This window comes from Heloderma suspectum, chromosome 2 (assembly GCF_057233095.1).
Source record: "Heloderma suspectum isolate Gila_16-S chromosome 2, 16-S_ref, whole genome shotgun sequence".
Classification (NCBI taxonomy): Eukaryota; Metazoa; Chordata; class Lepidosauria; order Squamata; family Helodermatidae; genus Heloderma; species Heloderma suspectum.
In genome coordinates this window covers 192,401,921-192,666,665 of record NC_139459.1, presented here as the reverse complement: position 1 = coordinate 192,666,665, position 264,745 = coordinate 192,401,921, and the positions used below count along the sequence as shown (strand labels likewise).

The 264,745-nt window shown below is 44.7% G+C and overlaps 7 protein-coding genes across 22 annotated transcripts; 3 read left to right on the top strand and 4 right to left on the bottom strand.

The window, feature by feature from the left end:
- Window positions 1-2,964: 2,964 nt before the first annotated feature.
- Window positions 2,965-24,366, top strand: SLC39A5 (solute carrier family 39 member 5). The gene is made up of 11 exons (XM_084837088.1): window positions 2,965-3,308; window positions 4,954-5,379; window positions 7,024-7,231; window positions 9,588-9,762; window positions 10,674-10,843; window positions 13,012-13,164; window positions 13,940-14,021; window positions 15,540-15,791; window positions 18,293-18,373; window positions 19,179-19,369; window positions 22,793-24,366. Exons 1-11 carry the CDS (start codon window positions 3,289-3,291, stop codon window positions 22,943-22,945), a joined length of 1,911 nt encoding a protein of 636 aa, XP_084693214.1. The 5' UTR covers window positions 2,965-3,288; the 3' UTR covers window positions 22,946-24,366.
- A 15,549-nt stretch (window positions 24,367-39,915) lies between these two features.
- ANKRD52 (ankyrin repeat domain 52) lies at window positions 39,916-106,727 on the bottom strand. 3 transcript variants are annotated; one of them, XM_084837077.1, is made up of 29 exons: window positions 106,598-106,724; window positions 99,955-100,038; window positions 87,878-87,956; window positions 86,386-86,456; window positions 80,406-80,606; window positions 78,832-78,919; window positions 74,319-74,384; window positions 72,002-72,144; window positions 69,010-69,222; window positions 68,769-68,847; window positions 67,301-67,415; window positions 66,875-66,957; window positions 65,668-65,785; window positions 63,732-63,800; window positions 62,619-62,759; window positions 61,639-61,716; window positions 60,742-60,853; window positions 55,839-55,910; window positions 55,300-55,501; window positions 55,030-55,117; window positions 53,367-53,484; window positions 52,479-52,698; window positions 51,344-51,431; window positions 49,863-49,946; window positions 47,540-47,685; window positions 46,311-46,393; window positions 44,726-44,808; window positions 43,284-43,375; window positions 39,916-40,328 (listed from the first exon to the last, which is right to left on the bottom strand). In XM_084837077.1, the coding sequence occupies exons 1-29, from the start codon at window positions 106,622-106,624 to the stop codon at window positions 40,084-40,086; spliced, it is 3,288 nt and encodes a 1,095-aa protein (XP_084693203.1). In that variant the 5' UTR covers window positions 106,625-106,724; the 3' UTR covers window positions 39,916-40,083. The 3 variants fall into 3 exon arrangements, with proteins under 3 accessions (XP_084693203.1, XP_084693204.1, XP_084693205.1); XM_084837078.1 differs by lacking the exon at window positions 74,319-74,384 and having other exon boundaries at window positions 106,598-106,727; XM_084837079.1 differs by lacking the exons at window positions 86,386-86,456; window positions 87,878-87,956; window positions 99,955-100,038; window positions 106,598-106,724 and having other exon boundaries at window positions 74,319-74,389; window positions 80,406-80,496.
- A 13,833-nt stretch (window positions 106,728-120,560) lies between these two features.
- On the top strand, window positions 120,561-138,244 carry COQ10A (coenzyme Q10A). Its single transcript, XM_084837091.1, has 5 exons — window positions 120,561-120,754; window positions 127,565-127,726; window positions 129,715-129,907; window positions 130,116-130,217; window positions 132,140-138,244. Exons 1-5 carry the CDS (start codon window positions 120,675-120,677, stop codon window positions 132,305-132,307), a joined length of 705 nt encoding a protein of 234 aa, XP_084693217.1. The 5' UTR covers window positions 120,561-120,674; the 3' UTR covers window positions 132,308-138,244.
- Window positions 138,245-140,782: 2,538 nt separating this feature from the next.
- Window positions 140,783-183,812, bottom strand: CS (citrate synthase). Its single transcript, XM_084837090.1, has 11 exons — window positions 183,604-183,812; window positions 160,952-160,999; window positions 159,705-159,812; window positions 156,146-156,211; window positions 155,920-156,051; window positions 155,486-155,674; window positions 149,615-149,814; window positions 148,032-148,161; window positions 147,816-147,917; window positions 145,448-145,657; window positions 140,783-142,796 (listed from the first exon to the last, which is right to left on the bottom strand). Exons 1-11 carry the CDS (start codon window positions 183,655-183,657, stop codon window positions 142,626-142,628), a joined length of 1,410 nt encoding a protein of 469 aa, XP_084693216.1. The 5' UTR covers window positions 183,658-183,812; the 3' UTR covers window positions 140,783-142,625.
- A 6,325-nt stretch (window positions 183,813-190,137) lies between these two features.
- CNPY2 (canopy FGF signaling regulator 2) lies at window positions 190,138-205,265 on the bottom strand. 8 transcript variants are annotated; one of them, XM_084837068.1, is made up of 6 exons: window positions 205,119-205,265; window positions 201,565-201,692; window positions 199,380-199,495; window positions 198,226-198,423; window positions 196,692-196,788; window positions 190,138-192,425 (listed from the first exon to the last, which is right to left on the bottom strand). In XM_084837068.1, exons 1-6 carry the CDS (start codon window positions 205,136-205,138, stop codon window positions 192,382-192,384), a joined length of 603 nt encoding a protein of 200 aa, XP_084693194.1. In that variant the 5' UTR covers window positions 205,139-205,265; the 3' UTR covers window positions 190,138-192,381. The 8 variants fall into 8 exon arrangements, with proteins under 8 accessions (XP_084693194.1, XP_084693199.1, XP_084693201.1 ...); XM_084837073.1 differs by lacking the exon at window positions 205,119-205,265 and adding an exon at window positions 205,000-205,025; XM_084837075.1 differs by lacking the exon at window positions 205,119-205,265 and adding an exon at window positions 204,904-204,997.
- A 1,439-nt stretch (window positions 205,266-206,704) lies between these two features.
- NABP2 (nucleic acid binding protein 2) lies at window positions 206,705-220,230 on the bottom strand. 3 transcript variants are annotated; one of them, XM_084837067.1, is made up of 8 exons: window positions 220,046-220,167; window positions 219,600-219,719; window positions 217,581-217,685; window positions 216,669-216,807; window positions 213,828-213,899; window positions 211,547-211,628; window positions 210,522-210,588; window positions 206,705-208,676 (listed from the first exon to the last, which is right to left on the bottom strand). In XM_084837067.1, the coding sequence occupies exons 3-8, from the start codon at window positions 217,657-217,659 to the stop codon at window positions 208,474-208,476; spliced, it is 642 nt and encodes a 213-aa protein (XP_084693193.1). In that variant the 5' UTR covers window positions 217,660-217,685; window positions 219,600-219,719; window positions 220,046-220,167; the 3' UTR covers window positions 206,705-208,473. The 3 variants fall into 3 exon arrangements, with proteins under 3 accessions (XP_084693193.1, XP_084693192.1, XP_084693191.1); XM_084837066.1 differs by having other exon boundaries at window positions 219,600-219,702; XM_084837065.1 differs by lacking the exon at window positions 219,600-219,719 and having other exon boundaries at window positions 220,046-220,230.
- A 5,203-nt stretch (window positions 220,231-225,433) lies between these two features.
- Window positions 225,434-260,764, top strand: RNF41 (ring finger protein 41). Of its 5 annotated transcripts, XM_084837064.1 has the most exons (10): window positions 225,434-225,518; window positions 229,866-230,006; window positions 231,497-231,570; window positions 235,958-236,044; window positions 239,393-239,488; window positions 241,819-241,931; window positions 248,851-249,122; window positions 249,556-249,691; window positions 251,099-251,202; window positions 256,497-260,764. In XM_084837064.1, exons 6-10 carry the CDS (start codon window positions 241,842-241,844, stop codon window positions 256,846-256,848), a joined length of 954 nt encoding a protein of 317 aa, XP_084693190.1. In that variant the 5' UTR covers window positions 225,434-225,518; window positions 229,866-230,006; window positions 231,497-231,570; window positions 235,958-236,044; window positions 239,393-239,488; window positions 241,819-241,841; the 3' UTR covers window positions 256,849-260,764. The 5 variants fall into 5 exon arrangements, with proteins under 5 accessions (XP_084693190.1, XP_084693187.1, XP_084693188.1 ...); XM_084837061.1 differs by lacking the exon at window positions 231,497-231,570; XM_084837062.1 differs by lacking the exon at window positions 235,958-236,044.
- The last annotated feature ends 3,981 nt before the right edge of the window (window positions 260,765-264,745 follow it).

Here is a 264,745-nt window from a genome sequence, read left to right as displayed (position 1 = left end):
AAGGCGCTTCCTTACTTTCTGAACGTTTGAATGGTTAGGTGAACCATTAACTTCTCCAAATAAAGCAACTTGGCTTGCAAAACAGTCTATCAAGAACAAGTTGTACTCCTGGCTCTCTAACAGCAGTTATTTAGCAGTTGCTAAAGAGTGAGAAATTCACCTGACTCCACACAAGACGCCCTACATCAGTGGTGGGGCAACCTGTAGCCTTCCAGATGATTTTGGACTACAGCTCCCATCATCCCTGGCCATGCTGTCAAGGGCTGGTGGGAGTTGGAATCCAGCAACTTCTAGAGGGCTACAGGTTGCCCCACCCCTGTCCTAGGGGCAGTGCTGGCTCCCAGTTTTGGAGGGTGCTTGGGCAAGACACCCTCACGGGGCCCCTCCCTCAGTGAGTCGACCTTCTTGGTGTTGTGGTCGCCAGCTGCAATGGCTCCCTCTCCTCTCTCCTCCCTGCTGCCACTTGCTTGCTTGACAGGCCTGGAGCCAGGGAGCAAGAAGGCAGCGGCACCTGCTGCTCCCCTCCTCACCGCTGCCGGGGCCAGAGCGAGAGGCGGGTGAGCAAGCAGGTTGCGGGGGTGAAGGGGAGGAGCAGCTCCAGGGGGCTCTTCTCAGGGGGCCCCTGCTGGGGTTTGGGCCCTCAGCAGGTGCCCAACCATGCTTACCTCTGAAGCCAGTCCTGTCTAGCAGCATAACATCATAAGAAGAACCTTGCTGGATCAGACCAAAAGTCCATCTTGTCTAGCATCCTGTTTCCAACAGTGGCCAACCAGATGCATTTCTGGGAAACACAAGCAGCAAATAAAAGCAATAGGCCACCTGCCTCCAGAACAAGCAACTTGTATTCAAAGGCAGTGTGCCCCTGAACTTGGAGGTTCTAGTTAGCTTTTTTGGCTAATCGCTGTTCATAGACTTCATTAATTTGTCTAATCCCCTTTAAAGCCTTCAGCCATCTTCACTTCTTATGGCAGTGAATTCCATAAGGGCTGAAGAAGACCTTTCTTTGGTCTTCCCTAAGTCTATTGCCAATCAATCACCTTGGGCAACTTCCAAGTTCTAGTATGGAGAGGTGAGCACACACCGCCATTCTAGGCACCAGCGTGTACAGTCCACCCATGCGTGTTTGTCTGCTGGTTTGTTTATGACCTGCTCTTTAATGGAACTGTCTTTGCATAGGGCACACAGGCAATGTAACACCCAGAGAGAAGGGGGTTGGTGGGGATATAAACATTTCAGATAATATGGTGTAGCTCATCCTTCACCATCCCAGCACCCTTTAGGGGTGGTGGACTGCAGCCCCGATCATCCCTGACCACTGGCTCCGCTGGCTGGTAGTCCAACGCCTCTGGAGGGTGCCAGGTTGGGGAAGCCTGGTCTAATGTGAGGTAGTTAATTCTTAATTCACATACGTAGCCCAGTAAAGCAAGGCAGATGTGGACCAGGGCATGGATGAGAGGCCACTGAAAGCCCCATGTAAACTGAGTTGAGACCTCTAAAGGAAGAGCAGGATATCTCTCATAAATAAACTCAGAATTCCTTTCGACTTTTGCAGGCAGAAGTTGTGCTCACATAAACAAAGGAACACTTGCAAGGGTTCATTCAGCTTCCCGTACGGGAGTTCACACAGGCAAGGGCACATGGACTTTGGAATATTGTGATATACTGTAACTCTGTTTAGAGTACCCCACTGATCACACAAGTGGAGAGGGAGGTAAATGGAGTGAATGATATCCTCAGGGACTTACGATGCCTCCTTTTTGTCTGTTCATGGGTACATGTTAATATCGCTATTATATAAAACAAAAGCCGCTTTACAGTTGGTTATACTTAAAATCCTTACAGCAGGGATGGGGAACCAGTAGCCCACCAGATGGTGCTGGACTACAACTCCAATCATCCCTCACCATTGGCCATGCTGTCTGGGACTGATGGGAGTTGTAGTCCAACACCTCTGGAGGGGAAGCCTGGGGTAGCTGAAATGGCCTGGTCCGGTGATGGTAAGATCTGGTGCATTCGATGGTGAAAACTAGTGTGACACTGAGGCTAAGAGACTGCTGGTTGGATCCAGATTTAGTCACACTTAGACCCAGTGAAATCAATGGGACTGAAGTTAGGCATGACTAACTTAATTCCATGGATTTCAATGAGTCTACTCTAAGTATGACTAAACCTGGATCCAACCTTGTGAAAGGCCTCCCTGCTTTGAACCTTCCTTCTGCCATGACAATGGCTTGACCAAATAGGTTGCCTTAGTCAAGCCATTCTCATTCTCAGTAGGTGGCCATTCTCTCTCAGACTCAGTCCCCCTGCCCCCCAAATCCACAAAATGGGGCATAATAGTAATGACTTACATTTTGCTCCCTGAGATGGACCAGCAAATGGCACTCCCTGCCCCCCAAGTAAAGGTACATAATACCCAATAAACATAGTTATTTGGACACCTGAAGCAGAAAATCTCCCAAGTGCCTCTCCCTGTTCGTGGCAGTAAAAAATACAATAAAATTGTAAAATTAACAATTTGCTGCCCTTTCATGAGCCCCCAAATCAGCTCCTTGAGGCGGCTGCCTCACTCTGCCTAATGGCAGGGCTGGCCCTGTATGTTGCAGTGCTTACAACCAGATTATGCGTTTGAAACATTTTGAACACTCAAAGGTGCTTTACAGACACCAAGCATCATTGTATCCAATACCCCAAAGTAGAGAGGTGTATATGTACATTCACACTTCCATTACTCAACTCCTTTTTCCACCCTTGTCCAACACCAAGCAATGTAGGAACAAGCTGTTCATTCCCATCCACCTAGCCACATTTCTGGGAAAAGCCAAAAAAATCCTGTCATGCCCCAAATTTCCACCTTTTGTTTTACAATAGGAAGGGCCTATGCAAGCCCCACCCACTCTCAAACAACGCAATCCACCCACCACAGAGACTGATAAAAAACCCAATGATGAGAGCAAAACTGCTGCTATTAAAAAGCCAGAATACTGCAGTTCTCGCTTATAATTCGAGGCGATTGTTTTGGCTGGGAGCTGCTGTCCTTAATTTGTGCTCAGTGTGGCTCTGGAAAACTGGGCCCCAAACAAAGACACAATATCAGCCCTAAAGCCCATCACCTGGACATTCAGAAGATTTGAGGTCTGGATGATGATTCTGGATTTTATCCTGGACGGGATCACTTTCAGAGAATCAGGTTTTTTTTTTAAGTTATATTGTTTCAATATTTGCTTTATGCTTGTACAACTGCCTAGCTACTTCCCAGGGGTTTTGTGAAATCTCAGGATCACGACGATGGCAGAGAATGCCAAGGGGTAAGAGTGCCTTAAAACTAGAGTTGTGGCTAAAAAGTTGAACTGTGTAACAGAACGTTTCCAGTAAAACTCTTGACTCTACCATTAACTCCCTTATTAGCCTTGGCAACTTGCTCTGTCTGAGCTTCTGATCTGCAACACTGCTGGTGGTGGGAATAATACTGACCTACTTTACAGGGTGGTTGTAAGGATTACTAGGACAAGATATACAAAGTGTTTTGAAATTCTCGTGCAATGTAAGTGCTATTGATGTAGCCCTCATCCTCCAACATTTCCTGCTAACTCATCCGCTTGAGAAGCATTATAACAACGTGGTTGAACCACCACTGCACTCGATTTGAATTTAGTTCTAAGGCCCTGCTCCAGGAAACCCAGACTTAGGTAAGTCTCTCTCTCTCTCTCTCTCTCACTCTCTCTCTCTCTCATTCTCTCTCTCCATCTGTAAAATGAAAATAATGGTGGTTGAGCTCTCAAAATGGTGTGGGAATCAAGGATCCAAGAAGGAGTTGGAAAGCAGATCAAAAGCACCAGAAGCTGCTGCTATTATTATTGTTATTGTTACAGGGGGTATTCAAAACAGTAAGACTGGAATGGAATTTTTAACCAGACTTTGATATCATCTGAATTTCAGAAATTAAATGTGATATCAACATTGGGTTGTTTAGGGGTTTTTTCTTTCATCTAGTCACCTGACTGGTTGAATTAATGAACTTAATACACTGACTAAATGTGACTGCATGTCAGTTGCCATACTGACAAAGGCTGATGGAGGCTTTATGTTAGCTGCCATATATTGTCAGTCAAACGCTGTTGATTGCTACTATAAAAACTGCAGATGTCATTGACCACTGAATATTCATGGATCCAGATAATATTTGGGGGATAACCACTATTAGAATTCACAGAAGGGAATTCCGAGGAGAAAATGTATTTTGGGTCTAGTCTGCGAATGCCTTAACAAACATTGCAGCAGATTATAAAGGAAAGAGTTTTGGTTTCTCTCACAGCTTGTGGGGAGACAGATCGAATTCTAGAGAGCCAGTGTGGCATAATGGCTTGAGTGGTGGGCTGGGGCACAGGAGATCTGGTTTCTAGTCCCCATGCAGCGATGAAGCTCACTGGGTAACTTTGGGTCAGTCACCAACTCTCAGCCTAAATTGGCTAATTGGTGCGTTAAGAAGTGTGGGTAGTAGATTGAGTGGATTGGTGCTGAGGGGCAAAGGGTGGGGCCAGAGGAAGGGAGCATAGCCTTCTGGGGAACCCAGGTGGGCCAGATGCGGCCCATGGGCCTACATTTCTGTACCCCTGCTCTAAGGGAAAGCTTTATAGTTGTGGTTGTTATTTAAGGGAAAAAGCCATGATGAGGCCTACAGTACACCTTTCAGGTCTCTTGGGATAAAGCCTGTGAAACATGAGGAGCTCAGTCAGCAACCTACAAAGAGAGTGGGAAGTAGCTTTCCGAGCCATTGCCCGGCCTAGCCAAGGCAAAGTCAGGGCCATGCTTGAGCAGGCTCTCCTAGCAGGAGCCTGCGCCTCTCTAGGCATCAGAGGCCTGCCTCTGGCTTTGGGAACTGCACCACCATGACGCGACGTGGCCTCCCCATCAGAGCTCTGTGGCTTAGCGCCCATCTTCTTGCCTTTGCAGGGCCCCACTGATGGACCAGAAGTGGCTGAGGTTCCCCCTGGCCGGGGCATGGGTGGCCCTGCTCTCCCTGCAGGGCGTGTGCGACCTTGCCCTGGCTGCCCCTCCCGAGTTGCTGGCCGGTGGAAAAAAATGGACCATGCCGGAAGATGCTGCCCAGGAGCAGGGTTACTACTTGCAGCAGCTCTTTGGGCTATACGGGGAGAATGGCACCTTGTCCTTTGAGGGCCTCACCCGCCTGCTGCGGAGTCTGGGGCTGGGGAAGGTGCAGGTGGTTGAGATAGAGCACGAGGGCCTTGGCCACGGCCATGTCTCCCACCTGGACATCCTGGAGGTCCAGGAGAACAAGCACCTGCACGCCCACTCGGCACTGGAACACCTCAGCACGGCCGAACGCCAGGCTCGAGCAGAGAGCAGCACGCCCGTCAGGTAATTGGCCTGATCGCGGAAGCACTTTCTACAACTTGGGGAGGAACGCTTCTCCTTCTTGGGGGCAGCGTTCTCGGTTAGGGACAACTGCCTGGTGGTAGCCATTGGTGCACACTTCCACTGCAGCAGTAGAGCAGATAAAAGCCTGCTCTTTATTTTGGCCTTGATTTGCAGGTGACATCTTGCAAAGCTTGCCTTGCTTATCTGATTTGTTCGCAACAGAGCTGACATCTTGCCAGAAGGTCTGTGATCTGGTGACTCACCTTTGGCCTTGTTCTTTCACTTAGCAACATGTTGAGATTGTGCTGTTTAAACAGCTTGGGCTTTGAAAACTTATTTTGCTTACCAACTTGACAAGAAGCAGTGATCTGGCTGGCTAAGTTATTTATATATGTCTATCTGTCTCTCTCTTGGTTCCCCACGAACACAGTTCGCAGAGAAAAATAAAATCTAATGAAAGGTTTAACTTAACCAACTGCATTTATTGAAACATTCAAAGTGTAGGGGTCTCTTAATCCCCTCATTATTTGTTTACAGGCCATATGTTACTGGTATATTGTACTTTGGCCTGCACCTGTGTTTATAAAGGTGTACAGAGCCTTTTTCTGTGTTCATATTTCATTTTGCACCAATTTGCAGTTAATTACATTTGTTTAATTATACTTGACATGTTTTGCTAATAAAAATAAAACTTTATAGTACATTGTTAGCCTAATTCTTTAAAAAAAAAAAAACCTTTATGGACATAAATAAACTCCCAGCTTTGAATTATAATAAAAACTGTTGTTATTCGTGAAGCTTTCTATGTCAAGAGCTTTCTAATGAACTGTGTTTCATGAGAATCGGTCAATGGGAAGCAGTCAAAAAGGGATGACCCTCCCGATTTTGAATTATACAGTATATATATGAGAGAGAGAGAGAGAGAGTTTAGCTCCATTGGCAACTACCTTGTTTAATTAAAACTCAAAATATGTTAGTATTGTCAATGAAATTAGTCAGATTAACATTAAATTTGGAAAAATAGCAAAGGGTCTTGTGGCACCTAAAAGGATAAGAAATTTAGGGCACAATCCTATCGGGATAGGCGGGCCGCCTTTGAACTTGGAGGCGACCACCTATCCAGTGCAGGGCAGGAGCAGCGCAGAGGGGATTGTCCCCTCTGCACTTCAGCTGCCCTGCATTCACAGCTAGACAGCCGATTTCGGCTGTCTAGCTGCGAGAAGTCGGAGCGGGGCGGGGGGGGGGCAGCCAATGCATAGGAAGCGTTGGAATTGACCTATCCTATGGCCATCTAGCTGCTGACTAGTGGCCATAGGATTGCACCTTTATTCTGGCAGAAGCTTTCACAGATGCAAAATTCATAAGAGGCAAATGCGTTCGTCTTTAAGGTGCCACAAGACTCTTTGCTGTTTTTGCTGCAACAGACTAACATGGCTTCCTCGCTGGAAATTAAATTGGGAGCCTGTAGATAAGATTCAAAAGAGGGAGGGTAGGATATTAGGATACCTTTAGGATACCTGATAGTTAACAGGTATCCTAAATTGCAGCCCCCTGTTGCTTTGAAGTCAGTGGGACTTTCTCAGTCTGCGTCAGGATTGTAACCTAAAATGGAGTAAATTCAGTATGATTTCACATTTCCCGTAGGCCTGGAATCCCTCAGTTGGGCCCTGCTACCCTAACACCTGCACCTCCTGCACTCCATGGGGTCAGGCCCAGCTTTGGGCGAGCACCAGGGCAGTCTGGAAAGGACGAAGAAGAAGGTTTCAAGCCTTCCCAGGGACATTCTGGGCTACATCTTCTAGAGGGAGTGATTGCCTTGGATCACTCTGTCTACAATCACCTGCATGAGGACGTAAGTGTGAGACGAGCTGGGAGTCATTGGCCTGAGTTAGTGCTTCTGCCTTACTGCAGAGGTGGGGAACTTCAAGCCTGCCAGCCAAATCTGGCTGTCCTGGAGTGCCAATCCAGCCCTCCAGGGTTCCCCAGAATGCCATGCTCCCTTTCCCTGGCCACACCTCCTTTCCCCAACCCCTGATTGTTTGGTGGTTTCCTGACTTTTGTGCAGTGTATTTCCCATTCTAAAAGGGTTGAAATGCTTCTCCTGAGGCTTAGTGACTGGCAGTTAGAACTTTAAACTAAAATATGCTGATATCTGGGGTATTTGGGTGCAGCCCCTTTTGTCTTTGGCTCCGCCCATGACGGGAATGCGGCCTTCGAGAGCTTCTCCTAAATTGACTGTGAGTCTTGGTATGAAAGGGATGCCCCACTCTGCTGTACTGCAGGAAGCATATTAGATGCATTGGACACGAAGGGGAGTGGGATAAAAAATGGGAGGAGCCAAGGGTATTTATTTATTGCATTTATATCCCACCTTTTTTCCTCTTGCAAGGAACCCAAGGTGGCTTACATGATCCCCCTCCTCTCCATTTTATCCTCACAACAACAACCTTGTGAGGTGGGTTGGCTGAGAGTCTGTGACTGGCCCAAAGTCACCCAGTGAGCTTCCATGGCTGAGTGGGGACTAGAACCCGGATCTCCTGGCTCCCAGTCCAACACTCTCACCACTATACCACAGTGCCCAGAAGTTGTAGCCTCTGTAATCCTAAAGGTGCAGGGGGCTGACTGTGATTCTCCGCCATTGCTCACTCTGAGCACTTCCTTTTTTGAGAGCACTCTGCATGTATTCTAGGGCTCAGCCATGGTATTGAAAGGTGCTTCGAAGGCTAAGCCCTGTTGAGTCTTGCCCTGAAATCTAAGCTCAAGACTTTCAAGAACTGGATTCATTATTGGCCTGAGGCATTTTTACACCTGAAGCAAAAAGTAAAAATGGCATCCTTCTCCCCGCACCCTGCACAAAGGCATGGAGCTAATTTAAAAAACACACACACAGTGGAACATGGCAACTAGCCTTTCTGGATTCTGCTCCCTTATACAACTGCTTCATGTGGTTTCATGGTGAGGCTGGCTGTGCTTGGAATTAAAATGTGGAGTGACCAAGTTCAAATCTCTACTTGGTTTTGTGAAGCTCACTGGGCAGTCTTGTGCAACTCATTGCCTGTTGCACATCTATTCCAACTCCCTGAACTCTCTTAGGTTGGAAACATCTCTGCAAGTTCTCACACTCAACATTAATATATGAACAGTTTGCACCAGTAAATTGGCGTGTTGAGAAGTGTGGGTAGTGGATTGAGTGGATCTGTATGTATAGTACAGGATGTATTGATCATCTGCTGGATATCTCATGTGCCCAGCTCATGTTTAGTGTTCCTCCCTACTGCCTCCCTACAGGGCAGGGTGGGTGGGAAGGAAAGCTGGAAATGGTGGTTGCCTTTGGTGACTGCTGCATAGGGCTGGCCCTACCATTAGGCAGAGTGAGGCGAATGCTTCAGGAAGCAGATGCTGGGCAATGCCAGCAAGGTGTTGGGAATAAAGGCTATGTGCCAAGCAGCCTGCCCTGTGCCTGCCTTGTGCTCCATAGGCTAGCTTGCTGCCTTCAGGTGTGGTGGGGGATGCTGTCCCATCACCAGTGTTGAAGGAAGACTCAGTTGCCAGTTTTTGTATATGGAATGGGAGAGGGCGCCATCTTATGCTTTGCTTCAGGCAGCAAAATGACTTGGGCCAGCCCTGCTGTGCCTCCCACATGGTGATCAGTGCCAGCAATTTGATTGGTCTTTTCTATGTTGCTTGTTACAAAATGAAGGAAGAAGGCTAGGTTTGTTAAAGCAGCAGCAAGGGAACAGATATGAACCCTTTGAGGAGATCAGAGGGTTTACAGCAACCCACATATTTTACAGAAGCAAGTCTCTTAAAAGTGCTGTGGTAAAATGTGTGTACCATTTGTTTAAAGCACAGCAGTAAAGTTTATTGTAATATTGTAAACCCTTATATTTCTAGGCATTTGGTTTTGTGAGATAGGCTAGTGTTGTTGTTGCTTTTTGTTTGTCTTAGACCATGCTGTCTCTTATTCCCCTTCCCCTCCCTGTTCTTCTTGGTGTAACTTCTCAACTCTGTTCCCCTTCCAAAACTGGCAACATGTTTGCTGATTTCAAGCTCCCCTTGCTCTAGAGCTGCAAATGAAAACTTTGATCAAACTAATGATGGGCAGTTTTCCTGGCAGCCAATTAAACATTGGTTGGAGGTTCAGAACCCAGTCCAGCTTAATTACTCATTCCTGCAATAAGTCCCTTCTGTGTTTGTTTTGTCTCCAGTGTCTCAATGTGTCACAGCTGCTAGTAAATTTTGGCCTGAACTCTGTCTCCAAGATCACACCAGAGCAGTTCACCCTGCTGTGCCCGGCTTTGCTCTATCAGATCGACAGCCGTGTTTGCATCCAGCACTACGATGAAGTGGCTTTTGGCGCAGTGGGGAGCTCTCTCTGGACTGGTAACTCATGCTGCCTTCCTCAAAGCCTCACCCAAGAGGGGCCCTGAACCTTCTCCCTAATCATCACTACCCCAAACAAAAGCAGCTCAGAGTTAGTTCTGTGCCAGGTCATGGATGTACTGTTTATGGGCAGGAGAACCTGGCAGACATGGTATCTTCTGTAGACTTTGGCATCCAAAGGTTGAAATTGCACTGAAAAGAAATAAATAAAAGCAAGTTTCTAGCACTTTATAATTGTGAATTAAAGTTGGGGTTTGAAATGCTAGAAGGGGGCTGGGCGAGGTATGCTCTTTTGTGGCCTACATTTTAATTTATTTAGTCACCTATTGACTACAGTCCTTTGCCCCTCAAGCTATACTTGGCCTTCAGTTTTCAGTTCTTCCCTTGCTGCATTTTCCTCAACCTCCCCATGGCTTTCCAAGTTCTTTGCAAACCCACAGCTTGCATCTGATCCAATGGATACATTTAAACTGCACAAAATTAAATGTGTATGCCCTCCCCTCAAAACAAATCAACGTCTTCACCAAGGAAGCCTAATGGGGCATGCTGTGTAAATTTCATCAAGATCATGCTCAGGCTCCAGTTTGGGTGAGCCTTTATTCAGGCTAGATTTTTTTATGCTTCCTCTCCCCCATACACTTCCCTATAACCTAATTTCTAGGCTGCCGTTCAAAGAAGACCCGTTGTCAGTGAGGGGCTTACAAAACTGCTTGTGACTTTGCCGCTTTAGTGGGAGAAATTGCTCATCAGGATCTGTGGAAAGGAAGTGGTTCGGCCATTTTGTCCACATGGATAGTGTCCATGGGTGGTGGTGGGGAATGAGGAAATGAATATGGGCCGTTGAGTATGGCTGCCGCTTCTAGAGCTCCTCTTCCGAGTCCCTTCTTGTTCACCTTCTTTGTTTCCTACAGGTCTGGGCTGGGGATTCTTGGCTATCACCCTGACCAGCTTGCCTTCGGCACTGGCCCTTGTCCTCGTCCCTCTCTTCAACCATGAGTTCTTCCATTTCCTCCTTGCTTTTCTGGTGGCATTGGCTGTAGGGACGCTGTGTGGGGACGCGCTACTGCATCTCTGGCCACATGTATGTACCCTCCCTCCTCCCTCCCCTTGAGGTGCCATTTCCCTTGGGTTATTCTACAGGAGAAGGGGAGCTAGGGGAGATACAGCCCAATCTTTTCTGTCTTGTGGTGAACCTGCCACATGGCTGTGAGAACTCCAGAGAAGGCACTGAGCGCCAGTACGCTCTTATCCCCCTGTGGCAGGGGTGCTGAACCTCAGGCCTGCAGGACAAATCCGGCCCACCTGGAGTCGCAGTCTGGCCCTCTGGGGATCCCCAGGTAGATCCCCTTTTCCCCAGCCGCCAATCATTTTGTGGTGTCCCAGTTTTTGCGTGGTTTTCCCCCATTCTGAAAGGTTGACACGCCTCTCCTGAAGCTCAGTTACTGACAGTAAGAGCTCAAAGCTAAAATATGCTGGTATTTTTGGTGTTTTGGCACTGCCCCACTTTGACTTTGGTCCTGCCCACCACTGGAATGTGGCCCCCGAAGGCTTCTGCAAGAGCTTTCAGCCCTCATGCTGAAAGACGTTTACCACCCCTCGTCAATTTAGCCAAAGCATCTCCAATATAGTTGTTGTGTCCTGTAAGACGTCTCCCAAGAACACCTGTTCTTCCATCTCATGCATTTCCCTGCCAGGCCAACCCAGGAGACTGGGACAACTGGAGTGTCTACAAATGAATTCCTCCAGTGTTTGGGGTGAGCGGGCCTCTCTTGGCAGATCTTACAAGTGCTCTCACAGCTGAGGGTATCACTGTCTGTGTGAGAGACTGTTTCATGTGAGCAACTGGTTGTTGTTAATATAAGAGAGGCATCTGTAATGTGGATGAGAATTCTGACCAGTGTAGGTTTTAACATTTGCTTTTCAAACCCAGTTCAAGCAAGAACTACTTTAAGCTTCATGTGTGAAAAATACCTTAAGTACCCCTTAACGATCACTGGACAGTGGAGAATCCACTTCCAAGTGGGAAGGAAACCACTTGGGTCTACTGACTGTGATGGTTTGTTCCAGTGTTTCCTAATCTTGCTGGGGGATGTGGAAAGCTGTAGTCCAACACAGCTGGAGGGCAACAGGCTGGGGAAGGCCAGTTGACACAATTATGGTGTAGAGGTTAGCTTAGGGTTCCTATTCTGAAATGATAATCCCTGTCAACGTGAATAAGTAATGTGGGGTGGAGGTGGAGGGTGGGATTCAGTGGCACACCCTAAGCTAATGCTCTTGAATCATGCAGTGATTCCTCTATGGAACTGTGTCCTCCACTCACCAGCGATAACCCAGGTGGTGCTTACACTATCAGCAATAATTTGCGGAGGGTATAGTCGGGTTAGTCTATTGCAGCAAAAACAACAAAGAGTCTTGTGACACTTTAAAGACTAACAAATCTATTCTGGCACAAGCTTTCGTGGACTAGAGCCCAAGGATGAAAGAGGGACAAGTAAACAGCCTGTGGCTCTTGCCAGGGTCCTTTCAGTTGTTATCCTAGAATATACAAACAGATCTTCAGAGAGGAAGGCTGCACCTATTGAATTTGCCCTATTAAACTCAGTGGGACTCTTTTCCAAATAAACATGCTTAAAATCATTCTGCAAATGTTCGGAGCTTCTTGGCTTCCAACTATGTGTGATGGTGCCAGACCTGTGTAGCAGATTTGAGTTGCTGCTAAATTCTCATAAAGTACTGTGTGTGTGTGTGTGTGTGTGTGTGTGTGAGTGAAACCTTTAGGGGCTGTGCACACAACATGCTAACCCACACTCAATGGGTGCATGTGGGTTGTTTTGAAATGTGTGTTGTTCGTTGAGCCATTGGTTATCATGTTATCTGAATGCAGCCAGGGTGGCATCTTAACCATGCAGTGTGGCTTATTTTTCTTGAACAAGCCACCTTGAGAACCCATGGTTTGTTGCTCGGTTGTTCTGGGTGGCTAACAAGCCACACTGCATGGATAACAAGCCACCTTGGCTGTGTTCAGACAACACAATAACCCGCTCTGTGGAAATGTGCTGTGTTCAGACAACACACTAACCCACAGTTCAACAAACAACCCATGGTTCAAAACAACCCACACTCAACCACTGAGTGTGGGTTAGCATGTTGTGTGAACAGGCCGTTAGACTGATGTATGGGGTCTCTTCTTCCATTTTTAAAAATGCATGTGTTTATTTCTGAATGCTCAAATGAATTGTTTTCATTCAGGCACAGGCAAGCCACCATGGACTCCTAGCACCGAAACATCATCCCACAGTAGAGGACATGGTCCTGAAAGGCTTGTGTGTGCTGGGGGGCATCTACTTCCTGTTCCTCATCGAGAATCTCATGGGAACACTCAAGCACATTCGAGCCAAGAGGGTAAGAAGTGCACTGAATTATCTGCAGACTCTGTGCAGAGGTCTGGGCAATTTAATTTAGTGAGGTAGTGATTTTGCAATTGCGGTAGCTCCTTCCCATCAGCTTCCCTACCCTTGGAGACAGAAATCCCAGGCCTGTTTGTGTGGGCTTTTGAAAGGATCCTTGACTGCCATGTGACCTAGGCTGTGTCCAGGCAAACAGAAGCTTCTCCCATGGATGAACCAGAAGTGAGGAACAGGTAGAAGCTGATATTATGTGTAGTTAGAGTACCGCTCATATTTTGGACTGAGCCACCCATGCGATGCCTGCTAGGCCCACATCTGCCATCTGGAGTAGCAGCAATCAGCACGTAACTGCCAAAGTCTCCATCTGACTTGTGGATGTCAGATGTGCTGAATCATCACGGCTAACATTAAAAAAACAAACCCCAAACCCATCTGCTGGGGACAACTGGTTAGAAACTTCTGTTCCAGGGAATGGCACACTTGACTCACAGGGTGGTGAGGAAGACAGGAGGAGCAAAGGAGGCGGGTGGCTCTGATGTCAGTGGGGCTGTGAATCCACTCCAGGTTTCAGTCAGAACTCTAAAGGAGCTATCCAAGGTGCTGAACCGACTTGGGGGATGGGGTTCCCCACTGGATTCAGTACACATCTTTTGTAAGACACAGCCCTGTTAGGTCACTGCAGTGCTACCACTAGAGCGTTCCACAGCATCCAGCATCCCAACAGCTGCTTAGCAGTGCTCACTTAGCCGCGCTTTGCTTTTCTTCTGCAGAAGGGCACCCCCAGAATGCGACCTGACCAGTCTCCTGCTAAGATGGATGAGAGTAGCGCTGGCAGCTTAAGGACCTCTCATGGTGGGTCATGGATTGCCCTCTGCTTTAAATTTGTATTTGTATCATGGCTTCGTTCTGCACCCTTTCTTACTGGGAAAGGTTTTTTGTGTTTGTATAAATCTGGGCTCTGATGCATTCATCTGCCCTGGCTGGAGTCCCTCACACAGTTACGCACACTTGGGTCCCGCTATAACAGATGGAATTTAAATACACTTACAGTACAATCTTATGGATGTCTACTCAGAAGGAAATCTCATTGAGTTCCATGGGACCTGCTCCCAGGTAAGGATTGCAGCCGTAACTGTGCATTGGGCTGGAAGCTGTTTTCTAAGGCCTGTCCTTCTGCCCATCTACTAGACAGTTGTCCCGGTTATCAGCATCCACCACCACTGCTGCTGCTGTTTCCCCCAGCAGTGTTGTGCTTCAGTCCTAAACCCAGCCTACATGGCATATTGGGGAGCGTGTGTGTTTTGAATGGAGAAGGCCTTTCAAATGCCTGCTCAAGAAAAAGTTGAGACTGGACGAGTGACTCTCTCTTAGCTACCCTGCTGCTTCGTACCCATGTTGCAAGGACCGTATGAAATATTTTCGGAATGGGGTGAAAAAAAAATCTCGCTAATACAGTTTTGCCAGTCAGGCAATGGCAGGAAAAATATTGAACAAGCCCATCTGGATGAGCCAGAAATTACATTGGAATCCATCCTCTAGTGGTGCAGGGCTGATCCTGCGATTAGAGAGACAGAGTGACGCGGCTTCTGCAGGCTGGGGTAATAGTGGGGAGTGGTGGCAAGACAATGGGCTACAGGCAGCACAATGTCTTAGCCCAGCCCTATGCATGGGAGAGGCTATAGCACAGGCCAAATCCAACCTGCTTCAGGCCCCAATCCAGCCCTTTGGGGTTCCGCAGGTGGCCATGCCCCATTCCCCCCCAGTGGCAATAGTTTGACAGTTTCCTGGCTTTTGCACAGTTCCCCCTGCCACTTCCCATTCTGAAAGGTTGAGATGCCTCCCCTAAGGCTTTGTCACAGCTAGGAAGAGCTTGAAGCTACAACATGCTGGCCTCTGGGTATTTTTGGGCCCCACCCCTTTTGCCTTCGGCCATTCCCACCACTGGAATGTGGCCTCCAGGACCTTCTTTGAAATTGAATTGGCTCTTCGGCTGAAAGACATTAGACTCCCCTGGGCTATAGTTCAGTGGGAGAGCACATGCATTGCCTAGTGGGGTCTCTGAAGCCTTGTGGGGCTGCTGCTAGTTCGAGTAGACAAGGCTGAGCTAGATGGACCAGTTGTCTGACTTGGTCTGAGGTAGCAACACATTGCCTAGCAACCTCACTGCCCTTTTTCAGGTCTCGCTCTGTGTGTGTGTGTGTGTGTGTGTGTGTGTGTGTGTATAGAGCACAATTATGGCTTGGTTTGCTTCTCCCTGGTTTGGCCCTTGCTCAGGCACATGCACCCACAACGATCCTATGCCCTTGTGGTGTTGGTGGGGGTGGGGAGAGTTGACCTGATCTTTCTGTTCTTGGGTTCGGCTGCCTTCAGGTGCTGAATCCCAGAGCCTGACACTGCCAGAAGGAGAAGCCGGGAATGTCTGTGTTGAGGTCCAGGACCGCTCCATTCAAATTCGCAGCTTGGAAGATTGTGAGGAAAGCTTGGAGAGGCCGGCAGAAGAGTTACATCTCCACGGACATTCCCACAGTCCGACTGGTACCCTTGGTGCTGGGATAGCAGACATCGCCTGGATGGTGATTCTCGGGGACGGGGTACACAATTTCACAGATGGCCTGGCCATAGGTAAGGGATTTTTAACTGGGGTTGGGTTTATTCTTGTGTCAAGGAAAAAAAAATAACCCCACTCCACATTGAAGAAATCCAAGTTGTGGGCACACTCCAGCAAGAGTTAGACTGCAGACAGGTAAGTTATTTTTAAAAGGTTTAGAAATGCTTTGAGAGATGTATCATTTTTCACAGTGTGGACACACACATTCATGCTCCACTTTTGTCTCACAGTGATATTGGGTCAAATGGGTTTTGCAATGAAAAAAGAAACGATCAAAAGCCATTTTTGAAGCAATAAAGAAAGACTACAGTGTTCAGTTAGAGCTGCATGTACCATTTATCAAGGCTGTTGCAAAGTATTTGATGGTATTTGCTGTTTATGTTATTATTTTCCTTGGAAATATTTTATTGAAAAATAGGTTAAAACTGTTCTAAAATTAAAATACCAGAGGGGAAGGTGGGAAGAGTGTAGAAACCACAAGCAGCAATTCTACTTTCAAAACTATCTTCACGTCTTTGAAAGTAGTACAAGTTTTCATAGTTTAAGTCAGCTGTCTCCAGGCTTGGTTGCAGCTAAATTCCATTGAAAGTAATGGATTTCAGGTGCTTCTAGATGAGGGTTTTATTGTGCCATCACCCTCCCTCATTCACAAGATTTTACAGGGGGTCCAGACAACATGTTCCACTTGGAACCCTCTGCTTCTTTAGTCTTTTCTCTTACTGCAGAAAATCTACTAAGGAAAAAATGACACAATACCTGCACAATGCCTTCGAATTGGTAGTGTTAGGAGCCCTCCATTTGGAAGCACCCTTAGGTGTAGCTAGTTTTAAAATCCAGTTCTTTCTTTCAGTGGGACAGAGCTTTTCTACACGAGGCTGTTAATCAGCTGTTAATCCACTATATCTACTTTCAGTTTTGTCACAGAATTGAGTTCCCAGCACTACACAAGGAGCATTTCCTTTCCTGCTTTTCTGCTACATAACCTCTAGGTGGCACTGTGATATGGTGGAATAGTTCAAATACACAAGAGGAAATTGTGCTTTCTTTCACTTTCACAATTAAATGCTGCATTTTCCCTGCTTTAGAAAAGCTTTCCAAAAATGCACGTTAGACAAAGAATTGAAACTGGAGGGTCATGACGTCATCTAAACAACCCATAAACAGCCATGAGTAGGGAATGATGGACGCTTGATAAATCCTCATGTGGAAAAGCCCTGAGCCTCGGCTCACTTTTGTAACTGTGGCCTCTCTGTGCTTGGGTGCTGACCCAGTTACTTACTTTATCCCATTCGTTTGGATTGGATTGAATACTTGTGCTTTTACAGGATTTGTGATATTTTGGCAAGGACTGTGATGGGAAAGGACAAAGTGACGGCGTCAATAGAGAGAGTGGCTAAGAGCTATGAGCTAAGGTGCTTCCTGACGGAGGGCTCCTAACAGTAACCATCAAAAGACATTGTGCAGCTATTCTCTCTTTTTCTCCTTAACAAACTTCCTGTGGCAAGAAAAAAGTATGGAAGAAGCAGTGGGAAAACACAGGAGGGTTATGAGCAGAAGATGACTATGCACTCACCCTAAAATTCTGTGAAAGAGGCAGGGCAATGGTGCTATACAAGCCTCATCTGGAAGGTGCTAGAAAAATATCTTAGCTGTTTAGAGATGGTGACTGGCCAAAGGGCACCCCCAAAGCTTCACAACTGAGCAGTGATCTGGCATTCTGTCCATCGGTGGTACTAGTCACTAGTGCTATCCATCTTGACTACCCCACCCCCATCAGGGCATTGAACCTCCTTCAGCCCAAGGGCTGAATTCAGTTTTGGAGAAGGTCATCGCTGGCAGGGCCAAAGGCAAAAGAGTTGGGCCAGAAATACCAGCATATTTTAGTTTAGAGCTCTTATTGCCAGCAGCTAAGCCTTAGAGGGATTTCAACCTTTTAGAATGGGGGGAAAACATGCAAAAGCTGGGAAACCACGAAATGATAGGTTGTCAGGGGGAAGGGGCTGGGGCCAGGGATACAGTGTGTGGCAATCTGGCAAACCCTGGAGAACCAGATTGGGACCCCAGGTGGGCCCTATATTTTGCCACCCCAATGAGCTTTCTACATGCACTCATTCATGTATCACAGATCCCCATTCATGGCTCAGCCGTTATGGAAAATGGCAGCTATAGAATTCATGCAACAAAATGGACATGACTACTTAAGTTAAATGTGTATCTACATAGACCAGAAACATTAAGATTTCTGTACATCATCTTCTTTTTGACATGGGTCTATGGCAGATCTTGGACTATTTGGGCTAGCCTAGAAGAGAACTAGAGTGTCATCAGGTTGAAGTATCCCAAAGCAAGGTGCTTTCTACCTAAATGCTAGATACTGCATACTCTTGAGGGCAATGTGCCACACACCGAGTGAAGAAGGCAGACTAGTTTTGATGACTTGAGCCAACCCACCTGGAGAAGAAAAAATCCCCTTTACTTTCACTAGGCATTGTAAACTAGAGTTTTTATCCATTAGGGGCTGCATTCTCTGGTGGGATCTCTAGCGGTTTTAGCACTACATTGGCCGTATTCTGTCATGAACTGCCCCACGAACTTGGTAAGTGTAAGAAAGAGATGCTTGAAGTAAAAATCAGCCTCTACTAACATCAGCAGGTAAAAGAAATATTTTCCCCCTCTTGGCTTTTCTGACCATTCGATGGTTTATACTGCTGCTGTTGCTTTTGATCTCTTTAATTTTCCTGTTAGCAAATAGACCCGGCTTTGCATGGGTTGGTTTGACACAAGTCTGATACAGCAAAACCTTCAAACAAACATAGGCAGCTGTCAGAGTTGGATGCACTGTGCCCACTCCATCTTAGTGCAGCTATGCCTGTTGGCACCCGTAGGCACGGCCCCTGCCATGGGGCACTCCTGTAGTCCCCTGAGGGAGGGGTCTGTCCACTCCATTTTCCGGGGGGGGGGGCTGCCCCACAGCAGCACAGAGGGGGCAAGTGTATAATTCTGTCCCTTGGCCTACTAATCTCCCCTGGAGTCCAACTGTATGAACCACAAAGCTATGTTCTTCCCCTCGTGGCTGAAGATGAGACTGCAGGCTTCAACCATGCGGAAAAATTTAAGTGGCTTAAGATTAATTACAGTGTTTAAAAGAGAAAATCACCCTGAGATGCGTGCCTCTAGTATGCATGCATAGTGCTGGTGGATGGACAGGCACGCCTCTTTTTATTATAGTTGTAATGTTTAAAGATTGTACAGGAATCAGTAGCTGTGGAAGGGCCAACAGCCAAGTCGTGTTGTGACAGATCCACATCTAGAGAGTCCGAGAGACTGCCTGGTTTTGAGAGCAGGTGGTTCTCTGGTGAGACACAGCTGTTGCCTTCTTTAACGTCCTCTTTCTTTGGCAGGAGATTGTGCTGTCCTCCTGCAGGCAGGCATGCCTCTCCGGCAGGTGCTGCTCTTTAACTTGCTCTCTGCTTTCCTGGCTTACTGGGGCACGGTGTTGGGGACAATCATCAGTCAGAGCACCTCAGAAGTCACCCCCTGGATCTTTGCCATCACAGCTGGCATTTTTCTGTATGTGGCACTAGTGGACATGGTAAGGAGCCACCTCTTGGCAGAGTTCTCTTCTTAGCATGGCGTTAACACTTGACTCTTTGGCTTGGATTCAGATTTAGTCATGCTTAAGAGTAGACCCACTGAAATCAATGGGACTTAAGTGTAGACCCATTACAATCAATGGGACTTTAGTTAGTTAAATCTGGATCCAACCCTTTGAGCTCACAGAATTTAAGTGTCTCTTATTTGTTTTTTGTTTTTTACATTTGTTCTCTGCCCTTCCTTGGAGGAGATCAGAGAGGGATCTTCTCCTCCCAACAACCCCGAGATGCTGGCTAAGAGAGAGCAACTTGCCACCCCACTGAGCAGAGATATGAAACTGGTTGGCTTTCCCACATCTTAAGCCCCCAAACTGTAGCTGCTCTAGTAGCCCTGGCATCGTACAGTGTAGTCCTGGTCAATCAGTCAGACCTTCCCATCTGTGAACACCCACAAAGAAGTCACAACACAGAAGCAGCAATAGGATTTACAGATATTATTGCGACAAGATGTAGTTATCCTAGGGTTGCCAGCTTTTGAAATAATTTACAGATAAGCTGTTACCTGGACAGCACCTCAGGCTGGGGGATTCTGGGAGCAGAGTCCAGTCAGTGGGAACCTATTTACTCTCCCAAGGCAACAAGCTGGAAAAGAAGAAAATCAGATGTGACTCTTTATTTCTGCTCAGTTAAAGCCCTTAAATCATACAAGCACCTTTCCATTCAGCAGTGTCTCCTTACTCTGTGTGTAGCATTTTCAGGGGGCTGCTGTGAGCGAGGAGAGTTGGGGAAGTCTGCTTCCACCAGCTCTGGGCCCAACTCAGAAGTGTCACGTCGCTTACCACCGCCACCCCCAGAAGAGGAACCAACTAAGTATCCAGCAACACATCTGCAATTAATGAGAAATGCCAAGCTGCAGTAACAAAAACCAACTACAAAGATAACAAGCAACACAGAGAAATCTTCTTAAGATTTCATTATGAGGCTGTATAGTGAATAAACATGCATAGGAGGATCATGGCCATTGCTGGATAACACTGCCCTGTATGACGTGCTGTGTAGAACCACCATCTTAACTCTGGTTCCAGTGAAGGGTGGAAAGCTGTGCTTCAGGCAGCCCTAAAGGGCCCTGCTCTGGATGCAAGCTCCATTACACAGCATTGGGAACAGACCACCCAGCAGCGCACCTGAACTGGATGGCACAAACTACACTGTTCCTTCTTGTAGTGGGACAGGAGGTTGCCTGCAACCGCCTATCTCAGTTAGCATGGCCACGTTTGGGGCTGTTTCTGCTCCTGTGCCATTAACAGCAGCCTAATACAAAAATGAAGCCGGTGAAACTTTTCTCACCACTTTTATCTCTATTGCAAGGAACACCTCAGCTAGTCAACTTCTACTTACCACATTCCTGTTAAAAACAGGGCCGCAGGGAGAAAAAAGAAGTCAGCAGTGCCAATCTCAGTGCACAGGGCTACACTCACAGACTTCCAGGTCATGTCTGCACGCAAAAAAGTCCCAAGGTAGGGACCTACAAGGGACTGTATCCCTTGTATTTCCAGTTCCACACCTATAGGACAGAACTCCTCCTAGTGTTAGGCTCAGTGGTGTGGCCAGGTAGCTTTAGACCCTGGACTTAAAGGTCTTATGGCCAACCCCCATAGACAGTGTATTACTTCAGTTGTAAGGCACATGGGAGATATCACCCCCTGCCCCGCCCCCTCTCCAGCCATTTCAGGCTTTATAACTGCTCCTATATTCCTGATGTTATACAAAACAACCACTATTTGCCAACCCTGATAGAAAAGAATTACTCTTGAGTGTGTGCAGTTTTGCATTTTAAACTCACTTAAATCATAACACCATAATGACAGGAATAAAACAGAGTTTGCTTCTGCTGCTCTAATGCAGACACACTGACTTGGGCCAGCTGCCCTTGCCCTGACTGGAAAATGCTTTTTAAAACAAGGATGCTGCAGTGAGCAGCACCAGCCCAGATGGGCCCCAGCATGCCCAGGTGCTGATGCAAGACCTGTTTGCCATGGCCCCCACCACCTGCTCTTCTTGGGATGATAATTCGGGGTGGGAGCAGGGGCTGGGCGACCCTGGACTGTGACCCCAAGCTCCAGCCTGAACTGCACAACTGATTAGGTTGCGTGAGAAAGATTCTCCTTTGGCCTCGCTTTCTTACTGGCAGCTACCTCCGTCATGTGAGGTGGGGGGACTCGGGGGGGAGAAGCCTTGGCGTGCTCCTGCTAGCATAAGGGTTGTCCATATTGGCAGGGGCAGAAAAGGGGACTCTGGGGGAGAGAAAGGCGCTACCTGAAACATCTGGAGGACAAGATGGGCTAATTGCTGCCCCAGCCCAACTTACTACATAGGCTTGTTGGTAAGGGATAAAATGGAAAAGACATGGAGGAAGAGCAGAATAAGAATGTGAAAAAAGGACAACTGTGGCTGAAATCCTAGGCATACTTACTTGTACATGGTGGTGCTTTCTCCCTAGAAAAAATGTGCAACATTGGGCTACAAGTAAATGCGTGTGAGGAGGAGCATCTGGCTTCACTGGGCAGACGAGAGGGAAAGGTGGAGCTTTGGCTTCAGACACATTTGCACAACCAGCACTCTTGGCTAGTTGTTTTCCCTTCCCTCAAAGGCTCCAGCAGATGACCTTGTAAAACTGAGAGGCAGCCATCTGGCGGTGTGTGTCAGATAGCCCAGCTCAACGTTAAGTTCTGGTGCATCCTCTGGAGCAAGTGCCACCCTTTCCTGCCTGAGACTCTGGAATTCAAACAGCAGCAAGGGAAAGGCACATGGCAAAGCCCCGTGTATGTGCAGTGTGATGGGGCAAGGCTTCACTGCCACAAGAGCAATGCAACATAGGTGAGCCTTCTAGCCAACAGAGCCTTTCCATATTAGCATTGCAGTCCAATTGAAGAAACAACTTTGTTAACACATACATTGAAGGTTGGATCCACATTTATGCTGGATCAACTGTACTGGCAAAAGTGGAGTTCCCCACCCTCTTTTGCAGGGCAGCCCCTCCAGTCCCCCGAGACTGCCACACAGAGTCAGGAGACCCTGCTGAATGGAGTGAGCTATGGTGTGGGAGCCCCCCCCCCCCCCAAAGCAGGAGCTGCTGTGAGTGGAGCCCTTCTGCTTAGAGAAGGCAGATCCTGGATCCAACCCCGTATGTGTTGGGAAAGAAATGTCCCAAGGGCAACAGTCTCTGGGGCCCTCTGCTGTTGAAGTGCTCAAGGACTCAGGTAACCAAAGGGTGTGATGATGCAATTAAGATATTATTTCTTGGTTGTTGTTGTCTTTTCAAGGGCAAGAGCCTGTCTGGCTTAACGGCAGGCCATTTTATGACAACTACTGAGAACTGATATTAACAAAATGGAATAGGCTGTGTTTTTGCTTTTCTCTAGCTACCTGAGATGCTGCAGAGGAGTTCTACGAGGGGCAAAAGGGGGACCCTCGCACACTTCCTTCTCCAGAACATGGGCTTCCTTAGTGGAGGAGCCCTCATGCTTTGCATTGCTCTCTTCGAAGGGCAGATCACTTTCCATGTGGATGAGTAGCGTTCTTCAGCATGGAAACCCTGAATACAAGATGGAATGAAGGCATGGTCCACTTCACTTATGACTGCTCCTTCCTTCCAGCCCTAGGAGGGGCTGTGGAATCACACCATATCCCCATCCAAGGGAGTTGGGCAAAGAACTTAATAGGAAATCTGCAGAAGCAATGGGGTTTTCTGCCTACTGCTCCACTGTTTTTCTGTGTACATTATGGCGGCAGAAGCATGCCAAACCGAGGACTTCAGTGTCACGCCTAGCCTCTGTGGCTTCTATAAGAGGAGGAAAGTTACCAGTTTCAGCGGTTGGAACCAAAATGTTGAAAGCCGCTTCATAAAGTGGCGGTTCTTGATAAAGTGGGCAGGGGTGGGGTGGGAAGAAACACTGCGTGTATTCCGCATGCGCTGCCTCAGAACGCAATGTGGGGTGGGTGGGGTTACGTGACTGCAGCTGATGCAGGCAGTGATTCTCGATAGAAATTGAAGGGTCTCACTGCACTTGCATTAAAAGGATGTTTCCAACCGAAGTTATTCTGGACGGTGTGTGTGAGAGTACAAAGGCGTACCTCCCACTCACACAGTTGAAGCATGGCTGACTCCTGCAAACTCTTGCTGTCATGGGGACTTCATGTATGCAACTGAGAATAGCATTGCAGAGGCACCAGGCTACCCGAAATGTCCAAGCTCATGGACCTTACCTAAAAGGAAGCCCAAAAGCCCCGGATCACAGAAGAGCTTCTTCTCTCTGGACCTCGGTATCATCGCTTAGTTCTCGAAATATGTGGACAGAAGAATGGAGGGGGGAAGAGAACGTCAGCCCCCTAACCCATCCAAGTCCTCTGCCCCACCCACACACTTGAGAACCAAGGCCAGCAGGTGTATGGAGGGGGAGTGGCTTGTAGACAGTAAAGACAGGTAAATGGTTTGAAAGCTTATACCTGAGTCAAGATTATAGAAATGGGATTTAAAAACGAACTGATCATGTAGTATCAAAAATTTCCACCCCTTCCCCATGTCACCCCCCACCCCAAATCTCAAGGCAGAAAAAAGAAGGCAGAGGCAGATAGAAGCAACAGCATTTTAATAAACATAATTGATTCAAAGCCACAATATGAATAACAGGACCTGGTCGCAGCATACATTGTAGAAAATAGATCAAGTCTGAATGCTTTTTTTATTTAGCTTTTAAGTTCCTGTTTAACCCCTCCCTCCCTTTCCCCAAACCCCAAAAGGTGATGCAGAAATTCTGAAAATGCATATATAACATCCGAGACAAAAAGTAACCATTCACTGGGTTCACATAAGGGGCTTATACAAGGTGTCTTCCACGCTGTGCAGGGGTGGGGTGTGTGGAAAGAGGGATGAATGGCTTGTGATAGCTCTCTGTTTTCTTTATTGTTCTCCAATATATATTTATATAGAACTTTTCATATAATGTTTTTATTTCATGGAACAACCAGGCGGGAGGGGGCAAGAGTTGGTGGTGGGTTTGACAAGTCTGCATTTCCTTCCAAGAACAGAACGTAGGTTTATTTGCTTTTGGCAGAGAGACAAGTGCTTCATTTTGTCAAGAGACCCCTAAACAGGAGGAGGAATGGGGGGGGGGTAAAGAAACCACCAAGGAAGGATGTTTGCCAACAAAGGCACCTGCATCTCAAGCCTCTGGCTGTAAGGTGGGATGCAGAAAAAGATTTACACTCTGATAGCATGTTGGAACACAGGGGAGGACTCTCTGTTGTATTTGGGTTAGAACTGAACTTGGGGAGGCTGAACTGGCCTTGGAAGCTTCCAACCCACAACCCCCTGCCCCCGAAAACACCCATAAAGCAAGCGTTTTGAGTCTTTTGTGCTTTAAACCACTGTTTGAAGGAAGATCGTGTGTTGGCAAGCAGAAAGGCAGGCCTGTGAGCTGATCTGAATGTGTGTTTTTGTTTTAAAGTATCTTCTAAACATTGGTCCAAGATCTCTAGCACTAACAAGAAAATGGTGCTAAGTTCAGCTTTCCCACAACCACTGTGGATCAATAGCATGAGTGGTAGTGTGGAGGGGGGAGCATTTAGTAGGCAGGACTTCCATTTTCGCTCCTATGCCCATCCTTACCCAGACCACTGCACAAATAATACTGCCTTCCCCATCCACTCTGTCAACTTGCCTACATTTATATAACAAGGCATGTGATTTTAAAAAAATCCTCCTTAGCCAAACCACCCCCAACAAAGGCATCTGCCTCAAAGGAGGACAACATGGCTGCATGCTGGTTTTGATTAGCAGGTTGTAGGACTGGTGTTTTCTCCTTCAGAGCACAAGTACTCTTCTTTCCCCACCCCACACTATTAAACACAGAAGAAATACAAAGCAGGTCCAATAAGTACAAGGTGTTGATCTCATTCCTCCTCCTAAATTTATGCTCACTAGGTTATCATAGGACATGAAGGAATCAGAAACAGATCCAGACAGAGCAAGGAACATGTTTCCAGTGTAGATCTCCTACCCTATTCAGTTTTTTCCCTTGCACTGCCTCTGGGTCTACCCTAAGTGTTTAAGATGGAGTGCAAGAAAGGGTTCCACAGTGCCCTGATCTGCTCCATTTTTATTGCAAGAGGTAGGTGTGAAGACCAGCTCTCCCTTCATTCCCCTAAATGAACTTCTGAAAGGTGACCCAATTCCACATCACAATATCCACCTTCCTATGCAGGCATCGAAGAATTCTACTTATAGCACTCCTCTGCGCTGGGCGGAGTGGCGAGGGCAGGGAGAAAACGGGGGATGACAGATCTTAAAAATAAATACACGTGGATTTTTATTTCAGTTGAACAATGATCAAAGAATTAAGGTGAGTTCAGATAACAATCTGAAGTGGTAAAACCACCACAGGGTGATTTGGAGCGGTGACTATTAAGCATGAATGACTCTGTCAGAAGTTGAAAAAGAGTACTTCATCACTTCCTGGAATTCTTCTATCTGTCATGTGGATAGCCCTAAGTAATACAGCCAAAGGGTGATGGTGGAAAGCTGACCACAGGGATTGTCAAGGTCTTTGACAAGTATAACATATAGACCACTTTTTCAAATGCCTGAGGAATGAGTGTGTGTGTGTGGGGAGGGGTATGAGTGTGTGAGAGAGTGTGTGTGTGGGGGGGAAGAGTTAGTTTTTAAAAACCCAGTGATTTTGCCACCTCACCTGTTCAGCTTTGTCCTTAAGATCACCTGTAAATAATACATATTGGGAATGTGTATGCATACGTGTGCACACGCCCGCACACACAAAGGGTAAAGTGCTCATGGCTGGGTGAGGGACTTAAGAGGGAAAATGAGGGGTATGGGGAGTTCTATCCCCATTTCCCATGCCCACTCTTTCACATAGGTTATATCCTAAATGCTGGTCCTCTGTATTTGAGATCTCTATGACTGTGACTTGGGGTGGGGAGAACTTTAGCAAGGGCAGGGAAAGAAAGCAAGGACAACCACGGAACATCGAAATCCACTGCCAGTTTTACTGTAGTACCGCGTGCTCAAGTGGTGCTGCATGCCAGGGACGTTGTGTCGTGCAAGTGTCAGCTGAATGCCACAAAGCACAAAAAAATAAAATAAAAAAGACTTCTACTAAAGGCATCTAAAGTGGTACGCCTCTCCCTCAGCTCACTGGAGAACAGACACAGAAGCAAAAGCAATGCTCAATTACTGTAATAAAAAAAGAAATTAACTGGCCTTAATGCAATTAAAGAAAATGCTGTGGTGATGCTACACAAGGATTAAAACTTTGTTCAAAATGTGCAGATAAAGATAATCGAATGCTAAACTGACATCGTGCCAGCATATAGACTCCTCTCTGAATGCCTTTGGGCCAAAAGGCTTTGACCTGAAAGACAAGCAGCAGAAAATCCATCTACAAAAAGCCTTCCTAGAAGCAGCAGTTACATGTCAAGCAGAAAATGTACTATACTGCTTCCTTCCATTTTAAGTGGAAATAGCACAGGTTTCTCTTTGGGTTGTGTCGGGGTACTCCCCCGCTCCAGACTATGCCAGGATCCATAGCCGAAGGACTAGCTATCAAGGGTTATATTATGTGGGTTTTGTCCCAGAATGAAAGCAATAAACTGAGAAGTGCTCAGCAGCTGAGAAAAAACAAAGAAAAGGTATGCGTGCCCGCGCTTATATTCTCTTCTGCTTTGCTGCCTAAAGTGTTCCACGTTGGGGTGCCTTGAAAGCCATTTCTATGTCCTGCACAGCAATACCACCAGTGCTACAGCAGCTACAGGCCAGGTCTTCATATCAAAACACCCCCATGAGGTGCAACATCTCCCCAACCAGCAGTCTGCAAGTGTTTGGGGCTTTTTATTGAAGGGAGGCCTTGAGTTATGGTTTTCCATTATTTATACCTATGCTACGTTTACCCTGAAACAGTTCCAGCTGTTCCTACAGTCCACTAAAGATAGGCTGCAGGTCTCACTGACGACCAGATGCCTCTGTCAATCGTTAGGAGTCAAACTGGGAGCTACCTACAGGTAAACAAGTCAGCCACTTCTTGATACAGCAACCGAGAGGTACACTGCGTGCAATACCCCTTCTTCCACACGGTTATTATATGCCTGGCCACTGGAGAGAATGGCCAGGGGGAGGAGACAGAAAGGAACAGAAGCACAGTTATTAGCGGCTCATGCAGACAGAACATACTCCATCTAAGTCACCCTTTACTATGAAGGCCACTGCAAAGTACTGGCTGCACCTACCTCACACAAACAGAAACAACTCGGGTGTCCCTTGAATGACACACACCATTTGTGTGTCCAAGTGCAAAGTAATGGGGGGGGGATTTGTGGGGTATTAAGAAAGAAAGAGCACAACTGGTAGAAGCAACAAGGACAAAGATGGGAAGAAACAGCATGTGAATAATCAAGGCTTTCAAGGAGGAAGCCCCCACTGGGAGTGAAATATAGAGTGCTCATATAGATTCGATCACCATCCTTCAAAATCCTTCCATTTACAGTTAAAAAGTTTTAAAAAAAGAGAGCAAAAACCCCACAAAACCCCCAACAATGCAAGCTATATAATAGACTACAAATTCTCAACACAGCAACTGATTTCCCTCACCCTACCCTACCCCTTTATTGCTGCTCCCAAGGAAGAAATTTGTTTGGAGCACAGGTAGTTTTTGAAGTGCCTGCAAAATCAGAGCCAACAAGTATTGCTATAAGGCAAGCACACACCCAGCAAAACAGCAGGATGGCCACTATTTGGGCATGTCTGTAATGAACGGAATACAAGGAAATGAAAGCAACTCCTGCTGTTCTTCAAAGAATTACCATCATACCCTCCAGCTCAACAATGTGCAGGACTTCCAGTTGCAGACACAGCATGGCTAAGCAATTAAAACACATCACGCAACAGGAATGCTAATATTATTTTTTTTAACCACAGCTCCACCTCAAGGAACGTAAGAAATAAATGCAGTTTGCCAAAGGAGTTTATGTGACCCAAGGGGAAAAAAATCTATGCCAAACTCTGTAGTCAGATTGTCAAAACAGAGTTCCAATCCCAGTTTCAAAACAGGCTACCAATGCTGACACGCTTAAAGACAATGGAACCACTGCAAACAAAGGGCCTCCTTGGTGTAACACATCCTTTCAAGTAACAGTGAAGAAACTCATTTATCCTGTTTTCTGGATCACCCTGTCCCCCCCACCCCAGTTCACATTTAATCTAACGAAGCTGTGGTCAACACTTCTGGCCTGGAGCTGTGGCCCATCTCCATGTCTTCCTGCCATGCAAACAGTAAAATCCCCCCCACCTCACCCCGGTCCGCCCAAGTTTGGAACAGAGGCTCAGGCCTGGAACTTATAAGATACAACTGTGTATTCTTTAATTTGAGAAGTGTGCATGTGCTCTTAGCATTAAGCCAATAATACATTTTACTATTGATTAAAAAACTGGGACCACCTTTCCCCAATCTGGAAGACAAGTAATGGTCTGAATCCAAGACTATAATCTGGTAATCTGATTCTCTCTCACAAACCTGAGTGCCAACTGGGATCTTTTGTAGTGCCGTTTAACTTTATGAAATGTGAAAAGTCTCTACGCAGCTCCCAGAAACAGCTTGTATATCTGCCTCAACACATTCTCACCTGTTCAGAACGTACATTCCTTTCCTATGTGTATCAGCACTGAATCTGAGACCTCAAAGTGATTAAAAGGGTTACTTATTTTTTCCCCCCAGGATGGTAGTGGTGGGAAGGGATGCACCTCTAGAGATGGAAAGTTGCCTCATTGCCTCATCTAGTTTTCATATTTCTCTATTAAGTCAGTCATTCGGCTCTTGCCTAGTTTTATTGCCAGGTTCTTATGCTGGTTAAACTGTTATGGAAAACACCTCCATTTGTGCTTAATTATTGTGGCCAGGGGTATTGTGCCAAACTTATGCAGAAGGAGGACAAATGCCCACCCTGTAAAACAAAAGCAAGCTCACCCTCATGACCATTCTTGAGTGAATATCCAAGTACAAGTGCTAAGGGGAGCACAGCCAACGCCCACTGGGCCCCCAACCCAGAGGAGCACTGCATCAGGAAATGCCAAAAATACTTCAGAATGGAACATAATGACCCAGAGTAGCCAATAACTCTCCAATTTCTACCATCACTTCACAACAAAGACTGTTTTAGTTGAGCAGTTACTTCTGAAAGAACCTCACAGCTGCTTCTCATTACTTTCAGAGGTCCTTTCAAGTAGAGCTAGGAAAAAAGACTAGAGTGATATACAGCTCTCACTTCCTGTTCCCATTTGAAAACAGGGAGCAGCTCTACTCCAGATCCCTGTGGCACCCCCCCCCCATTTGCTCAGTTACTTACTGCCCTCGTGTCTGTGTTCAAGTGGAAGCAAGCAGGGAGAGTCGATCAGATTGGTCTTGGGCCTTGTTCTCAAGGCTCACACTGATGTCTTAAGACACCTGTAAATATAAGAATTGCAAACAGATACCACTAACGTTGAAATGATAGTATTTTATTAAAGGGGAAGGCAAAAAAGAGATTAATTTGTGATGGAGAGAGCAGTGAAAGGAATCAAAAACATGCTGCAATTGGAAAAATCCAGAACTGTATCTCTTAGGTGAGTACTGTTTCGATGTGAAAGGAGGGGAGATCATTAATAGACAAGCAAATAACAGACCCGCTACACTTGTACCATCCTCCAGGAATAGAAGAGGCTTGTTTTTGGTTTGAAAAGAGAATGACAAAAGAAAGGAAAGATTAGAAACTGGCACGTAGCTATATTTAGTGCAATTTTTAAAACGCTGAATCTACACAATACAACCGTGGCATCAAGTTACTGCAGGGAGGGGGTAGGGAGAGAAAAAAACACATGCTGGCTAAGATTTAGCGTGCACTTTAGGTAAACATATCCACCAAAATGTATTTAACAAATGCTGAAGCAGCTTCATCTTTCTTTTGTCAAGTTCTTTTTTTCCTTCTCAAAAGGTGTGACGTTTCAGAGCTTGCAAGGCAGAGTTCCTCAGGTACTGAGTAAAGGAAGTGGCATGGCTTGGGAGAGGTGCTCCCTGCAACTTGGAAATCAGCATGAACACACCGGCAAGCGAGTGTGAAACATGTAGCATCCAGCATATGCTTTTGACTGCCTGTAAAAAGATGGGCTGAACTTTTGGTTTCCATCAGAACTGCAGAATGGAACATCTGTACCCTGCAGGTACTCCAGATTTCAATACTACTTAAATCCATATGCAAACACAGTTGAACACCACCCTTTATTCCTGATGGTCCCTAAGCAGAACAAGAAATGAAGTATTTCTGCCACGAATGAGGCAGGAAAGACACATGGGTGGTGTCAAGATACAGTGAAATTAAGCCTTACCATTCAACATACTTAAGATGGAACAGAGGAGGAAGTACTTCAAACTAAAGGCATAAAGAAAGGGAAACCACTGCACCCATAGTGAGTTTTCCAAATCCTTGGGTAATGTGTATGGGATGTGGGGGGCAGGGGGGTTACATTAGGACAGAAGAGACCAGATAATTATCTGCATCTCTCCATTATACCTGAGATGCAATACAAGCAGATTGTTATGTTGACTTTAATCACGCATACTTTATAAGGCTTTACACCTAAGGGTAGCTTACTTTAGGGAAACAGCATGGGTCAGTCACATTGTGCACAAGGTGCAGAACTTGAGTGTGAGTATGTGTGAGTATATGAGAAAAAACCCTAATCCCCACCCCACCTCTAAGTATGTCTTTATGAGAGAAGAAAGGAGCCAAAAAGTGAAATAAAAAAGAGAGAGAGGGGGGAAGAAGGCCTTAAAAAAAAAAAGATTCAGTTCTTGAGAAAGAGATATATCTGCTTTCAGCTGTGAGGCAAGAAAGGTCAGGGAACGCTGGGTAATATGCTCCTTTTCTTGAGTACAAGTCCTTCCAACATGCTACATGCATGTTAGATGCCTAACGTTTCTGGAATGATCAACATGTTTCGTTTTTTAAGAGGAACATTTCAACACAATAGCCATTTCTGATTTGAAACCTAACTTTCCAGTCAATGTGCCAAAAGTCCAAAGGAATCAGAAGTCAATGGGAGTGTCAACAGGTGAACCCTTGGGTGGAGAAGTGGGGGAGAGAAGATAAGGAACTTGGAAAATGCCAGCAGAACACCTTTAAATGCATTTCTTTCAGTTATCTACAGGAGTGTTGGTAAACAGCAGATACCTTACAACATCTAGATCAACTGCAACTCATCCAATACATTACAGGAAGCTTCTTTTCAGTTACAAATGTTAAGGAAGTTCAAGCTCAAGACACAAATATAAAAATATGAGCAGCCATTTCAGCAGGTACCTTCAAGCGGACCAATGAAAAATGCCTTTCAAAATACTAATAATTGGCAGCTAACACTATGGTTGCAATAATGCCCCATTCCTTTTCAGCCTGTACTGCTTCCTCTCCTTTGCAGTTATTACCATGCACAGTGGTGTTTTCTGGTTCCCCCATTTTGAAACACAGCTCTGGCTAAAGATGTCATTGGCTTACATTTGCTCCTGTCAGCACAAAAGGCCTTTATAGTTCCACACTCTAGCTTTTGTGGTATTCTAAAAGGTGCACCAAGACTTCAAGCAGAGTGTCTCCAATACACAACCATGTTTGTTCACTCACCACAGTCTAGAAGAGAGTGCACATGCTACAGGGACCTTCTCTCCCCTTGCCACCTGAGGCAGGGCACAAGGCTGCATGCGTTGGGTTCTACCAAATGCAAACAACTAGAAGAACTGGCCTTGTCTCTCCCTTTTTTGATCACTTGACAACCCTTGCCTCCTCTCCTCTCACGCAGTGTGCACTGTTCATTAATTCATATCCCCCACACCCACCCCATTTTGCCTAAGAGATCCCCAACTGGCCGGACAACACATTAGTGCAAAATTCAGGAATTAAGGCAATGCCCAGAAAATAAGAACCTAGACTTCCTTCCTGACACAAGGCTTGCCCTCAAGGCTTTAACGTCATCTTCTTGGATGCCACCTCCCTGCTATATCCTGCTCCACCCATGGCTGGAATACTGGCTGCTTCTAAATCAAAGAAGAACCATTGGAGAAGGCTGTTTTCATGCATTAACCAAGAGCAGGTATGTTAGAGGAGATGACAGCTAAGTAGACTCCATGACCCGAGCCAAGAGACAAACTGGAATCACTTCTAGAGCTTAGGTCAATTCATGCTTTCTCCTGAGCTAGTCTCGACTGCTGACAGAGTACCTCTGCTTTGGAGGATGACCTGCAGCTCTACCAATATACAGCAACTACCTATGCAGGTCAGACAACATGAAACACTGAGGCAGTCAGTATCTTGAGATGCAACAGAAGAAATAACCTGAACTAAAACGTACAGTCTCCTGATGTTTTGCAAAATGTTTGGTCTTGGGGGTGCCCTCCTCATTTCCAGTTACAGCCACAAGTGGTGGTGTGTTCTGGTTCCAGTTCAAAACTAGCTCTGTGACCACAGATGTCATGGGCTTTTCTTTGCTATGTCCAGTGCAAAACTGGATGGAAATGACTGCCTTTCTTTCCACACCCAAGCCCTTATAGCGCCCTTAAAGGAGCGGCAAGGCCGCCAGCCGAGTGTATCCAATATACAAACATGCTCTTTGTCTACACTGCCTGTCCAGTTGATATCTGAAGAGGATTTCAAAGTCTCGCCACCTTCTGGAAATGCTGGTCTCATGAAAAAAGAAAAATACAATTTGAGGTTATTCATGCAGTGCTAAAAAGGTCTCTCTTCTGGTCAGTACAGGGGAGGGGGGAATCCCACTCCCAAGGTTTTGAGAAGGCAAAGCAGGCACAAGCTGGCATAATCAACCCCCCCTGCGCCATTCTTTGAAGAAAACAAAGCAGGACGTTTAGAAAGAGCCAAGTGTGGCTGAAATTGCATACTAATTTTTGTTTAGAAAAAAAGTTTACTGCCACCCACCGTACACACAAGGCTCAGCTAGTTTCAAAGACTTTCATGCAATTTTGCTTTATTATATTCAAGTTGACAAACCAATAAGAGAAGATTGGAGTTAAGAGTAAGGCTATTTTTCTTTTCTTTCTTTTTTAAATCCCTTTTGTTTTTGCACCGAAAGTGAATTTGAAAAGATGCTCATCGCACACAGATACACATACATACATACACACACACACGCGCACGCACAAACACGCAATCTGGAAAACTGACACACAGAAGAGGAAGAGTAGTTTATACCTGACTGGTGATGAGGTCTGTCCTATCTTATTCAAAAGAAATGTTTATGTGCATAATATACATAGGTGCAGCATTTACACATAGGATACTGAACGAAAGACACCAAGAACTTGCTACAGATGCCTTAAAGAGTCCTCAAAGATTCATTCCCCACCCACCCCACCCTGGATTATTTTCTACCTATTGTATCATCAAGGACTTTTCTTTGACCCAATATTCATGATTCAAATGAAACCACCAAATGAAACCATTAATGTTTTCCTTGCTTCAGCTGAGAAATTTCCACACATCCCAACCTTCTTTTCCACCTACATGGAGAGTTTTAAAGCAACGAAATTGTGCTGAAGCCCATTCTGTTTCTAAAACATCACACGGTCAATGTTGAATCACTCAGAAAAACTCGGACAATAGAAAAGGATTGAAATAACTGAACAATCCAAGGTTTTCACAACTGTTTCCAATGTAGTTTCCCCCTTTTTATTTTTCAGTACTTAAAAAAACCCCGTCAAGGCAAAGGTGAGTTGGGCTTATAGCCAGAATGGACTGTAAAAGAAATCCACATTAAAAAGCAACTGAAAGAAGATTACAGATTCCCGCCCCCTTTCTTCCCTGACTTTGTGGTCCCTTTGGCACTATTGGGGGAGTATCTAATCAGGGATGAACGACACATTTTTTTCCTACATGGATGTATTTTATTTAGACAAAGTGTGGGGGTAGGGAGAGATGGAGGTGGGAAATGTATAAATACACATTCCTGTACCCATCAAGGGGTGTGTGCATGTGTGTGTGCATAAGTATAAAGGGGTGGGTGACTATTAGGCTACTTCTGTTAACAGCTAAACCAAATAAAATCATGCACACAAAGGTCTGCAGTTGTTCCAGAGCACCTTAAGTCAACTGAAGTTCAGAATTCATACCCTCAGGGGACCCCTCCCACATAAATTTGTCTGCCAAGGAACCTCTGGCACAGTGGCCACAGGATCCCTGCAGTATGTCCTTGGATTTACTCTCACTCCATACTGGGAGCCAGCCAGGCTTAGCTGGGCCTAGCTGTTGTCCTACACAAACCTAAAAGGCATCCAACTCTTCTCTGCTGCTACACAGTTCAGGAGAAGCTCAGTAGTGGCAGGTAAGCTGTCTTTCAGGCATCTTGTTAACTATTACAGATCTTCCCATGAAGGAGCCCTGATGAACATTCCCTCAGGCTCCATGGAACACAGTTTGAAAACCACTGTCCTAAAAAAAGACGCTATAATTGACTGCATGCAGGTATTCTGGATGCTAATTTATTTATCACTTTCTGGGACATAGGCACCAGTCCAGTCCTAGTTAATGTAGAACTCTGTGTGTGTGTGTGTGTCTATATTCCATGATTTCATCTTTCAGGGGCAAAGGAACTTTAAAAATGATAGCAATAATAGTAATAAAATAAACAAACATTTTCTTAATCTCCAGCAACTTGGGCACCAAAAAGAAAGAAGAAAAAGAAAGTTAGGGAAAAAAAGAACAGCATCATTTTCTCAGGATTGGTTATTTCAAATTCATTGAAGTGCCCATTTAGGAATATAAGATCAATTTATAGCTTCCCAGTACTTGCCCTCTACAAGGACATTTACATTCAGTGTTTGTCAATAGTTATATGGCTCAGCTGGGCTCCCAGCGGGTGGCCCATTTATCTAACAATGGCAGTGCAAATACACTTTTCAAGCTGAAATGTATTTGTGCTGTTGTTTTTTTAAACACACAACTTCCCTTTGTTCATTAATTCTCTAGAGACATGAAGTTAATTAAAAGAATTATCCGCTGCCCTCCCGCCCCACAAAAACAAACAAAAGGAAAACAAAAACAAACACAGACTCCTCCTGATCCCATTTCCCCTTGCTGGCCTTTCTCCTATTGGGTTGCTATAAAAGGGGGAACTAAACCCTCATGCTTTTAAACAAAAGTGCTTATTTTACTTGTAAAAGCAAGTGCTTTGGAGAAAGGTGGTTGGAGAGAAACTTCCTTATTTAGCTGTGTTAAGGAGGGAAGCCCAATGATTGCTTTTGGAAAGAAATGGGGGGAGACCCAGAAAGGTCAGAAGTGGTACCTTTGGAGGTCTAGAGAAAGATGCATGGTCAAGTTCTATGCCATCCCTAGGCAGGGTGGCAATGAGAACAAACTGTAAGCAAGAACCTGTTATAACTTCTGCACAGGGAAATGACATTCCACTTTTCCCCCACCCTGCATAAAATACTGCACATCCTTAAGCCAAATATGCTTGCAAAATACTGGGTGGGAAGGCAGACAGGGTGCGGGGCCGGGGGAAGGGGGGCAGGAGAGAAGAGAGGACAGGAAGTAAAAAGGAAGTTTGCCTCCAGCCCTCTTTGACAATGCACTGGGGAAACCAACTCTCATCTTAGCACAATAATGCAAGTTATTACCACCAGACACTTTGATTATTACTTAAATTGTCAAGCTGTGCTGTCAAAATGTACATGTTACAGCATTAAAGGAGAACAAGACTGGTGACTACAACAGAACTGGCCACATTTCTCCACTACCTACCCAATTTCTACCTCCACCTCTTTACAAAAAACAAACAAAAGTTAATTCATGTATGCGCTGCTGGAATTTCTTCCACTCCATTTTGCTTTTCTTCATCAACATTATTTTTAAAAGGAAAAGGAAAAAAAACAGGGGCAAAATTGAACATAAAAATATGAATGCATGATGTTACAGAGCTAAGAACGCTGAAGCCCTTAAAGAGATCACATTGATTGTCATATATTGAATGTTTATGTTGATGTGTGAGGAAAGGAACACATTATCAGCAAGTATGTATTTTTTCAAAAATGATCAAGTGTCAGCTTCTTATTTTTCCTCAGTTAATAAAAAGAAAACATGAGTAACAACCCGCTACAATCCTAATCAAATAAAATAAAACGCAAGCACAGTCCATGTATCACTAGAGCTAGGAGATTCCCTCATTTTGAAATGATCTTGGAAAACCTACCCCCATTTTTGCGTCTCCTCCTTCCCCACTGCCATTTTTAGATTCTAAAAAAAGATAAAAATTGTGATGGGCATACCTGATGTTCAAAAGAATTGTGCTACTAAAAAGAGTTTGATCTCCCTGGCTCTATATCTCTGTGATACTCCACGATCAACCACTGAGGCTCCCTTCACCACAGAAAACTGCTATAAACATGCAGAACATCAGCCCCAACTCAACACATACCAGTACAAATATTTTTATTCTGGGGCAAGCTATGACTTTGCTATGCCTTCTCAAGAGGAATACACATTCCCCTGGGTTTTTTTAAAAAAGTATTTGTTGCCTGGTACAGGAGAGGGTGCAGAGCCAACAATAGCAGCCAAGGGATGAGGCAAAGGACTTGAAGATCAGTCTTTCCAAGTTGTAGCACAACAATTAGTACCCCCCCCGCCCCTTTTCCTGTAAAGTATCTCAATCCTAAAGGCCATCCAGAAAAGTTTCTGGTCCTTAGAGGAGGATCAGCATTAGCCCTTAAACAAAAAAGACAAGGTGTGGCTTCAGACTTACTTCTCTACAATCTCTCTTCTCCTTCCCGCTTCTGTGGAAGGGGCAAGAGAAATGCGCTTAGAAAGCTAAATAAAATCAGGCAATTTAAAAGTAGTTACAAGTTGCTAGTACCTAAAAACAATGTAAACAAGGTTGTAAAAAAAATATTTTCAGCTCTCCCTCTACAGAGTGCTGAAAAGGACCGTTCTGTATTAAAAAGTGGGGTATCGGGAGGAAAAGGGATCTTTATTTCAAGTTTTGTTCATTTCTATTCCAACATGAGGTATTTGGTGTAGAAAGGTTAACACTTTCTTTCAAGGTAGAGAACTTGGAGCAACTGAGGGCAGAGAAAACTAACCCGACCATAGTGCAGCTAGGAAACTAATGGCCAATTTGCAACAGTCTGTTGCTGTGCTTTTTGGCAAGTGCATTAAAACCTTAATACGCTCATATCTAGCAGCTGCAAAGTGAAAAGATCTCTCAAGATTCCTTGGGCATCAAAGAAAGAAAAACAGCTAAGCTAGTAGCGCCCTAGTCTTTGTGGAAGGCTTAGTTGAAGGAAATGGCTGGGTACGATAGAAGACTAGAACTCGCTACCTTAAGGCCCCCAATTTTTGCAACCTATCCATATGCAGCAAACCAACGAAACATTCAGCTAGTGCTTAAAGAGCTGACTCAGAATGATATGCAATGGTCTGTGGGGAAGACAAAGTCCATTTGGTGGGGATTAAACAAAAGGAAAAGAAAATGAAAACTAAGAATATCTTTTAAAAATGCACTGTTCACCAAAGGACAAGATTGCAGCTTCAATATTTGGCTCTAGGAGTTTGGCTTTGGTAAATTAAACAGTGACAAAAGGAAGGGAAGGGTTTTCTCATTTTCAGATTCTATTTTTGCCTTTCTTTGCATCTGGATTAAGGTCCTCTTTTTAAAGGTCCTCTCCACCAACCACACTCCCAAAGCTGGCTGGTTTTCGATTTCCTGTTTTGGAAAGCTGGGCAGTGCCCAGGTAAGCAAGGCGATGGATGGCATTGCTGTCCACTTTCATTATAAGGTCAGTGTAAAATTTTAAAAAAGGATTGGCTTTCAGTTTACGTTTTTGGTTAAAGAAATTGTAATTCATATATACATTTTAAAAGTGTAACATGTACCATGAAGCAGAATGGCTCAAGCGTACAGCTGGCTCATATTTTGTCCTTAACAGTCTAGCTGATTCTGTAAGAGGAGGCTGGGAATAGAAAAACTAGTTGTTTCACAGGGTTACGAGCCCTAACAGCTCACTGGTCCAAACATGCAAAATCTTGGAATAATTCATTCTGCAAATCTCATATGCTCAGTCCAAGAGTCAGCACAGCGCTGCAGGACTGGGAAAGAGGTGGAAAAGATTGTTGGATCAAAAATGTTTGCCCTGGCAGCCCTCATCCGATTGCTACATCCCAATCTTTGGCTTTGAACGTATTTGTGATATGGTAAGTTTTTTTGTTAGTTTCTACACATGATACAATTTACAGTACAAAAAGAAAAACAGTGCATACACTCAAATGCATAATAAATATAATTTTTAAAATAAAAACAAGCACTCACACAAACTCTACCCATGGACATATCTACATACATACACATGTACACGTCCTAATGAAACTGGCTGGATGGCATTCTAGTGGGAAAAATTATAAATACAAGTGTAGGATTGTAAGGTTCTGAAGTGCATTGTTTTCCTTGCAGAAAGCTCTTTTTTGCTATTTTTAAAAAGATAAATGCTTATTTCTTTATAAATAATTTTTTTTTTAAAGCAACACTGACTTGTCTAATGTGGAAACACTGCACAACACAGAGAAAAGGGGGAGAACCACGAAGGAAATTCTCTTTGGGGATCCAACATTTTGTAACACCCCCCCCCCCCCACAAAAATCAGCCTCCGAAAAGAGAAAATCCCTAAAGTGCCTGATATGGTAGGGATCATTCTAGCAGCGCATACGCAAGTTATCAGAGAGGACCGCATCAGTTGGACAACAGCACCCATTTTGCATACAAGGGAGTACGAGCTGCCTAAGGTATCATAGTGTCCCAGGTACAGTAGTTCTCAATTCAAGTGTTTTCACTGGAATCAAAAAGGGCATGCAACGACGAACAAACGAACAAACAAAAATTACCATAAAGGAAGGAGCAGTTATAGTGGCACTTTGCCAGGAGCTGCTGCCCTTCTTGGCGGTCCCTTGTTTATTATACTCTTAATGTAATTAAAACAGAGAAGAAATTCAGGCTTCCACTCCCTGCCTAGACTGCATGGCCCACAAAAAGAACGTTATCAGTCAGGAGAAAGTTATCACAAAAGGAGAGGGTGCCAGGCAGATGGAAAGCCTGGAATGGTCAATATTAAGAGGCTCCAAGTTTGCCACTCCAATTGAGAGCTGAGCCCCACATGCAATTACTTTGGTTTGCCCTTCACATTTTTCTCAAAAGCATCAAGCCAGAAAATCTGGAGTTTAAATGACTGGCCATTTAAAGAATCTAACAAGCTCCTGGACTCAGAAGAAACAGGGCACACCCTTTAGTGAAGGGCAGAGAAAGGCAGAACTCAAGCAGATTTTTCAGGGTTCACAGGCTAATTATAAGCAGAATTAATAAAACAGAATCGTTAAAGGAATTAGAATCTGACAGCTATGAATTCATTGAGAATCACATTACTGTTATTTCATTTGAATGACAAGAGATGGTAGTGGTCAAAGCAAAAGTCTAGAAAGGAAGCAGAAGCTGACATCCTCTTTCTTTTTTTTTTTTTGGTTCCTAGGCCATTTTGGAAGGCCCAGCCCAGTCTTGTTCTCCTTTAAAGTGTCCTATATTTATAGAATTCCTAAATAAATAGAAGATATTAGATCACCCATCATGGTTTTTAAGCTACTCCGAGTAACAGCCATCTAAGCCGATGGCATTGTGCCTATCCTTGGTGTAGGGGCAGCTGTTCCCGTTGGGCAGGGCACTGCAGGCTGCCGTCTTGGCAGCAATACCGCAGTTCTTGAGGAGGCTGAAGCTGAAAGGGCTGATGGCGTCTTTAGGTGGAAAAGGCTTCATGGTGGAAAGGATAAGTGCCAGGCAGTCAGCAACGTCTTTGTTGGGGGCGCAAGCCAAGGCTGGGGTATGGCCTGTAAAACAAAAAGATGGTCATTCCCAATAAACCAAACATGCTATCATATTTTCTAGGTAGAATTGAAAACCACAATCACCTTGAAGACCATGTCAGCTTTATGTCAGGAACTGGAGGGGGCATCAAGGTTGCTACTATTTCCTTTTAAAAATACCTTTTTCTCCTCTCCCCCCCGCCCCACCTTCTACCAGCACATAATCAGTGGTGTGATTGCAGCTGGCCCTGAAAACAGCAACATCACAGCTCTGTTGATCTGCTGGGCATAGAGGGCATGTAAGGTCATTCCAGACCACTCTTCCCATAACCTCAACAGCACACAGAGGCCACCCTTCCTACAGGAAGAGTACCAGCAGAGTGGTGATCCGCTGGGTGTGGGTGGAAGGAATGCCAATATCCGGCCTCCGCGTCCCTTCCCACTCCTTAGGGCACAGGGGCAGGCAACACGGTGCCCTCCAGATGCTTTGGATTACAACTTCCATCAGCCCAAGTCAGCATGGCCAGCAATCAGGGATTATGGGAGCTGCAGCCCATCCCTATATTTTAAGAGATCAGCACTATAAGAGTGCATTCAGCTTTCTCCACCTCCTGGAATGGCAACCCGCCTCCCTGAGATTGGAAAACCAGGCAGACTGGTGAAATACTAGCCAGGTGGCAACACTTTGTGCCCCTGCTCATTTGTATATTTTGGAAACAAGCAGTTAACATAACTGGGAAAATCTTGTGTCAGTCTTGAGAAATCTTGATAGAATACTGACAGAAGTTGCATACGCTGAACACACAGCTAATCCGGGTCTCTCAGATTAGTCCATGTAGCCCTTGTGTCCTGCACCTGCTTCCCGCCCGGCCTCCACAGCACTAACAGGAGCTTGGGGTGGGGTGATTTAGATTAGGGAAGGACAAGGGAAGAAAGAGTTAAACATCCCCAGAGCATCATTTCCCCATCCTTAGTGCAAGGCGGCTAATTAATAAAACACCGCCAGTACTGGAGAACCTAATAATCATGAATCTCTCCTGCCATTACTAGTTTGGCCCTAAGCTCTTTCATGCTGCCATTGTATGGCATATGAAAGAGCCATTTTACACAGTGAAAGTTGCTCCAGCCTGGGAGCGGCTTGTGGCTGAAAGGCAGTAAGCAAGTATAGCACACCAAATAAAATTCATCATGTATGTGGTGAGAACCCATTCACACTACCCTCTCTTTCCAAAGTCTGCAGACATATTTTCACAGCGCTCCTGCTTACACAACTCCTGTTTAAGAGACAAAGCCCAGGCACCTACACACGAGCAGCATTTCTCTAATATTCTGAGGGAAAGCGGGTGGAGAGTCATTGTGCCTGTTGAACATCCTCAGCATCTGTTATCTTTCCTGTCCCACCACCCACTTTCCACAGAGCATGAGTGTAAAGCAGGGGAGCAGAACTTTTTTCAGTCCAAGAACTGAATTCCAAATCAGAGAAACTCTCAGGGGCTGCATTCCAGTGGTGGGCGGAGCTGAAGGCAAAAGGGGAGGGGCAAAAGCCCAAACTACCAGCATAGTTTAGCTAAAAGCTCTTATTGCCAGTAACTAAGCCTTAGGCGAGGTATTTTAGAATAGGGGAAGACAGCACAAAGGCTGGGACACCGCCAAACGATAGGTGGCTGGAGGAAAGGGGTGGTACCAGGGGAAGGGGGTGTGGCTTTCTGGGGAGCCCTGGAGGGCCAGATTTGGCCCCTGGGCTTGAGGTTCTCCACCCTTGGTGTAAAGGAATTGTTTGACCCCAAGAAAAAAGAAAAGGACAACAGAACCCAATTCATGCCATCCCTCATCCAGCTTTGAACAAGACTGCAGCCCTAACAGCTCATTCTAATCATGGGAGGGGGAGCGGAGGAGTGCACTTCCTGGCCTGGCCCCCTCCATCACCCAAGTTCTGCTACTCTCTCTGCGCTGGGGCTGACGCTCTGCAGCAGGGAGCCTGCTATGCCTATACAGGCTTCCCATGCGATGCAGATATGGACAGCAGGCTCCCTCCAGAGGACAGCCAGCCCCAACACATGGAGGGGGGTGGGGCCAGGGAGCACTTCCCACTCTCCACCTCATGCAATTTTCACTGAAGAGGACTTGTGCGATTTGCAAAAATGGTGGTGTGTGCTTGAGACATCGCAGTGAAGTCAAACTGGGAGGAAAGTGTGGCTTTTCAAATATTTTGAAACCTTTACTTGCTGAAGAAGCATTCTGTTGGAATTTGAGCATCGGTAGAGTTTCACAGGATTACACGGAATGGTAACAATGTATAAACAATATATAATTATTAAAAAACCATGATCTACCAGCCACCAGATTAAGAACATGACAGCTAAGATTAGGAATGTAGCCATGTTGAGAGCAATCTTGTGAGGGTAGACACCCTGAAAGGTGGAATAAAAATCCATTTAAATGTAGTAGTAGTAGTGATAATAATAGTCAATGACTACAACAACAATAAGAAATGGGTGGAAGATGATCTAATTCCACTTCAAATGAAAAATATAAGACATGTGCCAGATACTTACTTCTTCTAGACTGAACAGATTTCACCAAAAGATAAAGGGCCTGCCTGCACATAACAGCAGCAAATCATGGGTTAATTAAACCGCAAATCCTGGGTTAATGAACCCATGATTTGCTGGGTTGTGTATGATGCATAGAGATCACGAAGAAGAACCACAGTTAACCTAAGAACTAATGGTAGGTTAACTTTGGGTTGTTTAGCCGACCAACAACTCAAAGTGTCCAGGTTCGCACATCATTCAATAACCTAAGATTGGGCCGAATTGAAGTTGATTATGCAAAGAGGAAGTGGCTCGCATGCAGCATAGCAAATTGAAGGTTAATCAGCCCATAATTTCCTGCTGTTCTGAACTGTGAACTGTGTCACACTGTGCCGTCTCTGACCTCGCCCATCCAGAAGAACTTCAAGGTGTGAAGAATACGCACCTTCTTCATCCACAGCAAGCACAGTGGCACCTCTGCTCAGCAGAGCCTGAACAACAGAGGCCAGTCCGTTGCGAGCTGCAATATGGAGCGGCCTGTATGTTGCAGGAAGAGAAAGAAAGGGGGTGCATTACTGGACAAACCTTGGGAGAGGGAAATAGGACTTGTCTCTTGTAACTGATGGCATTTGAAGTTCATCTGACTCGTATTCCAAAAGGAGAACATAACTAAAACTACTGTCCAGAGGAGGAAAAACTTCACATGACAATTTAATCTATGGGTCAAAGATACCCCAAGTAAAACTTGAAAGCATGGCTCAGATTGCTTTTCACAACAAATGCTTATCCCATTCATTTTTAGAAGCATATGGCAGTAGTTTTTTTTTTTTTTAAAGGGAATGTAATTTGCTGTAGGCTGTTATACTGGAAGAACCACGAGACCTGGTATCATGAGTAATATTAGCAATAGCTGCCCCATACATAAATGTGTTACAACTGTCTCACAACAAAGCATTTTCCAAAAGCAGGAGTGTCTGATAAGAGCAGCCAAGACTTCCCCTTTAGAACATAGATTTCAGACAAATTAGAAGAAACTCTGGGAAGCTTTATAACCACCCAACTATCTAAAGCAGGGGTGGGGAAATGTGTGGCCCTCCAGATGGTGGTGGACTACAACTCCCATCAGCACCAGCCAGCATAGCCAATGGTGAGGGATGATGGGAGTTGCAGTCTAACAACATCTGGAAAGCCACACATTCTCCACCCCTGGTCTAAAGCCTAAGCTTTGGGGAGGGATCACAGCTCGGTGGTACAGCCCATATTTAGCGTACAGAAGGTCCCAGGTTCAATCCCTGATAACCTCCGTTAAGAAAACAAGGATTGGGGGCAAGTGTTAGGAGAAAGACTTCTGTCTGAGATCATGGAGGGCTGCTACCCGTTAGAATAAACAATATTAGGCTAGACGGACAAATCGTTAGATCTGGAATAATGCTCCTTCCTATGTAAAGCTCTATCTTGGTAAATAAGACTGAAGAAGCATTATATTGTTCCTTAATTAGGGTTGTGTAAAGTCTTTTTTTAAAAAGATGCCCCTCATTAAAAAATAACATTGCCCCATAGGGCATAATGGACATCCTTCATTTTCACAATCACTGAACGCACTATGGATGTCCTTTCTTTCACCATACCCGGGCTCCCAAATGTCCATTATTTCTGAAACTCTGACCTGGTAGTCCTACTCCTAGTTAGCGACGCTAATTCCACTGGAAGCAGCTAAAATATACAGTTCACTCCCAAATGCAGGAGACACTTGCTTTTTTAGGGCCACCTAACAAGATGCTTTTTCTTGACCCATTTCAAGATATGTACTGTGTTTTTTGGTAGAAAAGAAGATTGGGGGGAGGGAGAGAATAATTTCTTATTTTCACCAGCTGTGCAAATACTCACATCTGCAGAGCACTGTTAGTTGCATTGATAAGGCCAAGGTCTTGGGTTTCCCCCAGGATCAACAAGGCACACTTTTCATGACCCTGGAAAGAAAAGATAAATTGTTTAAAGGAACATTTTTATTTTTGAAAACAGGTATCTTTCTTAAATTGCACTCCACTCTGTGGCTTAATTCTGATGAGGAACATAATGTGGGTTCTCTCCTCCCTTCTTTTCTCATGCACAAATTCCCTGTAGCTATGGTGTGCCATGTTGCCCAAGATGGTCAAGTGATGGTTGTCATGACAAACTATAATTAGAAACAGAGGAGAGAACTGGCATGGGAGAGGGGAGGAGGAGAACACAAGCCCCCATGCATGTTTCTGATCCTCATAACAATGGGCCAGTTCACATGTAACAGCAAATCATGGGTTAATTAATTAATTAACCCGTGATTTCCCATGCACGAGCAGGAATGAGCTGTCTCCAACAACAAACCATAAGCTAACCGCTGGGTTGTTTAGCCCCTAATCAAGCCAGCACTCTGGGTTCACATGCCACACTCACAACCTACAACCCAGCCAATTGTGAGTTGCTAATTAAAAGTGGAAGCAAGCAGTGTGCTTTCCTGCTGTTATGTTCGAACCCAGTCAATGATTTGGAAGAGCAGCACATTACATCAAAAGTGGGGCTGCATAATATATTTGAAGAGGAATGTTTCTGTCTTAAACTGTGCTGCACTGCCTCCTTGTGGGAAAAACGCAAACTACATTTTGCTGCATGGGAGTGGGGAGAACACATCTTGGGAGGAGGCAATTTACTAGATATTGCTCAAGAGTGGAATAGCAGAAGGGATGGTGGCTTCTATTAAAGTTTTTTTAGCATTTGTGTATGCTGTACACAATTTATGATATTCTCAATTTTCTAAGACGGGAGCGAGCAAACCCTTGCCTACCTAGCACTTGGCCTGCACCACCAAATGATGGCACTGTACTTTTGGCCATTAAGTTAAAAAATCCTGAACTGATCCAATCCTCTGTAGCACCAAGGTAAGATGGCAAATCCAAGGCAAGCGGGGGAGAAAGAGCAAGACAGAAAAAACTCATGGCCTCTGAGGAATTCATCAAGGGATCTTGGATTTAGCACAGGACTGGGATTCTGAGAGCCTCAGCTTTCCGTTTAAAAAAACAATAAGTCTGAATCCTCATGGTTGTGCAGATACTATCTACATATTATCAAACATTTCTACTTAAGGATTCGGTGCTCACTGGGCACGCTTCTTCACCTACTTCATGGCCTCCAGTTATCATCCCCTACCCAAATACATCTTCTGCCCCCACAATTTCCCCTGCTGACAGAAATCCAAATTGTGCAGAAATTCAAATATGAAATGACTTATCAGATCTGATCGCTTTCTGACTTCCATCATTTATTTGGAAAACAAAATCTGGATTAGTTTCAGATGCAAAATATGGTTGGGTCCTGCCCATGGACCCCATTTCTCAATCCCAATGGTACAGGACCCCTTCCAGCATTAAATCTAACAGCTATACAGAAGACAGCTGCTCAAAGTGTCTCTTGCAGGTCTACTCTGTGGGTGTTATACCTTACTGCAGGCCAGGTGAAGAGCTGTGTTCTTGTTGACATCCAGCACAGTTAGATCTGCTTTTGCTCTGTACAGCAGAAACTCTGAAAATGGGTGGAGATGCAAAGTGAGAAGTGGCCAACTTTATTTATTAAAATATTTATATCCTGCCTTTCACATCAAAGGGCCCCTCAAGGCAGTTAACCACATTAAAGACTAACACAACAATTAAAAACGGCAACCTAGAAAAATCAAATAAGCAGGAGAGCTGCAACCAGGAGAGAAGCTCAGCCCAAGAACTAAGGGAGATAAATTCCCTCCACGCTCAAGGAGGCTGACTCTAAATGCCTCCTCTGAAACAATCTGGCCCTTGCCTTTCACCGGAACGCCAACAGTTAAAGGGCAAGAAGTTCAGAGTTCCAGCGCCATGGTAGAAACAACCCTATACCTCTAGCTGTTGTTAGACTACAACTCCAACCTTCCCTGACCATTGGCCATGCTGGCTGGGGCTGATGGGAGCTGAAGTCCTACAATAACTGGAGAATCACAGATTCCGCACCAAAATGTCTCGGGTCATTTCTGGATGAGGAGAATGCGAGACAGAGCACATGCAATCCAAAATGCATTCCGATTTCTCCCTAGGAAGTAACTCAAGCTGGTGCGAGTGGGGTGGGAGATAAACAACATCTAAACAGGACCTGAAGCAATTATCTCCACATGAAAGACAATTTTTAAAACTGTAGAAAACCAGCCGGAAAAAACTACTAAAGATCTGCATCATTGGAGCCAGTGTGGTGTAGTGGTGAGAGTGTTGTACTGGGAGCCGGGAGATCTGGGTTCTAGTCCCCACTCGGCCATGGAAGCTCTCCGGGTGACTTTGGGCCAGTCACAGACTCTCAGCAGAACCTACCTCACAGGGTTGTTGTGAGGATAAAATGGAGAGGATAATGTAAGCTGCCTTGGGTTCCATGCAAGAGGAAAAAAGGTGGGATATAAATGCAATAAATAATTTAGATCACAAATAGCTGAATACTAATCAGAAATGGGCTTGGCAGGAAGCGCAGCCAGATACAAGTCTCAGACCTGTGTCTGGCTATTTGAACATTTGAAAGATGCATTTTTGGTATTTTCCTGGTTTCTGCCTTTTAACACAGTTTAAGTAAGAAGACGTCAGGAAATAATAGAATTTGGTAGCGGGGATGGGGAGGTGGGGGAGAGACAGGCATAAACACAGAGGATTCACCACACACCAACTGCTGCCGTCTGGCCATTCTCAGCAGCCATCATGAGAGGGGTTCTTCCCAGTTGGTCAGTTGCATCTACCTCAGCCTGGTGGCGCAAAAGCAGTTGTAAACCATGGATGTTGTCTGCAAAGGCAGCAGCGTGAAGGGGGGTCCTGGAATAAGAAGTATCTTTAAGATTGAACTGACATGCTTTCAAGTCAGCTCCCTTCCTATATGGGATAGTTGTGAATTAAGACCTTTTCAGAACTTTCGTTCTTTGCTCAAGATGGCAGTTCTCTCTCATTTGTAGGGATGGACGAAAGTCCCTTACCTGGTCCCGCAGCTTTTTTCGGAGGGGGGGGAGGTGCTCCATTTCTCCCTCCGAAATTCTTGGTGGATGGGGAGGCGCCCTGCCCCTCCCCGCCGAAATTCTGGCCGGGGGGGAGGCGCCCCATCCCTCCCCGCCGAAATTCTGGCCGGGGGGGAGTGCCCCATCTCCCTGGCCGCGAAAGAAAAAAGTAAAGTTAAAAAAAAATGATAGGCTACGTAAAGATTTACGTAGCCTATCACGGCTTGATTTTCAAAGTCAGCCGTGATAGGCTACGTATATCTTTACATAGCCTATTACGGCTGACTTTGAAGGAAAAAAAAAAAAAGAGTGTACGCAAATGGCAGCGCCCATGGGCGCCGCCATTTGCATTCCTTATTTGGGCACGGGTAGTCTACATAAAGATTTACGTAAATCTTTTTTTTTCTTTCTTTTTTACGCAAATAGCGTTGCCCTTATTTTCGCCGTAGTCTACGTAAATCTTTACGTAGACTACCCGTTCCCAAATAAGGAACGCAAATGGCGGCGCCCATGGGCGCCGCCATTTGCGTACGCGCTTTTTCCCCCCCTTCTTCTTCAAAGTCAGCCGTGATAGGCTACGTAAAGATTTACGTAGCCTATCATGTTTTGTTTTGTTTTAACTTTACTTGGAAATGGTGGCGGCGGCAGCCGGTCGGAAGACCGGCCGCCGCTGCCGCCACCAGGACCCACCGCCGCGAGGGACATTCGCACGAGGTAAGTCCCATCCCGGGGGGGGGGGGGGGTCGGAGAATTTCCCCACCAATTTCGGGGGGCCGAATGCGTTGGCATTCGGCCTCCCGGAGATTTGTGGAGAAATTCTCCGATATCCCTACTCATTTGTAAGGGATCCTGTCATGTTTCCTTATGGGAGTTCTTCTACAACAAGGATACCACATTTTCCCTGTAGCTGAATGGCAACATTTTGTCCCTGGGAAAACACCATTCCCCACTCAATTAACATATATCCTATACAATTTTGAGTACTGTGTGAAATGTAACTTTACAAATCTCCTGAGGATATATATTGGACAGATGCTGTCACATTGAACATTGTAACTAGCCAGCAATACAACTTGTCGCAGCATCATTTCACTTCTTTAGAAGCTGAGTGCTCTCCCACTGCCTATTCTCCTAGCTAGACAAGCTGCCTGGAGAGGGTTTTTTATCCTTAAGGCAGCCTATAAATATTTTGAACAGATAGATGGACATTACAGAAGAGGTGTGGCAGCCACCAGAAACAGCTGTTCTGCACCTTTCCCCCACTGATCAGTAACACTGAGCATATACATAATGCAACACCTTCACACTCCCAATTTCCCAACCCCATTCCACTTAAAGGTCTGCTGCTTAAAGGGCTAGAAAAAGGAGTGCCATGATGTCTCATGTTTTGTTTTACTGTATGTTACTGAATGGAGAAACAATGCAGGGCTGCTGTGTTTGAGGGCAGCCACGTGTCTCTCGTAATGTTTACTTCCACTCTTAAGAAACTGGTAGTAAAGTAGGGAACTGAACTCAGATCCTTGCACACTAGATTAGCACCTTAAAACTTAACGTTTAGTACCATTTGACACCATAAGAAGAGCAGTCATGCTGGATTAGACCAAAGGCCTACCTAGTTCAGCATCTTGTTCCCACAGAGACTAACCAGATGCCCCAATGGGAAGCCCACACATGGGACTTGAAGGTGATGGCTCCCCAGCAACTGGTATTGACAGGCATAATGCCTCTGATCCTGGAGGTGACCTATAGCCATCATGACTAGTAGCCTCTCCCACCATTAAGCTTCACTGGATGACCTGGTGTTCTAGTACTACACCGGAAGCGTGAGGGGCTCTTATTTCCATCCCGCTAACAAATCCTCTAGCTTCTATGCCACTTCTTGAGGTGAAGCTTTCCATCCAAACAATGTCCTGGGCAACAATGTCTGATGAGTTACAGGAGGGGACAGTGGAGCTGGAAGTGTCCACTAATGGCAATCAACAGGATTGCACGCTCACTCACCTTCCTTTGGCATCTCTGCTATTAACAATCTTGGCACCCAATGCTTCCACAAGCATTTCAGCAGCGCCATCCTGGTTGTTAATTCTGCAGAAAGAAGAAAGTGTGAGAAGCAAATGAGTTAGCATGGCTTGGTTTTATTTTCTTCTGCAGGGTGTCAAAAGGGAGGAGAGCTGAGAACGTGGTACATCACATGCAAACAAAGGCGTGGCTCAGCAGCAGAGGCCATGCTCCGCATGCAGAAGGCCCAAGGCTCAATCCCCGGCGTTCCCACTTCAAGGGACTGCGGGCAGCAGGGCTGGGGAAGAGTGTCTACTTGAGACCCTAGAGAGCCACTGCTGGTCAGAATGGACAAAGTGGGACTGGTGAACGGTCTGACTTGGGGTGAGGCGGTCTCATAACGGCAGCCCTGGAAACGCATGGAACAGAAAGACAGGATACAGATTGAAAACCAACCAAAAAATGCCTTCTTGGTGGCTTCCCCCAACTATGGATCTCCCTCTCCCTGGAAGATCTTCCAACCCAAACTTGAACATCAGTTCAAAAGCACTTCAAGACCTGTTTGGGCTGGTTAATCCAGCAGAGATGAGAACCTTTAATAGTATTTTAATGTGACCAGTTTTTTAACTGCTGAGCCTTTAAGGTTGGGGCAGGTTATAAAGTTAAACAAACAACTCTACAGAGATGACACAATTACTCAGGTTACTCTAGAACTCAGGCAATGGCTGCTTCACAGCGTTCGCCCCTACCAAACTGTTGGTATCCTGACCACAACTCTCTTCTCAGGCAGGGCAAATGAAATAAGAGCTAAGAACTAGAGCGATCTGCTGTTCAGTCCTGCTGTCCATTCCTTGTAGAGCTTGCTGGTCCTGGGAGAGAACCACCATTGTCCTCACTCACTTGTCATCTTGCTAGAGGTGAGAGGGACGTGCTCCACAGCTGAGATGCAGCCTTCCCAACTTGTGGTCCCCAGATGCTGCTGGACTGCTACTCCCATCATGACTGGCCCTGGGGATGATGGGAGTTATAGTCCAACACCATATTTAATCTGGTTTGAAACTGGTTTACCTGTGGTGGCTCCTAGACAGGGAACCCTGGAAACTGTAGTTATAGGAGAGGGCTAAGGATCTCTGTCAAAAAATGCTCCACGCTTCATGAGACTGTGACTCTCAGGAGTGTGTGTGGGGGGCACGGCAAACTGCATGTAGTGCTAAGTGTTTATTTGTGGTGTAGTTGTAGGCTTATTTTGAATGCATAGTATGCTATATGGTAACAGTATGGCCCCTGCATCAACTTATAATCAAAAAATGAACCAGGGGAATGACGCACCTTTGGAGAGATAGTTTCTGTAGAAAGGTTGCAGCTCAGCCTCTCATCACAAAAGCAAAAATCCATCCCTATTTTTGCTTCAGCTCTCCGCTTATCATCGCATATGTACGCTCGCCCCCCCCCCCCCAATACCCCAAGGGCCAGTTGTGACTTACACTGCACAGTGCAATGGAGTAAAGGGATTTCCTTCTAGGTATGCAAATGGATTGTGTTCAAGTAACAATTCAAGACAATCTTCATGCCCTGGCAAAAGGAGAGAAGAGGCAGGAGAAATGATCAGATCACCTTCTACCTCCATGAATATTATTATGAGCAGAATCAAGAGATACCTTTGCTCGATTTGACCATTTTTCAAGTCCTTCAGATGCTCTCTAAGAACAACAAAACAGGCATAAACTGGCATAAACTGGCAAATTGGTGGGCATGAGTTTCTGCAGCTTGCTTTAATGAGCCAGGCCGTAACAGAAGCCGTATTCACATGTCACAGCAGGCCAAACATTCTGGCTTAATAAGCCTACCCAAGGGGAGTTAAAGTTGTGTCCCTGGTAACCCCAGATATTCCCAGATGCTTTGCAAGTGATGCTCAGTAAGAAGGTCAGTAATGGCAGACACGCAGTCCCGGAAAGACAGCTTGCTCATCACTACTGAATTCTCATGCAATATGCAGCTGTAGGAGATGGTTGAGTTCAAGTGAGGCCCAACAGGAATGGGCAATGCAGAGCATAAACTGATTGTACATCCTAAAACATTTAGTAGAATCATCTGCAATGTACTGAGATCCTAGAGCAAATGAGTTAAATGGAAATGAATCCCTGGGGTTAGAAACTTTTAGAAACAGTAAGATTTATGAATCCCATGCTGAGTTACCCACTATATCGGGAGTGAAGAACCTTTTTCAGCTCGAGGGTCGAATTCTATTTCGGAGAAGCTCTTGGGGGCCAGCTTCCAGTGGTGGGAGGGTTCAAAGGCAAAATGGGTCAGGGCCAAAAATACCAGCATATTTCAGCTGAAAGCTCTTACTGCCAGTCACTAAGCCCTAGGAGAGGCATTTCAACCTTTGAGAATGGAGGACTGCACAAATGCTGGGAAACCACCGAACAATCGGTGGTTGGGGGAAAGGGGCTGGGGGGAAAGGGGGTGTGGCCACCTGGGATTGGGGGTCTGAGGTTCTGCACTCCTGTAATATATGCTCAGTGTCCTACTAGTGGCTTTACTGAACAAAGTTGGACTGGCTCTCTCCTGCCACAGGAAAGGACCATTTGAATGGTGCATGGATCTCAGAATTCTTACCACTGTAAGAAGCCCAGTGCATTGGTGAGTAGCCACTATAGTCCACCACAGAGTCCAGAGGGTCAGTAGAGAGCGCTGCCTGCAGCAAGGTCCTCAGGATTTCGGAATGCCCACACACCGAGGCAAAATGGATCGGGGTCCGGCCCTTGAAATCCCGACACAATACAAAGGCATCATGGTCCAGCAGTGCTGCAAGGCAGTCTTCACAACCAGTCACAGCCTGGAAGCAAAGGATGAGAGAATGTGCCCAGCCCAAGTACTTCGAGCACCGTGCGACCATAAGGAACCTTGGCAGTGCCAGGATGGTAATGGGGAAATTTGCCTTGCGTAGCACATCAAGATCCGCAAGAGAAGTTCAGGGAGTAATTCTACTTCAGGCAAAAACCCAAGAGGCAAAAACGCTGTTGTAAAAAACAAACAAACCCTAACACTTGCAAATCACTACTGAAGCACAACAGATATTCTCTTATTAAGCAATAATTTGTAGACCATGTTAACAATAACAGTACATCCTGAAACTATAAGAAGCTGAACAGTCTTTCTATAACCTCCTTTTCCTCTCTTTCAACCTACTCCGATTAACCTCTCTTCCCACACAGATTCTAACTGCCCCTAACTGACTAGCACATGCAGCTCCTCACAAATCTTCAAATAGGATACTGCAGGCACACCCCTTGTTATCGTGTGGCCAGTATGACAAGCCAAAGATCTGGAACAGTGACTGACCCACTGTGTCTTCTGATGAGCTGAAGATCTGGAATGTTTAATTCAGTTTTAAACATCCATGACTAAAGGGCCACTTAGATTTCTCACAGCCAGCATGTGTAGAGCTCTTGGCATTAGCTAGCTTGGTAGGCCTGTGAATCCAGACGCAGTACTTCCACTCACCCCTCGGTGAAGTGCAGTCCTGCCTCTCCTGTCCGCTGCATCCACTGTGGATCCCTTCTCTAGTAAGAGGTGGACACAATCTACATGGCCGTTCATGATCGCCAACATCAACGGGGTTCTGGGAGAAAAGCAAGAATAGCTCAGGCACAGCACAACTAATAGTTATAGGGTTAAATCGGCTCATCCCCATTTTAGAGAGCTTGAGGACCTCCACTGCTATCTTTATGGAAGGGAAAGGTGGAGAGATATCAGCAACCTGATGGTTAAAATGCTGCACTGACTTCAATTCTAAGCAGGATTTGAGAAAGAAATGAGAGTTGTAATGGTCAAGTAAAGACAAGGCCCTTTATTTCTGTGTGTTGCCCTTTATATCAAAGAACAGGGGTCTCTCTTCCAGGGATTTACACTATATGGATCAGGGGAGCACAACCTTTTTCACCTGAAGGGCTGCAGTGGACATTGGTGGCATGCCTGGGGGATGCACCTGTGCATGCACACACACACGTGCAGGATTGCTAGGGGCGGGGAGCTGCTTCAGGGGTTGCTGAGGGGAGGGGAAGCTTAAGCTCAACAGACACCACAGCTTTTGTGCTGCCGTTAGTGGTGGAAGCAGCAATGCTGGCTGCTTCTGGGTCACAGGAAGGTGTAGGAGGCTTAGCTTCAGAGCAGAACCAGCAGTGTAGGGGGAGGGTCATGGGGGATGGGGGAGGAGCGGGCTTTAGCGTTGTCCCACTCCCAGCAACACCAACTGACATTACTGCTTCTGCATCACCACCAGCAATGTAGAAAGAGCAATGCTAATTGGCGAGTGGGGGGGGAGTAGTTAGGGGGGAGCATGGGGGTCACACAACATGCATCCAGGTGCCGCATATGGCCTATGGGTTGTGCACCCAATATACATGATAAGCAGAAAAGAAGAAGCCAAGGCCAGGGGAGTGCATGCCATCAGCTCTTGAAGGGACCATCAATGGCCTGAGAGGACTATATTCTGATGTCAACAAAAAAAAACCCAACCCAAAATTGTTTCTACATTTAAAAATTGTAAACTGATTTGGGTACCTTGGCAGAAAAGTGGTATAGAAATGTAATAAATAAATAAATAAATAAATAAGCAAGCAAGCAAGCAAGCAGAGCTATGTGTATTCTGCATCTGAAAAAGAATGGAGTTCTGCAAAGTATTTAAATGCCGAAAGGTCTACAAATAATTCAAATTAAGCAAATGTGCATAGTCTCTCTCTCATTCCCTCTCTCTCTCTCTTTAATAGAGAACATTGTTTGTTCTGGTTTTGTTAGGTCAAGGGGGGAGGAAGGAGCTATGAACAGCCCCCGCCCTTCTTGTTTAGCCACTATTTCAGCAAGCATTACTCATATTCTTGAAAGCATATCATTGCAGTCATATAGGCTAGAAGCTTGATCCTCCTTTAAAATGAAAGATGATACTTTCAGGAAACTGAATTTTGCGCCCAATACTTAGGTTCTGAAAGGTTTCTGTGCTCCTATGGAATCATGGCCTACACACTGCCCTGGCTATGATTATTTTCTATGGCAATTTGGCAGCCTTGAGGAACAAAGCCACCATCAGCCCTGCTTGCCTTCAGGAACAGAAGGCCTTCCAGCTTGGACAAGCAGAGGGATTAGCATACATAAATCAGTGAAAACTCACTGTCCATGGAGGTCCATGACATCTGTGATGTCGACTCTCTCCCCACTGTCAATGAGAAGATGTAGGGAATCAGTGTTCCCATAGGCAGCTGCAAGAAATGTGAGAGGAAGGACAACAGAAATAATTATGCACAGAATTCCCCTTCCCCAAATAGTTTCTCAAACGGACATTTCAACAAGGACCCAGTGAGCGCTCAAGGTTTGTTTGTTTGCAAGAACAGCCAGGAGAAGGAAAGCAAGCATCCCAACACAGAAAATGCCATGCTTTCACCTGCAGCATGCAGGGGGGTCCACTTCTTCTTTTTCTCCTTCACAAGAGCAGAAGCACCATGGCTGGTGAGCACCTCCACACACTCCGTGGAGCCCCTCTCCGTGGCAAGATACAGAGCCGTTCGCCCTTTGTGGTCCCGCACATCCAGGTTCACCAGGGTTTCGGCAAGTGTCTTCAGGGCTTCACAGTGACCGTTATAGGCCTGGAAGGAACATCAACATTTAGTTAGGTTTGCACAGCTTGCATCTTCTTAGCTGCAAGGTGTGCAGTGCAATCCTAAACGTATTTACTCAAGAGTAAATCCCACTAAGGTTGATGAGGCTACTACCTATTAAGTATGCTTGGGGTTGCAGTCTAGATGAACTGAAGAGGATTCAACATTCTGGTGTTTGCCTAGATTTTAGACGCTCTCTCCTCACTATACCAAGCATAACACTGGCACTCAAAAGATAATCGCTGTAATTGTACAGACAGCTCTCTTTACCGTATAGATACAACATACAATGCTGCAAACCCACATTTATAACAGATATACTTACAGCTAAGTGCAAAGGGCTGACAGGAATGGTGCTTTCCACATCGTCCAGGCAGTTAAAAGACATTTCCAGGAGCTACAATAAAAAGGCACAATGTCCATTTCCAATGTATCAGTGGCTCACTGGAAATGTATTAGTTTATGATCTTGCTGAAAGCGCCTTCAGGCAAAAATGTTTCTATGTTGAGACTAATCATATACCTTAATATATGAAATGCAAGAAGTGTTTTCTCACTGCAAGTACTTATACTAGGTGGTGGTCATTGTACATACCAGATTAATCTCCATATAGCTCCATTTTTATATCTGTGTTTTGCATATTGATGTGTGTTAATTTGTTGCTTCCCCTGTCCTAAAAGTTTTTGATCTCTCTATATTCAATTGTGTTTTTGTTTACTTCTTAGTTGCTCAAATGCTTGCTGTTAACATATTGTTTTTAACACTGTGGTGTACTGCTTTGGGGGGGCCCTTAGTTTTTAAATGCTCCCAGCATTATTCTATATTAGAGCGGGAGAGGGAAGAGAGAGATCGATTACATTATTTTAATATGTGGATTCTGCAAAACTTATTGGGATACTATGTCTATTGGCCATGCAAGTGTCATTCAGCTATTCAGAAAAACCTGCAATGCAAACTGATGCATAGTTAACCACCATCAAGAGTGACACTGACAGATCTTAAGATGTCTGATAAAAAGGAGCACTGGAAAAGACAAGATGCCCAAGACTCTCGCCATACCCATTGGTCCTAGACGTATGTATGTAAAGTTTTCCACTTGCCAGATACTGAGGCTGTACCACAACCCCAATTAGTTTGCCTGAAAGCTGATTTAAGAAAGCATGAAACTGGGAGAGGTTGTCCAGAGTTCTGGGGTTCAGTGCCAGCAGTATGTTGATGACACAACTCTCTCCTTTCCGTCTAAGTCCAAGAAAGCTGTTCTAGTTCTAAATCAGTATCTGATGTCAGAAATGGACTGGATTCCAATGTTTCCAATGCAGGAATCCGACTTGGATTCCTGCATTGACTTGGATTCCTGCACTGAGCAGGGGTTGGACTCGATGGCCTTGCAGGCCCCTTCCAACCCTACTATTCTATGATTCTATGGATGAGGGCAAACAAACTGAAGCTTAATCCACATGAGACAGAGATGCTCCTGGGTAGTGCAAAAACAGATAAGGCAATAGGGATTCAACCTGGGCTGCATGGGTTACGTTCCCCCTTAAGACTCAGGCTCACCGTTTGGGTGTATTTGGCCCTGACATGAATGCCCAGGTTTCAGAGGTGGCCAGGAATGTGTTTGTGCAGGCGAGGCTAGTGCACCAACTGTGCCCATTTCTAGAGATGTCTGATCTGGCCGTGGCCATACATCATCATCATCATCATCATCATCATCATTATTATTATTATTAAATTTATTAATCGCCCATCTGGCTGGTCACCCAGCCACTCTGGGCGATGTACAACATACAATAAAACAGTTTAAAACAATAAAATTCTACAATAAAAACATTTTCTAAAATACCCCACCCCAAATGCCTGCCTGAACAACCACGTTTTTAATGCACGACGGAAGCTCATTAAAGAGGGGGCATGACGGAGTTCCCTAGGGAGGGAGTTCCACAGAGTGGGGGCCACCACAGAAAAGGCCCTCTCCCTTGTCCCCACCAGTCTAGCTGTCCTGGCTGATGGGACAGAGAGAAGGCCATCCGAGGCTGATCTTGTTGAGCAGCCTGTCTGGTGCTGCTGGAGGCGCTCCTTAAGATAGGCTGGGCCAGAACCATGTAGGGTTTTAAAGGTCAAAACCAACACCTTGAATTTGGCCCGGAAAACAACTGATAACCAGTGCAACTCCTTCAGCACTGGAGTGATGTGACCTTGCCGGCGGCTGCCTTTAATCAGGCGAGCCACCGCGTTCTGTACCAGCTGCAGTTTCCGAACCGTCTTCAAGGGTAACCCCACATAGAGCGCATTACAGTAGTCTAAACGAGAGGAGACCAGGGCATGTACTACCGATGGGAGCAGATGGTCGGGAAGGAAGGGGCGCAGCCACCGTATCAGATGGAGTTGATACAGCGCTGTCCAGCTCACAGCTGACACCTGAGCCTCCATGGACAGCTGGGAGTCCAAAATGACCCCCAGGCTGCGGACCTGGTCTTTCAAGGGTAGCCGTACCCCATTCAACACCAGGTCAACATCCCCCAACCTCCTCTTGTCTCCCACCAAAAGTACCTCAGACTTGTCAGGGTTCAGCTTCAGCTTATTCCTCCCCATCCAGCCACTCACCGTCTCCAGACATTTGGACAGGGATTCTACAGCCAACCCTGGTGAAGATTTGAACGAGAGGTAGAGCTGCGTGTCATCCGCATATTGATGACACTGCACCCCAAACCTCCTGATGATAGCCCCCAGCGGCTTCACACAGATGTTAAATAGCATCCGGGAGAGGATGGAACCCTGTGGCACCCCACAAGTAAGTGGCCATGGGTCCGAAACCTCCTCTCCCAGTGCTACCCTCTGGTACCTGCCGGAGAGGAAGGACCGGAACCACCGCAATACGGTGTCTCCAATGCCCAACCCCTCCAGGCGGTCCAGGAGGATACCGTGGTCAACAGTATCAAAAGCCGCTGAGAGGTCGAGGAGAACAAGGAAGGAGCATTCACCCCTATCCAGAGCCCTCCTCATATCATCTACCAAGGCGACCAAGGACGTTTCTGTCCCATGCCCAAGCCTGAAGCCCGACTGAAATGGGTCTAGATAATCAGTTTCTTCCAAGTGTGCCTTCAACTGCACCGCCACCACCCGCTCAATCACCTTGCCCAAAAATGGCAGATTTGAGACTGGGCGAAAGTTGTTCAGAACTTGAGGATCCAAGGAGGGCTTCTTTAAGAGCGGTCTTATCACTGCCTCCTTGAGGGCTGATGGCATCACTCCCTCCTCAAGGGAGGCGTTCACCACCGCCCTGATTCCCTCACCCAGTCTCTCTCTGCAGCCCATAATGAGCCAAGATGGGCAAGGATCAAGTAAGCAGGTGGTCGGCCGTACAGATGAAAGCACCTTGTCCACTTCATCAGGAGGAAGAAGCTGGAACCGATCCCACAAAACCAGTTTGCCACAGGCCGCCTCTTGCTCACTAACTGTATCCACAGCGTGCAGAGTAACACACCTAATCTGATCAATTTTATCTGCAAAGTGCCTTGCCAAGGCCTCACAGGAGGCCTTAGAATGCTCCAGTGGTTCCGCGGCCACAGGACCGACCAGGCTCCGGACCACTTGGAACAGCCTCCTGGGACAGCACTCTGCAGGCACGACAGAGGCAGCATAATATTCCTTTTTTGCTGCCTTCACCGCCATGTGATAGGCTGAAGATACAGCTCTAGCCCATGTCTGATCGTCTTTGGAGCGAGACTTCCGCCACCAGCGCTCTAGCCGTCTCACCTCCTGTTTCAGAGCTCGTAACCGCGGAGTGAACCATGGTGCAGTCTGAGCCCTGTTCAGGGGGAGAGGGCATTTCGGAGCCACCCGATCTAATGCCCCAGTGATTGCGGCATTCCAGCCACCCACCAGGGTCTCGACCGAGTGGCCGTTGGCGTGCCCCAGAGAATCCCCAAGCACGTTCAGGAATCCATTTGGATCCATAAGACGCCTGGGGCGGACCATTTTAATGGGTCCTCCACCCCTGCGGAGGGGTTGTGGAACTGAGAAGTCCAACGTCACCAGATAGTGATCTGACCATGACAAGGGGGTGGTGGATATACCCCCGACTTCCAGATCACTCCCCACTTCTCCAGAAACAAACAAGGTCTAGTGCATGACCGGCTACATGGGTGGGCCCAGTTAGAATATGGTGCAGCTCCCAGGAGGCCATGGTCTCCATGAAGTCCCGAGGTGCTCCTGTGAGGATGGCCTCCGAATGTACGTTGAAGTCCCCCAACACCAATAAGTTAGGGGACTGTACACGCACATCAGAGACCACCTCAAGAACCTCGGCCAGGGAGCCAGTCGTGCAGCGGGATGGACGGTACACGAGCAGAATCCCCAGACTGCCCTTCGGGCCCAACCTCCAGTACATGCACTCAGCAACCTTGGTCTCCCGGAGAGGGGGTCTGGTGAAGACCCAGGACTCTCGGTAGATAACAGCCACTCCCCCTCCCCGATCCCCAGCCCTCGGCTGCTGTGCATATGAAAATCCAGCTGGACACATGGCTGCAAGGGTTGGAGCAGCAGCCTCGGCCAGCCAGGTCTCCGTAATACATGTCTTAGTTACATCCCGTTTGGACTACTCTAATGTGCTCTGTGTGAGACTGTCTTTGAAAAGTGTTTGGAAACTTCAGCTGGTCCAGAACGCTGTGGCCAGATTGGGGCCAGTTACAGGAAGCACATGACTCCCTTATTACAACAGTATCACTAGCTACTGGTCTGTTTCCGGACAGAATTCAAAGTGTTGGTTATGATCTATAAAGTCCTATATGGCTTGGGACCAGGCTACCTGAAAGACCACCTTCTCACACACAAGTCTGCCTAGGTCTTAAGATCTTTGGGAGAGGCCCTTCTTTTGATACCACTGCTTTCAGAAGTGCCTTTGGTGGTGACCCAAGACAGGGCCTTCTCAGTGGCTACTCCCAGGCTCTGGAACTCCATGTTCAGGAAGGCTAGGTTGGTTCCCTTTCTGTTGTCCTTCCACCAGCAGGTAAAGGTGTTTTTATTTAGGCAGGTCTTTGGCATTTAGCCTGATTTGTGGCTGAAGGGATTTTTAAATGGCTGGTGCTGTTTATTTCTTTTACTGTTGTGTTTTAATCTATTTGTTTTATTGTTAGCCACCTTGAGTGCAATTTTTTGGCAGAAACGTGAGCTATTAAATACATAAATAAATAAATGACTCAATTCCTCAAACCCCAATTCAAGCTTACCAACTCAAGGTTCTGTCTGTTGCCATAGGCAGCTGCGTAATGAACAGCAGTGTATCCCTGCTTGTCACGGAGAGATGGATCAGCACCATTATCCAATAGGAACTCTAAACAACTGAAATGCACATAATTAGGTTAGGCCAGAAGCTGCATCACATGCATGTAAAGGACCTAAAGGCTTCTGCACAAACCCAGACTTTGCCATAGTTTGTTATGAAAATGTCCCACAACTGAATCTCAGAAGCACATTTTTCAATGAAGAAGGGAGCTCCCCACTCCCAATATAGAAACACATACCCTGACAGAACAGCTGGATTCCAAGGTAAACTCACATAAAGTGCTGCTTTCAACCCAAGGGAGGGTTGACTTGGGGAGGAAGAGAGACTCCTCCATTCTCCCCTGCACCAGCAGTATATCTCAGTGCAAGAATGACACATGTAAGATTTAGAAATAGTAATTTTAATTTCCCTCTCTGTGTCAAAATGACATTTGGGCACTTTACAAAAATCCATTCAAAAACAGTTTTAGTCATGAGAAGGAAAAATGCATAAAGAATGAACCAATTCCAAAAGCATCTTTTAAAAAAGATTTTAGGTGCATTTCAAAGTTGAGGCAGGAGAAGCAAAACACAGATTTGGCAAAGGCTAATTGCTGAACTATTTAAGCCACAATTATGGAGTGGCCTAACAACAGGTGCTGTCTAAGCACACAGTCACCAGACAGCCAAACATTCCCGAAGCAGGCATGAAAACAGGGTCCGATACTGCATTCAAGGCCCTAAAAACCAGTCATGCTACATTAAGTTCAATCTGCCGCTCCAGCTGATAAAAGGAAAGTGGGGGAAAGTACAGCTGAGCTTCTAAAACTGGATGCCAAGGAGAGTTAAGATGAGCTACTCACAAGATTGCCTCCTTCAGTCGCGACTCCTTCAGTGGCTCTTCGTCAGTGTCATGGCTGTTTCCTGAATGAGTCTCAGCTCTGCAAGAGGAGAAAGTAGATCAATTTTGCTGAGACACAGTATAGCAGCCTTCCCCAGCCTGGTGCCCCCCAGATGTTTTGGACTACAGCTCCCATCATGCCTGACCATTGACCATTCTGGCTGAGGCTGGTGGGAACTGAAATCCAAAACATCTGGAGGGCAGCAAGTTAGGGAAGGCTGTAGTGGAGAGATCATGTAACAAGTATACCACTTCCCAGAGAAATTCCAAACGTGGTAATCCTATACAAAAATAAATTCATGAAAACAATGTGTATGTGGATCTGGTAATCAGAACAAGTGATAAATACCTAGTATTACACAGTGGATCATGCCTGTTGACCTCAATGGCTCCTACAGGCTTTGCCTACAAATTCACACAAGCTGAGTATGATCTGAAAAGAAGTCCTATACAATGTGCCAGGAACCTGGGTTCTCGTTCCAGTTTCATAATTCATCAGTCCTCATCACTTTGGATAGAGGAAAGGGACCTGTAGACATTAAGTTAATTTCCTTGGCCCAAGAATATTAAAGTTCAGATTTAATTTAGGGGATGTTTCTAGTTTTCATTGACAGGAAAAAGTTCAAAATGTCTGCAGTCTGTCCTAAAAGAAGAAAGCAAATCGTGAGAGTTCCAAACTGATTACGATTTTAAGATCTACAGTATAAAGTTATCATTATTTTAGAGTCTGCATTTTAAATATTTGGGCAGGTAGCGCCATGATCCTTATCACTTCAGCTAGATGGAAGCCAACGAAAGCTTTAGTGCCGAATTGATCCCTTATCCTCAATCTAGGTGCTAGAAAGCACACAAAAAAGATCATTTCTATTGCAGGTCTTTCTGGTGAGAAAATTGTGCTTGGCTGTTCCTGTGTTAGGCATATCCCCCACTCGTTTTTCCTACCTCCTGTAAGTATCTGAAGCAGCAGCATAATGTAAGGGGGTGCAGCCTTTACAGTCAGCTTCATTAATACTGGCTCCGGCAGTGACTAGCGTCACCGTACACTGATAGCTGCCATTAGCGGCTGCGTAGTGCAAAGGAGTCCTGGACAGGAAAAGGAAGAAAAGGAGGATTAGGGCACAGTGGCTTACACGGAACAGCTGGTATACAAAATACTCAATAGTGCAGCAAATCAGGAGCAGCTCAAGCTAATGCAGCAAACTGGCCCAGGTTAGATCAATGCAGAGCCAAAGCGTGGCATTAACTAAACCAAGGCTAGCATCTATTAACAGGCTGAAGGAATGGAGAGTCTGAACCACATTCTTCATTTATGAAGCAGTGCTCATGTAATAGAAGGTGGTTTATAATGCTTACATGCTCATCCTCACAATGTTCTAAGGCAGGGGTGGGGAACCTTTCAGTCTGAGGGCCAAATTCAATTTTGGAGAAGCTCTTGGGGGCCACATTCCAAGGGTGGGCAGGCCCAAGGCAAAAGGGGGCAGGGCCAAAATGCCAAGAATATCAGCATATTTTAGCTTCACGCTCTTCCTGCCAGGAAATAAGCCTTGGGAGAGGCATTTCTACCTTTTAGCATGGGGGGAAAAATGTGTATTTGCTGGAAAACCCTAGGAGGGCTGGATTTGGCCTGCAGAAAGGGGGTGAAAAGGAAAATGGTGGTCAGGGGCGATTTGGTGGTGGAAGACCACCAAATGATTGGCAGTCAGGGAAGGGGGATGGTCAGGGGATTGGGACCCCAGAAAGGCTGGATTTGGCCCATGGCGCTGAGGTTTCCCACTCCTTTTCTAAGGGTTGTTCTCTAAATGCCATTTTCAGAAAGAGAACCAAGGCAGAGATGATGAGGCCTGACAGAGCAGTGTTGGGTTTGGTGGGGCAAAATCATAGATGCAAGTGAACCCCGTATGCTCATCAGCAGCTTAAAAAGCCCTGTGTCATGCTTCTAAAAGCAGCCCCAAGTTAACCCAGCTCAAGGCCTTCAAGCTTTGGACAACTTTCATTACAGCTCACCTACAGTCCTTCCTAGCCAATGGACAAAAAGGTATAGTGTTCTAAATTTACCTTCCAAACTTATCTCTCCTCCTCAAGTCAGCTCCGCTGCTCAACAGCAAGTTAAGACATTCAACATTCCTAGAGAGAAACCAAAGGAAATACAGAATACACTTGAACAATGCGACTGCACGCTGAAAAAACAATGACTGACCAAGAGTACTGATTCTGTCTGACTGCATGGAGAGGATTTTGCCTGAAATTCACTGTCAAAATGGTAGCATTGAATAGCATGACAGATGCCCTCCTATTATACTTGTACTCCCATGAAATGTCAACTGGGAATTCTCAAATCTTTGTACACTTTGCAAGCTTAACAGTGTCTGCTTTGCTGGTACAAGTTCAGAACAAGTGAAGAGTGTTCGGAACCTTCAGCTGGTTCAAAGAGCTGCTGCCAGACTGTTGACTGGGGCTGGCTACAGGGAACATACAATTGTCCTGCTAAAACAGCTTCACTGGCTCCCAGTCTATTTCCAGACACAATTCAAAGTGATGGTCATGACCTATAAAGCCCTATATGGCTCGGGTCCAGGTTATCTGAAAGACTGCATTCTCCCCTATGAGCCTGCCCGTGCCCTGAGATCTTTAGGAGAGGCCCTTCTCGCGGTCCCGCCACCACAACAGGCTCGCCTGGTAGGAATGCAGGAGAGGGCCTTCTCGGTGGCTGCCCCATGGCTCTGGAACTCCCTTCCCACCTTGGTATGTTTCTGCAGGCAGGCAAAAACTTTTTTGTTCCGGCAAGCCTTTGGGGATAGTCTGGACCTGTGAGAATATGATGGATTGGTACTAATGTTAATATTGTTGTTTTTAAATTCTGATATTTTATACAATTTTAATATTATCGATGATTTAATTATATTTTTAACTCTTGTATATTTTGATTTATATGTTTTAACTGTACAAGTTTTTAACGTTGTAAAGCCGCCCTGAGGCCCAGTATTGGGGAAAAGGCGGGATATAAATAAATATAATGATGATGATGATGATAACAACAACAATTGTTGTTGCTGTTACACACCCTTGTATCTAGAGGGCAGGGCCAGATGTGCTTGCATCAGGTGGTGAAGTGGGAGGAGCGGTGAACTGTGCTGCTCCCCGCCTTCGCCCCCGCCAGGAGGGCCCGCCACCGCCGCTGCCCTGCCACCTCCAGCAGGTGCTGCAGAGAGCCCTGCCAGCTGCTCTCCTGCCGGGGCATTTGCTGCAATGACAGAACAGCTGGCAGGATTTTCTGGAGCAGCTGCCTGCCCTCTGTTTACCTCACATTGCACACCTCCCTTCCCCTTAGTCTTGCTGCCACCATGGCTGGAATCAGCCACAGGGCTCTGGCCAGCTGAGCTCCCATGAGAGCACTGCCCCTAGAAGAGCCAACATGGCAGCGGCAAAGGTAATGGGAAGGGGGGCATGTGGTGGTGAGGGAAGGAGCAGTGGCGGCACGTGGTCTCTCCTGCCTTAAGCGGAGAGAGACCTTGGGCCAGCGCTGCTTGGAGGAAAAGTTGGCCTGAGAGCTAGCTTGCCGAGAGAACTGTACAACTGTGGGAATCCCCTATTGACCAAAAGAGAAAGAATCCCTTGCTAGAGCAATTGGGAAAGATGCTTTGCAGACAGGGAATCCTATTACTCCTACCTGTGTCAGCAGGATCAAAAGGAAACCTCCCCTACCTATCTGAAGTGCCAACAAGGAATCCCCTAATATTTGCTCTGCACACTGGGGATTAGGAGAGCCCCATTTTGATTACAACACCATTCCCGCACTCCAACCAGTGGATATCCTCGGAACATGGAGGAATCAGTTTTCTCCTAGTGAACGGAAGTAGCCAGGCTCTTACCATTCTTTCTGCTTCATGTAACTGAAGGTAGCCAATAAGAAAAGACTTAATGGGGAAATACGATAATGCAGATCAGTCTCCAGGAATACCTTGCCAAAGTAACAACAGGACTTAAAGCTCACCCTCCGGAAGCAGCAGCATGGAGGCATGTTCTCCCGAGGTTATCTGGCGTATTGATATCAAAGCCTGCAGACAGCACATGCTCATTGCTAAGTGAGGAGACGATGCTGTACAACTGACCTGTGAATCACAAGACAGCAACGTAAGTGCGGATCGGGCAGGGTTATTAGCTTACCACGATTCTATGGAAAGTTTGGTATTTGAACTGAAGTTCAGAGCCCTGAAAATCTCAATAAACCTTTGTACAAATACAGAAAATCCATGCTGCTAGCTCTCATTGTTATGGACATATTTATGCAGGTATTGGGCCGGGCTGCACAACACGAGGGTGGTTAATAAGCCATGGTGGCTTGTTAACCACCCTGTGCGTGTAGGCCCAATTTATATAATTACCACCCCAACAGGCCACCCTCACTAGATCTGGATGACATAAGAAGCTGTGGCAAAGGGCTTGAATTGGCAAAGTGAATTGGGTGCCTGAAGGTGCCACAACCCAGAATGACTTAAAGAAGCTGCACTGGGCTGTGGTGATCATGTGAACCAGGTCATTATCTGAAAGTTCAAGTGTTCAGTCAATGGGCCTTCTGTGCCGTGTTACTTGTCAAACAGTGAAAAACCCTTGTGCTCCTTATTTATTCATATCTCTCCTGCCACATTGTTCTTACCAAGAGTATACCAGTTTTACAGAACCCCAAATAACAAAGCTAAAATCAAGCATGTACACTGGGCAAGTTGATGCAAAATGAACAAACTTGCATATTAACTTATTTTAGCCTAGAACATGTGTTCTCTTTGTGCAAGAACTTACGGGGGGGGGGGGGGGGGAATCTTTCAGCACAGATAAAGAAAAATCCTGAAATTAGGCAAAGAAATAACAAATCCAGCTTCAAGACAGAAGATTTCCCTCTGTTCACTCCCAGAGCAGGATAAGTAAATTCTTTTTTCCTCTTAACATGTTGTCTGGCTTGCCTTGTGCTCTGAAGGAGAGAAATATATGGTCGCCCCACCTAACTTTTCTCAGGCTTTCACTGACGTTATATAACTGTCAACTAATTAAAAAAGTGTGACCAAATACAGCTAGCTGTCCTTTAAGCTTTCTTGCTTGGTTGCTCTGAATTCATGCACGTGCATAGAAAGGACTGATTCCTTATGAATCCAACCCTACTCAGCGGTAGCAAAAGGAAAAGAAAGGGTGTGCTATCCACATACCTGAGGAAAGTAGCTTACGACAACAGTCTGAGAATCCAAAGAGAACAGCTAAGTGCAAGGGGAACATGTCATGGATCCCACGCCTGGCAGAACAAAAGAAAGAAGCATGACTATGTTTCTCCTAAGCACACAGCACACAAAACCAAGGAAGCAAACAGGGCTGATTTCCTACCCCAGCTGGCACACTGATCCCATTTACAACTTTTCGCTCTGCATGAATCAGTTGTACGTGTCTAGCACCCCCAATTGTATATTTGCAATCACTAATGTAGGTCAGTTGCTACTCCACTGAAAAGGCTGAAAGCATTACTCACCCATACCAATTGTGTGTAAAAAAAAAGTGGTAGCCTGGTAATACGGAGTTAAATATACACCCACTGTCATCTTCCCTCCTGACAGATGCTATCTTAAAAGAAATGTCCTCACCTTGCAGTGTCAGCACCATTCGTCATCAAAGTACTAATTAGCAGCTCGTGGCCGTATCTAGCAGCAACATGAAGGGGGGTATTGCCATATTTGTCAGCGCAGTCAATCTCACTGCCTGTAAAAGCAAACACGATCCATTATTTACTTGGGTCTTTAAGCTGACCAGAAGCAATGGGCAACTATGGTGCGTCAGGAAAGAGAGTGAAACGTACTAGATATAACTATGAATAATTCTCAATTCTTTTGGTTCTGCTGTTAATTCCTTCGGTGATTTTAGTTAAGTCACATCTTGGTGCTTAGCCTTCAGAACACCAAGGAGATGAATTAGCACTGGTCCGATTGATGCTCCTGTGATTTAAGCAACAATGCTCTGAAATGCAATTGTGGATTTCAAGGGGTTAAATCTGATTTTTATTGAATACTGTAACTGCTTTGTTTAAACAAAATACCCTTTTCACAGTAAGTGGGATTTTCTTTTCAATGCAGAACTCAACATAAGAAAAGAGTTAACTTGCTTAAAATATACAGGATTTAACAGATGTATGTGAATTAAAGAATACATTGCTACATCTGAAGTGTCAACACTCATTAGATCAGGGGTCCCCAACACGTTTAGACCCATGGGCAAATCTGAGAATTTGAGAAACTGCTGTGGCCACCACCTAATCAGTGGATCGCAGCTTTAGCGTCTACTTGTCATGTCTATGAATTTTAGGCTCTGTCTTATTCAGCAAAAACTTTTGTTTCATGTCTATTGGACACCGCAACATTGCTTTAATAAGGGATTGCCTAATTCAGCTAATTGCTGGTGATGCAATACAGCTAATGCTTCTTTTAAACCTATGTTTTGGAAATGTCCAGTAGCTGCTTCTTTGGGGGGCGGGGGACGTTATTACACAGATAAATTTTGTACTGGAACAGTCTTTAATATTTACCAATGAATGTGCTCTTTTAAATTATTTATCTGCTTCATGGAAATTAACAAATAGTCAGTGTAAATGGATTCTCTGTGCCCTTTTGACAACTAAAAGACAGATATTACAACATTGGAAAGATAAAGACTCACCTCCTATAATGCAATGGATTGAGGACCTTACAATGTTTTCAATATTTGAACAGGTAGCACATAGATGCCACCTTCAAAGGGATATTTATTTAGATATTTGGTCCACTTTTGTTGAAGCCTATAGATAATTGTTAGAAAGTTGTATGCATTTCATACAAATCCATATACATATATTTAAAAAACAAGGGACAATTTTTGGGGGGTGCCCACAGGCACCACATTGGGGACCCCTTTGTGGGTGCCATTGGAGGCACCTGTGGGAGCCACATTGGGTACCCCTGCATTAGATCATTCTGGGAGTTAAAAGAAGGATCTGCAAGGAAAAGTGCAGGAACTGTCAGAAAGCAACACTGTAAAATATTAAGTACGAACAACGGCTCTAGAGGACAGTTGACAGCTTACCATTTTGTATGAGAATCTGAGAGCGTGTAAACCGTCCATGAATGGCAGCCATGTGCAAAGGACTCTTCCCTTCTTTACTCTGCAAACATCAAAGCAAGTTAGCAAGTTAGCAAGTGGGCATGTCCTGCTACCTAGAATATAAAATTGCCTTTAATCCTGCCGATCTACTAAGAAGTTAAGTAGTTTTCATTTCCAACTGTTTCACTCAACGCCTGACTGAATCCAGCTCAACTGGTCATACCTGAAAGTTCACGTCAGCTCCATTATTGACAAGAAGTTCCAGGCACAGGGCTCCGTTGGTGGAGACGGCAGCAAAGTGCAGGGGGGTGAAGCCCTTGTCATTGGGCTGATTGACATTGGCGCCATAGTTGACCAGTTCATTGGCCACGGCGTCCTGGCCCATGTAACAGGCAATGTGAAGTGCAGTGTTGCCAAAGGAATTTGGTTCATCAATCTGTAACAACAAGCATTGGAAGACAGTGTTTGAATGTGCCATACCTTCATGCCGCACAGAAGGCGTGTTCAGAGAAGAAAGCAGCGACTCCAGTACTGGGTTGCCTGCACAGATTCTCCTTCAGATACTGTCATCTGATTACGCAACCTCTTGCACTTGTCTGTCTTTCCTCAATGAATGCTCACTTTTATCTACTGATTTTTTATTTATTCAATGTATCCCTTCCCCGCCTCATGAGGGAGCAAACCCTCACAAGGTGGACTACAAAACAAGCAATAAATACAACGGGCAGAATACAACGTCGCATGAGCGGAAGTTCACTCACATGGCTGGACTTTCTACCTCTTTCTTCCCCTCTGCAGCCACCCGAAAATCTGTTCCGGAGTGATCCCAAACACTCTGGAGTAGATTTTGAGGGATGTGTGTGTGGGAGGATTGCCCCCTCCCACAGATGGAAGCAGTTCCATCTGCAGAAAAACGTCATTGGATTTCATCCAATATATCCATACATGGAAGTTAACAACAGACCTATAAGTTGAAACAAGTAAAAATAGCAGTAGCTGAAAGCATGAAGCTGGCATAAAACCATGGGATTCAATTAAAAAGCTAAGCGGAATGTACATACACACACACCCCATTTTCCTCGCTTATAGCACTAGGGGGAAGAGAATCCAGTAGGAATTAAAGGTCTCCAATAAAATAACTCCACATGTTTCTAGTGCATTCTTGAACATTTGCCTTTAGAGCAGACACCTCTCTACCAAGAGAGAAAGAAAGAGAGACAGAAAAGGAGGGACCGGGGGGGGGGGGGGGAGAAAACAAATGAACCATGGCTAAAGTCAGGTTCCCTCCCGCTATTGTTCTTGTGGCCCCTCCTCTCCTAATTGTTGCCTCTGCTACTATCAAAATTTAGATGGAAAGTTCCTCGGGGAAGAGACCAGTTTTGTTCTGTTTTAAAGAACCTAAGGTCACTCATAAAGGCCGCCCTGCTTTAGAAGGCCAAGAGTCCGTTTCTCAGGCAACCCAACCCACCGGGAAACCCGTAAGCACCATTGTTTATCACCAGCATTTGGTATTTAGAGGTACTGAGTTGGATCCAAGAGTGCAGTTCCATCCATAGAAGCAGGAGGAGGGAGATCCTCGCACCCATAAAATATGCTCCGGAGGGCTGGGAAACCTTTCCAGAGCAGATTTTTGGGCACACGGAGAGCTGCAGGGGGGAGGAGAGAGGAAGAATGTCCTGTCGCACTAGTGGACATCTGCTAGTGCAATGTTTGATTTATCCCATATCGCTCAGCTGCAGAGGTTCCATTTTTGGTCTATGGCCAATGGCTCAAAGACCCATCCTCCACTGATTCATCAAAGCCTTTTCAAAGCCTTCTAAGCTTTTGCTAACATTACTCTATAAACTGCTTTGCAAATGTATCAGGGTTCAAGTAGTAGTAGTTGAAGAGCCTGATAAACGACAATCACCATCCTACAAACCTTGTTTTGCTTGATCTGCATAGATAAGTAGTGAGAGGCTTACAGTGCAATCTTATACATGTCAGCTCAGAAGTTAAGTCTCACTGAGTTCAATTACACTTACTCACAGGAAAGTGTGAACAGGACTGCAGTCTTAGTTTTACACTGGAGCTTTCCAAGACAACACAATAGTATAAGTCAAGCCTACCCCCAACAACATCCTTTCTACCAAACAAAAGTAAGTTGGTTTCCGACTGCTGTGCTGCTCATGTTTTTTCCATTGTTCTGGTTTTAAGCTCAAGGCTGAGTTTATTTTTTAAAATCTTGGAGACTTCCATTAAAACTTTATTTCTCCATCAAGAAACTGACACCTTCTAGGTATTCCCAGTGTGATCCGTACCATCTCAGAAAAACCATTCTAGCAACCCTGGATTTATCTTGTCTAGTATCAACACAACAAACACTGCAATCCTATACTCACATGGGATTTGCTTCTGAGTAGACATGTACAGGCCTGTGCTGTAAAAGCCACTTAGCTTGTGGTGGTATTCCTTCAAGATGACACCACACATTTTCCAATTGTGCCTAGCACATTGTATTATCACTAGTTTCTGGTGTGAGCTCAACTTATACCCCATACTGGAACACACCAACCAACTATGCCCATTTATCTGGTGCAATACTATTTTCTTCCTCTCATATATAATCCAACAACTTCATTAGCAAATAATGAGGTCTGAAATTCCAGGAATTGAGGGAGCTAGATTCCTAAAACACATTGTAAAACAGAGAATTGGGGCCATCCATATAGGAAGCAGGAAAACACTCAAGGTTCCTAAATATTTAGAGGGGCATGATAACGACCACACCCCACAGAAGGGGCCTGTTCACTCCCTTTGCGCTTTATCCCTACTTAAAACACCTAGTCTCTCAACATAAACGTATCTGCTTCCTGCTGGCAAGCCTTAGGGGATACCAGCTGTCAGATAGCAATTTTGCATCCACATTTACCCAGCCAACCTCAGTTACTTTCAAAATGGATTTTTAAGCACATGCATCTTAAGCCTCGTAACGTAAGCTTGCATAATTAATTGAGGGGTTACACCCAGGTATTTCTATTAGGAAGATACATGTGACAAAGCTGTTTCCAAGTTTCGTCATATTTCCGCAGGAAGCCTAACCTGCCTGAAGTTATGTCTGCGCAGATTTCAAGGTACATGCCTGGAGGTGCATGCCTAATGGGAACGCAGTCTGAGTAAGCAGAAGCCTAGCCACACTGTAGTGTCTAGTGAACTGCAGCCATCAGAGAACTTGCCTCAACTCCAAGCCTCAGCAGGTGTTTCACAACTTCAATTTGGCCGCTGGCCGCAGCCGTGTGCAGCAGCGTGTAACCTTTCTTGTCTTTGCACATGACGTCAGCTCCCCGAGCCACAAGCAGCTTCAAGACCTCCAAATGCCCTGGGAGGAGACAAGGTACAAACACAGAAAAGTAAAGAAATTTCAGCAAGACTGCCATTTCCCATAGAGCTCTGCTCTCTGTTTCTGTTGCTACGACAGATGGGTTCTCCCTCAGTCTAGGCCTGAAAGCCATCTCAAAAGGTTGTCCAATCCACCTCCCTGCACTGACACCACATACATGATTATATGGCGATTTTGGCAAGATTTCACTTCTTCATCCTGCCGGGGGCTGGGGTAGACATAACACTACTATGTCACTTAACTGTAGTTAGGAGAGTGGTAGCAATCCATGGGATTGTGAACTCTCTTCCTCAGATTCTCTTTTTTTTTAGCATGAATTCCTGCCAACTGTTAACTGTGGTCCAGCATTACATCAGTAACCATATTAAATGGAGTTAACACCTAGTTAGCATTAACTGCAGTAACCGTAGGGCTCAAACTTGTGGGTGGGAGCAGGTGGGGTGGGGGAATTCATGCCAGAGAAGGGAAGCAGCATGTTATTCAGCCGCTCACTCCCACTCTCTTAATCACAGTAAAAACACCAAGCAGCACTGGGCCTTTGGGGACATAACCTGAAACTATGACTTAGCTTGGATAGTAGAAAGCGGGGAGGGGGAAAACGAGTGGATGTGGTTGGAAAAGACTCTACGACAAAGAGTCTTCTTCAAGCTGATCCACTCATTCTCCCCCCCTCCCACTTTCCCCCCTTTTCCACTAGCAGAGCTGGATTTTGGCAGCTCACTGACAGCTGTCAAAATCCCATGTAGCTAAGAGAACAAGAGCGAGAAAGTGGAGGGATGCCCTTTTCTACGAAAACAGGGTCCTGCCGACTCAGGGTAGGGTGGAGTACAAGGGGGCACCTCCACTGGTGAGGGCAAGCATTTAAATCAAGGGGGCACTCAGCTAACTAGGGGATCTTGAGCACTTTCCTCACTTCTCCAAGTGCTGAAGATTGCCCAGTTAGCCAGGACCCCAGGGATTTAAAGTGCCGCCCCAACCCTTGAGGATCCCCTCCTTCTAGTCCACCCCTCTCCTAGTCCCAAGCACCCTGTTTCGATATAAAAATGGATGCCACCCCATTTCCCTTCCCCAAAGGGAGTAACTGCTTCTGTCAAAACAGAAGCAGTTACTGCGATCTGAGGAGAAAAACAGGGTGGTGCCTCAGGCAGCCTTAAAAACAGGTGTAGGGGACTTGGGCAAGTGGGGATTCCTAGCAGGGCACCCCAAGATCCAGGACAATGCACTGAATCCTAGAGACAGCCTTGTTAGAGGGGTGATTTACACCCCGTTTCCCCACCTGTCAACTGTGCAAGGCTTTCAAAACAGCCTTGCTACAGTGTTGCCTTGAGTGCTCCCTTGTTGGTTTAACATACAAGGGAGCAGGCAAGGCAAACACCAATATTTTTGGATACTGACAGCTGCGGAAGTGCACAACTGATAATAACCAAAATAAAAAACAAAAGAAGGGAAGGGGCCATTTGCACACATAAAATGGGGCTGAGAAAATGTGAAAAAACTTTTCCCAGCCCTATTTTTTGCGCAAAAAAAGAAAACACGATTTTTTAAAAAGGGGCTCCAACCATGATTGGGTTTGTGATCAGAGCGGGGATGGGGGGCTTGGCGGGAGCTGGAAGGCAGCAGCAGCCCCTCCGAAGTGCCATCTGGGCACTTTGGAGGGACTGGCACTGGCAAAAGGAAAGGGGCGCTGGCAGTGGCTTGGCCACAATCGTGAAAAGCAACTGCAGGCACACTCGGGAAGAGCTGCAGGGGTTTCTGCCGCTCTTGCCAAGCAGCTCGCTGCCCAATGCCCTTTACCCATGATGGGTTGGCATGTCTGGGTTCAGATGACACGTCAACCCATCCTGGATAAAACAACCCCTACTGCAGACAGTGGGTTATCAGAGTTGGTTGTTTGAGAAATACAACCCACCCTGATAAAACCAGTCTGGGTTCATACGACATGCTAACTCATTGTGGATTGTTCAGGAAAACAACCCATTGTGGGTTAGCGTGTTGTGTGAACCCAGTCAGTGAGTAGGCATGTAGCAGAAAGGAGGGCACCCTTGCCCGATAAAACAGACTGCTGAGTATCTGCCGTATAATACTGTAGGGATGTGTGAAAAATTCACTCCGCTGAGTTTTTTAAAAAACGGATTTACACAGTTTGCACCTACCGGATCTGAATGTGGACCTGAATGCAATTTGCGGTCGGAAATCCATACTTTTCCGAGCTTGCGATGCTTTCCTCAAAGCAAAAAAAATGCGTTTGACAACATGCACACAAAGAAAAATGCGCACATTTCTAAAACACACATGAAGTGCTTTAGTCAATGGGTGCATACATAAAAAATGCGTGCTTAAAAATGTACACCAAACGTGTACATTAATGTGTATATTACGAAAATGCATATGCATTTCTGTACTGATTTTTTTTTAAATCGCAAGCTTGTGTGGAAAGAGGATGGAATGAGCTTGACCTCAAAAAACTGACCATCTCAGGAAGACCAAGATTGACAGATACTTCCATCCCTAGTATATAGCTTACCCTTAATAATCAGCTTGGTTTATCAAATTATATATAGCATCTCCATTTTAACATAAATCTGTCCTCCAAATTACACTGCTGTCACTTTAAACCATAAAGGATGGGGCTGTTCGCACGTAACGGTGGCAAATCATAGGTTAATTAATTCAGCAGCCTTTTTGAATATTCAGCCCCTGATTGGGCCAGATCTGAGCATCAGAGGTTATGCAAGGGATAAACAACATAACCCTACAACAAACCGAGGATTACGCAAGGGTTTGTGCGATGGTTGAATTTGGACAACACACTGCAACCCCATTACGAGTTGCATATTCAAAATGGTGCCCGACACACAACGCAGTTCATTATGGGTTAAATAACCCATGGTGAGCCCAGCATATCATGTGAACTGGGCCTATGGGTTAATAATTGGTTAAACAACCCACAGTTAACCTAACAACTAATTGTAAGTTAATTGTGGGTTGTTTAACCCATGATTAACCTATAGTGTTCAGACATCATGTAGCAATCCCTGATCGGCTCTATCAGAGGTTGAATAGTCAAAATGGTTGTGGAACGTGCCTGGCATGCACTGCAGCAAATCATGGGTTAATTAATTAATGCATGATTTGCTGTTGTTATGTGCGAACTGGGTTGATGTCAGGGAAAGAAGTGGACCACCAAAACATGGAAGCATGAAATAAGTCTTCAAGTGACTAGCTGAGCAGGTAATGTAATGGAAATGACAAGTACAGATTTACATTAGATGTTACTCCATTTGAGACACTTGCATTGTCCTAGGCTATTACAAAATGAAAACACAGGCCCAAAAGCAGATGTGGGAGTAAAACAAGCAAACTCCTATCAGAACAAAGTATCTTTGGGAAGCAAAGCATGAAAACATCAGTTAAGTTAAGAAGTTAAGAAATGCAGCACATTTTAGATAAGGAAATGACTACTGGGAAGGAAGGTTGAAGTTTTTCTATTGGTAGCATTCCTTATTAAAAAGGAGTTTAAGCAACCATACCACCTGCTGATACAGAATGAAATAAAAATATATATTCATATAACATGATATAACTTCTAATACGGAACCAAATTTCATGTGGGAATTGCAGAGATCCTGCATGAAATTTGTCATGTGTGATGAATGCACACATGTATCCTGTAGCATGTACATGTAATGGGAAGCTACAACTGCAGTGTGCAATGCAATGGGATGACATGTGCAAGCTTTGCACTTGCCATAAAACCATACACTGGATTAGCACAATCTCCTTCACGGTACTGGCTTCCTCGTTGGAAATTTAATCTTCTATGATATAGCCCCAACTCCTAGGAGGTTTTTGGCACTGTTCAACCAGTTTTAAGCACCAACAACTAACATGATCCTTACTTTAAAAAATCTGAAAATATGAAGCTGCTTAACCTCAAGCTGGACAGCTGATACAACAATAGCACAGGCATGTACACTGACTGGCTCTCCAAGGTCTCAGGCTGGTGACTTTACCAGCTCTGCTACCCAGAGGCGGCTCTATATTTGGGGCAAATGGGGCTGTGACTCCCTGCCTGTCCCCCACCCACTTGTGGCATTGGCTCCAAGTGCCACACGTGGTCTTCTCCTGTACTCCTCCAGCAATCTCAGTAGAATATTGAGCATCTGCCCTGCCTTCCGCCCCACCAGCTCCAATAGGCACCAGCCGCCACTGTTTCTACCCAAGATCTTTTAACTGGAGATTCCAGGGACCAAGTCTGGGACCCTTAGGCACTGCCAGTGAGCTATGGCCCCAAAGCAAGATATGCACATTAAGGGAAAACACTTTACCTTCTTTTAAGCCTTACTTCAAAATTGAACAAAACTGCATGGGATTGTAGCTTATGGTCCAATGACCATTAGAAATTATGAAAAGACACAAAATGGAACATAATTAAATAGGCAGCATACTTCCTCAATGTAGAAAAATGGCAACTCTTCCCCCCAAATTCTCCCTTCTCAACTGAAGTGCAAAAAAGACTAATGAGGTGTTAATGGAGCTAGATAGGATGATAACAGCTGCTGATGTATCTTAATGACTGTGTGATTAGGTTCTCTCTGGTTGGGGGGGGGGGCTACACAATGCAGATGGGAAGCATGAGCAGTGAAAACAGCAGTCTTTTAACTGGAATAATCATTCCACTAAATTAAATTGATTCCATGGGATGCAGGGTGTGTGTGTGTGTGGGGTGGGGTGGGGGTGGAATTACAAAGTGGAGTCTCTAAGTAGCAGATTCCATAGCAGTGGTATTAACAACAACAAGGCTACCTTCATCAGCAACTTCTTAGCATGCTGTGACAGCCTAACCCTAACTGATGGTGAAGCAAGCACTTTTGAGGGCAACCCCCAAGGTGCCAGATACAAAATGGTGCAGACCCAACTTCACCCAAGGAGGCTCCACCTCATCAACAGCAATTGGGTGCAAATGCTGGTTCCTTCTTGAGGTTCAGTTGTGTGCCAGTGGCAACCTGTTACCCTTGGCCTGGCTTTACTTACATCTGGCTAGGCCAATCACGTTGTGGAGCTGCCGGGAAGCCGTGAGTCATGCGACGCCCAACACATTTTATATAGTGTTTTCTTAGCACTCGAAGAGTCTCACATATACTTCAGTAACCCTCGCAACAACCATACAGGGCAAATCAGAATGAAAACCACACATACCTTCAAATCTACCAATGCAGAAGACAAATCAGTGCAGAAGACAAGTCAATGCAGAAGTGCAGGCAAGTCAATGTAGAAGACAATGGGTGCAGTACTTTCCACCCATTTCCTTACTGGTGCTGTCATCTGCCCCTCTCCCTCACCGGCTCTGCAGCTCATCTAGAGTCCTACACACCACATAAGGTGAGAGAGGGGGCAGGCGATGGGACTAGGGAAAGAACAAGTGCAATAAGCCACTGCTGCCCCATCTTCTTATGCACTTTACTACATCAGCACTTGGGTATTCCCTATTCTTTGCTACGTCTATGTCCAGAATGGAATGCTGGATATTTACCATGAGAGTCCATCCTGGACTGGTGACAGAGGCATCCAAATGAATGGCCTATCTCCTTTCACTGCCCAGGAAGGCAAGGATCTTGTGGTTAGGGACCTTTGAAGGAAGTTTGGTTCCCCTAGCTTTGCCTCCAGTTTTCAGATGTGGCCAAGCTCAAGACAGAATACTAGAGGAGAGATCCTTAAGAGGACAAAACAACAGAGCAAGGAAAACACAGAACTACAGAACCCTTCTGGAGGGCAAGGCAACATCCTGGAGTGAGCAAAGTCAGCCAATTACATGAAAAAAATATTACAGCCAACTTGTAAGGTAGGATAGGATGCCTCTGCCACATGAAACCAGAATAGAGTTTCATAGTAATTATCCAATGTTCCGTTCTCTAGTTGGTGTGAGGAGGCATCCAAATGAATGGAATGTGCCCAAGCTAAGTGCCCCTCCCCCTATGTCAGGTGGGCTAGTGGGTCACTTTAATCTGGAGCGACACTTTGTAGGTGTTTGGATTAGCCCATGTCATCACTTTGCAGGTCTCTGCTAGGGAGGCTTTGGCGGAAAAGACTGCCAAGTTGGCTGCAGTTTGCATGGAATGACCGGTGATGTGCAAGGGTCTTGGGAAATGCTGCAAGTCATATGCTATGATGATCTAGCAATGGTTGTTTTGTATACTTTCTGCCCTAGGGATGTGGGGACGAATGATACACACATTGAAGCAGTACACCTGAGCAATTTTGTTCTGGGGGTCTAAATTTGTGAAAATCGTCACTGGCATGAAAGAAGGGTCCAAGCGCAGGGTAACTGAGTTCTTGTTGAACTGCAAGGTGGTCCCTTACTGAAAGAGGTTCCAAGACTGTCCTGGGTAAAGGCAGGGAAGGAAACTGGAGGCAGAGCTAGAGGAACTAGACTTCCTTCAAAGATCACTAACCACGTGATCCCTGCCTTCCTGGGCGGTGAGAAGAGATGACCCATTCATTTGGATGCCTCTGTCACATTAACCTGAGAATATTCTGTAACTTTTCATACAGCTCCTCCTCAAAGGTCTGTATATATTAACACAACACACATGTGTGTGAGAGAGAGAGAGAGAGAGAGAGAGAGAGAGAGATCTCAGAATGCCTGAAGAAGGGGAAAAAACATACCAAGGAAGGCTGCCCAATGTACTGGCTGTCTCTCCTTCTTGTCGCATGTGCTCAGATTGGCCCCTTTATTTAAGAGCAGGTTTATCATCTAGAAATAGGTGAAGAAGAAAGGGACACAGAAAGCAAAAACCAAGTGTTATACTTAAGCCAAAACACAAGCCAATTTACTTGGTGCTCCATGCCCTCTGAAGTGTTGCAGAATCAACACTTCTCCCCTTGGGATGCAGCAACTCGTGTTATACATGCCCACACAGGACTTAGGCTCTAAAGAAACACTAAGGAGCAAAAGAGAGACGCGACATGGGGAAGTCTTGGTTAGGTTACTCCACGCAGACCATCCTTAATACAAAAGAGAAATGTGTGCCCTTGACAGTGTATCAAGCTTTATTTCTCACCAAGGCTTGCTATGGAAGGCAAAGAGGCCTGGCAATTAGGTAGGGAAGTCATACTATACATATTCTGAACAAAAGGGCTAGGATCCTGAGATTCCAAAGAAATCAAATAAAATTCTGAAACTTCTATAGCTTCTATAAATTAGGCCCATTCTGCCATTTTACATTAAATGTGCTTAATTTGCATTGTTTGCCTGACAGCTGGGGTCCTGGGAACAGCATTCTGAAATTTTATTCTAATTTTTGTTGTTATGGACTGGAGAAGGCTGGAACATCTGGTTTACTCCTCTGTATGATCCTGAAGGGCAGGGTGTGGAGACCTGTGTCGAGTCAAGTAGCACCATTTGCCAACTACTGCTAGTCTCACTCAAGCATCCATTAGTTTCTAAACACTGAGAAAAGAAAAGAAAAAAAGAGGCTCCAGATCCTGAGGGTTTTTTTAAGCTGCGAGGGCTGGACATCTGCTCTTTTGCTAAAAATTGAAAGATCAACCTGTTGGGCTCTGGTGGCAACTGCTAGGTTCTGTGTTACAGGCCATATTCCAGACTCTACAGCACCATCACAGCTATGCAACTACTTAACCCCTTAAACAGTTTGGCCAAAGAGTTCCTCTCATCACTCAGAGGAGAGTCTGTAGCAGAGCAAAGAATTCCTTCCTATGATTACAGTACCCTAAGGTCAGAAATACACATTACATGCAAACACATGTATCAAAACCCCAGTGTCTGCTTCTAATAGGGAAAAGCAGCTTTGGGAAGTGGCAGAGGGGCTCTTAACTCTTCCCCTGCCTGTTGATTTTCTGTTGCAACCCTGAGAGGTGCATGTTTGCCTGCAATGTTTCAGACAATTTTTCCTTCACAAACATGTTTAGAACCCTGCTTGGGTTGCGGGTTGACAGAGAATAGCAACTTTGGGATTGGGTGGGGAGGCAGAGGAGTGAAATACAGCAGAAAAGTGTCAGGAAAAGGTTAAGCATCCTCTGTTCTCCACTCCTCCCAAAGCCACTTTTCCTTAACAGAAGATGCCATCAGTGTTTAATTACATAAGTTTGCATGTAATGTAGTTCTATGTTAAACTGAGAGGCTGTTCACACTAGAGTACCGTCCTTCACTGCTCATCCTTGTTTGACAGAGGTGGAATGCAAAGAGATCCCTGACAGAAAGAAGTAAGGACACCTCTTACCTCAATGTGCCCACTGTGTACGGCATGGTGCAGTGCTGTGCGGCCAGTGCGGTCAGCCACATTAACACTACTAAGCAGGGGGATGATGGCCTCAGCACACTTGGTGGCTCTGTTGGCAGCGGCAACGTGCAGCGGTGTTTGCCAATACTTGTCGCGAGCGTTGACGTCTGCAGAGTGCTTTAGGAGGAGGTTAAGTGCCTTCTGCCAGGGACAGAATACAGACAGCTTTTAAATCTGATTGAACAGGAATCATCAGGTACTAGGGAGTGAGGCAACAGTACTGTGTTATGAGGAAGAACTAGAATTTTAAAACAAAGGTAGCCTGATTACCTGCAGAACCTGGGAAATAGGAAGCATGCCAGGTGCCCAGTTGCATACATATCTGAAGAGCTGAGAGAGCGCATGCAAGCGATAAGGTGCTGCAGCTCGCAGTGACCTAGCAGCCCTGAGGACAGTGATGTCAGGGTGGAAACTGAGCCGACAGAACCCCAGAGAAGTTCTGATTCTGAGGAGGAACAGCAATCCGTGGGAGAGGAGCTCGCTCATCTCTCACAGGAACAGCAGCTGGCAGAGATTCCTCCTGCTGGCATTCCTGGGATAGACAGTGACCCTGGCAGCGAGAGAGTGCTGAGGGGGGCTTGCTGGGCGCTCGAGGCCGACGCAGGGAGTGACGACAGATGGAGGGCGCGGTAAGGAGGCATAGCGCTCGTTTGGCGCGCAAGCAACGGTCGCATCCCGAGGACCCAAGGGAAAGAGGGAGGATCTCTCCCTAGCCCATAAGTTCAGGGTCTTCCTGTGATTTTCCTTCAAACGGGAACCAACTGCCTAACCTGGAGCATAGGCTACTCTGCTATCTTTCCCCAGTGCTGTTCCTTGCTTAGTCGCTGGTGATTAGCATCTGAAAGAGTCATTAAGTTATAAAGGGGTTAAAGCTTTGAAAAGAATCTTTTTATCTGTGTCTTGAGTTGGCTATTGGAGTAGACTGTAAGAGGCAGCTAGGGCGCCCCTGACAAGTGAACATCCTCATGTAGGATGATAGCCTAAAGGGAAAATACGCAGTGATGCTGTCAGACCCCAGCTTAATATATCACTCAGGTTAAAGCCATATAGGGTTGGATCTGGACTAGGTTATTTGAATTTAGTTTCCTTTAAAGTAAATGGGACCTGAGTCTCATGTACTAGGGATGACAGAGAAATCTGCAATGGATGACTTCGAATTTCTATGAATCCAAATACAGATAAGTTCAAATTTCTATGAACCCAACTTCTGGATTCCTCAGCAGGCTGGCCTTTTCCCAGTCATGTGGACCACTTTCTACTTTCTGGAACTGTACACAAATTTAATTGTACAAAATACGAAAGTTGCTGGAAACTATGCTAATATACGTATACAACATTAAAAAAACAAACATGTTTTATATATGGTCTCTCTTCAGCTTCTACTGGGTAGCAATCTTTTTCGTGCACTCTGCTCATTGACGGTATGTATGCTGAGCTAAGAAAAATGCGCAAAATGTTAAGCCCCAGCAAAAGCTCCACAAACTGTGGCAGACGTTTTTGCATACTTTTACAAAGGGGGGGCGGGATCCAAATCCATCAATTAGTGGACCACAGACTGAAAGACACCTGACAATTTGTGAAACAGGCGGACCGGATTTAACAAAATCCATACAACCCTAGTGTGGGCTAACTTGTTCCACTGATTTCAATGGGACCTAAGTTCAACTATGTCTGGATACAACACATAATTCACAATCCCTTCTCTCATTCATTCTCTTTAACCACCATGGGAGGGTCAGTCAGCTCCAAACCAGGGTAGAGAAAAAAATACAAGGGGAACCAGGTCTTGGTGCCAATAATCACACGGTCCATTGGTAGCCATGTGTTCAAGCATCTGGGTAACTGCTGCCCACAGAGCATTAAATAAAGCAACTAAATGGGTAATGACATGAGAAGATTTCCTTTTGACCAAACTTCCAAGGTGCCATGCATGCTGGGATTCATAGTTTCAATATGTCAAGGCTCAAATGAGATTAGTCTGAATTCTAAGGAAGATATCTCCCTCTCAAAGCTGCTTATTGTCAGGTCGAAGCTTCAAGATCCAGATGACTAGAATAAGAATGCTGGAGGCTATCAGGAAAATGAGTGGGCAGTAGAAGGCTTGGTGAGAGCCTCAAGAAGCAGGAACAGGAGATGCAATAGTAGCCAAGGGCTTCAGTTCCATGGCCTCACAAATATGGCAGTAGGGTTGATTTCAGTAGCACAACCATGCTGCACAATTTGCCGAAGCCACCATATAAGTTCGAGTCAGGCTAACTGGGTAAGGAGGTGGTAAGCAGAGGAAGCTACCACTGGCTGCCTTGCTGGGGTCTTCTGCAGTGATGCAGCCACTGAACTGTGTGATCTTGTAGCTAATGAAAGCTCTTCGGTGACTCCTGAGGTGTAAGAAACTTGACAGAAGGCAAAAGTGACCAGGGGCCTATATCCTGACATTGCTTCTCCCTTCATTCATGTAAGATGATATACCACAACCCTCCCCACTCCCTTACAAACTCTGCCCAGGAGAAAACCCCCACCCTCACTGGAAGCCAGCCATCAATGAAAATGCGGACACTTCTTTAAGAGCAAAGAGGTGAATTAATTGAGCTAGATTAAGTAGTGCTTCTCGGTTGTTGAAAATGGCCTGAAGCTGTGAGGCCAGCAGGAAAAGGCAGTTATACAAGTTAACCGACTCAGCTGAAGAAGAAGGAAAGCTTTTTCAGGAGGATACTCTCTAGGGAGCCCAGTCTTTGTGCAACTAATGGCAGAAACTTACTCCACAATCATCTTTACAAGAAAACTACAGAGAAATCCAGCAAGATCTTACAACAGCATACTTAGTATCAAGAGCTCCTATACAATCAATGTATGGATGTTATCCTATTGACTGCAATGCAACCTTCTCTCTCACGGAATATAGGAGTATATAAGGTCATACTTAACCAGGGGATGTTCCACAATTGTGTGCCAAGAACACTATACAAGAAAATTAAGGTAACTACACTTTACTGAACTATTTTGATGACCAAGTATCTATGCGTGCACGGGGGGCGGGGGGGATTGGCCTTTTCAGCAGTTTAGGAATGGGGACTTACAGAGATTTTTAAAGCTCACATCTCTCAACACCCTCACTCCAGCTTCTGAAGTATGAATGTGAAATGAGAATGATACTCATAGACCCTAGCCCAGGCTTGTCAATAAATACTCACCTGGTCACTGGTGCAATCAGGTGACCTGGCAGGAAGTTTTACAAAAGCTCCCCCATCCCCACCCTACTCTGAGTCCACAAACAGCTAATATAGGATTGTGAGGACAAGTAGGCTAGTATCTTCGGTAGGCCTATACACAAGAGTTCACTAGTTTACGTAAAAGTCAAAAGTTGGTATCTGTAACCCAGACAGACAAGTTCTACAATTTCAGCACAAGCTGAATACATAATAAATTATTATCTGATCCTGGCCAGTACCACAGAGACCTGATTGAATAAGGCTAGGGTAGGGGTGAATTTCCCCCAGCTTTGCCCTCCTGGGTTCTCTATGCAGCACCAGCAGGCAAGACCTTGGGGCCAATCTATCGTGGTCTATCATGATTCTGCCCCCCTGACCACATACCCCATCCAGCAGTCATCCAGTTTTGAGTGTGCATACCTGAAGATCAGAATATAGAACAGAATAGGGATTCTGCTGGAGTACTGTTCCTCTCGCTGCCAAGCAGTCTTCCTTCCTGAGCTAGCTAGGGTAGCCTCAGCAGTGGTATTGGAGCCCTCTCCACGACCCAACTTGTGGCGTTCAGAAACTTCAGCATACATGCCAAGGCCCCCAGTTGAATGTGGGCTGCCCTGCCAGGATTGGCTTAGCCCTTCATGACTTCTCTGGCAAGCATGGGTTTGTCCCAATTGGTTTTTGGCCTCATTAATTCAGCAGGGCAGACCTTTGCTCTGGTTTTATGTGCTGGGTGGGATGATGGTGATCTGGATGCAGGGGTACTTTCTACGGAACTATAGAAAGTTCCCCTGCATCCAGATCATCATCATATTGGGCAGATCACTACCTGGTCGGGTTCACGCTTACCCTCACTGTGAGCCTCTCAGGGGTGGTGGAACAATTAAAATCATCTGCCCCAAGAAGCTGATGGATCCCAATGGTTTCCTGAGAGCTCATAGGGAATTTACTTAACAGAAGTAAATTCCCTATTTTTATTATTATTATTAATTGCATTTTCATGAATCTATGTTTATGTTATGTTACAATTAAGATTTTGTTTTTAAGCTGTATTTTATTATTCTTAGCCATCTTGAGCACCATTTTCAGTAGACAGGCAGATATAAATCAAATAAATAGAGTGTTGTGACCAATTTGTAAGACACTTTATAGATAAAATTTGTTTTTATCCTTGCTGGATGTCATCATCAGCACAGATCCAACTGATGCAACCTTGACTCCTGCTATCCAGTTATAATGGATACTTTTCCATTGATGTGGACATGATCCTTGGAGATGTGAAACTTATTTGTGTGTGCTGGACCCTAACTTATAAAAGCTGCTGTGGGGACTGGGTGAGAGGAAAAGGGCAGTAGTGAACACCGTGCCCAAAAGAGCCTCACCAAAACCCATTGTTTTCGGTAATTTCTGGCCAGTGTCCAACATTCCATTCTCGGGTAAGGTGCTTGATTGTGTGGTGGCTTCTCAGCTCCAGGTGATGCTGGATGAGGTGGATTACCTAGATCCATTTTAATAATCCTTCAAGCTTGGTTATCAGATGGAGACACCTTTGGTAGTCTTGGTGGACAATCTATCCTGGGAAATGGGCAGGGCATGTGTGGACGATCTGGCTGGAATGGGACTTAGAGGCACCATTTTACAATAGTTCCAGAAGGTGATGGTGGGGGACTCCTGTTCAATGCTTTGTCCACTGGCCTATGGTGTCCCTCAAGGTTCAATCTTGTCCCCCATTCTATTTAACATCTACATGAAACTGCTGAGTGAAGTTATCTGCTGTTTCGGGGTACAGGGTTACCAATATGCTAGCACCCAACTCTTAACTCCTTTTCATCTAATTCCAGGGAAAGTTGTTCAGGTTCTGAATCAATGCCTGACATCAGTAATGGATTGGATGAGGGCAAACAAATTGAAGCTTAACCCAGACAACAGAGATGCTCCTGGTCAGTAGAGAAGCAGATCATGGAATAGGAGATTCAACCTGTCTTCGATGGTACTGTTCTGCCCTTAAAGACTCAGGTTCGCAATTTGAGTGTACTCCTGGAGTCAGCCCTAAACCTGGATGCCCAGGTATTAGTAGTGCCTAAGAGTGCTTTTGCATAGCTACAGCTAATGTGCCCACTGGATCCATGCCTGGAGATGCCAGAACTGGCCACAGTTATACATGCGTTAATTACATTTTGTTTAGACTACATGGGGCTTTGAAGAGCATTTGGAAACTTCAGCTGATTAAGAATGCTGCAGCCAGAATACTGTCCCAGCCAGTTATAGGGAGCATGTAGCTCCCTTGTTACAACAACTAGTTATGCCAGCTCTGGACTGGTGTAGAAAGGACAAGACTGATCCTGGGATCTTGGCAGCAAATGAAGGGGCTCTGGTTCCATTGGATCCAAGGCCATTTTCATCTCACCCTTGTCCGAGAATGCTCCGCTTTGGGACTCACTGCCACAGACATTTCTACAGGTGTAACTGGAGTAGACACAAACACCACCCCAACAGAGGAACCTCTGCCCCATCCAGAGGCAGAGAAAGGTGTCCAAGGGGGTTAGGCTTGCTGTGCCATTTCTCAAGTCTACAAGTTCTCAGCCAGACCCAGGGTGAGTACTGTGAACATGAAGGGGCAAATGATCTTAACCATGTGTGGTTGTCCAATATGTACAGTCCCCTTTGTCTCCTTAGCAGAGTGAATGACAATAGGCCAAACGCAAGAGATTGGCACCTACCTCATTACGAGAAGCTGCAGCACGGTGTAACGGGGTTAGCCAAAGGGTGTCCTTTGCATTAACGTTAGCACCTGTCCAAGAAGAATAAGAGGGATGAAGTAAGACCTCACATAGATGGTTTGCCAATTACAGCAAGTAAACATTTCACCAAACTGTTGAGTGGCAAGGCATTCCTTGTCCCTGCATCTTAACGCCAGCATTTCTTTATTCCCTTAATCTCAGTACATATCTGCAGAGTTGGTGCTTGTTTGTTTTGCAACAAATGTGGCTGAAGACTGATTAACAGGAAGGGAAAACCAGCACTGCATTCAGAAGTTACCCACCATTCAAAAAGGTTGGCTGCAAATTAAACTTGCCCTATCCTACACATGCTCAGGGTGTGGGTGTGTGACCTCTGGCCCGTACTGGGGCCCCATTCAGAGGGTTGAACACAGGACTGATTCCCAAGCACAGAGAAGCAAAATTCTTCTACAAAATTCTTCTCAACAAAGGATGGTTTTAGCAACATATGCAGGAGTCATGCCTAAAAACAGTTTAAAAGGGACTACAGCCCACTCCCAGCACAAGCAACTAGGCTTATACAACCCAGCATTCCAATCTTCATCCAATTTTTTTTTAAAAAAGAGGGATCTCATTTGAGGTGGAACCAGATGTCTTCAAAAGCTAAAACCTGCTTTAAAATTATACACTGACAGTAGCCAGCTTCTTCCCTTACAGTTAATTTGGGGAAATTTACCACACACATCAAGAACCATCTGTCCTGGTTCCATTGTCCACAAAGCTAACTGTGCCCTGCAACCTACACAGGGAGAATTACAGTGGATAGAGCTGTCAGTTTTAAAATAGCTTCGCTAAATTGAATCAGAACATTTTCATAAATTTCTGCTGTTCTGGAATCATGACTAGCAATAATAGTATTAGTAGCAGCAATCTGCTAACTGTAGCACTTTTAATGTAGAAAGCACTAAATGCTTTAAGAACTCTCATTCATTATTGCAACCATCCAAATCACAGAATATTATAATTCCAGTTTTAAAGACTGTCAGAGGATGAGCAGTAGTGACTTGCCAACATCTTAACAGGGGCTTGAACATGGGTCTCCCATATTTAAAGTCAACGCTTTCAAGTGCAGACCTGCATAGGTTCTATCAGCATTACTCAAACCTTCCTTCAACGCTGCCATCTCCAACTACCTCTGACAATTTAGCCAATGATATGCCAGCCAGTCAAAACATGTGACTGGTTCCCTCAGTATAGGAAGTGCAAGCTTTCCTCCTCCATTCAGTAAATGCTCTGCAATTCCCAGCCCTGAATTGGGTAAGCCACTACCCAGCAGCATTACCCTAGAATTCCAGGTCACTATTCCTCCCATGGGAGTTAGGGCTATGCTTCTGCTCCTCAGTTTGCAGCCTGCTTATAAAGCAGAGGCCTTCTGCTTTCAAAGCATATGATACATTTTTCAAACTAGGAGGCACATACCTATGCCTCTTACCTGATAGTATTAGGAGTTCAACAATAGGGGCGTCTCCCAAGTACGCAGCTGCATGCAAAGGGGTTCGTCTCTCTTGGTCCTGATTTGGAGAAACAAGATAAAGGTAATTAGAAGATGTTCAAGCAGAATTCCAAAGATATGCCCTTCAGCATACAGTTCTTCTCCCATCTAAAGGTCATCACCTTGTTGTGCTTACATCTGCAGCAAGATCTTTGGCCTCATCTATGCAAGAAATGTACTGCAACCTAAGATAGCAGGGTCAAAAATTGTGACCAACCCAAAGTAGCTGAATTTTTAAGCCTGGCTGCATTTACAGTCTCTCCCAGTCTTTTGCGCACACGCAAAATTTATCTGCCACAGTCCAGGAATGTTTGCTTAGAGAAATATTTGCCTCCAGCCAGGAAACTGTACATCTTGCAGAAGTCCTGTATGCATGTCCTGCCCCATTTGCTTTCTTCCAGTGACAACGGAAGGTACATTGGCTAATCACAAATAGCCTGCTTGATCTCACTGTCTGGTCATATTGACATACCATTTTGACCCATGTACGATGCTAGCTCACAAGGCTTCCGCTGCTTGACTGATTGCTCTTAACTGCTGCCAGGTTAAATGAACTTAGCAAACTCAGAAGGAGGATATCTTGTCAGAGGATTTGCTCATCTGCCACCCTGACATACTATCTTACTTTTACTTTGAAGTTGTTCTTTTTAATTAATCTCATGGATAACTTAGCTACAAAGAGTAACCTTGCCAAAATACTTTTCGAATTGTGTTCCTGTGAGCTCTGGGGTTTCTTGGAAGCTTATCAGGGGTTCCTCAGCAAAAGGATCAGTAATGTTGGACAAGCTTTCCTGAAAGACACAGCTACTGATTTTTCTTGTACAGTCACAAGAGTGTATTGAGCGTGATCTAGTTCACACTCAGATGGGGCCAGTGCCCCACATTAACCAAGGTTGTGTCCCAGAATGCTCTGCAGCATGCTGAGGTGTGCTGGGATTCATCAATACATGGGTTCAAATAGAAAAGGCTTTCCTGAAGGTAAAAATGTTGCGTACCACTAAGGTGAAACACACAGGGACATAAAACAGCATGCATATGGAAAATCTGGTGGCAAACTGGTTAATCTCATATGCCCTCCCCAAAGCCAGTCAGAATCGACAAAAGCAGTTAAGAGAAAAGGTAAGACAAGTGATAGCACAAGCATAGTAGGCTGGCTCAGCCAACACGGTAATGAGGGCCAAATAACTCAGATGTCTGCCTCCAGCCATTTTTGTGACTTAAGATTTTACCAGAAACGCATTCTTCTTTTCAGAAGAGCGCACCCTAAAGCTTGCAAACACAACTGTTTATGGTGATAACTCAAATTCCCAGATACTTCCAGTACAGCTGTCGTTCGTTAGCATCTAAATCTTTAGCTCAGTAGTGAAACTCAAAATGTGTAGACAAGCTAGTTGTACTTGCTGATTGTTATTAATTGTTAACTAGTGTTATTTGCCTTTCCAGCACTCAAGGTTGCTTACAATAATGAATAAAACCAACTACAAACAAATTCAACAACCAGAAAAGACAGCAGAAGCATGCCAGTAAAAAAATCTAAACCAGCTAGCCAGACAAACCAAGCAGAAGACTGTAACAAATGGATGCATGGTTACTCTGATCAGCATCTACTATATCTTAGATCTAGAATTAGGTTAATGACCTGATCTTTTAAGAAGGTTCAGAGCCAGGCTGTGACATTCCAGAAACACAATACAGCAGCGGTGGACCACTGGTTGAGCACCAAGAGCCACAACAGAAACAAACGAAGAGTCCTGTGCCAGCTGCCAGTTTGTACAGTTCAGTTGCAAATAATTAACTAACGTAATCTGCACATAACATTTTTGAACACAGAGGATACTGAACCAGTGCCAATGGACATACTACTTTTTTTTCTGTGGTGCACTTGCCCTGGAATTGTCTGCCCTAAATGAGAGAAACCTCTGTTCAGCCTCTCAGAATCTTGGTATCAACTTCGAAATAATGAAATGAATTTGAACAGTATCTACGTCTCAATTGTTGCTCTCAAAATTTCAAATGCAAGTCAGCAAGGACGAGTATAGATGTGAACACCTAGAAGAAAATTCCAAAAACTTTATAAGAAACAAACAAACAAAAAATCTTTTCCTTATCCCACACCCCCCGAAACTTGAAAAGGGATATTTTGGGGGAAATCATGAATATCTTCTCTTGCAGAATGATGAGCCAAACACTTTTTAAAGCAGTACTGTAAATGATACATGGCCAATTCACACTGCTGCAACTGTCTTAGATCCAAGACTGAAAAGAACCAACGCATGACCTGAGGGCACATGAAGCAGCCAGCTTGCTGAAGCTAAAGTAGGTCTGGATCTGGTCAGTGCCAGAATGAGAGGCTGCAATGTTGCAAAAAACAAATTAAGCAGGAAAGCAAGCAGAGAAAAGTTTGCTGATTGTACTGCTCCTGCAATGCCTTTATACAGCTCTCCTGTTTTCCACATTCCTCTGTCTTCCATGTCAAATGAAAAACCCTGATGAGTATTTGAAAATAAGCACGCATGGTCAAGGAACAAAAATGTGAAGAAGAGTGAAGTTTGTTTCAATTTCTGTAAATCTGCAATTTTTGAACTCCATGAAGTGAAAGTTTAGAATAAGAAGCTATGGCTCTTTCCAACACTAATTCTGGATAGAAAAACACATTTAAGTGCGCAATCTTAGGGCTGCTAGTCAGCAGCTAGATGGCTATAGAATAGGTCGATTCCCTGAGAACTGACCTCCACCCTCTCCTGCACTGCCTCGTAGGCAGCGCAGATCGGCCCCACACTTATAACAGCACCGCGAAGCAGCAAAAACGGGGCACTCCTGGGGGCGGAAGTGCCTTTCCGACGCATTGTCTGGTGTCTGCTCCCCCCGCTCCAACTTCCTGCGGCTAGGCAGCTGAAATCAGCCATGAATGTAGGGTGGCTGAAGTGCGGAGGGGATGATCCCCTCCGTGCTGTTCCTGCCTTGCACTGGATAGGCAGTCACCTCCAAGCTCGGAGGTGGCCACCTATCTCAATAGGATTGTGCCTGAAGTTGGGTAATTATTTTAAAGGACAAATTATTTGTTGGAATACACACACACACGTTGTGTATCTACAGTTACTATAAAACTTCTGAAATAACACTGAACTCTTCAATAGTATTATAAAAGTATAACTGAATGTCCACATTTTTGCTACCCCTTAATTATATTATTGGGATATTTGGTTTACATGCACTCTCTACAAATATGAGTTTCTTCTGTTTCTGCACAATAATGCTGAGGTCTACATTAGGTTTCTAGATAATAACACTTTCCACATAGTAAAACCTTGCTTTCCACATAGTAAAACAATGTCATTCATTTCTATTTTCACCTCCCAACGGGAAAAACTAACATCTTTACAGTGCAATCCTATATGTCTACTCAGAAGTAAGGCCTATTGAGTTCAATGGGACTCACTTCCAGATAAGAATGATAAGATTGCAGCCTTTGGCTGCAGTTCTCTACACGCTTACCTGAGAGTAACTCCCACTGTAAACAATAGGGCTTACCTCTGAGTAAACATGTATAGGACGTAGCAGCTTGCAGCTTCATCTCTAACATTGGGCATATTTGTAATTTTTGTTAAAGCAAAGGCATTATTATTTAATGCATATATGAAAACAGTACAATTTTATACACTAAGTTATACTTAATATATTTCATATTCTTAATGTAGTAGTGCTTAATTTTAAAAGTACTGCATATATTGCAATTTCCTCTAAAATTTGTTTTCCCATCAAGAAAGCCCATTTTTCTCCATGGCTTCAAAATGAACAAAAATTTTACTTCTCTTAAAAAAGGGCTAGAAACAGAAGCATTTGCAGCCACAAAAAAGGAATGCTGGGCTTCTCCATGAGAGCCCACAACCCATCCCAAATTGTTCAGAAAGCCATTAGTTGCCCCTCTTGATCAGAAGGGTTACAATACAGCTGAGCACTAAAGATCAGGTAATGAGCACTGACAAAGCATTCAAGACACTTGGAAGAAAGACTCCCTCAAAGACAAAGCAATGTTGTGATGTTGCTCTGGAAGCATTATGCAGACCTTGCCACTCCATTTGCTTTTAAACTTCATGCCAACAACAATCAAACCCTAAGAGCAACGCAAGTAGCTCTGATAAGGCACAAAATCCTACCTCATTGCTGAAGGCTATCAAGAGGCAGAAAGCACCACTTAGATTTTGGATCAAATCAACCAGCATTTGGCCTTTGGGTTTGGTGCCAAGTCCTTGACATTCACTGCTCAGAGCGATGTCAGTACTGTAAGGCCAAATGATAAAAAGGGTAAAGTGGTAAAAGGACACAGATTCATACTCAAAATCAAAGCTGATTGAGACATGGATTGTTTTGCAGAGTCCTGACCAAATATAAATAAATCCCTCATCAGTGAAAAAGAACAGAACACGGACAGCAACCAAACTAAACTTAGTGTCATTTCTCAGCCTCAAAGCAACTGAATTGGAATAATGTGAATCAGCGCAGATGACTCAATCCATTTTGGGCTACTCTCTTTATTTGATCAGTATTTTCTTAGGTGCTGGCCCTCCCCTCTCCCTCTCCCTCTCTCTCTCTCTCTCGTGCGCGCACGCGCACATACACACACACACTGAACAAGCAAGATCAGAGGATAGCTTTTATTGTTCATTCTTCAATTCTAAGCATGCTTGATAACAACACTAGCTCTATCAAGCCCAGTGGAACTTCCGAACAAATATAATTGGGATCAAGCTGTCCATCTTATCATATTTTTCTTGGAAATGTAATAAATTGATTGACATGTTAACACTGTGAAGTATGACACTTGCCTGCTTTTTTTCCCTCTTGGAAAACATGTAGTCAAGTGTCAAACATTTAAAAAATTGCTTTTCAAGTAACTCCCACTCTTCCAACTTTTTAATCATGAACCCAAGATAGGATCGCATCCCCACCCCAAATTGCTCCCAAAATATTGAATACTGCATTATTTGGAAATCCTACAAAATACACGAGGAAACACTTATCAGAACTTCTGTTGGGAAATAAAGAAAAGCTTTCCAAACTTCAGAGGAATCTTCTTCAAGTAGTTCATCATAATGTGCCAAGAGTCTGAATTCAGATCCTGTGCTTCAAGTAACCTGATCCTGATTCTAAGCATTTATGCTGTCATCTGTCTAGAACATCACTGTAACAGCTACACAAAGCTGGCATAATAATACTATTCAACAATATCATTCCCGCAGCACCGAAAATGTAATAAGCATATTATCTTGTAACTTGCTGCACTGGCACAAAAGTTGGCATGCCCCATCCCAAGCTGACACAGCAAGACTTAAGATCAGGCCAGGTCTCAGGATTAGTTTTTAAAAAAAACAGCAACGGGGGGACGAGATAGGAGGTATATAGGATTATGCATGGTACTAACTGAAAAGTAATTTATGGCTAATGGAAATGGATTGTTTGCTTCTATTTCTGTGCTATAAGACTGTTTGGATATTTGGTTTGTTCTTATTGAAGTTTAATATAATTCTGTTTTTTTTCTTTTTTCCCTCTCTCTTCCTTCTTTTGCTATCCTCCCTTTCTTTTCTTTTCTTTTTAGAATACTGTAATGTCGGAAACTGAAGATTTTGATTATATTGTTGGTAGTGTTTATTTTATTTGTAAAAACAAAATAAAAATAGATTTTTAAAAAAAAAAGGATTATGCATGGTACATAGAAAGTGGATAGAGGGATTTTTTCTCCCTCTCTCATAATACCAGAACCTGGGGTCATCCAATGAGGCTGAATGGTTGGAGTTTCAGGACAGACAAAACCAAGTGCTTCCTCACTTTGCACATAGTTAAACTATGGAATTCACCTCCACAAGATGTAGGGATGGCCACCAACTGGAATAGCTTTGAAAGGGGAGTAGACAAATTCATGGAGGAGAAGGCTATCAGTGGCTCACCAGGATCAGAGGCATTATGCCTCACGTTACCAATTGCTGGGGAACAACAATGGAAGAGGGCTATAGTTTCCATGTCCTGCTTTGAGCCTTCCCACAGACATCTGGTTGGCCACTCTGGAAAACAGAATATTGGATTGGATAGGCCTTTGGTTTCATCCAGCAGTTTTCTTGTTAGACCATAAAGCACACACATTGCTAAATAGTCTTGCTCAATATACAGTTTAGAATTAGATTTGCAAATAATTATTGCCATCTATCTGTCCACCCACCCCAAATCTAGTTTCCCCATCCCAGCACATACCCACCTTACCATGCTATTTCTATTACCTATCCCAACCCATGAGCAATTCCTACTTGCTCCAGGTAACAGGTGAGCGGCACGAGTGCATTTCTGAAATTCTAGCTTTTCATTATTTCTGGAGACCAGTACTGTAAAATTAAAAAGATTGCTTTCACTTTCACCATCAAAGCCAAGTTCAATGAAAGAATATCATCTTACCCAAAATGGATGCAATGTGGATCCATTTTACCTTCCCCAGTAGCATGTAGCTTTGTTCAGCTCACTTGTCACCTGGGTTTATCGACTTTGCTGGCACCGTCATGAATGTGGCACACTGACCTGGATGGAGAGTGGCTGATACGCCTCCTTACAGCCAAGCAGTGGACTAGAAGATGTCCTTGTCCTTTTGAATCATTGGAGATTTTGTTTTGTATTTCAGCAAGCAGCAAACTACATCCTGTTTGTCAGAGACCCATCTTAAAACAGGTTGTTCCCAATAATCTGCTGGGTATAACACCTGCCAATCTTTTCATTTTCATTTGGTAGATTATTTATTTTATTTATTTATTTATTACATTTATATCCCGCCTTTTTTCCTCCAAGGAACTCAAGGTGGCATACACAATCCTCCTCCTCTCCATTTTATCCTCACAACAACAACCCTGTGAGGTGGGTTGGGCTGAGAGTATGTGACTGGCCCAAAGTCACCCAGCGAGCTTCCATGGCCGAGTAGGGACTAGAACCCGGATCTTCCGGCTCCCAGTCTGTCACTCTCACCACTACACCATGCTGGCTCTCTTACATATCACCAGTTTAACCCCATACTTTCTAGTGCAACCACCACATTTTAGGTAAGTTCTCATCACCTGCTGACATCTCTGTCCTTAACAAAAGGCACTTGTACAGCCATATCTTCCTTTGCTTATCTAAGTGGAAAACAACGGCAGTGACTGATCAAGAAAGAGATCTTGGGATTGTGGTGGATAGCTCGATGAAAATGTTGACCCAGTGTGTGGCTGCTGTGAAGAAGGCAAATTCCATGTTCAGAAACAAAATTGCCAATATCACAAGCCTTTATGCAAATCTATGGTGCGACCACCCTTGAAATACTGTGTACCACTCTGGTCATCGCACCCAAAAAATATTGTAGAGCTGGAAAATGTTCAGAAAGGGGCAACCAAAATGATCTAGAGGCTGGAGCAACTCCCCTATGAAGAAAGGTTACAATATTTGAGGCTATTTGGCTTAGAAAAAAAGGGGAGTAGGGGAAGACATGATAGAGGTGTATAAGATTATACATGGAAGTGTATAAGGAGATGTTTTTCTCCCTCTCATATAATACTAGAATCCAGGCTCATTCCACAAGCTGAATTGTGAGAGATTCAGGAGAGATAAAAGGATGTACTTCTTCACACAATGCATTGTTACAAACTATGGAATTCACTACCACAAAATGTAATAATGACCACCAACTGGGACAGCTTTAAAAGGGGATTAGACAAATTCATGAAAGATAGGGCAATCCATGGCTACTAGTCATGAAGGCTATATATTATCACCAGTACCAGAGGCAGTATACTTCTAAATACCAGTTTCTGGGAAACAACAGTGGGAGCAGGCTGCTGACATTGCATCCTGCTTATGGATTTCCCAGCATCTGGTTGACTACCATTGGCAACAGGATGCTGGACTAGATAGGCTTTTGGCCTGATCCAGTATGGCTCTTCTTATATTCTTAATGTATCTTTTCTTCTAATAATCCTTTCTCATGAAATCACACAGTTGGAAGGTATCTTGGTCCAATCTCTTTTGACAGCAGGATTGTTAAGCAGCTTTTCAAAAGGGACTCTCGCTCAATCTGAATGTTAGAATACTCCAAGCACTGGTGTCCAGAACAGAACAAAAGCAATCCAAAGGAGGTTTTACTAGGTTTTTTTACAAAGGCATTGCCCATCTCACTTCTCTACTGGAAATATTTTCCAATTATGTATATTTGGCTCTGGGGGACGGTATTCTTTACTAGTTCATCATACTGACTGATCATATGCTCAAAATATCCAAGATTTGTGACTAGATTTGTCATGTTCCTGAATTTGGGCTGCTACCAGTTAAGTTCTCAATCTATGGGAGACACGTGAAGATGCATTTCACTGTCAGACCTCTTGGCTTGCTCCAAGCTCTGAAAGCTGCCCACCCCACTTCCTAGTTCCAAGACCAAATCAGCTCATAACAATACAAACCTTGCCACAAATTGTGCTACCAATATGGCATATATGAGGCATACACTACATGTGCCTCTGCTGAATGAGCCAAAATTAAATGAAGAGCCAATTACTGCTCACAGGCTATACAAGAACAGGATGAAAAACACTGTAACACAGGCTGTTCTCACTCAAGAGACCATGAGACTAATCCAGAACACATTTAGCGCCAAAGACAACAGCTGATCCCAGTGCCACCCACCGCTCTGTACAGCTAGACCAATACATCTGGTACAACCAATTCCCAACAAAGTCAACATTTAACTGATGATGAGTGAGCTTTTCTGTCCTGTATAGTAATTCTGAGCATGCAAAGTACTTCACAATCCTTATCCATCCACCCACCCACCTCTACAACAATCTTGTGTTCACCACCATTCTCATTTTACAAATGGGAACAGAGGCCGAGAGAGTAAACCTTCTTGAAGGAAGCCCACCAAGAGCATGACTAAGCTGGATTTTGAACAGAGGTCTCTCCAAGACCTGGTCCTTTCAAGGGCCCACTGTGACCTTTTTGCATTGCACTTTTGAGGAAAAAATTGCTGGAATTTGATGCTGTAGTTAGTGTAGCTCCAGTCAAGGTGACTGACACCACCGACTGCCTGATTTTGTGGGATCAATTTCAGTTCTGTAGCCTGATGATTTGGACAAGGTGCTTGCAGTGATGTGGCCAACCACATGCCCTTCCGATCCTTGCCCTTCCTGGCTAATAAAAACTAGCCAAGGGGGTATGACCGGGTAAGTCCAGGGAGTGGTAAATACATCTTTGCATGAAGGGGTGGTTCCTGCTGTCCTTAAGGAGGCAGTAGTGTGACCACTCCTGAAGAAACCCACTGTGGACCCAATGATATTTGACAACTACCTCCCAATTGCAAATACCCGTTTCTTAGGGAAGGCACTTGAGAGGGTGATGGTGGAGCAACTGCAGGCACTCTTGGAGGATACTGATTAGCTAGACCCATTCCAGTCTGGGTTTCGACCTGGTTATGGAACCAAATCAGCCTTGGTCGCCCTGATGGATGACCTTTATCAGGAGAGGGACAGGAGGAGTGCGACCCTGTTAATTCTGCTCCATCTCTCATAAGCTTCTGATACCATTGACCATGGCTATCCTCCTAGATCAATTCTGTGGGCTGGGCACTGGAGGCACTGTGTTACAGTAGTTCTGGCCTTACCTGCAGGGTCAAATTTAGAGAGTAACACTGGGTGACCATTCCTCGGCCCCTTGGTAATTAAGCCATGGAGTTCCGCGGGGTACCATCTTGTCCCCAATGTTGTTTAACATCTATATGAAGCCGCTGGGAGCAGTCACTAGGGGATTTGGAGCCAACTGCAATCAGTATGCTAATAACACACAGCTCTATCTTCCTGTGACATCTGAATCAGATGAGGTTGTGCAAGTCCTGGATCAGTGTCTAGACTTAGTGATGAGCTGGATGTAGGGATGTCAGAGAATTCCGCCACGGATCTCGGTGAGGCCGAATGCCAGTGCATTCGGTCCGTGAAATCCGTGGCGGAACGAAACCCCCCGCCCCCCCACCCCACGAAAGGCGTGCGAAACAGAGCATTTACCTGCTGCTGTTCACGCTGCTTTGCGAATGGCGGCCGCGTCTGTGCCTGCCATTTGCTTCTTCACTATAGCCGTGATAGGCTACGTAAATACTTATGTAGCCTATCACAGCTAATGCAGGGACACCATTTGCGTCCCTGCGGAGGCCGTGATAGGCTACGTAAGTATTTATGCAGCCTATCATGGCAAAAAAAAAAAAAAAAAAGGACACGCAAATGGCGGCGGCTACAGCGGCTGCCATTTGCGTTCCCTTTTTTTTTTGCCGTGATAGGCTACGTAAATATTTACGTAGCCTATTATGGCAAAAGACAGGGGTGCAAATGGTGTAGTGGCCGCCATTTGCACCCCTGTCTTTTGCTGTAATAGGCTACGTAAATATTTACGTAGCCTATCACGGCAAAAAAAAGGGAACGCAAATGGCGGCCACCGTAGCCATTTGCGTTCCTGTTTTTGTTTTGTTTTTTGCCGTGATAGGCTACGTAAATACTTACGTAGCCTATCACGGCAAAATACAGGGACGCAAATGGCGGCAGCTACGGAGGCCACCATTTGCGTCCCTGTGCAGGCTGACCAGCGGCCGGATGTCCAGCTGCGGGCAGCCCCGGCTGGCAGCTCTGCGGAGTTGCCGCAGCGTGGAGCCGGCCGGGGAGAATTTCGGGGGGAGGGACAGAGCGCCTCCCCCCCGCACAAATGTCACCCTTCGATAAGGTAAGTGACTTTCGTACATCCCTAGCTGGATGAGGGCCAACAAACTGAAACTGAATCCTGGCAAGACGGAAGCCCTGTGGATGAGTGGTTCCCAAGTCCAACAGATAAGCTCATTGCCTGTTCTGGATGGGGTTGCACTCCCTTTGGAAGATCAGGCTGGTAGTCTCAGGGTACTCCTAGATCCATCATTGTAACTAGAGTCCCAAGTGGCCATGGCAGCTCAGAGTACCTTTTACCAGCTTCAACTGCTTCGCTAGCTACAGCCTCTCCTGGACAGGGATAGCTTGGCCACAGTGGTACAGGTGTGAGCAACATCAAGACTGGATTGCTATAATGTGTTCTATGTGGGGCTGCCCTTAAGGCTGGTCCGGAAGTTGGAGCTAGTGCAGAATGCTGTAGCTTGGTAATCATCAGGAGCTGCCCCCTTTCAGCATGCAACTCATTTGCTGAGGGAATTACACTGGCTGTCTATTCGCTACCAGGCGAGGTTTAAGGTTTTGATACTAGTGTATAAAGCCCTAAACAACTTGAGACCAGGATACTTGAGAGAGCACCCTTCTCCCTTATCAACCTGTCCAGTCACTGAGGTCCTCAGATGGCATGCTCCTGGTGGTTCTGCATGGACCTATGGCCCAACTGGAGTCCACCAGGAGAAAGAGCCTTCAGTGTGGTGGCTCTCTCTCTGTGGAACTCACTCCTTCTGACGGTCAGGCAAGCATCAACATTGTGTTGTTTGTGGCACCTGCTGAAAACATACTTATTTCAAGAAGCCTTCCTTGATTGACCAGCTAGTTTTTATTGATATTCTTGTTTCTTTAAAAAATTCAACTTTTAATATGGTGTTTTATTCTTTTTATCTTTTATTGTTCACCACTCCGGAATCTATTTAGATGTGAAGCAGTATATAAATGTTGTAAATAAATAAATAAGAACAATAAGAAATCATTGCACCACAACAGCCACATAAACAAATAGTTAAGCAAGAAGTTCTAAAGCTGAGAAACTTTAGCACCTCCATTTTATAAGGAGAGATGTTTAAAGCAATACACAGTGCCTGGATGAAAACTGTTCAGAATGCTCACGACAAAGCCCTAGGAGTTCCAACTCCAAACTTCCCTGCTCTATCCAAACTGCAGGAAAAATACACACATGGCCAGAAGCAAGACAGTGCCAATTTTGAGAAAATGTAATCTTCATGTAAAACAAATAGAAGCAGGATTAATAGGAAGAAAAGTTGTTGTGCCAACACTTACCAATACATTGATGTTCTCCTTCTGACTCAGCAGTGACCGTACCTCCTCTATGTCACGGTTAAAGATGGCTTGGACCAGAGGAGGCTATAAAGAAGGGGGAAAAGAGCCACTGTAAAATCAGGAGGATGAAGAAGGGGGTGAGCCATTAATACCATAACCCCACAAATATCTAAATAAGGTATAATAAGCCACCTTACTGTGGGTCAGTAGGCTGGATTGACCATTGCTCTGAGTGGCAAAATGTGTCAAACTATTTTTTCCAGAATTTCAAGATGTCTTTTCAAACTTAAGAACCCTGAATGCAAGACATGAGGAATTCACCTTGGGAGTTTTATATATGTGAAGCCACAGATTAAACCTGAGATTCCATAGAGAAGTATGCACACTGCAACTAAACTATGCCCTCTCCTTTAGAGATCCAGAGTCAACAAGATTTGCTATAACGAATAAAGAGATTTTCAAGGATGTGATGCAAAAGGGTCACATTAAGTCAAAGAGCAGGTTTGGACGACATGCCATGGCTCATCATGGATTATTTAACCCATGATGAGCTGTGGTGCCCCAGGCATCAGGTTGCCTATACAGCCCCTGCTTGGGGGTTATCGTGTCGTGCGAACCTGTGACCGTGGGTTATGCGAGGGTTGTTTAACCCTCACATAACCCATGCTCACAGGGTTCGTACAACATGAAACCCCTAAGTGGAGGTTGGATATTCAAAGTGGCAGCTACACATGCTCCACAACCTCACCATGGGTTAAATAACCCACGGCGAGCTATCATGTTGTGCAAATGGCCCCAAAGTCTCTTGTGGGTTTTGGTATCCTATCTCTGTGAAGGTATCAGTTCCTGGGGTTTTTTAAAAATGAAATTATGATGAATCAATTGTCCTTAAACTGCAAAAGATGGCCCCAATAATTAAGCTAACAATTTTACAACTCCAAGCTGAGAATTTTACCATTCTCCAGACTCTCACAGTGTAACCATACCACCAACAGTCAAAGGGGGTAGGGAAAAGGATGGCATTTAACTACATTCCCAGAGTTGGCATATGCAGGTCCCCTTGGGCTTCCCTTATGCAGATGATGGGGTAAGGAGAGAGTAATACGCTGGATCTTCCGGACAATTTTTGTACATAGAGGCAGGAGACCACAAAATGTGGCAAGCCATTATTTGTGGTTGTGATTCATCCTTCCCTTCTCCTAAGTCCTCTGCACAGAGGACTTGGGGATGGGGATCATGTTGTGCTGAGCTTTGGAGCAGACAGAAGCAGCACAAGCTTCTCACTGCTTCTGCCTATTCCAACACTCAGTGGAATCTGAAAGCCTGACTCTGCTCATGCCAGAGGATTTGGAACAGAGGAAATGGGAGTCTTATGTCATTCTGAGTCTTGCAGCAGAGAGAAGTTTCTGCCTGCTTCATAGATCAGCACAACATGGAATAACTCCCCTGAGTTCTCTGCAAATTGCAGAGAGTGAGGGGTGAGGATTATACGTGTTGCTGGACATCACTAGGGTCCCAATGACCTAGGCTCTAAGTTCCACACCTGTTAAGGTCCCAAGAAGAAGCCAAAAGATACACATAGTGTATCTGATAGTAGGCAATGTTTCTATTTGATTTAGCTTCCAGTATGGAGAATTCCCTCCCTTTGTTGTTTCATGCCCCACTATTATCAACTTAGTGCCAAGGGGCTGGGAGCATCAGTCCACATCAGCTCATGGTATGGGAGAAACTGGTTCTGTGAAGCACAAGCAGCCAGCCCACCAAAGGGCTAGAAGCTCTTGCCCCTGACAACCAGGTTTGTCGAGTCTGGCAAAGGTTTGTGTGTACACAGTACACTCTGCAGAGTGGAACAGGAAATCTCTTTTCTATGATAGGCCTGTGTCACCTCCCCCAAGCACTCTTCACTACTCTTGGTACAAAAACTATTGGAGGATTCATCACAGCACCACTTGTTCCTATTTTCACCCGCACCCCCTTTGCTCTGACTTTGCAGCCTTCCTCCAGAAACATAAATATTTATGTTGGCACAGAAAGCAAGGCCTTCCATTCTGTGTGGCAATCCACATTCAACACCTGTGCAGACCAGAGGGTACCAGGGGCTGTACAAGTGCAGTAGAATATGTGGTTGTTTGTGTATGCAACAGCTGGATCTCCCGTTTGGTTGTTGGCTTCTCCCCATGGTGGAAGCCAAAAAGGACGTGCAGCAGCCTGAGGTCCCAGCTCCAACTTTCTTCCCAGAAACAATCCATCGGGAATATCTGAACAGGCTCAATTAATAAGCATAACTAGGTTCCAGATATTTTCACATAGTGCTTGAAGGGGAAAAAAACCTCAAGTACAGAGCATAAGTATTTATGGATTTGATAAGCAATTAAGATGCTCTTGGAAGCATCACCAGCACTCAGTAGTCATACTTAAATTTATTTCTTAGCTTCAGGAAGCTGCTTCTGCAAGATATTGGCAATATAAACACCTTCCTTTTTTGTTACACTCAAATATGTTACACCAGGTAACTTCCTTACACTTACCTTCTTGGCACGTAACAACGATCCATAATTTAAACAACCCACGGGTGGTCATGCACGAGTGGGAGAAAGAGACCGTGCCTCCCATGTGCCTGCCACTTCCGCTTTTACTCAACAACCTACAATTTGCTCTTTTGCAGGTTTCTGAGCATGACATGCGAACCCAGAGTACTGGTTTAGGGGCTAAACAACCCAGCAGTTAATCCATTATTTGTTGTTGGGTTAATGGCTGGGTTGTTTGCCCCCAAACAACCCTATGCTCCAGGTTCACATGTCATGCTCAACAACCTACAAACGAGCCCATCGTAGGATGTTGAGTAAAAGCGAAACCACTGGGTGTAGGAGGCAGCGCGCTTCCTCTTTCCCAACAGCCCATGGGTTGTTTAAACTATGTACTCTCATTACATGAGACCTGCCCCAGTGATTATATTTGATAAAATTGCCCAAGAGAGGAAAGCTTTGGTGTCCCGTTTTTATTTATTTCTTAGATATATCACTTACTGTTTTGCAAAATCAAACTTGAGCAAGTTAGTAAGCAACATTTTGTTCTCTTATTCTTTATCACAACAATTCAATAAGGTAGGTCACTACTATTCCTGTTTTATAGATGTGGAATGGAGGCCGAATAGATGTTTCATCTAAGGCTACACAGAGATCCTATGGCTGAGATGCAACTTCAACCTAAGTCTAAATCTCACTAGCTCTTGGACTACTCTAGCCTCTTGACACAAAATGGAACAGCATTAGAGTATATACTCTAAAATCTTACATCTACCCTATCCCTCTTCTTCTAAGCATCCTTTTTTTTTTTTTTTCTTTTACATCTAAGCCTGTAAAATTGACAGAGATGGCCTGGAAACTGACCTGAAGATATTACCCAGTTGTTTGGGGAGTAAAGCACACTAATCTAAGAACTCAATTCCTGTTTAGCTAAATTGTCAGCAGCTACACATTTTAACACCACCCAACCCTGCCCCAACACACAAACCACAATCCTGCTGTTTATTTCTTTGTACACTGATCAGAATGTAAATTCATTTTGATTGCATAACTCTACCAAGCCTTTCCTTATGCATACACAATGCTTAACACACAAGGCTTGTAAGACTTAACTCTTCATCATTTATAGCTCTGGTGTGCAAGCCATACGCTAAGTAGAACTATAATCACAATATACAAGGAAGACAGGGCCCTTATCTTCTTGGCACAGATCTAAACTGCAATCCCATGAGAGGAGGGGAAATACAGCAGAGAGCTGTACCAAATGCCCCCACAGCCCTCCTACATGCAAAGCAGAGGCTAGTACAAGGAAGAACTGATGCCAATCCATCTGCTCATCTCATCTTCCAGAGGAAAACCTTCAGCCTCTGCATCTCTTTCCAAAGAAGCCTTTTGGTCCAGCTAACCCCAGATTTGCTTCCCTCCACCCAACTGCGTGGATAAAGCAGCAAAAGGAGGGAGGCATAAAGAGGGAGGGATGAGTCATCCACATGGAATGCAGTGGACACAGCATCCCTCCTTTAAAGAGAAGATCGTTCCTAGACAACCATCATGTCCTACAATCTAGTGCTGCGCAGCTCCTAGAGCAACTGGTAGGGCACACCCAAGGTGAATGCTTTGGTTACAAAAATCCAAATTAAATTTGTGTGGACTAGCAGATACTTTAGTGCTGGACCTTAGAAAACCTAATGTCAGCTTTCCACCTAAATAGACAGGAATGTTAATGGGGCTGGAAAAAATATTTCAACTTCTAAAGAGTCAGTTTCCATTTTTTTAAAAGCCAACCAAAATAGGACCAGAAAAAATAATAATCCAAATACATATAATTTCTTATCAGAAACCTGAGATTTTTCCAGGCCTGAGCATTATGATTTACTTCACAGGATTGACGTGAAGTTAAATGGGAATTATTGCAATGCACTTTGCAATTAAATATGTTACAGAGCAGATTATTAATCATATACACACATATATGTGTGCCAGTCTCTGGCTTCCATCTACAAGAAATGGAGGCGGTAATGCATCTGTTTGGGTATATACACAGGTCCTTGTCAACTGCTATACAAGACTGTGAGGAAAAAAGCCCACTCTGTAGGCAAAATGATGCCCTCCAGATGTTTTGGACTACAAATCCCATAATCAATTATAATTGCCCGTGGTGGCTGGGGTTGATGGGAGTTGTAATCAAAACATCTGGAGGGCATGAGGTTGCCTACATTTAGGCAAGTAGGGGGTCAGAGCCATTCCTAGAGAACCAGCTCTGTTCCTCCTGTACCCAGTGGCAACACGAACAACAGATGACGAGGCGGCCTTCCACCCATCCTACCCATAATCCTGAGAGGAATTTCACCGTAATAATAATAAAGCATAGTTCTATCAAATAGAGCTTAAAACTCAGATGCTGCAATGAACCTGCATTGGCCAAGTAACAAAAATTCCATTCATAAGCAACAGAGTGAAAATAAAGGATTCCTCAAAGTGGGGTAGTATTAACAGAATGAATGCTTGGGGGATGTTTGGAGGAATAGAAAACTGAACAAGATAGTTCTGTTTCCTATTCATGATTTTATTCATGCAGACAGTAACTACCTCCTACATTAACAAAGGGATGCCATGTTATAGAAATAACTAATCACAGTCCTTGGAGTTTCATTTATATCCTGTAAGGTACATAGCGGACTGAAGGTAATACACTACTGTCAAGACCAAGGAAATAAAACCAGGCCAAGGAGTGGCAAACTGTCAACAAATCTTACCATCTTCAGTATAAGAGAAACTCAACAAATACTTCCAATTAAATATACAGACTGGGAATCACCCACCATCCTATTGGGAAACTATGACACTTGGCCTAAAACACAACCTTAACTGAAAATGAGACATTTTGATTTTGCAGAAGAAAGGGGCAAAAAGAAAAAAATGCAGGCAGGCTATGAGACAAACAATCACAAAAGCTAAAGGGAGGGCAGCACTAGAAGAATAACATAACATCAATAATAACATCTTGTAAAATGAACAAGATGCAAAGAGTGAGGGAGACAGAAAAGAGTGCAAGTCTCCTTTTTGCAAATATTATATGTATGTAAACAAAATTAGAAAAGACCACCAACAATTTACTCGCCCATCTCTGCCTGTCACAACACAGCTTGAGAAGAGGTCTGACACGCAGAAAGAATTGTTATTTGCCCTGGACCAGTGGCTTAACTTCAAGGCTCTTATAACTGAGAAGGGACAGGCTTCAACCATCAGCTGATACCTTAATGAGAGTAAAAGAACAGGGGCATAAGAAAACATTGAAAAAGAAGAAACAACACTGCAATCTGGGGGCCAGGCAGAGTGCAACGCAGTGATGAACAGGGATACGGGCTATGGAAAAGAAGCAGAGTTGCTAGATAAATCCATAGCTTGATAGAGCCTTTAATAACTTGTAGAGAGGGGGAAGTTCTACCAGGTGCAAATTCTCCTTTCACCACAATACTTTCATGGGAGAAATCACCCTGGTGAAATTCACCTTTCTGTGCCACTTCTAGAAATAAATACTCTCCGGATCTGAACCTAGCAACAAATCATTCGGGGGTGGCGTTCAGAAAACTGAAAAGGGAGGATACGACAAAGTGAGAGGAACAGGGAAAGCAAAAAAGGGAAATGGAGAAGGAAGTGAGTTTGCAGGTGGAAATGCGGGATAAAAGCAGAGATACAGAGGGTGAAAAACGATGGGAGGAAGAGAAGGAAATGGAGCCGCGGCAGAGATGCGTCGGGGATCGAGCAACAAGAGCTCCTTCTCCTTAGGCGGGAAAGAGGCTGCGCTGCACCCGGGCCTTCTTGGGATGTCGGCAGCATCTGGGCCGGGCCCAGGCCAGGCCCACCTCCTCTCCCTTCACCTGCCTCCCCGTTTCCCAAGCTACGGCTGCGGTCTCGGGGTGCCTCCCGCGCGTCTGAGGAAGAGCCAGGCTGTTCCCGCCGAACGAGGTGGGCGGCTCCGCACTAGGCCGCGCATCCCCAGGCTGGCGTAGCGGGAGCGGCCGGGCGGGGGAGGGAGGAGGCCGGAGCTGGGTGTTGGGGGGGAGGGAAGGAAGGAAGGAGGGCGGAAGCAGCGCCTTCTCCCTGCTGCGCCGTACCTGGTCCGTGATGCTGAGAATCCCCATCTCCGGGCGGGGCCGCCCCCTCACTCAGCAGCGCCGCCGCCGCCTCCGCGCTCCCGGCATCGATCGGGCTTCGGCCGCCGCGGCACCCTCCGGCTGCTGTGGGGCGGGCGGGGAGGAACTGAGCCCGCCCACCGGAGGGAGGAAGGAAAGCAGGCAGGCCCGTGCCAGCGCAGCGACCCCTGCCGGGGAGGCCCTGCCACAGCGGCCCGCCCAGCCCCGAGGGACGAGGAGCGGGAGCCCGCCGAGCGCGTCCCGGAGTCGCTCCGCGAGGGCCGCCCTCGTGGCCCGCCAGCGCTGCACTTTGGGGGCGGCTGAGTGTGAGTGCGTGTGTCGAGAGTGTGGCCTGCGGAGCTCGCACAACAGCCCAAGCAGACTCCTCTGCCACGCTTCAGTGCCTTCAAATCCGTTTCGTTATTTCGCCTATTCGTGGGTGTAGCCCCTGGAGGAGCGCGGACTCCGCGGAGTTGCCTCTGAACACGCGGCTTTAACCGCCCTGCCGCGTATTCACAGCGTGGCTGAAGTGGCTTCAGCGATTCTGATTTAAGAAAACCGGGGAGTGTGCTGTTGACACGGTATGAATTAATGCGGACTACACGGTTCTCATCAGGTCGGTTATGTTTGGTGCCAGAGCTGAAATTATCCCCTCAGACTCTTGACTGGATAGCAGCGTTCGCGGCTCAAGGTTTTACCTGTTTACTCAGAAGAAGTTCCTCACTGTGTTCAGTTCAAGGGGGAGCTGGGGTGTTCCTAGGTTGAGAGGGCTTAAGATTGTAGGCCTAAAAGCAATATTTACAAAACGTATGTGTATAAAATACTTTAAGGGCACAATCTTATGCGTATTTAGATAGAAAAATGACCTACAACTCCCTGCATTCCCCATCCCGCCAAGCTGGCTGGGGAATGCTGGGCGTTGTAGTACTTCTTTTTCTGTATAAGCATGTATAGGATTGCACCTTAAAGCTAAGTGTGCCATTAAAATAAGTAAATACCGTTCCTGCTTATCCTGTTCAACACCATTCTCTCCCCCATAAAAAGGTGTTGCATGCATTACTTCTTGGAAAATGCTCAGGTTTAGGCTTTTTAGGACGTTTGGAGCTGGTGAATAGCCACCCATATTGCTACTCTGAGTGCCCCTCATTCAAATTTGCCTCATGGTGTATGAGAGAGGGCTCTCCATTGGCAATAATGCTATGTTAAGACATAAGGAGAATCACATGGTTACCCAGCCCAAGCAAAATTGCTATGTGCTTCCATTAGCCTGCACTTCATCCTAAAATAAGCATGCTCTGTGGATATACAACATGACCTTCTCTCCAGGCTTTTGCATATAGCTAGACAGCTGAGAGTGCTTTCTTAATGGCTTCTGGAACTTGTGAGACACTCCACCTGCCTGGGTGAGAGATGAAGGTAACCATTCTGCACTTGGTATTTGGCCAGGAGAAAGAATGAGGCTACAATCCTATACCGCCACAGAACTCCATGGGGTTTACTTCTCAGTAGACATGTATACGATTGGGCTGTGAGTTTTGCCGCTGCCTGGCAAGAACTCCTCTGTGGGACTGCTGTTGCTTTTGGAGCCTGATGCTGCCAGTGTGCTTGTTTTCCAGTCCTCACTTCTACTCAACTTCTAAATAGATTCTACAAAGTAATTCTCCAATACTTACAGGGAAACTGACCCTGGAATGGGTTGGGAAAGTGTAGGAGGGAAGACATGAAACACTACCTACAGTTTTATAGTAAGGCTATGCAAACCCATAAATGACTGAGGTGCCCAGATTTCCAGGGCCACCCAGTCCTAAAGAGAGGTTTTGACAGCAGCAGTGTAACCTGTGTGGCCTAATTCTAAGGCATGTTTATTCAGAGGGTGCTTCGAGACAGAGGGCACCTAGCCTTATCAGTTGAATGGCACTGAGCGGCTGTTCTGTCTTTTTCTCCTTAACAGATGTTTTGTGGGTGGGGAGAAAAGGCAGAAGAAGAGGTGGAAAAACACAGGAGTTACAAGATGAAAACGTTGTCTGGACCTCCCATAAAATTTCATGAATGAGGCAGGAAAATTGCATGATAAAAGCCTCATCTGGAAGTGCCATTCTCTGAGTACAGTGAATTACAACCAGTCCTGGGCATTTTACTTAGAAGTCAGCCTTACTGAGTTCAATAGGGCTTATTTTCAAGGATCATAGCCTTAGGTTGCAATCCTATACCCACTTACCTCGAGGTAAGTCCTGCTGAACTCAGTGGAGCTCACATCTGTGTAAATAAATGTGTATGAGATTTCACAGGTAATCGAACATCCAAGTTGAGATCCTATGCTGGTTCAGGCTGGGTGCAGTCTCGTTACTATCCAGAGTGTCAAGAAGGAGCTCCTTATTACAATTTCTGTTTAATCTGGAATAGGCATGCCATTACAGTTGAATGAAAAAATAGCCAAATGTTTATGTTGTTGTTGTTCAGTCGTTCAGTCGTGTCCGACTCTTCGTGACCCCATGGACCATAGCACGCCAGGCCTTCCTGTCCTGCGCTCTCTCCCAGAGCGTGCTCAAGTTCATATTCATTGCATCGGTGATGCTATCTAGCCATCTCATCCTCTGCCGTCCCCTTCTCCTTTTGCCTTCAGTCTTTCCCAGCATCAGGGTCTTTTCCATAGAGTTTTCTCTTCACATTAGGTGGCCAAAATATTTGAGCTTCAGCTTCAGTATCTGTCCTTCCAATGAGCACTCAGGGTTGATTTCCTTTAGGATGGACTGATTTGACCTCCTTGCAGTCCAGGGGACTCGTAAGAGTCTTCTCCAGCACCACAGTTGGAAAGCATCAATTCTTTGGCGCTCAGCCTTCCTTATAGTCCAGCTCTCACAGCCATACATTACTACTGGGAAAACCATAGCTTTGATTAGACGGACCTTTGTCGGCAAGGTGATGTCTCTGCTTCTTACTATGCTGTCTAGGTTGGCCATAGCTTTCCTCCCAAGGAGCAAGCGTCTTTTAATTTCATGGCTACAGTCACCGTCTGCGGTGATCTTGGAGCCCAAGAAAGTAAAATCTGTCACTGCCATTTCTTCCCCTTCTATATGCCAGGAAGTGATGGGGCCAGATGCCATGATCTTAGTTTTTTTAATGTTGAGTTTCAAACCAGCTTTTGCACAAATCAGTCTATCCTAAAGGAAATCAACCCTGACTGCTCATTGGAAGGACAGATACTGAAGCTGAAGCTCAAATATTTTGGCCACCTAATGTGAAGAGAAAACTCTCTGGAAAAGACCCTGATGCTGGGAAAGACTGAGGGCAAAAAGAGAAGGGGACGGCAGAGGATGAGATGGCTAGATAGCATCACCGATGCAATGAATATGAACTTGAGCACACTCCGGGAGAGAGCGCAGGACAGGAAGGCCTGGCGTGCTATGGTCCATGGGGTCACGAAGAGTCGGACACGACTGTACGACTGAACAACAACCTTTCACCCTCAACAAGAGGCTCTTTAGATCCTCTTCGCTTTCTGCCATTAGGGTGGTATTGTCTGCATATCGGAGGTTGTTGATAATTCTCCCAGCAATCTTAATTCCGACCTCTGATTCATCCAACCCGGCATTTCTCATGATGTACTCTGCATATAAGTTAAATAAGCAGGGTGACAATATGCAGCCTTGTCGTACTCCTTTCCCAATTTTGAACCACTCGATTGTTCCATGTCCGGTTCTTACTGTTGCTTCTTGACCCTCATACAGGTTTCTCAGGAGAAAGGTAAGGTGGTCTGGTACTCCCATCACTTTAAGAATTTGCCACAGTTTGTTGTGATCCACACAAAGGCTTTAGCGTAGTCAATGAAGCAGAAATAGACGTTTTTCTGGAATTCTCTTGCTTTCTCCATGATGCAGCGAATGTTGGCGATTTGATCTCTAGTTCCTCTGCCTCTTCGAAACCCAGCTTGTACTTCCGGTAGTTCTCGGTTCGCATACTGCTGAAGCCTAGCTTGTAGGATTTTGAGCATCACCTTGCTGGCATGTGAAATGAGCGCAATTGTGCGGTAGTTTGAGCACTCTTTGGCGTTGCCGTTCTTTGGAATTGGAATGCAAACTGACCTTTTCCAGTCTTGCGGCCATTGTTGAGTGTTCCAAATTTGTTGGCATATTGAATGCAGCACCAGCTGCCTAAATATAAAATGACAGTCCTCCCTCATGTCTCTTAAAGACAGGCCTCTGCCCGAGCAAGTTACCTTTGATCCTCTGTTCATTTAACATTACATTTCATGTTTAATTGAGATTCAGGTTGAAACATACTGAGTTGCTGTCTTTGTTCATCTTTCATAAGGTCACGATCTGGCCATTTCACATCACATTTATTAAGAGCAATGCAGATTATCTGATCATTAGATTTTCTCTCACATACATTCATTTGGCATCTTGGAGATTTGCTGTGCCTTTCTTGTTCATGATCTGTTGTTCTTATCTATCTGTTTTTGGTTTGGAAAATTCTTTGTGCCTCCCTGTTGTCACCTTACCAGACCGTAGACTTAGTGAGATTGATTTTGTTTTACACATTTTTCTACTATCTTGAAACCTGCAGTTACATGCAAATTATTCCAGAATTAGCATGTAAGCTGTCATGAATTATATGAAGCCTTGGTCAATTACTGTTTCAAAAGAACAAGGTGACATTAAAGGACCGTCCATATCTTTAATTGCAATCCGGCTCTTCACATCCTCAAAAGAGTCATCAGATCAATCAGTCAGTCAATAAATGAGAGCTAGCAGGTGTTCTTTCTGAGATCATATCCTACTACTAACATACTCTCAAGCCTGAAAAATCTTAAATTTGCTTTACTTCACCTTTCTGTATACAATGGAAATTCCAGGGCAAACATATGTGTAGCCGCTTTTACAGGACTGGGGCGTATATTAGTGGTGAAGTTTGGCGCAGAATTTCTGAGGCCCAGTAGAGGGCACTATCTGCTCTCAGTGTACTTTCAGATGTCATGGCTGGAACTGGGCCAGGCAGTAACCCCTGGATTTATGGTTGCCAACTTTTGAATCCATTCCTGTCATTCTGCCTTTAATATGCAGAATATTGTTTAATATGCAGACATTAGCATGTGATGATACTTATTTCGTGCTGTGAGAAGCTCCATCTGCTGATTTCTGCAAATTAAGCCGTTGTTAAAGGCACAAGAGAAGGCTAGGCCTTCAGTTAGCAACTCTAGCACTGGGTTAGATTAAAGAAGCTACTTTGTGAAAAATAAGTGATGAGGGGAGCTGTAGCACTGATTACTATTTCATAGATATCCAGCTCTCTCTGAGCCATTTCATTATACCCCTGTGATATAGGCATGAGGCCTGCTTTTGAAGGTGGGGATTTTGGAAGTACAGAGGTTCTTTAAAAATGTCAGGGCAAAGCAGATCCACGCTTATTTTAAATATTTATCAACGGCCTTTTGACAATAACAGCAAGCTCTGCCTAAGATGATGATCATGAAATGACATCATTGTAAAACCAGACAAAAAATCCCTCAAAATATAAAAATAAACCAGTTCACAGAGAAAAAGCTATCAGTATAAAGATCTATGTCTTAGCTGCCTGCTTAAGTCAGGCACTGACTCAGGGGTGCCTCAACTGAAAGAGAGTTCAAAGGGAGAGGAGCCATGGTGGAGAAGGCTCTAGCATATGTCCCCATCAACCTAACATCCTGAATATATGGGATGTGGAGCTATAAAAGCAGTGGAGGAAAAGTACTCTGCACATGCTCTGAAGCACAATCATCAATATAACAGGGGTCTGGCTGAAGCTGAGCACTATCCCTACTGTCCATCGTTCAACCAATGTTCACCCTCCCTCCAGAATATGGTCATTTAGTAAGGTGTGGAGAAGGGGGATGCTGCAATGTAACTGGTGGTCATTGGGGATTGTGTTTTGCAATTGCCTCATGCCATCAAGATTTTGTTCCCCCATTCTCTTGGCTAGGGTGGAACCTCAGCACTAAAGGTGTGAAGCAGTGGGTTACTCTGAAACAGGAATGGCACCAGTGTTTGGGGAGAGGTGGGGGATGTGTTTATTGGCTTTATATTGTGGCTAATTAAACTATAACACTGGGCCTCCAGCTTGGAGTACTTCCAAAAGAAGGAACACATTAGAATAAATCCACAATGTAAGCTATGTACTACAATGTTTGTTGGTGTTTGTTTGTTTCCCTTAAAAGAGTTAGGCAGCATTTATTTATTTATTGTTTAAAATATTTCTTGGCTACCTTTCAGGGCAGGAGCCCTCCCAAGGTAATGTACAACAATGCAACACATAATGTGCTATTAAAAATGGTAAAAACACAATAAAAACAGCAACAGCAGCAAACCTTCTAAAACCTGCCCCCAGCAAATACCAGCCCCAGAATGCCCCAAATTCTTTTATGTATAAGGGTTGGTTCACACATGCATGCTTGTGAGTTGATGACCGCAACTTAAAAGTGATGACCTGCGTGTCTGAGTGCACCATCACAGACAGAACAACACAAGCAGATGTTTTATTTGCCCTCACATATCATCACAAATACAGTATTGTTCATTTGAGTCAGCTCACACGTTCAGCCACCAGTCATCACAGCCCAGTTTGTATGATTCGTAACCCACACATGATCACCCACAGCAGGTTCATGGCATAACAAGAATTATGTAATGCTTCAGATTGTATGTACTGGCTGTTTCGGGGTGGGAGCAGTACATGTTCACACAGTCATGAAGGGCTCAAAAAGAGCAGCTGCAATGGTACAAATGGTGGGGGGATGTGGGGGGATATGTATAGCCTTTATGTGGAATCACCCATTAATGCAATCAGAATTAATGGGTACTTAGGTGTACAGTAATCAAGTACAAATGTGAAATGATGTACATTGTGAAGAAAAATCAACATACCGGAAGGAAGTTGTGAGTTTCTAGTAAGCATTAGTTACCTTTCACTTCTCACAAAAAGATAAGGCACCTTTCTCCTCCCCCACTCTCACCTTTGCATTCTTCTCATGTTACATCTGTCAGGGACAGCACACTCTGTTTCTTCTGGAGTTGCATAACCTGATCCCTTTAGCAAGGCCACATGGGCTGTAATCCAATTAACATATTTCCTATTTAAATCTTCCTACACCTTTTTAAAAAATACACTGTACTGTAGTAAGTTAACATTAACCTCAGTCTTTTCTTCATTAGTTTTTGAAGTGTTGAATTGAAAGTTTGCCAAAGAGTTCTGCAGAGACTCAGACTGAGGGACCAGATCCTGCAACAAGTCAAGATGCCAACAAGATGTCCCTGCACTACTCAGGCAATACCATTACAGGACCTAATGACATTAGCCTCAACATTAAGGGTTCATTCACCTGTTCATCTTCTAATGTTACATATGCTATCATCTGCCAGAATTGCTCTTCTGCAATCTACATAGGACAAACAAGCCAATCCCTAAGGAAAAGAACCAATGGATGCACATCTGACATCAGAAATAGAATGTTCAGAAATGAGTAGATCATTTTACCTTTCCAGGACACTCTACTACTGATCTTAAAGTGGCCTTGAAGAAAAGAACTTAAAGGCTCCAAAATTAAAATGCTCCCAAAAGTCCAGTCCTATTCACTTGGGTCTAAATAGGGACAATGTCCCATGACAGATGTTAATGAACTCATTGGTAAGTTGTCTATATACTTGCAACTGAGGGTAAATGTTTTTAGTGCCTAAAATGTTTTAGGCACTATACAAGGATAAAAATACATGTCCCAACATGCAGGCTCACAATCCTGATAAAAACACTGGACAAAAGTGGAGACTTGGAAGGAAAAAGACGTACATTGCCTCGAGAAGTTTGTGGAAAGGCATCTAACAGTGCAATGCTATACATCTTTACTCAGAAGAAAGCTACATTGAGTTCATTGGGACTTACTCCCAGGTAAGTGTGCATTTGTGTACACACCTGGAAGCAAGCCCCATAAAACTCAGTTGGGCTTACTTCTGAAGTAGATATATATAGCATTGGACTGAGTGAGACAAACTAATAATCTGAAAGAATGACTATGCACAATTAGATTACTGAAATGCAGTCTACACATGGAGATGCCTTTAGAGAGCATTTGGAAACTACTATAATTGGTCTACAGTGTGGCGGCAAAGTTGTTGACTAGGATGAACCACATGAAGTATATAATGCTTGTTTTCTGACATCTTCATTGTTTTCCAGTTGGTTTTCAAGCCCAATTCAAAATGCTTTTTTTAACCTTTAAAGCCCTGAATCAGGAGTGGAGAAGAAAAAGTCAATCAGGGACTGCAGCCAGGTTTGAGTAGAACCAGATCTGGTGATGGATGGGGCTGCAATCAAAAGAGGATGGAGCTCACAGCACTGAAGGACTGCACCTCTCTCTCTCTCTCTGTACCACTTCAAGTGAAATTTGGCCAAGGTTCCCAACCATCGTCCTAAACAGTTTTAAGTACAGGATACCTTAACGGCCATCTTCTCCTATGATACTACCTACTCTCACATTAACATCTTCCTCAGAGCCCTGCTTTGTATTATCCCACCACCAGATGTATGGTAGCTATGTGGGACTGGGCCTTTTCGACACTGGAGCCAAAATTCTGGAATTTCCAGAGGGAAGTTGTTTTAGTCTATTGCAGCAAAAGCAACAAAGAGTCTTGTGGCACCATAAAGATGAACACAATTATTCTGGCATAAACTTTAATGGACTAGTCCATGAAGTTTTATGCTAGAATAAATTTGTTGGCCTTTAGGGTGCCACAAGACTCAAAATTGTGGAACTCCCTGCAAAGAATCCCAGTTTCACTTTTACACACTTTGGTTAAGACTCCATTTTGCGGAGGAAGACTCAGTTCAAAGCAGCCTTTTATGTAAGCTGGAGTGTACATAACCATGTGCATGCAGCTCCCTCCTGTATGGTCTGGAGTCTTACACCATCCCCCAAACCTGTCTTTTGTTCTTTAGCAAGTTAAATGTTTGTTAACTTCCCTGGGGTGGGTTTTCCCAACTCCCTGCTTGCTCAGTACAGTAATAGGCAACCTGATGCACACTACAACTCCTATCAGTCCCAGATAGCAGGGATTATGGGAGTTGTAGTTCAAAACATCTTGAGGTCACTGGGTTTCCTATCCCTTGCTCAATAGAGTCTTCCTTTGCTCACTGGTGGCAGCCAAAAATCCTCACACCAAGCTAATTTTCTTTTACACTTTCTAGTTTCACTCTAGTTGCTCAGCTAGTAAGTTCTGCTCCATGGAAAGGTGAGTGCTCAGAGATATTGGGAAAGGCTTATGGGAACCCCCACTAGTATCCCATTTTGGAATTTTTGGTAGAATTTTGTCTGTAACAATGAGGGCTTGCCCACTGGCTGGAAAACCAAAATAGGTGCGGATGTATTTTGCTGTGTGTCCTTTAGAACCTTTTGCTTATCTCCATCCTTTACATGCTTTTAAAATTCTGATTTCCTTAATGAACCTACTTTTTACTCTTTATCCCAGAGACTATGTCAAGAGGGTTAATTTCTGCTCCACAGCCTACCCACTCCACCATTTGGCCTTACACTACTCAAATTTGGGGAATTTTCTCTAGATACAAGGGTAATTATATGTGGATGCGCAAAAATATTAAGTTCAGTTGGAGGTCCTACCCACATCCTCTGCTGAAAATGGGTTGTGGCAGTTTTTATATCCCAAAAGAAGCTCCCAAGGGCAACCAAAGCCCGATGAGCAGACCATCTCCATACATAAAACTCTTGAGTTTCATTGAGTAGTTGTATTACTGTTGCTGCTACCCCCTGTTTTCATTCTGCTGCCTATTGAATTTTGTTGTTGTCCTTACTGGTTTTTATTTGTCTTTTTAGCATGTACTCTACTTTTAATATATTCTTAGCTACCCTGTGTATCTACAGGTTGAAGGGTGAAGTACAAATATGTAATTACATACAGGACATTAGAATTCTTTCGTCTATATCAGGGGTGGGAAACTTGTAGCCTTCTGGGTGTTTTGGCTCCCATCAGCCCTAGCTAGCATAGCCCATGGTGAAGGATCATGGGAGTTGTAAGCCAAAACATCTGGAGGGTCACAAGTTGCCCTTTCCTGATCTATATGCATGCACTGAAAGGTTAGAAAAAGATTTGTTCACAACCTTTACTGTTACTATGACAGGGTGATTAAGGGCATAATGATGTGCATGTTGAATCAGAAAAAAGTCCTACAACTCCAAGCATGCTGGCTGGGAGTTGTAGGACTATTTTCTGACTCAACATGCATAGGATTGCACCATAAAAGAAAGTAAAGGGTGACTCATTTCAACTGAACTTAAGTATGCATCCTAAGGCGATGTATTCTTACTTTCCACAGAGTAAGTGCTATTGAACACAGTGGACTTAATTCCAAATAAATTTGCACAGGACTGAGATGTGCGACTGAGAGCATACTGTGGGAGATGTGCTGCATAAAGGGGCAGCTTTCCTATGAAGCAATGTGATGCAGTTTCTTTGAGCAATCAATTCCAAAAAGAGCATAATTTTCCTGCCTCCATTTAAAGATATACCCTCCAGTCGAAAAGAGGGGGCATATTATTTTGACTTTTCACTTCAGATGCAAAAAACAGCTAAAAAACCAAAGCATTGCCCAAGTATTATTGTTCTACATTGGGAGCCAGAACAGATCATGCTTTCCATATGCCCCTCCTAAAAGAGTGGAATAGCACATGCTCTGCTGTGACAAATCATTTAAAGAGAAGGGAGGAAATATTTGCTTCTCTGGGTTGTGATAATGAACCTAACATCATTAGGTTGAATGTTACAGGGTGCAGGCAAGGGAAGCCATGCTTGTTACAGTTACCTTGTCCTGTGACTTGGCATGGGATGGGCCAGCTTCTCTCTTGGTTTCAACTTTGATCACTGGTTCAAATGAGTTCACGAAGAAGGGATCAGAAGACTGTGTTGCTGAGGCTATTTTTAATCATGTTATTGGACCTGCAGTTAGCCATGTTACCTAACAGTGAAATCAAGGTGAAATGACAGTGGTGTAAAGATCAATTACTGACATTTTCATTCACCACTGGACACTTTCTCTAGAGATCTACTGGAGAAAGAGTAGAATGAGGGAGGGGCATTTCGCCTTTACCTAGTATGGTTTTCCTTTTCACAGAACCACAGAAGTGCTGTTCTGGAAAGAGACACCAAACTATTATCTCCAGAATCCTCTGGGAGAAGCCATAACACTTCAACTGGCACAGGACTGATATAACATCGCAGTTATAGTAGATAAGCCCTTAGTCTTTATTCCCGGTCTGTCGTTAGTGAAAGAAAATGATAGGATAATACCAAAGATAGCTCAACTTCTATAAGCACTAGTTCATCCCTGCAGGGCCCATGTCTGTTGGAGGGGAGAGTGATGGCGCCTTGCAGCATCTTTATAAATATTGGTTTATTTACAAAGTACCGTGTTGACAGCCTAGGAGACCAAACGGTTGAAGACTAGTAAGGTAAATTTAAAACATCTATTAAACTTTTTAGGCTGCAATCCTTTACATGCTAACTTGGGAGTAAGTGTCACTGAACTTAGTGGGGCTTACTTTTGAGTAGACATATACGCTGTTAATTCACAGGCCATGGGAATCTGAATGACACTGTAGGGGTACAAAGTTGAGCAGTTTCATAGGAGCATTTCATAAGAAGCTGTTTTAAATGAAACCATTGGTCCATCTAGCTCAGTATCATTTACACCTGCTGCCTTCCCCAACCTGATGCCCTCCAGATATGTTGGACTACATGCAAGGCCTGCCTATGAACATTTTATCTGAGTGGCAGGGGGAAATGTGAGCACAGAATCTTGCAGGGGGAGTTGGCACTCTCCCTTGGAGAAACTAAGAACATAAGAACAGCCCTGCTGGATCAGACCAAGAGTCCATCTAGTCCAGCATTCTGTTCACACAGTGGCCAGCCAGCTGCCCCCAGGAAACCCACAAGCAGGATATGAGTGCTACCTGACTGAAATTGGTGAGGGAGAGAATAGAAGCTGTGAGGCAATCTGGCAAGCAGTCAGGTAGCAGCAGCGGGAGAGAACGGGTGAATTACAGAAAGGGCTTCTGTCTTGCTCTCAAACTCAGGACACATTCCCTCTGGAGTTGAGACTACACACTTTCTCTGCATTCAGGAAGGGACCCAAGATACATATTTTTAACTTGGCTTTTTAAATTGCTGTTATGGCGTATAGTGTTGTTTTTAATGTATTACTATGTTTTTATTTGACTGTTTTTTATGTTCTGAACTTTTTCTGAGCTGCCTTGGTTGGTCCCAGAAAGTTGATATAGAAATATAATAAGATAATACATGAATGTAATTACACCTATAGTGTATATGAAAAGAAAAGTTTATTGTGTATTTTAAAAATGGAAAGTGCTATTATTAATGGTTAACATGTTAATAAGTATTGTTATTAATGCTGTTATTTCTTATATCTGGAGGTTTTTGGAGTCTATGACTAGTATCTGAAAATAAAGGGTTTGTTGGCTGCCAGGGGTGAATGATTTCTTGTTTTGCTGCTCTCCTACCCCAATACATGGATTCCTGGTTGCCTAGAGAAATAAAGAGGTGGTGACCAGCACCTTGCCTGTGTGAACAAGGCCACAATCAAATTGTGCCCATTCATCACTGGGTGCCATCATCAGTTGCTGAAGTGCTCACTATTTGCCAGTCCATTAAATCAATATAATTATCATGATTACTATAATTAATGACAATAATTTTATTGTTACTTACATTTCCTAGTTAAATATTTAAAATCAAGCTTAAAAACCCTAAGCATCCAAGGCAGCACCATAAGGGTCTCTTAATACTGGCACAGAGCATACAGAGAATGAGAAAATAAAATCTGTCACCATACCAGATCCTCTAAGTGCTATTATGACTGTCAATTTATTTTTTTTGAAACCAAATGTAATTGCAAAAATAATTATGATTTAAAATTTATTTACTGTCAGTATGGTAGGTGCTGTGTAGCAGCGGCAGGCAGAAGGTAGATCAGGATCTACTAATAGATCTCGTGATTTGCAGTAGATCTCCAAGGATTTCTGAATCCCAATACTTTAGCAAGAGTGGATAAAATTGTAAGGGAAAAATCTCTGGGAGAGATAGCCTTGTGCTAGCTATGGGCCTGGGCCATACCTTAAAGAATTTCAAAGGATAATTGGAAGAACTGCAAGTCATTAAGGGTGCAATCCTATGCATGTTTAGCCAGAAAAACGTCTTACAACTCCCAGCATTCCGAATGCTGGAAGTTGTAGGGCTTTTTCTGTCTAAACATGCATTGAATTCTGTCCCAAGAGATTTTGTAGAGTTTCTGTTCTGACTCTGTGAGGTTCTCGCCTTAAACAAAGCAAATTATCCCCCATTCAGCTATGTATTGCATTCACACGTTAACTGACTGCTCTTGTAACCAAAATCCTTTGCACAGCGCAATCCTATGCACGTTTACTTAGAGGCAGTTCTCTTACTCCCAGGTAAGTGTCCTTATACAGTTACAACTCCAGTTTTTCGCTTTTTGTGCATACACATAACGTCTAGGCAGATTTTTTCTAAGTTCGCCTCATGAGCGCGATGAAGTAGGCTGTTGCCTAAGAAAGCTTATGCCACGATAGAGAGCTGCGTACATATTCACTCTCCCTCCCACCCCTGAAAAATCTCCATTGTGTGTTTTCTATTGTCGGGTGGCAGCTCTAAACCCAATTCCACACCGCACGTGAACAGCTACGTCATGTGACTAGCCTCTAGTCTCTCGGCAGACGTCACAGCGCCTACTTGGAAGGGGTCGGCGATTCCTCAGGAAAACTGCCATTCCCATCGTTCCCTCGGCGGTGGTCTCCGGACTACAAGTCCCGTGATGCATTGCACTCTCTTCCTCCCCGAGTGTGATGCCTGTGCGGCGGCGCGCTGACGATGCTGTGACGCTGGCGGGGTGAGGGGTCACGGAGGCCGGAGCCGGTGTCTGGCTGGCTGGCTGCTGGCAGAACTGAGACGGCCGGGAGTCGGGCATTTCCATCAGGCTCCCCCCCTTCATGGCGGCCCGCCGGCTCCGGGAAGTCTTGCAACTGGGAGCGCGAGGAGGGCTGAGACCGAGAGCGCCCCCGGCTGGCTGGTGAGCGGGCAAGAGGAGGAAGGGGAGAGCAGGGGAGAGATCGGGGAGCGACAGACGGTGGGGGTGGGGAGGAGCCAAGCTGGAGTAGAGGCGGGCAACGAGCCGGCTGGCGGATGGGGGACAGTTACCGGCTGGGGGACAGTTAGTGTGGCCACCTCACTTTCTGCCTGGGCGCCTGGGCTTTACGCGGCTGCCTGACAGGCAAATCCAACAGGTGAAGCTCCGCCACCTCTAGCACTCCCATCTCCATGTTGTGAAAAGAGTCACCTGTTGAACGTCTGCTCCTCAGGCAGCTGTTCAAAGCATAGAATAGGGGTTGGGGGTGCAGAAGGAAAAGGTGTCCACCCTAAACACTTCGGAGTTGTGTTGTGTGCGATAAATGGCCTCCATTAAGTTCTGCTGGAAAGGGATTAACCTTAACAACCTTAACTCCCATTGGGAACCATCCTACACAGGGAGAGTGGGGTATGGAAAGGGTGTAGCAATAGGGAAAATACACAATCATGCTAGGTGCCACTTATTTTGACTCTTAATTCAGTTGTGTACCACTGAGGAGTTTGCTGGAGAAAAGCCTCTGTGGCCTGTGGAAGGTCATCAGAGGAGCAAATGGCAAAAGGATAGGCATTGGAAGGGAAAGAAGAAACAGAGGTTAAAGCGGATACTCCTCCGTTGAGGAAGGAAGATTAAGTGGGGAAGACCGGGGTAGTTTATGGAGAGTTACAGGTCATGTCTGGGAGGAGCATCTCTGGGGAGGGGCTCCAGGATCTGGAGGGTAGCAGAAGGGGGGATATTGCGAATTAGGAGGCAAGTAAAAGGGTGGAAGACAAAGAGGCCGGTGGGGAAAGCATACTAGAAGAAAGCACACACTGAGTGGGAGATGAATACCTGTTGGGGTAACAGGACTCTATGTGGGTTGGTTTCCCAAATGGCTGGAGAGGATTCTGTTCATGGTTGTATTCCTGTAGCAAAGTGCACTGTGTGCAACAGGTAGGTGTGTGCATGTGTTAGTAGCAATTCCTCTCCTCCAGTTTTTGACTCTGATACTGTCTCCCATTGCATGGCATGCTGGGAGACAGCTAGTTGGCCACTGTGTGGAAAGAATGCTAGACTAGAGGGACCCTTGGCCTGATCCACCACAGCTCTTATGTTCTTATGGCATGGCCATTCTGAAAGAGGGTTTGTCTCCCTTCATTCCTGGTGACATTTTTAAAATGTGTCATTCCTGTAGCACAATACAAAGGAAAGTTTCTCTGCCGGTCATCAGAATTAAACAGACTCACCATTGACAACTGTATTGGTGGTCACTTCTGGGTAAGGTACCCATTGCATTTTTTTGAACACTCAGTTAAGGTGTGTACGTTAGTTTGTCCATTCATTCAGTGTATGTTTGTTTGCAGAGTCTTGGCTGTGAGTGCAGAGCCAGTTGCTGGTGGTTTTTACTGGATCAGGTTCTCCAGAATAAGACGCTGATCTGGTATATGCCTTGGTAGGGAAGTGAACATGTTGGCAGAGGTGGCCCAAGTCTAGTGGCTGTTCAGTTGTTCCATAGGGAGCTGATGCTGTATTAACCCATCTCAGGAGATGTGGGTGCGTAAGAGAAAAGTGTGTTTTATATTGGCAGACAGCTGGTGAAAAGGCCCTCTCTAAGTTTCCACCTGCAAAACAGTATGGAGGATATACTCCATACTGTTTTGCAGGCGGTAACTTAGAGAGGGCCTTTTCGCCAGCTCTTGCAGTTATGTAGTCTCTGAGGAGTTATGTAAGAAAGGCAGCATTATGGAAGATTTCTCTTTAGCTTGTTTCAGGGGTAGGCAATCTGATGTCCTCCATATGTTTTTGACTACAACTCCCATAATCCCTGACCATTAGCTTATGGGAGTTGTAGTCCAAAACATCTGGAGGGTACCAGATCTCTCCCCCCCCCCCCGGCTTATTAGAGCATGATTTACTGGAGATGGAAACAAGGTGAGACCTCAGCATAGGAGCAGCTAACTCTCTTCAGACCTGTAGTTAAGGAAGTTGTTCATAGCCTTGAGGGATGTTAATAAAGTGTCAGCCTTAGTAAAGCTTGCGAGGCCTGCATTGGCTCTAAGAGCAATGAAACAGAAAACATCACAAATTCAGCACATGGAGCTAGGTGACAGTGCCACATTTTGTTCCTTTTATCCGTCTAGCTGGGGAAGGTTGGTGGTGCTTGTTTCCTTAGCAAACACAGATGGAGCTTTAGAGTTGAGGAACAGCTGGTGTCGGTAGAGTCACTTCCGGCATGGACTTTGGCTCCCTCTGACTCAAGACACCTATGACTTTTGAACAGCTGTTTGGCGGGCTGTCAGGAGCAGGGTTGTGCTGGGAAGCAAGGCACGTGAGGAGAGTCATCCTGGCAGGCCGTCTTCCCCAGGACAATTGTGGGAGCAGCAGTAGCAGTGTAGGGGGATCAGCATTTGCGTGGGTCATCTCATCTGTGGTCCAGGCACCTGTGGGGCATCTGCAGAGGCGACCTCCAAGGGTTGCCCATATGTGCCTGTGCCGTAGTGCAGAATTTGACTTCACAGTGCATGGGGAAGTTGGAGTGACAGAGCATACCGCATCAGTTGTGTCAAAGTTGCTAAAGGCAATGCCTTTTGATGCAAGATCTTGTTTGTATTTTTGTATGAAATGCACGAATTGGAATATGCAGGTGTGACTCCAGTGGGAGGTGCTGCTGTTCTTCTCCTAGGTAGAGCTGAGCGGAGTTGGAGTGGTCTTTCACCATCTGATGCTCTCTGAGTTGCTCCATTTAGACAAAGCATTTGATGCTTTCGCATTTGAACTGGCCTGTATGCTGGGAAGAAGAGGAGCACTAGGATTTTACTCCTCCCTTAAGCTAGTGTGTTGGCCTCTTGTAGTGGTTAAGAGCATAACCTATGAGCTGGATGTCCATGGTTCAAATCTCCACTCAGTTGTGTACTCATGGGGTGGTATAAAGTAAGCTACTGACTCTGAGTCTCAGCTCCCCTCTCATCTGTCATGAGCTGGAATTATTTCAATATTTTATAGGCTTCTTGTAATGGCTACTGAAATAATGCATTTGAAGTGCTTTGAAGTTCCTCCTTTTGGGAAGGAGGATTTTCTCCCCCAGCTTGGTGGATATCTTCTATTTGGAGCAGCCTTCCCCAACATGATCCCCTCCAGATGATTTAGACTACAATCCCCATCTACCACTGGCTATGCTCTGGGGCTGATGAGAGTTGTAGACCAACCCATTGGGACCGCATCATGTTGGGGAAGGCTGATTTGGAGGCTTCCATGCTTCAAATTGACTGCTTTTAGTAATGGAGGAAGTTTCTTCACTGGACCCATATTTTCCCCCCAGAAGCATCTCTAAATTTGTGCCAAAAGCTTGAGTGTGAACTGTCCAGTAATGCTCAGAGTTGGGCATCACTCTACAGTCCTGCTGTGTGGAAGATGCAAAGATGTTTCCAAGAGACTCCCAGTCCCAGGTCTTTCTTTGGATTTTGGTTTTCTGGTGTGCTCTAGAGCAAGTTATTTCCAAATTACCGCCTCCCCATATGACCTTGAACTTAGCTTTAGATCTGAGAGGCTTTGAGTTATGCTTGAACAGCCTAGCTACATCTTGGCAGGCTGCAGGAGTGGGCAATCAAGAATTTCTAGTTGAGTTGACTGATGTTCTTCTACTGTCATGGGCAACTTACCTTGCCTCCCTGCCTCACTTTCCCTCCACTGGAGATACTAATGCAAGGGGATTGTGAGGATTAGTTAGCAAGCACAACATGTTCCATTCTTAGTATAGATAGGTGTGCGTCTTAGAAGTAGCTTGGAATAGCTATCAGGGTTGTGTTGATTTTGTGATTTTTAAAAAGATAGTATTTTATTGTAGATTTTCAGTTGGACTGTTTTAATGTTGTATGCTGCCTAGTTTGGGAGCCTGTTTGGCTAAAAAGCTGGGCTACAATGTGGGTAGAAAATATTATAAGGAGATAATGGAAGATAAGCTATTATTGTGTTGATCTTCTAAAGAACATCTGGCTTTAGGGAATGGAGGTGGAATCCACATGTTTTCCCTGAGAACTCCGAAGTGCGGTTACTCAATCTCTTAAACTGGAAACCGTGCTTAGAGCTAGTAACTTCTCCCATAAGGGCCACAGTCAGCTTTGGAAACGGTTGAGGTAGTTTTGGGAAAGACACCACAAGGGCTCATGGGCCCAGAGGGGTGTGTGCACGCTGAGTTTTTCAGGGATGTTCGTGGTGGCCAGTGGCTCTGCAGTGTTTGTGTCTTTCCCTGTTTCTGTTTGCTGTGCCAGTCTGTGGGGTTTGAGCCACAGAAGGCACCAGCCTGAGATTTCATCACCAGGACCAAAGGTCCAGTGGAAAAACCTCCAGGGCTCTAGAGGCATGGCTTGAGACCAGAACTTTAAAAGTCTGCACACCCAGGTGAGGGCTGGTGGTATGTGGACCTCAGTGCCTCAGTTTTCTTTATGTGGAATAATTTGAGGAGCTTTGGGAGGGTTAATCCACAGAGAGCTGTGAGCACTTTCTCATTCCAGATTAAAAGTCCCAGGTTTCGGCCGGGGTGTGTTGGATTTCCTGTGCTGCAACTTCCTTACGTAACAGTCCTGTTCACAATTGCTTGCTTGGCAGTGCTCCAAAATAAATGTCCTAGTTAACCTGCTGGGCAGCTCTTACTGTAACTGGCCATTCTTTCTGGAGTCCCTCTGTCCCTGAATATACTGCAATTTGCTCCTTGCCTATTGCATGGGCAGTCCTTTTGGGATTGAGTTGCCTCTGGCAAAGAGACTGGTGCTGCCTTGCGACACCTGACCGGGTCCACCCCCTGCCTCAGCCTTGCACCTCTCCGCTCCCTCCTGGCGTGTTCTGTGGCTGCTTCGGAAGCACCTGTCTGAGTTACAGCACACAGCAGAGCTGTTGTTCATGCCACACACGCTGAAAGGCAGCTGGAATTGGCACCTCAGCGATGTCTTTGTATTCGATGTCTTTGTATTCGATGTCTTTGTATTCGATGTCTTTGTATTCGATGTCTTTGTATTCGATGTCTTTGTATTCATTCCTCTTCTTTGGGGGAAAAGCTTTAAGGAAATCTGGCAGCAGATGAAATGCAGAGTGTGAGGAAACAAGGTAATGGCAGTGGTCCCCTACGACTGGGGAGGGGAGCAGGAAATGCTGAGGAAATTTTCTTCAGTCCACTGGTAATGAAGAGATCGCGATTGCAAGCAGCCAGCAGCCTTGCCAGCTCAGGCAAAGAGCATTTATTTCTTTCCCCTTGGGGAGGAAAACTAAACTCCTCCTGCCATGGATAGATTTTCCACAGGGCATCCTTAGCATTTATTGCCTGACAGGGGAGCCTCCCTGGCTCAGAGGGAGGGCTTAGCAGCAACTCTTGTGTACGTCTAAGCCAGCCGGGCCCTATGCGGGAGACAGAAGCTGGCCGGGGCGGAAGAAAGCGCAGAGGGCCTTGTGTAACCCTGTCTGATGTTTCCTCCCATGTCATTTCGAGCCAGGCTTGTGGGAAGTGGAGGAGGAAATCGCCGCCCGTGACTTAGTGGGAGTGCATCATAGTTCTGGTTAGGGTTTTATGGCTGTCTCTGGGACAGGCTGATAAGAAAGAAACCCCCACGTGCCTCTTCAGACTGCACAGCCTTCTCCTGGCACCCTCTAGATGTTTAGGATTGCAGCTCCCAGCATTCCTGAGCATTGGCTCTGCAGGCTGGGGCTGATAGGAGTTGAAGTCCAAAACTTCTGGAGGGCATCCGGTGGGGGACGGTTGCTGTGGCCAAACATACCAGCAGCTCAACTGCACGTGGGCACCAGCTGGCTGGGTAAAATACCTACATGAAACCTGTTTGGAGGCAGGGGTAGGCAAAAGGGGCAGGCCTGTGCCTTTATGACACCATGGCTGTGTCCTGCCCTTCTATCCAACCTTGGCAGAGGTCCTAGGGAACAATTGTTTTTTAAAAGCCCTGTTCATTTTACTATTACTTTCAAATTACCTTGGTGTTGGGGAGGGTCTCCTTGGGAGAGAGAAGACACACCATCCAAGCTAGCATCGCTATAAATTGGCTCAATTTATAGGCAGGCATGGGTGACAAATCCAGTCGTGGTAATTTTTCATTTCTCTGATTTCCTTTCATGTTGAGGATGATGCAGGTTTTGCATGAGGAAATGGTCACACCCGCTCTTAGGGCGGCTCATCAAGGTCTGTAGAGGATTGCAGGGTGTTCTGCAGAAATGAGGAGGTTGCCTCAACCACCCTACTGTGTACTGTTAGACAAAAGTTGATGCTTCTCATGTGAACTGTCTTCTATGAGAGCAGCTTATGCCTGTCTCCATTGAACAGTCTGCACTGTTTGGCAAATGTGTAGGGCACGTCTGCAGTGCTGAAGACTCACTCTCACACATACAGGTGTGTGTGTGTGTGTGTGTGTGTGTGTTTTGTGAACGTGTGCAGGGGTGAGATAGGAGGCTCTTGATTACCTGGGGCCTTTGTCCATTCAAGTGAGTTGCCCTAGCGATGAGGCTTGTGTACTGCGGAAGTCAGGTGGTATTCCCAACTGTGGAGTAGGTGCGTCGAAGGTGTCTGAATTTCCCCATTATATCATATGTATGCAGGACTCTGATCCCGAAGACTGTGCTAGGCCATGCGTCCTTGTAACTTATCAATAAGTAAAGTCTCAGGTGATGCTCCTGTTCTGGTGTCTGTTGGGCCTTCAAGATCAAGGGCATTGGAATGAATCTGTGGGGAGGTGGAGTGGATCTCCTAGCCAATGAGTCCAGCTAATCTCAGGGATCTTTCAGTTCCAGGTACATGTCATCCTGTGGGATCCTGATGATCCGTGCCCCCCGTGCCATTGGCAGTCTTGACTGGGATCTTAGTGCTCAGCACAGCCGGACATTTATCAACTTTACATCGCCTTTCACCAACAAACGGAAGGAATATTCGGAGAGGAGGATCATTGGGTGAGCAGACTCATTTTGAAGGAGGATGAATGGGCTATTGGAGGGAAACTGTGCATTCTCTCTGATCACTCTGTAGGAATTGCACAAGCATCTTTCACCTGACTGTTATGCCCTGCTAGCGACTGCAGTGGGTAAGAACCTAAGAAGGGTCCTCCCTGCTGGATCAGACCAAAGGCCTGTCAAGTCCACCTCACAGTGGCCAACCAGATGCCTATGGGAAGCCCACAAGCATTATATAGATGCAAATTGTGCAATAGGCCCCTCCTGCTTGTGTTCCCTAGCACCTGGTATTGAGAGGCATACTGCCTTTGCTATTGGAGATAAGTCACCATGACTAGTAGCTACTGATAGCCTTATCATCCATGAATTTGTCTAATCCCCCTTTAAAGACATCTGCATTGGTAGTTATCACCACCACACTTTCTGGGAGTGAATTCCATAGCCAGACTATGTGCTATGTTGAAAAGCGCTCCCTTTTGTCTGTCCCGAATCTCCTGTTGTTCAGTGTCATTTGATGACCCGTTGGGTTCTAGTATTATGAGAGATGTAGAGAAACTTCTCTCTGCCAACTCTCTCCTCATCTACCTAATTTTATACACCCCTCCCTTTATTCACCTTCACTCTGACGTAAAAAGCCCTGTCATGTGGCCTTCCAGATGTTGTTTGATACCCAGCATAGTTGATGGGTGAGGGATGATGGAAGCTGCAATCCAACAGACTCTGGAGGGCACATGTTCCTCAGCATGTCCTCAGGGACAGAGCTCTGGGTTCTTCGCTCTCTGTGCGTCTGAGCAAGTTACTCAAACAATGGTCCTAACTGCATTTATGTAGAAGGAAGTCCCCTTTAATTGAACCTATTTAGGATAAAGGAGTCAGTTGTGCCAGGCCTCACCCATAGCTTCTGTTTGAGGACTTTAGTGCTCTATTCTGCATCACTGTAGGTTCGGATGAAAAAACACAAGAATGACGTAGTTGTATATTCTGATAGCAAGGTGTGGGGTAGGGAGGTCTGTCTGATGAGAATAAATTTTGTACCCAGACTTCCAAACATTAGATTTGAAATGTGTGTTGAATATAAGAAACATTCTGGAGTTCTTCAATGGATATGGCGTGTTTAGCAGTTGTAGAGGTTGGCTTCACTTTGAACTTTTGCATCTCCCTCTGCAAGAAAATATTCAGAACTCTGAATGTGGGGACAGATCATGCATACCTCCATTTAGATGCCGTGTCCCAAATAGAAAGCTAGATAGAAAGCTAGATAGAAAGATAAAAAGCTAGATGCCGTGTCCCAAATAGCCGTTGGTTCCTAGTTTGCCCGTTTTCTCTGCAGCAACAAAGCATGTCCTTTTTTTCCATTGGAAATGGGTGGAGCATCCATGATTCTTAATGGGAAAGCTAGATGTTGACACCTGTTAGTTAAAGCTCTGTGAAGTTTTATGGGCAGGGTTGGTACGGAGGCGGGGGGGAATGTTGGTTTGGCGAGAGCTGTAGTCCTTCAACCACTCCCATTATCCTTCTCCTGCCCCTATTTCCCTTCCTCTGCCAATTCAGTATCCCGACTCCATCCTGATGCATTGCCTTCTTCTACTGAAACCATCCCTTGGGTTGGGGGAGTGAAGCATAGAAATGTATCTCACCACCACCACCACACGCACACACACAACAAAAAGGCTTTAGCTTGGAGGGGAGGAGGGAGGCAAGGCTACTTTGAAAGTTCTCTATCGTTGACACACTCTGAGCATGATAGTTCAAAGCTTGACAAAGAGTGAGTTTCCAGCATCCTGTATTTCATAGACATGCATATATGTATCTGGGATTGCAGCCAGGCCACTTTTGCATACCCTCTTGTCAATATATTCCCCTGGACAGTTCAGTTAGAAAATGGTTTACCTTTCCCCTGCGATGTACGCAATATACCATCATCGTAAGGATGTCCATGTTACTTGGCTCCTAACTGCCTCTTGATTTCACTCTCCCCTTACTTGCAGTTACTCCATGCAGGAGATGTATGGCGTTGTATCCAATGTGGACGAATACAAGGAATTTGTGCCCTGGTGTAAGAAATCGGTTGTGGTCTCTAAGCGCACAGGCCATGTGAAGGCCCAGCTGGAAGTTGGATTCCCTCCAGTTGTGGAACGTTACACATCCATTGTGACGCTGGTGCGGCCCCACCTAGTGAAGGTGAGCTCCCCATTTGCGTGCAGTCCAGATTCGTCAGCAAGAGCCACATGATTAACAACCTACATGGGTCAACTGGCTGATGGGTCAACTGTGCTGCGTTTGGACCTAGGAGGATAGGGTTGGATGCTGTCATGCTAGATTATCTGGGTGGGCCTGGACTTTTGCTAGCCAAGGCCTTTTCTGACCTTGCCCCTGTCCCTTCCCCCAGGCTGTCTGCACGGATGGGAAGCTCTTCAACCACCTGGAGACCAGCTGGCGTTTCAGCCCCGGCATTCCAGGCTACCCTCGCACGTGCACGGTAGACTTCTCGGTAAGCGCACATGACGAAAAGTGTTCCCAGCCTGCTCAGCTCCTCCCGCATGAAGGATTTGTCAGTCTGTGCTGCCAGGGGTGGGTTGGTCCCTTTGAATCAGGAAGGGAAAGCACTTCCCTGCAACAGAGCCCAGAAGGTATTAGGCCGCAGAAAAGGGAGCTTTCCCAGCAAGAGTTAGTCAGCCAAGGAATCAAATGTTTTGCTCATGTTCACAAACAGTTAAGAGCATGAGTTTACACAAGAGGTGTTATGCTTCTTGGATCTGCTCCCTAACTCTTAGAGAGCAAGTGAGACTGAGAGCCATGATGTCTGTCTTGGCTTAATAGCTGTGACCTCAAGTGAGTCCCTCTATCATTCTCAATGTCTGACCGCCTGTGAGGGTGTGTATACTTGCTGTGGGACACTGGATGCCTTCCTTTCCCCTCCACCTCCTTGTATATAGTAATTGACAAGGCAGAGATGAGCCTGGCTTTTCCCCCCCGTCCGCTCTTGAATATTCCCAGCCAGCAGCCATGCGCCTCTCCCCGTGGTCTGCTAATTTGTGACACCTGATCATGGGGCAGGGCGAAGTGCCTGTCTTAGGTGTCAAATGTGAAAGAGCACAAATCCCACACTCTTCCTCCCCCTCTCCCTCTGGTAACGTACCACTGCCTCCATACGCCTCATCAGTTCTTTGGGTAAGAGTCTTTAGGATGATGCCGTTGTCCTAGTGCAACCAGTAAGGCAGTCTTTCCCAACCTGGTAACCATATGTTTTGGACTACAGTGCCCATCAGCCCCAGCCAGTAGTCAGGGGCGATGGGAGTTGTAGGTTAAAGCCTGGACGGCCCTAGGTTGGGGAAGGCTGCAGTAAAGTTTCTTGGGGAGACTCTCCAGGCCATCAGAGGATGAGAAGAACTGCAAGAGAGAGGGAATTTTGCTCCCCCTCCTCTCTCTTCATCTTCTCCCTCTGCCTGCCTCTCTCCTCCTCTTTAGTGGGACATGTTCTGCAAGGTGGTGTTGGCATCCTAGAGAGACTGGCGAAGTTTCTGTAGAATGAGACCATGTTGCACAAGATGGTTCCAGCCTTGGGAAAACCTTACCGGTCACTCTAGGATGCTGAGAAAAGGGAGGGCTGGGGAGAGGGGCTGGAGTACGGACTCTCACTCCTTGCTGGAATCAGCAGTGAGGTGATGGCTGCTCTTGTTGCTGGAGGATTTTTTTGTAGGGAGGCTGAGCTGGAGTGTGTCTCCCAGAAGCTTTAATGTAAGCTTCTCTCATCCTGATCTACTGATGTGCTAAGGAGTTGAGTGAGCTTGGTCAGCTGTGTCTGTCATGCTTGGGGAGTTGCAAACCCTCTGTAAATGTCAGCCACAGAGCACAGCACAAAGCAGGGTCTTTCCAGTCTGTCACAGCAAGCCTCTCTAGTTCAGGAAACGAGGGACTTGGGTATTTAATATTACAGCATCCCATTTTCTACTTGTTGAAAAGAGCCTCAGCTGCCCAATTATTTTTATTTCTTTATATTTATCGCATTTTTATCTTGCCTTTCAACCAGAAAGGCTCCCAGAGTGGCTAACAAAGTTAAGAAATAAGACAGTCCCCTCACACTTATAACCTAAACAACACAGCATAAAAGGAAAGGGGATTGGGAGGGAGAAGGAAAAAAGTAGCTTCAGGCACTAGTTTCTTAGTTGCGAAATTCAGCGGGTCATGGAGTTGGATCTAAACAGTGCAAAGGCTGCTGCTTTCTCTTCCTCTGAAGTCCTCTGCAGGGGCAGTTAGTAGCAGGCTCGAGGGAGGGGGGCTCTCAGCTGGAGCCGTATTCAGGCATGGTGGAGGGGTGCCTGACTGCAGCTTCCCCTCCCTCTTATTTTTCCTGTGTCTGAAAGCGGGGGCTGGGCTGGCTGTGTCTTACGCTCTCCCTCCCTCTCTCCACAGATTTCTTTTGAGTTCCGCTCCCTGCTTCACTCCCAGCTGGCCACGGTTTTCTTCGATGAGGTGGTCAAGCAGATGGTGGCCGCCTTTGAGCGCCGGGCAGCCAAGAACTACGGCCCCGAGACCCGCATTCCCCGCGAGCTCATGTTCCACGAGATCCACCAGACGTGAAGCCCACCTGCTGCCTCAGTGGCCCTGCGGACACTCTGGGCTGGGGGTGCTGAGCTCTCGTGGCTCCCCCAGCCTCTCTTGTTTTTATCTATTTATTTGGTTTCTCCTGGTATCCTGTCTAATTTATCCACTGGGCCTGGTGTGATGAAAGAGACTTGTTCCTAAGGAAGGGGCCAGGCTGCCATGTTACCTCCAGAGCAACCTCTCAACCTTCTCTCTTGGCTGGCCATGCTCTTATACTGGGCCATTCATACATACGTACATACATATATATATATATTTTGTAACACACTTTATTTGAAGCTTCCCCCCACCTTTTAAATCCCTCTCCCCCCACCCCATTCTCCACCAGTTATATATCTCGGTGTGGCTGCCTAGGCTGCAGACTGTGCCAATCCCTGCTTCTTGGGGGAGAGGTGGCAGAAGCCCATGTGTACGCGTGTGTGTCATCAGGTTCTCTTTCTGTGCCTAGCGACGGGCCTGTTGGAAACTGTGCCTCTTACATCATGTGCGTCAAAAATTAAAAGTACCCCACCTGCCCAGGGCTGCCTCTGGGAAATAGAAAGGGTTAGGGGAGAGGCTGTGCCAGTTTCCCGATGCTCTCCGTAGTGGTTGGGTTTGCGGGGCCCTGCTGGCTTAACCTTGCTGTGGAAGGGGCGGAGCCACGTCATGGGAAGGCAAATGTACCGGGAGGCATTGCGGAGGGGCTGGTCTCTGTTACAGAGAGGCCGTTGGTGCCTTGAGCCTCTGTTAAGCGGACGTCGTACCTGCTGTGCCGCTGCGTCCGGCTTGGCCTCGCCTTCCTCCCCTAAATGGTCCCATGTGCTTTGTTCACAGCTAAGCTAGGTAGAGGGGACTGGCGCCCAGTTAGCTGCCCCATGGCTGCCAAATATGGGCTGGTAGCCGGGGGCAAATGAGTTCTGAGACTTGAAGGAAAGACTTGTGCCAAACTGAAGGCCAAGGAAGGTATGGCTCATGGAGCATGAACAGTTTTGAGAAGTCCCCAAGCGGATGCATTGGGGTGGGGGGGAGAACACTTCCTGCTGGAGCGCCACTAGGGCTTTCTGTGAAGCCCAAGGCACCAGGACTCCTGGCTCACCTGCATCCGAAACTCGAACGTCATCTGGAAGCCCTGCTGTCTTGCCACTGCCCGCCCCAGAGAGCAGAGGGCATCCTTGGGACTAGCGAAGCAGTGGAATCGTTGTGTGAGCTATCTAGCTGCCTCATTTTCCCCAGCCCCATAGTTGCTTGCTGCTCTGTATTAAGGGACTCTCAGAAATGGCATGAGCAGGCTGCAGCTCTGGGGACAAGATTCTCCCCCCCCGCCAAATCATGGTTGCTCTTCCACTGGATCTTTCCATAGCAGGAGAGATCAGCCTTGTGTAGTTCACTCAAACTGAAGCTCCCACAGTGGACTACGAGAGAGGAGTGAGTGGTTCACCACGGTCTCCAGCCCAGTCATTGTGGGGAGGAATGCAGTTGGAATCCACAGGTCCCAGTTACGGTTCTGAATCTTGCCGAGCTCCATTTCTTGGCCAGTATTGAAAGCTGGGCAATGCAGCCATCTGGTCTGACCAATCGTGGTTCCAGAAACCACCTCCTGTTCCCATTACCTTGTTCCTGGCATCCCCAAGTTGCTTCTCCCCTCTCCATGATCCAACTCTGTTGTCCATTTTGCTGGTTTGCAAAGGAGTGTTGCCTGTGTTAGAAGCACATTTTGCACAGTCCATGAGCACATGATTGCTGGGGTGGGGAGAGGAGCTCTGGTTCCTCTGGGGCCCAGGGAGGGGCTGAACCAGCACCCCTCCATGTCCCATTGGGCTGTATCAAGGGCTGTTCCGCGCAGTGTGGGCTTGGGCATCCTAGGCACTAGGCAGCGCATTCTGGGTACATGTGTGTGCGTGCTTTTGTGGAGATGTAACACTGAGTGTGGGAGCGAGAGTGATCACTTTGTATGTTGTTTTCATAGATTCCCATTGACCATGGCTTCCTGAGGCTCTCAGTGACAAATGCAGGGAATTGGAAGGAGGGGGGCATTTTTAATAGATAAGTGGGGTGTTAATGTAACTAATAAAGAATGAATAAACTGTGGGTTGGGGAAATTAAAGTAGATGGCTAAATCTAGGGCCCTGCTTTTTGTGCCACTGTTCAGCAGTCTGACCATCTCACTTGCTCAACTCTTCGGTCTAGTGGTTCTTTGCTGCAACACCTCTACTTTGTACCGGGGGGGGGGGGGGGTTCTCAGGCGAATGGTCCAACAAGGGCTTGCCTTGCATATGTGACAAACTCTCATTCTCTGAGCTTTCCCCTTCAGGACCTGGATTCCCAGAGGGGGCGTGTGGGCTGCAGATTGGAGCCTGCCACGTGGGTGGCAAGCAGCAGCTGGACCACTGGGAAGCCCCTCCTTGGACAGAGCTGTGTCATAGATACCTGAGCTCTTGATGCAGCAAGGTGTTCCCCAGGGCTGCCTGATTCCTTCCATGGTACGATGAGGTTTCCTTTCATTTGCACCCAGGCAAGGTTCCATGCTTCGCTTTCTGAGTAGGTCTGCTATTTCTGCTTCTATCCCGGAAGCTGTGGGGTGGCTAGCATCATAACTCTGGAAACAATGGCCAGCCTGCCATTCCATTCCATGCTGAGGTAGCGACCTGGCTTTGAGGCAGCTCCCACAAGGCTTATTCCACCTAGGTTTTGAATGCCAGTTGTCTTGGTGCAGAGTTGTGTTGTGGTCACCTGAACTGTATGATTTTGGCCCTACAATTGGTGACCCTTGCAGAGATATTCCCACAGCAGCACCCACCCCCACACACACACACACCATCTTTCATATTTAATGGTGTTCCTCCCCTCCTCCTAAAATGTACTGACTGAAGGAGGCTTGGTTCCAAAGAACATCCTTTTGGGCCATTTGAAACTATTTACTTGGTCTTTATCCCAGTTTCTGCTGTTCAATATGGAAGACAAACAAGCTTTTATATGGAGTGTTTGCATTCATTAGCTGCTAGGGAAGGGAAGGCTTGTATTTTTAAGGCCAGTGTTTCCCAGAATGCTTGTCTGAGCAAGTAGCTTCTTACTTTCTTTTTAAAGAGGCATAAGTACTTGTGGGGAAGCCACCCCAAGGGGTCCCAGATACCCGTGAGGAAGCCATGTATGACGAGAGGCTTCTGACCTGCTCTGTCATGCATGTCCTGTGTTCTGTGAATGAAAAACTGCCATGTTAGAACTCCACCTTCCTGCTTAGTTGCCCTGGTTATCTGATGTGTGCATTGAGAGGAGGAGATGCAACTTGGATGGCCCAAAATTTGAAGCCTCTCTGTCCACGTCTCTGGAAAGCGGCCCTTGAATCTCAGTCCAGTGGCGTGACTTGCTTGGCAACTGAGGTAATGTGCGAGGAGCAGAGTCCCCACCCCACCCCACCCCCCATGCACACTTTAAGCAAAGCCTAGTTTGAATCCATATTTTTTATTTAAGGCTCAGTTATGTTGAAAGGAGAATCTGAGTTTGGATGGGAAAGTCCCAGCTTCAAATCTCCACTTCAGGCTTCACTATTGCAAGAGTGTTGAGGCCATGTTGCCAGCTCTGAGCAGCATCCTGCCATAAAGGGTGGCTAGAAGAATAAATGAAACAAGCATTTTAAAGCAATTGGTCTACTGAAGTGCAGCCTTCCCCAGCTGGATGCCTTCTAGATGTGTTGGACTGTAACTCCTATGATTCCCCAATGCTGGTTGGGCACCATGGGAGTTGTAGTCCAACACACCTGGAGGTGCCGGAATTGGGGAAGGCTGCTGAAGGGTATTGCAGGAATAATCCAAACAGCCACCCCTTCTTCCACTGGCAATCTTACTGTAACGTCAGATTTTCACCTTTCTAACAAAGGCTGCAATCCTACGCGTGCTTATTTGGGAGCTAGTCCTATTGAACTTGGTGGGACTTACTTCTGTGTAAATACACTGAGGGTTGCACTTTAGACTAATTGCCTACCTGTGTCAGAGTCTCGGGATTGTAAGAGTGGGCTTTGAACACACAAAGGTCTAGTGGTTATTTGTAAACTAGTTTGACTGTAGTGGGCTTGCTCTTCCACGGTGTAAGGTGATATACCGACCTGCTTCTATTCCAGAGGAGTACAGAAAAAAATGTGGAATGTGATATTTGGTGCAGACTTCAGCTTCTGCAGAATTGCATTTTTTTTTCTTTTTTAATAAAGCAAGTTTCTAGCTCTTATGGGCTGTAACAATATACTCACAACTGTAGGTAATACCTAAAGAAAACCAGAAGCCAGTGAGGTGGCTGAATTAGATCTCTGGTGGCTGGGGTTTTGTGCTTTGCATTTGCTGCCCCTTTCCGTGACTTTCAAAATAGTACAAATTGCAGAATAAGTTACACAAAGGTTTAAAAATGCATTTTTTCCAATTTGCATAACATATAAACCATGGGATTCTGTTGATTTTTTTGTGCTTGCCTTGGCACAACCTTTTTTTTAATGACTATATACAAGCAGCTACTTCACAGCCTATGTGCCACAATTGCTTCTCATGCTGCTACTCTGCAAAGCTGGTTTCTTTCATGGATATGCAACATGAAGCTTTTTTGAAAGGATTCTTGAGAACAATGCTGTGTGTACAGAGAATACAGACTTTATAGCGGGCACTTTGGGGGCAGATATCCCAAAAGGTTGGCAATAGCAGACCTATGAGTTGTTCGAAGAGCAAACAACTCATTTAGCACTTTCTTGGATCCTGAGCCACTCTCTTCCATAGCCATGACTAGGAACTTGCTTTTAAAAAAAGAAATGCAAGTTGCTCATTGCGAGTCTGGTTACTGTTAAGCACCATCTACAATAGCAACCTTACCATTATTAATTTGCTGAGCGGGGACCAAGTCCAGATATTCTTAATATTTTGAATAGCAAGCCATTTCTGGCTCTTAGAAGGTCGACTAATCTAGCAACAGATTAGTCTCTTCTTTCAAGCACCAGGAGACAGACTAATAGCCCTCCTGTTACATCGAATCGTTGCAAACCTGATTCTTGAGTCATAGGTTGTGTTTTCTGTAATCCTACACTATTACTCCCTCTTAAATGGACAGATAAGTAGTACATGTCGCTGATCAAACTAAAGTTAGTTGTGTGCAAGTCCCACTGAAAGCAGTAGGATGCAAAGTTAGGCCTGACCTAACTTCAGTTGTGATAGGGAACATAGATTATGTGTCATGGTTAGGTGCTTGTTGAAACTTTATCCCATGATTTCAAGTTTCCTGCCAGTCCTTGCTCAGCCTCAAGTACTGACAAGATATTCACCTTAGTGCAGCTTTCCCCAACCTGATGCCCTCGAGATGGGTTGGGACTACAACTCCCAGCATCCCCCAACCAGCAGAGCTGGGAGTTGTAACCCCAACACATCAGGAGAGCACTAGGTGGGGGGTGGGCGGGGGATACTGCCTTAGTGGGACTCATACCGACTCTTTAGAACGCTCTCCATTGCACAAAACCAGCAATGCTTTATTTGAGGTTTGCTTGTCTGAGTATCTTCCCTTAAAGGCCAGATGGTTGTTAATGTCTCTCCCTTCCCTCCTCATCCAAGGAGCCTGGAGTTCTCAGCTGCTCAGGCTGCTCTGTGTTCAGCAGCTGATCCTGCTGCTCTCCATGGGCAAAGCAGATCTATCATAGATGTTGCAGTGCCTTCTGCTTTTACCTGTATGGATGTGCTTACTGGCCCCAGCTGCCTCATGCTCCTTAGTCTGGTCTGTGCTACCTCAGCTTGTGAGAAACGGGGTGTTTTCCAGAAGAGTAGATGAAATCATGGACAGTAGGAGGAAGGAATTATTTTGCCCTGCCCTTGAACTGTGAATCTTATTTGATTATTGCAAAATCTGTCTGAGAATGTTCAAAGACAGAACCAATCCCAAGAGCATTTTTATAGACCAATAAAAAATGTTTGCAAAAGATGACAGACCTGACTGAAATATTATTGTGGGCTGGAGTAAGGGGTGGTGGTGCTGCAATGGCGCACAGGGCTTCTAGGCACTATGGTAAAGTCTTCATTATGGAATGGAGGTGGCAAAGAATCGCCCACCAAGCATTGTTCTTCACCCATAATACATACACCTTCCATACCTGGATTGCACCTGGGGTACCAATACCCACTGAAAGTGCCCCAGGTGGGATGGGACAAGAGATTTGCCTTAGTGCAGCCTTCAACATGGTGCGCTCCAGCAGTGTTAGACTACAACTCCCAGCACCTCCCAGCCAGCATAGCTGGGAATTGTAGTCCAGTGCTTTTAACATCTAGGAAATAAGATCTCCCACTTGACAACCACATTCTGTAATCAGTGAATAGGGATATTGAATAAGGTGAGTAATACGAATTGACCCATATGAACTTGGTGTTTTGCTTTGCCGTATGGGTGGAGGTAGCGCATGTGTAGCAGAAAGGAAGAGGGGTGAACATTAAGCACTCAGTATGTGGGAGAAGGGAGACAGAGGTAATTGCAAAACTGTTCAGGCTGTAGGTGAGCCTTCCCCAACCCAGTGCCTTCCTGGTAGTTTCGACTATAATTCCCATCAGCCTCAGGCAGCATGACCAGGGATGATGGTAGCTGCAGTCTGAGCCATCTAGAGGGCACAAGGCTGGTGTAGCCATTCTAGTTGACCCCCACCCCCCACTGTCATAGCATGACCCAAGGCACAGGGTTCAGGTTTGAAGAAGACTACAAAAGCTATCTGCTGTGCCCAAGTTTCCCAGACTAAGCTATTTTAAAAAGAAAGCTGAACAGGCACTAATTTCTGCACTACAGGAAGCCAGTGCTGTTCAAGTGGTTCTCTAACTGAATGATCACCCACTTCTCCATTTGCTCACCAAAGATTTTATCCCTCGGATTCTCAGACGGATCCAGACCATGTTACGCCTCTCCTTGAGCCCTGTTAAACCCCAAATCCACCATAATTGGGGCTGAGCAATTGGTGGCTTCTTGCAGTAGCTCCCAGCAAAGCTAAGCTGCCCACTCAGGAAACATGCTAGTCCTTCTGGGGCTACCAGTTCACACTGCATAGGTGAAGGATCACTTCTGAGGGCTTTCCTATACGAAGAGCAGGGAGGGGGGAGACATTGAAACATGATCACTTGCAGTACAAAATGGCAACATCCAAAGGAAAACTGCATCATGTGCTTTCCATGATTGCGTACATGAGCCTTGTGATGCTGATGCTGCTCCTGCGTTAGACTTAATCTACAGTAGACTTTGCTGAAGGAGGGCTGTTCTCTCAAAAGCGCAGCCTCTTTCTTGGCACAGCCACCAGGGAACTGGGCTATTTATAGAAGCCTTCTGGGAACTACATTCCGGCTGGGCTTAGAACAGCCTCCCCTCCCTTTGGAGGCAGCAGGTGCTGGTTTCCGTCCAACATGTGCACAAAGCCCTTCAAGGGCAAGGAGAGGCTCAGCCAAGAGCAACTGGGGGCACTGCCAGGCTTGGAACTGTGATTTCAAATTTCCACACTACAAATGCAGATCTGCAGCAAGGAGAATCTGGAATTGCTACTCTTCCACACCCCTGAGGTTATTCTTGACGGATGTGGACCAGTGACAACTTGCAAGTTGTAGTTAGATCTAGTTCAGTACTGGTCACCTCTGTGCTTGTGAAATAACAAGTATGAGCAAAATGGGGAAGGGCTTTAGGTCAGTGGTGGAGGCTGGAAAAAGACTCCTGTCTGATAGCTGCTGCCAGTCAATACTGAGCTAAATGGACCAGTCATCTGATGCAAAATAAGGTAGCTTGCTGTGTTCCAGGCAAAATTCTCCCTTCGGAGCACTCTCGCAAGCTACTATTGCTTCTAACCTCATACATCTTCCTTTGAGGGCAACAGTAGGGTAGTTGCTCTCAATGTTTTGCCAGCATTTTTTTTTAAGTCGGTAAACACACAAAAAGCGGGTGGCTGCAATCTTATTCTCAAGCGTGTAAACCTACGGAACTCAGTGGGACTTCTGAACATCCACGGGGCCCTGCTCTGTGTGTACACAGGCATACCAATTAAGAAACCAAGACACTTTCTGCTGTTGTCTGGGCTGTACGTGAAAAGGAGAAGCAACTGCTGCAGTTTTCCTAGCCTACCATCCTGTTTCCAAGGGAAGATTTTCTACTACCCAAACAGAAATGGGTATGGGCCCACACTGAAGCTGCTAAGGTTCATCCCAGACTTCCCCCTATTTAAGAAATTTAGGAATATTTATATTAGGGGCGCACAATCTTTTCAGTCCCGAGGACCAAATCCTGTGTTGCCAGGGGACCTGGGGACCTCTCTCTCTCTCTCTCACTCACACACACACACACACACCCATTTCATATTACCTTTCTTGTTAGAGACCTCAGCAGCAATTTCCCATTGCTTTCTTTTCCTCAAACATTCCCTCTACCACACCTCCAAGTTTACAGTGTATGTAAATCAATGTAATTTCATTTAAAGTAATTAAGGAACATTGAATTAATTCAATCTGCTTAATTATTTTATTTTTGTTTCAATGCAATAATTTTGGGGGGGGGTTGGATCCAGGCTCTGCTCACAGAAGGTCCCTCCACCTGATTCTGGAGGATCCCCCTCCCGCACGCTCCATTCAGCAGGGTCTCTTGACTGTGTGTGGCATTTTCAGGGGGCCGCTGTGGGAAGGTGGGGAAGTCTACTCCTGCCAGCACAGATGACTCAGCTTAAGTCTGGATCCAACCCTTTGTTTAAACAATATGGCCCACCAGTTCCCCTCTCCTCCATCATCAACTTTGTTTTGCGCTCACTTCTTAAAGAGAAAAACAGTGCACTCCTCTCAGCAGCCACAGCATACTCAGAGGATCACAGGGCTCTCTCACAGGGGCTGCTCTAGCCTCCAGAGCTGGCTCTCCGAGACTGGCTTCCTACAGCAGGTAGCAACTCCAGGAAATATAGCAGTTAAGACTGGAGTGGCAGGCAGCCACTGGGAGCAATGATCAAAAGCCTCAGGGGCGAAACTAGAGCCCAGTGAGGCCTGCAGACAACACTGAGAAACAGGGACAGACTCCACTAACGTAACTTGTTAATAAAAACATTTATTTTGCAGTTTGTACAGAACCACCCGAAGTTTGCAAACGGAACGCTGATGCTTACACAGCCACTTACACTGTGCCTTCAACTTAGAATGGGGGCGGGGGGGTGTCTTTCCTTTTCTTGTGGCTATAGGTCAAAGAGTCTCACACAAACACACAGAGAAAGAAAACAAACATTGGTAGGAGTGTATGAAGTCCTTTCTAGAGAGGAAAGGAGGCCAGGAGATTCCATTCTTCACTATCACTGCTCTCTAAACTGTGGCTAGCCAATTTAGTGCCACAACTGCCCTTTTGGAAATGTTAACACCTTAAATAGTTGGACCACCCTACCCCACCTTTTCATTACCACAGCACTGACGCTGAAGTTGTGTGTGTGTGTTTTTCAAGTGGGAGGGAGAGGAGGAGAGAGAAAGCAGGCACCCTGCTTTCACCCCCTCAGGCCAAACAGGAGGAGACAAGGAGATATTTGTCCCTGGCAGAAGAATAAGCTCACCACAACTCCACCTTTGGGAACAAAGCACCATCTCACTGAAGATCAGAGGTTTGTGCACACCAACACAAGTCAGGGCAATCAAGTGCTGTGGCAATCTGGGGAGGGCCCAGGGAGAGAAAGGCAGCACTGCCCCTCTTTGGTAGACAAAGAGGTGAGCGATCCTTACCCAGAATATGGAGCATGGCTCAAGCTGCAGCCCTGCTTGCTCTTACCTTTTCAGAGCACCCACCCACTGCGTCACAGTAACAGCAGGAGAATATACAAAGGGGGAAGAAGTCTGGACATCTGAAGGGAGAGAGCCATCCTTCCTCCACCGCCCCCCAAAACAGCAGCACTCCAAGCCAGCTTAAAAAGGAGGACATTGTTCAAATGCAGAACAAGTTATCTGCATAGAGCTGGAAGGTGATACAAATGGTACAAAGCAGCCTGTGATATGACATGATTGTAAAAGGGGCAGGATGCTCTGCTCCTGGCCTGCAACGGGGCAATAAGGAAGCGGCATCTGAGCCGGAAAGCAACAAGAGCTGGCCTGGGCCCTGCACTCAGGGATCTAACTTTAGGTGGTATTTAAGGTCAGGGGTGGGGTCGGGTGGGGGAAATAAGTATCTAGTTTTTATCTGAATTTACCCCATAAATAACCTGAAAAAATGCGATGGTCAGTGCCTCTAAGGAAGGATCTTTTCAAGGCCCTTGGAACAAACACAAAAAGTTGCATTGTCTCTATCATTCCCTCAGTTGCTAGCCCTCGCCACATCCCTTGCTTTATCCAGACTTGGCACCCACGAGCACCATCAGCCCATCTGTGCTCATGGATTTCGGTCTTTCCAGGGGGAAGCCCAGTGCCCGGCTCCAGATGAGCTGCGACAGAACGCCGAGAGCCCGAGACACCCCAAACAGCACCGTGTAGTAGTTCATCTCCTTCATGCCATAGTACTGTGGGGGGAGGGGGGGGAGAGAGAGGGGGGTCGTGGTTAGAGGATAGCCAAAGAAGGCAAGAGACAATCCCATATACACCAGGGAGAAATACACCTCATGTCCCACCCATCCCCAGTTAACTCAGAGGCACGGTCTGGTTTTGTGTATCCCCTTATTCTTTGTGATTTGCCCAATTTCGTACCTAATGGCTTCTCAAGACCACCATAATCGAACTTCAAAATGCCTCCAGACCCCCACCACCAAGCTAGTCCAGTTACAGAAGAGAGACACACTCACTTTTATTCAAACATGAAATGAACCCCCACTCCCCAAATCCCAGTCATTTAGGAATTCAGCCTCACCCTACATCAACCATAACTGTACTAGGTAAAAACAACCCAAATTGGCTTTTACTGACTCTTTTGTACTTCGCATAACATATACATTTATCTCTAGCTTTGCTAATTAATATAAAGACAGCCTAATTGAACTTTACTTCGGTTTTCCACCAATCAAGGAACCGCTCTGGTTCGCCCTGGATTGAGACAGTTTTGATCAACAGCTGGATTTTATATTTTCAAAAGTGGGGGATTTACATTTGTCTGCTGCTTTCTTGTTCTCAATGGTCCTAGGGGCACTGAAACGCGAAACCATTACATGACCCGGCAGAGTCCAGTTTGAGTGTTTCCAACCCCTCCTCCTCCATATCTTCTTAAGATACAGACAGTAACTGATGGGATGCCTCTCCCAGCATGAACCTATCCATAAACTACGCTCATTATCTAAGGTCCTCCTCTGAGTGAGGCTCGGAAGGTGTCAACAAGGGAGAGGGCCTTCTCAGTGGTGGCCCCTCAATTATGGAACACTCTCCCCAGTGAGGCCTGCTTGGCACCAACATCATTAACTTTTCGACACCAGGTTAAGACCTTCCTCTACTCTTGAGGCATTTGGCAGCATTTGGTAAGGTTTTTAAACCGGGTCCTGGGATTTCTTATTGGTGTGTGTGTGTGTGTGTGTTGTCTGTTTATGTTCGTATGTAAATGTTTTTATATTATGTGCAATACTGTATGTTTAAGGTTTTTAATCTTTGTAAACTGCCCAGGGAGCTTTAGCTATTTATTAAATGTAATAAAGTCCTGACAACATCATCCAGTCAGCCTCCCACCGACCCCTTCCTATCCCCCAACCTCTAACCTGCCTTTTGTTACATCTTGCTTGATAAAGAGATCTGGGTATCTTCAAAGCTTGCATTTTTGTGATTTGAGTTAGCCTAATAAAGGTATTACACTATATGGATTTTGTACAGAACAGGCATCTGTAGGGCTTCATGGCCACCACTAGAGGGAGGCCCACACTAACAACAACCTGCCTGGGTTCTGTAAATTCAGAGTTTTGAAACTGCCTTCTGCAGATGCTTAAGAATTCCCCAACCAGATAATTGGAAATGGCAAACAAACCATTCAGGCAGCCTGCCTGCCATTATTCATCTTCCCCTACAATATACAGCCACAGAGTATTGGGCACATCCTAGAACAGTGGTGGGCAACTTGTGGCCTTCCAGATGTTTTGGGCTACAACTCCTATCAGCCCTCACCATTGGCTAAGTTGGCTAGGGCTGATGGAAGTCCTAGGCCAAAACACCTGGAGGGCCGCAAGCTGCCCGCCTGTGTTCTAGTTTGTGCAGAGCAACAGCCAGGCCCAAAGGCCTTCATCACCCACAAACGGAGTACATGTCCTGAAAAGCTACTGCACAACGGACTGCAGATCTATCCATATGGAACCAGTTTCCCCAAGGACAGAAGCTTGACCTCCACCACCTGTAAGCCATTGTGGAGCTGGTTCAGCCTCTCTCTGCGGGGAAACAAACTGGGCTCACTGATGTCAATGGGAAGAGCTGTGTGCTGCCAAGGTAAGAGGTTTGTTGTGATGTGAGAAAATACAGTTTTTTGCCATAGACTGCGCATAAGGTTGCTTCCGCACCACCCAGAGCAGCAAACTGCATAAGCAAACAAGGTGCACACGGGACTTCTGCAATCAAGGAGCACGGTGCACAAGTCAACCTGGGGCTACGACCAGATTCACCCTTGCTGGGCAACTCCTGTAGCTGAAATGAAGACAAGTATATCGACAACATGCAGCCACCTTGTAGCTTTAAAAACCTGGAAAGCCACTGCTAAGAGGAGCAGGAGTGACTGACTTGGTGTAACAAGGTAAATGCTGAAGAGGCATGACTAATGCACAGAGGCCCCACTCAGCCATAGGCAAAGTCCACCACACCAAGTTGCTGCTGTTTCTATCCAATCAGGGTTTTTTTTTCTGGCTAACTGATAAGAGAAACTGGAAGGCCCCTGCATAGAGTCAGGAAACGCTAATAGTCTTCAGTCAATTAGTGCAAGACAGACAGACAGAGAGAGAGAGAGAGAGAGAGACTGGCTCTCCCTCTTCTGGAATGCTCAACAACAGGTTCACAATCTGCAACTCTTCATCATAAAACTGTCCTGCCATTACGTCGCGGCTGCTGTTCATACTGCCGGGATACTTTTAAGTGCCTGCGTTAGAGGACAGAAAGAGACTGGCAGGACCCAGATTCCAGCACGCATGTCTGCTCAGGAAGAACAGGGCTTCAATTCCACCCTGCAGCAGTCATGATGCCAGAGCTGGCAACTCACCTGTAGCAGGACCCCACTGTGTGCATCCACATTGGGCCAAGGATTCTTGGCCTTGCCCTGTTCCAGCAGCACGTTAGGAACTATCTTGTATAGCTGGGCCACCAGCTTGAAGAGGGGATCTTTGGGAAGGTGCTTGAGGGCAAATTCCCTCTGGCAGGCATAGCGGGGGTCTGTCTTCCTCAGCACTGCGTGGCCATAGCCAGGAACCACCTACAACACAAGAAGTTGTCAGCACCTGGTAGGTACTACTGGGCATGATGCAGCAGGGGGGAAAGACACAGGTAGACATATTCCTTTCTAGTTCATAGCTGTCAACATCTACACCTTGCCAGAAGACTTGAATGCTGCAATCATGACCCTTTATTTATATATCAGAGAAAGGATGAATACAGACGTTTATGTCAGTGTATGTATATACCCCCATTAAAACATGACCCTAGCTGTGGGTCATTGTAAGGTGCTTCCTATCAGCTCCTCATCCTCTGCATCATTAAATGGACAGCAAGCCCCAGAGCTGTCTAAAGCTCATGCAGCAAAATATTTATTGGAATGAAAAGAAACTGTATATTAAACCAAGAGCATTTGTACTTTTTCGCTTTTATTTTTTCCCTGCCTCAGTGTTACATTCTTAACACATACAGCTTACACAAACACAAACACACAGATTATTAAAACACAGAGACTGTGTCTAGTCCACCATACCTGTCTTCTACTTTACTTCATCCTAGCTATAGTCTCATGGCTGGTATCTAGGAGAAGTGCCCCACTGGTCCATCGCACAGACTGGCCTTGCATCACTTGTTTTCTCCTCTCTCCCTGCCACGCCCCCCCCTCCCAAGTGATGGTGACTCCCAGCAGCTGACCTGATTTTTTTGCTCCCCATTTCTATACCAACTGAAACCATCACTATACCGGGAATCTACTAGCTAGTAACCAAGTCCAGTCTTCTTCCACAAATGCATGTGCTTTCATTTCTAGTGGCTATTGCAGAAGAACAGTGATTATCCGTCGCTACATTCACCTGCCAATTTTGGCCACTCCTTGCAGTCACAATCAAGGTATTTTTATTATTATTTTTTAAAAGGGCAAGATAAATGTCTAACACAGGACTGAAAAGTGTGAGCTGGTATTCTAAAAGTCCTAAAGTTGTGTTGGTTATAAAATGAAGAAAAAAGGGACGGGAAAAAGCATCAGGGCTCTGTGCATGCCACAATTCCACGTGAGGACAGGAAAAGAAGGATGTGGTATTGCAGGCAGAATTCCACTTCCTGAGTCCATTTCCTTGCTCACTCTGTTGTTGTTTTTTAATTTAAAACAAAGCAAAGTATGGTTGCAAAGGTATGCTTGAGAGAGAGAGAGAGAGAGAGAGAGAGGGAGGGAGGGGGAATTGCCAGCTGAAATCTCAGGGAGCAGCCAAGGTGAGCGGGGATTGTGCGTGCATGAATGAGGTTTCCAATGATCACAGTTCTGGCCCCTGTCTTATTCATAAAACCAAATTATGCAAAATTAAGCTATACACAAAGGCATAGTTTATATAGGATACAGTTATAGATTTGTCATATAACACAGCTTATCTTGGTGCAGAATCATAGTTTTTCTTTAACACACAGGCCTGGTCCTAACTATCCTTCATCCGAACTCAGAAGCTGAATGTTCTTCAGTAGAGCTTCCTGACCCCCAACCCATCATGTCCACATGTCACCTGCCTGCTGAACACTTCCAAACATTTTAGGCACATCAGAAGCTGCCTTATACCAGATCAGAATATTTCTTCATCTAGTCCTGTATTGTCTAACTCCAGGGATGTTGAACTTCTTTCAGCCCAAGGGCCGAATTTGATTTCAGAAAAGCTCTCGGGGGCTGCATTCCAGTGATGTGTGGAGCCAAAGGCAAAGGGGGTGGGCCAAAGGGAGAAGGGACAGGATCAAAGTACAAAAAACACTCGCAGACTGTAGCTTAAAGTCCTTCCTGCAGTGATTAAGCCTCAAGGCATTTCAACCTTTTAGAATGGAGGGAAAAATCCACAAAAGTTGGGAAACCACCGACCAATTAGTGGTTGGGGAAAAGGGATGGAGCCAGGGGAAAGGGCTTGGCCCTCTGGGGAACCCAGGAGGGCCAGACTGAGACCCCAGGAGGGCTTGAGGTTCCCCACCCCGATGTATTTTGACTGGCAGTGGCTATCCAGCAGAAAGAGGTCTTTCCCCATCAACTGCTATCCGAACCAAGCACGGGCTCTACCAATGCGCCTCCCCATCTTAGATTGCCCTCACTTGGCAAAATTTGGCACACCCTGCAGACCAAATCCCTCATTTCTCCCAAACATGTCTTTCCTCAGTTGTCTCTGAGAGGTTTGGATGCTACCACTCACCCTGCCAGAATTCAGAGTGTTCCAGATGAAATCCCTCAGCTTCTCGTCCGACACATCCTCGCCCAGCTCCTTCTGCAAGTTCGTCAACCAAACCAGCACTTCCTGCAAGAAGCCCGTGAGATTTGCTGATGACACACAAGAAGGGGGAAAGCTACCCAAAACGCTCTCCCTGCAACACCAGACTCACCAGCATGGCTGGGCCATGAGCCCCCCTACCTGATTCGCAAGACCGTGGAGGGGCCCAGCCAGACCATTCATGGCTGCAGCAAAAGCCAGGTAAGGGTCGGAGAGGGCACTGCCCACTAGGTGGCTGGTGTGGGCGCTGACATTGCCACCCTCGTGGTCGCTGCAGGAACAGGAAAGTGGGGGGAGTCAGCAGAGAATAAGCCGGCTTATCACTGTACACAGAGCCTAAATGACCTTTTTATTTATTTACAACATTTGTATTCTGCTCCACATCTAAACATCTAAATGAACAAAAGATAGAAAGAACGAAACTTGATATTAAATTCTTTAAAAAGCAGAGTGCCAATAAACTGAGGCTGGTTTTTGCATGCACTTGGCCAATTACAACTAAGGAATTGAGAATTTCACCAACACTTTCCCCTGAACAAAAAAGAGGCCTCAAGGCTGACTACAACACCACATGCAATGAATTCATTCCATGTTCCTAGCCAGTATTTGCATCAACCAAAGTAACATGTAGTACTTTAGCATATTAACACTACTCAGTATTGAACACAGCTCTCCGAAGGGTCCTGAACACTTGACACACACTTCTTAGCAATCCTGGACCACTTCACACATTTGCTTTTAGAATGTACATTGAATCATGTGATAATAACATGCATCTCCAAACATGTGTTGTTCATCTGGGATTCTGAGACTTGAGCAAAAGCTACTCCTAAAAGAAAAAAGAAGGAGCCCACACTCCAGCCCTGCATAGTTTATGAGCTACCACCAAGCCAGAACACAGCCTGGCAACCACATACTGGCAGCCCACTGCGAACCCCCTTTTTCTGCTGCCTGCCTGGGACTACAAACACAGCAGTGGTGTCCAACAGATGCCTGGCAACAATGTGCACAGGCTGTGTTCGGCATGGTGGGTCAAAAGTTGTGCAGGCCTGTACCTTTTCTTTTAGGAGCAGAACTTCCCACTTGCCACAGGCTCAACAGCAGCATTCCCATGCTTTTAGTCCAGGCTTCCTCAATGTGGTGCCCTTGAGCATGGCCAATAGCACAGGGAGAGCTGCTTGTAGTCTGTCACTGTAGGGGCAGGGAGATCTGAAGAAAGCTTTTAGCATCCCTCGCTACCCTCAGCTCATTCTCAGCTTTAGCCTTCCTGACACCATCCCTGCCTGTCCTCTTCCCTTGTTGCTTGGCCTTCTTTCCACTTCCTATATGTGTGCTTTTTTGTTTTCAGGTCATCTCTAAGCTTTGTGTGGAGCTACATTGGCTTCTTCTGTTGTCTTCCACCTTTTTTTTTGTTGGAATTGTTTGTAATTGTGCCTTTCGAATTTCCTTTTTTAAAAACTCCCACCCATCTTGGATTCCTTTTCTTGTTAGAGTCACTTGCCATGGGACCTTACTTATCACTGTTCTGAGTTTATTAAAATTGGCTTTCTAAAATCCAGGATACGCATTTGGCTACACTTGGCTTTTGCTTCCTTTGGAACCTAGAACTCAAGTATAACATTGTCACTTTCACGCAGAGTTCCCGTAACTGCTACTTTGTCCACTAAGTCAGATGGTTTAAGCAGTAGTCAAGAAGTTTCACGTCTGCCACACAGACAATTTACCTGTGGATGGTTAGGTAGAGCCTCATAAGTTCAATGAACTGGGGGTCAGTATAGCCCAGCATGTTGGTGAAGTTGTGCGACCAGTCTAAGGCAGGATCGATGGCACCGATGCTACTGCCCTCACGGTACAGGTTACGGTAGATCTTTGCAGCAATGCATGGCAACTTGGCAATCAAGTCCATGGAGTCCTCATAGATAAACTGCAAGGCACAGCAGGAGAGAGGGGCATAAAGGTTAGGAGCCACTCACAGGGGTCTTCCCACACCAATCCCAGCCCCAAGGTCGAGGGATGTGTGTAGTCTACTGCAGGATTTATTTTATTTATTTATTATTAAATTTATTAATTGCCCATCTGGCTGGTCACCTAGCCACTCTGGGTGATGTACAGCGTATAATAAAACAGTTTAAAACAATAAAATTCTACAGTAAAAACATTTTCTAAAATACCCTAACCCACCCCAAATGCCTGCCTGAACAACCACGTTTTTAATGCACGGCAGAAGCTCATTAAAGAGGGGGCATGACGGAGTTCCTAGGGAGGGAGTTCCACAGAGTGGGGGCCACCACAGAAAAGGCCCTCTCCCTCGTCCCCACCAGTCTAGCTGTCCTGGCTGATGGGACAGAGAGAAGGCCATCCGAGGCTGATCTTGTTAAGCGGCCTGTCTGGTGTTGCTGGAGGCGCTCCTTAAGATAGGCTAGGCTGGAACCATATAGGGTTTTAAAGGTCAAAACCAACACCTTGAATTTGGCCCGGAAGACAACTGGTAACCAGTGCAACTCCTTCAGTACTGGAGTGATGTGATCTCACCAGCGGCTGCCTTTAATCAGGCGAGCTGCCGCGTTCTGTACCAGCTGCAGCTTCCGAACCGTCTTCAAGGGTAACCCCACACAGAGAGCATTACAGTAGTCTAAACGAGAGGAGACCAGGACATGTACTACTGATGGGAGCAGATGGTCGGGAAGGAAGGGGCACAGCCGCCGTATCAGATGGAGTTGATACAGCGCTGTCCGGCTCACAGCTGACACCTGAGCCTCCATGGACAGCTGGGAGTCCAAAATGACCCCAGGCTGCGGACCTGGTCTTTCAAGGGTAGTCTTACCCCATTCAACAGCAGGTCAACATCCCCCAACCTCCTCTTGTCTCCCACCAAAAGTACCTCAGTCTTGTCAGGGTTCAGCTTCAGCTTATTCCTCCCCATCCAGCCACTCACCGTCTCCAGACATTTGGACAGGGATTCTAAGGCCAACCCTGGTGAAGATTTGAACGAGAGGTAGAGCTGCGTGTCATCCGCATATTGATGACACCGCACCCCAAACCTCTGATGATAGCCCCTAGCAGCTTCACATAGATATTAAATAGCATCAGGGAGAGGACGGAACCCTGTGGCACCCCACAAGTGAGTGGCCACGGGTCTGAAACCTCCTCTCCCAGTGCTACCCTCTGGTACCTGCCGGAGAGGAAGGACCGGAACCACCGCAATACGGTGTCACCAATGCCCAACCCCTCCAGGCGGTCCAGGAGGATACCGTGGTCAGTGGTAGGATTCTTTTGTATTGTAACTGCACGCATAAGCCTTCATGGATGAAGCGAACTCTAGTTACGAAAGCTCATCCCATAATAAGTGTGTCTTTTCAGGTGCTACAAGATTCTTGTTTCTCTCATATGCATAAGATGCCCTGGGAACGCTAATAAGCATAGCTGCCTCGTCTTCCAAAAGCCTTTGTAAAGAATGCAGAATTTGAACATGTTTCTAGCTCTCGTGATTGTGGAAAGTCATATGAGGCTAGCACCTCTTGTAAGCTCAGAAGCCAAAACCAAAGTAGTGGTAAGGACGACCCTATGTGCCCATAGCTAGGGGACCAACATCAATAACTGTATCACTCTCTGCCCCAGATTTGCACTCTTGGCTTTTATTTAAAATATGATTTCTGCTTTTAAATCTTTAAAGGGGGGGGGGGAACAGTGTCCAAGAGAAGTTTCTTCACAGGTCCCCACCCCTCCTCCCTTTATATTCTATTCCTGTCATCCACTGGGCAGAGCCATCTCATAAAACACTTCTGCAGATTCCAGATGGAGGGTGCGCCCTTACATTATGGGCTGGTTCATGTTACTGCTGCAAAATTACACTTCCCACCCCCAAGGGTGGGCTTCATGTCATACAGTCAGGGCCAGAAATATTGGAACAAGGATAACTGTTTTGGCAGTTGGCCTCTGTACACCACCACATTGAAGTTGAAAGGAAACACACCCAGATGGGAGCGAAGTCAGGACTTTCAGCTGTAATTCAAGGGGTTTGACAAAAGTGGGGCACTAACCATTCAGGAAGGACAGCCAGTGGCATACACACACACCCATCGTTGGTGGCTCATAAGTAATGGAACAAGCCAACATCATTTCAAACTAAAGGATCGCCTTTAATACCTGGATGAAAATCCTTTGCAGTCAATGACTGCCTGAAGTCTGGAACCCATGGACATGACCAAAGGCTGAGTTTCCTCCCTCGAGATGCTCTGCCAGGCCTTTACTGCAGCTGCTTGTTTGTGGGTCTTTCTGCCTTCAGTCTTGTCTTCAGTAAGTGAAAAGCATGCTCTATTGGTTTGAGAGCAGGTGACTGGCTTGGCCATTGAAGAACATCCCACTTCTTTGCCTGGAGAAACTCTTGGGTAGCTTTTGCTGTATGTTTTGAGTCATTATCCATCTGCAATATGAAGCGGCGTCCTATCAGTTTGGCAGCATTCAGCTGAATCTGAGCAGAAAGTATAGCCCTATACACTTCAGAATTCATCCTGCTGCTTTTATCAGCAGTCAGGTCATCAATAAACACCAATGGCCCGGTTCCATTGGCAGCTATACAGGCCCATACCATAACACTGCCTCCACCACGTTTGACAGATGATGTTGTACGCTTTGGATCATGAGGTGTTCCTTTCCTTCTCCATACTTTTCTCTTCCCATCATTCTGGTACAAGTTAATCTTGGTTCCATCAGTCCAAAGAATCTTATTCCAGAACTGGGCAGGCTTTTTTAGCTGTTTGTTGGCAAAGACTAATCTGGCCTGTCTGTTTTTGAGCGTTACCAGTGGTTTGCACCTTGTTGTGAAGCCTCCGTATTTACATTCATAAAGCCATCTCTTGACTGTAGATGTTGACAATGACATGCCTACCTCCTCAAGAACATTCTTGACCTGGCTAGATGTTGTGAAAAGGTTCCTCTTCACCACGAGCAGCATTCTGCAGTCATCCACTTTAGTTGTCTTCCGTGGTCTTCCAGGCCTTTTGCTGTTGCTGAGCTTGCCAGTTAATTCCTTCTTTTTCAGGATATTCCAAACTGTTGTGCTGGCCACTCCCACTGTTTTTGCTCTCTCTCTGATGGGTTTATGTTGTTTCCTCAGCCTAATGATGGCCTCCTTCACTCGCATGGACACCTCTTTGGACCTCATGTTGGGAGTTCCAGTGAACAGCTACCAAATGCAAATGTAACACTCAGAACCACCTCCAGGCCTTTTCTCTGCTTGATTGGTCATGGGGCACCCAGGAAAGAGGCCACACCTGGCCATGCAGCTGCTTGTCAGCCATTCGTTCCATTACTTATGAGCTACCAACGATGGGGGGGGCGGGCGGTGTATGCCACTGGCTGTCCTTCCTGAATGGTTAGTGCCCCACTTTTGTTATACCCCTTGAATTACAGCTGAAAGTCCTGACTTCGCTCCCATCTGGGTGTTTTTCCTTTCAGCTTCAATGTGGTGGTGTACAGAGGCCAACTGCCAAAACAGTTACCCTTGTTCCAATATTTCTGGCCCTGACTGTAGCAGTACTTTATTTATTTTATTATTACATTTATAACCCACCTTTTTTTCCTCTAGCAAGGAACCCAAGGCAGCTAACATGGTTCTTCCTCTCCATTTTATCCTCATAACCCCATGAGGCAGTTTAGGCTGAGAGTTAGGGCTTCTCCGCACAGAGGGTTTTTAATCCTGCAATTTTTCCAGGGCTTCTGCTTCCAGATTCTTTGTGGGATTAAGATTGGCCCTTTACATGCGCTTCCCTCTCCCCGACCACCTTTTCCCCTTTATCTGCGAATTCTATAAGTTTCATGATACTGCTACTAGATATCGTTATAGTGCCACTTCCTCTTTATACAGACAAATTCAAAATGGTTATTTTTATTAGCTCATTATTTCCATTTCAAGTTAAGCTGCAGAAATGGTTGGAAATCACAGGAGAGGTGCTGGAGGTTGATGACATCATGTAAAGGACCGGCAAACTTCCATGAGTAACCAATCTCAATCGTAGGATAAAAGTCTCATGAGGAGAAGCCCAAAATCATTCAAACAGTCCTAGCGTTCTCTGTGATGTTCTAGCTTTCCACATATAGCAGACATCTGGATATGGGGCAATTTCAGATGACAAATCCCACCCTTGCTGCCCCCAGCACATGCATACTGCAGAGAAATATCCATTAGCCGAAGCATCCTGAAATTACTGGAGTAAAAGACATGGCGGAAGGGAAAGCCAGCAGAGGTGTTTATGCTCAAGTAAACCAGATAGTCACATTTTGTCGCACCTTGGTGATACAATGGTCAGTTTCCATTCCAGTCACTGGGATTTTTATGCTTTAAGATGACAACATCAAATGTGAGACGGGAACCAAGTCTCCCAAATAGCCTTCCTAGCACTGTCATTGGGTTTTTCTATACTAGACACCCAACTTCAGTACATGGGCTGGGCAGGTTAATGGACAGCCACAGCAGAACTACCACCGTTTCTCCCACACTCCCCCCAAATCCAGACAGCAATGCCTTGTGACAGATAACGGCCTGTGAAGCTGGACCAAAGCCTCTTCACTTTGGTGCTGAGGGTGTGCACACACATTTTATGACAGGCCAGAGGCGCATATAATCGTGCCCAAGGCCTCATGTTGCCAGGACAGCTACAGAGCTGGATTCCACATGTGGAGGACCAAGCTCTCATGCAGAATTGAGCTGCTTGGTCCTTTTATCATGCACTACCTAGACGATCATCATGAAACAAAAGCTAACTGGGCTGGCGTGCTCCCCACTGGAACACTGGAATGTGGCAGGACTCGGTCAGGATTTGGCAGGCTTCACAGTCTAGATTTCTCTTTCTGCAGCAAGTACTGCCTCTATAAACAGAGCTAGGGAGGACTGCGCCCACAGTTCCAACCTTGGCAATTTTACCAGTACCTGGAATTAGCAAACCAATCCTAGGATGAAGGGTGTTCAATAATCCTGGCAGCAGCTTTTCATTCAGTAAATTTCCCATTTCCGGGTCCAATAAAGGGGACTCTGGAGAAACTAGTCCTCAGATTTTGCTACTGCTATAGCTGTACCTTAAGCTGCAATGCATTAAGCACTGCCACCCATTGACTAATGGAAGCTTCAGAAAGACTTCCTGCCATTCTAAAACATTTAGCAGGAATCGTCCTGACAGTCAGGATTGTATCTTTGAAACAATGAGCAATAAGATTATTGCTTTTATTTTCAGCATAAAGAAAAAGAGACCCAAGGAACTGTAATTCCACGAGTGTGACCACATTATGTACTACACACTACATTCTAGCTCTATGGCACAATCCTGATCATGCAGATTTCTATATTTCCTGCATATAAATAAAGTACAGCACCACTTTGATGCAAGTGGTTATGAGTGCCGGCTACATTTGCAACCTGCAGCTTCAAGACTTTACCTCTAGATGGCCTCAATCAGATGCTACAGAAGAAAAGTCCGCAGCCACCCCCTACACCCCCCCGCAACCTGCTAAGCAAGCCCTTACTAGCTCACACAGCCTCTTCTACACATGCAGAAGGACAGGCTGCACACCCTCCAGTCATCTTCCCATTCCATGCTTACCTCCCAGTACTTGGTCCGGCTGATTCCCTCAGAGTAGGCGCGGGCAAAAGAGCTCTCACTGTTGAGGGCGGTAACAGCGGCACTGAGTTGCGACATGGGGTGAAGGTTGGTGGGGAAGTTGTCAAGCATGGTCACCACGTGGGAAGGCAGGGCTGCTCTCTTGGCCCACTCTCGAGACAGCCAGTTGACCTGAACAAAGGAAACATGACACTCCACCTCCATGACCAGGAAGAAATAGGCGCTAAGCTCTACACAGCCTTCCCTTCTCTTTGCTATCCCACTCAACTCTACAGGGTTCTCAAGTGCTTCCTCCACCTGTTCTTAGAACAGGCTGCACAATGGTTTCGGAGGCCAAAGGTACAAGCTGCAGCCTCCCAGCCATCTCTGCAATCAGAGGGCTGCTGTACTGAAAACCCAGGACATTGTCTCTTCACCTGTTCTTGAGAGGGGATCTCTCCTGTCACTAGCAACCAGAAAAGCCCTTCAGGTAGGGGCTCTGCACCTCCAGGGGCTTTGGGCAGCAGCTTCTGGCACTCAGGAATGCTGTAGCCGCGGAAACGGATGCCCTAAAAACAAAGCAGGAAACACGGTAAGAATTCACTTCTCAATGGACAGGCTATACAACCAGATCAGTGTTATTACAAGCTCAGGCTGCCTTACCTCATCAGGGTCCAACACAGAGGTCTCGTATATTAGTCCTTTCATACCTCTCATGCCACCATAGACCTGGGGACAAAGAGAACCAGTCAGAGGAATGGAGAAACTTGTCTCTCCACCATAACACACAAGCCATCTCAGATGCACAAAGCGGCACGATCCCTGCCCACCCTTGAAGTGGGCAACTCAGATACACTTATCCAGGGTAGCAGATACTCTGAATGTGTTTCCCCCAAAATCTATGCTCTGTATCAAGGAAACCCACATTCCAGTGTCCAGGAAAAGTTTCTTCACCGTTTCTTCATATAGATACCCAAATGTGCCGCTTCACATTTACTAGGTACCTATATGAAAGACACTCCCTGTAGAAAATATGCAACAATCTTCACACACTTTTCTCCCCTCAGATTTGTGTAGTATCCGCACACTAAGCTTCCCAAGACACTCTTACACACATGCAACACAGACATGACATGATCATCAGCAACATAACCTGGTTTGGACATAGTGCCAACCCATAGTTTATGGGAGTGAGATACAACGAGCCTTGTGCTTATGCACTCCTCCAGCATGGCTGCAAGGATGACATCAGAAGCTTTCACTTCTGTTTTAGACTAACCACAGTTTGCCATGTCATTCCAATCCTAAAGTGTGATTAAATCTTAAGTATGATTAGCAGAAACAAGCCAACTTCATAAACCATGGTTTATTTCCATTAATCATAGTTAAGATTAACCACAGTTTAGGGTTTGGACAATACAGCAAACTTTAGTTCATCTAAAGCAGAAGCAGAAGCTTCTGATCACCTCCCCATAGCCATGACGGAGTAAGGAGGGGAACATGCAAGCCCAGGGCTCAGTGTTGCTTGTTCTCACAATTTAGCATTACCTTCGAATCAGCCCATAGCCTGCATGTTATTTCTTACACAGAATTACATTCTGTGTGGGAATGTTATAAAGTGTGTGTATATGCTACATACGCAACTGATCTGTGTGTTTATGAATACTGTATGTCAATATTATGAAAAGATATATTGCATAGTTCCTTGCTGGAGTGAAAATATTGGACTTGCCATCGTACATAACATTTAACGGAGATGGGGTGAGGACTTGTGCACTGCTGTTAAAACTCTTAAAGCCCTCCTAGTTTTCTCAGGCTTCCCTACTCGCTTGCTTGAAGGTGATCCAAGTTCTAGTACAGCCCAAAGTTTGCAACAACCAGAATAATTCACACTTTGCAGTGTGCTTGCTTGGTCCTCAGTCTTAATGTACTATGCAAGGAACCCTATGCAGAATTGTTCTCAAGGCCCTGTTTTGCCAAAATGGTAGCTTTATTCCACACTGATTGTCACCTCTTCAAGCACTCCAGAGAGAGCAGGAGGCATAGTGAAAAATCTCTTAAGAAGTTGGCTTTGGCTTAAATACTTCCCTGTCTACCAGCTTCCTTCTGGCCTCAATCAGGGTGAAGAACAGAGTCCACAGCTTTCCAGCTGGCACTCAGAAAGCCTTGCTACTGTGGGCGCCAAAGCAAAACCGAGATTGCTCAGCACAGCTTGGGGCTAATACAAATCTGGAAGCCCATTTGGCATCTATACACTGGAGAAAGTCTTGAATTGGAAAAAAAAAATCTGTAATGCAACCACATTGCTTAATAACAAGTGGACTCTTTGGGAAGTTAATGAAATGTTAATTTTACTCCAGCCACCCTGCAGGTGTACAAGAATGAAGTCCTTACCCCAAAGGGTAGTATCAGCTAGGACAAGGGTGCAGAACCTCTTTCAGTCTGAGGGCCAAATTCAGTCTCGGATAAGTTCTCGGGGGCCACATTCCAGTGGTGGGCAGGGCCAAAGGAGTGAGGCCAAAAATACTAGGCTTTGCTTAAAGCTCTTCTTGCCAGTCACTAAGCCTTCGGGGAGGCATTTCAACCTTTTAGAATGGGGGACAAACTGCACGAAAGCAGGGAAACCACCTGGGGAAAAGGGGAGGTGGCCATCTGGGGAACCTTGGAGGGCCCGATTGGGATCCCAGACTGGGACCCCAGATTGGCCCTCAAGTCTGAGGTTCTACACCTGAGATAGGAAATATTACAGCTTTGGGGTCATGTTGTCTACCCTTATGTACCTCTGCATTACAGGGCACCTTGAGCAGAGGCTCTAGAACACTACTTGCTTAGGACACCTTGCTATCCCTACTGGATAAGCAAGCTGGGGATATACAACTCCTTCCATTAGTGCAGTATAAATGACTGCCATCAATGGGAAGAGGTGAGCAATTCACTGCATGAAGTTTGAAGTTCATGGATTAGGGCTGGGACGTTTGATCTGATCCTTCTGGTAAGTGGATAAGAATTTTGCTGCTGGATCTGGCATAGCTGACTCCCTGTCAGGAAGGGTCAGGCTAATCAGTATGGCAGATTCAGGAGTGTGTATAGTCAAAGACAAGAAAATCAGACTAAAACTAAATCAGGAAACCAGAATGGGAATCTGTGACATGCACTAAGTTGGTGCTCAGCTACATGATTGAGTTGCAGTCATGGGGACCATGCCACAATTCTGCAGGAGCACAAAGAACCTGCAGAATGTGGTTACAAACACAGAATTCAACTGAGAATATCAGCTTTCATTTTTTTACTAAGGTCAGTTTCTTGCCCTTGTGGTTGTAGAAGTATGCTTGAAAGTCACTGGGCAATGTGAGCTGAAGTCTCAGAAGTCAAAGAGGTGTCTAAACAAGTTTTCCAATGGTCAAGGGAGGGACTGCAGTCTCTGTAGCAGTCCTTGCCTCTCTGATGAGCAAAAGCAGAATTAGGCAAAGCAGTAGACATTTCAGAATAGATTATGCAAGAGAAACTGAGAAAGTTTGCTCCATTTGCCAAATTTATACAGGTTGCAAACTTTGGATTGCTCTGGTGCAACGTGCCCGATTAGGACCAATCCGTGCAGCAGCAGGCTCCACATCTACTGTGCCTCTCTCACTCCAGCTCAGAAGGCTGAGCACAAGAGCTCAACAAGTACTTGCTTTCACAAGAATGCAAGGGGACTGTCTTTTACATGAGGCAGACCACTGGTTCATTTAGCCAGTACTACTCAGACTGACAGCAGCTCTCCAAGTTCCCAGGAAGAGGTCATTTCTACTGCTGTTTCTTGACAGCCTTTAGCGTGAGATGCGAAGGGCGGAATCTTGGAGTTCTTATGCAAATCATGCCATCTGGCACCAAGACACGTCACCTTTTCCATGTCCTTTTCTTTCTAAGATGTGCTCCAGCGACACAAGTGCCCTCAAACCACCCTCACCATCCTTTGCCTAGAACTCACGCTAGTGGCCCAACTTAAAGCAGCCACAAGGGACATCTCTGGAATAGTCCACACTTCACCACTTCCCTCAAGACATTGAACCAGAGGACAACATGCCTAAATGGCGCACAGAACAGAGGCTTCTTTATAACTCCTTTCGTCTGGTAGCAGCCTGCAGGTAGAGATTTAATCTCCTGCAGGGATACAACGACTAGGATATTTACACACCAATGTACTCTCAAGCCCTGCCACCAATATGCCAGCAGAACTCACCATATCCACAGTGATTTGACCGATGACTGTGCTGCCATATTGTTGCCTGAAGCTTTTAAGTCTTGCTTGTTCCTTGGGTACCATGTTTGCAAGGACATCTTTCAGATTCTGAAAATGAAAAGGTAAAGTCAGATCTTACACAAAGCGACAAGTAAAGCAGTAAGTCAATACCAGTAGCCCAGCCCTAGAAAAAGAACGGGGTAGAAGTAGGGATGCGGAGAAATTTATTTATTACATTTATTTATTTATTACATTTATACCCCACCTTTTTTCCTCTTGCAAGGAACCCAAGGTGGCTTACATTATCCTCCTCCTCTCCATTTTATCCTCACAACAACAACCCTGTGAGGTGGGTTGGGCTGAGAGTGTGTGACTGGCCCAAAGTCACCCAGTGAGCTTCCATGGCCGAGTGGGGACTAGAACCCGGATCTCCCAGCTCCTAGTCCAACAGTCTTGCCACTACACCACACTGGCTCCAATCCACCACGGACTCCAATGAGGCTGGATTCTAAAGAATCCCCGGAGTCCGTAGCAGACCGGACTGCTCCCCCCGCCACCCCGCAAACTAAGGTTGGGATGGACCCTACCTGGCGCCAGCTGGTCCGGGTCCATCCTCTTCATTCCGCAGCCATCTGCAGACACAAATGGCCTCCGGCGTAGCCGACGCCATTTGCGTCCCTGCCCTTTGCCATAATTGGCTACGTAAATATTTACATAGCCAATCACAAAAAGAGCAGGGACGCAAATGGCGTCTGCTACGCCGTTTGCATCCCTGCTCTTTGCTGTGATAGGCTATGTAAATATTTACGTAGCCAATCACGGCAAAGGGCAAGGACGCAAATGGCATCCCCTATGCCGGACACCATTTGTAGCCGCAGCCCGGCAGCAGACGGAAGTCCGGCTGCGGATGGCCCTGGCCGGCGGCTCCGCGGACTTGCCACAGTGCGGAACCAGCCAGGGAGGATTCTGGGGGGTGGGATGGATCACCTCCCCACCCCCAGCGGACCCCAGAGCAGACTGGTAAGTGGGGTTCGTACACCCCTAGGTAGAAGAAAGAGCGAAGGAGGAATAATGGCAAAATGGATTGGATTGTTTCCTTAAGTACAAGTGAAACAAAGTGAGACATTGGCCATCCTATATTCTTAATTTTAGGATGTTCCTGGAGTAGTCTTGCATGTAGCCAGGAGGCTAGAGCAGCTAAACTCATCTCCCCTGTATAACCCACAAGGAATGAAAGATCTGCTTACCGTAGAAGCACTGGCATGCCTAGCAGCGAAAATAATACATGATGAATTCTGCAAGGAGAAAGAGGAGGTATCTTAAACTTTAGGTCTGTAGTGACAAAGATCAATGCCCCCCCCACATGCATCACAAATAAACCTCCCCCGCTCCGATTTTCCCCTCCCATTTGACATCCATCTTGCAGATACAATTCAGCTCCTTGATTATAAGAGACACTCATCAATGTCACATAAGTGAAGTCTGATGTCGTGCATCATCAGTATTTTCATAGCATACTCTACTGGGCGGGGGGGGGGGGCTTGAAACACTTGGATGATGCCCTCTCCAGGGTTGTCCCTAGAGCTAACACACAAGAGGCACATCTCTATGTAGCTGTACTATTCAAATAGCTGTAGTAAAGCTCAGTTTATTTCTTCAGTTTCTGCAGGAACAAGTTTTCTATAAACCTGATGACTGATGAAGCCAAAAACAAGATAGGAGTGTTACGTTGGGGCAACATTAAGTTTTAAACACAGGCTCCTGCCTCTTTTGCTCGAGGAGAAAGGAGTGTTAATTTGCCCCTTCCAATCATATCCCACCCCGTCACACTTCCACACACATGTGCTTTCACTTTGTGCAATTTTCTATGTTTAACATCCACAGGTAGTCCTGCTAATGCAGAATGCCTGGCATCAGATGTCCAAGGGTTTTGAGATCAGGATCCCACTCAGCAAGTGCTCATTATGAGTCATTCTCACCAGGGAAAGGAAGTGTGCTACGGTTTCACAATCCAGCAATCTTGCTGCTTTAGCAGCATTGGATACCTCGTTGCAAGATGCTGAGTTTCACCCACTAAGGTGAAATTAGAATTTCACACTAGAATTACACAGCTGCCGTCTTATTACTTTGAGACACACAGCAGATGATATTAGAACTGCCTGAATTTAACAGACCACCACACGGTTATCGTTCATAGATCTGTTGCCCAGCCTTCTGCAGCACAACTTCAGCTGCCCAGAAAGCTAACCATTAACCTTGGAAATTCATCCCAATAGCTACCCTATCTGAAAGTGCTCAAACTTCACAGGTCATATCTAGAGCTATGTGTATTTTGAGGTTCTATGCAAGCACAGAAATAAGTTATGCATACTGTGAAAATGGGTACAAGCTTTTCTGAAGTTGCATCCTTTATGCAGGTCATCAAATAGAGCTTTTTTTTCTTGCAGAATTTTGGCCATCATGATGCAGTATTCAGATTTTCTAGTTCTGTTGTATGTATGTATGTATGTATTTAGTATATAGTACCCCAGCCACACACATCCTTAAGACTAAGCCTCTCTTGCATACAACCTCTATGACAAGCAACACTGCAGAAAGCTGGTATGCGCCACATAAATAAGGAACCCCAAACCATAGCTCATTTCTTGGCTCGACATGCTCTTAACTTCATGCACACTTGGATGATGTATACCAGAATAATTCAAGGGGAGCAACCTTCTAGTGAAGCCTTTGCCAACCTGGTGCCCTCCACATGTTTTGGACCACCGCTCTCAGGATTTGTGATTACTGACCATACTGGCTGAGGCTGATGTGAATTACAGCTCAAAACAACAGGAGCACACCAGTTTGAGGAAGGCTGTTCTACTCTCATCGCCTCAGAAGGTACCAACAGGGATTGCTAAATTGAGGTGGGGAAAATAGATGCCTTGGTAAAATGAAAGAACTGTGCACTCAGTACCATATGTGCCTTCCCACTACTTCAGGTCATCTGCACTCTTTTCACAGAGGTAAAAACCAAGAGGGTGCAGAGAAGGGCCTTCCCTGCTGTGGCATCCACCCTGTGGATCTTTTGCCCTTGAGTTGGTACTCTTTCTATAGCTTACACTGCCAGCTGAAAACTTTTTTTCTCCAAGGTGCTTGCTGACCATGTGATTGTTCTTTTCCCTGCTGAGTTGCTGCTGAATTGGTTCTGGAAGGTTCAAGGTTACTTTAAGGTTCTTTCAGTATTTCACTCAGTTGAAAAGGACTCCCAAATATTATCAATACTTTAGGTGTAAATAAAAGCCAAATGTAGTATAATTTAGGGGAGAAAGGCCTCCAAGTTACAAGACACTGACTCCTTCCCACTCTCAACCTCCTTCATAAAGGGAAGAAGCAAAGAGAGAGGCAAGGATACAACAGTTGCAAGTGGTGCTCATCTGTTACTGAAGTGGAACAGCAGGTGAGACCCACTGCAAGGAAAGCAACACATCTTAAAAGACAGCACACAAACTGCCTCAGTGCAGGTTTATACAGCCCCCTTTGCAAAAAGACATGCCACTGCTCTATTACTGTTAGCATTTCACCCTTTCCCCAAATGGCCTGCACTTGGGATAAGCCAAGCCATTCCTATTCACACACATACACACCTAACCTGAGAGTGCATCTGAGGGAAAGGTGCAAGCCAGGGACAAAACCAGGAAGGAGACTGTCACATATGCACTGGACACACACACCTTTCAAGTGCTGGGGCTTATGTTTACTGCAAGCCAAAACTTAGGATTTTGCAAATCAGAAGTTCATCATAAGCAGAATTAGGAAGATTACATACATTATGCAAACATCTACTGCAGGGGAGGGCAACCACTTTTGTTCCTCAAGGATAAATTAATCCATGATGGGCCATCATATCATGCGAACTGGTCAACTGACTGCATTCGCACATAACGCTAACCCATGGTATGGGTTGTTGAATTCTGGGTTGTCGTGATGTGTAAATCCATCTACGCTAACAAACCATTTGTTCTGGTTTGTTAATCACAAACAACCCAGACAGAGAACTGATAGTTTGTTATTGGGTTGTCAACTGTGGGTTGTTTAAACCATGGGCTGTCCTTACATGTGAACCTGGAACTGCGGTTGTTTTGCCAGACTACAGAGGCAGTGGGCAGGAGTGGTAAAAAACAAACACACCCAGCCACTCTACATGCCAGTACTACAGTGCCACAACAACATTTAAGATACAGAGAAGGAGTGGGTGAAGAAAGAGGGGAAAACCCAGGGTCTGGGGACACAAACTGTGGTTTGTTCAACTGTACCCAGACAAAGACCTGGTTCATATAACATGACAGCCCACTGTGGTGTAATTTACCCATGGGGGGCTGTTGCATCATGCCTGCAGCCTATGGGTGCCATTTTTGTGTGATGCCTGAGGGTGCTCTGCTTACCATGGCTTGTTGTGTCATGTGAACCCAGGCAGCAGGGGTTGTTTGAGGATTAGACAACCCTGAAATAACCCAAAAGCAAGCCATGGGTTATTTGAGGCAAGCCGGGCATCCATAGGTGCCATGCAAAAATGGCACCAGCAGACTCCGAGCATGACAACTCCATGGGTAAATTAAGCCACTGTGGGCTGTCATATAGTGCAAACAAGTCCAAACCCTGGGTAGGGCAACAAACCATGGGTTAGTGTTATGTGCAAACTAGATCACTGCCTTTCTCCTTTTCTGAAGCTTATCAGTCATGAGGGCTAGAAATATGCTGCTTTTGAATACTGAACAGTGGGCTTCTTCGGATACCAAGGAATTCACTGCACACTAAAAAGCTAATTCCACAGTCCTGGCATGACCTCAGCCACACAAAATGCTAGTATCTCTCCTTCTGGTTGTTTACTACTGTATAATACAATAAACCAGCCACCCCTGAATCAGGGTTTGCTCTACAGGCCTCTGATATTTCGTGGCAGAAAGACAAAAACATTATTTGGAATAAACAAGTTCCAGCAAGGTTGACAGACAGCCAAAAAAGCTCAAGGATAGCTCCTATCAGACACACAGAGAAAACAAGCCAAAGGGATTTGAGTGAGCTTTTCATTTAAAAATTACAAGAACTCAGGCCACTTTAACCTCTGCTAAGCACATTACACCAGCAGTAAGGGAGGTTTGAGACAGACTTTCATAAGAATTGGAGGTTACACCATCAAGAGAGAGGGCTGTTAAACCCAATTAGTTTATTAATGCGATCTGGTGGCATCAATTCAATGCTCACAAACAACCATTGCCACAGTGACACTGAAAATTTCTCTCGTGACTTGCAGTCTTGCCAATTTGATGGGAAACCTTGAGCCAGAAGGTGTTGCATGAGGTTCCATAGCTTGCTTGTACTGCCTTCTTAGGGGTTCAAATTTCTAGAGCTGCTGAGGCAAAACTGGACATGAGTCAGGCAATCCCTCACTCCCTCCTTCCCACGCACACTTTGCAAAAGTTGTGACATGCTCTTGATTGGTCTGTTTTTTACTTATTATTAATAATTATGTGTGGATCACAACAAACTGTGGCAGACATGGAACAACCGAGTGGTTCAAAATTGGGAAAGGAGTACGACAAGGCTGCATATTGTCACCCTGCTTATTTAACTTATATGCAGAGTACATCATGAGAAACGCCAGGAGTACATCCAAACATTGGATGAATCACAGGTCGGAATTAAGATTGCCGGGAGAATTATCAACAACCTCCGATATGCAGACGATACCACCCTAATGGAAGAAAGCGAAGAGGATCTAAAAAGCCTCTTGTTGAGGGTGAAAGAGGAGAGTGCAAAAGCTGGTTTGAAACTCAACATTAAAAAAACGAAGATCATGGCATCTGGCCCCATCACTTCCTGGCATATAGAAGGGGAAGAAATGGAAGCAGTGACAGATTTTATTTTCTTGGGCTCCAAGATCACTGCAGACGCTGACTGTAGCCATGAAATGAAAAGACGCTTGCTCCTTGGGAGGAAAGCTATGGCAAACCTAGACAGCATAGTAAGAAGCAGAGACATCACCTTGCCGACAAAGGTCCGTCTAATCAAAGCTATGGTTTTCCCAGTAGTAATGTATGGCTGTGAGAGCTGGACTATAAGGAAGGCTGAGCGCCAAAGAATTGATGCTTTCGAACTGTGGTGCTGGAGAAGACTCTTACGAGTCCCCTGGACTGCAAGGAGGTCAAATCAGTCCATCCTAAAGGAAATCAACCCTGAGTGCTCAATGGAAGGACAGATACTGAAGCTGAAGCTCAAATATTTTGGCCACCTAATGCGAAGAGAAAACTCTCTGGAAAAGACCCTGATGCTGGGAAAGACTGAAGGCAAAAGGAAAAGGGGACGGCAGAGGATGAGATGGCTAGATAGCATCACCGATGCAATGAGTATGAACTTGAGCACGCTCCGGGAGAGAGCGCAGGACAGGAAGGCCTGGCGTGCTATGGTCCATGGGGTCACGAAGAGTCGGACACGACTGAACGACTGAACAACAACAACAACAATAATTATTATTCTGATTTTATGCAAAATTGATGCTTATTAAAAATTGTTTAGAATTTTGAATAAATATTAATATAAAATACGTTATGACACACTGCATCTTCTAGAAGAGGTTAAGACTCTTAATCCATAGGTCAGGGGTAGGCAACCTGGCATCCTCCAGATCCTCCAACTCCCCTATGTCCCAGCCAAATGGTTAATGGACAGGGATTATTTTTATTATTACATTATGGGCAATTTATTTATTTCCATTATTTATATGCTACCTTTTACGGTACAAATCCTATCAAAGCAGCTTACAAGTAACATAAAAATAATAAAATCATAACAAATTATATTAATGATTTTAAAAAATACTAATAACCAGGATCCTTCCCTCAGGGCAGTTGGTGGAAGACGGCCCTGGGGCAGGGAGAATTCAGATGGAACTGGAGTTTGCATCTGATGTTATCCTCATCTACCTCCCTCTCTCTCCTGGAAACCTTCCCATAGTGCAGTTGATGGCAGATGTAGTCCAAAACATCTGAAGGGTACCAGGCTGTGGGCTCATACTGCATAGGTAAAGAAACCAGGTTCGCCTACAGTTCAGCCATGTTACAAGAGGCCAGTGTTCTGGTGAGCAGCCCCTTCAGCACTGCTGAACCCAGCGCCTTCCTCACCTACTCCTAGCTGGCCGGCCCTTCCCTTGTGGAGGCTTCTTCTGAGCATCCTCTGTACTCCCGCTTGTTGGCTCCCCCAGCCTTTCCCGCTTACCGCTTCAACATCCATCCTTCTAATGCTTTCTGCATGCCCCTGTTCCTGGGCAGCCCAGGCCACAACTGAGCTGCTTGGCTCAACACGTACACCTCTCCGATTGGGAACAGACATCCCACTGCAAAGACTGCTAGTAGCCAGCCCCATTAAAAACAATCCTGGGGCATTAAGCCTCTTGGACAATGAGCAAGTAGTGCTACCACAGCTTTCCCAGAATCATTCTACGTCACACAGGATGAAGCCAGCGAGTTGTCGCCAGCAACTCTACATTCCCTGGAGTGATGCTTAGGCTTCAGATGATGACAGAATCCAAGTTCCTGCCAAAATGGAGACTCCAGCACTGACATGCAGCAGCATAGTTCAGCTTTCGCTTGCCACAGAAAATGGCTTTACTCCCAGAGCAAAATCAGCAAAAACCTAGCCACTGTTCAAAGCAAACAGGGGAGGCATCAGGGCAAGTGGTGTGGTTCCCAGCGACGTATCTAAGCAACAGGCATCTCTTCTACACTCTGGACCTGGTGAGATATCTTGGGACAACTTGCAGCAGGAAGATGGGGAAAAACAAACATTCACTGGAAGACACACCAAAGATGGTCATTTTTGCACTGCATTTACAGGCAGGTGGCTGAACTGACTAGAAAACATGCTGTCTCAGGCATCAAGATGATTTCACACAGCCACAATTATTCCATGGCAGGAGATTGCTGGCTGTCTAGCGTGGCAAGCAAGATTAATGTGAATCTTGATGGTCTTTGAATGTTTGTTATGCAACTCTGTAGCATTCTGTAGTCTACTCTTTTGAATACAATTTAATAGTGTTCCATGTTCAAATTCATGCAGCCCTTCAGGGCTTGGCATCTTGTTACTCTACAGAACTCCCTCTTGACTGCTGAATATGAGCAGGCTTATAAATAGCCACTAATTGCTTCTCTTATTTTGAGCCACATGCAGTTAACACAGGTATATGGATAGGTGGGCTAGTAAAGCTGTGAAGGTTAGTAACCTGTGGGCACCCTTTCATTTTGTTTTTGTAACCCTAAATGCAAGTATAAAGAAACTGTGCTCAATCTGACTTAGTAATCCTGATTTCTTTGGAAAGTCCAGGCGAAGACATTATCTGTGGGTTTCATAACCCATTAGAGCTTATTGTCTCCCCAATGGATCAAGAACCCTTATTTGCCAACCTTCTGGAAACTGTAAGCAGCATCCTTGTAAACCAAGCTCAATCACTGTGGCTTTAGCTGCTGTATTTATTATGGGGTTAAAAAAATTAAGTCCATTATGACAGAGTCTTTTGAGCACAGGACACGTTGTACATGCCTAAACTGCTGACATTTAGGACCAAAAAAAGCCACCAGGCCATTAAATAATTGTAACTTGTGGCACATAAGAGTCCCTTCCAGGTGAGCAAGCAGGGAGGTTTTTAGAGAAGTTGGGTTTGTACTATTACAAAAGGTTCATATTTGCATATGTAGGCAGGCAGGCAAGCAAGTAAAAGCTGCTGTGGAGTGATAATTACGGTCTTTCTATTAGGTCCACAAAAGTTAATGAGTTTTACTGGGAGCCAGGTGCACTGAGTCTAAGCTAATCTGAAGCCAACAGGTTTTTCCAAAGACAGCTTTGCATGCATCTACTCTTTTGGATTAAAAATGTTTTTCACATAGACGTGGCACTTCTATGAATATTTCAGGATCTTGATTTAGGTAAATTCTCCAGCAATTCTGCCTACGGCTGTTAAGTGGCTATGTGGGCCACAAACCAAGGCATTAGGATTCAGCAGCATCTACTAAGTAGACCAGGCATTAGAATACAGAGGCTGCCTCTACCACAAGATTGAGGTTTGAAAGCTTCCTTTTTTCGCCTTCAGTATTGCCACTGCTTTTCTAAAACATATCGGTTGTCCTCGGTCTACTCCAACCTTCCCCTACATGGTGCCTTCCAGATGTGTTGGACTACATGCTGGCAGGGAACAATGGGAGATGTAGTCCAACACATCTGGAGGTCACTAGTTTTGGGGAAGGTTGGTCTACTCCATTCACGGTCAAATCCACATTTTGCAATGGTACAATGCAATTTCTGCAGCCAGTCACTACAGGTGTTTTTAGCAAAGCTACATGAACTCTCTGTTTCCACAATAAGTTCTTCCAAGAGAAAGGTGGAGTTGCCCAATTACAAAATGTGTTAGGTAGAATAGAGATGTTATGGTACAACAGCATCTACATGCCAAGTACCAGCCCCCTCTTAAGTTTTTAATCAGGTCATGAGTACAACTGTTTGTCAGCCAGCCACTAGGTGACAAAACATGGACCTAGCAGAGTTTTGGGTAAGCCAAGAAGCCCGTAATATTGGCTTCCTCCCAGCCAAGGTTACTACTGACCTAGAGTCTCAGCTTGTGTTGAATAGCAGACATATATGTGCGTAGAAATGGAACGTATCACAAGGCTAAAAGATATGATGCCGGAAGATGAGCCCCTCAGGTCGGAAGGTGTCCAATATACTACTGGGGAACAGCAGAGGGTATTTCCAAGTAGCGCCAGAAAGAGTGAAGCGGCTGGGCCAAAGCTGAAAGGACACTCAGCTGTGGATGTGTCCGGTGGTGAAAAGAAAATCCGATACTGTAAAGAACAATATTGTTTAGGAACCTGGAATGTCAGATCAATGAATCAAGGTAAGCTGGAGGTGGTCAAACATGAGATGGCAAGATTGAACATCGACATCTTGGGAATCAGTGAACTAAAATGGACAGGCATGGGCGAATTTAATTCAGGTGACCAGCATATCTACTATTGTGGGCAAGAATCCCTTAGAAGAAATGGAGTAGCACTCATAGTCAACAAAAGAGTGGGAAAAGCAGTACTGGGGTACAATCTTAAAAATGATAGAATGATCTCAGTATGAATCCAAGGCAAACCATTCAACATCACAGTAATTCAAGTCTATGCCCCAACCACTGAGGCCGAAGAAGCTGAGGTTGATCAGTTCTATGAAGACCTACAACACCTTCTAGAATTAACACCAAAAAAAGATGTCCTCTTCATCATAGGGGATTGGAATGCTAAAGTAGGAAGTCAAGAAATCACTGGGATAACAGGCAGGCATGGCCTTGGTGTACAAAATGAAGCAGGACAAAAGCTAATAGAGTTTTGCCAAGAGAACACGCTGATCATAGCAAACACTCTTTTCCAACAGCACAAGAGGCGACTCTACACATGGACATCACCAGATGGTCAATATCGAAATCAGATTGATTATGTCCTTTGCAGCCAAAGATGGAGAAGCTCTATACAGTCAGTCAAAACAAGACCTGGAGCTGACTGTGGCTCAGATCATGAGCTTCTTGTTGCAAAATTTCGGCTGAAATTGAAGAACGTAGGGAAAACCACTAAACCATTCAGGTATGACCTAAATCATATCCCTTATGAATATACAGTGGAGGGGACAAATAGATTTCAGGGATTAGACCTGATAGACAGAGTGCCTAAGGAACTATGGACAGAGGTCCGTAACATTGTTCAGAAGGCAGCAACGAAATCCATCCCAAAGAAAAAGAAATGCAAGAAAGCCAAGTGGCTGTCTGATGAGGCTTTACAAGTAGCTGAGGAAAGAAGGGAAGCGAAAAGCAAGGGAGAAAGGGGAAGATATATCCAACTGAATGCAGAGTTCCAGAGAATAGCAAGGAGAGACAAGAAGGCCTTCTTAAATGACCAATGCAAAGAAATCGAAGAAAACAACAGAATGGGAAAGACTAGAGATCTCTTCAAGAAAATCGGAGAACTCAAGGGAACATTTTGTGCAAAGACGGGCATGATAAAGGACAAAGAAGGCAGGGACCTAACAGAAGCAGATGAGATTAAGAAGAGGTGGAAAGAATACACAGAAGAACTATACAGGAAAGATCTGAATGTCCCTGATAGCCATGATAGTGTGGTCACTGAACTTGAGCCGGACATCCTCGAGAGTGAAGTCAAGTGGGCCTTAGGAAGCTTTACTAACAACAAAGCTAGTGGAGATGACAGTATTCCAGCTGAGCTATTTAAAATCCTAAAAGATGATGCTGTTAAAGTGCTGCATTCAATATGCCAACAAATTTGAACACTCAACAATGGCCGCAAGACTGGAAAAGGTCAGTTTACATTCCAATTCCAAAGAAGGGCAAGGCCAAAGAGTGTTCAAACTACCGCACAATTGCGCTCATTTCGCATGCCAGCAAGGTGATGCTCAAAATCCTACAAGCTAGGCTTCAGCAGTATGCGAACTGAGAACTACCGGAAGTACAAGCTGGGTTTCGAAGAGGCAGAGGAACTAGAGATCAAATCGCCACCATTCGCTGCATCATGGAGAAAGAAAGAGAATTCCTGAAAAATGTCTACTTCTGCTTCATTGACTATGCTAAAGCCTTTGATTGTGTGGATCACAACAAACTGTGGCAAATTCTTAAAGTGATGGGAGTACCAGACCACCTTACCTGTCTCCTAAGAAACCTGTACGAGGGTCAAGAAGCAACAGTAAGAACCAGACATGGAACAACCAAGTGGTTCAAAATTGGGAAAGGAGTACGACAAGGCTGCATATTGTCACCCTGCTTATTTAACTTATATGCAGAGTACATCATGAGAAATGCCGGGTTGGATGAATCAGAGGTCGGAATTAAGATTGCCGGGAGAATTATCAACAACCTCCGATATGCAGACGATACCACCCTAATGGCAGAAAGCGAAGAGGATCTAAACAGCCTCTTGTTGAGGATGAAAGTGGAGAGTGCAAAAGCTGGTTTGAAACTCAACATTAAAAAAACTAAGATCATGGCATCTGGCCCTATCACTTCCTGGCATATAGAAGGGGAAGAAATGGAAGCAGTGACAGATTTTACTTTCTTGGTCTCCAAGATCACCGCAGACGGTGACTGTAGCCATGAAATTAAAAGACGCTTGCTCCTTGGGAGGAAAGATATGGCAAACCTAGACAGCATAGTAAGAAGGAGAGACATCACCTTGCTGACAAAGGTCTGTCTAATCAAAGCTATGGTTTTCCCAGTAGTAATGTATGGCTGTGAGAGCTGGACTATAAGGAAGGCTGAGCGCCAAAGAATTGATGCTTTCGAACTGTGGTGCTGGAGAAGACTTTTATGAGTCCCCTGGACTGCAAGGAGGTCAAATCAGTCCATCCTAAAGGAAATCAACCCTGATTGCCCATTGGAAGGACAGATACTGAAGCTGAAGCTCAAATATTTTGGCCACCTAATGCGAAGAGAAAACTCTCTGGAAAAGACCCTGATGCTGGGAAAGACTGAAGGCAAAAGGAGAAGGGGACGGCAGAGGATGAGATGGCTAGATAGCATCACCAATGCAATGAATATGAACTTGAGCACACTCCGGGAGAGAGCGCAGGACAGGAAGGCTGGCGTGCTATGGTCCATGGGGCCACGAAGAGTCGGACACGACTGAATGACTGAACAACAACATGTGTGTAGAAATGCTTTGCTAAACGTTGCTGGATTCTAAGGATGAGCAATCCCAAGGAATATCTTGGTTTTTTTCACAAGCTACTGTTTGACTAGCAAAGAACATCTAGTCAAAGTGCAGCTGGAAAGACAGCAAGCACTCAGTCTCTGGAGAATGACAACTCTACCATTTGCATATTTGAAGGAGGAGCAGGAAGTACAGAAGACATTCCAGCTAAGAGCAGTTTCATTTAAGAGATTTAGGGCAACCACACAATACAGTGAAAAGCCCACGTGAACAACTGTCAGCCAGAAAGCACCATACTGCCAAGTTTCATACTCATACATGGAAGGACTGAGTATTCCAAAACGTCTAGCGCAAGGAGGACTCTTTGTACTGCAAAATGTCTTTTTAACTGCATTATAATCTTTCTTTGCTATTCTTCCACCTCTTCTACTCCTGTGGCTCCACTTTCCCTTGTCCAGCTTTGAACTGCAATCTTTGACTAGGGATTAATTTTGGTGAATCATAAGAAAACCACTGTGCAAACTAATTGTATTAGGTTAATGTGACACTACAGTCATCATCTGGAAAATTTTAAACGGGACTCACCTTGGTTCTATTTTCCCCGTGTGTGTGTGTGTGCGCCTGTGCTTTCCATGTTCACTTCTACATGCTTTTTTTAGTATGCCATAAGGCAGAGTTTGTTAATTCAAATGTAATACATGGAAGCAATTATTTTTCTCCTCTTCCTCATTTGACAGGGCAACCCTAGATTTATGTTAGAGGGCAGATGAGAGACTTGGGCCTCACATGTGCTGTTCTGCTGGGGGGAGGACCTTTCCCCTTCAAAGCTTAGGAAAGCTTCCTTGCCCCACCCAGAATACTGCAATTCTCAACATTCTGAGCAGCACGCAAAAGAAACCAACCTTCCTACAAGTGGAAGGTTCATTCCTGCACGCCAGCAGACTCTTTCCATTGTTGCTAGTAGAACAATTAAAGTGTTAATGACAGAATGCTGTGTTTTCATGTGGGAGCCCAAGATTCAAGACCAACTACTGAAGTATAAAGAGACTCAGCATTACATCTCTTAAAAAGCACAGGTATGTACATGGCAATAGTCATCTGCTCTAGCTAGCAGACCCAGCTCTGACTTCAAGGTCTCATCCAGTTAACTTCACATTTGCTTTTCTAGTACAGACCTGAATCCCCATCTCCCAAGCCTTCCAAGAGAACTCTAGAATGACTCATTTCTTCCTTTCAAACTTTGCTTCTAGGAAAGAACAATCATGTAATGCCAAACTTTCGTCACACAAGATTATTCTGCCAATAAAAGTTTTCACCATAGCTACAACTATTACAAGGTTCTGCTAATGTGATCCATAATACAGTGATACCTAAGAGGCACATCAGGGATCCCAGCAGATTACACGATCTCTATCCATGTATTGCCAAAGCTGGGTGTTTGATTCAATGATGAACAAAAAGCCATTCAGCTCCTGGGCATTCTATGCACCATTTATTACAACAAGGATTCCCAACTAAGCCCTCTTAAAGAAATCTTTAATCTAAGCCCTCTTCTCAGTCTCCCCTCCGTGTATTCCATCAAGGCATGGAAGGGAGAAGAATCACGGCCATTGGCCCAACCCTCCAACATGCACAGGGCTCAAGAAAGGGCTGAATGTGCAACCAGGGTTCCAGCTGCATGTACAGACCCTACAGGACACACAGTCATCTATGGATAGAGCTCTCTCCAATTCCACCCAAACCATGGAATTGGAGAGAGAAGGCCAACATGCGTGATCCACACCCATCCATATGTTGACTGAACACAGAGAACATGAAAAGCATGCTCTAGTCACATGCTCCACCACCTGAGACATTGTCTAATGGGAAAGAAGTATGGCTGAACTCCCAAAGAGGAGAAGCAGGATTATCCACATGTGGTGATATGGGGCAGAAATTTTTCCAGTACTTTATATTTCCACTCCTGTGCTGGCTGAGTAACTCAGTGGCAAGAGAAACGTATTCTACATATGGCCTCTAGATATGACCTCCTTTGTAGATGCAGAGAAAGATTGTTCCAGCTAAGATCCAGGTTTAAGGTTCACTACCAGTCTCCGAAAAAAACTCTGAAGCTTGACACCAGGAAATCTTTGCTTAATTTCAGTTAAGAGGCAATTTCATCTAGGCATTCTATTTTGCATTGTTCAGGTACCAACCTACAGGATAGGCAGAATATATGTATCCCTGTAGAAAAAGGAGCAGCAGTTCCTAGGAAAGGTGATAGCAAGGAATAAATAACCCACCTTCTACCACTTCACACATTCCAGTTCACACAGGAGCCCTGGAAGCCACCAGTTGACTGTAGCTGCTCTCAGCTTATTATTTATTCATTCATTCATTTCATTTCTATACCACCCAATAGCAGAAGCTCTCTGGGCGGTTCACAAAAATTAAAACCACAAAGTACAGCATAAAACAATATAAAGCTTTAAATTACAATATAAAAGTACAACCAGAATAAAACCTAGCAGCAATACAGAGATTTTAAATACAGATTTAAAACAGCAGAGCTAAAAGATTAGAGTACTACAATGCAGGGAAAATTAAAAGCCTAGACAGCATAGTAAGAAGCAGAGACATCACCTTGCCGACAAAGGTCCGTCTAATCAGAGCTATGGCTTCCCAGTAGCAACGTATGGCTGTCAGAGCTGGACTATAAGGAAGGCTGAGCGCCGAAGAATTGATGCTTTCGAACTGTGGTGCTGGAGAAGACTCTTACGAGTCCCCTGGACTGCAAGGAGGTCAAATCAGTCCATCCTAAAGGAAATCATCCCTGATTGCCCATTGGAAGGACAGATACTGAAGCTGAAGCTCAAATATTTTGGCCACCTAATGTGAAGAGAAAACTTCCTGGAAAAGACCCTGATGCTGGGAAAGATTGAAGGCAAAAGGAGAAGGGGACGGCAGAGGATGAGATGGCTAGACAGCATCACCGATGCAATGAATATGGACTTGAGCATGCTCCAGGAGAGAGTGGAGGACAGGAAGGCCTGGTGTGCTATGGTCCATGGGGTCACGAAGAGTCGGACACGACTGAACAACAACAAAAACCTGGTGCCAAAAACAGTACAACGTAGGTGCCAGGTGAACATCTCTGAAGAATGCTACAGACGCTTGTGCTATCACTCTCATCAGCACCACCACTGCCTTCTTCAGCAGCGTCTGGATTCGTTGGGCAGCTCCTTGTTCTTCCTCTCTGCTGCCCAGGGCAGACAGGCGCTGCTGAAGGTTAAAAAGCCAGCTGTGGTGGGTTAAAGAGCCAGCTGTGGCATACCAGCCCAGAGATAACTAATCCCACTTTTTAAAAGAGATTTAGTAGCAAAGGCTCCATTTCCCATTAATTTGTAATGGTCATAACAGCATACACATGAGCCAAGATATTGGTGCTTATCTGTATTATCAAGGCAGAATTGAGACCAGATGGACACTACAGCCCCCAGAAGAGGCAAATGCTCCAAGGGAAATCCAGAGCACTTTTAAAAAGCAAGTCTGCAGCCATTTTGTGCTCTGCAAATTGAACAAGAAAGCCTCAAGCAAGATTCCAAAGTATTTTAATGAAAAAGGGTCTATTCTTATTACAGAGCGTCTGAACTTGGCATACTGCTTTAGAAATGAGAGGCATGCAGGTTCTGTCCCAGAAACAAATAAAAATAATCACAGGACAGATAAAGGGGAAATGGCGACTTAGATTTTAAATCATTCCTCCTTCTCCAGAAATAAATATGCTTTCAGAAAATGAGTACATCATGATCCAATGTTTAAAGCTTCCTTTTAAGTGCAGTGGAATCCTCATTGTAGTTACTAGGGTTGTTGTTGTTTTTGCAGTCATGGATGAGATCTGCTTGCCCTATACATCAGAAATACAAGTCACTTTCCAAATGTGTTATGTAAAGCAGAGGGTATTATTACTTTTTTTAATACTAAGAAAAAAATGTGCAAGGGGATAAGGAAGCAGAGATAATGAACTCTAAGTGCATTCAAGCTATCTTCCAGGCCCTGCTTATGGGAAATCAAGACCTGAAGCTGGTCATCTGAAGCAAATGGAGTATCTGGTTAGAGGGTTTACTAATCAGCTAGGTAGAAGACATTCAGGTTTGATAAGGTTACTACTGACAACTGGCTCCCAGTACATCTTAAGCACACAGAATGAGGGTCAAACTACATGTTGCACTAATTGCATGGCTAGCAGCCATGGCAGAATGTGTGTGTGTGTGTGTGTGTGTGTGTGTGTGTATGCGTGTTCAAAGCACAGCCCTGCCCCCAATTTTTACTGAGACTGCAGTTTGCACAGATGGAAGCGTTGAACCTCCACGGCCACCGTGATCCTGATGAGAATTCCCACTGTGCACAGCACTTAGCCTTAGAGGGAAAAGTTCCCATTTTTAATGCTATCCTCGGAAGAGAAGGTCCCCTATACACTGTAGTCCTGATGGAAATACATCTCCCCTACATCTAGGATTATTTTTTTTTAAAAACCATCTGTGGCTATTAGTCATGCAATTAATGTAATTCAGAGTTTTGGCCCCGAATAGGTACTTTTTATTGTACTGCCAGGACAGCAGCCCTCCCCCAGACTCCCCTTGCAATATGCTTTTCACACAAAGGAAACAGGAACTCTGCATTCAACTGGACCTACTTGCATAAATACATAATACTAAATAAAGCAGGAGAAATACTTTTAATTAAATACATTGTACTGTGTGTATGTTCTAGTGTTCTATCACAATATTAGTCATTTGCATAGGGTGAGAATCATTTGCCAATGACTAGCGCAAATGTAAGGGAAACAAGGCTTAAAACAGCAGGATAGAGATACAGCAGGAACTGTAAGACAGGAACTGGAACTCATTATGGGCAAAAAACCACGTCCCACCCAATGATCACTGGAAGCATGGCCCAATGCTCTGCTTCAGTTTGAACTTTCAGCAAACACTGGCCACACAATTCGAAACTTCCTGCAGCTGCACAGAAAACAAGGACTTGCTTGGGTATGCATGTTGTTTTCAATATCTTCAAGAAGCCACACTGGGTACAGATTCCACATTACACAGACATAACACACACATGTGAAGAGATCAAAAAAAGTTTTCATACTTCCCCTGTTACCACATACCTGCAGGTACCGGCCTGTAACTGAAACGGAACCATTTCCCAGTGGTTACAGTTCAACCAAAGGACACTTTTTTCCTGAAATCATCCACAGCTTTGGCTTGCAAACACACAGTTTAGATGTGTGTATAGTACAATAGATATGTATGCACACAAGGAAGGCAGCCACTAAGTTAGAAGTTCTATTTCTTCAGAAGTTCTATTTTGTAGAATCATAGAACAGTAGGGTTGGAAGGGGCCTATAAGACCATCAAGTCCAACCCCCTGCTCAATGCAGGAATCCAGGTCAAAGCATCCCTGGCAGATGGCTGTCCAGCTTCATTTTGAATGCCTCCAGTGTGGGAGAGCCCACCACCTCCCTAGGTCATTGGTTCCATTGTTGTATTGCTCTAACAGTCAGGAAGCTTTTCCTGATGTTCAGACGGAATCTGGCTTCCTGTAACTTGAGCCCATTATTCCGTGTCCTGCACTCTGGGATGATCGAGAAGAGACCCTGGCCTTCCTCTCTGTGACAACCTTTCAAGTACTTGAAGAGCGCTGTCTTATCTCCCCTCAGTCTTCTCTTCTCAAGGCTAAACATGCCCAGTTCTTTCAGTCTCTCCTCATAGGGCTTTGTTTCCAGTCCCCTGATCATCTTCGTTGCCCTCCTCTGAACCCTCCCCAGTTTTTCTGCATCCTTCTTAAAGGTTTCTTAGTTCTGGAAGGGAACGTGTGCCAGCAGCCCAGATGTACCCCTGCTATGAAGGTAATGAAAAGGTTTAGAGCCAACAGTCACAGCCCTGCCCTTGAAATAGGGATATAGGTAGCAGATCAAAGACCTCGCCCAGGATAATGCTGCCTTTCTGCAGAGGACAGTTTATTATCTGCCAGCAGGAGTCCAAGCCACTTAAAGGATTCCTACACAAATCTGTTTAGGGCACGGACATGTGGACGAGCTGTGACCCAGTGAGCTCCACATCCAGGCTCAAAAACCACATTTTGATGGCTTTCTTCCCAAACTCAGGAAGGACAAATATACTGCTGGGCTCCAGTTTAGCTTGTTTCCTTGCATGGATGCTCAAGGTGCATCTATAGAAACATGTAATGATGTGCCCAATTTCAGCCCCCTCTTACATAGAGGCTCTGTCAGAAGGTCTACATGAATGTCATCTACTTTTATATAGACGTTGATGTTTAGGTCCACATGCATGCACTCAACACATCAGCCAACCATAAGTGCAATTAAGGTGGCAAGGCCAGCCAAGTGCCTCTGTGTCATTTCAACCTTGTTATCAGCATCCAGATGAGGCAATCCAGCCAAGGGCCACCTTACCAGCAAATCTCAACAGGAAAGTTAATTCACCATGGGAGAAATCTCAGTAAGTCAGATAATGACTTGGGAGTTTCAACTCCCCATCATTCTCTCAACACAGAATTTCCCTACAGCGGTCACTAGGAAGCCCCTTTCATTTACAGGGTGCCAAACCAAACTGAGGTCTACAGATACCTTGCTCAGGCTCCTCCTTTTCTCCCCTCCCACTCAAGCACATCTGACAACAGCAGCAAGATTGGGCCCCACTATCTGAGCACTTTGGCAGCTTCAAATTATAACAACATTATAGTTTAGAGTGCAATCCTATGCACATTTAGACAGACAGAAGTCCTACAACTCCCAGCATCCCCCAGTCAGCCATTCTACCAGGATAAGACACGCAACAAAACATTAAATATGGAAGGCTCTGGAAATGAGGGCTTAGTTAATTAGAGCAACAATGCAGGCTTCTCCCTGTTTGACAAAACCCTGTCATACTAATATTATTTTGAAGCTTAGTATCCCAGATTTAAAGAGCTGATCAACTGAAGAAACCACTTGGAAACTATACTGCACACTGCGCTCCCAAACTTAATTGGTTGCCTCCTGCCCCTTCTGCAGCCCCAAGAATTTAACTCATTTGCCCTTCTAAATACTGAGGCCAAAGAAAATGCTCTACATCATGGTGGGTGAGGAACAAAGAATAAGAGATGTGTCTAATAGGCCATTTTGCCTGGAGTTGTAGATCCACATTATCAGCTCACAATCCCTTTATTTTTAGAATAAAGAACTGCAGTGAAGGACTGGGGCAGTGATGAGCACAATATCTGGCAAAATTCTTACAGAAACATGGTTGCATGGGTGAGATAATAACCAACACATATCTCCCTCTCTCTACAAATGGTGAATGCACACCTATGTTGCACTGATTGAGACTGGGTGGGTCTCTGAATCATATATGCATCTAATTGCACAAGAACAGTTCTTGGTTGTATATGTTGCCCAAGTACACTCATAGCCTCTCCCACACTCTCTTAAACACAGGCCAGGGCCCACAAGATCAGGAAAGTGTTCCTAGGTAAACCCTATGCAAACTAGAGCTTGCCTCCTCCATTAATGCTTCAGGGAATACAAGCTTACAACCCACTGTTCTTGCTCTCTTCACTTGTAAACCAGAAGACTGGTGAGGAGAGACAGGTTCCTCCACCCTCATTACAGAAGCACAAGTCAGAGAACCTGTTCAAACCTTTGTGGCAATGGGTACACAGCAGAAGGATCACATCTTCCCAGGACTGCCTTACCTCCATGGATTAAATGTAACGTCTAACTGGCAAGAACAGTCCAACATGTGTAGGCTAGACACACATGATCTTTAAAAACCACACACAGTTTTGAGGATATGGATCATGCATTATTGGGCCTAAGCAAGTTCGACAACAAGTGCACATGCCCTAGATTCTTTGCATTAAATTTATATCTTGCCTTTTAAACTAGCATGCTCACAGGCTTATAAGAGTTATTGAAATTGTTTAGCAAACTAAGAACTAAAAGGCAGTCCTCCCCTCTGCTGCTGGCAGCTGATGAGAGAGAGAGAGAGAGAGTGTGAGAAGAGCAATCAAAAAGGAAAAAGGGAAGATGGGTGCGAGAGGAGAAGACAACATGGATTAGAAACATAAAGATGAGGAGCTTACATGGCCAATGCAAGAAGGCCCAACTCCACCCCACTCCACTGTGTACACCCACATTCCCAAAGAAGTGACTAGGCCCAGAGGCCACTGCTTCTGGCATGAAGGAAAGCCACCAAATAAAGAGCCACTGTAATGTATAGGAGTACCCCCTCCTATACATAAACACATGCAGCAGGAGCTCACATGCACTTTTAAACAACTGTCAAGAGAATTAATATGATCATGCAGACACAGGGGAGGTCAGGTTACATTCAACATCATAGGAGAAGACTTCTACTGGCACAGCAGGGCTTCCCTTTCTCCTCCCACATTTCCTCCAGTGGGTCTCCCAAGACTCCAGAGCAGGTTTGGGGAGCACACAGGAGGCTGCAGGGTGAGGGTGAATCCATTCCCCCAGCGCTGTCCATTCCACTATCAGACACCACTGGATACAACTCACAGACTGGATGAACATTTCCATATGGGATGCTCACCAATGCTACCAAAGGCTATAGAAGAGCACCTGTGATCAATCCTGCTAGATACTTAAATTCCTAGCTACTGCCAATATTACTTGTTCCTCTAACTGGAGTATTTGCTGTTGCTTGTGAAAAACACTGACAGAAAAGGAAGATACCACATGTTGCACAAGTGGTTAAGACTGCAACTAGACCCATCTCTGGAGACCCTTGAGATGTAGCCAGGGTTGTTTTCAACCACCCGAAATTTGAGCAGCCCAATGTGTAGACTGGACTCCATTACTACACCCAATTATGCTGTAAGTAAGACAAATACTCCTCCCATAAGAAACTCAGTATTTCCCCCTCTCAAGCTCCTACAAACAGAGCTCAGCATTTGACATACCCTTGAAAACGCTGAAATCTCCAGACACTCACGTAATAGAATTAAGAGAACACTAAAATTCAATTATGCTCAGAAGAGGAAAGGACAAGCAACTCATCAAGAAGCAAAACCAGAAATAAGAAAAAGTAGTCAAAAAGGAAAAGGGGAGGGTGGTTGGGAAGGGATTAGAAGCATAAAGATGAAGAGTTTACTGAGGTCACTATGGGTCTGGCGGCTTTTGTTTCAGACACAAGCTAAGAATGTCCTAATTTTAACTTCACAATCCACTTTTCTTGCCATCCACATAAGCACTGCATATCTGTCCTAGACAGAATTGGCTCAGCAGATTTCCTCCACCACCAAGATTTAGTCCAAGTACAGCAACAGGTTAAAAGCCAGGAATGGCAGATGGGTAAATAAGACAGAAATAGGTTCTCTGGGATCAGCCATTTGAATCGATTTGTTAGGGAATTTTGTAGGGCTGGAGTCCAAATAAAATTGTCAAGAGGCCCTTCACCCTATGAGACAGTCATGAGCGGACTTTCCAGCAAGACAACAGCAGACAGGCTACTGAATTTCCTGTAGAAGGCAGATAATGAGACTGTGCTAAGGGATAACACACAACATGAGAAGAAAAATGGAAGCTGGGAAATTTTCCGTATTAGAGAGCATCCCTTTAGGAAATGCTGTCACCTGTTACAGGGAGCTTGTGGGTGGGTGGAGTTAAATTTCTCCAAATTTTAACACTGTTAGTTTGCAGCACACACACAAAGAGAGAGAGATAAGGAAAATGAAACTATTTTACAAGGAAGTCAGACTACTTTCCAAAGAGGCCTACTTTGCCGCTACAATGTTTAATCATGCTGGGATGCGAGCCAGTCAACAACCATTGATTTGCACAGATTCATATATACCTTGCCTTTTATGACCATTTTCACTTTAACAAATACCAGCAACAAGCAGCACAATACTGAGTGCTGATATTAAGAAATACTGCATTCCCACTTCAAACTAGAGAACAAGCAACTGAGGCCCACCTCTCTTCAGAGTTATTGAGCAATAAAAGAAAAACCACCCTTTGACAGCTGACCCTATTGCTCTCTAAGCAACCTGCAGACAGATACCTTTCTTTAAGTGATCAGACTGCTTAAGAGCGGCTGGGGAAATCAGGAAAGGGAGGAGGAGAAGGAGGCAGCACACACTTTCCTAGCTATGTTTCCATCAGCTAAAGCAGCAGAGTCTAGCTGCTTCAATCACAAGCTATAAAAAGGAACCAGAATACCCAGGATGCACCTTTCCCCTAAATACCAAACTTAAGGTTGAGGAGAACTATTTTATATATAAACTGTCCCTGCCAGAGGGACTGAACAGCTTCCCATCTAGAGGTCACGTGAACACAAAAAAGCGAGCCTGCCACTGCCAAGGCCTAAAGCTCTCAGAGCAGCACACTACCATGACATCCCAATACGAAGTCAAACCTCACAACGTCCGAACAGAGAGGAAGAGAAAAGGAGAAGGGATATATTGGAGCAGAAGCTTTCTCCCCTAAGAGTCAGATCTCTCCCCAACAAGCATCCCATTTCTTTCTAAAGAGAAACGTAACAAAGATCCCTCTTCCCTGCCCCCCCCCTTAAGACTTTATATTGGGGAGCAGAGGAGAGAGAAGAGATCCAAAGGGGGGAACAGCAGAAAACATTAAAAGAATCATATGAACGCCACAGCTTTTTTTCTCTACAGAAAGACATGCGGAGGTGGCGGGGGAAGGCAGTCCCAATCCAAGGACACAAGAGATTGTTCACACTCACACGCGCACGACTACATCCACCTAACTTGATCACAATCCTCCAAAAAGCCCACGCACCGCCCCCACCCCCCGAGGGGCGCTCCTCTAAGGTTGCGATACTATCCACAATGGTTTGGGAACAACTTGCAACCAAACATGCAAAGGATCGGGTCGCCAAAGCCCTTAGGATTGCGCTGACAAGATTGCAAGGAGTGCCCGCCCAGCACTAGTAACAACCCACCACCCGCGCACCCGCTTTTTTCTCACCCATTACACATACATAGAACGGGGCAGCCCCACCACAGCGCGGCCTCTTTAAGAAAAAAAGGCCCTGGCAAGTCCCCATAATGGGCGCGGCGCCTTTAAGGGCGGCCTGGCCCTTCCCTCCGAAAAACGGGAAGACAGCGAAGACCGAGAAGGAAACAGAGACGGGAATCTTCACCTTAGCACCCAGCAAGCGCGCGGCCGCCCTGCTGCTGGCAGTCAACAAGGTCATGGCGAGCAGCGGCAGAACCTGACGCGGCGGCGGCGACGGGGAAACCAGCGGCCGCCTCAGGAAAGGGGGAAGTCCGGGGGGGGGGAGCAGGCGTTGAAGACCAAGGTTGGAAAGAGGAGGCGGCGGCAGCGGCTGGAAGAAGAGCGGGCAGCGCCGGGCAGGGTCCTCGCAACGCGGCAGCGTCGGCAACGCAGGGCGGAGCCAGCCCCGCAGAAGACCCAAATCCTTAACGCAGCCACCCAGTGTCATCTGAATAGCCGCGCCCCCTTCCGGGCCGCCTAGGAGCGACACTATTGGGCGGGGTGGCCGATGGGCGTGGCCTTCCCCGCGCGCGGGGAAGGGAAGGGCATGGGCCTGACGGAGGATTAGGCGTCTTGCTCAGGCGCCTGCTGGCTCAGTCGTCCGAGGTGGCTCCCTTCCCCTCCCCCGCCTCCTTGCCTCTAACTTAGTGCGAGTTCCGTTGAGGGGCGGCAATTCGTTGCCCACTTTTTCCGGGCTTTTTACCACTTGCCTCCTGGGCAGGAAAAGCTTCACCTGTGTAATTTCCGCTGCCGGGTTCTTAAAGTGTAGAAGTGGGACCATTTGATTTTTTTTTTTTTAATGTGGAGAGCAATACATTTCATTATTACACATACACACACACACACACACTCTCTCTCTCTCTCTCTCACTATGCCTTATTTGGTCTTGGTTTTGATAGTCTATAGGGAAGCAAAGATGACTGATAGGGGCTCAGAGGCTGGAGAAATATAGCAATGGTTCTCTAGCACAGTGGAAGGTCACAGTGACACTGTAGTGCTGCTCCCACATTTATGCCTAAAACTATCCGAGTTGTTACCTCAGCACACGGTTAAACACAAACAGGGAAAGGCCTTGCTGCTTTTCTTATAAATCCCTAGGTGGTAGGGTGACCTTTCCAGCCCAATTCTACTCTGAAGTAAATCCCACTGAATTCCATGGGACCTGGGGAGCTTCCAGGCAAGGCTTTTATGGTGCTATTGTTGTTCAGTCGTGTCTGACTCTTCGTGACCGCATGGACCATAGCACGCCAGGCATTCCCGTCCTGCGGTCTCTCCCGGAGCGTGCTCAAGTTCATTTTCATTGCATCGGTGATGCTATCTAGCCATCTCATCCTCTGCCGTCCCCTTCTCCTTTTGCCTTCAGTCCTTCCCAGCATCAGGTTCTTTTCCAGAGAGTTTTCTCTTCGCATTAGGTGGCCAAAATATTTGAGCTTCAGCTTCAGTATCTGTCCTTCCAGTGAGCACTCAGGGTTGATTTCCTTTAGGATGGACTGATTTGACCTCCTTGCAGTCCTGGGGACTCGTAAGAGTCTTCTCCAGCACCACAGTTCGAAAGCATCAATTCTTCGGCGCTCAGCCTTCCTTATAGTCCAGCTCTCACAGCCATACATTACTACTGGGAAAACCATAGCTTTGATTAGACGGACCTTTGTTGGCAAGGTGATGTCTCTGCTTCTTACTACGCTCTCTAGGTTTGCCATATCTTTCCTCCCAAGGAGCAAGCGTCTTTTCATTTCATGGCTACAGTCACTGTCTGCGGTGATCTTGGAGCCCAAGAAAATAAAATCTGTCACAGCTTCCATTTCTTCCCCTTCTATATGCCAGGAAGTGATGGGGCCAGATGCCATGATCTTAGTTTTTTTAATGTTGAGTTTCAAACCAGCTTTTGCACTCTCCACTTTCACCCTCAACAAGAGGCTCTTTAGATCCTCTTCACTTTCTGCCATTAGGGTGGTATCATCTGCGTATCTGAGGTTGTTGATAATTCTCCCGGCAATCTTAATTCCGACCTGTGATTCATCCAACCCGGCATTTCTCATGATGTACTCTGCATATAAGTTAAATAAGCAGGGCGACAATATGCAGCCTTGTCGTACTCCTTTCCCAATTTTGAACCACTCAGTTGTTCCATGTCTGGTTCTTACTGTTGCTTCTTGACCCTTGTACAGGTTTCTCAGGAGACAGGTAAGGTGGTCTGGTACTCCCATCACTTTAAGAATTTGCCACAGTTTGTTGTGATCCACACAATCAAAGGCTTTAGCATAGTCAATGAAGCAGAAATAGACGTTTTTCTGGAATTCTCTTTCTTTCTCCATGATCCAGCGAAAGTTGGTGATTTGATCTCTAGTTCCTCTGCCTCTTCAAAACCCAGCTTGTACTTCCGGTAGTTCTCGGTTCGCATACTGCTGAAGCCTAGCTTGTAGGATTTTGAGCATCACCTTGCTGGCATGTGAAATGAGCGCAATTGTGCGGTAGTTTGAGCACTCTTTGGCGTTGCCCTTCTTTGGAATTGGAATGTAAACTGACCTTTTCCAGTCTTGTGGCCACTGTTGAGTGTTCCAAATTTGTTGGCATATTGAGTGCAGCACTTTAACAGCATCATCTTTTAGGATTTTAAATAGCTCAGCTGGAATACTGTCATCTCCGCTAGTTTTTTTGTTAGCAATGCCTAAAACTAGCCTAAAACTAAAGCAAGGCCCACTTGACTTCACTCTCTAGGATGTCCGGCTCAAGTTCAGTGACCGCTCTATCATGGCTATCAGGGACATTCAGATCTTTCCTGTATAGTTCTTCTGTGTATTCTTTCCACCTCTTCTTAATCTCATCTGCTTCTGTTAGGTCCCTGCCTTCTTTGTCCTTTATCATGACCGTCTTTGCACAAAATGTTCCCTTGAGATCTCCGATTTTCTTGAAGTGGAAATCTAGTCTTTCCCATTCTGTTGTTTTCCTCGATTTCTTTACATTGTTCATTTAAGAAGGCCTTCTTGTCTCTCCTTGCTATTCTCTGGAACTCTGCATTCAGTTGGATATATCTTCCCCTTTCTCCCTTGCTTTTCGCTTCCATTCTTTCCTCAGCTACTTGTAAAGCCTCATCAGACAGCCACTTGGCTTTCTTGCATTTCTTTTTCTTTGGGATGGATTGAGTTGCTGCCTTCTGAACAATGTTACGGACCTCTGTCCATAGTTCCTCAGGCACTCTGTCTATCAGGTCTAATCCCTGAAATCTATTTGTCCCCTCCACTGTATATTCATAAGGGATATGATTTAGGTCATACCTGAATGGTTTAGTGGTTTTCCCTACGTTCTTCAATTTCAGCCGAAATTTTGCAACAAGAAGCTCATGATCTGAGCCACAGTCAGCTCCAGGTCTTGTTTTGACTGACTGTATAGAGCTTCTCCATCTTTGGCTGCAAAGGACATAATCAATCTGATTTCGATATTGACCATCTAGTGATGTCCATGTGTAGAGTCGTCTCTTGTGCTGTCGGAAAAGAGTGTTTGCTATGATCATCGTGTTCTCTTGGCAATACTCTATTAGCCTTTCTCCTGCTTCATTTTGTACACCAAGGCCATGCTTGCCTGTTATCCCGGTGATTTCTTGACTTCCTACTTTAGCATTCCAATCCCCTATGATGAAGAGGACATCTTTTTTTGGTGTTAGTTCTAGAAGGTGTTGTAGGTCTTCATAGAACCGATCAACCTCAGCTTCTTCGGCCTGAGTGGTTGGGGCATAAACTTGAATTACTGTGATGTTGAATGGTTTGCCTTGGATTCATACTGAGATCATTCTATCGTTTTTAAGATTGTACCCCGGTACTGCTTTTCCCACCCTTTTATTGACTATGAGTGCTACTCCATTTCTTCTAAGGGATTCTCGCCCACAGTAGTAGATATGGTGGTCACCTGAATTAAATTCGCCCATGCTTGTCCATTTTAGTTCGCTGATTCCCAAGATGTCGATGTTCAATCTTGCCATCTCATGTTTGACCACCTCCAGCTTACCTTGATTCATTGATCTTACATTCCAGGTTCCTAGACAATATTGTTCTTTACAGCATCAGACTTTCTTTTCACCACTGGACACATCCACAGCTGAGTGTCCTTTCAGCTTTGGCCCAGCCGCTTCACTCTTTCTGGCGCTACTTGGAAATACCCTCTGCTGTTCCCCAGTAGTATATTGGACACCTTCCGACCTGAGGGGCTCATCTTCCGGCATCATATCTTTTAGCCTTGTGATACATTCCATGGGGTTTTCTTGGCCAGAATACTGGAGTGGGTTGCCATTTCCTTCTCCAGTGGACCACATTTTGTCAGAACTCTCTGCCGTGACCTATCTTGGGTGGCCCTGCACGGCATAGCTTATGGCTTCACTGAGTTACACAAGCCCCTTCGCCACATGAAGGGGATGGTGCTATTACCATGCCTCATTCACGGAATTTTATGAGAGGTCTAAATATCGTTTTCAGCTCAAAACAGTCCTGTGTTTTCCCACTGCAGCTTCTATCTTTTACTGCAGAAGGTGCTTCTAGAAAGAAGGCTCCTAGTGCTACCATTATGCAGCTATTTGGTCTCCCTTCTTAACTAATTTTCTGGAGTAAAAAAAAAAAATGGAAGCAGCAGTGGAAAAACACTGGAGGGTTACGACTTGAAAATGGTGTCTGGACACACTCATAATATTGCATGGATGAGACAGGGCAATTGCACAATAAACGCCTCATCCAGAAGCGCCCCAGAAAATCAGTTAAGGAGGAAAAGATGGAATTGTTTCACAATGCCTTCTAAGAACATAAGAAGAGCCATGCTGGATCAGACCAAGGGGACATCTAATCCAGCATTCTGTTCACACAGTGGCCAACTGCTGCCCACAGGAAACCCACAAGCAGGACACGAGTGCAACAGCACATTCCCACCCATGTTCCCAGCAACTGGTGCACATAGGCATACTGCCTCCAATACTGAAGGAAGCATATAGCCTTCAGGACTTGTAGCCACTGATAGCCTTATCCTCTATGAATTTGTCTGAGCTTTTAAAGCCATCCAAATTGGTGGCCATCACTGCATCTTATGGAAATGAATTCCATAGTTTAACTATGTGCTGTGTGAAGAAGTACTTCCTTTTATCTGTCCTGAATCTCCCTCCAGTCAACTTTATGGGATCAACCCAGGTTCTAGTATTGAGGGAAAAATTTCTCCCTATCCACTTTCTCTATATCTTGAGCAATTTTGTACACCTCTATCATGTATTTGTACACCTTCTCATTGACAGGGTTAGGAGCCCTCCACCTGGAAGCACCCTAGGTCCTAAGTAAAAAATACACTGGGTTGCAGTCTTAAATATCTGTCATAATTCCCCAATGAATGGCTATAACACAAAGGTCATCATGATGGCACATGTATGGAAAAGTTACACACATTGCTCAGTTCATGGAGCATAGAAATGTTTTCAGGTGGTGTTGCATCAGTCTCAGCACCTCATTGCAGCACAGAGAACTATTCAGGCAATCCTTCAATCCATTTAGCACACTAAACTGAAAGACCTATTTGAGCATGACATAGTGATGTCTCAGTATATAACTGTAGTATAATGGAGGAAAATTGCATCGAAGAATATGGTAATGTTCTGACACTTCTACTGCATGACATAATAGTTGTATCTGTTTTCTTCAGTGTGGCAAAAAGTCACATCTATTTTGCATCTTAATATAATCCTGTGAGATATTACTGCAGTTTCTCAGATGTAGTAGGGTGAGCTCTACCACTGGGCACATGGAGATGGCTGCCTCAGGCAAATGTTGGGAGGTTGTGATCAGCAGCGAGGTGTGGGTGGACAAAGCTGTGTGTGCCATGCAGCCTGCGGCCCTCAGGTGTGCTGTCCCATTGCCAGCTTGGAAGCAAGATTAAACTACCTGTCCAGTTTGCTCAGCTTCTGTAGGTGGATGGGGAGAAGAGAGGTCATCTTGTCCTTTGCTTAGGCAGCAAAATGCCTTGAGCCAGCCCTTTTAAACTCCTTTTTTGAAACAGAATTAGGCTTTACAAAGGCATACCTTCAGGTTCTGACAAAGGCCTCTTCATCCAAGAACAAAGCATGTCTCTTTAGTGCAATAGCATGGGGACTTCACTCAGCATTGTGCTTGTGTTGACATAATGTTGGATTGTACCACATAGCAGAACTGAAGAGTGTGGGAACAGCGACAGTAAATAAGATAGAACAAGTATCTTTCGTTAGCTGGAGAGGCAACATCATTCTACTGGACTCTGTCTAGACCCCTTGCTCTGGTGCCTCATATTCTACACTACCTCCTGAAAGCTGCCATGCCCTGAACACATATCCTGCTATTAACCTGTGCCCTGATGCCCCCTCATGCAGCATATGTGTGCCAAAGAGCAGAGTCCTCAAGCTGAACCAGAACAAAAAGGTCAACCTAGTATTTTCTTTGGAGAATTGGGGAGATGCTTTTTCAATCACTTTGCCATTCAGGATAGAGTTTCAGACATCTATTTTTCTGTATGGATGAGGACTCCTCAAATTTCATTTTTTTGAACTTTTCCTCAGTCAAGCAGGGAGGGAGAGGCACCCTAGTTGAGCTTCAATCTTATATAAACGAGCCACACAGGGATTCTACTATATTTAGGAGTATTAAAGTATTACAATTAATCAATCAAAATGAAGAACGAGTCTGAAAGTAACTTTTTGTTTCTACAGTTGTCTTGCTTCTGGTACATTATCTATAAATGCAACACGCACAGATATGACCCTGAAAAGGGGTGGTGGTGAATTCCTGCTGCTAGAGTCTGTTCTAGAAGTTTAACAAAAAGAAAGTCTCCGAAGTGCCACAGCACTTTTTGTTTTCCTGCTGCCACAAACTAAAATTAGTGACTGGAGAGGTCTGTTTCAATGGGATTGCTTTTTAGAATGTTGCATAAATGAGCAACATGATCATTCTGACTGATCATTTCCACATATATGCATCTACTGGAATAAGTTACGAAACAGTAGACATTGTTATCTCTTGCAGCAATTACAGCATCCTGTAACATATGTAAGACTTACATATGAAGTGCATTCTAACTTCCAAAAGTGCCACAGGATTCTGTTTTTGGAATAATTCAAACAGCAAGTGGCATAGTTATCTGAATTTCAAACAGAGGGCAGGTTCAGAGAGAAGGAAAAAAGCATTTTGAGTGCATTTGAAAAGGAGGCTTAGTGGCCCGCAATTGGAAACTAGAATCAAGAAGAAAAATCTGAAGAAAAAAGGGGAAGGCAAGACAGAGCCAGCTATAGAAGTAGAGATAAATCAGAGATTTGAGAGATAATTTATTCCTGGCACCTGTTTCAATAGACTGAACTGCCTTTGAAAAGTGTTCGGAAACTTCCATTAGTTCAGAACGCAGGTCACACTATTGTCTGGTGTTAAGATGTTCTGCTCACATCACTTCGGTGCTGTTTCCTCTACAGAGGTTGCCAGTCTGCTTCTGAGCTGGTCTTAACATTTAAGGCTCTAAACACCACTTCTGTAAACAGCAGCAACTTGGAGGCAATATTTGCTCAAGTTCTGTAATGTCCAAAGAGTTGCCAGCAGCTGCCCGAGGAAGCCAAAGCTCTTCCTCAATTTTTCCTAAAGGCTGGATGGTAGCTAGTCTTAACTGCATACAAAATAAAAGGGAGCAGACTTATGTAACCTTACATTCAGCATGTTTACATTATCAGTACACCCATGCCACCACATACAACTAAAGGAAACAAACTATACAGACAGCTTCAGCATAAATCACAGCATGATTTATTTTCTTGCCATCGCTGGCAGATCTGTAACCCAGAGTCTTGAAAAGAGGTGTTAAAAATAAGATACCAAACATTTTAAAAGCCCTTGAAGGAGTACAACACTTCTCCCATTCACTGCGTGGATTTTACACACAAGATACAGGCCATTCACATGGGCCGGTCTATATGCTCACATGGAGGCAGATAAAACAGCTTCTGTGTGATGATGGTTCCACAAGCATAACATACAGATTCGCTTGCTACCTGGCTTGGCTGCGGCATATGGAGTTTCCATAACACTGCCAACATTTCCTAGAGGCCACTGCCTGTGGTGCAGAGAGTCACCACACAACACAAGTGGTAACCGAATCCACATGTTACACCATCACTGTGGAGCAGTTACTGGACAGTAACCATTTGGGCAGCCTCATTATGGCAGGCACAACAGACTGAGCAACTTTCATTCGTGCTTGTGCTGAAATTGGCTGGAGACTGATCCTCTTTACAGTGGCTTCCTCTTAGGACTAATTATGAAGGCCTCTGTCATAGACTCTCCCCCTCTTCCCATTCAAAGGGTTACATAGATAAATTAAATGACTAAATTAAATTGTGACATGTCAAAATATGATAGTAGCAGAGCCACAAATTAAATGATTTGCCCGGCGTCACAATAAGAACCACATTCGGGACTCATAATACTCCGCTACTCAAGTCCTGCTGAACTTTAGAACTGAACCCAGGAGCTGTGCTGCTGGTCCCTTGACCCAACCTACAGATCAATACACCTGCATATAGCACAAACCATTAAAAACAGAACACGGAACCACTGGCTATGCAGTAGAAAAAAACGACTTTGACCCTGAAATGGACATCTTTCTTGTTCCCTTTAAAAATAACAAAACAATTTTTTTTTGATAATACTGAGTTTTAAAAGAGCCAGGTGAGGGACACAGCATCTTGTGTTTGCTTAAGAAAATTCTACAAAGAAACTTTGCTTTTGTTGTGTTCCAGAGGCATAATCTTTGGTCTCCAGACTGTTCGGTGGTGTTCTTCCCAAAACTGAAAGAAGGTTGCTGGGACAATTACAGGAGCTGTAAAAAGGGAGGTGGGTCTACAAAGGACTAGCCAACGCATCCACCAGGCCAGTCAGGCCTTTGCATTTCATAGTTCATCGTGTGGCAGGTGCAAGGCATGGTCACACAGATCTACAAGAGAGGCACAAAACAAATCTCTTTATTATGAGAACTGGAACTTGCAGCTAGATGACGGGGCTGCTTCAAACTTAACCAATATTGTATTATATCAGCAGTTCCTAAAGGAAGATGTAAGAGCTGTAATTATCCCCCCTCCCCGAAAGAAGAGTTTGAATTACTCCCGAAATACAGTAGATATAATCACCTAAATTTTGGGGGGGAAACCAATTATTTTTAGAATCCCAAGGATAATTTTCAATGTTTGTTTATACGTAACTTCAGATTTTGTTTCAATATTTGATTCAAGACATGTGGACAAACTTGATAGCAGGTACTTTATCCAGAAGGGGTCACCACAGGGCAATACTTTAGTAGTTAAAGGTGAGTTTTTCTGCACCCTAGCCTGTTCTTTTTCACCTCCCCACCTCCATGTTTACTCCCTCCTTCCCCTCTCCCACCCTAGTTCCCGCTAATTTAAAAAAATCCACTTTAAAGCACATCTCTGAATGCTCTGTAATAAATGATTCCACATTATCCGAAATATGCCTGATCTGCACAGTTTATTCTATTAACATTGCAAGGGAACTGGCAAAAACTTCAAGACTCCCTATCCCAATTAACCATGTGCTACCTAATCCCACACCAGCACAACTTGCAACCCACTAGTGACCAGTCCAAATGCTGCTGGCCAGCAATATTGGGGCCAGCAAGTTGTTACACACACACAGTTTTGAAGTCCCAGGAAGACAACCAAAACAAGGAGTTTTGAGTGCACAAAGGGCCACCAGGCATGGCTGGAGAGGGCTATGTTGACCTTGGTGGGTCACTTGTATATTCACATAAGAGCTGTGGTGAATTGTCCCTCACTGAAACAGCTGTCAGCCTAGCACTTTTTCTAAAAGCTCAGTCCAGCTCAAGAGACTTTTCAGTACAGGCAGAAATCATTGCTAGAATCTCCCATTCTCTCTTTCATAAAGAAAATCAGACTACTGATGACTCAATTATTGCTTTTGAGTCATAGAATTACGCAGGGTTAACTAATCTTTCTAATCACCATGGACATCATGAGACTAGCCACGCAATCCCAAGGCCTCTGGCAAACTGACTATATGGACAGATCGGATGACTGGCCGCCAATTATTAAGGCCACTCCTATAAGCCAGCAGCAGCTGTCTGCCTCATCTTGTTGATCTGTAACAGTATTAGTTATTAAGAATTGACTTTGTCTATGCTTGCTTGTTTAAGTCAGCTTTGAGCCTAAAGACAGGAGGATTAGTGTGTTAATTCCTTGGCTGGGTAATACTGAAGGCCTATTGTGAAACAGAAATGCTGGCCACTGGGAAGCCCTGCAGAATGTTCGGATGATCAGAAATAGGTGTTGCACTTTGGCTGTACTACCATGGCATCCTTCCAGTCCTCAAACACTAGAGGGCAAAGGTCAGATGGAAACAAGTAAGGTTCGTAGTCCAAAAATAGCTCAGGAAGAGCCAGTTTCCTAAATGGTGCCCTGGCAATTGGCCACTTGTCATTGATCTCATAGCCAATGAAAATCCACAGAGGGAGAGAAAAAGAAGACAAAAAATTGTCATTGGTCTGTTGTATTGGCTCGAGTAACTTTCCTGAAATAGCCAAGAAATTAAAAGGAGGAAAATTCTGCAGGTGGTTATAAAAGACAGAATACAGCTCTCAGCATCTCTCCACATGCAAATAATTTGAGTTTCCAGGACACTTTGTAGACAATTAAGGAGACATTGCTTAGCCCATTTCCAAGAGAGAACTACCTCCTAAGTAGAATACAGTAGCAATTCTGCAGCAGCAGTGTCATACTTACCTATTTAGTATATTTGTATACTGCCCTTCAGCCAAATGGTTTCATTTAATCGCAGTGCACCAAAACACAGACCTGGTTCACACAATCACCCAGGGTTAAACAAGGTACCCTGGCTTGTTTAATCCTTAGTATGTGCGGAGCATGTTTGCCATAATCACTCACCTGGGCACAGCTGGTCGTGTCGTCCAAACCTGGCAGTATGGCTTGTTGGAGGGGGAAACAACCCTCAACAGGCCATGGGTTATTTCAGGGTTCTTTCCCCCCTCAACAAGCCATGCCGCCTGGGTTCGGACAACATGATGAACCATTTCCGGGTGAGTAATTAGGCAAATTGCACCACGCACACACTGGCACACAACGAGGATTAAACAAGTCATGGTGGCTTGTTTAACCCTCAGTGATCGTGCAAACCAGTCCAATAATTCAATTCAGATACTGCATTAAACCATGGAAGATTAACTATAGTTTGGTGCGAGGCCTAATTTGACAAACCATGGGTTACAGTCGGAATCATAAACCATAGTCTGAATTGGGTTTTCAAACCATGGTTTGTGCCAACTATAGTTGATGCCAACATCTGAATTGAAAAACCCTAGTTATAGCTACTGCTCCACCTCCACAGGCTGATGCACTATGAAGATGGACTGTGAAGTTGAGAAGATGGAAAACAAAAGCAGACAAGGAGTTCTAGATCGTAGTGTGCCTGTTTTGTCTTATTTATTTGTATCCTGTCCTTCATCCATGGAGCTCACGGTTCTTCCTCCTCTTTTATCCTCACAACTGTCTTGTGAGGTAGGTTAGGCTGACAGAGAGTGACTGATTACCCAGATTCATCGCTGGATGGGGATTTGAACCTGGGTTTCCCCACTCTTGAGTTCATTGCTCTAACCACTACACCACACTGGTTCTCACACTAGTGGACGCTTGCAAGTTGAAACCATGTCTTGTATACTAAATTATGATTAGCGGAAAAAGTTGTTTGCTGTGATGTCTGAACTGAGACATAAAGACAACTCTATAGGGTATGCGTGGAGCACCTGTTCACTGCAAAGGGCCATATTCCCTTGGGGATAATCTGTCAGGGGCTGCAAACCAGTGGTGGGTGTGGCCAAAGCCAACGGTGGGCAGGACCAGAGTAAAAAATGGGCAGAGCCACCCTTTTTCTCTCTTCTCTTTCTGCTACACCCTTCTCTCACCCTCCCTCCCCACTTTCATCCCTGCTCAGCAGGTTGCCTGGGAAGGGGCAGATCACTCTTGCCAGAGATCGGAACTGACCTCCTGCAGGAGGCTTTAAAATTAGGCCAAGAGCTTCATGCAGATCATGAGAGACTGGCCAGGAGAGAGCTCGAAATTGAAGTTTTGGCTGACGACCTACAGTTTCCATCTGCTTGCTGACAGAATACTTTTCAATTTTGTTGATTCATTCATATCTTCTGGAAAAGAATCCTATGCTACTCAACTTTCCTCTAAGATTGTCACCCAGTGAAAGAAAACTTAAGTCAATTAATCACATGAGTTTTAATCAATTAAGGGAGCAATCCTATGGCCGCTAGACAGCCATAGGGTATCGTGTTATCTGGGAACTGACCTCCCCCCACTTCCAACAGCCCTGTGCTCCACGCTCACAAGAGGAGCGCAGAGTGGCCAAAAAGGGGTGTGTCTGGGGGCGTTCCGGGGCGGGGAAGGCGGAAATACCTGTACGACACATCCAATGCGTCGTAAAGCAGCCTCTTTCCCCACTCTGTCCTCCTGCAGCTAGATAGCCGCAATCAGCTGTCTAGCCGAAAATGCAGGGCAGGAGAAGTGCGGAGGGAATGATTCCCTCCGTGCTTCTCCTGCCCTGCTTTGAATAGGCAGTCGCCTCCAAGTTCGGAGGCGGCTGCCTATCTGGATAGGATTGCACCCTAAGGGTGCAATCCTATGCTTGTTTAGACAGAAAAAAGTTCTACGACTCTCAGCGTTCCTGAGCCAGCTATACTGGGAGTTGTGAGAAGTTTTTCTGTCTAAACATGCATGGGATTGCTCCCTGAATCTGCATAAGTATGCATAAGAATAAAACAATAGTTGTGAAGAAAAAGAGCATACTTCACTTGTTTTTAAGATGATGCACACACTGCACCATCTTAGAACAGAATTCCTCTCTGTGTGAGATAGGAGGAATCCCTCTTCTAAGATAGCACCAACCAGCCATGATTTGTTTTGCTAGTACTGATAGTAAAATACTAATAATAATTAGGATGATGGTGATGATGTTAAAAGCACTTGCTGCCCAATTAATTGGGTGCACTTTTTTAATTGATCAAAAGGCTTTTAACCTAACAATTAAACACTGCAACCAGACTTCCTCCCCTAAAAACCACACAGATGTTCCAATAAAACTATTATGGATCTTATCCATTATTAATGCCGACCAAGCCCATCTCTACAACTACTGATCTCATTCGTACCTGTTCGTTTGCTGCATAGCCGGTCCTTGACATTTTCTGCTTCATGGGAGAGGAATTCTATGAGCTCATCTTCATACTCTTCAGCTATACTCTCACACTGCACAGGAGAATCAAGGAAGTCAGCCATGCAGCTTTTTTCATGTCACTGCTTTCCATCCCACAGGGGGTCAGGTCAACCCTAAACCCCACTAATGCCAGATCAGCCCAAGACTGCTATCATAATTCTCACTTTCAGAAAAGCTGTACAAGGAAGAATATTCACAGCTCATATGGGATCAATCTGGGTAGGCGTGCTAGTCCTCTTCATTAACCTAGTACAGCCTCTCTCCTTTCTTGGATGAGATCCCATTCATTGTATGTGGAAGCCAAACATATATGCCCTGAGAACTTTCCCTTACTAAGCAGAGCAATCATATAAGTATGTGAGTGGCTCTCTTACACTGGGCTCTACACCCACAAAACAATGGTGCTGAGAAAGGAAAAGAGGGAATCATGTAATAACTGCATCAAGGAGGGGAATCTTCCACACACACCCGTGCAAGTGTGTGGATTCAGGACGGGGGGGCGGTAAGATTGCACTGGATCTCATAATTCGTAAAGCTATTTCTAAGATCTGTTAGTTAGTTTATCTGTGCATGTATCATTCTTAAAACTTAAAAAAAAGCCACCCCCATCATACATTCCTATTAACAGTTTGATAAGGGTTACGCAGCTTTTTCATATAAACTATAGCCTGTGATGGAGGTCAATGATGCAGGGATGGGGAACCTCCCAGCCACGGGGCACTCCCAGGTGGTTCCCCATCTGCCCAGCAAGGTTCATTTGCTGTTAATGCTGATCAGAGAGAAGAGTGTATTTAAAAGCAAAGCATCCAGCTGTTGTACAAAGATTTTGAGCTCTGCATTTTGCAGGCAGACCTGTTGCACAGAACTGAGCTGTGCATTTTGCAGTTATGAGACCTCTCTACTTGTGAGTAGATATGCAGAGGCTTGGTATTTGGGATGCTATTTGGAAGTGCTGCTGAGTGATTCAGTCCTGCTTACTTCTGAGTAAATATGCAGAAGCTTCCTGCTTATTTTTGAGTAGGCTTAAAGTGGTAATAATCCCTTTTGACCCTGCCCATGGATAGAATGTCGCCCCCACCCAGACCTTTCCCATTTTGCAATTTGAAAAGGTTCCTCACCCTTGCCTTACCATCTTTTTTTTAAATCCTGCCTGCTGTTATCTATTATTTTGTTTTCTGTGTATAATGAATGATATAGACACTAACTACCCAATCTGTTCTGCATCTTCAATGTGTCTTGCACACCATGGAGCTAGTCCAAAACTGCGGCTGTAATTATAATATTGCAACTACGGTGTCAACTGCTTGTCACCATAAACCCAACGCAAGTTAATGCAGTTTGAGTCCAGAAGGAAGAGAAGCTACAGACTGCAGTCAGGAGGATCCAACAGAGAGGTCTCCTTTCCTCTAGCAGCCAAGGCTTACAACAAAAAAAGCCGCTCATCCAACCTCACTCTCTTCATTACTCACAGCAAACTTCAGGCTTGATGCCACATCGCCATCAATTTTGGTTTCAGAAAGGTCCATCTTGGTCCCATCATGGGAGATCACCCTGACATAGTTTTTCCGATGGGTGGAGGGATCCACCTTCTCGCCATAATCGCTCATGTTCTCACATATACGCTCCAACAGTTCTGTCAGATGAGCTTCAGACCTGGCATAGGGCACCTATGGGAGAATGAATGCAGCTTGCTAGGCAGATGCCAAAAGCCTCCTGCCCGTCTTTACCTTGAACAGTTAACACTGTTTCCCCTCCAGCACCATTCACTGGAGGGACAGCATGTGATCTGTAAGTGTTAGACAAGCCTTACAAGCTGCCACTGAAGAGTGGTCAATCATTTTGCCCCTGAACAAACTGGAGGACAATGAAATGACTTCCTTAAGTTGTCACAAATAATGCAACAAAGATACTAAACACAAGTGCCAACAACCGCCTTCAAGGTATCCTGCTCCACTGCTATATGGGCCCTTCACCACTTAAGATCAAGGGGACAGCTGGAGGAAGAAGCAAAGCGTTCTCAATCATGGCTCCAAGGTTCTGGAATGAACCCTGCCCAAGGAGAGGCATCAGTGTCCTTTGTTAGTTTTAAGTAGGCATGCAAAGCCCACGTGTTCAGGCAGTCTTTTAGGGACAGGAGTTAGGTGCATTTTACTACTTCTTTTTTTTCAGTTTAAAATTGTTTTCAGTGGATAGTGGGCTGCTGAATTTTTATCTGATTGCTGCAATTTGTTTTAGACCATTATATACTGCTTGCTTTATGATGTAATCTTATGGTTTCAGTTATTGTAAGCTACCTCAAGATTTTTCAGGCATATTAACTGGCAAAAATAAATGCTCTTAATATCCCTCACAAAATGCTGAACACAACAATGCCTTCCTTTGGAGCAGAAATACCTTCTTGATTAACAGTTCCTGTCTACTTTGGAGGCAGAGCCCTTCTACAAAGCAAGGTGCCTCCATTCACTTTCACCAGATGTTTAAAATCCCAGCTCAAAGTTGTTGTTTTTCTCTTACAGAATTCTTATACCACTGTGTTAACCATCTTCCTAACCTCCCATCTCAGAGATTATAAAAAAAGTCTCCAAACACTCAACCAGTCTAGGGCAAGGATGAAACATGTTACCTCTACAATGGACTGGCTTCCATCTGGGTTGATGCGGAAGGAACCTATTTGGATGGTTTTCTTGGGATCTACCTGAGATATTTCCCACTCCAGCTCATCCACCAGGGCTCGACATGCTAAAAGCAAAGAGAGAAAACATGGGTCTAGAAAGTAGCACTGATGGGGAGAATATTACTCATCAAGACTGTTACAGTCAGAGACAGAACAGCCAAGGGCAATTATTTAAAAGGCACATTCAAAATAGAATGTTTATACACATAAAAAGAAAAGGATTCTCAACGTTTTCTTGTCTTACCTCTGAGTTGAACCAAATCATCTTCAGGGGCTTACTAGCCCTATGATCACATCAAAGGTCTCAGCAAAAATATACAAAACAGAGTACATTTCTATCTTGGACAACTCCAACGCAACCAAGTTTCCTTGCAGCTTTCCATTCCACTCATTAGTTGCCAGCCAAGTACTCATCTACCCCACTGCAGCTCCATCCATCCATCACATAAAACCTTCACTCTATGATTTACTACTGATGTTGGGAACATTCTCCAAAATTTGGCAGCTAGACAAACACGTTCTTCAAAACACAGCATACTGCAGATGGAAGTATGCCATGGAACAGTGTGTATGTTTGGTAAAAATTTACATAGCAGCACCTGACCACAGGATTTACAATCCATGTTAAACAGGCCAGAAACATATGCAGGAACTGAAGATGAATAGTGAGAAAAAAGCAGGATTGCCAGCTCCTGACCTTGACACAGCAACAGTTGCTCTAACCACAAAACAATTCCACCTTCTTTTCTTCTACTCTTCCTTCCAACCTTCTGTAGCAAGCAGAACTCCACTTCAGCTATTAAAGCAACAGGTCCTACTTCTAGGTCAGGAGCTAGCAACCCAAGGTAGCAGCAAATCCAATAGCAGGGGAATGGGAGCTACCCTGATTTCAGAAAGGCTTTTATGAAGAACTAGGTCCTAAGGAGGCAGGTCCAATGATCTCCCCTTCCATGTAGAGGCTAATAAAAATGCTGCTGTGGGGCAATGTCTCAAGTTGCAGAGCATACCATTTGCATTCAGCTTACCATGACAGCCAGCTACCAACCAACCAAGGATGTGCTATGCTGGTGCTAATTCCACACATTTGGGCTGACTTGCATAGACATGTTCGCCACAAAGGCGAACTATGTCATCTGAAAACCACTTTTCAGCAGCCTGCACATGGGCTAAGCAACATCTGGGTCAGCCCGTTGTTATTTAGGTGCTGCTAATTAACTGTGAAGTAGCTCAGCGATTAGGAGACATGGATGTTGTACCAGGCATACATGTAAAGCCTTGGTCAAGAACAGCTCATTGAAGAGGAGGCATATTTTGAACTGAGCAAGGTCTGAAGAGCCAGCAATGCTAATTCTGCCACCCATTCACTCATGCCTGCGGGAATGGACACATAAGGCAAGGGGCTCTTTAATTCCCTCCCAGTGAATAGCAATAAAGGCTGTAGCAAGGCCCTCCCCTGAATACACACCTCAGCCGCTCACTCCCAAGAAAGAGAAAATGGACTTTTGATTTTTGATGCATGCACTCCTCCCCTTTGCATCTCAGCTGCTGACTCCTATGCACATAGCTGAAGTGCATGAGCAGATGGGGAGGGATGGTTTCTGCTGCAAAAAGCATGTGAGGTACATAATGAGGGAAAATCCTTGGGATCAGAGGCTATGCTGGAGGCCAGATGGGAAACCGCTGGGGGCCTTGTGCCCCCAACCTACCTGTGTAAGGCTTGCCTTAGTCAGCTTTTCATCTCCATGTAACAATGAAAAAGTGAGAGTACAAAAAAGTGGCTTATCCCCGCACACAACGTGATGGTGTAATTCAAATGGAGTTCCTAGGACCCCAGGGGTTCCTCAGATGACTGTCAAGGGCTCTGCAATTAGAAGATCAGTAATGGCAGCAGACAAGCTTTCCTGAAAGACATCTTGCCCACCGCTCCTGGTCTCTCCCTGCATTCCAGAGTGGGTCTTACACCCTGGAACATGCGTCAGAATCCTCGGTAGACAAGTCGACATGGAAAGTGTTCCTTGAAGGCAGGAAGTTTGAAAACCATGGATGTAATCACTATTTTACTGTTCTTATTTTTTTTTCCAACAGGTCCGCCACCCATTGTTAATTAGATTAGTTAAAATATAGCCTAGTTTACCTCCACAGCGGAGATCTTGGCTCCTCCGGGCAAAAGCACCACTCAACAGCAGTGAAAGGATAACAGACAGGCAGACCGTGCTCGAAATCCAGCCATTCATCTTTGTGGGTGTGGGCAAGCGCCACAACCTGCATGCAAAGTCAGAAGTTACCCCAGGGCTGTTGTGTGGAAGTTATTTCCAGCGGGCTCCTCCATCCCCAAAAGCAAACTACTTCCGTTACTAGGAATCTCATCCTAACCTCCCACAACCACAGAAATATGGGCATGAGCAACACGCAGGCAGCCCAACGTCTGCCCTCAGTAGGACTCCATAGTACAAGTTATTATACTAAGCAACACTCTGAAAGGTAGCATTTATCCCCCAAGCTCAGGTTCAGAATACAAAGTGCTCTTTGTGCAGCAGGCCGAAGGCAGCAGTTATTGCTGGTCCCCAGATGCTTCCTGTGTCTTACATTTCTGACTGTTTGAGATATTTGCTAGCTTGGTATCTTTTCCAAAGAGAAAAAATAATAATCCCTCAGTGATACTACATGTAACACATACACAAAAGGAAAACGTGCAATAAACCGTAAAAGGTATAGTAAACTCCCAAACAGTTCCCAAGAAAAGGGGCAAAAGGAGTCTATTAGGAGTAATGTTCACACTTATCAACTCAGTTAAGGGCCAGCAGAGAAGGATAGGATGGGATCCCTCACAATTGCCAGGCAATATTTATAATCCATTCCTGGATTTCAAACAGAATCTTCAATCCTTCATGCTCTCCCAGTTTATCCACTGATGTCTGTATCCTTGTAGCTTGTCAAAGCCCAGCTTCCAGACCACCTCCCTGATCAAAATCTCTAAAGCTGCTGCGGAGACACTTCCCCATAGTTTTATAAATCCCATGAGACCCTGTCTGGAGCCATCCCCTAAGACCAGATTCAGCAAAATCGTGGAGTAGAGAATTTGTAGGATCCCATCACTTCGGACTTCCATGTACCAGATTGCATTTTCATGATATGTGGAAAGTAAGCGTATCAGGAAGAGGGCAGCACTAGCACGTCTTTTGTGTATGTTTGTTTTCTATATACAGGGAGATTTTTATAGGGTTTTTTTTTATTTTGGAGGCACTCAAAAACCAATTCCCTTACCTGCAGTCTAAGTGGTCCAGTCCAAGAAGGACTGCAGATTTTGCTGAATGTATAACTTGGCTCTCAAGCTCTTGTGGAAAATAAACTTACCAGTAGCCTGCAATTTCAAGGCTCCACCACTAATTTATCTCAGAAGAATGTCCTGAATTTGCATCTAATTAAAGTGGAAGTTGTACCATATGTATAGCTTGGCTCTTAAGACTCAAGCACAAGATAAAACTTCAATGCTGGGTTGGCCATCCCAGCATGTATTTTGGTCCAATGTAATGCTGACATCCACTTTTAAAAAGCATATCAACATTTAAAAACAAAAACACACAACAACATTGGTTTGATCAGTTCCAAATTACAAATTAAACCTGAACATACTGGTAACTTTAACAGAGAAAGGCCTTAAAATCAAGCCCTTTTATTTCAAGTATCAATTAAGAAATATTGCATACAACAGGCCTAGGGTGAACTCATACATGCACATTATACACCAAAACCTGTGTTTTGTATACATGGTTGTGTTCAGTCATGTAGGGACATATACAAAGGTGTTAATTGCCATGCTTTCCAGCCACATGTCTGTGGATATCACACTAGCAGTGTCAGCCCAGGTGCTTTTCACTGGGGTGGTTATGTGTAAATGTGTTACTGGAAATAACTGCAATTAACCCCTTTGCTCTACATCTATGTATGTGTATGGTGAGGAGCACCACGCTCACATAAACACACAGCCTCTGATGTATAAAATGGATGTTGGAAAAACATGGGATTGCACATTGATGAGGGCTTAAGTACTGCAAGAGTCTTGTAAGAAGTGAGCTAATTTTCTAACTTCAAATCTCAGTTGCTGAGACTGAATGGATTTACATTAGTTCTTACATCAAACTGATTTCTTTAGAAGTTATTTTTAATTGTGGATCAAAATGTTTGCATGAACAGATTCAAAAAGACAGTGTAATTCTATGCATGTTTCTTCAGAAGTCTCACTGACTGGTAATTAACCCGAAGTCTAAAGCTGTAATCCTAACTAATTTATGTGGGAGGGAGTAAGCCTATATAGTGAAACTAGCTTCTGAATAAACAGGTATAGGGGCTGCACTGTTAATCCCACAACCAGTTCTCAAGTAACATTAGTCTAGCCTCCACACTGAGAAGTTCTCTCTTCAAGTCCATACAAATGGGGGGAAATATTCTGGGTTTCTGTGATATAATTTTCTGAGAAGGCCCTAGGAAGTTTCCCAAATCTGGATAAAGCTCTTCTCATAGATTTACCTCCCCCCACCCCCAATAATATGTGAATAAAGCAATTCCACATAGTTCTCACTTCTTCTTTTTCTTACAAGTACGTGAAAACATACTTCCTAATAATTTTTTTTTTTTAAGAGTGCCACTGGAAGCAGCTGAAATGATGGGCTCTGATCCAGAGAGGGTTAAATATGCTTAAAGTGACTAGCTTTCTTTGGATGTCAGGGAGATTGCTGTGTTAGTCTGGATTGGGGCACTCATCTTTTTCCAACCACCATGTGGTCCAATAAAACAGAGGGTTGAAATGATATGGCTCAGATTTCCAAAGAAAGTTCCACTGAAAGAACTAATGAAACACTTCAATAGAGCCACATGATAGTATAAATGCTAAACGTTGCACTGAAGTGCATAAGAACTGCATTGTGTACTTCAAACAAAAAAACAAACTGAAGGCAGATAGAGGATATATGATATTGAGGGAACTGATACTTTATGAGACCTCTTGAAATAAAGTCATGTTCCATTATTTTCAGTTGTATTCCACTGTTTTGAATAACAGCGACTCTACCCGTAACCTTCCCGACAGAACATTATCCTCCAAAACACTGCACGTATCGATCCTGTTCCTGTAGTCTAGTATAAAGAGATGCCCTACAAAAAGCAGCAGCATTTATATAGCCCGTTTAGTCTTCCAAGCACTTAAAAGACATTATTTCCGCAATCTTAACAACACCCCTGTAAAGCAGGCCATTATTAGTTAGGCCCGTTTTGTAGCTGAGGAGCCGAGGCTGAGAGAAAGGAGGGTTGCCTAAGGCAACCAGTGTAGTGCGTGGCAAAGATGAGGTTTAAATCAGGGACGTTCTAACTCCTATCCTTCCTCGCTGCGTTGCACGAGTTTATCAATGCCGCCGCTGCCGCCGCTCTTTATAATAAGCTGCCCCCATTTCTGAGTACTCTGCTCCCCCTGCTTAACTCTCACCGTCGCCTCCGCCTCCTCCCACAGCGGAGCCCGAGTCCGCCCGAATCCCCAACTCAGTGCCGGCTAGAGCAGCTCCTCCAATCTTCCTACCCTTTAGGGGTGACCAACGTCTGCCTGAACCGTCTGCCTGTCTTCTTCCCGCCTCGCTAGCTCCGCCGGAGGAACACGGCCAAATCCCACCCCATTCCTCGCGTTCCCTATTTCAGTACCCTCCTTTAAGCTCCCGCATTCGGCCTCTCTCAGACGCAGGCGCTGCCAAGGTCGACTTAGCCTCACGGAAGGACCCTTCAAGGACCCTCCAGCTCGCGTGGCGAACAGCGCGGCAAGCTGGCAGCGAGATAGGCGGGGCTAGCCTGAACAATGGCAGCAGGCCGAAGGGCAGCAGTGGGCGTGCCTAAGCCCCCAGGAGGCGCGGAACTAGAACAGCCCCGCCCTCTTGAGCTCCGACACCCTCCTCCCCATAGAGATACAAAGAGATACAAGCGGCCCCTCCTTTCCGGTATGATTTAGGAGCTCCACCCATCTTGGTTGGAATGGACAAGAGCACAACGTGTCTGTGTACAAGAGGACGAAGTAGAGTTGTCGTAACTTACTGTGCCTCTGCCCTCTCACAAACACAACGTATAGTTTATTTTACTGTAACTACTGCCGTTTATTTCTCCTTTCCTAGTGTGTAAAGAGTTTGACAGCAATTAAACACACACCATATTCTCTTACACAAGATGAAAAGAGCATGAACTCTTAACCTAATTTGCTGCCCTCCCCTAAAAAGGAAGAGCCCAGATGTCCAACCACAGCTATGCTATATCCAGCTATGTCCTGGATTTCTCTATTGTGTCTTATGGGTGACTGCCCCTTTATTCCCCCTTCCTCAACTTGCATCTTCTTGGAGGTGTGTGTGTGTGTGTATATACTATACTATAAGCTTACTTTTAATGAAATTAAAAGACACTTGCTCCTTGGGAGGAAAGCTATGGCAAACCTAGACAGCATAGTAAGAAGCAGAGACATCACCTTGCCGACAAAGGTCCGTCTAATCAAAGCTATGGTTTTCCCAGTAGTAATGTATGGCTGTGAGAGCTGGACTATAAGGAAGGCTGAGTGCCGAAGAATTGATGCTTTCAAACTGTGGTGCTGGAGAAGACTCTTATGAGTCCCCTGGACTGCAAGGAGGTCAAATCAGTCAATCCTAAAGGAAATCAACCCTGAGTGCTCATTGGAAGGACAGATACTGAAGCTGAAGCTCAAATATTTTGGCCACCTAATGCGAAGAGAAAACTCTCTGGAAAAGACCCTGATGCTGGGAAAGACTGAAGGCAAAAGGAGAAGGGGACGGCAGAGGATGAGATGGCTAGATAGCATCACCGATGCAATGAATATGAACTTGAGCACGCTCCGGGAGAGAGCGCAGGACAGGAAGGCCTGGTGTGCTATGGTCCATGGGGTCACGAAGAGTCGGACACGACTGAACAACAACATAAGCTTACTCTCTCTCTCTCTCTCTCTATATATATATAATATATATATATAGTAAGCTTATACCCCAACTTTCCAATTTAAAAAAAACATGACATACCATACTCACCACCAGTACACCAACAATTCTGTGCAGGCAGCACAAATTTGACATGGGGGCTGGAGGGCTTGGGCAATACAGCCAGAGAGGACCCTCTTAAAATGTGAGAAATAAGTGAACTGAGGTGTCGCCAGCTTTCTGAGTTCGCCTGAATCCCCAACTTTCCATGGTGCTAACAGGGACTATGCAGAAACTGGCACAGAGACGCTGCAAGTAACTCATGTTACCTGGCCTTGAGGGCGGCCACATGTCAGGTGACTAGATTTATTCAGGTATTGTTACACATTTATTGTGGTTGTCCTAGATTTGTAGGCAAACAGTAACACTCACATCCATAGTTCCTTGGAATAGCACATTTACTCTGATCAGAGATGTTCACGGGATAAGAGGATTAAAATATTTATTCCCAAACATTCATGGATAGTACATTCAAACAGCCATGTCAGATTAGACAACAGTGATGTTCTTTAGGGGGAAAAAAACTTCAGCAAAGTAATTCAAGCAAATTATCCTGGAGGGGGGAACAGAGGCAAAGGAATAAAAAGAGGCTAGGACCCAAAAGCTAGATAAAAGAGCACTTCAAAATATTTTTACTTCAGCAATGGCCATTAAGCCACAATTGCAAAAAAATGTGAGACGTCTGACATTTTACTGTCAAGAAATTGTGTTAACTTTGGCAAACATTTTAGCGTCAAAATGTTACCCTATCCTCCTTTGAAAACTGGTTATATAATCGCAAAATGGTCCTCATCTTCCTTCAGATAGCTTGAGACCAGGACCAGACCATCTATAGCTTTCTGTGGGCCCTTGGGCAACTTTGGCCTAGGAGGGCCCCTTAAAGTTTGAGGGGGTAGGAAGGTATATCCATTGAAGAACCTGGAGCATATGAACTAAGAATACCCTATAAGACTCCTGTAATGTCACAGGAGAGTCTAGGTATCTTTCTTATTTCATACAGGGCTTGAGCAGTTCAGAGATAATTTCATACAGGGCTTGAGCAGTTCAGAGTTCTGCATCACCTCTGACCTAGCTGGGCCTTACACCAAGTGAGAACCAAGGCAACTGCACTAGCTGAAAAATGCCCAACACCACCAACCTCCACCACCAGTCATGCTGAAGCCTACGAGAATAAAAACATAGATCTATTCCAAGATTTCAGCATGGTAGGCCAAATTAAAAAACACAAAATGTTCATTTTTCAAAACTATTAAAATCTGGTGCTTGAAAATGAGCTTTCCTTTTCTTGTCAATTTTGCTGCATTGCTAATTTAACATCATCATTACATCTACAGAAACCTACCTACAGGTTGCTGTAAGCTAGAATATCAGTCAAGAATATCTTTGGGAAAACAACAGTGCCATCTTATTGACCAGTTCTGGGAAAGTTACACAGACTAATAGTTTGGCTTGAAAAAGGTGGTATAAATTCCGTTTGTTTGCCTAACTATACCTCCTCTGTACAAGCCATCCCATGAAAGCTAAGGGCTTATCTTTTAGTTCACAATACTAAAACCACTCAGGCCAGGGTAGTTTCATAGACTTCACCATGAATGTTAAGGATTTTAGACTTACAAATGAGCTAAATTCAAGGACACATGCCCATAGCACAGGAGCCTATTATCTTGGAAGGTTAAAGGTAAGAATGAAACACTATCAGGCAAAAGGATAGTATGGCAATCATGTTAATCTCCTGCAAAGGGAGAGATGAATGTACATAAATGGGGAATCCTGAAAAGAACAAGTCTGACCTAGAATATCAGTATAAACACAACAAACACCATGTCCCTCACCCAGTCAGCATTGCATGTTAAAAGTACATTTCAGTAGCTAAACATAAGTTGGTTTCATAGTCTCTACTCCAGCATGATATTCATCTCTTCCCTTCCATATCAGCCCCTCTGCTTCAGAACTGGTCAGCAGGAGGTAAAAGGTAACACAGCAGGCAGCAGAGGGAAGAGGTATAAAAGCACTCCCTAGTCCTGCACCTGTTATCTCTTGCTGCTTCGCCGTGTCTCTTTGCCATTGCTGACTGGGTTGGAGGACGACCCTGTCCCTGATGAACTCCCACTCTGGTGGTTGGGCTGACTCCTGGTGATGCGACCACTGGTGGTGTGGGAGGGGGCACTAGGCGGGTGTGTGGAGCTCCCAGAGCCAGAAGTGATTAACCCATTGCCATTCTGGTTGTCAGTGGCTGAGAGGGAGGGGGGGAGAGAGAGAGAGAGAGAGAAATCTTATTGAAACCATGGAGATGAAGCCATTAAACCCACAAGTAAACTTGTTGGGATATATTAAAAACACAAGTCGATATGGAAGGTTCAGATTCTAAACGTGTAACTGCAAGAACTGAAATCACTTACAGATGGAAAACGTGGTATTTTTAATCAAATGCTGGATGCATCAAGTGTGGAATACTCAATGTTACCAGCAATACATGCTGCTAGATTGTCAATGCAATCCTATGTCTACTCAGAAGTAAGTCCCACTGAGTTCAATGGAACTTATTCTTATAAGCATGTATAGGACCGGAGCCTCAGAGAGGGGGAAAGAAAAAATATTTTTGGAGAAAGGGAATTATTTTGTGGAAGACTGAAGTAAAAGATACAGTCAGATCGTTTCTGTTGATATATGCTGTTTTTAAAGGCCATAGGATTGTTACAACAAATATTATGGTTTGTTGCTGGATTGTGAACTGTAGATTGTTTGTGGTTAACACACCAAGGTTTGTTAGTATGGCTGGGTTTACACAACACAACAGCCCATGGAGATAATAAACTGAATTTGATAAACTTCGTACTTCTCCTGTAATGGAGATTTACTTAAGAGACTCCCCCACCTTTTTATTTGAATTAAAGCCAAGGCAGTTTACAAATACCACTTTACAAATAACACTGAATTTTTACAAATTTCAGTGGTATTTACAAATGCCACTGGAAAAAGAACACAAATGAAACCTAAATACATGATCAAGAGCAACAAGACACTTCACAAATATCCAAGTTAATAATTTGTAAGACGTTGCCTGGAACAACTGCCTAAAAGAGCGCCAATGTAGTGGTTAGAGTGTTGGACTGGGACTTGGGAGATCCAGGTTCCAGTCCCCACATGGCCATGAAGCTAACAGCATGGGGATATATCACCACCTGCTGATTCCTGACAATCAAACTGCTGTTCAAAGCCAGCAACCCTACATTTAGGACTTTATAGTTAGAATTAGCATGTTGAAGAGTTCCAGCTTTAGGGATCCTATGTCCTTGACTATTGACTGGAATAGATTAAAGAAAGTTGGCAGAAGAGCAGCTTGTCCTGTCATTGTACTACGGTGAAATGAAAAGATGTATCCACTAAAACAGGGACAATTAAATGTTTATATGAACCCTACATTTGGTAACTTGGCCTATCTGTCCTACAACACTCCTATTCTGAAAGATCATTACCCTCAGATGACAAAACAGTGACATAGCCCTTTTTGCCATCACTTTTGCAAGTTTATCTTTACAATCATGAGGGCCAGAAACTTGCTTTCTAAAAAACAGGACCACTGCCAGAAGTCCAAAAGCTAGAAATGACAGGAATCTAACAGCCTGATCCTACGCAGAGTAAGACACACCTAATCCCATTTAGGATTGGTCTGTAGGATGATCCTGTGTGCCAATGCAGAATTCCCACTCACCCCTCCAAAGCAATTACCAACTTTCCTCAAGACTGCAGCAGAAGAAAGGATTAAATTTCCCTTCCCTGCCTGCTGTGATCCTAATAATTATCTCTCTCGCACACTTGCATTTTTAAAAAACTGCACATTAAATGCAGAAATACATTTAATCATCACATCCAATTTGCCCCCCTTGGAGACTGTGGGCAGATAGTGGGTTGGATGTTGACCATTTCCAGGCTAAACAACACAACCAGGCAGTAATTCCCCCACTCTGCTTATGGCTGGACAAACTGAATTGACCATGGGTGACTTCCGGTCCACTCAGGCCAGAGAAGCACTTTTGCTCAGTAGTCCTAGGGAGGCGTAAAGACACTAGCTGCTTACCTGCTGATGATGTAGAGGGTCCTGGTGTAGTTTGGGAGGCTGTGGGTGTTGAATTATCATTCTGCGTCTATAAGAGAAAACACAGATTGCTCACATTGACTGACTGATGCAGAGGTTCTACAGATACCACCGCCATTTGAGCAGAGGGCAACGAGAGTCTCGCAAAAATATGCTGAAAACCAATCCAACTAGGATAACTATGTAATGGGGGGTGGGGGGAGCAAGGAAGAAGGTAAGGGCTGATGTTATAAGGCTATCGGGGGGGGGGGAGTTCTGAAACAAGGCATCAGGGCCATTCAGAGGAGTGGTACAGACTCCACAAAATAATTATTACATGGCCATATTCATCTAGGCAAGGTGAATCTTAAAGTTGTTTTCTGGAAGCACCTGAAAGAGAAAAGCACACCCAATTCTACACACTAAGGAAGTTGTTCCCATTTCCAGCCATCCTCATAACACACACTTCAGTTAGATCCATTCAGGCAATCCAAATCCATAACTTGGAAGGACCCTTGTACACCTTTAAGAGTTGCATAGAAGGGAAAAGCCCACCAGGGGCAGCTTCAGCCCCTCACTGCAATGGGTGAAATTGCTTCCTTCAGTGCTAGTCTTAAAAGGGAACCTTCTCAGGTTGTGGACCTGGCAACCTTATGGGCCTGGTTCCTGAAAGGTTCAGCTGTATAATCCTAAACCTCCACTGAAGCTTTCATTTTCCCAGGGCAAGGAAATATAATGGTAGTCTGTTACAAAATATAAAAGAAGTGTGGGAATTTACAGAGGAGAGATGCAATGGGATCAGGTGTTCATGGGAACAGGAACAGAATTTTAAAAAATCTTTTAAAAGACTCCACTTTGAGGGAGAGGGAGAACGGGGGAGGGGGGATGGAGTGACACATTTTCCTGTGGTCAAGGAAGATACAGAAATCTCTCATGATTGAGTTAGGAATGGACACTAGGGCTAGCAGACACCTCCTTCAAAATTTATTTCACTCCCCAACATCAGTTCAGGCAATCCTTATACTCACATTTTTGTTTTGTGACTGCTGGGCAACATACTCTGGATTTGGCTCACTGAAATTTGGCACTTCTGAGTAAACCATACAAAACCTGGGGCAGGAGATATTACAGATAAAAATGCAGTCCTCATTTCATTAATCAGTTTCCATGCTGCTCTCTCCCTCTCCCACAATGTATGCAGGACTAGTCTTTATTTAAGGGTGCAATCCTATACATGTTTAGACAGAGAAAATGTCCTACAGTGCCCAGCATTCCCATGCTGGCTGGGGAATGCTGGGAGTTGTAAGACTTCTTTCTGTCTAAATATGCATAGGATTGCCCTTAAGCATTTTAGCCCTACTCCAGCTGAAAAGTCTCCCTGAGCAGCTCACACATCAAGTAAAAAAATCAGCCAAGATAGCCCATGCCCTCAGGCTTACAATCTAAAAGACATGACACAAAAGGAAAAATGGATAGGGAGGAAGGAGGTGTAAAGTTTAATATTTCCCTGAGTGAGGGGTGTTCGAAACCTGCCAATATGGGTTCTGCCCAGAAAATAGTACACTCCTGGACTTTTCTCAAAAACAGAAATAGGGTTCATTTTACAAATAAGAGGATTATAATATCTTTGGTGAACAAGGAATATGAGAACAACCTAGTATAAGAACAGCAGCATAAATAACTTGTATGTCCACAGAAAAAAAATCAGCTCTATAGCTCCTAGAACCTCTCTTCACTTTCCAGCCCTCTTCCTCAACTTCTCACCTTAACTGGCCTAACTCCCATGTCACCTGCATTCTCTCCATCATCTGGTACCCAGCCACACTCACTCCCATTCCACTCCCTCCCGACTAGACACCCCCCACCTAAGGTTCACTACACAGGAAAAAAGCAAACTCAGGCCGCAGTTCTTAAAATTCTTATAATGATCAGCCAGGATCAAAACCATTCAGGTAGCCTGATCGAATGGCCACTTGTAAGTGACAGTTGAGGGACAGCCAAAGGCACTATATGGCAATAAGCCATAGTATCCACATGCTAAATAGCAGCAGTAACAGCAGCCCTGAAAAAGTATGTTTGATCCTTTTAGGCCTAAACTTGCCAGACAGCACTAGACCCAAACTTTGACAGTATTCTTTGAACTATAGACTTTTATCATTGTGGGGGAGGAAAAATTCAAGCTGTCAAAATCAAAACCTGACAACAGACAAGATTACTCAGGCTACTATGTTGCCAGAGTGATCTAGAGTTAAGCTCCATATTGCTAAAAAAAGGGGGAAACAGTTACAAAGGAGGGTAGCAACAGCCATGCAAGCTCATCCAGTGAGGTTCTGTTAAAGACAAGGCCGGGGGGTGGGGAGGACACACAGAAGACCCTGCCTTCAAGTATAAACACCACCACCACAACCAGCATTGTACAAGTCATTATAACAGCAATAGATAAAACATGAGAAATATTACACTTTGGGATTTTTCACAGAAACATTCTGGGAAAACAAGGAGTCATCTGTAAGAAGAGGGGATATGAAATTTACCTCAGATTACAAAGTAAAGATTTGTAAATTAATAGATACTTTGAGATGTCTATTCTACAGCATAAAAGGGTATTCATCCCATAGAGTCTGGACTTTTCTACATGAGGCTTTTGGTTTGCCACTTTACCAAGCTTCTGCTTCCAAATTCTTTGCAGGATTAAGATTGGCTTCTTTACACATGTTTTTTTTTGGAGGTTTCTTTTACACAACCATTATATGTTCCATTACACTAGCACTAGGTGGCACTGTGGTATAGTGAAATTGCGCAAACACACAAGGATTCTATAATGCCATTCAGGAAAATACCGAACTTTCCTCATTAGGAAAAAAAACACGATAATGGTTGCAAAGCACTGGAGAGACTTTGGAGGATGACACCACATGTAAAGGACCCACAAACTACTGTGACTGAGGAATCACGAGCACACAATGAGCACAGAATAAAAGCCTTGTGTAGAAAGGCTCTTAATTAAAAAGGTACTGGGCTATGGAGTTGGGGCAGAGATTCTTAAGCGAAAGATATATCTCAAGGTTTAGTACATTTGCTAACTTGTAGCCTGGAATGTTTATTATGGAGTAACCACCACACAAAAAGTCACTGGTACCTTTCATTCTGGAAATTAAGAAAGCTGCCTTCCATGGTTTCAGGGTATGTTATACACTCTAGAAGAATACTACCCTTTGGTGAAAATCTGGCTGAAGTCTGAACTAAAGAAACCTACCAACCCAACCCCCAATTCCAGAATGCAACACTGGAATAAGATGCAAGCCTTACTCTCCAACTTTCTGCAGGTCTCCTCCACGTCCGGTGTATAGAGTCAGGCAGCCTTTGAAAACAGATGCATACCTGATGGGGAGAAATCCATGGTTAAAAGCAGCACAAAATCCCTCTTACAGGGAAAATACCTGTTTGGGGGGGTACTTTGAAGCATGGCACATAAAGCTATTACATACCTGTATGCATATTAGCCCACCCGGCTTCCAGTTCAAATCAACTGAGCTCCTATACAATTTGGGATAATAACGGATGTCATCTGGAGGAAGTTATGTGTTTTAAAATCTTATTGAAACCAATAACACTTAAGCTGCAATCCTATATCTATTTACCTAGGAGTAACTCCCCCAAAATAAACACACATTTGCCGAGACCTGGAAACACTTGCATCTTTTATGGAAGTAGTATTTCTGTACTGCACTTCACACAGAAGGTTTTTAAACACAAGGGTGACTTGTGAAAACAATCCTATGTCACAGAACTGCATGGGAAAAGTCTCTTAGAGATACAACTGTACAAAACCTGTGAAAGGGGTTCAGAAGAACTGCTTTTAAGGTTCACTCAGGATCCCCAAAATACATTCACAGTGGAGCTGCTAGTCCTTTGCTGATCCACCAGATGCCCTGACAAGAGGAAAGGATCCCAATATTTCACACAAAATATAGAGGCTCAGTTTGGCATGGGTTATGCAAGGGTTGTTTAACCTTCAAATAACCCACAGTGGCTAGGTTCGCATGACATGGCAACCCCCTGATAACCGCAATCGGGGATTGCATATTCAAAATGGCACCTGGCACACGCTGCAGCTCATTGGGGGTTAAACAAACCACAGTGAGCCCAGTGTGTTGTGCAAACCAGGTCAGTGTGGCTTGGGGGTTAGACAGTTGTATCTAACTGTGTCCTTCCATCAGTGGAATGGACACCACTGGCAGATCGAATTCCCCCCTGCAATATCTTGCACACACCCCAAATCTGCTCCAGAGGATTGGGGGACCCTCTGGAGCAGATTTTAGGGACATGCAGGAGGCTGCTGGGAGGAAGGGAAGGAAACTCCTGCTGCACAAGGATAAGTTCACTCACGTAATGTTGGATTTAGCCCAGAGAATCTGACTAGGACTACAGAGACCAGAATTCAAATCCCCTTTTAACCATGACATTCACTGGATGACCTTGGACTAGTCTCCCCTTTCAGCCTAGCCTACCTGAAACAATACTGAGCTCCTTGAAGGAAGGGCAAGATAAAAATGCAACCCCAACCCTATATATGCGTGTGAGCGCATGTATGTGTGTGTACGTGTGTGCATGACTGGCTTTCTCTACTGAACGAGAGGAAAGAGGTCCCTTCTTCGTGTGTTCTTCTTGTTTAGCATTAAAAGTGCTGTGCAGATATGCCCTCTGCCTCTGAACAATCCAAGGTCAACACTGAGAAGAACATAAAAGACTGCTGCAGTGGATCCCTCTAGCCCAGTATTCTGTTTCCAACAGTGGCCAGGCAGATGCTTCCAGTAAGCCTACAAGCACAGCACAAAGGCCACAATCCTCCACTGTTATTTGTTCTAGCATCTAGTTTTCAGAAGAGAGCAAATGGATGCTCTAAAGCCGACAACTGCCACTTAACTTTGTGTTATTGGTTTAGTACTGCAGCTCTAAGCCAGAAACAAAGACAATACACTAGAAAGGCCCCTAAATAAATAAATGTTACCTCCCACACACATGCGCTTTCAAAAACCTCCCCATGAATGTGCCAAGAGAAAGGGTATGTGTATGTCATTTGAAACAAAGGGTAGCTTCATACATTATTTTTTCCTAGATGGCGACTGGTCCCTGTGTAGGAAAAAGCTTGTGTTTTGTAATGTGCAAAGGATGGGTGGGTGATGGGTCTTTTTTCTCTCTGTCACAGCCACATACACATACCACATGCACCTATACTGAATAAAATGCCATATAGGAAGGAAATCCACCACACAACAACCTATGTAACTTATAAGGGCTGATGCAGATATAACACAGCCTGTCCTTTTAACTATGACTAAGGGACTGGGAGCAGGCTGCTGGATCACATGCTCCTTTTCATGTGAATTCCCCCATTGACATGTAGTATGGTTTGCTCTTAGGTTAAGATTTCAAACCATGGCTAGGAATGAACCATGGTTAGCATTAACCATAGTTTAACTTCTATGCCACTGTAACCATTAACCATGCCTAAGATGCCGGGGGGGATTTATTCTCAAGACGGAGGGGCTGAAGAGGTAAGGACATGCAAACCTGTGCCCTGTTCTAGATCCCTTAACCATGCTTAAGGGCCAGGATGCATTATGTCTGCCCTGGACCAAAGGAAGACTGAAACTTAAAAGCAACTTATACATTTGCAGAGGGAAAGCACAACCTTTAAAGAAAATCATTTCCCTGCTCATTGTGCAAGTATCTTGGCAAAAATAGGGCATAAATAAGACCTTTTTATTCAGATGTATTAATCTAAAATCACTCCTTCAAGATTCCACATAAAACACTGTGAAACCACAGTGGGTGGGCAGAGAAAAGAAAAGCACCCTTTCAGCCCAATCCTATGCAGGTCTACTGCATTCAATGGGACTTATTCCCAAGTAATTGTGTACAAGATCACAGTCTTTAAACCTCCCTAACAGAATTCAAGAGTGCTAAAGTGCATTAGGGAGTAAGTAATCTGTATTAGGTGACCCTGAGCATATACCTCAAGTAGCCTGAAGTGAGCCCAACCATATTCGTTCCTTTCTCCAAGTGGCCCTTTAGTCATATCCCCAGAAGTAACATCCATCTCCCCATCTTCTCCAACTCCACTCCTATTGGAGAGATAATCCATACCCTTTGGTGAGTCGGATGATATCTCCTGGCTGGATTAGGTTCCCAACATCATCCCACACAGAGATGTTTATGCTGCCGGTTTTGTCGGCTACTTTACATGTCCGCACTTCATGGCCATCTTTTGTCTTGGTCACCCGGCCTAGTGGAAGAAGAGTCACCATAATTCAAAGTGGCTAAGAGGATGTTTCTGGTTTCATGTCAGAAGGACAGGGCTAAAGCAGCTACAGTTCCATCCTAACCCCATCCCATGCAAACACTGACATCTGCTGCTCTTTACTCACAGAAGGGAGGAAAAAGAAACACAGAGAAAAAGGAAGAAGAAAGTGTACCTTCAAATTCTATGGCATAATAAGAAAGGAACACAAAAGTAGTACAGATATGCAAGTAATATAAGCACAATATTATACACTAACAAATGAGATGAGAATATTTTGACATGCAATGGAGTACATAACTGCTAGCTGATATCACAGTATGCAGGATAGTGAAACTCTTTTCAGCATGCACATAATACTGTGCCTATATATATATAAAATACAAGAATAAAATATCTAGATTCGCCAGTAAGCTGCACTCCGCCTGATAGGAGGTGAGTCTGCTTCTCCATTATTCACAGAACCTTATTCACAAAAATCATGCAACATTGTCTTCCTCAGTTCTGCAATTCTTTCCATGGGAATAAGCCCACTGAACTAAATGGCACTTACTTCTGAGTAGATATGTGTAGGGTTGCACTGTAAGCTGACTATTGATAAAAGAAAATCCAGATGCAACCTATAATTACTAGAGGAAGGCAATGTAATAGTCCTATGTCCAGGGATAAGACTGTATAAGCAGAATGGCCTCCCAACTATCCAGCGTCAGTTTTTTAAACAAGCTAACCCATCTTCTTCTCTTCTACACAACACTCACCTGTTTCCAACACAATGAATATAAGATTTAGGTTTTTCAAGCCCGGTTTAATATCCTTCACCAAAGTTTCTGTTGTCATGTTGAATGGCTTTCGATTTCCAGTATCTGAGCAAATAATTATTTTTTAAAATCTTAACAACTAGCAAATACAACAAACAAAGAAAGGTACTGACTGCGGTAGATAATAAAATCTTGTTATTTTAACCTTGAATAGTCATTGTTACTTTAACTTTATTCTGTGCCCTTCTCTACTTAGGACATAAAAGCAATGTTTCAACACCACCAAATACGTAAGTTTCTACTGTGCAGACTATTCCCCCCACCCACCACAGCTTGCTTGGGTTTTCAGACCTAAAATATCCAAAATCTATCACTTAAAAGATAGATTGTTCACCTACCATTGTTTAGACTCCTGCCACTCTTGACCAGTGGAAAAACTGCTGCAAATCAAACACTTGCACAGATTCATGGAGCAATATCAAAAGTGATGCTAGGAATGCTTTTTGTTTTAGTTTTAATCTGATATGTGTCAGTTTGGAAGGTTGATAATGTAGAAAGTGGACTCACATTTAAATAGAAAATCGCTTGCGGAAATACCCATCAAGTGTGAGGAAACCCAATGTATAGGTCAACCTTCTGTTCTAAAATACAATATCTTGTATCTAAATGCCTAACCTGTTTGGAACAAGTATGAGATACTGCACTGGCACTATGTGCTTCAGGTACATATGCAGTCTTCCTGCTGTGCTTTGGTGTGATTTGTTTCTCGTCTACTGAGATGGGAAGCAGGCAGGAGCCCAGTACTAGAGCATAGGCCTGGCTCTGTACCATAGCCGGGCCCACAAGCCTTCTGGCCCAAGCATACCACAAACCTCCACAGCTGCGCTGCAGACTGGCCACCCATGACCCACATCTATGACAAACATCCTTGATGGAGACTCTAAAAACAACAACCTTGAGTTAAACCAGTTCAAATGTTACACACACAACTCACATAATGGTCGCAGAAAAACATTTCCATGTGGCTATGACTCTAATGGAGGCATAACTTTTGCAAACTGCTTATTGTCTGGACCAGCCAGGGCATACGTTCTTGGAAGCTGTTGGTGAGGAGACGCTCCGTGCAACTGAACTGAGCTACATGGTAAACAGCTTGTAAACTTTATGGGCCCCATAGGGAGCTGCCATGAGGTCGAAATTGCTTTTGGCAGCCTTTCCAGAAGGGCTGAAATGTTTGAACTGGGCTGAAGTGTAACCAGGTTCTAATAAAAGATATCACCACTATGTACCACTTGTTCTGGCTATTTTGGATACTCCTGCAGCTATCTAGCTAGAGGAGTTCATCTATGCTTGTGAAGCCTTTAGAAGTCTTGATAATTTAGAAGTCAAACATTTCAAACCACCCCTTATTGTCCCAATCTGAAAACAAATATCTATCTATCTGCATGATACACTACTTTGCTTACTTCCAGTCTCAGGTATTGGGTTTTCTCTTCATAGCACTTGGAATTTTTAAACAGGTTAATGCTAGATCACCCATATCACATTTTAACCATTTTCCCTCTCTCTGGAGAGAAGTTATTTTTTGTCCACACAAGAAACCTGGCCTAATGCCACAAAATTTTTAACCCCTAACATTATAGAAGTTCCCACTGATTACAATCTTAGAACAAATACACAAAATCACATCCTTTTATACACTCCCTGGGTCCATCTTTAACACTGTTAACGTGATTAGAAGCCTCAAGCCATTCACTGAAAAAGCAGGAGATAAGTTCCATCTTTGACTCTCTTCAATTTGCTCTAACTTGGAGCCCAGAAGAAGGTTACAGGGTGAGAAGGCTCACCTTCCTATGCTCATACCCAACTTCCAGCTACACTTAAAACACTGCTGCCGCTGCTATTAATTACTATGGCTACAAATACTCCCTTTATTTTGATACAAATTACAAAATACCAGGATGGGCTTATAAGCGCTGTTAGTCTAGTTCTATCAGGTTTCACACTACTAATCATTACCTGTTTTGAGCACTGTACACAAAATCCTCCTTTAGCACGTGTAGAAAACTGGTTTCAAGGGAACAGGCATAACATCCTCGCTGAGGTGACAGTTCACATACCACTGTAAGAAAAAGATACCTTCCCTTGTTTTTAGCCAGTCCAACCACCCTTCTGATCAATACAAACACAATGCATCTTCAGGTGATTTCTTTCTGCTGTACGATTCCCTTCTGTGGGAGGCAGAGATTAATTTGCTTATTCTTAACGAAAATCCCTGTACCGTGACAAATATTAGAACAGGAGAAAGAATGACCTAAAAACTACAATCAAACAACTTGGCAAATGTGCTGGTGAGCAGTTTTGTTCCTATGGACCATGGATTCTACCAGCCCTGCAACATGCACGTCTCTTGTTGCCATACCCAAAGTACCGAAGAGCTTAATGAAACCCCACATTCTCCTTACCATCAATCCCGAGGCCATTAATTACATTTTGAATAAAAGAGGGTCCCCCACCACTTTTCCAGGGATCCCGACCTGGAAGAACGTTGGGCTGCAGACATTCCAGGAAGTATCCTGCAGCGTCCGGAGCAGCCAATCGTGGCACAAGGCTGTCCTTCGACATGCAGGAATGTTCCAATCTTTCAGCCAATTGCAGGCAGTTAGAGTATTAAAGTGACAGTAGCACCAACTGATGCTTGTTAAATGTGCCAGCAGAGAGTGCTGTGGTGCTCTCTGCTCTTGCGGAGAATTTTCAGCTGTTTTATACATGGTGCTCCAAGTGCTTCATTTTTCAAGTTCGTTAAATGAATCATTCATGAATCATGAATGAATTACATTAAATAAACTTTTATAACTATCACAGAAGGATGCTCATGTAGTATTGGCATTCTACATATGTCATTAGTTAAATAAACTAATATGATACACTTTTGGTCTGGATCTTAACCTGCATGTCTGAAATTATGTGTGTTTCTTTCCACTGCAGTTGTTTTTGCTAACTGCACTTACACTTGATTTATACAACATTCCTAACATGATGAAATGTGGGTACACATCATATCTGTGGCAATTCAGCTAATGTTGAATTAATTGCTTCACAGAATGCCTTCTTCTTGGTTATCATAGACTCAAACAGTACAATTCATTATCTTCTTTGCATTAAGTACCATAGTATAGAAAGGGTAACATGAATCAGATGAAGTGGGCAGTGTCCATGAAAGCTTATGCCAGAATAAATTTGTTAGTCTTTAAGGTGCCACCAGACTCTTTGTTGTTATAATATAGAAAAGGTCCATAATTCAGCCTGTGAGGTACATGAACTTTTAGATTTCTGATTTGGATCTATGTTTATTTTTTTCTTGTTCACAGTCATGGTTTCTACATTTCTTAAAAATGTGCCTAGGTTTGCACATGTTCCCTATGGTAAGATATCTACAATTCTGTGCTGTCCCCACAACATATGCTATGCTGTGACACAATCCTGTATAGCTCAGAGAGATTTCATTTATACTTTAAAGTCACAACAATTAATGTGAGTTTAAGAGCTGCATCGTGTTATACATTTCTTTCATTGAAAGGGCTTCCATTTAGGAAATAGTACAAACCCTTCTTACAGCATCATCACATGTGTGTGTTCACCACATGTACACAGAGTGAGGTATGCATGTGTAATCATTGTACATGATGATTTATATGCAGGTTTCACACTATTTCCTACACAGAAGCCCTTCCCATATAGAAAATATAACAAGTAGAGTCACTGCTGCGTGGAAGTTCTTTTCCCTCAGCAGCTTTTACAGAGGTGGAGCAAGGTGTATAATGTTTGAATCAGCCTAACTCTCTTTTTGGAGTTTTGAAAGTTTGGACGGGTCTTCATAAACAGTGCTTCTTATAGATAAGGTCATGGGTGACCATCCTAGAGCAATACAACTGGACAAGGGAGACCATACTGCATACCAGTAATGCAAGCACTGTAAATGTGGGTGTCATCCTCACTATTTTTATTGCTTTCAGCATTCCCAATTCTAGACAATGTATCACAAGTTTCATGTTTTTAGGAGTTCCTTAATAAAGCCTAAAGTCACCCAAATGTGAACATCTCAACCATCATGTGCAATAAAGTAAAACTATGTTCTTGACAGTACTTGCAAACGTGTACTAATAATCAAAACCAATATGAATATACAAGTTAAACCAGAGCTCTGACCTAACACAGCATGAGCACATCCTCATGAATGTGTTTCATGTACATTCTTTTAAATATTGGCTGCAGCTAAAAGTTTGAGACCATGACAATAGCACAATCATTAAGGTTTCTAAGGGAGCAATCCTATGGCCGCTCGGCAGCAGCTAGACAGCCATAGGATATCTGGTTTTCCAGGAACTGACCTTGGAGCCCGTGCTCTGAGGTCGGTTCCTGGAGAACCAACCTCCCCGCACTTCCACGCTGCCTTGGAGGCAGTATGGAACAACACCATGCTCCACGCTTGCCAAAAGAGTGCGGAGCAGCCTAAAAGGGGTGTTCACGGGGGCATTACGGGGTGGGGAGGGCGGAAATGCCTGCACAACACATCCAATGTGTTGTACAGCAGCCTTCTCCCTCGCTCTGCCCTCCCGCAGCTAGACAGCTGCAATTGGCTGTCTAGCCAAAAATGCAGGGCAGGAGAAGCGCGGAGGGAATGATCCCCTCCATGCTTCTCCTGCCCTGCATTGGATAGGCCATCACTAGGAGTATAGCTAGGGCATGCTGGTAGTTGTAGGACTTTTGTAGGAATGTATTAGTTGTAGGAATGTATAGAATTGCATTCACATTCATTTATTTAAATGACACCATCAATGTGCATGGTGCTTTAAAGAGGACTGGTGTATATATCCCTGCCCCAAGAGGCTTACAATAATTTGGCTTGGGTCGGGGCTGCGAGAGTGGGCTGGACAGCATAGGAAGGGCAGAGGAGGCAGGGGTCAAAAGGAAAGAACGTGTTAACTCAGTTACATTTAGTGCCACTGGGACAAGGCTGTCAGTTTGGAGTGAGTCACAACAAGGTAGTCGAAGAGCAAGTCAAACTGGAGAGCCAGATACAAGCTAGCAACTTTAAAGGGCCAGATGGAACCCTACTGACCTCTGGTGTTACCTGATCACCACTGGGCTGACTGCTAAAATACAACTTGCTAGTCATCTGCAGTAGTGACACAGCAGCAGCCAGTAGCTCCCTTGTCCAACAAGTTGCCTCAGGGTAAGGTGCCTCAGTCCTGACACTGGAGTCACCAATTTGAGATAGCTGAGGACTGACAGGGTAGTTAAAATGACACATTTTGGACTTGAATTACCCTCCTATAAGATTCTTTACAGGCAGGGCTGGAGTAATCATCGTACATAAAGTACTGCGCAAAGCTCTAGCTAGATTTGAGGGAAAGGCAGCCTGTGTTGTGGCAGGCCCAGGTTCAAGGGTAGGCATGGTTGGGTGCCTGTCCCCATCCCAACAGGGGCCTACTGGTAAGAACCCCCTGGAGTTGCTCCTACTGAAACCTGTTTGTTCCCCTGCCTTCCACTCTGGCCCAGACAGTGGTGCTGGTGAGGAGGAGCAGTAGATGGCTGTCTGCTTGTCAAGCAAGTGGTAGCCATGATGAGAAAAAGGAGGAGGGGGAGGAGGAGGAGCAACAGCAGCTGGTGACAAATGTGGTGAGAAGGTCAACTAATTGATGAAGGGTCTTGTCCAAAGGTCCTCCAAAACCTGGAGTCAGCACAGCTGTGGGATAATTTTCAAGGCATTTTCAACCGTGGGGGCGTGCTCTTCCCATTGCTTGCGCTGAGCTCCAACTCTCCAAGATTCAGAACCCAGTGGTAGCTTCCTCAGCACAAGACACAAGAGGAGCACCTACCTTCCCAGCATTTACTAAAGTTGATATGTGTGTAAGCTGTGCAGTACAAGAAGCAATATACAGAACTGGGGCATGACAAAGCTAGGTAGCACTCCAGGTTAAATTTTAAACAGGGTGTACAAGAACACATCTTTTTCTGCCTACCGAAGTAGAGGAACGGGGGAAGTTATTTAGAAATGTTGAAACTTGCAACAGAGATTACAGAAGAGCTAGAAAAACCAGTTTCTTCCCCAGAACAAGGAATGTTGGTAATCTCTAATTATTTCAGCCTCAAAGGCTACTCTTGAGAGGTCAAAAGGAGGGTTCAGTTTTGTGCATTGTATGTGCAGCATATGTATTTCTGCCTTTGTGTATACCTGCTGACAAAGGAAAAATCATGGTTTTATGGTCAGACACATCTGGGGAAAGAATATGGTTCAGCTTAAGGGCCTGTCATGTCCTTTAACCTGTTCCTGTTTGCAGACACGTTTCCTGTGGAAAAAAGCATAACATGAACAGCAGCTAGCTATGTTGATGTGCTGGCAACGTGCAGAAGCCACAACAAATTGCTTTGGTGTGGGGGTGGGGGCTCAGGAGCTTGATGATTGGTTGTGTGAATATTCCAAAATGTGTTGAGACTGTGAGTCACAGTCAACCCACCATGCAAACGTTTCCCCAGGATGCAACATGTATCAATATGCATGAGGTAACAAAGCATTCACAGGATTGGTTACATCAAAAATGGCAAGCTCAACTGTGCACCACCAAGATTACATTGCTGAGAGCCAGTGTGATGTAATGACTAGTGTCAGACTACGATTGGGGAACTCAGGTTCAAATCCCAGTTGAGTCAAGAAACTCACTGGATATGGCCGTGGGTCAGTCACTCTCTCAACCTAACCTACTTCACTAGGTTGTTGTGAGGACAGAATGCAGGGAGAGGGAACCATGTATGCCAACTCAAGCTTCTTAGAGGAAAGGTTTGGAATAAATAATTCATCAAACTGACTGTATAAATTAGGCCAGAGCTGACATTTATTTTAAACGTCAGGATTCAATCCTGGAATATAAAGATGGTGGAAGTGCAAAGCACATTTCTCAGCAGGGATTAAGAGGGCTTCCAGATAAGTAGATGTTGTTGTTTTTGTAAGCAACAACAACCATGATGGGTATGGACTGAAGACACATGATACAGCAGCCTTGCTGAAGCTAAGCAGTGCTGCACCTGATTAGTGCCTGGATAAGGGACCCTGTGGGAACCCTGTGCATACTTCTTGACCTCTACTGAAGAATGGCTGGATGTAAATGAATGAATTAAATAAACAAGCATACGTCCTGGCATCTCCTTTTCTAGAAATTAAGCACTGGTGCTTTACCTATTTATCAGTCCCTGTATTAAGTTTATAGTGTGAGAGATAAAATACAGGGCCATTCAGAAGCCAAGAGAAACAAGTCACAACTCCTACGCCTGTTTACTCAGGGGTAAGTCTCACTGAGTTCAATGGGTCTTTATTCATTTATTTTTACATTTGTATCTCGCCTTTTTCTCTCTTGCAAGGAATCCAAGACAGCTTACGTTGTCCTCCTCCTCTCCATTTTATCTTTCCCGTTAAAGCGTGAGCGGAGTCTCAGCTTCAGGGCTGCGGTGCAGCCTCGTACAAAGGCGCTTCCCCAACAGGGCCAGAGAGAAGCGCAGCATCCAAGCCTAAGCACCACGGCGCCCATCAGCCGGCAAGAAGCTCCGCCCCGGTCCCGACACACCCACGACGGGCCACGCTCACTCCCTTCGCCGCCCCTCTCATCCTGCGTCTCCTTCGTCGGTCAGCCCGGCGGCGAAGGCAGCGGAATCACAGAGTCCCACGATTGTCCAAGTGGCTAGAGCGGTCTGCGTCGCGTTCTTTCTCGCCGCTTCCCCCCTCAGCGTCCCCGTGCGAGTGGATTCTCGCATCCGGGTCGAAGCTGGCGTGTTTCCGGTGGCGGCTGTGGTGATCTGGGGGGAGGGTGGTGGGAAGGAGACGGGGGAACGGACGAGGGTGCGGAGCGACGGCGGCTGATTCCGAGCGGGGCCTAGACCGAGGTAGGCGTAGGGGGTGCAGGTTATGGTGGGGAGTCGGGGGTCTGCACTTGCCTCTGAGGCGTCAGGGGGCGGCTTTGACGGGGGCGGGGCGGTGACGTTGACGAGCGTGCGTGTTTTGTTTTGAGGTACCTGGGGGCGCCTGAGGGAGGGAGCGGGATGGCTGTGGCGGAGCAGCTCGCCGGCACCGGCCCTGCGGGCGGCTGGACCAACAGGCGCAAGACTGAGGGCCCGCCTTGAGGCGAAGAGCTCGCGGTGGAGGGCTGCGAGGCGGCTGCACGAGTGGCTGGTGGACCGAGGGTGCAGCAGTCCTAGACGCCCATGCCAGCTGGCAAGGCCTCTTGGGCTCAGTGGGGCTTTCTTCTGGGGCCACGGGCCTGGGGTTGCGTTTTGAGAGGGCTGGGGAGAGTGGCTGGTGGGTTGTGGCCGGTGTGAGAGTGTTGGGCTAGCAAGGAGAGCGTGAGGGAGGTCCGGGAGCCACTGTGGGTAGTAGATCATTTTTTCACTAGGACCGGCGAGACCTGGTTTCAAATCACTTCTGTGCCGCGAAATTCACTGGGTGGCCTTTATAGGGCGGGGGGAAGAGAAGCCCCGTGTTCGTCGTCCTGACCTCATTTAAAAGAGAGGGATAAATATATTACTTGTTGTTCAGTCGTTAAGTCGTGTCCGACTCTTCGTGACCCCATGGACCATAGCACACCAGGCCTTCCTGTCCTCCGCTCTCTCCAAGAGTGTGCTCAAATTCATAAATATATTACTATTATTGTCTTATTCATATAGCACTTGAGATGTACAGGGTTTTTTTTTAAAGGGTAAAAAAGCAGGTCTCTGCCCCGTGGAGCTTACTGTTCTGCAAAAACTCAAACTCAACGGCTCAAAAATAACCAGCATAAATCCTCCACTCAGTGGTTTGAGTGGGAAAATTGGGTGGTGGGGTTTCTGAGAAAAGAGGATCTGTTGGGAATGTGTGGGAATGGGATTTGGCTTTCTAGTAAAGGAGATAGAAGGGTTACAGGTCCTTGCAGTTGAAACGTATGCAGAATCTTAAGGTTTGGGATGGGGGAGGTTCTGAGAGATGACTTGTTAGAAGATAACTGTTAGAGATGTGGGAGAGTAGTTAAGGTAACTTTGAGCTGTAAACATGATGAGGAAGACTGATGAGAAGTAAAGAGAGACTGCTTTGCTTATGGAGCGGAATAAGGCTGGAGATTTTAGAGGAAAACAAGAGCCTGGCATGGTGTGGAGATTACCTGAGAGGTTGGCTTACAGTGGCCGGAAGAAGCAGTGGCATGAGATGCAATTGGATTTGAGCACTGTTGGCTAGTGTCTTGTGCTCCCCACCCACATGAACACTGTGGAGGCTGTGTTTCTGGGGAACTGCGTGTGCCAGGGGATGGGCATTGGAGAAATCAACTTCAGTATGCAGCTGATGCATGCATGTGGTAGGTCCGTTACTGGGGGCTTGAAGAGCTGGTTCTGTTAAAGACGTAACTGAAGGTGGGAGTAAGAAGATCTTACAAGTGCCTTGCTCAGTGGATGCTCTGGTGAAGGATCCTGTGGCAAGTCCTTGCTTGATACTGAAAGAAGATCTGATATAGTTATAGCTGGTAGTCTAGAGCAGAATTCCTTTGATGCTGTAAAGAAGTGTTTTACTATAGTTCTGATCTATAGCACTGATGATGACAGAGAGCTAATCTTGTTTGTGGTAGTAAAGCAGGTTTTTGCTGCCTAAATTCAGTTGTGCAAGTTACAAGCAGGGGAATAATTAAGATATTTCATGCCACATTCTCTTACCTAAGCAAAGATATCTGGATATGGAGATGGAACTATAGCACATGCTCACATGTCCTCCAGCTTCCCAGAAAACATGCCCTGGACTTGTGGAATCAGAACACTTTGAGAACTATAAGAAAAATGAGGCTTGGAGGATACAGAAATGTCACCTTTAGATATGAAGGCTCCAATAACAAGAAGCTTAAATTTGCCTTGATTTGTAGTTTCATACATCTATAACTCCTGTCCCTGATCATTGACCATGTGGGCTGGGACTGATGACAGTTGTCATTTAACAAGATCTGGAGGGCCACACACGTCTGCTGTAGAAACTTGTGAGGTCTCCCTTTTTTGTTGTATAAATGCATGCAGGAAAACACAATCTTTGCAACAGTGTCTTGGAAGTAAAACAGTGACACAAAGCATGGTAGATAGGAAAACGCTCATTAAAAATGTTATCCTCTTCTGAATGAATGCACAAGACACACTGAATGTTCTCCAAAATAAGCATAGGTGGGGTTGGGTTAATGCCTGGGTTTAACTTTAGTGTCTATGGGAAGTGGTAAAGCAACATTGCCAGTTGGGCTGCAATCCTAAATACACTTTCTAGGGAATAAGCCCCTTTGAATGCTGTGGGACTTACTTCCAGATAAGCATGTATAGGATTGTACTCTTTGAGTAAAGAGTTACCATTCAACATCTTTTCACTATGATAAACCACTTACTCAAACTTGTTGTTCAAGATCCAGTATGACAGCAGTAGATGGACTTGTACTGCTGTGGCAACTCTTGTACATCATGATTTAAAAGTACAAAATATTTTTGTTTACTGTTGCATTAATGGATATGATTTGAGGTTGGGATATAATTTTTACTTTATTCCTTAGCATTGGAACATATTTGGAATTATCGTTCCATGTCAGAATTTCCTTGCTTTTAACTTTAAGATTAGAATAGACATCAGAGTTATGTGTTAATGTAAAAGGTTATGTAGTATCAAAGCTGCAATTATGTTCTTGTTGCATATCAGTAGCTTGTCTTGACCAAAGCCCTTATGATCTATACAAAATAGGTGTTTGAGTGGTGTGAAAAAGTGTAACTTTAATAAGAACTCATGTGCATGTAAGAAGTGGCTAAATACACCCTATTTCCTAGATGTGACTTACATGTTTGCCCTAAGAATAAACTTTTATTGGAACATCATCTTCAAAATAACAGGCTAACTGATTCCTGGCTGTGACTTTATGGCACAAGTCTCTGCTTGCACTGCTAGTTCAGCGTACTTTATGGGACAGGTGTGGAACTGCTGTCTAACTCAGTTTCATCTGCTTCTTAAAACTCTCTGCTGTTGCCTTGCTACAGCCTTGCATTGTCGCAGTTTGTGCTAGCATAAGGTGCCAGGGAGCTGTTCCCGTGGCTCTTAGGATCACACTAGGGTCTGTGGACTGTCCTGTGTCCCTCTTTGCTCCCAATAAGCCATTTGCATGGTGCTTCTGTGGCACATAGGTACTTGTCCCCGGGAGCAGCGCAAATAGCTGCCACTTCACAGTGACAGGGTGCATAGCAGCCTGCTAGGGCAAAAGCATGAGGGATCCCCTTGCCCACATGTAGGTAGGCCTGTACCTAGTTTTATGCTCTGATCCTGCTGCGTACCTCAGCATAAGGTTAACAGTTGGAAATTTTGTCTTAAATTAATACAGTGGTGTTGCATTTTGCTTTGGGGCAGAAGATAGTGAATGGCTGCTGTAATAAAACATATTTTTGATGTCTCTTGATTCAATCAATTTATATTACAACAATATAAATTGGACATCAGTTTATACTATAAAACAGTTTTATTGAACAAAATCTCAAGTAGTACAAGTTGAACAACCTTATTGAGCAAATTATTGCTCCATGTTAAGCTATTTATATTGCCACTGAAAATAGGACCAAAGGGATTGGTTGTGAATCTTAAATATTCTAGGGCTAGGCTAAAAATGGGGAGTTGGGGTTGTGTTCTCAGTGTAAATGATTATGCAGTGGAAAAAGCTAGGTACTGGAAGAGGCTGTAGAAATACTGCTGTTGGGAAATCCGTGTTAAAATAAGTCAAACCTAGCACCAGTATGTTACAAACAATTTGCTCTGCCCAAGGGCATGGCAATGGGCTAGATTTTAATAGGGTGCCTTGTCTTAATTCTATGCATGAAGTAAATTACTAGTGGAAAAATATATGCAAGTGCATAGCTTTGGGACAGCAAAGATATATCTACATAGCTGATGATAGAGTCGATAAAATATTATTTCTTTAGTGTGTAAATAGCTTCATGTGCTTCCCTGTACTTCAGCCTTTTCCATCCTGGTGCTCTCCAGCTATTATGGGCTTCAACTCCCATCAGCCCCAGCCATCATGACCAATGGTCAGGAATCTTGGGAGTTGTAGTCCAAAACATCTGGAGGGCACCAGGCTGGGGAAGGCTGCTATAGTTAAAGGAAGTATATGGAGGATCTACATGCATTGCCATGTTGCTGTTTTTTAGTACTTCTGATTTCATATTAAGACTGGTACTATCTTTTATACATTCCTATGACTACAGTTCCTGGCTGCAGAGAAAAATGATCATTTAGTCTGAGGTGAAGAGGGAAGAAGATGGGCCACTGTGACAGACTCTTTCAAAAGAGCAACCCAAAGTCACCATTGTCTTGTTGCTATTCAGAAAGGAATTCTACTACAGAAGGTAATATAACTTTGTTTTATTTTTTTCTTTCAGAGCTTAAAGCATTTCTAATTCTTAAAAAGTATCTGTGTGTGTATTGAAATCCCAGAATGACTATGTGTTCAACCAAATAGATTGAAGGATTCAGTTTGTGGCATATCCTGTTTTTCAGGAAAAGCCAAAAGTGACATCTTAAACAAGATGCTGGTGTCTTGAATTATATCTGTACTTCGGCTCTGTTTTTATTTTTTACATCTGCATATTTTGGAACTTTTTAGAATTGAAGCTTCCTAAGGATCTGCTGACTGAATTCAGATACTGTATGGATCTTTAGAATCTGGATCTATATCCTTATTGCATTAACCTGTAATCTACAGTAAGCAGCTAAGCACCAGTGACTTCTCTGCGTTGCAGAGTTTGCATACACAAGACTATTTTGGTCACTTTTATGGAGCTACATAAAATGCAGATTTCAAATTAAGCTGTTAGAAACTCCCAAAAGGTTATTCTTTATATATGCTCAGTTTCTGAAATGGGATGCATTTGAGTCTCACTGGTGTTCTCTACACCAAATTTGATAATTAAAATTGCTAGCAAGAAGCCTTGTCATTTCCTAGGAGAAAGTATCTGTTGGATACTGCTTCCTCTTCCCAGAGAAACAATCTCTTCTACAGTACCAATTCCTAGCAGGGTGTACAAGAGTTCTGCTAGGAGGTTAATGGCTATGAATGTTGGGGACAGTGCACCACAGTTGTTGTGTATTTTTTTTGCAGAAATTTAAGGAAAGCGCACAATGCACCAAATCATGATACAATAAGGGATAAGGAAATGGAGCACTTGCACAGAATTTAGCTATGCTCACTTGCTGAAACAGAGTTGATAGGTACAGATTGTTTTTAATTCAAGAAAGAATAGAATTTTAGGAAAACTAAATGATAAAATCTGAGCAATTAAGACTGTAGGAAAAAGGAGCATGAAAGAGTGTTTCATACAAAAGGAGCAACAAAGAAAAGGGAGCAAAGACAAAAGGGAGCTGAAGAGATGCAAGCAATAGGGAATGAGGTAAGCAGAGAGTTCTGTCAAGAGCATAACATGAGACACAATATAAGACCAAAGCTATGCAAAACGTTTAAAGTAATTTAACTGAACATCATAATAGGGAGTTGAGCAGGAGGGCATATGGTCATTCTAGGCAAGAAAGATCGCATGCGCAGCAGCATTCTGAACAGGGTATAGAACGGTGGGGAGTTTGTGGTTTGTGGACACCAACTCCCATTGGCCCCAGCTAGCATGGCCAGTGGTCAGGAATGATGGCAGCTATAGTTCAACAACATCTGGAGGACTACAGTTTGCTCCCCCCCCCCCACCCCAGTACAGAGGAACAAGTCAAGGAGCCAGTATGGTATAGCATTAGAGTGTTGGACTGGGTCTCAGGAGACCTGGGGTCTAGTCCCCACTTAGTCATTAAGCTCTGGGCCAGTCACTGACTCTCAGCCTAACCTATCTTACAGGGTTGTTGTGAGAATACAGTGGAGAGGGGAAGGACCATGCAAGCCACCTTGCGTTCCTTGCAAGAGGAAAGAAGGTGGGCTATAAATGTAATAATGAATGAATGGCGTGTAAGGCCAATTAATAAAATATTGCTGTAGTCTATATGAGATAAAATTAATGCTTGGATTAGGATCTGCGTGATGCAAGGATCCACAAGCTTTTTGCTTTCTTGCTTCCCTGGTGCTGTGAGCCCATGTTTCCCAGTTTCTTCCTCTTTGATCTGATTGTAAGTGAAGATAGGTGGCCAGGCAGTGCTTATGTTTGAAGTCTACATAAGGCACCTCAAGGTGCTGTTTTCTCGACCTAGGCTTATTGCAATAAATTTGAGCAGTTTGCAAGAGGCTGACCTGCCTCCGTGCTTCTGAAATCTTCAACTTGGTTGTCATGGTTGGTTTCAGAAGCATGAGGTTCTGAAAAGTAATTAAAGCATACTATTTCTTGGGGAATAAACTGCTCGGCACTGTGTAAATGATATGTTTGGACTGCACAAATACTAAAATGATCTGTCATTCTCTGAAAAAATGAGCTCCTGGTTTCTGTGTTCGGTGCCAACATTTTTCCTGAGAGAGAAACCATCTGTTTGTACAAAGTTCACCTAGATGACATAAAGCTTTCATGGAACAGCATGAAATAAAAAGACCCCAGTATGTTTCATGGGAGTTACTAGTACAACCTCTGTTTAAAACAGTACACAAACCATGACTTTGGCTTTGATGATAACACAGGGGAAGTAGCTTTTAAATAATGAAAGGTGTTGGCTTTCAAGAATGGACTTGTCAATAGTTCATGTGTATGAAAGAGATTTTCTGCCTACAGATTTTATTTGTGTAGGAAGATATATTTTTCCTCCAGCTATGTTTACTTATATATATCCTCCTGATGTTGCCCCTTCTTGTAGCAGTTAGTGACAAGATGGGTCATATGATGGCTTCAGTGTTTCTTGGACTGACTTCTGTTTGTCCTGAATCTAGTTCATGAGAGTTGAGATGATCTTTATATTGACCTAGCTTGCACATAATGCCAGTTGGTGGAACTGCATGGGAACGAGCAAGCTGCCTCCCATTCGCTCACGACTTCTGCTTCACATCCGCTTTCCAAAACAGCCCAGGAATGCCCCGTTCCTGAATTGTTTGTCGAGACATCCAAACTTGGCGTTCTGAGTTGTTGGGGATTAAACAACCCAACGTTTGAACCCATGGTTTGTTATTGGGTTAAAACTCAGGGTTGTTTAATTCTAAACTGATTAAAGGACTGCTAAAAATTTTTTAACTTCAATCCATCCTACAAAAAAATCCAGTGTTTGAATTATGTGGGCTTGTCCAGTGGCTTAGCGGGGAAAAGAAAAGATAAGGGAAGATTAAGTGGTGGCTGTCAATAGTTGCCTTGAAAGTACATTCATGTCTGCTTGGGAGTAACTCATGGTGAGTTATTTGTTTCTTTAGAGAAAGGAGACCCTCTAAAAACATAAAGACATTCAAACAATTCAAGGTGTACCTCTAGGAGATGCAAGAAGAATTGCATAGCAAATCTGTTGATCTACTTCCTTCATGTCTCTGGCAATTTATTTGTAGGGGAAGTGTATTTTGTAACGTATGATGGGCAGTGTCAGTATATTTCCCAGCAAGGCTAAGTGGATTAGTTGCTCCAGTGCAAGAGACCCATATTTCTGAATCTTTGCTATGAGCTGGCTTGGTTTAACCACACTCATGTTACCTTCAAACTGCAAAGTCCTCAAGTCAGAATGGCTTTAGCCCTGCATTTGAATATTTCAGAGCTCTCTGTCTTGTATTTCTGTAACTGATAACATGCCTGTGTAGCAAGCAAGAACGGCTATCCTTCCTTTGAAATCTGGGAGGCAGAGTATTTGAAGACACAGGAAGCAGGCACCAGTAGTACAGTGTCTATTATATAATGACTTTCTGTGCGAAATGACACCCAGACTGTAAGGTGTGCTATGCATAAAAGGACATTAGCATGATTGGAAGCCTCATCAGAAATAGGAGGGAGTCCATACAAATGATTTCATTTACATTTGTTTTTCTATTTATACAGGGGGGAAAGCCATACCACCTTTTCTTTCATTTAAAGGAAGGTTAGAGGTTTTTCCTGAAAATTGTGCCTTTGCCTTGCATCTGTAGCGACTTAGTATTCACCATTAAGTTAGCCTTTCTGGAAAGATATGTTGGAGCAGCCCATGTTTCAGCATCTTGGTGTAAACTTGGCTATATTACATACCTCCTGATTTATAGTGAGCCACATAACTTCTAAGAAAACACATTGGAGGTTTTGTTATATATTTTGCTTCATGCATTGTAATTTTTTTGTTGACAAATCCCCTTATGTGTCTGGATGCTCCAAATTCAGCTGGAGCCTCATAATATCAAAAGTTATTAGACTGCTTAATATTACACTGCAATGCCCACAAAGTCATCCATTAATAAGGTAGTATTTCCTGAACTTCTTATAGTTGCAGCATGCTTTTTTCTGAATTTAAATTGCATTATTACACATGGAAAATGCGTTTAAAGAATAAGAACCACTCATGCTCTGTGCTTTTGCTTGTCACACTTCTAAGCATGCCTCATGATTGCTTTGAGCTTGCCTCCTTCCAATGAGAGGTGCAACAGGCAGCCTCATCTGAGGGTGGGTAATTCTTCTTTTCTCTTCATTAGTAGTGACTGGATCATTTGCTCACACCCACTGCAGAGAAGTGGTTAGCTCAGAGTATAGTGCTAATAATGCTAAGGCCTTGGGTTCACACCCCATACTGGCTGTTTGGGGTGGATGCGGGCTTTGTGCATTTTTTATCTTGCCTTGTGGACTCTGCTGGCAATCAAGTACTGCCCTTTCTGCCACTGCAACCGTTGCTTTGAGTCCCCAGTTGCCCTTTCCTACCTGAAGAGAGGGTGAGGCTGTGCCCACCATGGCAATGGCTCAGTGGTAGAGCATGTGACACATTAGTTTGCCCTGTCACACAGTCTGTGGCACAGCAAGTGTCCTCTAATCCCCTTACTTTATGATAGCATAGCCTGTTTTCTGGATGCTTTCAGATGGAGAGTGCCTAGCACTACTAAATTAAAAGATGCTGTGCAGCTATTCTGTATTTCCCTACTTAACAGATTGTTTTGGTAATAAAAAAGACAGAAGATGCACTTAGAAAATACAAGAGGGTTGCAAACTGAAGTTGTCAGTGTCTGGGTTTAGACGATCACAGGGGGGAAAGAAGCCATTGTGGCTTATCCCCCTGCACATCCTGCGCACCAGTTGTTTACCTAATTACCCACTCTGCAGCATAGGTTAGCATGTTGTATGAACCCAGCGTACAGCAGTGGTGGCTTCGTACGCACCCTACAACCCCAGACATACAGGAAGGGCGGTAGAGTGGGTATGAACCTGCTGCACCATGCTCTGGGTTCACACAATATGCCAACCCGCACTGCACGAGTAATTATGTAAACAACCAGTGTGTGGGAGCAGGGAGAGAAGCCACGATGGTTTATTTTACCCCTGGGATCATCCAAACAAGTCTGCCCCCCCCCCCCATAAGGTTCCTTGAATGAGACAAGGTAATTGTATAGTAAAGCCTCCTTTGGAAGCACCCTCTTGTCATAAGAACAGGCACTACTTTGACTCTTACACTTTGAGTGTTTGAATTTCCCCAGTGCAGAGCGGGAGACTAATGTCTTACTGACATGAACAATCTGCTTGTGTAGCAGTTATGAACTGTGTGTATATCATAAATAATGTAGGAAAGAAGTGTAGGAAAGAGGTTCCACACTAGGATGGGAACCTCCACTGCTGAATATTTTTGCTTCTCAGAGCTCTTAAAGTGATAGGCCAGTGGTCTGCGTCTGGCAACCGTATTTCAAGGAATGCAAGTGTTAATGTAGCTTTATAGCAAACTGCTGGATCATTGATTTGCAGATCCTAGAAATTCACAACTGCAGGCTATGAGTTAGGCATGTGTTGTTGTTATGGACACCAGCCTCTCTCATTTGTAGGGTTGGGGGTTGTAAGGGGCTTGTTGTGTATGTCAAAATAAAGTTGCATATCACAGATGTATTTCAGACTGTAGACACTATTTTTTGTACTCTTCCTCCTTTTTCTGCGCCTGAAAACTAGTGACAGTTTTCCACTAATGGAACTGCTTCCATCAGCAGGGCTGGGAGGGGGATGATTTCCCCTGCAGGGGAGCCCTCTGGTGCTGATTTTCAGGGGACTGCAGGTGGAAGGAGAGAAGGAGAAAGTCCCCTTGCATAAGGAGACTTCCTACCTGTAATTGGAATGTTAATAATTTTAGCTTGCAAGCTTTCTCCTAAAGCCATAAACTGATGGGCTGCATGTAAACTATAGGCTCATAGTGTTATGTTGCAATGTATAGCAGGAATGAGCAAGTCATCCATGTACTACTATTCCTTTAGAAATCGAAGTTACTGACAGTGCCGTTATTTGAAGATACAAGCAACAGCAATATTTCAGATAACAAACTCGTCAAAAAAGATGCCCAGGTCCCTGCACTCCACTCAGATGAGTAGACTTGTGGTTTTTAATTGTAGCTGTCTAATCCTTCTCCCTTCTATTGTTGGCATGGAAATAGAATTTAAAAAGCTTTACACAGCTGTATCGGCTGAATTGCAGTCACATGATGTAATTTGACTATGGAAAACAAAGAAATGCAGTGCACTTTGTGGTGGTGAGCTTAGCCATAAGGCTGTGGCCCAAACAATGCCAACTATTTCAATTTTTTAAAGGAATAATATTTTTTGTTTTGAGGCTCAGGTACTGATTTCTTATGACAGCATTATCTGGTTGTTGCTGACTTAAATCAGCATTCTCAAAATAAGTTAGTGAAAACTTCGTTGTAATTTCTGTACCAAGTAACATATCTCCATGTGATACCAAAATAAATGGCTGTCAGGAAAGACAGGAAAAAATTAACTATTTGGGCAGCAGAGTCTGTGTTGGACTGGACATAGTTATAATCTCATTCACTGTGAATATTAAAATGTGGCAACATATCAAATATAGGTTATTTGGTACTACTAAAAGAAAAGCTAAGTATTTAGGATGAAAAGCATTTGTAGGATTAAAATGTGGCTATTGACTTTCCATCTCTCCAGCCTATTTGTACATTATAATTACATGAAACACAGGGTTTTATTATCAAATTGATTGCCATAAAATTGCTCTTAGCTTTGTGCATCCAGTGTGGGGAGAGTTGGTCCAAAATAAAACAGGAAAATCCGTGGGCACATTCAGGTCATACTCAGTGCTGCTTTGCAGATTTTATCTTACTAAAATGTCCCTTAAGAATACATTCTAGTATCAAACCTCATCAGTTTATTGAAGTACATTTTGAAATCTAGAGTCTGCAGCTGCCAGTAACTTTTCATTCGTTTTTCCAGATGAAACCTGGCCTTGGATCCCACAGTTTAATTGATGTACCACATATTTTTCTTGCTGATCCTTTTTTGTTTGTGCCACTTGTCAAAATGATAGGTCCCCACTACTTTACAGTGCGCAATATATTGTGCATTTTATTTTACCCTGCATTGCACTAGTAAAACTAGTTGGGTAACCAACTGAACTGTGCAGATGGGTATTAAATTAAGAACATAGGAAGAGCCGTGCTAGAGCAGACCAAAGGCCTATCTAGTCCAGCATTCTGTTCCAACAGTGGCCAACCAGATGCCCGTGGGAGGCCCACAAGCAGGACATGAGTGCAACAGCACCTTCCCATTTATGGTCTCCAGCAACTGGTATTGAGAGGCATACCATTTTAGATTTCTCTGCATGTTCTAATTTAGGATTCATGAACATCGCTCCAGCATCAAAGCATATCATCCTTCTTCAGTAAAGTAGAAATGGTTTCTGTGTTCCTTTTTAAAATAATTTCAATTTTTAAAATGTATACAAACATAGGTTTCACAGTTAATGGCCATTGATGTTTGAACTTGGTGGAACCTCAGTTCATGCACAAACTTGATAGGTTGATATGCTTCCACTGGGCCAACTTTTAGCTACTTAGATTTCTAATTGCACTGTAAAGCCTTCAGTGCTCTTCAGCACTGGAATATTCTTATGGAATAGCCTTGCTAGCTAAACATTTTGAAGGCTTTACAATGTTAGGAAAGTGTTGTCAAAGTACTAAGTGCTGTTGCTTTGTGCTATTACGTTTTGCTGCTATTCTGTATACAGAACAAGCTAGGTCTTCTCATTTATGTAAAATGAAGATGATTCCTAAAACTGGAGTGAATTTGGTCTTACTGGGTGTTTATCTCATTCTTTTCTTTTGGAAGCATTAATGTCTTCGAAGGACATCTGCATATCACTTGGTTAACTATTATGCCCGCTTATAAAGACAGAACAAATTAAAGTGACATTTTGGAATTACAAGAATGAGTCATTTTCGAAGCTGGGAATAAAGTCTGGAAACTTGCTTAAAACTAATAGGAACATTCTTTCCCCTTCAGTTGTTGACTAAGATTGTGGCCTTGTGGAAAGTAATGAAGGTTACATGCACAGAAGGCCTAGTCTTTTGTATCTTTAGTTGAAAGGGGTCATTTTGGCAACTACAGCTTCTCACCTCTGGCACTGACAAGCTGCAGACATTACAATTTCTTCTTCTGCACAACTATTAAAGGGACATGCACATCTGTCCTTTGAATCTGGTCCCCCACTGGCTATATCTGAGCCTTGTCGATGACAACAGGACACACACATTCATATACCTTTGTATAGGACATTAACTTTATTGATTACAGCTTGCAGATCTCCAAACTAGGCAACCTTTTTTCTTTTTTAAAGAACATAACTTATAAGAGCAGATTTTCTCAGTAATGGCTTTTTGGACCTGTTGATTTTTATTCCTTGAAGAATATCACTTTGTTCTCAGTTTCAGAGTGTCTGAGAACTTAGTGCAAAGATTAGATTCCCTGGAAAGACCTACGTTGTGTTCCTGCTTTTGCAAAGGTGGACACACTGTTGTACCTGACACACATTCAAAACATTATCATACTGACAATAGATTTAAGCAGTAGTAGGATTTTATCTACTAGTTTCATCTTGAGCAGGGGTCTCCTGTACTGTGAATGCTGTGCTGGTGGCTGTTAGTGGTAACAAATCTGCTGAATTCTTAAAAACCTGAGATGCAAGTCTGAAGTCAAGATAAAATATTACTTGTGTCCTATGTTAGATACATTTTAATCTTTAGATTAATCGTCTTGTGAGATGAAATTGGGGTATGGAAATAGGTTTGTGGGTATACATGTTTTTGGCATGTTCTGAACTCCAGCAATAATAATTTTCATTGCATCAACTTCAGTTGGCATTAGGATCCCCAAGATTTTAGTCCTTACATTAAAATCCCCAAGGTTTTAGTCTTTATAAGGCTTTCATGGTTGTAAAGCTCAGCCAAATGCTAAACAAGTTTAATTGTGATTTGCACTCGACACAGCTCAGTAGGTGTTCTCTGTCTTTCAGACATGATTCATTTGGATGCTCCTTACAAAACTTATGAACACCTAATAATTTGGTCAGCTGTTGTCTGCTTTCCAGACAGATTGTTCCAGCCAGGATGTATTGCTTGGCTGTGAGTTGTATATTCCAGAGCTTAACTGTGCTGCTTTTTTGTGTGTGCCTCTTTCTCTATTGTCTATTCAAGGTGAACATTCATAGCTCATCTTTATCAACATGAGCTATATAGTGAGAAATGCCCTGAATGCTGGATATGATCACTAAGCGGCAAGCCATGTTGTCACAGCCATCTTATTAGAAATGTTCCTTTTTAATCTGTGTGTCTAGAATAAATAATATTCATTGATGTGCAGACTGAACTCTTTATTTCTGATTATCAGCAGTGCATTGCTTACTACAAGAGGCAAATTAAACTGGTGATCATGCTGCTAAATTGATAATGCGGACTGCTCTTGCCATCTGCTTTTTAGTCTTGGGTGAGTCACTTCTCCCTATCTTGGTTTTCCCCATCTGTAAAATTAGGACTGTGTTCTCCTTTGTAAAGTGCTTTGAGGTCTTTGGGTGCTGTTGTGTGTCCATGATTGAATATTACTTTTTGGAATCCTTATGATCCAGTTCTTGAATTGCTACTACCTTAGGATAAGTTATATGCCACACAGTTTAGAATCTTAAAACGAAAGCCATCTTGGCCAATAGGACTGCATTTTGCAAATGAATAAAGGGGAGGCAATCACCCCTACTCCTTTGATGTCATAATTAAAACAGTTAAAGCTATATCTAGTAAGCTGACTTTACTTGTAATGAAGAGCACAATGTCATCTCCACAGCAGCTCTTGCTCTAGGAGGTGGTCCCTGAGAAAGCAAAAATGAGCAAAGCCCATTTTTGAAGTACTCCAAGGACCCTGCAAGTCACTTGAAGTAGCCTTGGAGAAAGCTGGAAAGCTAATGGTTTTTCATCGCTGGCTCTATGTTTACCTTGGGGACAATAAGGAAGCTGACAGACGCTGGCCCTCTGTTACATGTCTCTACCAAGGTGCATGGTCTAATGAAGGAAATTCTCCTAAGTCTAAATGAGCTATTGTAATTAGCCAGAATAACTTCGAAAACTGCAGGAATAGCTTGCAGTTGAGCTTTTGTGAGTGGAGTGTGTGTGTGTGTGTGTGAGTGAGAGAGAGAGAGAGAAAGTCAGAAAATCCATTTTAGCAAGTGTATCACTGGGCTTATGGCAGATCGTCAGGGAGGATCTTATGCTCCCCCAGCAACTTATTAGGTAAGTCCATCTTGACAACCCTGGGTTTAGATGTGCCGAGAATGAACAAAGGCTGTCACACAGTGGCAGAGCACATGCTTTGTATGCAAAAGATCCCAGGTTCAGTCTTAGCATGTCTGGATAGAACTTAGGCTCCTGTCAGACACTGGAGATCCATTTCCTGTGGTCCTAATTTGGCAGTGTTATTATATTATTATTACATTTATATCCCACCTTTCTTCCATCATGGAACTCAAGGTGGCTACATGTGGTTCCCAGGTGGTCTCCCCTCCAGGCACTGACCAGCCCCAAACCTGCTTAGCTTCAGCAAGGTGGCTACCTCATGTGCCTTCAGACTATGGCCTGGGACCATGTAAAATTCATTGGACAATCTCTCTTTGGTCCTTCTCACAGCAACCTATTTTTAGGAGAGGGGGTAAGATGGTGCTTTTAAGCATGGAATTAGGAGTTTACATTGCGGAAAGTGGACTTGATTAGAGCATGCTATATAGCTAGCCATGAGAGTATATGCTGTAGTCATTGTAAGGCCTGTATGCCAGTCACTTCCAAACCATGTGATGTAAAAGATAATTAATTAAATGTTGTGAGGCTGGATTTGCTGTCTTCCAATTAGCCTCCTGAGGGCAGATAATTATGCTATGTCTACATCAGGAGTGGTTGATTCAACCTGAGGCAGAGATGTACCAGAGGGAGGAGCCGTAGTTCAGTGGCAGAGCACATGCTTTGTGTTCAGAAGGTCTCCAGTTCATTCCCTGGCATCTCCGGGTAGGGCTAGGAAAGAATTCTGCATGAAACCCTGGAGAGCTGCTGCCAGTCAGTGTCAACAGTAGTGGGCTAGAAGGACCAATGGTCTGACCCAGTATAAGGTAGCTTCCTATGTTCCTAATTACCTGTCCTCAGAGGAGACCACCTTCTGCTTGTGATTGGAAGTAGTTTGGGCACCTCTGTTTTTCAGCAAGCCTTACAAGCTACCTATAGTTTGTCTTGCTGACTTGGGTGTTGCTCATAGAGATAGATGTAAAACACTTAGGTTGGGGCCCCCATCATCTGTCCTAGTTATAGAATTTATCCCCCTCCTGCAATACCTGCTCTATAACTTGGTATGAAACTTAGCCACTCCTTGCCACCACTTATTTATTAAAGTTATTTCGCAGAAACCCCCCCCCCAAAAAAAAGCAAGGTGTGGAATTAAAAAATGCAAGTGAAGGGATGAGTAATAATGTATTGTGGAGGAAGTGTCTAATTTGGTGCTAGCAGGCAGGTAAAATTGTGGAGTAATTCAGTGCACAGAAATGAGGCTAAGTTAAGTTGTTCTCTCTCTGCTGTACCACACCCTGCTCTTCAGGGGCTTGGAGCTTGTCTGTGAATCTCTGGCTTAGAATGCAGCAGTATCAGGTTAGTAGGCAGGCAGCCTAACTAAAAGACTTTTAACTGACTCCACAAAAGCAAGACTCTGTAGTGGTAATCTCTTGTAGCAAGAGTCCAAATGTTCTCTGTTCAACTGTTCATTGTTTTTCCCCCTCCTGCTTATTTCAGGGTTTTGGCATCGGTGATGAGAAATGGGGTATGATGTAGCACGCTTTCAAGGGGATGTTGATGAAGACCTTATATGCCCCATCTGCAGCGGTGTCTTGGAGGAGCCAGTGCAGGTAGGAGAGCTGAATGTTTCCTATGGAAATTCTATATTAGATCTTTTCTTCCCAGTCATGTAGCTGAACATAGTGCTTGAGGTAGTATAGGGATTTGTTTCTTTCTAAATCTCAAAGCTCTTGTTGTACTATTATGATATAGTCTGATCTGCATGACTTTAGCCAAAGAAGGAAGGTTAAAAATGCATTCCCAAAAGAAAATTAAATCTTTGCAAATTCCACTGAAGTCTACTAAACATCATGATCAGAGCACAGGTATATATGTTAATCACTGGACACTGATCAAATGGTGTATTCCCCCAACATATCAAGTCATGAAATCAGAGGTAAAGCCTTTTAACAATATGCTGTATCTAAGTGAAAGGCAGTGCATTTCATGATAGTCTATATTAAGCTTCCTAAAGCACACAGTTTCTCTAACATCCACTGTAATCCCGGGTGGCTTTTCCAAAGCAAAAATCTAGGGCTGAGCATGTGAGCTAGTTAACACATTATACATATGAGCTATACCAGAAAAAATTGAGGGTTTGTTTGTCTTCTATGTATATCACTATAAAATGTATATGAATTCTAAATGTATACATTTTGCATACCCTACATGGGCAGACTATACATGTATACCTTCTGAAAAAGCTTGACAGTGATTCATGCAGTTTTACAATAGTATTTCCCAACATATTCCTGAATACATATTCCTGAACACATTAGCTAACAGAATACATTGGCTAGCAGAATATCTTTTTAGCCATTTACCACTATGTTATAAAATTACGGTTTAATCAGTAATCTTAAAGGAATTTATGTTCCTCTTTTTTTAAAAAAAATCTGCAAATCTATATTCTGTGTTGAAGTGTGCACACATCGTGTGCAAAATTAACATAACTGTATGTGGCTGGTTGAACCTTCTACATCTGTGTGAGAAGCAATAGCTATTAAATGTGTAGTATTGCAGTTCTGGAAAATGTAGCCAGTAGAAAATCTAAAGTAATTTAATTATTCACAACTCTTTCTAGACCACCCAGTCATAATCTGAAAACAGTGGTGTTCCTACAAATCTCAGGGTAGCTGGCTAACTTCATGTTGTGTGAAGCAGCTATTAAAGTTTCTGCTGCAACATTTCTTCATGGTAGGACATTCTGTATAACAGTTGCGTTCATGTGTTTTCACCGGGGGTGTACATCTGCTAGGAAGCCACAATTAGTTAAGGCTTCCAAGCATATGTCCACACTGGTGGGACCCCCCACATATGTATAATAGTCATGTGTGACAGTATGCCTGCAAGTTGCTTCCCATGTCAAGATCTTGTAATTAGCCAACCCTAAGCATATGAGAGTACTGGTTCTCTTATCACTAGTGGAATGTGCTGAATGCACACACACAATTATACTCTAGGAAAAAAAAGGAGTATAGAGGTGGTTAAAGGCAGAAACCTGAGGGGGGTGAGAACAACCTGCCTAGGTGGAAGCAAAGACGAACCCCCTGTCTTGAGGGACTGTAAACTAGGTGAAGAGAGGAGGCGTTTTGTCACAGATGACAACTCCCATCATGCTTGGCCATGCTGTCAGGGACTGATGAGAACCTCCCCTCTTTAATGAGCGTCTGTCACACATTAAAACGTGGTTGTTCAGGCAGGCATTTTGGGTGGGCTAGGGTAATTTTAGAAATGTGATGTTTTTAATGTTGAATTTTATTGTATGAACTGTTTTTATTGTTGTACATCGCCCAGAGTGGCTGGGTGACCAGCCAGATGGGTGATTAATAAATTTAACAAATAAATAAATAAACAAACAAACAAACAAATAAATAAAATGTAAGTTCTATATGTCACTGCAAGTGAATTGAGATTGATTTTTCTGCTGGGGAGGTGTCCTTGAAAAGATGGATTAAGCTAAACAGGTAGTTGCTGAGTGTTGAATTGATTACTTGACTTTATATGAAAAAAGCATGTGGTGGCAGCAAATCTACTAGGAACTATAGTTAAATAACACCTAGTATGTGCCTAGCACTCTAGTTGTTGACCAAAATGAAGGTGAACCTTCCAGATACTTGTGTAAATGGGCATACTGGGAGTTGTCACTCCACATTAAGAACAAAAAGTTATGTTTTTTGAGAGGCTGAAACTACTGGAGCATGGATTTATTTTTGCACAGGGAACTGTCAGGGACTATTCTTATCCTAGTTGTTCTCCTTATGTAACATCTGCATGAGGAAACATTCACTAAGAAATGTGTGTTATCTGGCTGGCTTTGGTCCCTTGCCCCATGTGCAAGTATGGGCATTAATCCCCAAGGGGCCTGTTATTTCTTATTTGAATGTTTACCCCAATTTTCTACTTCAGAATGAAGTGCTCATGGTGGCTAATAACATAGATAATAAACATATAACAAAGTAACACATTTTTAAACACATATCAAAGGGGATGGCAGCACATTTTAAAACTAGTAACACATTTTTGGATGAAGCAAAGAAGAATCACATATTAGTCCAAAAGGCCTGTTGGAACAGTCTTCAGAAATTGACAGAAAACCAACAATGAGGGGGCAAGATGTATTTCCCAGGGCACTTTCTGTGCATTGCAGCAGAGAAGACCCTTTCACTTCATAACTAATTATCATGATGCCCTGTAAAATGCATCATTTAATTGAAATGCTGTTTTCACTCTCTTGGGCATAGGAGAGCTAGCTGTGACCTGTGTGCCTTAAAGAGTCACAGTAGCCATGAAGGTTCAATCCAGTCAGTGTAAAAATTTCAGGTGTTGTGGTGGTATTTGGCATGTGTGCAAAGAATCCCAGTATTTCATGGCATTTTGGATTAAACTAGGTACATTATATGTAACAAGCTAGCTTGCCATGTTAATAAACTCATCCTTTTTCCTTTGTCAAAGAAATGGACTACTTTATGTTTAAACTTGGTGACACCCTAAAAATTGCATCAAGACACACATCAGATTTAATCCATTGTGGCATGGTTGATACAGTCAAGAACTGCCTGTGCTATTCAGCTACAAATCTTGATTTTTCACTGAAGAGAATGCCATTAAGCTTGGGAGAATGGAAAAGGAAATAGACTGAAAGCTTCTGGGCTTTCCTGACTTCCTGTTGAATTAAGCATATGTTGTGCATTACTTATCAAAGGTTGCCTCTACCCACGTGTTCCCCCAACCCCCAGTGATTTATTGAGAGCCTTAGCCTTCAGTTTAAACTTATCTACATATCAGCAGAATGTCACATGCTGGGGTCAGGCCTTCTAGTATGTAATAGGGTGGGCTGAAAAACCTTGATAGCTTAGGCATACCTTTTTCTTAATTAACATTGGAGGTACACTTCACTCCTACAGCTGAAAAGATTTAGTTTTAAAATGAGGGTACACAAGAATTACTCATCCTCAGTGTGTCTGCCTAAGTTGCTCAACTGAATTTTATTTTAAAAATTTCTTGGTCGCCTTTCAGGGCAGGTGTCTTCTGCATAGGAGGCAAGCCCAGGGCAAATGATTCATGCAGAGATGCAACAGGAGCTGCCTCTGTAGATAAGCAATTCTGCTGTGTTTCTGCATTGAGAGTGATTGAATGATTTGATCACATTTGATGCAGAGATGGGCAGAACTACCATATCCTCAGTGGAAGCTAGCTGGAAAGAGGTGCAGCCAAAACAATGACTCATGCAGAGATGCAGTGGGCAGTCTCTTCTGTGGGTGGATGCTTTGAGCTTACAGGAGTCTTTAATTTCTCTTGCTGTGCTAGCAGTTCTCTCAGACACACCTATGTGCTCTAACATATCATTCAGTTATTACAGTGGTAGAGGGTCTTTCTGGTATCAAGGATGTTCTGAGCACAGTCATGGGGTTCAGGTTGAATAGTTTTCATGGAGTATCTGCCTCCTAACCAAGCAGTTTGCTAACAAATGTTGGTATGTAGGCATATGTAGCTGCATATTCATATACGCGCATGAATAATTATACTGGCTAAAACCCAGAAGAGAAGATGCAGGGTGAAAGGGTGTAAGAGCACAATAATTTAGGAATCAGATCCTGTTGCATCCTCCTATAAAATAATACTTTGCAGAGCCCTTCATTTCTGGGTTTTAGGTTAGTTGTTTTTTAAATGTCTGCCCCAAATTCAGTTTTGAAAACCATCCATATGTCTGACATGAAGCTGTGTGTACTCCCAGAGGGAGGGAAGGTCGTAAAGAGCCAGTGGTAGTGTTGGTTTCAAATCCTTGCTGTGTGACAAACTCACTGTGTAGGCATTATTCCCTTGGCCTGAGTTTCATAATGTGTAGTGTGGGAATGATAGTGACTTACCTCAAAGGATCGTTGTGGCAGGGGGGGGTCAATAAAATAAGGCTGTTAAAGCAATTTTTTTCTGTGTCCTCTGCTCAGTCTTGCAGCCGAGGACTCAGTGGCTTGCTTAGGGTCACCTGATTTGTCAGTTGGGCATTGGGCAGAACAAAGGCAGTTATGATTCCTCAGATACATGGTTTGGTTGTTAAAGTAACATACAACATGAATTATACCTCTCAAAAACCTGTTTGTTAATACTCTCTAAGAACCTTGTACTCTGAAGTTAATGGAAATAATGCAGTAACCGGTATGCTAATTGACAGCTGCCCCTACAAAAAGAAGCTTCCATTACTACTAGAGGAGAGCTGAATAAATTTGCATAGTTCATTAATAACTTGGAATTTCTGCCAGGGATCTGTGAATATGTAGTAAAACATCGTTCTGGCTAGCATGAGTTCTAATCCAGTCAAGTTAATCCTCATGAGGCATTTGTTTCCCTAGTTACCATTGAGATTGTTTGTTTGCTGTAGAATGAGGCCATAAAGGTAACAATTTTTTGTTAAACTACCACATTAAGCAATTATGCTTTGCAGATGTACATGTTCTGCAAGTTGGATAATATGCTTTGCAGGAGTAATCCCCCCCGCCCATTTATCTTGTATGTTAAAAGATAATTAATTGAAATGGAGGAGGGCTGACACCTGCTGCTTGACGTGCGTTACCATAAGGGCAACCAGAATTATTGACACATAGCTCAGTGGACAATGTTTTGAAGTTGAAAGCCCATATTTCCATGAACTGTAAAACTGATCTATGTGGCTTGCCACAATGCTTTCTGTTGCACAGCTTAGAGGTGTATCTTTTTTTGCCTCAGAGTAAAATTTCCAGAACAATGCTGTAAAATTTGCTGACCAGCTATAATTCAGAAAATGCACACACTGCAGGCTTGGAGAGTAGACATTAGAGATTTATTCAGGTATGAATTAGTAGATGGCATCATCCCCACATCCCATTTAACAAGCATTAAAACTCCTAGTGGAGAAGATGCAAAACTTCATACCAGGCAGATAAAAAATATTCTGTACCTCACAATGGTGGTTTGCCCCTAATATCTAAAGTAGGGATATGCAACTGGCATACTAGCGATTCAGTGTGACCCCCAATGTGACATGTTTGGCCCCTCAATTGTTGCTCAGTTCAAAATGTGGTCTCTGTTTTTTATGGGGCGGGGGGGAGTTGTAAAGCAAACCAAAGTAACAGCATAGGAATGTGTTTATATATCCCTCTCCAATATTCATAGTATAGCAATGGTAAGGCAATAACCTTACTTTCTTGCATACTAATTCTTGAATTTTGGGGCTGTCTTTCCTAGCAAATAGGAGGGCCTTTTAAGCCAAGCTGGTTAAGCCAAGCACAAGTGAAGTTCCCCTGATCCAAATGCAGCTGAATGTTTTCTTGAAAGGAAAACAAACACTTGATCAGTAAACATTTTGTCATTTCAGCTGCAGTGTGTTCAACCTGCTGTAGCCTTCTAATGCTTAGTAGGTTGACCACCCCAACTATATCACTGGCTCACTTGGGAGCATATGGTATAGGCTGAGTGTAGGAGTGTGCAGTGCAGCAGATATCCAGGGAAACCCTGAGAGGCACAGGAAGAAATTGTAGGAACATTATCATGGGACTGAAAGCATGGTGAGAACCAGAGAACTGTGAATTAATTTATAGAAAACAAGACTTCTGCCTTTCCTCCAGTTAGCAGTGCTTGAGGTATAGCTTTGAGACAAGGAGCTGAGCTGGTAAAGTGCTTTTATATGTGAATAAATCCTCTCTGGAAAAGGAATCATAACTGCAATTTGTGCCTTACTTGGAGAATTGACTGCGTTACACCCACAGGCCATTAGTGAACACAGCTGGTCTAAAGGGAGGAACTGTGTTAGCTATCCTAGGAAGTATCAATAATTTTTTTCTATTAAATGTATATTTAAACTATACAACTTACAGTGGTTATGAACAGTTTGGAGGCTCAGGATTGATGGCATTGCACAGGAAACTGTTTACAGATGGGTTGAAATCCTTCTTCCCTGTGTTTGAGCTGTCAGGATCCTGCATTGAGCAGGGGGTTGGACTCGATGGCCTTGTAGGCCCCTTCCAACCCTACTATTCTATGATTCTATGATTGTTTTGGTGATCTGTTCTCAAGTTGAACACCTTGCATGGGGGTTGATGTGCACCTTCTTCTGTTGCTTTGTACTTGAACTACTCCAGAACTGGAATAATAAGGGTTGATATGTAATAGGATTGATGTGAAGTGTAGAGATTCCTGACTCGAGGTGAAGAACTGTGCCAGCTTATTTTCTTATCTCTTCACCGATGGCAGTTTTCCTGCACTGCTGTTTCAAAGTCTGGTAAGTTACAGTCAGAGTGAGCTAGTGTCTCCATGTGCCATTAGTAGCTTGGGTTGGCTTAAATTATTGGTGGATGTTCTGTCCTACTTCCAACTCTTCCTCCTGTTAGTGAAAAGCATTCAGTGAAAGAGGCTGCATGGAAAACAGATACCAGCCCACATAAACATAGGCAGCAATCTACTAACAAGAACCGGATGTAACCTGAATTGGCATGCCTTGCTCTGTTCTCTCCATAGGCTCCTCATTGCGAGCACGCCTTCTGCAATGCCTGTATCACCCAGTGGTTCTCCCAACAGCAGACTTGCCCTGTGGATCGAAGTGTTGTAACCGTGGCTCACCTGCGCCCTGTTCCCCGGATCATGCGTAACATGCTGTCTAAGCTGCAGATCACTTGTGACAACGCTGTTTTTGGTTGCACTGCTGTAGTGCGGCTTGACAACCTGATGTCTCACCTCAATGACTGCGAACACAATCCAAAGCGGCCTGTGACTTGTGAACAGGGATGCGGGTGAGTACTGCCAAATTTAGCCGGGTCTGGCCCAAGTCACTGTGATGTCATAATATTTATTAATTTTATTAAATATATTTTTAATCCACCCAATAACAAGCAGTAATTCATTTCTTGGTCTCAGGATTATACATAGCCAGTAGCACTTCACCTACATGCCAGCATGATCTGGAAAGATCAGTGAGAGAGACACTGGCTGTGTGGTCCAATGTCAAAGCTCAACAAGAGATGGCATTTATGATGCGTGAGGTGTAATTGAATTGAATTGCGCAGTACTGGCAGCTGCTAACCTAGGGCTACTCGTTTCAGTCCCAGTTTGCTTAAGAGTATAGCCATTGGGTTTGCAGGCCACTTAAACATGAGTTTCTGTTAGAAGACATTCACTACTTACAGTTGAAGTGTGCTCCTTCTCAGTTCCTACTATTCTTTGCAGCTTGGAAATGCCCAAAGACGAGATACCGAATCATAACTGCATCAAACACTTGCGGTCAGTGGTGCAGCAGCAACAGACAAGAATAGCCGAGTTGGAAAAGACTTCAGCAGAACATAAGCACCAGCTAGCAGAGCAGGTAACTGCTCCCTTTGTGGCTATCTCGCATGTTTGACTTAAATAGCTGGTGTTTAAGAGTGCTTTTTTCCTTTTCTGAGTAATAAGAGTCAGAATGTTTTTACTAGACAGTTTCAGAATTATGTTTTTACATTTTATAATTTCACTTGCTGTTCTTATACTACTGAAGCTAAAACATGGCCGGCACTGAATATTCCTTGAATATATGTATGAGTTTAAGCATGAACGCAATCTAATACTACAGGATGATAGCAGTTACCATAGAAATGGGTTAAGTTATTTATAATGTATTGCACGAAGGGATTTTTTTCGTTGCATTGGTGAGGTCTCAGGACCATATTGGCTGAGTTAATGTGACACCTTTTTAGAACGGGTCAGTCAGCAAGTGGCAACTCCTGAGCCAAATTTGGCTTTTTGAGTGATGTGATGTCCCCACCACCACCACCACCACCAACCCCAGAGACAAAAGAGGGGTGTGAATGAGCATTCTCTGTGACAATGAGGTCACAGCTGAATAGCTAGCATACCATGGGACAGGGCATGGAGTATAGGCTTACCACACCTATTACTCTTAAGGGTATCCCTTCAGCAAAGCTATTTGCTGACCAGGACCTTTGTGAATCTTCTAAATGCTGAGAAAATGTGACAGTAGGGACTTGCCATTTTGTCATGTACAGTTGTTGTCGCAGCTAAGATGTGGGTCAGGCAAAGAATAACCCAGGCTTCATCTCCCTCCTTCAGAGGTGCCGTGTGCAGATACGGCCTTAGGCTTCTAATACAACTGCGTTTCTTAACTTCCATTTAAAGATGGAGTGGCAAGAAATGTGTCCTTTTTAGAGCGTGGTTGGGTATATGACTTAACAGTGAAAACTTGGGCTCTGCATATTGGTAGATGCTATTGAATTGTAATGAATGAGAAAAACAGAATGGATTTTAAAAGTTCAGTATTGGTAGAGGTGCCTGTAGTACACATGAATGTTCAGAGAAAATTTTAATCCCTCAAAGTCCATATAGTTGTAGTTTCTGTTTGGTTACCACATCGCAATGTGTGAGCTTTTCCCCCTCCATCTTTATTGACTATAGACTTTCCTAAATGTAAGAAGTACATGTAAGATGAAAGCCTTTTATTGCACTGATTTCTATTGCTGAAAGAGTATAAAGTTTTCAAATTACATATCATTCACAATCATGAGACAGACTGAAAAACTCCCCATTCCCAGCTGCATAGAGAGTTACAGTTGCAAAGGTTGATTTGCCGGTGGGTGGGGGTGCAGTCTCTATAGATTACGTGTCATCAGCTGGAGACTCCTGTGCCAAATCTGACCCCATGGAATGTGCCATATTGCTTGTTATTTGCTCCCTCTGCCCAGTCTTGTTTAATCGTCCTATCTTATTCTGGTTCTTGCAGAAACGTGACATTCAGTTGTTGAAAGCATATATGCGAGCAATACGTAGTGTCAACCCCAACTTGCAGAATTTGGAAGAGACTATTGAATATAACGAAATCCTAGAGTAAGTGCTGTGCTCTTGGCTGTAGTTGGATTAGAAATGGGGTAGTGCGGTGACGGTTCAGACATGGACAAGGCCAACATCAGCCAAGAGTTGATAGTGTTGGGAAATTATTGAAAAGTAAGTGAAGCAGACATCACTAGCTAGAAATCACTGTATGTGTCTTATTCTGCAAATATAGGCTCATTTCTGGGGATAAAACAATATGCAGAGAAGGCGAGGTGATATCTTTCATTATACCAACTTCTGCTGGCAAAGGAATATGTAGGGGGGGGGATTCAGTTGTATAAGTCTTCATTGAGGATAGTGGTGGTATTTGAGCTTAAAGTGAAGTTGGTTACAAATGTATATATTAATTTTTTAGGACCTAGTGACGTAGTTAAATAATGGTTAATATTTCAAACACAAGCATTTCCAGAAAGGGCTTTGCAACATGCTGTAATGACTCAGCTCTTGAATATTAACTTTTAAGTGTTTTTAAAGCATGTGTTAAGGGTTTTTTTTTTTTAATTCCTGGGGCATTATAGCAGCTTGACCGCTTATTGGCTGGCCAATGTATATAGGAACATTAGGTAGAAAAGAAATGCATACTGCTTTAAATTTGTATTTCAAATGCTCAGGTCAGATGTCACGTTCAGAACAAGAACAAAATTTAAAATAATAAATTAAAACAACTCCCTACTAGTCTAAATCCCTAGCTGTCAAACTCCAGGTCCAAATGGAAAAAATAAAATCTTATGCTCCCCCTAAAAATGGTACAACAGGCTTTTCTGGGGCAACTTTTTCAGGGAAAGAGAATTCCATGATTATAGAGTGTAGTGTGCCTCTTCCACGTCCCTTCTATCTGAAGATAGTACCATACGTGCACCATCCACTGATCTTATAATGAAAGGAAAGAGACAACTAAGGTGGGCAGGGCTCTAGTCATTAAGGACTTTAAGGTCATTGTCCTCACTTTTGTTTGCAATATGGATCTTTTAGCCAATGCCATTAGAGAACGCAGAACTAGCTATGAGGCTAAGGTAGGAGATAATAGAATAACTCTATGCAGGTAATATAATGTGTTAGGGAAAAAAATTAGGGGTAGGATCCAGATTTAGTCATACTGCAAGTAGACCCATTGAAATCATTAGGGCTTATGTTAGTCCTGACTAACTGAAGTCCCATTGTTTTCAACCAATCTATTCGCAGCATGACTAAGTCTGGATCCAACCTTCAGTTTAAATTCCTCTCCTAAATATGATTTATTACTTTTTTACCTTTGGAAGCCTAGCTTTCCTAAAATCCTCAGATTCACCCTTTCAATTCACAGTGCAGATTGTAGATGACAGGTATACTGTGATTCTTTGAGCCTTACCCAGCAGGAGATCATCCACTAAGCATCTGAACTAGCTGTAGCCTCTAAACAGTCTTCATTGGCAGAGTGCATTATAGTAATCAAGCCTTGTTCTCATTTCACAATGAATTTGAAATAATAGAATTGGTGGCAGAGCTGGAAACAGAACTCCTGTGTCTGAGTCCAGAGATTAAACTCCAAAACTTGTGATTTTCAAAATGTGTTCTGAAGAGCCCTGGGGTGCCTTGGGAGCTTATCTGAGGTTCCTCAAAGAGAAGATCAGTAATGCCAGATGATTTACTTGAATGCTTGCTCACCACTGATCTTCATATACAGTGCACAGCCACAGGAGAAAGTTGGGTGTATTCTAGGAAGCAGACAGCTCGTGCAGGCAACAAGAGGTCCAATAGGCCTAGCCAACACTCTGCATAAATTGAATAGGAATTCTAGAACATGTTCCAGAATGCACAAGGGGTTCTTTGATGGATACACCAATGGGAAAAGTGTTCTCTAAAGGTGGAAAGTTTGAGAACCATTGAGCAAGTGCTCCTGCCTCATCCATTTCCACTAGCTATTCTTCTCATTGTTGTAGTTCAGTTGTTAAGTCGTGTCCGACTCTTCATGACCCCATGGACCATAGCACGCCAGGCCTTCCTGTCCGCCGCTCTCTCCCGCAGCGTGCTCAAGTTCATATTCATTGCATCGGTGATGCTATCTAGCCATCTCATCCTCTGCCGTCCCCTTCTCCTTTTGCCTTCAATCTTTCCCAGCATCAGGGTCTTTTCCAGGGAGTTTTCTCTTTGTATTAGGTGGCCAAAATATTTGAGCTTCAGCTTCAGTATCTGTCCTTCCAATGAGCAGTCAGGGTTGATTTCCTTTAGGATGGACTGATTTGACCTCCTTGCAGTCCAGGGGACTCGTAAGAGTCTTCTCCAGCACCACAGTTCGAAAGCATCAATTCTTTGGCGCTCAGCCTTCCTTATAGTCCAGCTCTCACAGCCATATGTTACTACTGGGAAAACCATAGCTTTGATGGTGGGCACTCCCACACTGGAGGCGTTCAAGACGAGGCTGGACCGCCATCTGTCAGGGATGCTCTGACTTGGATTCCTGTATTGAGCAGGGGGTTGGACTCGATGGCCTTGTAGGCCCCTTCCAACCCTACTATTCTATGATTCTATGATTATACTCTTCGGAACCCAGCTTGTACTTCTGGTAGTTCTCAGTTCACATACTGCTGAAGCCTAGCTTGTAGGATTTTGAGTATAGCCTTGCTGGCATGTGAAATGAGCACAATTGTACGGTAGTTTGAACACTCTTTGGCGTTGCCCTTCTTTGGAATTGGAATGTAAACTGACCTTTTCCAGTCTTGTGGCCACTGTTGAGTGTTCCAAATTTGTTGGCATATTGAGTGCAGCACTTTAACAGCATCACCTTGTAGGATTTTAAATAGCTCAGCTGGAATACTGTCATCTCCGCTAGCTTTGTTGTTAGTCATGCTTCCTAAGGCCCACTTGACTTCACTCTCAAGGATGTCCGGCTCCAGTTCAGTGACCGCACTATCATGGCTATCAGGGACATTCAGATCTTTCCTGTACAGTTCTTCTGTGTATTCTTTCCACCTCTTCTTAATCTCATCTGCTTCTGTTAGGTCCCTGCCTTCTTTGTCCTTTATCATGCCCGTCTTTGCACAAAACGTTCCCTTGAGATCTCCGATTTTCTTGAAAAGATCTCTAGTCTTTCCCATTCTGTTGTTTTCCTCGATTTCTTTGCATTGTTCATTTAAGAAGGCCTTCTTGTCTCTCCTTGCTATTCTCTGGAACTCTGCATTCAGTTGGATATACAGTCAGGGCCAGAAATATTGGAACGAGGATAACTGTTTTGGCAGTTGGCCTCTGCACACCACCACATTGAAGCCTAATGATGGCCTCCTTCACTCGCATGGACACCTCTTTGGACCTCATGTTGGGAGTTCCAGTGAACAGCTACCAAATGCAAATGTAACACTCAGAACCACCTCCAGGCCTTTTCTCTGCTTGATTGGTCATGGGGCACCCAGGAAAGAGGCCACACCTGGCCATGCAGCTGCTTGTCAGCCATTCGTTCCATTACTTATGAGCCACCAATGATGGGGGAGGCGGGCGGTGTATGCCACTTGCTGTCCTTCCTGAATGGTTAGTGCCCCACTTTTGTCAAACCCCTTGAATGACAGCTGAATGTCCTGACTTTGCTCCCATCTGGGTGTGTTTCCTTTCATCTTCAATGTGGTGGTGTACAGAGGCCAACTGCCAAAACAGTTATCCTTGTTCCAATATTTCTGGCCCTGACTGTATCTTCCCCTTTCTCCCTTGCTTTTCACTTCCCTTCTTTCCTCAGCTATTTGTAAAGCCTCATCAGACAGCCACTTGGCTTTCTTGCATTTCTTTTTCTTTGGGATGGATTGAGTTGCTGCCTTCTGAACAATGTTACGGACCTCTGTCCATAGTTCCTCAGGCACTCTGTCTATCACGTCTAATCCCTTAAATCTGTTCATCACCTCCACTGTGTATTCATAAGGGATTTGATTTAGGTCATACCTGTATGGTTTAGTGGTTTTCCCTACATTCTTCAATTTCAGCCGAAATGTTGCAACAAGAAGCTCATGATCTGAGCCACAGTCAGCTCCAGATCTTGTTTTGACTGACTGTATAGAGCTTCTCCATCTTTGGCTGCAAAGGACATAATCAATCTGATTTCGATATTGACCATCTGGTGATGTCCATGTGTAGAGTCGCCTCTTGTGCTGTTGGAAAAGAGTGTTTGCTACGATCAGCGTATTCTCTTGGCAATACTCTATTAGCCTTTGTCCTGCTTCATTTTGTACACCAAGGCCATGCCTGCCTGTTATCCCAGTGATTTCTTGACTTCCTACTTTAGCATTCCAATCCCCTATGATGAAAAGGACATCTTTTTTTGGTGTTAGTTCTAGAAGGTGTTGTAGGTCTTCATAGAACCGATCAACCTCAGCTTCTTCGGCCTCAGTGGTTGGGGCATAGACTTGAATTACTGTGTTGTTGAATGGTTTGCCTTGGATTCGTACTGAGATCATTCTATCGTTTTTAAGATTGTACCCCAGTACTGCTTTTCTCACCCTTTTATTGACTATGAGTGCTACTCCGTTTCTTCTAAGGGATTCCTGCCCACAATAGTAGATATAATGGTCACCTGAATTAAATTCGCCCATGCTTGTCCATTTTAGTTCGCTGATTCCCAAGATGTCGATGTTCAATCTTGCCATCTCATGTTTGACCACCTCCAGCTTACCTTGATTCATTGATCTGACATTCCAGGTTCCTAAACAATATTGTTCTTTACAGCATCGGACTTTCTTTTCACCACCAGACACATCCACAGCTGAGTGTCCTTTCGGCTTTGGCCCAGCCGCTTCAGTCTTTCTGGCGCTACTTGGAAATTCCCTCTGCTCTTCCCCAGTAGTATATTGGACACCTTCCGACCTGAGGGGCTCATCTTCCAGCATCATATCTTTTAGCCTTGTGATATGTTCCATGGGGTTTTCTTGGCCAGAATACTGGAGTGGGTTGTCATTTCCTTCTCCAGTGGACCACATTTTGTCAGAACTCTCCACCATGACCTTTCTGCCTGGGGTGGCCCTGCACAGCATAGCTTATGGTTTCACTGAGTTACACAAGCTCCTTCGCCACAACAAGGCAGTGATCCATGAAGGGGATTCTTCTCATACTTTGCTGTGAACTTCGTGCATAGATGCCAATTAATATCTGCAGAAGTCAGGTTTGGCAGACAGGTGGCCCAAGGTCACAAATTAGAGCAGAAATACAATCAAGGTCCTAGCTTCCAGGTTTGCATTGCAGTACCACTACATAACACAATTTATTATTGAAATACTGCCTTTCCCCCTGTATTGCTTTCCCCAGAATGTGACTTTGTTTTAATTGGTTTCTAGGTGGGTGAACTCCTTGCAGCCGGCCCGGGTGACGCGATGGGGTGGTATGATCTCTACGCCAGATGCCGTACTTCAAGCTGTAATTAAGCGTTCATTGGTGGAGAGTGGTTGCCCCACATCCATTATCAATGAGTTGATTGAAAATGCCCATGAACGGAACTGGCCACAGGGCCTGGCCACCCTAGAAACTCGCCAGATGAACCGGCGCTATTACGAAAACTATGTGGCCAAACGTATACCAGGCAAGCAGGCTGTGGTGGTGATGGCCTGTGAGAATCAGCACATGGGTGAGGAGATGGTGCTAGAGCCAGGCCTGGTGATGATATTTGCACATGGAGTGGAGGAAATCTAAAGACTTAACAGAGATGATAAAACAACGTGCTTGAAATAAAAATATATTGTGTCCAAGCCCACTGATCCTGCCCTGCTATGCCGTGTCAGGGCGTTACTCCTCTCTAAGTTGATTTAAAATGCCACTTCCTAATTATACTGGGCAGGTGCCCAGCAACTTATGCAAAATGCCATGCTGCATTCCCTCACCCTTGCGATAATATACCCCTTGTCTGGTGTTGACACTGGTTCCAAACGTCTACATAAAAGCACAAGAAATCCCTCTGTGCTCCAGAAAGAGCAGTGGGCTTCTGTCGTAAGAAGTCTTTGATGTCCTGACATGATTGCATATTGGCCCAGATAGCTTGGTTCCAGTTCTGGGGTATGACAGGCTTGTGAATTCTGAATTAAAATTTTCCAGAGCTAAAATTATTCTGAAGACTCTCCCCCCGCCCCAACGCACACTCACCCTTCTTGACTGGTTTCTCTTGACATTCTTTAAGGCATTACTACATAGGCTGCGCACGTTTCCATCATGGCCCGTAGTATCTGACTTTCAAACAGTACCTTTAAGGCAAAACTTTGCAGCCTTTGTGTAGGGAAGAATGGCGGGGAGGGTGGGAGGAGTACAGGTATGAGAATGCAGATGCCAAACTGGGGGTGCAAGTAATGCCAAATATAATATACATACCAGTAGTGACATTTTTGGCGTAAAAAGTGATGTGGAGCCAAAAAGCTGACCTGTCAGGAGGACAATCTCTGCAACTCATTTGGGATGCGTGGCCTTATGTTGCACAGGAGACAGCCTTCCCTTTTCAACAGGACATAGCATTCTTTAGCAGTGTACTGTCGCTGCCACCTCTGCAGAGTGAAATTGAATAGTCATCACAAAGCTCAGATATCACCTTCCTCCTTGTACTCTTGAAGTGCCACTGATGATGTCAGTTGCTTTGCTGACTAGTCCTTCCTCATAGGATACAAGCCTTCAAGCAGACACTCCGCTCAGTCTGATCAGAAACAGGCTCCTCCGAATTGCGTGTGCCATTTAAGGTTGTCTCAGCTTCATAACCTTGCGGAGAAAATGGAAGGAAGAACATTAACCTGGATGAAACTGTCTTGTCATTGTATGTTGGCTGTTTTGATAAATCTGTGTGTAATTTTTTTGGGACATCTTGATGATGGTGTTCAGTATTTTTGTAATACTTTTGCCTTTGTATGTTTCCCTTATTTTATTTTTTAAATACAGCGGCCAGGAATGTCTTCAAGTCCAATTTTAGTTTACCTGTCAAATTTAATTTATTTGCAGTCTTTTTTTTTACAGCAACTTTCTTTGTGTTACTTCAAATATTTCTTGCTTGCTTTAAGCATTTGTGCTGGAGTTGGTGGGGCAAGGAATAAATGCATCAATAAAGGAGCAGTTGGACTTGTTCTAATCAAAACATTCGACAGTACAATCCCTTTTGAACAGCTTTCATCTCTTAGGTTCCCTGAATATTTTCAGCTGGGCAGAGACTTTTAAATGAGGTTTAATTCCCTTTCTTGTGTTATTGGTGCCTGAAATGGCTGCCATTACCACTTCTACATAAGGGATCTGCAACAGTAGTTGGCCATAGCAACTGTCTCCAGTGTAGAGATTGGGCCACTTCACAAACAGTTGCTTCTTCAAATGTCTGTGACAAAGAGAGCTCCTGGAAACTATCAGCAGCAATGATGGCTGCCTGAGGAATGCTTCCTGTGTTGCCACACTGCAAAACGAATGCAATGCATAATTTGAATGATTTTCTAATCATGTATTATAGTAAGTGACCTAGTCCTACATGGTGGTCCTATAGTGGAAAATACATATTTATGGGAATGGGGCTCTCACCAATTGGTAGCCAGCAGCCTGATCCTTTTGCTGAAAGGGAGAGAGAGGGCACTGTAGGAAGACGTGGTTCTTAAATATCAGTCACCTAATAAAAACAACTCCCATCCCCCTTGCAGAGCTTCCATCATTCCCATGAATAAAATGCATGAATAATGCAGCTTTGCTTATGATCTTTAATATTCACCAGGCAAATGCTGTCTCAAGTTCTGTTCTGTGGGAAACGCTTGTTCTTTGGAGACTTTGAATCTGCAGCAGTCATTCAGTTTGGTGGCCTTTACTTATTTGCAAACCTGTTTGGTAGGTTTTAGTATTGTTTCTCCTGCAGTTCTAATCTTTGCTGGGACACTGCTTTATGCTTCTTTCTCCCCCTGCCCCCCAGCCCCATAGAAATTGGGTCTGTCTCTGATACTGTTTCCAATGGTGTTTCAACTTTTACACCTGTAACTGTGTAAGCTGCTTCTTAAAGTAACTTTACAGTTAACCTATGATTACTTCTGTTTTCTAAGTCATGTTTTTAAAACACCTGAAATGTCCTTCAAAAGTCATACCAGTTTTAGGGATGGAATAGGTTGTGCTTGTATTCATGTCAGTGATATGACATGTTTGGAAGGGGATCTGTTGGTTGGAAATAATGTCTAACCAAGTCCCTGTTGCTCAGGAATATGAAAAAGCTGCTAAATCCAACCTAATAACTGCATCTTTTTAGTTTTTTCCTCCTAACACACCTTTTTCTCCTCTTGATGTCCTGCTGTCGCTCTTCCTTGTACTCTGAAATATACCATAAAATTTGTCCTGTCTCCTGCCAGTTCGCAAGTTGCTGATTACATTTTGTGTTTTGCTGTTCAGTTGTGTTGACTGCACTAATAAATGGCCTTTTTCCTGACTCCTTTACATGCTTCCTTCAGACTCTGTGGCGTGCTGCATCCTGCATGAAAACTTTGCACAGCTGCTTAGTTCTTTTTTGCATTAACCTCCTGCAAAGCTGAGGGGTTCCTTAGTAACGTGTTGGGGTAAAGCATAGGTTGTAGGGATGCATGGCTGCTGTCATGCCACAGCCAGCCTGTGACTCCCCAACTCTTTGCCGCCACCTCCTTTCCTTCCCAACCAAAGAACTGGAGGTACCACAATGGATTCACAATAATTTCAGACCAGAGCGAGAGCAGAGAATGGGATGGATGCTCCAGTCTCTTCCTGGCAGCCTTCCCCAAAGTGATGCCCTTGAGATGTTTTGGACTACAGACCCCAATATTCCTGACAATTGGCCATGGTGGCTGGACCTGATGGAAGTTACAGACCAAAACATCTGTCTGGCGCCATTTTGGGGAAGGCTGATCTAAGGTTTCCTAGCAGATGAGTGGGATACAATAGATAAGCTGATGGGAAATGGTGCTAAGCCTTCTTCACAGTTTTTTTAAATAGTGTGTTAAAGAGACACCCTAAGAATACAGCCTGCTTCTGCACACTAAGTGTGCTAAAGGTGGCTGCCTCTTGAAAATAGTGGACAACAACCCCTACATGTATTTCTGAGTCAAGATCAACACTTACCAGCTATTTAACTGCCATATGTATTGCCATGTCAGCTGCTTTTAGAGAGGAGCAAGTGGATGCCAAATGAATTACATCTAGCCAAAACTATTGTTTTCTGGTATAGGAGCTTGACCTTCTGTTTTTCAGCTGCTGACATCTTTAGATTCTGTTGAAACTCTATTACTGATAACCTATACTTTTTCACAGGTGGAAATATGAGCTGCTGGATACATTTATAATGAGGAACTTGTTGGAGGGCATTCCCTGTGGGCTCTGCTCAATGTAATTTATATAGAACAGCTCTTTCTTCTCCCCACCACCACATTATATTTAACACAACCAGCTACATTTCTTCTTTGCCTGTCCCAGTCCAAAGTTGACATTTCTGCTTAAAAATCGGGTCTGTATCCCTTCGATATGTGAAACAGTAATAAGTTGTTAGAGTGTGTGACACTAATATCTTCTTGCTGTAGTGGATATTCAGAATTGCTTTCCCATTTCTCACAAAAGGCGTATGAAATAAAGAGTGCCATGTATGACTGTTTCTGGAGTTGAGATGCCAGGTCCTAATCTGAAAACTCAAAACACAGCATTAATGGCGAGAAACCGCTAAAGCATGGCTCCTGCTGCATGGGTTGCCTGAGCCAGTTGCCACCAAGCCCCAGTTTAAAAAGCATGCTCTCCCAAGTGCCTGGTGAGAACTTGAAGAAGATTTTGGCCATTTCTCTTGCTCTGTGGCCTCTTATTTTCCACTATCTGTTCCCAGTTCCATGCCTACACCAGGCTCCCTCATGCATGTATGTGGCCTTTGAGAAATCATGATCTAGGTATCAATGTCCAGTAAGTAAATTCAGTTGAAAGCGATAAAACTCTTGTGCATGAGTTGATCAGTGATGAGATCAACATTTCCTAAGCTGTGATCCAGGGCCTGTAGTGTAGCATGAGAGAGGCTGGAATGGGTCTTTAAAAAGTGTTGGGTGCCCCAACAATCGATGCCTGTTGAAGCAGGGGCAGTCCTATACAGTCTTGATGCCTCCTTCCCAACATATGGGCAGTGATACCGTCACAAGAGTTTGGATTTTCTAATGCAGCTTGCAATACAGTGGGATGGGGCGGAATCCTGGCAACATTTCTCAATCCTGTGCTTGAGCCTTACCTGACTGGTTTCTGGTCTCCAGAAGCATAGGATGAAGAGTGTTCAGAATGCAATGCATACCTTCACAAAGGCTTAATTGCTAAGTATTATTGTGGTTCTTTATAAACAGTTCAAAAGTGTTTCACATATGTCTTCTACCCTGTCTTTGTATAAATCTTTAGTAGCATATCTCTGCTTTTACAAATGCCTGTTCTGGCATATAGTCAATCTGCCTACACAAAAGCAGTTAAATGGGTAGGAGGAAGCAGGCATGAAGTTATCATACATGTGTAGGGATGTCAGAGAATTCCGCCACGGATCTCTGAAATCCATGGCGGAACGAAGCCCCCTGCCCCCCCACCCTGCAAAACAGAGCACTTACCTGCTGCCGTTCACGCCGCTTTGCGAATGGCAGCCGCGTCTGCGGCTGCCATTCGCTTCTTCATTATAGCCGTGATAGGCTACGTAAATACTTACATAGCCTATTACGGCTAACACAGGGATGCCATTTGCATCCCTGCAGAGGCCGTGAGAGTCTACGTAAGTATTTATGTAGCCTATCACAGCAAAAAAAAAGGGAACGCAAATGGTGGCCGCCGTAGCTGCCGCCATTTGCGTTCCCTTTTTTTTTTTTTGCTGTGATAGGCTACATAAATATTTAAATAGCCTATCACGGCAAAATACAGGGACGCAAATGGCGGCTACGGCAGCCACCATTTGCGTCCCCGTGCAGGCTGCCCAGCGGCCGGATGTCCGTCTGCGGGTGGCCCTGGCCAGCAGCTCTGCGGAGTCGCCGCAGAGCTGAGCCGAGCCAGCCAGGGAGAATTTCAGGGGGAGGGATGGAGCGCCTCCCCCCCACCACCGCGAATGCCACCCTTCGAAAAGGTGACTTTCGTACATCCCTATTAAAACGTGTCAGTCTAAACTTAGGTGTACTGCTGCCCTCTGTTGGCAATAGTATACAGTGCACTTCAATTGTACTTATAACATTTCTATTCCACCCTTTCATGCAAATTCACAAGGCGGCTAAAAGTATCAAAAAGATTATAAAACGATTATAGAATTCAACAATAGAAACATTCAACAGCTAAAATAGAGCCATTGCAGTTAATTAAGCAGCAGAAATCTTAAACTGCTCAAACGCTCTCCAGAATAAAACAGCTTTTATTAATCAATCAGGCAACAAGGATGAGGCAGGGTGGACCACGCAGTCTCGGTGCCACAGCTGTGAAGGCAGCTTTGCTGTACCACAGATCAGCCTTCCCTGGCCTAGTGCCTGGTTTTGAACTCCCTTGAATCCTAGCCAGAAAGGCCAATGGTTAGGAATGCTGGGAGTTGTGGTCCAAAACACCTGGAGGGCACCAAGTTGGAGAAGGCTGCCTTGGATGGTGGGAGAACACGGAGCAGGGCCTTTGATAACAATCTAGCACTACATTATGATCTTTATGAGAGAAGGCAGTCTGTGATGTATCTTGGGCCCAGGCAATTTAAGATAAAATGGTATGCATGTCTAGACATAAAAATGTCCTACAACTCCCAGCGTTGGCTGGCTGGGGAATGCTGGGAGTTGTCAGACTTTTTTTATGTCTAAACGTGCATAGGATCGTGCACTGTGTGCTTTAAAGGTCCAAAGTAGGATCTGGAAACTAACTGCAAGCCAGTGGAGACGTCTTAAAATGGGTATTATATGCTTTGAGACCTGTCTGTTACCACCCAAGGGGCTACATTCTGGATTAGCAAATGAGTCCAAGAACTGTTCTGTTCAAGGGAGGCCTCACATTACAGTAACAGGGCCAGATCATGGACAATGGCATGATAGGCCCTGGGCTCACAGGATGTAATGGGATCCCTTATTCCACCCCCAACTCTGAACTCACACACATGAAATGTGCATGTGTGCACACACACAGTCCAGTCATTTCCAATAACAACACAATACGAAATTACTACATCTCTTAGTGGGACAATCTTCTATGCTTTTCTGGAAGAAAAGGAATCTGAAGCCCCATCTGTGGAGAGTGTGCTACTCTTTCATCCTTCTCCAAAAATAGCCAGTTCCAGACAAGGCTTTTATCTTGCAATTGCCCTGCCTCCGAATTTTACAGGGGGGTCCAGACGTCATCGTCTTCCACTTGTGACCTGTGCTTTCCCATTGCTGCTTCTATCTTTTTTTCTTTCTACAGAAAATCCATTGAGGAGGACAAGATGGAATAGTTGCACCATGCCTCCTGACGGAGGAACCCTACATCTGGATTCACCCTTTTTTCTCCTTTATTTCCAGGAACTCGGAATAATTTCGGACCAGAGTGAGAGCTGGACAGTCAACCCCAGCTGACCCAAAGTTAAGAAAACTTTATTAAAAAACAAGGAGTAGATGTAAGAGGATGGGGGCGGGGACACACACAGGTAGTATGAAATAAATTAATTACACTTTAAGCTAGACAGCAGTAACAAGGAAGTTGTGCATTTCTGAGCCAAGTACAACATTGTTATCAACTATTTAACTGCCATACCTATTGGTATGTCAACTGCTTTGAGCAAGATTAGCTAGAAGATGCCAAATGAATTATATCTCGATTATATATATACGTATATGTATACACATACATACACACACAAGCAATTATATCACTGTTTTCTGTTATAGGGGTTTGACCTTAAGTTTTTCAGCTGCTGACATTTCTGGATTCTGTTGAAACTGTACTGCTGACAAACTATACTTGGGGTTAAACCCAAAGGAAGAAAAATGAGCTGGCGGATACATTCATAATGAGAAACTGTTATGGGAGGGCATTTCCTGTGGGCTCTGCTCAGTGTAATATATGTAGAACAGCTCTTTCCTCTCTTCCCTTCCTCCCCCTATTATATTTAACACAACCAGCTAAATGTATTCTCTGCCTTCCTCAGTGTGCCTGCGGACACCTCCTTTGGTACTTGACAGGCTCCTTGCCCCGCCTAATGCTTAAAAAAAAGGACGTATGTATGGACATATGTATGTATTTAACTGGTAGGTAGATATGCTACAAAGGAAAGCACCAGGCTGCAACACCATCTTTATTTCCAAAAATGCCTCTGGGCCCCACATGGACTCCAGATGCATTCTTAGAAAATAAAAATGGCAGGTGGCCTGCAGCCCAGTACTTTGGATTAAAGTGTGCCCAACCACCCAGAAAAAAGAAGGTAAGGTGTGAGGGGTGGTAGGGAGCATCCTGGGGTGGCCAGAGGGGTGTTAGGGAATGGCGGGGGGGTTGCCTGTGCTGCATGTGTATTTTGCCTATTTTTTTACGTGTGTGTGACACCCCCCCCCCCCCGCACAATCCTCCCTTGTACTAGACAAAAACCTAGAAACTGGAGGTCTAGGATGAAACCAGGGGCACAAATGCAAAGGAG

Excerpts from the sequence above, each read along its gene's own strand:
- NABP2 (XM_084837065.1), bottom strand. The coding sequence starts at position 220,205 with ATGTCGAAGGACAGCCTTGTGCCACGATTGGCTGCTCCGGACGCTGCA. Across the intron at positions 213,900-216,668 it reads ATCATCCGACTCACCAAAGG|GTATGCATCTGTTTTCAAAG; the intron begins GTATGGATTATC and ends TCTCCCCATCAG. Across the intron at positions 208,677-210,521 it reads ACCCTCTACATCATCAGCAG|CCACTGACAACCAGAATGGC; the intron begins GTAAGCAGCTAG and ends CCTCCCTCTCAG.
- CS (XM_084837090.1), bottom strand. The coding sequence starts at position 183,657 with ATGACCTTGTTGACTGCCAGCAGCAGGGCGGCCGCGCGCTTGCTGGGT. Across the intron at positions 159,813-160,951 it reads GGCATGCCAGTGCTTCTACG|AATCTGAAAGATGTCCTTGC; the intron begins GTAAGCAGATCT and ends TTTCATTTTCAG. Across the intron at positions 147,918-148,031 it reads TCCACGGTCTTGCGAATCAG|GAAGTGCTGGTTTGGTTGAC; the intron begins GTAGGGGGGCTC and ends GGCTTCTTGCAG.
- RNF41 (XM_084837063.1), top strand. The coding sequence starts at position 241,842 with ATGGGGTATGATGTAGCACGCTTTCAAGGGGATGTTGATGAAGACCTT. Across the intron at positions 241,932-248,850 it reads TCTTGGAGGAGCCAGTGCAG|GCTCCTCATTGCGAGCACGC; the intron begins GTAGGAGAGCTG and ends TTCTCTCCATAG. Across the intron at positions 249,123-249,555 it reads ACTTGTGAACAGGGATGCGG|CTTGGAAATGCCCAAAGACG; the intron begins GTGAGTACTGCC and ends TATTCTTTGCAG.
- COQ10A (XM_084837091.1), top strand. The coding sequence starts at position 120,675 with ATGGCGGCCCGCCGGCTCCGGGAAGTCTTGCAACTGGGAGCGCGAGGA. Across the intron at positions 120,755-127,564 it reads AGAGCGCCCCCGGCTGGCTG|TTCCAGGTACATGTCATCCT; the intron begins GTGAGCGGGCAA and ends GGGATCTTTCAG. Across the intron at positions 130,218-132,139 it reads CGTGCACGGTAGACTTCTCG|ATTTCTTTTGAGTTCCGCTC; the intron begins GTAAGCGCACAT and ends CTCTCTCCACAG.
- CNPY2 (XM_084837076.1), bottom strand. The coding sequence starts at position 205,138 with ATGCGGGAGCTTAAAGGAGG. Across the intron at positions 201,693-205,118 it reads ATGCGGGAGCTTAAAGGAGG|GTTGTGGCGCTTGCCCACAC; the intron begins GTACTGAAATAG and ends CTTTGCATGCAG. Across the intron at positions 198,424-199,379 it reads GAAGCCAGTCCATTGTAGAG|GTGCCCTATGCCAGGTCTGA; the intron begins GTAACATGTTTC and ends ATTCTCCCATAG.
- SLC39A5 (XM_084837088.1), top strand. The coding sequence starts at position 3,289 with ATGGCAGAGAATGCCAAGGG. Across the intron at positions 9,763-10,673 it reads GGGGAGCTCTCTCTGGACTG|GTCTGGGCTGGGGATTCTTG; the intron begins GTAACTCATGCT and ends TGTTTCCTACAG. Across the intron at positions 19,370-22,792 it reads ATGTGGCACTAGTGGACATG|CTACCTGAGATGCTGCAGAG; the intron begins GTAAGGAGCCAC and ends GCTTTTCTCTAG.
- ANKRD52 (XM_084837077.1), bottom strand. The coding sequence starts at position 106,624 with ATGGGGATTCTCAGCATCACGGACCAG. Across the intron at positions 61,717-62,618 it reads GCTTCAGATACTTACAGGAG|AGCTGAGACTCATTCAGGAA; the intron begins GTAGGAAAAACG and ends CTCCTCTTGCAG. Across the intron at positions 60,854-61,638 it reads CGACTGAAGGAGGCAATCTT|TTGTTTAGAGTTCCTATTGG; the intron begins GTGAGTAGCTCA and ends TGTGCATTTCAG.